Consider the following 249,224-nt stretch of genomic DNA (forward strand, 5'->3'; position numbering starts at 1 on the left):
TTCAACTTGAAAGTATCTCCATTATTTATTAAAATTGTTTGCAATTACTGGCAGTATATCATAGGATCTGGGTATTGGTATGAGGCTCCATTGCTTTCCTGTCATGGGGTGCTCTAAGAAGATGGTTCATTACCTTTTCTCATGAGTGTTACTGCTTCATTTTACAATAGCGCAGTAAGTAAGATTGCTTCAAGTGGACTAAGAGTAAACCAGTGGTCTTCAACCTTTTTCATGCTGCGGCCCCCCAGAACATGTCCTTGTTAGATGGCGGACCCCCAAAGCCCACAAAATCAAATAATCGATAATTCATGCATACAACACTTAAATTACTGCACATAGGCCCTATTGTGACTATTTCAATCACCGATAATTACCAGCGGTGTCTTTCAGTGTTCAGTTCAATATGAAGGTTGTGCCTGTTTTGCACTGCAGAGTTTGTCCAAACATGGTGGTATGTGCGACAAATATACGTGTATGTCATCCTCAATATTCAGTCTTGATCTGTATTTAGTTTTCATGGCAGTGACTGCAGAAAATGCTGTTTTGCACAAGTAAGTGATTGCAAATGGTAACAGAACATTGACGGCTTTGCCGGACAGCAGTGGATACTCCTGGGAACATGCTATCCAGAACGACAACAGTGACATTCAGTTGAACTGCAAGTGTAAAGTCCTGTCAGATGACAGTTCAGCCAATTCTTCTTGTTCACGTCCAGTTAAATCAGTAAGCATGCATTCAAACGGATTTCGAATCCAATCTAACATGCTTGTGTCATTGTCGCCGAAATACTCATGGAAATAATGTGACAGCTGTTGAATATGTTTCAAAACAGTGCTCGCAATGGCCTCTGTCTTAGTCTCGTTCACTGTCAGAAAGTCAGCCAGCAACAGAAACGTATCATAGACACCTTGCTCGCATCTTCCCTTCCAGATATGGAGTTTTTTCTGGAAGGCATTGATTTTGTCATGTGTTTTCAGAACATTTGAGCCAGGTCCTTGCAATGATAGATTTAAGCTGTTCAAAATGTTGGAAGTATCTGCAAGATAAGCTAATCTGGCAACCCACATCTCATCTGTCAAGAACTGTGCCAATGATCTGTTATGTTCATTTAGAAAAATGAGCAGTTCATCTCGCAATTCATATACACGCTGCACAACATGGCCTCGTGACAGCCATCTGACTTTTGTATGTAGCAACAAACGCTTATGCTCAGCTTCCATTTCACGGCATATGTTTTCAAACAAACGATGATTGAACGGCCTGGCTTTGATAAAGTTAATGATTTTAATGCACGTGGAAAACACATCCGCAAGATTTTCATCCATATCCTTTGCAGCCAAAGCCTCACGGTGAATCATGCAGTGGGTTGCTGCTACATGTGGAGCTACTTCTTTCACTCGTGCGACTAGACCTGATTTCCGTCCCGTCATTGTGGCAGCACCATCCGTGCACACTCCAATACACTGTGTCCACACCAACGCCGATTGTACAAAAAAAGTGTCAAGGACACGGAAAAGTTCTTCACCGGTTGTACGCCCTGGGAGCGCCTTGCAAAACAAAAAGTCTTCCGAAGTCTCTCCTTCCCAGCAATATAGAACATAAACCAACAACTGCGCAGCACTGGTAACATCAGTACTTTCATCGAGCTGAATCGCAAATCTGACTTGCTGAAGACGTGCTATCAGCTGGCTCTGTATATCTTCCGCCGTATCACCAATTCTTCTGCTTACTGTGTTATCAAACAGCGGAATGGCTTTCAGTTTTTGACTGGATTCTCTTCCCAGTACAACTTCGCACATATTACTGCTGTAGGCAGTATAAGCTCTTCATCAATTGTGTGAGGCTTTCTGGAACGTACTATTCATAATGCTACCAAATATGATGCGCGAAGAGCCTTCTCATTTACAGTGGTGCAGGCTGTCATTTTGCCTTTCTGCTTGAGGTACAGCTCATTTTGCCACTCAAAATATTCCTTCGGCTTACTGGCAACATCTGGATGCACTGTTGTAAATGGCGCTTCAATTTCGCTCGTTTCATTGCAGCGTTGGACAGTGTTTGAAAACACAAAACACAGAGAGGTTGGTCCACATTTGTCCCCACTGCAATGAAGCCATATGAAATGTATTCTGGATCGTACTTGCATTGTTTTCTCTTTCGGTCACCCTTATCCCCTTCGTCATCAGAATCTTCCGGTTTCTGGTCAGCTTTTCTCTTCAGAAATTTCTCCATACTCAGCAATACACGCTGGACAGTTTAATTACTATTACTGATAAACTAAATTATCAAAATTAATCTAAAATTTACATGCTTGTGCATTTTTCGTTTAATAGTGACGTTACTGTGGCGTAAATGGACGGTAAGTAAGCAATATTATTAAGGCACACCAACAACGTCACTCAGTCTCGCTAACACTACAGTGCACAACAGAATAGTAGTGAGTAGTGAACACTACTGACTACTCTGACTACACACATCGAATATTAAGCGGCAGCTTACCAGAAGGGAACATCGTCTAAGTCTCTAAGATTGTCGCCTATAACAGATAGAATAGATATGGCTGATTTCCTGAATAGTGGAAAACTGGAACGAGCAAGTAAGCTACATCTTTGTAACAGGTCACTTTTCCATTTTTTTCTTGGCTTGCTCGCGGACCCCCTGGCAACCCGCTGGACCACAGGTTGAAAACCTCTGGTGTAAACAAAGGCCAGATCGAATTGGATGGGTCATGGCAGATTCTCTTCCCAGAAGAACATCACTGGACACATGGATAAGGTCACAAATCATCTGATTTATTGACTTTAATATGCTGCAAGCCACTGTGGGTTGTGAACTACTAGTTATTGTATAAATAGTCCAATACCATAACCACTAAATTGCCACAAACAATGTTATGTTAAACGCATAATCTCAGTTGGAGCTATTTCATGTAAAATAATGCTGAGCTAAGGCTGAACTCTTTCCTAGAGGTACATAGGGAAAGGAACAGGCCATTCAGACCCTTGCCCCACCTCCTAATTAAATCACGTCTGATATGTATCACAGCACTGCTTGCCTATTTTAGCTCTATTTGCCTTCCTACTCTTACCTAACCAAACAGTGTCAATCTATTAGAGGCTCCAATAGACACAGCTTCATACTTAAGGAGAAAATGACAGAGATCAAGCCACGTTAGTCCCAAAGTATATTTGTACATATCCGTGTGATTTGTTGCAGAGAAACATTGGCAAAGACTTCATGTTAATACCACTCTCATCAAAAACAACTTTTGTTTGGATAGCACCTTTAACATAGCCCATAGCACTTCACAGAAACATTAACAAATAAAGCCTGACTCCTGTATGGGAAAATATTAAGGCAGCTTTAAAGTAACACCTTAAAGGAGGTAAAAAAGGTGCAGAGGTTTAAGGTGGGAATGTCACAACTTAATACCTTGGGAACGGATAGTAAATTCAGGCATAAGAAGTCAGAACTGGAGGAATGCAGATCCTTCAGCAGTCTGTGGAACTGGAAAAGATTGTATAGATGGGGGATGGGGTCATTGTGGGGTGATACCAAGGAGGGATAATATAAGGCAGAATAACAAAAGGAGGATGTCGTCTATTTGATCCAGAAGTTTTAGTAGCAATGATCTGCCAAAACTCAGATTTTCATTTAAAACAAAACGTTGCAATTTTATCTCCTCCTCTCCTAAAGATAAGGTTTCAAAGGGACTTAAAAAAATCCTGGGTTCGCAAGTCCTGCTGGAAAGGCTGGCATTTATTGATCATTTCCAGTTATCTTTGAAAAAGAGGCAGTGATGAATTTTGAAGTGTTGCAGAATGTGTAACAAAGGCACTCCCACAGTGCTGTCAGGTAGGGAGTTACAGGATTTTACACAGCCACCATGACAGGCTGATATTGTCCTTTAATATGAAATAAAAACAAAAATGCTGGAAATTCTTAGAAAAATGAGAAGTAAAACATTTTGGCAGGAAGAACAAGCAGGAATCAAAATATAACAGATACAACTCTAAAGCTGGTGCAGGAATAGAGAGACCTCTGTGCACATGCATTAGTCTAGGAAGGTAATGAGAAATGTTGAGGAAGCTGCAGGAAAAAATGGCTTTATAAGTAAGGAACAAAAAGATAATTGAAAAATTGCAGATGCTGGACATCTGAAATAAAATCAAAAATTGCTGGAAACACTCAGCAAGAGAGGCAATATCTGTGGAGAGAGAAACAGAGTTTCAGGTCAGTGACCTTTCATCTGAATTGTTACCCTATCTGCCTTGTCCCAAAGAGAGATGATACTTAGTTTTCGATGAAAATTCATGGATCTGAAACATAAACTCTCTTTCTTTTTCCACAGAAGTTGCCTAATCTGCCGAATATTTCCAGCACTTTCAATTTTTTTGAGATTTTCCTCTCACATTATCTTCTGTACACTGTATCAAACTCTACAAGTGTATTTGTCTTACCACAACAAGTTTATCTTGTTTTCCTGTGTTGGATGTAATCTAGGTGCTTGTGCCATGCTTGTGACCAGAGAGATGGTTTTTAGCTTGTTTGTTATCTCTTCAGGACTTGTTCCCTATGTGGGCAGGAATTCTGATTGAGACCCTATATCTCATTGTTTGAAATTATTCATCAACTACTTCAATGAAGTAGTTTAATTGTAGATCAAAGGGACAATCATTAAACTGCTGCTTAATTTACATGTAATATTTGATATTTTATTTATATAATGCAACTTGCAAAAGATGTAGCCAGAATGAAATGTGCACTGACACATAAGTGGGGTAAGGATAATGCCAACAAAAAAAAGTGGTAATCACTAACAGGAAGGGAAAACGAGGCTCCATGCTTATAAAGGAATCTCTGATGTGTCAATTGTGGATTTTTATATTTTACGCTTCCTATTGTAGCCATGACTCAGAGGTAGCAACCTGATCTTTGAGTTAGACAGGTGTAGATTTAAGTCCCATTCCAAAACACATAATTCAGCAGGCACCCCAGTTCAGTGCTCATACAGTGCTGCATTGGCAGAGGTACTATCTTTCACCAGACTCTTTAAACTAGTGCCTTGTCTGCCTGCTCAGATGCCTGTTTTTTTTAAGAAGAGTAGGAGACTTTTGCCTGGTGTCCAGGCCTGTACTTAATCTCTCCACCAAATATCACAAAAACAGTGAAACAAAAGTCAAATACTGCAGATGCTGGAAATCTGAAATAAAAACAAGAAGTACTGGAAATACTCGGCGCTTATAGAGAGAGAAAGAAATGGAGTTAGTGATTCAGGTCATTGACCTATCATAACTAAACCAGATTATCTGATCTTTATCAGGCTGCTGTGGCACCTTCCTGAGTGCTATTTGATTGTTGTGTTTCCTATTTTACTGCAATGGCTCTTTCAAAGTGTTGGTCACAGAGCATTTCAAGATGTCTGCAGTTGTGAAAGTTGCTAGATAAACATATCATTAATTTTTTTATTATACTTTAGCACTACGATAGCATTAATTTGCCAGAACAGTATCAGCAATATGATTTTTTTGGTTATGTAGACACACTAGGGAAGCTGGGGTAGTTCTCCTCAAAGTGGAAGTACCGAAGAGGTGAATGAGATTGTGTTGTCTTCACGGGACAATTTTTTTGGAAATAATTTATCTTGTACAAATTATTTCAAAAATGACAAAGAATGGGCAAAAGTGGAAATACTAGACATACCTAGCATGTCAGTCAATACGTGTAATTATAGTATTGAAGGAAAACGTCCTGGTCAACATTCCTCCCTCAAACACAGGCGCCAAAAAACTAATTAATTTGTCATTCATCTCATGTGTGTTTGTGGGAGCTTACTGTGCCAATAGCAGCGCCTGTAATTGACTGTATAAGTGTTTGCCTGGAATGACAATCTATAGAAGGTGGTGTTTGGAGCTATCTTCAAGAAGTGTGAGGACGGGTTATTTGAATTCAAGTTCTTTCTTTAAAAATAGTAATCATATTTTTAACTGGCGTCCTCTCAAATATTAGCGAATGTGTAGCATTTCAGGTTGACGCTAACACGCTGTTGCATGTAATCATTCCATACAGGAGCTGATTTGAGAACTGCTGAACGACTCCCCGGCTGCACCATTCTGTTTTTACAACATTCAGTGAAAGTTACACAATTGCAACATCCGAAAGCCGATCTTCCTGGGCGCGGAGAGCGGCTGGCAACAGACCTCGGCAGGACCTATCGTGCAGTCAAAATGAGGAGCTTAAAACCGGCTTCGCCCCCACACTGTTGAAAACAGGAAGGGGCTCGTTAACTGATAATTTGATAGCGACAATCTTCAAAGTTCAAGAAACAGTAGCTGTAAGTATTAACACTGAGAGGCTTTCTCTGCTTGAAGGATTTGGAACTTGATTTAACTGGGGAAGACCGTGCTGTGGCCAGATTGGCTGTTGCCAGGAGCCAGCGTGTGATTGGCAGGGCCGTGGATGAATTCTGCTCTGCAAGGGCACACCCTCACATTCTCCGGTATCGAGTTTTGCCCTGTTACTTTGTGTATGTGTGCACGGAGGGAGCGGATGACAGGGTGTACCTGGTGCCTTGTGCTGATGAAAGTATCTGGATTTTACCATGACCACTTCTTCACATTCATAGGCGTGCTGACTGGGATTCTATCGAGATGCTGTAAGGGCTGTGCGTTCCTCTTCAGATCTGAAATCTTTTCAACGTGTCCACTTTTGTTAAAGGGAATTGAATGTTTGCTGCCAAATCAGTAGCTCAGGTAACGAATTTTCCTCCTATTTCTCCTTTAGTTGCCGATTTAAGCTGGTGAAGTTGGTCTGCTTTAAGACTGAGTGCCGCTGACTTTCATTCAGTGTTGTATGCAAAAAAGGAAGTGGTTAACATATGAAACGTTTCATCTTCAAAGCAAAGGGTGTTGTTCGAGAACTGGTATGAGTACACTAAGGAGATTGTATTAAGTCGAAAGACTGCTTGAATGTCCAGCTGGCGAACTGAGTAACAGGGCAGAGAAGGTGCCAGTTTGTTGCATCTGGTCTGAACTTGGTGGATCTGACACTTGATCACAAAACTGAGCTTGATATCCATATGTGGCACTGAGGGAGTGCGGCACTATGAAAGCTGCCAGCTCAGGGTGAGACTTCAAACCAAGGCACATTTACCCTCTTAGGTGAGCTACTCTCAGCATCTGCCTGATATCTTTCCCTCAACCAATGTCATTAGAGCAGATTATTTTATTCCGAAACAAAATATTGCAGGCACTGAAAATCAGAAATAAAAGTAGAAAATGCTGTGCATACTCAGGCAGCATCTGAGAGAGACCAACGGTTATCGACTCAGGTTGATACCTTTTATCAGATCCAGGAAAAGTTAGGAATTAAACCAGTTTTAAATTGCAGAAATGGGTGTGGGGCAGAGGCAACATGGCAGAGGATGGGGGAGACTGCATGACATAAGTGGCGGCAGTGACTTCTAAAGGGATAGTACAGATATGTCTGGAGAAAGTGTTAATAGAACACAGAACAGTACAGCACAGGAACAGGCCCTTCAGCTCATGATGTCTGTGCCGAACACAGTGCCAAATTAAACTAAATTCCTTCTGCCTGCACGTGGTCCATATCCATCTATTCCCTGCATATTCATGTTTCTGTCTAAAAGTCTCTTTAATGTCACTATCTTATCTGCTTCCACCACCACTCCTGGCAGCCTGTTCCAGGCACCTACCACTCTCTTTGTGTAAAAAAAATAAAAACTTGCCTTGCACATGTCCTTTTAAACTTTTCCCCCTCTTGCCTTAAATGCATGCCCTCTAGTATTTGATATTTCTACCCGAGGAAAAAGACTCTGATTATCTACCCTATCTATACCTCTTATAATTTTGTATACTTCTATCGGGTCGCCCCCTCAGCCTCTGATGCTCCAGAGAAAACAACCCAAGTTTGTCCAACCTCTCCTTATAGCTCATACCCTCTAATCCAGGCAGCATCATGGTAAACGTCTTCTGACCCTTTTCAAATAAGGGGAGACAAACAAAGTCTGAGATGCCAGAAGAGGTGACACGATAAAAAATTTAAGTTGGAAATGTGAGCTAAGACTGAAATGGCTGATTATGTGACATTGTTAAATTCAATATAGTGTTTGGAATTGCCATTGAAGTTGACATGTGCCCATTTGGGTGAGATTGCACAGGATGGGTCAGTGCCTTTGGGAAACAAAGGAGCAGGATGCACAGGAAGCGGAGTCAAAATCTAGGGAAGGTATAAACCCAAAGGAACTCAAGATAACAAAAATAGGTAGGTGCTTGTCCAGGCTGCAAAAACAGGATGTGCAGATACCACCAACGTTGCATAAACGGGACACTGACTTTACAAGAGAGATAAACAGGAAGAGTTTTTCATGTAGAGTGAATGTTCACGTATTTTCAGAATATGGAATTTTCTTTTAAAGGCTGTGTACATTTTTAATGCAGTTTTGGGACAAGCATTGTTGACGAGGCCATCTTTTATTGATTTCCTTAGTTAAGAATTAGAGAGTTCTTTCTTGAAGCACTTCAGTCTGTGTGGTGAACATGCGTGCAGTGCCTTTAGATAAAAGGTTCCAGGAATTTGACTCAGCAACAAAAAGAGACATTTTTACAAGTCACAGTGGTATGTAACCTGAAGCCAAACTTGCAGCTGGTGGTATTCCCACACTCCTGCTGCCTTTGTCCTTGTAGGCAGCAGAGATCATGGGTTTGGGATGTTGCTGTCAAAGGAGCCTTAGTGAGTTGCTGCAATATATCTTGAAGATGGTACTCACTGCAGCCGTAGCATTGTCATGGTAGGTGGAGTGGATATTTAATGTGGTGGTCGTGTTGGCAGTCAAATGGGCTGCTTTGTCTTCGATGATGTCAAGTTTGTTGGAGTTACACATCTAGGGAAATGGAGAGTATCCAGCACACGTTGGGTCTTTTAGATGGTGGAAAAGCTTTGGCATGTCAGGAGGTGAGGTATGTCAGTTGGAAGAGGATGCTCTCAAAGCCACAGTTTTATGTGCCTGCACTGATTAAGTTTCTGGTCAATGTGACCAACAGGGTGTTGATGGTTGGGAATTGGCAGTGGTATTGCTGTTAAATGTTGGCGATACCTGGTGTAGGTGGTTAGACTCTCTCTTGTTGGAGAACGAGTCATGCAGCATGGAAACAGGCCATTCGGCCCACTGCGTCCACACTGACCAGTGGGCACCCTTCAGTGTTAATCCCATCTTGCAGCACCTGTTCCTTAGCCTCCCATGCCTGGGCAATTCAAATGCTCATCCAGACACTTCTTAAATGCTATCAGCAACTCTCCTTCCACCACTCTCTCGGGCAGTGTGTTGCAGGTACTCGCCACTCTCTGGGTGAAAAAGGTCCCCCTCAGATCCCCTCTAAATCTCATACCCTTTACCCTAAATCTATGTCCGTTTGTTTTATTCACATGTGATAAGGAGAAAAGCTTCCTGCAGTCTGCCCTATCGTACCACTTATAATTTTATATACCTCAACCATGTCCCCTCTTAACCTGCTCTGCTCCAGGGAAAATAGACCTACCTTTCCAGTCTTTCCTCGTAACTGAAACACTTCATCCCAGGCAACATTGTGGTAAATTTCTTCTGCACCCTCTCCAGCACTAATACATCTTTCCTATAGTGTGGTGACCAGAAATGCTCGCAGTACTTCTGCTGAATCTGACCAATGTTTTATGAAGTTGGAGCCTAACCGCTCTTCTCTTATATTTAATGCCCCAACTAATGAAGGCCAGCATCCCTTCTTTACCACATTATCTACCTGTGCTGGATCTTTGGACTTGCAAACCAAGGTCCATCTTTCCTCAGTACTCCCTAGGACCTTGCCATTCATGGTGAATGTCCTAGCCTCATTATACTCCCAAAATGCATCACCTCACATTTATCAGGATTAAACTCCATCTGCCATTTCTCAGCCCGTTTCACCAACACATCACTATCACCCTGTAACTTAGGACTGCCCTGTAACTTAAGACTACCCTGTACACTCCACCAATCTTCATGTCATATGTGAACTTAACTGATCATGCCTCCTACATCCACATCCAAATCATTCATGTATAGTACAAACAGCAAGGTTCCCAGCTCTAATCCCTGTGAACACCACTGGTCACAGGTATCCAATCACAAAAACAACCCTCTACCATCACCCTCTGTCTCCTATTGCCAAGTCAATTTGCCAACTTGCCTTGGATCCCATGGGCCCTTATCTTTTGGACCAGTCACCCATGTGGTACCTTGTCAAAGGCCTTACTGAAGTCCATGGCTTGATATTGTCAGCCATGAATGGAACATGCCACATATCCAACCAAGCCTCCATGTTTTTCAGAACTTTCTCCATTGTGGGTAACAGTGCTTAATTTTTTTACTTACAAATGGAGCAGAATATTATGTGTTCACCAGCAAACATCTCCACATTTGACACAATGGAGGGAAGAGTACTGATGAAGCAGCTAAAGATGCTAGGGCTGAAACATTGTTTTGAGGAACTTTGGTGCAACATCCTGTGTGCCCAAATATTTCTTGTTTTGTTTCAACAAAAATATCTAAAGAGTAAATACCATCAGTATATATCTTTCTATACATTCATTGTACAATTTGTTCAATGCATTCTCTTGCAATGCATCAACATCACTCATGTTTCCACCTTGAATAATGCACCTGTGACGTGTTTAAGAGGCTGCTACACTGGCCCACCCCCTCAGTGTCCAGTAGTGGTGGGACCCTAGACTCTAGTCCTTCCCCGCAAAGCCTTTGTGGCGGCTGCAGTGAGCTTCAGTATATCCTTCAGTATAATACACCTTCACCTTGGAATGTGCTAATCACCAGCATTTAATTATGGACATCTTATTCTGGAAGACCCACAAGTTTTGGACAGACCGAAGTGCTTCTTTCACCAAGTTGATGATTTTCCAGCAACAGTTGATGTTTGTCTCAGTATGCATCCCTGGGAATAGCCCATAGATCACGGAATTTGCTGTCACGCATCTTCATGGGGTGAACCTTAACAAGGGCTATGCAGTCCTTTTCCAGACCACCTTGGCAAGCACACAGTCCACCAGCAGGCAGAGGATCATCTCCACTACACTGCAGCCATCTTGAGGGCAGCATGCAGTGGGAGTTAGACTCTAACTGTGCAGGAAGGATCTGATGGAGACAGCCCCTCCCACTGCCAGTCAAGTGGAGTCTTGGTGTGAGTTCTGGCGATGACTTTGACAGTCTGCTTGGGAAACCACCCCACTGGATATACCATGTCCTTCTCCCACAGATCCTCCAGGACATTCTATGCTGGCCACTTCCTGATGGTCTTGTGGTCAAAAGTGATTTCCGCGGAAACTTTTCTGCGAAGGACAACTAAAATTCATGCCAGTGAGGCTCGGCACATCCTTTGCAATACTGGGCAGGTGGAACCTCAACGACATGAGGTGTTTGTGTACTCACGCCCTATCAGGATGAGGACTGTGTTGGGTATGTTTTTCCCTTTATTTCTCTGGAGAAAATGAATTAAATTGCTTGAAGTCTAGCATCTGTGATGGCAGTGCCCTCGGGTAGAAGTCAAACCTACATTTTGCTTCTGGTTACAAACATTTCACTCTTGTTTAATGCATTTGTGTGCTTAACTTCACAATCTTTGAGAACAATGGCATACAGCTGATTTTTTTGCATTCTGTTAAAATAGATTGGCTAATTTTAACAAGCACTTTACAGAAAATGCTTATTTGTGTAAATGTTTGATTGCTTTTTGCATTTTGCATTAGGAGTATAAAGTAAAAGAGAGAATTTGCAGTTGAGCTAATTTTGTGACCTCAAGACACTATTGTGCTTTGCAGCTAATTAACCACATGAAGTTTTGATTGGGAGATAACATTGTACGCTATGTGGTCCCACCAACAGTAAAATAATAATCCATTGTATTGGTGATGGTTGAGGAATTAGTATTGGCCAGCACACTGAGAAGAATACCTTGCATTTCAAAATAATGCCATGGGATCTTTTAGAATGAGTTGAGAAAGCAGATGGAGCCTTGCTTTACTGCTTCACCTTAAAGACACAAGCTTGAAAATTGGGCTTCAGTCCATAAATGGGTTACACAGAGGTGTAGTTGCTGTGAATAAACCAAGACCAGTTAGTAGAAAGTGTTAAATACAGGAACCCTTTCTATGTTTGCACAATTGTACTTGGAGTAATTATATTAGTGTCACATTTGCATATTTTATATTATCAGAATTCCATGGGCATTTCTATTGGATCTTGAGTCAAGGATCCTATGGCACTATTCTCCTAGTGTCCTGGCAAGGATCTTACTGTGTGAAATGAGTTACTGTGCAAAACTGCCGTGGCCTCCATTTAAAAAAAATGAATTTACTGCTTGCTAACTGTTTCATGCTGGCTTAGGTCTTGATAAAGGTAATGCTCTTACTTGCTACCTAATCGTTATGTATAGTTAAGTGTAGCATTTCTCCACTCAGATCTCTGTATCTGAGCTGTGGTTTGTAGAGTGGTGTCAGATGCCCATCACTGCAGAGATTTAGTGCTTTAGAAAGAGACAAAAACACTTAGTTTCACATCAACTTGAAGCACAACAACCATAATCAGCACCATTTTTTTAAAAGTCTAATACTGAAATCAGAGGAGGAGATGGTTATGTCCATAGATGAGCATCAATACCTGGTGTTGCATTATCTGAACTTTAAAAAGTGGGCCTTTTTACTAGCCTATGCAGAAACAGTGAATAGTGAGTCAGACGGCTGCTTTATACTGCATTCAAAGGAATACCACTGCAAGTAGGGTGAGTTTTATTTTTAATTTGATATCGCTGGCATTTATTGTCCATTCTTAATTACTCCTGTACTGAGGAGGCAGTTAAGAATCAACCCTGTTAGTGAGTCTGGAGATACACTAAGGCCATACTGAATAAGGTCTACAGATTTCCCTCCCTGAAAGACATTAGTGAATCAAATGGGTTCTCTCGACACTGGGTGGTTTCTTGGTTACTATTACTGAGTTTTAATTTCAAATCCAGCTTTTTGTTTAATTATTTGATTATAAATTCTGTTGCCAAGGTAGGATTTAAGCTCATGACAATAGTTCAGAACTTTGAAGACGAGAGACTTCAGATGTTGGAATTTGGAACAAACAACAGGATGCTGGAAGAACTCAGCAGGTCAAGCAGCATCTATAAGGGTAAAAGGTGTAAGATGACATTGTGGGTCAAGACCCTGCAGGAGGAGGAAAGGTTGCCAGTATATAGCAGTACAGGGAAGGGGGTGGGATAGAAGCTGTTAGGTGATCAGTGGAATCAGATGAGCAGCAGATGATGAGAAGATGGAACCCAGTGGGGGAGAATAAAACTAGGTGGACTGGACAGTTTGGAACTCTATCTGCTAGTCCAGTAACTTAACCAGAATGCCACTAATACCTTATTCACTGTAGGTGTGGAGAACTGCTGCCGAAGGCCACTTTCGCCATAATCTCTCCGAGGTCACTTGGTAATCACACAACTCAATGTTATAACTGGGCTACGCAACTTGGGAAGATCCTATATTTGAACTCTGTGTTGGGTAACCTAATTTTTAGATAGGACTGAAGTAAGGGAAAACATATGTTGGGTTAAACCACAATCAGGCCTGGCTGCTTTCTCTTGCCTCTCATAGTTAAATACCCTACTCTATAAATTTGGATCTGTTGGGGATGGCTTTTAAGATTCAAAAGCTAATCCCAGTTTACAATAATACATTCCTTCAATCTCTCTATTTCTCAGCCTCCCTGTTTCCCTTCAAGGAAACATGCTTTTTTTGACCCATCCTTGGGCTGGATCTCACTGCCAGTGGTTCTGATCAGAATGGCCACTGAGTCCTGGACTGCTGTGCATGTGGGATGTGGGAGGAAACCCATGTGATCTTGGGGAGAATGTGCATACCGCACACAGGCATCTCTGGGGGTGAGAATTGAACCAGAATCGCTGATAATATGAGGCAGCAACTCTACTAGATGCATCACGGTGTCATCTAACTAGTTACCTAGTCACCTGTTGTAAGGTCTCCATAAGGGGCTTGGTGGCAAATTAATTTGGAAAAGCTAATGTGCAACACCTTGGAACATTTTGTCATGTTAAATAAATGTAAGTTATTTTTGTTATGGTAACCCAAGTTTAGCAGAGTGCCTACCACTTCACCCACTGACTTGAACTGGATTGTGCACCATTTACATCAGTCTACTCTTGGATGGACTGTTTGCGCTTCAGTGAGACGAGGGTAAAACATTCTGTTTCGTTTCTCAGACATCAAGTGATTACACAAAGTGATAGTTTAAAGTCAGTCCAAATCATCAATCTGTAACAGCATAAAGATTGAGCACAATGGGAGCACACACAGACTGCAGAGGAAATGAGTATGTCATTTTGGTGAATTCCGTTGCTTACATCAAAGAGATAAGAGAGACTTGCATTTATGTAACACCTTTTGTAACCAAAACAATTCACAACCAATGAAGTACTTTACAGTGGAACCAGTGTTGTAATCTAGGAAACATGGTAGCCAATTTGTGCTTGGCTATTAGCCACAAACAGAAATGCAATAACATTAAGGTTATTTTACAGGTCTTCCCCAGGTTACAGTAGGGTTCCGTTGCTGTGAACTGTTCATAACCTGGACAGTTCGCAAGTCGTAACTTTACTGCAAACTGAGTCTCCAAGTGGCAGAAGATACCTCAGCCTTGCAGCAGCCGGCACATCCATCCTGTGGTCTCCCAAATGCTTGTTTGTATGCACGGGCTGTACATAAGTTGTGCGATCGTAACCTGGAGAGGACCTGTAATCTGTTTTTTTTAGTGATGCTGGTTAAAGGGGAAAGTTGGCCGGTACAGCTCCAACAACGCAAGACAATAGGAGCAGGAGTGGGTCACCAGGCCCCTCAAGCCTGCCCCCCATTCAATATGATCGTGGCAGCATCTGTGCTGGCCTCAACTCCTTTTCTGTGCCAGTTCTCCATAAGCCTCAATTCCTTGATGTTTCAGATATTTATTTATCTCTACCTTATATATATCTAATTATCCGGCTTCCACCACCCTCGGGGCAGAGAATTCCAGAGATTCTCTACTCTCTGAGAGAAGAAATTTCTACACATCCATGTTTTGAATGACCCGCCCCTGATTTCGTTACTATGTCCCCTTGTTCGTGACTTTCCCAACTATGAACATATCTCAACATCTACCCTGACGAACCCCCTTAGGATCTTGTATGTTTGAATAAGGTCACCTGTCCATTCTTCTAAACTCCAAGGAATACAGACTCGTATTGCCTAGCCTCTTTTGGTAGGACAACCCTCTCATCCCAGGAATTGGCCAGTGACTCTCCTTTGGACAGCCTCCAATGCTACTACATCCTTTTTTAGGTAAGGGGACTAAAATTGTGCACAGTGTACCAGGTGTGGCTCTGCCAACACCCTGTACAACTGTAACAAAGCCTTCCTATTCTTAAACTGCAACCCCTTTGCAATAAAGGCCAACGTGCTGTTTGCCGCCTTAACTCCTTGTTGGACCTGACTGCTAACTTTTTGTGGTTCATGCACTAGAATACCTAGATCCTTCTGAACTTCACACATTTGCAGTCTCTCTCCATTTAGATAATAATCTGTCTTTTGATTCCTTGACCTCACGCTTCCCTATGTTAATGTCCAATTGCCAGGTTTGTGCCCAATCCCTCAATCTCTATCTATATCCTGTTGAAAAATCGTAATGTCCTCATCACAACATGCTTTTCAACTTATCTTTGTATCATTGGCAAACTTGGAAACTTTGCATTTCATTCCTTCCTCCAGGTCATTAATGTAAATAAACAATTGAAGACCAAGAACCGATCTCTGGGGTACTCCATTAGTTACAGTTCTCCAGCCTGAAAGGGACCCATTTATTCCAGCTCTTTGTTTTCAGTCCATGCTATTACACTTTCTGCAATACCTTGTGCTCTTAATTCATGCACCAGCCTCTTATGTGGCAGCTTGTCAAATTCCCTTTGGAAATCTAAATACGCTACTTCAACAGGTTCCCTTCTATCAACTCTCCCTGTCACATCCTCAAAGAATTCAAACTCATTTGTCAAACATGATTTAGCTTTCATAACACTATGTTGACTAGCTTTGATTATGTTCAGCTTTCCTAACTGATTAGTTATTTCCTCTGATTATTGACTCTAGCATTTTGCCAACCGGTTTATGTCTTCTTCCCCACCTTCTGTCTTCTTCCTTTTTTTTGAATAAGCGAGTCACATCGGCTGTTTTCCAATCCTCTGGTACTCTCCTGGAATTTCGCAAGTTTGAAAAATTTCAGCTCTTCCCCCCCCCCCCGGTCAATGGCTGTGACCATTTCTTAAGCTCATTAGTGACAAAGATGTAGCATCTGTGTGCAGACATCAGCTATTGGGAACTCCAAGTCATGATTGAAAGCAGCAACCAAGATAACATTTTTAATAAAGGTAAACTTTACTTATTTTTCAGAATTTTGGGAATTTTCTGAACAGGCATTAGTACTAAACACAGTACCTGTTTAGCACACTTCATACACCTTTGCTGGGTGAAATCCAATTTCCAGGTTAATGTCTTTGATGATTTACTGGAAGGATTACCATAGGCAGTCAGCTAGAACATAAAGTCAAGGTGCTGCCTCACAAATTGTCATCACTGAGGAATGCATGGTACATGGGGCTGATTTTTTTTTTGTCTCCATTCATTTGAATGTTAATGGCCTCAAAGTAAGTTTGTAACCTTCTTGTTCCACTACCTGTGGAAATGTGGCTGGTGTACCACAGGGTGTCCAAAGTACTAGCCTGTTTCACTTTCAATATGCAGTTTTGACTGAGGTAAATGGCACTCTGTTCTGAGCAAATAGTGATGCAGTGTATTGTGCATTCCAACCAGTTCCTGGACAGTGGAAGAACCCCAAAGTTAGTTAGTTTTATGTGCTCAGTGGGATAAATATTAACTGGACCTACCTGAGACCACCCATGAATCCCTTACCCAGCCCTGAACTCTCCATAATTGTGCATTGACTAATGTTTCGACCTAATACAACCTAACCTCCTTTTCAGTTCCTTTTTCTTTTGCTGAATGTTGTGAGCTGCCTCAGATACGTGTTTAGTGCTCTGCTGTGCACCGTGTGAATGTGAACAAGATGGGCAGAATGGTGCAATGATCGATGATTCTTTTTTTTGCCTCCCCCACCCAACAATCCAAAATCCAGATAGTCCAAAGATTGGGAATTCAGTGATGGGGCCTCACAGGTTTGCAGGATTATCTTTTACAAAGATACAGGAGGACTCTTTCAGTTTGAGGCTTCACTTTAATGGAGTTTGGAGTATGTAGAACATGTGAACAGGACATGTGCAGGATGTGCCTTGATCCCATGGGTTTTAAGAATAGCAGCAGCTGGCCTGGTACACTGAGTTCCAGGCAGAATGTGAACATTACCCTTTCTGACTGGCATATGCCCCCCAGATGCTTCAACCATGCGCATGCTGTGGGTGAGGTTTTCTATGCCCAGTGAGATGCTGTGTCAAGTTAAGGTTCACAATAACCTGTTCCAGCACAGGCAGGGTAGAAGTTCCTTAGAACCACGATGTTGAGCATTCAACAAAATACAAAAGTAATCATGAGCCTGATTTGGGGCAATCTTCACTAGCATGACAATCCTCTGTGCTCTTCAATTCCAGTTCAATTCCGGCCGCTGTCTGTAAGGAGTTTGTAGGTTCTCCCTGTGTCTGTGTGGGTTTCCTCCGGGTGCTCTGGTTTCTTCCCACATTCCAAAGACGTACAGGTTAGGAAGTTGTGGGCATGCTATGTTGGCGCCGGAAGCGTGGCGACACTTGCGAGCTGACCCCAGAACACTCTACGCAAAAATAGATGTGTTTCACTGTGTTTCGATATATGTGTGACTAATAAAGAACACTTCAGTTGTGGATATTTGCACATCCAGATGTTTAATGCAGTGCAGCATATTGTGGCTGTTAAGACCATAAGGTCTGGATTTTAAATCTCTTTAACTCTGTCCCTCTTTTCTTCTTTAAGATGGTCCATAAAAGGCTGTCTCTTCAACCAAGCTGTTGATATTATGTTCTCATACCTTTTGTAGCTTGTTGTCAAATTATCTTTTGAAGGGTTTTAGGATATTATGGTACTTTAAAAGTGCTATGTAAGTGCAGATTGCTGGTGGTGGTGGTATTATTATTGAAACTAATCACTGTTGCCTAGGTATGGATTGATGGGTGATGGGTAACGTTAGGACCTTAACATTGTTCCTTGCAGGTGCCTGGACAACCAATTCAGTGCTTTTCAACTGATGTCACTGAATTCTAATCAAGAAAGCTGGCCAGTTTTACCTCCATTAAACTATGAACAGCTCATTTATTTTTTTAATTTATCTGCTTGATTAATCATGAGTGGTTTCTTTACGACATTATATAACGGTTATTTTGGCGTGGGTTATATGTCTTTTATTCCATAGTTGTAGTCAAATTGGGGAACAGATAAATAATTGTCTTTTGTCAAAATAAAAGCTATTGGAAATGAGAGCAGGTTGTCTGTGGGAGAAAATAAAATTAGGCTGATTGTTTGAGTAATTAATTATTAGGTGTGTCACCATACTCCAACTAAATATTAGGAAGACTGAAACCATAAGTTTCCAACTCCATTAGTTAGACACTGACTGAACTGAGAGTGAACCGTGCTTTATCCTGAGATGAGTTTTGCACCGTATATCTGTGCCATCACCCAGACCATTTATAACATTGCTTGACTCTGATCCCCCCTCACTGCATTCATAATCTGTTCCCCCTCACTGCATTCATACTCTGCTCCACACAGATGACACTATTGTTCCTTTGTCAATGAGAAATAGAAGAGCAGATTAGAGGGTAGATCCATGGGAGCACCAGAAACAATACCAGTGATATAGGCTGCATTTGGAAGTATAAAATGCCATGCACTCAGCTGGTGGAGAGGGCTGGAGCAGTAAAGCACAGTTAATATGTCAGATGTTGAAGCCAGGTTGAAAAGCAGGATGAGGGATAGATCACCTTTCTCATAATTGCAGTAGATTCATTAATTTGTATCAGAACTAAAGGTACAGTGGCAAGGGCTAAAACCTGATTGGAGGGATCCCAACAAGGGGTTATTGGTAAAATAGAAAATTTGGTGATCATCTCATTGAAGGAGTTTAGAGAAGGGGTGTGGTAGTTAGAAGTTCGGGGTGGGGGAATGCGTAACACTGGGAGGGTCAGGATGTGATTTCTGAGGCAAGAGTGACGAAGGCAGATTTGAAATAGGTGGACAGTATGTGACAAGAGAACTGTTAACACTATCGGCCAGGGGGTGGGGTTGAAGAATAGAGAAGACTAAAGATGACTGAATAGGAGCCTTTAGAATTGCAAAAGGGCTAATTAAGAAAGGGCTGGATAAACTATGGGGCAAAATTGTAAAGATAGTCACCAACAAATCTGGTTCTGAATTCAGGAGAAATTTACTGACTCAGATTAGATACAATGTGGAACTTGCTGCTCTGTGAGATGACTGGGAAGAGAATAGATGCATTTATATGGAAATTGGATGAACAAACAAAAAGGAGAAAGGAGTAGAACACCATACCGATGGGGGAGAAGAATGGCAAGGAGCAAGCTGGTGTGGAGCATTCAGACTTGCACACAGCAGTGGGACTGAGTGATCTTGCCCTGTGCTTTTGTTCTGTGTTGTGACTGAATCAATGAGCCACTTTGAAATCGCAACCGTCACTCTACAATGTGAAGCAAACAAAGCTGTCAACTGACCCAGGACAAGATGATAGTTGGGTTTAACAAGGATGCATAACTTGCAAAGATAATAAAAATAGAGTTTGCCTGCAGGTTAATGAATGAGCAGATTGATTACAGGAAGCTCATATGGAAAGAGGTTGGGGGTGTATATCAGTTCAGTTCAGAAGGCATGGTAGTGTAGCGATTAGCGTAACACTATTACAGTGCCAGCGACCCGGGTTCAATTCCGGCCGCTGTCTGTAAGGAGTTTGTACGTTCTCCCCATGTCTGCGTGGGTTTCCTCTGGGTGCTCCGGTTTCCTCCCACATTCCAAAGGCATATGGGTTAGGAAGTTGTGGGCAAGTTATGTTGGCGCCGGAAGCGTGGCGACGCTTGCAGGCTGCCCCCCAGAACACTCTATGCAAAAAAAAATTCGTTTCACTGTGTGTTTCAATGTACATGTGACTAATAAAGATCTTATCTTAAGTGGGCATCATTTCTCCAAAAGTTTTTTTTATTCTGAGCCAATGGGTGAAAAATGCTTTAATGAGGTATAGCTACTCTTGAGGCAACCAGCATGAGGAAGCTTTAGCTAGGGTTTGGTTGGGTCTTTCAGCCTGCATCTACCCATAGTTCACTTAAAAGTCCTGGAGCCCCCACTATTTTTCATAATTACCAGATACTGGGTCAGAACTAGAGTTTGCAGGTTTGGCTTTACTCTACCATGAATCGTTGTCAGACTGTAGAACTAGGCCTTAGTGTAACTGATGCTTCACACTGGATATTATTTACTACTAGTCTGGTATCTTGATTCTGAAATTTTAATGGATATCTATGCAAGAAATGGAATATTGAATTTTGAGAGAAATTTACCGAAGTAAGTGAGTGTGTGGTGGACTGATTGCACGATGTAAGGGGGAGGTGATTGCTGATGGTGGGGGGAGTAATTACTATGGATGAGAAAATGTAAAGAACCTACCTTGAGAAAGATCAAAGCCTTTGACTCCCCAGCAGTAGCCTAGTTAGGAATGATCCTTTAAAGTTTTGTTGGATGAGCCTAAACTCCAAAACCCCAAATGGCAGGCACGGTAGTGTAGCGGTTAGTGTAACGCTATTACAGCGCCAGTGACTGGGTTCAATTCTGGCCGCTGTCTGTAAGGAGTTTGTACATTCTCCCCGTGTATGCCTGAGTTTCTTCCGGATGCTCTGGTTTCCTCCCACATTCCAAAAATGTACGGGTTAGGAAGTTGTGGACATGCTATGTTGGTGCCGGAAGCATGGCAATACTTGCAGGCTGCCCCCAGAACACTCTACGCAATAGATGCATTTCACTGTGTGTTTCGATGTACATGTGACTAATAAAGATATCTTAAATTAAGGTCTGTTCCTTTGTTGAGGCCTGTGCCATCTGCAAGCTACATGTGGGTGATTAAAGTTTTACTCAAGTGATGTCAGTCATGCATTGCATATGAATGATGTTACTGGGGATGGCCAGTATCCTTCACGTGTTTGTGCGTTAGGCATATGGGGGGAAACCCAGGTTGAATTTACTGTTTAGGTTCAGTAAAGTTCACCTTGTATCATAGTGTTTTTCTTTACTCTGTGAGTGAATTTCCAGGGCAAAAAAAGTCACTACTTGTATGCCTGTGTGGCCAGAAGGTCTTTCCACTTGAAGGATCTGACAGGCTCCGTTAGGCTTTTGCTGAATTGCAGAATCTTTGCATTATATTTGTTGGATCTTGTCTGTGAATCCAAACAGACTAACCCGCAGCCTGCAAGACAGTGCAGAGTGGTTGTAACTGCTGGTGGGGACTGAGGCCATTTCTGGTACAGACCCACCATCGGGCAATACCTCGCTCATTCCCAAGTCCATCGTGACTTGCTTCTCACTTGGACATATTGTGTTGGTTTATTGAAGAGTAAGTAACACTGAGTCTACTTCCAAGATAAATTCTACACAGTACAAAACTGGGGGCTTTGGTGAGTGGGAGAATTAGTTGAAGTGTGAGAAAAGGAATACAGTGTTTATATTTTAAGGAAACATTGGAGATAACTTAAGAAGTATGAGTAGTGGCAAGTTGATCAAAGAGTGACATTACAGGAAGGTAGGAAATTAATTAGCTGGTTATTTTCTGTCCATTTTAAGGTGACCTGCACTGGATTATGATCCCATGCCAAATTCTAACTAAAATTGCTACCTTAAATCTAGATAATAACTGGCTAAACTATAATTAAAATTATGAATACTGGTTGAAAACAATCAAGTAAAGTAACTTATGACAGACAAGACCGGTAATGTGGCTGCAACATGTGGAGACTGCTGATCTACAGAGATGACATCTGCAGTAAATGTCTACAGTGTGTAGAGCTCTGCTAATGAGTTGAGCCTCAGACACTGATGCATTAGGAAGTGAGAAAATTACCTGGACACTTTGTTCCAGGTGTCCATCATATCACTTGTGTATTGGGTCAGAGGATAAGCACAGGAGGGTGCTAGTACCGTAAGACAGGTACAGGGATCTAGAGGATTGTATTGGAGCAGTCTTTGCCCTGTCTAAAAGGTATATGTTCCTTGAAGCCTGTGTGGACAAAACCAAAGACTTCAGGGAGGATGAGAAAACTGTCCACAGCACTCTGCGGAGGGGCTCTGGTAGAGAGGACCATCCAAGTTGGGGGGTGAAAAGGAATGTGTTGGTGACAGGGGATTGTATAGTTCGGGGAATAGATACAGTTCTCTGCAGTTGGATAAGAATCCTGGAGGCTGTGTTGCTTGCCCAGTGCTATGGTTAAGGAGATCTCAGGGCTGGAGGTGAACTTGGAGTAGTAGGGGAAAGATCCAGTTGATGTGGTTCACATAGGTACCAGTGACATAGATAGGACTGAGAAAGAGGTTCTCTGAGGGAGTATGTGCAGCTAGGAGTAAAAAGCAGAAGCACTAACTGAGCCAAATGTAAATTGGATAGGATGAATAAAATCAGAGAGTTGAAAGTGTGGGTCAGTGATGTGTGTGGGAGAAAAGAGTTTTAATCCATGGGGGCACTGGCACCAGTACTGAGGGAGCTGTTCTGATGGGATGAGCTTCAGTTTAGTTGAACAGAGTCCTGGGGAATTGCATAATTGGGGATCTAGGTAAGGCTTAAAACTAAGCAGTTATGGGGAAGGTGTAAGTAGAGGGAAACTTAAAAAGTTAAAGAGAGAGGACAAGCTTGTAATGAAAGGTAGTGAAATGGGTAATGGTAATCAAAGTGTCTTAGAGCAGGAAGAGATGGAAATGCACCAGAAGATAATATCTCTTCATCTGGATTACACAATGTTTGCAATAAGATAGATCATGGTAGTGTGTTGGGCAGCACAGTAGTGTAGCGGTTAGTGTAATGCTATTACAGTGCCAGTGATCCGGGTTCAATTCTGCTGTTGTCTGTAAGGAGTTCGTACGTTCTCCCCGTGACTGCATGGGTTTCCTCCAGGTGCTCCAGTTTCCTCCCACATTCCAAAAAAATGTATGGGTTAGGATGTTGTGGGCATGCTATGTTGGTGCCGGAAGTGTGGCGACACTTGTGGGCTGCCCCCAGCTCATTCTCAGACTGTGTTGGTTGTTAATGCAAAAAGATGCATTTCACTGTGTGTTTCAATGTACGTGACTAATAAATAAATAGAAATTAGAAATAAATGGATATGATCTGAAAATCTTTACTAGATGGTTACTGTATGACCCAGGGTGGGAACAGAATATTTTGGGGCACTTGACATTATGAAGGGAAAGGCAGGAAGAGCTTAGAGAATGTAGGATCCACGGAAGACTGGCAAATTGAATCCAAAATTGACATGGTGATGGGAGGCAGAAGGTGCTGATGGACGAATGCTTTTCTGATTGGAAGTCTGTGACAGTGGTGTATTGCAAGGATCTGTGCAAGGACCTCTGATATTTCTGATGTATATTAACAACTTGGATGTGAATGGGGGAGTTATAATTAGTAAGTTTGCTGATGACACAAAAATTGGTGGCATCATAAACAGCAAAAAAGTTTGTCTAAGGCTACAGCAGGTTATAGATCAGCTGGAGAGTTATGCGGAGCATTTGCAGACATAGTTTAATCCCGACATGTAGGAGGTGATGTATTTTGGAAAGTCAAATAAGGGTAGGATGTACCCAGTAAATGGGAGGGCCCTAATGCCCTTAAGGTACAAGGCCATAGTTCTATGAAAGTGCCAGCACATGTTGATAGTTTGGTGAAGGTGTGTGGCATGCTTGTCTTCATTGAATGGGGCATAGAATATAGGAGTTGGGATGCCATGTTACAGCTGTACAAAACCTTGATTAAGCTGCAACAAACAATCTGCTAGATGCTGCTCAACCCACTGAGTTCCTCCAGCAAGTTGTTTGTTGCTCCACATTCCAGCATCAGCTGTCTCTCGTGTCTCTCGTGTCTCTATTGATTAGGGGGCACTTAAGAGTATTGTGGTTGATGTACTATATCGGAAGGATATGGTTATGCTGGGGAGGGCACAGAGAAGATTCACCAGGATGATGCCTGGATTGGAGGACTTCAGTTATAAGGAGAGATTGCTTAGACTGAGCTTGTTTTCCCTGAAGGAGGCTGAGGGTTGACCTGATAAGGGGACAGATAGGGTAGACAGCAAAAATCTATTTCTTTAGAGGGGATCTGAGGGGAATGTTTTTCACGCAAAGAGTGGTTGAAATCTGGAACAAACTACCAGAGGAGGTGGTGGAGGCAGATGCAATCACAACATTGAAAACTCTTCTAGACCGGCACATGAATAGCTAAGGCATAGAAGGTTACTTCTGTGTGAGCAAATGGGATTAGTTACAGATCGGTACAACAGTCTGATGGGCATGGTTGGCTGAAGGACCTGTTCCCATGCTGTATGAATCTATACTCTAAAGGAAAAAGAGGTGTGATAGCTCAGGTAATAAAAGATGAGATAGTAAGAAATTATTTTGGCTCAGAAGATCAAGATGTACAGTTAGTTTGTGTGAAGATAAGAAATAGCACTGGAAAAAAGTCACTGCTGGGAGCAGACTATAGGCCCCTAATGGTGGCTACGCTGTAGGACAGAGTAAAAATCAAATGAGGCTTGCAAGAAAGATACAGCAAAAATAGAGGGAGCTTTAATTTTAATATTGATTAGAGCATTCAAGTTTGTAAGTGTAATCTTGTGGAGGGGTTCGTGGAGTGTACTTGGGCAGTTTTTGTTTAAGAACACATGGCAAAACCAACAAGTTGCTTTAGATCTGGTCATACATCGTAAGATGGGATTTTTTAATGATTTCATAATAAAGGATGTTCTGGGAAAGGATGATTGTAACATGTTAGAATTTTTATTAAATACAAAAGGGCCTGTTCCCTAAACTAAGAGACTAAGGGATATAACATGGACCCGTTGGCTATAGCCCAAAAATGTAATTGAGGCAATGTAGGGCGTTGCCTCAGACACAGATGTATCACAAACAGGGATACATATTTTGTAGCTAGGAAAATACGAAAAATGTTATCATCTAGATCAAAGGCCTGTATAAGTCAAGAATAAATAAGAGAGTAGTTTTACAGGATAGCGAGGGGGAAAATGAAAATTAAAGTGATCAGGCAGGGGCAGAAAATATAAGCAAAGGCATGTAGTAGAATAAGGAAGAAGTGTAAAAAGTCAAAGACTAAGGCTCTTTATCTAAATGCACCTAGTTGATTATGAGATAAAACGAGCAAGTAATATCAAAACCAACAGCAAGGGCTTCTATGCATGTATGAAAAAGAAGGCAGTAGTTGGTGTATGTGTAGGACTTCTAGAGAGTGAGACGGGTATTAATAATGGGAAACAAGGAAATGGTGGATATGTTAAATCAATACTTTGCATCATTGTTCACAATGGAGGACACTGCAAAGGTATCCAAAAGATTTCTGATGGTCTAGTTTCATACAGTATGGAAGAATTTGTAGCAATCTCTATCACAAGGGACAAGATATTGGGGAAAACTAATGGGACTAAAGGCAGAAAAGCTGCCAGGTCCCAATGACCCGTACACACGTGTTTAAAGCAAGTGGCTGCAGACATGGTGAAGCCTTTGGTTGAGGTTTTTAAAAACTTGCTGAGTTCGGAGAAGATACCAGCAGAACAGAAACCATTGTTTAAGTAGGCAGCAAGATAACAAAGCAGGAAACTATATGCCGATTAGCTTAACATAGATTGTTGGGAAGATCCTGGAGTTTATAAACTAAGGAAGAAATAGCTAGTCACTTGGAGAAGCTTGATATAATCAGGCCAAATCAACATGGTTTTATGAAAGGTAAATTATGTTTGACACATTTGCTTGAGTTATCTGAGGATGTAGTAAGCAGAGTTGATAAGTGGAACCTGTAGGTGCAATGTATTAATATTTTCAGGAGGCATTTGACAAGTGCCACAAAAAAGGCTAATGCACAAGATAAGAGCTCATGGTATTAGGGAAGTGTGGTGGCATAGATTGAAGATTGGTTGTCGCATAGATCACAGTTGGAATAAACTTTTCTTTTCCAGGCTGGAAAGATCTAATTAGTACAGTCATGGAGTTGTACGGCATAGAAACACCCTTCAGCCCATCGCGTTTATGACAACCATCATCCCTATCTATATTAATCCCACTCACCAGCATTAATTCCATATCCCTCTATGCCTTGCTCATTCAAGTACTTGTCAAGATGCCTTGTAAGTGTGGTTACTCTTCCTGCCTCCACCACCATCTCTGGCAGCTTGTTCCAGATACTGACTGCTCTTTGTATGAAAAATTTACCCTTCTTTTCTCCTTTAAGTCTTCTCCCTCTCACCTTAAACCTATGCCCTCTAGTTTTAGACACCCTTACCATGGGAAACAGACATCTATGCCTCTCATAATTTTATACATCTCTATCATGTCACCTCTTGGCTTGCTTTGCTCCAGGGAAAACAGATCTAGCTTATCCAATCTCTACTGATGACTAAAGCCCTCCAGTACAAGTTAATGTCCTTGTGAATCCTTTCTGCAGTCTCTCTAGCTTAACCACATCCTTTCTATTGTGTGCTGATCAGAACTGCACTCAATGCTGTAAAGTGCGGCCTAACCAACATTTTGTACAACTGTAACATGACGTCCCAACTCTTCTACTCACTGCCTCAGCTGATGAAGGCAAGCTTGCCCTATGCCTTCCTCACCACCCTGTCTACCTGTGTTCACACTTTCAACGAACTATGTACTTGTAACCCAAGCTGAATCTATCCAACACCACTCCCTCGGGCCCTGCTATTCACTGTATACGTGCTGCCCTGGTTTAACTTCGCAAAATGCATCGCTTGCCTGAGTTAAATTGCTCACTTTCCCAGTTGATCTATATCCTGTTGTAACCTTAGACAGTCTTCTTCATTCTCCAGTATACCACCAATCTCGGTGTTATCTGCAAATTTATTAATCATAGTGGAGCACCCCACCTGAGAAGGAAGAGTAGGCTGCTGTTCTGGTCTTGATATTGCCATGGTTAGCAGGAAGAGTAGGAAATCTAGACTTGCATGTTAACTGCGCTGGAATGTGTGTTTTAATTTCTTCATGTTTCAGGATCTGAGAGTTGGTGGCAAGGTCAGCATTTATTGCTGATCCCTAATTGCCCTAGTTGGTGGTTAGCCACTAGCTTGAACTGCCTATTGTCCATCTGGCAGATGTTTTCTTACAGTGTGGTTGGGAAGAGAGTTCCAGGATTTGGACCCGGTGACAATGAAGGGACAGTAGTATATTTTCAGGTCAGGATAGTATGTAATTTGGAGGGGAACCTGCAGGTGGTGGTGTTCCAGTGTGCTTGTCCTCTAGGTGGTAGAGGTTGCAGATTTGGAGTAGCCTGGGTGAGTAACTGCAGTGTATTTTGTAGATGGGACTCACTGTGGCCAAGGTGCACCAGTGGTAGAGGGAATGGATATTCAGGATTATTGATGGGTTATCACTTAGGCAGGCTGCTTTGTCCTGGATGGTGCTGAGTTGTTTGAGAGTTGGAGTTGCACTAATCCAAGTAAGTGAAAATTTATTTGAGGATGTAGTAAGCAGAGTGGATAAGGGGAACCTGTAGATGCAGTGTATTTATATTTTCAGGAGGCAATTGACAAGTACCACAAAAAAGGCTAAAGCATTACATTCCTGGCTTGGCTTTGGGGTGTTGGAAGATGAGTGACTAGCCATAGGATACTTCAGTACTTCAACTCTGACCTTCTCTTGTAGCTAGTGTATTCATATGGCTGGTTCAGTTTCAGGTCAGTGTTAATCCCAAGGATGTTGATGGTGGGGGACTTTGATGGTATGGTTTTGAATGTCAAGGGTAGATGGTTCAAAGTTTTGTTGGAGATGGACATTCACATGTAGTGTGAATGTTTCTAGCCACTTACCAGCTAATGACTGAATGTTGACTAGGTCTTGCTGCAAGCAGGCATGGCTGCTTTATTTGTTGAGGAATTGTGACTGGAATTGAACACTGTGCGGTTATCAGCAAATATCCCCACTTCTGACCTTTATTGAAGGAAGTAAAGTTATTGAGGAAGCAGCTGAAAATTGTTGGGACCCTCTCCAGGTGTTGGGTCACCTGGAATACTATCTTGTGGAACTCCTGCAGTGATGCCCTGGGGTTAGGATGATTGATTTCCAGCAACCACAATCATCTTTGTGTCGGGTATGACTGACCCCAGCCATTGAAGTGCTTTCCCCTTATGGCAAGACTCCTTGATGCCAGACTTGGTCAACTGCCACCTTGATGTTATGAACAGTCAGTCTCACCTTTACTTTTGCATCTTGCTCCCTGGCCCATGCTTGGAGCAAGGCTGTGATGGGGTCTAGCTGCAAGTGGTCCTGGTGAAACCCGGCCCTAGGATTGGAAGTGGAAGTGGTTTATTATTGTCACTTGTACCAAGGTACAGTGAAAAGCTTGTGCTTCCATGCCAACCAGACAGATTGTTCCATACATAAGTACATTTGAGGTAGTAAAAAGGAAAAACAAAGCAGAACATGGTGTTACAGTTACAGAGAAAGTGCAGTGCAGGGACACAAAGAAAGTGCAAGGGCCACGATGAGGTAGATTGGGAGTTCAAGAGTTAATCTTTAGCAATATAAGAGGACCGTTCAAGAATCTGATAACAGTGGGATAGAAGCTGTCCTCAAGCCTGATAGTAAGTGCTCTCAAGCATTTATATTTTCTGCCCTATGGAAGAGGGGAGAAGAGAGAGTGTGACCAGGGTGGGAGGGGTCCTTGATTATGTTGGCTACTACCCCGAGGCAGTGGGAAGTGTAGACGAGTCAATGGAGGGGAGGCTGGTTTGTATGATGGACTGGGCTGCGTTCACAACTCTCTGCAATTTCTTACAGTCTTGGGCAGAGCAGCTGCCATACCAAGTTGTGATGCATTCAGATAGGATGCTTTCTATAGTGCATCTGTAAAAAAAAAATTGGTGAGTCATCTGGGCGTCAATGAGCAAGTTATTGGTGAGTGAGGCCCACGTGATAGCACTGTCGATGACACCTTCCATCACTTTGCTGATATTGGGACTATACTGTACAATAACAGGCAGATAGGACAGTTCGTATTGGATAGGATAAGCTATGGGTGTGATGCCCTCCATTGTTGAGAGGCCAGATGGCCATTGATGTCAAGGTCATGTGTGGAAGAACAGTCACGGGAAACATGTGGGACTCTAATCTGCTGATCATTGGGGGAGAGGGGAGGAGTTGAGTGGGGAAAGAGGAGGAGTAAGTCCAGAACAGATTGCTGGTTTAAGTTAAGAGGACAGTGTGGATATTCTTCAGTATGTAGGTTGCCCACTTTCAGGAGTGTCTACCTTTGCAGCAGCCATGATACAATTCGCTTCATTCTTTTGCTGCTCCTGTACTGTCCTATGAACAAAGTTCTTGCCACAACGAGTGGAAGTTCTGTCACTGTCTCTTCCTTTTATGGGGCACAGACGATGCAGATAACCACCCAGCATGTGTCTACACAGTTGGAGAACAAAGGTATAAACACTGCCAGTGTCCAATGGAAGGAAGTGAGTGAGCAGCCTCAGGATGCATCTGGCCAGCAGTTCCCTTTGATAGAGGAAGACCGACCTTGCACTCACTCTGACTTTCCTATTTAAAGGCTGTAAGTGAACAATCTATGAGACAACGCTGACAACTGTATCCCTGGAATATCATCCACAGGGGTCCACATGGGACTTGGGCTGAAGTAATGTGACCTTCATTCAGTTCAGGCGAATGCTTCCTCCCAGAAGCATTTAAAAATTCAACTAAATGAGCTGCAAACACATGGCGAGGGCTGTTGACGTGTGTCAAGGAAACGGACTAATTAGCAGTTCATATGGAACTACTCTTCAACACACCCAAAGTCACCACATCATTCCTACTTTTTCCTGCAGTAATTTTTTATTCTCTCTTACTTTTTTAAAAAAATAATTACTTTCAGCCAAGTGGGGTTCTCTCTGTGCTGGGAGGGGGCATAAATTGCTGCCCTTTTATGTAGGGAACCTGCACGATGTTATGGAGAATTTTTTTTGTAAGGGCTGAGGTAGCAGCTTTTTTTGTAAAATTAGCTTTACTGACTTTTTTTTTGAAACTCTGGAGGGGGCTGAGATGGGTCAATCATTTTAGTGCACAAGCAGTGAAGATGTGAGTGTCTCTCTCCCCATAAGCTTCGTAGGACAAGTGAACACAGATATCCTTGCCTGTAGATTAGATTAGTTTATTGTCATATACACCAGGGTGCAATGAAATTTCTTGCTCACATGAAGCTCACAGAATAAACAGTATACATGGTAATAAATAAATACAACAATAAATATGATGAGCACAAAACAGCAGAATGATGCGAAGAGTTTAGTGCAAGTTTGTAGTGCTAGAAGAAACACTAAATTGACAATAATGGTAAAATTAAGAGTATGAGAATGTGGCCAGGAAGGCAATGTGAAAGAGGTGATTGAAGCATGGGGAAGAAACTGTTCTTGTATCTGGACATCTGGGCTTTCAAGCTCATATATCTTCTCCCAGAAGGTAGAAGAGAGAAAAAGGAATAGCCAGGGTGGCAGGCAATTGATCATACTGTTTGTCATCCTAAAGTAGCACAACATGAAGATGGACTGAATGGAAGGAAGTGATAAGCCTGTGATAGACTGGGCAGTGTTTAGCACTCTATGCAGATTCGGTTGGTCCAGAGCAGAGCAGTTGCCATGCTAGGAACCTGTTAGGATACTTTTGATGGCGCACCTGTAGAAGTTTCAGAGAATCCTCATAGACATGCCAAATTTTCTCAGATGTCTAAGAAAGCAAATACGTTGATGTGCTTTCTTAATCACTGCATCAGTGTGAAGGGACCAGGTGAGGTTGCTGGTGATTATAGCTGCCTGGGAACTTGAAGCTGTCTCTACAGCAGCTCTGTTGATGAGGACAGGGTTGTGTTCACAACCCCAACCTCCCCTCCACCGCCCCCCCCCCCCCCCCCCCGGCTTCCTTAGGTCAACAACTAACTTTCGTCTTGCTCGTGCTTTATACCTCATCTCATCATTTTGTACTCCATCTCACAGTTGTTGTTGCACTGGCTGATATCAGTTGTATCATCGGCGAACTTAAAGATCAGTATGGAGCAGCAGCATGGAGGGTTAATGTGTATTTACAGGTAAAGGTTCAGTCAACCCATAATTGACTTGCCTTCAATGCATCTTGTTGCATCTGGTGGTGAAGTGATGAATTGAACAACCACTCCCAATATCTTGGGCACCTAAACCACAGGGAATCAATGATGGCAGCCAGCAGGATCCTATTAGTCATCACAGGCATCCTTAGTCAAATAAAACAAGCAGGTGTAGGGGGAATTACAAAAATTCAGTGATTCCTTTTTGTATTTTAGATACTTTTATACTGATGTTTGCAGGGACTGCCCCACGTTGACTAGGTTGAACATAAGCATTTAATAAATATGAGCTGGAATCTGAAGTTCCTCAAAATGAATGATTTCAATTTAAGTAGTTGAATTGAAGGGTAAAATAAGAGGTCATACAATTGCAGGTCATCCTGGCACAAGGCTAGAGCCACAAGAGACTAGATGCTCGAATCTGGAGCGAAAAACAAAATGCTGGAGGAACTCAGCAAGTCAGGCAGCATCTGTGGAGGGAAATGGATAATTAGAGTTTTAGGTTGAGTACAGTTGAAGGGTCTTGATCTGAAACATCAACTGTCCATTTCTTTCCACAGCTGCTGCCTGACCCACTGAGTTCCTCCAGCATCTTGTTTTTTGTACAAGGCTAGAGCCACTTGATTAGAGCTACCATTCCATCTCTCACAGCATCCTCATTCCAGTCATCAGGGCTTCAAAGGCCCAATATTGTTCCTGTGGTGTTTTCAGTATGCTGTGGAATTTGACAGAACAGTATGGAGTGGTGTGGCAAATGATGGGATGGTGGGGGAAGTGTTGGGTCTGATGTGTTGGTATGGAGTAACATGGATCTGATGAGACAGCCTGGTATATAAAATTGCTGCAGTGTGGCTCATAATATAAAGTGTCTGGGAGTGGATTTAGAGTGAGAGTGATATCGATGCCTAGATGAGTCCTTTGGTCCGATTGGCTCATCTTCTGTACAGGCTCACATCGTGAGTTACCCATTTCCCAAGTGAGGTATCTGAGTTGGAATCAGAAACTTTCTTCAGCATTCCCATGGTCCTGGAGAATTCAGTCAGAAACAGAGTTTCAGAAGGTGTGGATTAGTGCTAGAAAATTAATGCCCTATAAGTACTGCTTAATTTGAAAACTTTCAGTGGCTTTTTTGTTACAAAATCATAGTTGCAATTTAGTAAGAAAGGCTTTAAATTTCAAAACACTTTGTCAAATTTCAGTATCTAAAATGAGCTCGAATGAACTGTCATTGAAATTGAACTTTGATACAGTTGGTTGCAGCAGGAATTGAGAAATTCTGCTTTGTTCGGCCAAAATCTGTGCCCAATGAAACAATAGTTGGTAAGTCCTAATCTGGTAAAGTTGACATCTGAAAAGACCCACATTCCTCAAAGCTGGGTACCTCTGTATATCCTACAGCTTTGCAGTGGGGCCTCTGAGCAACCCCTGCCTCACACTGGGGGATTTCAGCCAATGTCCTGGCTATTGATTGTTATCCAACATCTCTCCTCCGTGGAAGGGCAGGATTGCATTTCGTGTCCCTTTCCGAATATGCCAAGTAATTTACAGCCAGTGAAGTACTTTTGAAGACCAGTGCTGAAGAAGGGTCATTGAGCTCAAGTCAGTTTCTCTCACCACAGACATTGCCTGTCCTGTTGAGCATTCTCTAGCATTTTCTGTATTTAAGTATTTCTGAAGTGCGGTTAGTTATAATGGAGGGAACATGAAAAGACAAATTGTACGCACAAAGCTCCTACTACTGGTATTCTGATAATAATTAGATTATCGGTTTTAGTGTCGTTGGTTGAGTGGTAAATATTGTCCAGGAGACCAGGATAACTCTTTTGCCCCTCAGAATAATGCTAGGGGATCTCTCGCATCTCTTACAGTGATCTGATCTCTTAATCGTCTCATGTAAATGACAATATTTCCAACAGTGTAGCAGTCTACATCCCCTACATTGAAGCTCTAAAAAAGCTGGCTCTGGATGGGCCACATCGTTCATGTGCCTAACACAGGACTCCAAGCTCTGTCACTATAACAGCTAACAAGAACAGAGGAAATGTTTCAAAATGTTGTCAAACAAAAATGTAATCTCCTCACTGACTTGTAGGAATCTCTGGCCCATGACAAATCAAAATGGAGAAGGAGCCTTGGGGTGGCATTGAGAACCTTGAGGAACTTTGCGAGCATGCAGAAGCCCAGCAAAATCAGTGGAAGGAGCACACCATCTACTGTCCCACCAGGCGCCTTCTGTTGCACGTGTGGAAGAGTCTGTAGATTCCACATTGGCCTCAGCAGTCATGTCAGATCCCACAGAACTGGAAGAAGAAGCAAGACATCCTCAATTTGGGGAGACCGTCTAAGAGAAACTCCCTCAGTTCTGCATTAGAGAGTTAGCCTGGATTTTTTATACTCAAATTGCTGGAATGGGACTTAACCCTACACCCTTCACACCAGAAGAGGAAGATAAATGAATTTCCAACTCTAAAATGCAGGCTTCTGGTGTCCAGTTTACATCTGGAAGAAAAGAACTGGACTGCCAGACAACCCAATTTCCTTTCAGGATGATGTTGGATAACTGATTACAATCTGACACCATTTTATTTCCATTCTGCCTGACCTATTGTTTCATATCTTCAGTGTTTTTTATGTTAAGACCTCCCTGGCACTCGGGTGTGCAGATATCAATCCGGGTGTAATTGGTGCAGATTCTTTACAAAGAAAAAACATATTTATTGCATGCTATTCATTTTCAGAAACAATCACAAATGGCATTTTGCTGCAACAAAACAATGTGGGTAAAACAATGAGAAGCTAAGCCTATTGGACAGGAAGGCCCCTAGTTACAATCCTTCAAGAGCTTTGTATTTCTCTATGTGGTCTTGCATTTCATCTCACCAGCTTATCTAGGCTCTAACCTCTTCAATTTCCGTCTGAACTTTTCTCTTTTTCTTTACCTCTCTTTCTTAATGCTATTTAGAATCTATCTGTGGACAAACTTTTGTGACATCAATTGCTGTTTGTGAAAGTAAAGTTTCAAATTCCCACCACCCTTTCATGTAGACTCTTTCCTATCTGAAACTCCTGGCCTTAACTTTAAGATCTAACTTTTAGATCATGCTACTGGTCATGGACTTCCTAACCAGCAGAAGTAGTTTATCTTGATCTATCCTGGTAGGCTTCCTTATTACCTGGTAAATATCAATTAAAACATGACTTAACCTTTAAATTTCATGGAATCAAACCCTGGTTGCTATAATCTGACTTTATAATTTAACATTTGGAGTGCAAATGTGATTCTGATAAATCTCTGTCCAAACCCAGTGTATCTTTCATAAGGTGTGTCTGGAACTGGTCAGTTGTTGACTAAACAAGGCTTTGTACTTAAAATGTGTGGGGGATTTAAATTTGCTGGTTTGGTGGGCAATTATGCATATTGTTAGCATTATGGGGGCATCCAAAACGTTGAATTATACACTTTGTAGAATTATTGCAGGGAGCAGGTGAACTGTGCTGTACCTGGTGTACAAAGTGTGTTATGGGTGCCAAGGAAGAATGGTTAACTGTTGCAAGATAATGATCTTTAATTTTGAAGGATTTTATTTAGGTTCTCAAATTTGGATGTGACATGAATGCACAGATGTTGTAAGTGAAACCAACCAGTTTATTCAATAATATGGCTTGACACTGGTCATTCTGCAATTTGTGTAGTTCTAAGTGCAGAGACCTTGCTACTGAAACTGCAGCAAAACATAGAGGACCTTTTTCCAGATAAATATCAGGTATTACATTTTGGGAGATCAAACCAGTGCGTAGGACTTTTGCATGAATGGTAGGGCCCTGGGGAGTGTTATGGAACAGAGGAGTGCAAGTGCATAGTTCACTGAAAGTGGCGTCACAAGTAGATAGGGTGGTGAAGAAGGTGTTTGGCATATCAGACAGGGCAATGGGTATAGGAGTTGGGAAGTTGTGATGCAGTTATATAAGACATGGGTGAGGCCGCAGTTGGAGTCTTGGGTGCTGTTTTGTTCACCCTGTTATAGGAAAGATGTTATTAAACCAAAAAGAGTGCAGAAAAGATTTACCAGGAAGTTGCCTGGACTTGGGGGCCTGAGTTACAAGGAGAGGTTGTGTAGACTAGGACTTTATTCCCTGAAGCATAGGAGATTGAGGGGTGACTTGATAGAGGTATATAAGATCATGAGGGGCATAGACAGGTTGAAAGCATATAGTCTTTTGCCCAGGGAGGGGGTGCTAAAAACAAGAGGGCATAGGTTTAAGATCAGAGGCGAGAGATTTAAAAGGGACATCAGGGGCAGCTTCTTCACGCAAAGGGTGGTGCGTATTTGGAATGAGCTGCCAGAAATAGTGGTTGGGACAGGCACAGTAGCAACATTTAAGAGCCATCTAAATAAGGATGTGGAAAGGAGAGGTTTAGAGGGCTATAGGGCCAGATGTGGGCAGATGAGACTAGCTCACTGGGCCATGCAGTCGGCATGGATGAGTTGGGCCAAAGGGCCTGTTTCCATGCTGTATGGTAGATTTTGCCACTTATGGAACAGCATGTCAAGAGCTATCACCACCATTCGGTGCAGGGCAAACCAGCAAAAAAAAAAACTTCATTCTTTTGAAAAAGCATTTGCAGCAAAAAGCATTCATGACCAAAACTGTGGTAACTTCTGCCTCATCAATACAAGGTGATTTCTCCTGGAAACTGCAGCATGTAGGTCATATTACAAATTTATGTGTGTAAGATTAATACTAATTACATGTAGCTATGTGGATACCAGGCCTGATTGATGGAGGATTTATCCAGTAATCTCCATTCCAACTGTGGTGTATGGGCCTAGAAATTTAAATGTTTAGCACAAAATTTTTGATGTACATTATGATCGATTGATAGCATAGTTTTATTCACGAAGCCTTGAGTTGCAACTAATGATGTTAAGATCTAGCACTTTCACCCACAAGGTTGCCAATGCACGGGGCAAAATTAATGTTAATCTTATGCAAATCTCAACTGGAGGTTACTCTGTGGAATTAATTCACTCAGCGAGGACCACATCCAGGAAAGCAGGTTTTAGTGGCCAGGGAGTGCCCACCACCTGCATTGTTTAAAGTGACCATCATCACTTGTAGATTCTGTGGGCAGTCCTGTGCTGTTCTATGCACTTCATCCAAGGAGACAGCAGGTAAAACACTGTGTCAGTATCTGGATAGGCACTGAGCTCAGGTTATCTTCTTTCCTTTTTTAAGTCACTCCTAATTCTTTGACCGTGCTTTTAGCAATCTGTCTTAATGTTTTCTTATGTGGCCCAGTGACAAACTTTGTTTGACACCACTCTTGCAAAATGTCTATGGAAGGGCAGCTACGTTAAATGTAACTTGCTGCTGAAGTGCCAACGTTATATTGCCACTGACAGAAGAGAGATTGTATAAAAGTGCTCTTGGAGGTAAAATATGCTGCTTTCTTTTATGAATTGCTCATTAGACCCTATAACGGGCTGGAAGTATAAAGACTAAAGGTGGAATAAGTACAAAGGAGCGTGACTGATTTGGAGAGGATGTTTATTAGACAAAAGGCTGTGACAAACCACAGCTGTGCTCAGTGTTCAGCAGTTGCTGGCTTCCTGTTGAGAGATGTCTGGAACTGAAAGCTTTGATTACACAAAATGCTTAGAAGGATTGCACCTAGTCCTGGGGCTGCACTGCAAACAAAAGATGGGTGAGCTAACAGAGAGAACTTCTGTTTAAGCTGGAATTCAGGCTTCCAGGAACTTTTCTCAGCTTTTCTGCCAGTAAACCCGGTTCCCTTACTCAACAACAAAGGCAACAAAAACCTAACACTCTGCCAGTGGGAAAAGGAAATTTAGACTTTGGATGTAGTAGATGATACAGTCCCACCACATGTAAAGTCTAAGCCCAATATACCGTTGGATTCTTCTACTGACATTTAAAGAGCCAGGTTTTTCTCCAAAGCAAAATCACTTGCATAACACTTGTTATTAATGTGCAGACTGTCCATCAAGTTTTGGAGAAGATAAGATACCCTGAGGGTTCTCTTTTTACTTCCGCATGCTGATAGGTTAATTGGCTGCTGTAGATTACCACTTAGTGCAGGTAAATGGGAAAAGAATTAAAGGGTAATTGATGGGCATGTGAGAGAGATAAGTAGCAGGTCTACAGGGAAAGTAAGGAGGGGAATGGAGTCAATGGAATTGCTCTTTTGGGTGCTGGCAAGGACTCGATGATCTGAATGGCTTCCTTCATGTTTTTATAAGTAAGCAGTAAATTGAGAACATGCTGGTTGATTTGTACTGCTGCTTGGCCTGATAAATGCATTGTCCTCAACCACATTATTTTCAAGGACTTGTTAGACTTCTATATTAATTGTCAAAGCTCATAAATAGCAGCCTAAGTAGCCTCTTGAAGCCAAAGCCAGCCACTTTTGCTGGCTTAAACAAAGGAACCATTTCAAGTACGATTCAAAGCTAAAATCCTGTAGATACTGGAAGTCTGAGTTAAAAACAGAAAATACTGTGAGTACCCAGCAGGTCAAGCAACATCTATGGAGAAAGAAACAGTTACTATTTTAGTTCAATGACCTTTCATCAGTTGTTAATTCTGAAATGTTAACTCCGTTTTGCTCTTCATAGACACTACCTGACCTATTGTGTATTTGCAATGTTCTCTGCTTTTATAAGCTGTTTTTTCTTGTTAGTTTTATGTTCTTCTTTTTATTTATATATTTCCCTTTTCCACATAAAACTCATTTTTTTTCTTTCCCATTTGTACTATGTCTGGGTCTAATTCACCTTTTGCTTCTCAATCTGAAAATCTCATTTGCTAAGTAAATATATCTTTGCTCCAAACATTGATAAAAGTCCCAGGTCCCTATCACTGTTGCTGCTTCATTATTAGTTGTGCTTTTTGTAAGTTACTCTGCAGATAAGGAAACATCTAACGAATACCACACAATGGTAGATGCTCTGTTCTGGCATGGTTTGGCGTGATCCGTAGATACACTTGTGTATCATATAATAGGTGCATTTCTGCACAATAACACAACTTAAAAAAAAATTATTTTCAGGATCAGGGCATCACTGGCGAGGCCAGCATTTATTACTCATCCCTACCTTCCCATGAGAAGGTGGTGGTGTGTCACCTTGAATCACTGCAGTGCAGTCTGTTGACGCTTCTCCCACAAGGCTGTCGGGTAGGGAGTTCTAGGATTTAGACCCAGTGAGAATGATGACTGGCGATATGTTTCCAAGTCTCCGTGGTGAGCAGGTAGTGGTGTTTCCATGTGCCTGCTGCCCTTGTCCTTCTTGATGGTAAAGGCCACGGGATTGGGAGGTGCCGTTAGAGACTAGAAACTGCAGTGCATTCTACAGTTGGTAAATGTTAGTCACTGTGTGGAGGAAATGACTATTTAGGGTAGGATGGGAGGGGGACAAACTTCCTTGAGCATGGGATAAAGTGGACTCGACAAAAACAAAACAAAAACTGGCCATCAGAGGTGAGGGTCAGGGAGATTTGAGGAGTACACTTAAACCTGATATCCAAATGGTAACATGGATGGAAGTTTGTTGACATCTTGTACTAGCACATCTTGGCCTGGAAATTCTATTGCATACTAGTTTGTTACTGAACAGGCCTTGTGTTTTCATCTGAGTCCTGTTTATTGGGGGGGGGGGGGTGGCGGTGTGGTGGCTGGGGTGCTGGGGTATGATCAATGATCAGACAAGTGGTAGGGATTGGAGCCGCTAGTAGGGTCTTTGGGTTGATTGGAAAGTTGCTGGGATGATTGAAAGTTCACCTGGGGCAGTTGGGGGTTGATATCAGAAGGAAATGCATGGAAACTTTTCCCACAGTTTCTTTCCCTCTCCGTTTTTTTTTTGTTTAATAAATTAAGGAACCATTTATTTATATTATGTATACACATTTCATTATGAAGAGTTAACACATTAGTCAAACTGCAGTTTAAGATATTTTTCAAATAAACCTCCTTCTGTAGTCTTTTATAGCTTGAATATCAGAAGTGAAGCCAACTCCCCTTCAACTGTAAAGGTTCAGGTGTATAAAACAAATGAATGTGACAGTTCTACTAGAAACATTGGCTGAGGTCCCTGTGTACAAATAGGAAAAAATGACGTCCTTTTGCTGAACTTTTATGGGGGCATTTGCAGTTTGTTTTCGTGCTCTCAGACAGCCAGATTTTACATATCACTGAAGAAAGAAATTGCTGGAAACTTGTGGCAGTCAGCCTCTCCCTGGAAGAGGAAATGAGGGAAGGTTTTTGGTCAGAACCCTTGATCAGAATGGTTGCGCTGGAACTAAGTGGGTGGATATAAATTCTAACGAAACGTTGAACTGCTCCCTGCTCCCTGCTCCCTCCTTGGTACCCTCTCTTTGCAAACCCCTCCCCCAAGATTTACCCCCTTCTTCCTTTTGTCTTGGTCAGTCCGAAAGATGGCATTTCCATGATCAAAATTCTGTTTATGGGATTCGCTTTACAATGTTAGCCTGTTACTTTTGAACATTAAGGCTTCATCTTTGCAAACCAGTCTGCTCTTAGGTCTGACTTTACTGGTGTTATCTCCTGTCTGTACTGTCAATGGGACAGTGATGTCTGGAGTGCAGGTGTGGATAAGGAAGCGGGAAGAAAGTGCGCCAAAGTTCCAGTTCCTGATAAATCCCAGGTGACTTCACCAGAAGCCAGTCTTCGTGTTGACTGAGTGACTGAGTTTTGATAAAATTGGATTAAATTATTGCAAACTGACTGATTTGGGAGAACCAGCATTTAACCTGTACTGATGTTCTGTGGCTTTATTCCCAGCAAATGGTGAGCCTCCTGAATCTGTTGGTAGGTTCTGTAGGTCATAGAGAAGTACAACATGGAAATAGGCCCTTGGCCCACTGACTGTTAACCACCCATTTACACTAATCCTACATAATCCCATTTTTAAATTCCTCCCTACACTCTCTCACCATTCACCTACACACTAGGGGCAATTGACAGTGGCCGATTAACCATTTGGAATGTGGGAGAACACTGAAGCACCCAGATAAAACCCATGTGGTCACAGAAGAATGTGCAACCACCACACAGACTGCATCCAAGGTTAGGATTAAACCTGGGTCTCGGGCGTGTGAGGCAGTGGCTCTTCTAGCTGTGCCAGTTTTGCCTTCAGTAGGGAGCTTTATCAGGGGTTAGATTATCATAGAGGGTGAACTGATGAACAGGAGAGTGAATGCTACCCTCCCCCTCCAACCCCCTTCCCTTCCTGATCCAAACTCAAAATGCTGGAAATACTCAGGCAAAATCTGTGTAGAGGGAGAGGCAGAGTTAACAGTGCAGGTTGATGACCTTTCATCAAAACAGATAGGTAAAGGGAGGAGAGGAGGAATGGTCTGTGATGAGGGAGGGTAAGAGTAATTGAATATCAAATAGATTGATTCTGCAAAACAAAAGAGGCATTAATAGAACAACTATAGAAGCAAAATCTGGCTCAAGGAGGCATTAATGAGAATATTGCACAATCATTGCCAATATCTGAGGGGGGGGGGAGGGAAGAGGGGGTTCTCTGAATTGTGAGCTTAATGTTCGAGTCTGGAGTACCCAAGTAAGCACATTAACCTTGTTGGCTCTGCATTTCATTTCCAGGTCTCTTGCTTCCATCAGGAAATTATCTGCCTGTGAACAGGAGGCAGGCAGAGAATGGTGATCAATGTAAGACATACTTACTTGATAGATTTTGATGGTCTTTGCTTGCTTGCTTGCATTTTTGATATATATGCAAGATCCTCCAGAGTCAATAATCCAAGCCTAGCCTTCCACATTAAATGATGAAGGGGAGGGCAATGGAATCTGATCATCCATCAGGTTGCACAAGAGAGGAAATTGTCCATTTCAGTCCCATCCAAAAGACTTTCAAAAGACATAGTTTATTTAGTGAATATAACAAAATATCCTATGGATTTTGAAATACTATAACTCAGTTCAGAAACAGGCCCTTCAGCTGATGTTGACATTTATACTCCATGGAGGCAGGAAGTTCCAATTGCAGTGACAATTTTTTTTTCTTGTTTTTGTCCCCTTCATTCACATCCAATCTAAACTAATTTGGGGAGCCAATCTATAATTGAATACTCCCATACAGTGATTCACTTGCATTTCTTCCAATCTAGTGCATTGCAGTGTTCACAATGTGTTTCCTCTACTTTGGAAAAAAATAAAACTACGCAGAGTGCTTGCATTTAGTCAACAAGAGTGACCCTGAGCTTTCGGTACCTGCCATGTTAATTCTCCATCCTACTCCCTCTCTGACCTATCTGTCAGTGGACTCCTGCACTGTTGTAAGGAGGCCCAACATAAGTTTGAGGAACAACGCCTTTATCTTCTGTCTGGGCACGCCACAGCCTTCTGGTCTCGATACTGAATTCTCCAACTTTGGGTCACTTGCTCTTTCTTTCTGTCTGTAACAGAACTGCCCATTTCTGCCTGTTGTCCACATGTTATTTCAGCTAAGTTTTTCTCTCGGTGTGTCCCACTGGTCTGTTATCAGCAACAAGTAACAAGACATGATCTGTTTTTAACTGCTGTGTTAACCCATTTGGTCTCGTCTTACCAAAGGTATTCCTTCTGTTCTATCCAACCTCCCCATCCTTTCTGCTAATGAAAACTAGCTTGTTTTCTCTCTTTCCCAGTTCTAATGAAGGGTCTTAGACATGAAACATTAACTCTGTTTCTTTTGTTGCCTGAGTTAATGAGTGTTTTCAGCATTTCCTGTTTTTTATTTGCTCTGCACAGACATCAGTAGCACAGCCCTAATGGATCGGTGGGAAATGGAAAGAGCCACAATCAAATCTGGAGTCAGGCAAGGCTGCTCTCTCTCCTCTGTCTGCTTTGGATTATATTGAGCCTTTAGCTAAATTCATCAGGAACAATGTGGACATAAGGGTGCTGGCAATCCCAGGCACAGGAGGCACTCTGGTTAATGCCTCACTGTACGTGGATGATGTTATTGTTTTCTGCTTAGACCCACTGTTGATCCACTGATTGAAGCACATAAGCAACCAGTCTGAACTGGCCTTGATATCAGAATGAATTGCAGAAAAAGTGAGAAGCAACTGGTACACCTGATGCCCTGCCCCCTTCCTATTGGGTCTGATTATCTGAAGGTCCTTGGGAATAAGCTTGGAGGAGTCAGGACATGCACCATGAACAGGGAGGAAGGTGTGACTAAGGTAAAGCAGCAACTGGGAATGTGGGAGTGGAGCTCCCTCTCGACTGCAGTGGTCAGGTCCGGTCACTCCACTGTCAGGTTCAAGCTGCTCTCGGTATGGCTCAGCACCTGCTCCTACACTGCAGCAGTCACTCAGGCGTCTTTCATTTTGTCTGATGATTAAAAACGAATCTTGTCCACAGAGACATGATATACGGATCTCCAGCAAAAGCAGTGATAAATGTACCTAATGTCGCCCTTGTCCTGATAACTGACTTTGTGTGACACCACATAATGCTTCAGCTTGCAAAAGCCAAGTATTGTACTGATGTTCTGCCTCTCCCCAGAGCTACAAGGGATGGGTCTGGTCATGTTGCTGGGGAACACTGTATTAAACTGGACCTTGTAAACAAAAATTGTAAGGAAGAACACCTTTGACTACAAGTCAATCAGAGTTTGTCTGCATAGTATGTCCTCAAGGCCCTGCAGAAAGAGGAGATGGCTGATCCTTTGGTTGGTTACACCAGCAGATTGGCTTTTGGCAGAATACTTCATCTCCAGAACTCCCAAAAAGCATAAAGAACTTCAGCCCTCCTCTTCAGATCTTTGAGCATAGTCAGAATCTCAGTGGCATGAGATGTTGTCTCTAGAAAGCTGTGGTAAGGTCCATGTCATCTCCTTCTGGATTTTCTGTTTGTTAAGAACATTTGGAAGTGAATGCAGTGGTCTTTGTCAAGATTCATCCAAATATCTGTGTAACAAAGGTCTCTGTGTTTGGTGGTCTGTCCCCAGGGATGTAAACTGAGACACACATTGACTGTTACCGGAAGATCATCATCTCTGAACGATGCACTTTCATTTTCCAAAGCTTGCTGGTCTTCCAGTGCAAGGAGTTGTCCAAGACTGGAATGTTGCAGGCTGGCACACTCCAAGGTTCAGGGCAAGTGCTGTGGGAAGCATAGAACCTTGGTGCATCTATCACTAGGGTTCCAAGGGGAAAGGCTGCAAATTATGACCCTCGTGCATTGCACACTGAGAGTTGAAACCTGTGTATAAACCCTTCAGACTTATTGGTTATGGAATTTATGTGAAAGAAAAAATGATGTCATGTTGATACATAAATTGTGTATTTGAATGGAATAATATGTATTGTACTGTGAATGGCAGCCTGTTATACATTTACAATGAATATGCTACATTTTTGGAAAGAAAAGTGCTGGCTTTGCTAGTGACACTGGCTCCCGTAAAAGAATAACCAAAAATGAATTGGAACTCCTCAGTCAAAAGGTTTGGTGCCAAAGCTCATTCCAGTATTGGGCTTGTTCTTGATTAGTAGGCCAATGTTATACTGATTGAATGTAGCATTATCAGGAGTTGAGATTCAGAATCAGGTTTATTATCATTGACATATAGAACATAGAACAGTACAGCACAATACAGGCCCTTCAGCCCACAATGTTGTGCCGACCTTTAAACCTCACCTAAGACTATCTAACCCCTTCCTCCCACATATCCCTCTATCTTAAATTCCTCCATATGCTTATCTAGCAATCTCTTGAATTTGACTAATGTACCCGCCTCCACCATCACCCCAGGCAGCGCATTCCATGCCCCAACCACTCTGGGTAAAAAACCTTCCTCTGATATCTCCTTTGAACTTCCCACCCACTACTTTAAAGCCATGCCCTCTTGTATTAAGCATTGGTGCCCTGGGAAAGAGGCGCTGGCTGTCCACTCTATCTATTCCTCTTAATATTTTGTACACCTCTATCATGTCTCCCCTCATCCTCCTTCTCTCCAAAGAGTAAAGCCCTAGCTCCCTTAGTCTCTCCTCACAATGCATACTCTCTAAACCAGGCAGCATCCTGGTAAATCTCCTCTGCACCCTTTCCAACGCTTCCACATCCTTCCTATAATGTGAATCCTATGTCGTGAAATTTGTTGCTTTGCGGCAGCAGTACAGTGCAAGACATAAAAATTACTATGTTACAAAAATAAATAGTGCCAAAGAGGAATAACCAGGTAGTTAGTGTTCATAGGTTCATGGACCGTTCAGAAATCTGATGGTGGAGGGGAAGAAGCTATTCCTGAAATGCTGAGTGTGGGCTTTTAGGCTCCTGTACCTCCTCCCTGATGGTAGTAACGAGAAGAGGGCATGTCCCAGATGGTGAGGGTCCTTAATGATGGATGCTGCTTTCTTGAGACACCGCTGAAGGTGTCCTCAATGGTGGGGAGCATTGTGCCCGTGATGGAGCTGGCTGAGTCTACAACCCTCCGCAGCCTCTTTTGATCCTATGCATTGGAGCCTCCATACCAGGCGGTGATGCAACCACTCAATGCTTTCCACTGTACATCTGTAGAAATTTGCAAGAGTCTTTGGTGACATACCAAATCTCCTCAAACTCTTAATGAAGTAGAGCCGCTGGCATGCCTTCTTCATGGTTGCATCAATGTGTTGGGCCCAGGATAGATCCTCTGAGATGTTGACGTCCAGGAACTTGAAGCTACTCACCCTTTCCACCACTGACCGCTCAATGAATACTGGTGTGTGTTCTCCCAACCTCCCCTTCCTGAAGTCCACAATCAATTCCTTGGTCTTGTGAGCCTTGGTCTTGTTGTGATACCATTCAACCAGCTGATCTATCTTACTCCTGTACGCTTCTTCATCACCATCTGAGATTCTGCCAACAACAAAGTTATCAATGGGCTTTCAATCAGCAGTGGAACCTTCTACCACTTGAGCCCAACTGTTGTCTGCTTTCAGATTAATTAGTATTTTTAGTACGAAGATTACAAAGCAAATGCCAGTTTTTATAATACAAGTTTGATTTGCATCAAAGGTAAAGAGAAAATGGTGTGACTCATCTAATATTTGTATTACACATAAATGACCCTAAATATTAAAACAACATTCTGAAAAATTAAATTTAAGATGACCATTAAAAATAGATTGAATTTCTGGAGCTTTTATTGCAGAGATTGTCCTAAGGACCCCCACAGCTGTCTGAAAAATGCAGTAGGGCGTGTAATTTAGGATTCCAAGACACTGACACTGACTTTTTTGAAGACTTTTAAAGTCAAACAGGTGGAGGTATTTAGAACAAAAGTTGTCATAGAGGCTTGAGTCAGAGGGGCAAAGAGCTTGGAGATTGTGGTAGGGTAGAAATGGAATGTCAGGGAGGAAGTATTTACAATTTTAAGTGTGATGATCAGGTGCAAGCCAATAAAAATAGCAAAGAGTGTGACAATGTGAGATAGTACCCATGCGGCAGAATATTGGATGTCCTGGCTGACTGAGTGTGGTTGAGGCCATTTTTGACTATGTGATTAACTTAATGTGATACTGTCATTCTAATATCATTGAAGTAATTATCATGTCTAATTAAATGTCAAAATATTAAAAATCAATTTTGACTTTTAAATTACAAGTTCCAAGAAAGATTGTTCTCCTCCTAAGGCAGCAGTTTCTTATAAACCAGCAGCTTTAGTGAGAATTTTAATTTGCTTAGTAAATTTCTACATGCTCAGTAATTTGCTGCACGCACAGTTTCCCATACCAAGCCCCACTCTTCCCATTCTCACTGGCCTGCATTGGGTCCCATGTGTTATATTCTAAATCAGTGCCTACGCCACAGTTTAGTGCGTCTCCTGTGCAAGTAGGCAAGGCGAACAATTTTGTTGCAAACAAGGCATAGCCATGGGGAATTGGAAGTGGGGTGGGTGTGAGCGATAGCCCAGTAAGTATGGGACTAAAGTAGCAAATGTGATGATTCTGAGATTGTAGCAATAAGCCAGTAGCATGTGAGCTGTCTCTGGCACAAAATGACCACAAATGGTGCCAGCCTTACAATTTAAAAATCCAATTGGTTCACTAATGTTTGTCAGTGAAAGGAACTTTCCACCACAGACTGGGCTGGCCTGTTTGTGAATTGAGTCCCACCCTATGTGGTTCTTCCTCATGATCTATTATAAATGTTGTTTACATCCCAAAGACAAGTAATTAAAAAAAGCTAAGTCTTTTAAATTGTTCTCAAGATTAAATATTGTGCTTTTAAATTACAGTCATTTTGTTTGGTGATTTATCTTTGATTTCTGGAAGCTCCAGAGGATTCCTGGACAACTGAGAACCTTTTGTATATACAGCAGATCTTAGCTTGTGCCCATGGAGCTTTCCCCAGCTGAGGTCTGCACTTGAAGCAGGGCAATGTGTGAAATGCAGTTAACCATCCTTCTTTAAGAATGCCATAAGGTTCAGGGTGAGAAAAATTGCCTAAGCTTATCAAGTTATTAATTTTAACAGAATGTGGTCCATTGTTAATGCTGTTGTAGCCCGTATGTTTACTGAAAACTTCCTGTGCTGAAGTAAGAATTAAACTGTAGTTTCAGTAAACAGCTTTGCAGATTTGTGCTCCTGACTGCAAAAGGAGCTACAAAATAAAATTGACACAACTTGTGAGAATCCCTGCAGAGTGCTTCCTGTGGTTATTAATTATTGGGTTTCTCTTGATACCACGAAGACTAAATGATTTCTGATTTGACTGAGATTATGATTTTCTGTTTTAAGAAAATCAAATTCTAATGTTAAGCAAAACACATTAAGAGTGACCATGGTGACGAACTTTGTCCCGCGGGTCTATCTCTGCTTCAGAGGCTTTATAGTATTTGTGCATTGATGTGCAGTTAATGGGTGTTAGGAGCACCAGTTTGGAATTAAACCAGTTTTCTATTATTTGGCTGCAATAAGGCGCTTTTGTGACGGTTGGGGGAGGAGGAATCTTGTTTCTAAAGCAAAATGTATCCATTATAATGAAAGAGAACTTTCTGAGGATCCCAGCCATAAGTGGGACAAGACAAAAGCAAAGTGGCAGTGGATTCATTACAACTGGAAAGCATCTCTGCATTTGGAGTAAGCCAAGGTTTGACTCAGACTAGTTGTGTTACAGTGAGTTTTATCATTACAACCCCCTGCCTTCACTTGCCTAGCCATTGGTCACTAGACTCCCCTATCCCTCCAGCACAATGTGTAGGCACGGCCAGTTGGAAAGCCAATAAACATTTTGTTACCTGGTTTGATGTATCAGACAGCCACTCCCGGAGATTTTATTTCCATTTGCAATTTTATTTTTCACCACAGATGAACATGCATGAAGAATGTTAGAAAGTAGACCATTTATTTGAATGTCCTCATGAATTTTCTCTTAAACTCTGATAGCTGGAAACTCCAACAGGGTTGGCAACACCACAGTGGGTACATTTACCTCTCTTGGTTCATTTCTGTTAGTTACAGAAAAATGTGGCTGATCGGCACAGAGACTGCACTCTTAATCTCTTAGAATAATTTTCTGTAATTCTCTTTCTGCAAATGTCTGTGAACGCTGGGGCTGAGAGAAGGATTCATTTTAATTTGAGATTGATTTATTTTCCTTGAGGGCTCTTGAATCAGTGGTGCAGAGCTACAGATGAATCATGAATAGGAGTTGCAGACTTGAGGGGCTGAACAGCCTTCTGCTTTCTTCCTTCTCTCTAGGCTGATAAGCCTCCAGGATTGAGCTCTGGTCTGCAACAATGAAAGATTCCTCTCCACCCATGCATTAAACAACTCGGGAGAAATGTCACCTTTTCCATAAAATCTTTTGAGGTTGTGGGAACCACTGAATAAAAATCTCAAAACAGGTAGAATTTTGCTGGGCAATTTTTGTTACAAAATCACGTAGATAGAATTAAGGTAACAGATTGGCCTAGATTTAACTGGATGGCAGAACAGTCTCAAGGAATGGTGTGACTTTCTCCCTGAGAAGAGCTTGGCAAGAGAGAAGGTTAGTCCTGGTGAACACATCTTTAGTGCCATGTGTGGAATATCGTTGGGTTCCACGCTTTTGCTCTTGGCATTTTTCTGATATCATGTGGAGTGAATTGAATTTGCAGAAAACTGGCGAGGATTCCAGGAGGAAGCTGGAACGGATTAGCCATTCTGTACCTCCTGGTTAAAGAATGTTATGATGTTACAGCTTTGTCTTTGCTATTCATGTACTGGGCCCCATTATCATTGAACATGATGATGTTCTTGCAGCCTTCTCCTCCTGTTTGCTGTTTAATTGTTCACTACCAATCACAACTGAACGTGTCTGGACTGCAGAACTTCATGTGATTGGTTGGTTATGGGATCACTTGGCTTTGCCTTTTTCCATACTGCTCATGCCATTGAGTGTGCATTGAGTTGTGTGTTGCAAGTTTTAGGTACAGCTGATGCTGCTCTTCTGCACTCCTCATTGAACCAGGGTTGATACCCTGATATGATGATAATGATAGCGAGAGGGTATGTTGGACCATGAGGTTTCAGATTGTGTGATCTATTTCACTGCTGATGGTCCACAGTTCCTTATGGATGCCCAGCTTTGAAACACCAGGTCTAAACTGATTGTATGCCATTTAGCACTAATTAGTACCACTCAACATAATGGAGCATGGTGTGAAGATGGGATTGTCTCCACAAGTATCATGTGGTGGTCACTCCAACAGATACTTTCATGGACAAATGGGTATGCAACAGTTGGACTGGTCAGGTAGGTTTATCCCTTGACCTGGTTCACTCACCAATTGTCACAAACCTAGTCAGGACCTGGCCAGCATGTTCATATAATTTGGAACAGTACAGCACAGGAACAGGCCCTTTGGCTCACAATGTCTGTGCCAACCATGGTGCCAAATAAAACTAATCCCATCTGCCTGCACATGATCCATATCCTTCCATTCCCTGCATGTTCATGTGCCTGTCTAAAAGCCTCTTAAATACCACTATTGTATCTCCTTCCACCACCTCCCTGGCAGCATGTTGTAGGCACCCATCACTCTGTGTGATATTAAAAAAAACATCTCCTTTTAAACTTCCCTCCTCTCACCTTAAAACCATGCCCTCTAGTATTTGAAATTACCACCCTGAGAAAAAGACTCTATCTATCCTATTTATGTCGGTCATAATCTTATAAATTTCTGTCAGGTCTCCCATCAGTCCTCAACACTCCAGAGAAAACAATCCAAGTTTGTCCAACCTCCCCTTGTAGCCAATGCTTTCTAACCCAGGCAAATTCCTAGTGAACCTCTTCTGCACTCTCTTGAAAGCCTCCGTATCCCTCCTGTAATGCAGTGACCAGAACTGCATGAAATACTCCAAGTGTGGCCTGACCAAAGTTTTATACATTTATGGTGCTGCCAAGCCACCCTTCATAACGGATTCTAAAGTCCCCACCTTGAGTATGTTCTGTACCCCTTTTACTCTGTGCCTCCATGTTTTTCAACATGGCAACTGAAGGAAGGCAATATGGTTATCGGCAGGAGGTTTCCTTACCCATAACTTGACCTGATGCTTTGAGTCGGCCTGGGCATCACTGATGAGGATTCCCAGGGCCACTCCAGGGATACCCAGCGATCCTGATGGAAGTGTCTGTAACATCTGCCTGGTTGAATTTCTGTTTGACATCAGTGGAACAGCTCTCCATTTAAACTCCTGTCTCTGGATGAGAGAGCTGTCTAGTCAAGAGAGATTAGTTTGTCTAGGTCTGTATTCCTTGGAGTTTAGAAGAATGGTGACCTTGCATGTTTGATTAAGATCCTAAGGGGGCTTGACAGAGATGTTTCCACTAGTGGAAGAGTCACGAACAAGGGGACATAGTTACAAAATTAGGGGCTGCTCATTTAAAACTGAGGTGCATAGACATTTCTTCTCTTAGGGTAGTGAATCTCTGTGGAATTCTTTGCCCCCTACCCCCCCCCCCCTTTCCCCGAGGGTATGGGACGCCAGATCATTAGATATATCTAAGGTGGAGGTAGACAAAGATTCAAAAGATTGAGGAATTAAGGGTTATGGGAAACTGGCATAGAAGAGGAACTGAGGCTGGCATAAATCAGCCATAATCCTATTGAATGGTGGAGCAGGCTTGAGGGGCCGAGTGGCCTACTCCTCCTCCTACTTTCTTGTGTTTGTGACCCAGATTTTGCTGCGTTGCCTGGTGAAGGGTGCTGAACTGTCTATGATACAAACAGTCTCATTTTCCTGTTGTGAAGAAAGCAACAGAGATTTCTTAGAGTTTGGCAGATAGTTTCCCTCAGCTGACATCCTTAAAGCAGATATGCTGGTCATTCTCACATTGCTGTTTGTGGGCAGTTACAGTGCATGGATTGACTGCCTTTATTCATGTATTACAAGACTAACCACACTTAAAGTACTTCACTGCATGTAATGCATTTTAGATGTCCTGAAGTGGCAGAAGTTGCTATAAACAACTAGACTTTGTTTCTTTAGGTGGAGGTGGGTAAAGAGCTAACTTGTGAGGCCCCACTTGGTTAAGTATCTAGACCCATACGTGTAAATTCACAAAATAGTCTGTGGGACTGCTTTCTATCTGGACTCAGGGTTGTTAGCAGATTTTGGTGTTTTTCTTCTGTGTAAAAATAATAGGCTCTGTCAAATGATAAACTGTCCAGCAAGTAGTAACACAGCCACTTTTATACAGGCCAAGAGGCTGGTAGTCCTCCACAGGTACAGAATTTCCATGTAATCAGTGGGGGAGGTGGTGATGGGCAGTGGGTTGAGGAGGGAGGTGGGGGCAGGGTAGGAATGAGAGTATCCCTTGGATGTCTACCTGGAATTCATTACTGGAGACCCTACTTACAGGGCCTGTCCAAAGTGGTGTTGAAAACCTGCACCCTGTGACTCAGTGGGAACTCTGTGTGCCTAGGGCTTGTTCCTGTTTTCAGGAAAAGGGGTCATGGGGTTAGGAATCATTAGAGGTAATAAAATCTATACTTAAAAGTCTGGCTTTGATAGTGGTGTTTTAAGTCAAAGACACAGCTGCTGAGTAATGCTCTCCCACCGCAGCTGCCTGGCCAGGAAGGCTCTGTGTCTTATCCCACTCTTTATCCCAAGCCTTTAAGTAGACTTCTGTCTGAACCTTGGCCATCTGGTTGCCAGGTGTGTTGTGGTTACTTGTGACGCCAGGCAGTGGGATGGGCCGAGGAATGCTGCTGGAGAGTGCAGGACTGAAAACCCCAAAACTCAGCTCAAAGCTTCCTAAAGGGTTAGTTGGTGAAAATGAGGATCTAATTCGTATGTTACATCAGTGACCACAGTTAAAGCACTTCAGTGAATGAAAGTGGAATGTCCTGAGTTGATTGACATTACTATAAACAGCAAGGCTTTGTCTCTTTGAGTGGTTAAAAAGTTCGGTTGTGATGCCCCACTTGGTCAACTGCTCAGACCTACTTGTTGTGTAAGTTCACGGAGTGGTCTCTGGGACTGATCCCTACCTGGAATCAGGATTATTACCAGGTTTGCTTGAACGTTGTACTTAAGTTTTGCCCTGCGCAAGAAAGAAACAATGAATATTATTACAGTTTCTCTCCCTCAAAGCACAGGAAGTGATGTAAGAAAACTAAAGGAAACTTTTGAAAAGAGGCGCCAGAGCAATAATCTGGCTGTTATCCATCCTTGCTGCAGGACCCTCGGCCTCAGCACCTCTTATCAAGCTGACATATGTATTTATTTTACTGCCTACAGATGCTGTGTTCTGACACATTGATGTAATTTTCTACAAAAACATGTTTCAACTAATTTGTCAAGTTCCTGTTCCAACATGTCTGGATTCAATTGGTTTTATCCCATATGTTGTTGGCTGATTTGTCAGAAGATGGAGTTCAGAAAGGAAATCATTTCCCTGTGTAGTAGCTATTTCCCATTGTGTTCAGCTCTTGGTGAGATTTCAATAAGATATAGAAACAGGAGTAGGTCATTTGGCCCCTCATGCCTGCTCTGCCATTCCAGTAAGGTCATGGCTGAGCTTCTCAGCACTATTTTCCTGTACTAAGCCCATCTCCCTTGATTCCATTAATATCCCAAATCCTGTCGAACTCCATCTTGAATATTTTTGGGGACTGTGTTCCCTCTGGAGTAGAGAAGTTCAAAGATTCACCACCCTCTAGTTGAAGAAATTTCTTCTTATCTCAATACTAATGGCTGACTCCTTATTTTGAGACTGGGTCTCCTATTCCCAGACTCCCAAGCCAGAGAAAGGATCATCCCAGCATTTAACCTTTATGGTTCAATGAGATCATCTCTCATTCTTCCATTTCTCTAGATAGAACAGCCTCTGACTCCTCATGGAAACATCTGACCCCAGGAATCAATCTGTTGAACCTTCATTGCACTCCTTCTATTGGTAGGGAGACCAGACAGGTACGCATTATTGCAGGTGTGGTCTCACCAGAGTCTCGCACAAATTTAGGACGTTGTCTTTACATTTCTACCTAAATCCTCTTGAAATAAATGCCAGCACAGCATTTGCCTTCCTAATTGCTTGCTGTACCTTCACATTAACTTTCAGTGATTCATGTACGGGAGCATCATGCCCCTCCAAGTAGAACAACTTTCAATCTCTCAACATTTTCCTTTTTTTGTACCAAAGTGAATGACTTCACATTTTTCCACATTATATTCCATCTACCGTGTCCTTGCCCATTTACTGAACCTGTCTTTACTCCCTTGAAACCTCCCTGCATCCCCCTCAAAGCACACTGCCACTGAGCTTACTCATCGGAAAATCTGGATATAATACACTTGGTCCCCCTGTCCAAATTATTGATACAGATGGTGAATAACTGGGGCCTCAGCACCAATCCCCACTGCAACCCACAAGTCACAGTCACCAACTCAAAATGGCCCATTTATTCCAACTCTGTTTTCTGGTCTGTTAACCACTTGTCTGTCCATCCTAGTTATTATCAACAGTCCCATTCACTGGTTCCCCCTTATCTAATCTCAAAGGGGTTGTCAAATGTGATTTTGTTTTCACTGATCCATTTTGACTCTGCCAAATCCTAATTTCATTTTCTAACTCATCTCTTCATTAGTATTTTCCCCTACTGCTGATGTTAGGTTACCTGGTTGGTAGTTTGCTGCTTTTTCTCTCTCTTTCCTTTCTTAAATAATGCGGTTACATTCACTATCTTCCAATCTGTGACAATTTATTAGAATCTATGGAATTTTGGAGGATGAGGAACAGTTCAGCCACCATCTCAATGACCGTCTTTTTCAAAACTGTAGATTGCAGGCCCTGAGGATCTAACACCTTTCAGTCCCATTAATTCTCCAATACAGATGTTTTTTTATGAATGCTAACTTCATTAAGCTTCCCCTTCAATCTGGGTCTGCTGTTCTCTGCTATTCCCTATGGATTTTCTGTGCCTTCATCCATAAAGACAAAAACAATATTTTTTTTGCATTGCCATTTCCTTATTCCCCAATATAAATTCTTCTGCTTCAGTCTGTAAGGGGCCCACATTAATGTGCTAATATTTTCCTTCGTACATGTCTATAGAAGCCTTTACAGTCTTTTTTAACTTCCTTGCTAGATTACTCTAGCATTCTGCTTTCCCTTATTAATTTCTTAGTTCTCCTTTGTTGACATTTGAAATATTTCCAATCCTCAAACTTGCTGCTCTTTGTTGGCAAGGTTATATACCTTTTCCTTTGATCTAATACTACCTTTAACTTCTCTTGTTAACCATGTCTGGACCACTACCCTGTCGAGTTTTTGTACTTCAAGGGAAACATATTACTTGTAAACCATCTATTAATTCTTCAAACTTTGACCATTGCTTGTTCACTGTTATACCGTTTAATGTAGTTTCCAAATGTACCACAGCCAACTTATGCCGCCTTCTTTTGTAGTTTACTTTATTCATTTTAAGACACTGGTTTCAGATTGAACTAAGTCATTCAACCTTAATATAAATTTCTATCATATTATGATCACTCTTCCCCAAAGGCTTCCTAACTACCAATTTTTAATTCACCCTTTCTCTTTGCACAATACTTGGATCAAAAAGAGCATGCTTCCTTATTGGTTCCTCAACATTCTGATTTGGAAAACCACCTCAGATATACTTTTTGCCCAGTCTATATGTAGGTTAAAGTCCCTCATGATTATTGTTTTGTCCTTGTTGTATACACCTCTCATTTCCTCATTTCTACTTTGCTATACATTATCACTACAATTTGAGGGCCTATAGAACCATGCCCACCAATATTGTCTTACCTCTTCCTGTACCTTGATTTATCAAAACTGATTCTCCTTGATTTCCTGAACTAAGATCCTGTATTCCACTGGCTTTATCTCATTCTTTTTTTATCAGAGCTACCACTTGCCCTTTCTAATCTTGTCAATCTCCTTTTAAAAGTTAAATATCCTGGCATATTCTGGGGCACCTCCAAGCTTGTACTTGCCTGGGATAGGAGCAGAGGATCTTCTCATTAGTGTCAAGCACCTCTATCTCAGTGATACCAGGGCTTGGAGCAGTGAAGAAAGGAGGCCCAGTGCCCAACATGTTCCTGACAATCTTTGACAGAAAGCAAAGCTGGGTTCAGGCTTTGCCAGCTGTAAAAACTGTCATTGACTTTAATAATATTTAAATATCTCAGATATTCAGAGATTATTTTAAAGCTATTAACATTTGAGTTAAATAACAGTAAAAGAATAATATTTATGTAAGATGGCTAAAACACAGTATCACATCAGTATAAATATTAAAGCAAGATAATAATCTAAAAATAAAGTAACTCACCTTTCTCTTTGACTTCCAAATCTTTGTTCTGCACTCCTGTTTGACATCAAAGGGGTCTTGGATTCTGGGCAGGTCTGTCCTGGGACAGGATCTGAGGGCTGATTTCCTCTGTATAATTGTGCTCCCACTCTGGACTTCCACATGAGATTCCGCATTCTCAGACTGAGGCACTTGTGTGTGCACAGGTAGAGTCAGAGTGCTAGAGCACAGAAACAGGCCCTTCGGCTCATGCCGACTTGATCTTCTGCCTAGTCCCATCTACCTGCACTCGGACCATATCCCATATCCCTCCAAACCCCTCCCATCCATGTACCTATCCAAACCTCTCTTAAATGTTACAATTGAACCCGCATCTACCACTTCCGCTGGTAACTCATTCCATACTCACACCACCCTCTGAGTGAAGAAGTTCCCCCTCAGATTTCCCTTGTATATTTCACCTTTCACCCAAACCTATGTCCTCTAGTTCTAATCTCACCCAACCTTAGGGGGAAACAGTCTGTATGCATTCACCTAATCTTTACCCTTCATAATTTTGTATACCTATATAAGATCTCCCCTCATTCTCCTGTGCTCCAGGGAATAAAGTCCTAACCTATTCAACCTTCCCTATAACTCAGGTCCTCAAGTCCCTGGCAACATTCTTGTAAATTTTCTCTGCACTCTTTCAGGCTTATTGATATCTTTCCTGTAGGTAGGTGACCAGAACTGCACACAGTACTCCAAATTCGACCTCACCAATGTCTTGTACAACTTCAACATAACATCCCAACTCCTGTACTCAGTGCCCTGATTTATGAAGGCCAAAGTGCCAAAAGCTCTCTTTATGACCTTATCTACCTATGACGCCACTTTCAAGGAACTATGGATCTGTATTCCCAGGTCCCTTTGTTCTACTGCACACCTTTCTGTTTTGATGACTAAATGTTGGCGGTTCCAATTGGACCACCCATTAGCGAAAATCAGGTGGCTTCATTTCATCTAGGCAATGCTGCAGGAGATTCCATTGTTTTGAAGGAGAGCAAGAGAGTTAACCTGGTGTCCTAACCAATGCGTACTGTCTGATCATTATCATAGTTCTGCTCCTGGAAGCTTCCTGAATGCAAGTTGGTTGCTCCATTTCCTGCATTACGACAGTGATTTAGCTTCAGTGCTATTTCTTTGCTGCAAAGTGCTTTGAAATGTCCTGAAGGTGCTACGCATACACATCCTTCTTTCCCTTTCATTGAAGAGGAAACTGCAGCCCAAAGTGCCAATGGCAGCCTGATTTGCACTAGTCTTCTTTTCCTTTGTTGTTAAGCCATAGAAAACATAATTTGGATGCTCTCTGTCCACCTTAACTAATATTAGCTAGGCCAGGGGCAAGCAAGCTTCATTTAGCCTCAGTACCTCCAGCTTTGGATTCTGGCTCCTGATCACCATCCAGTGGTCCACATTAAAAGTGCACGTGGGGAAAGGAGAAGATGAGGCCCAATATCACCTGTCACTTTTGATGTCAATGCTCAAAAGCTAAGGAAAGGTCATCCAAAGTGACGCATCAGAGGCCAGCTGGTGTTTGTAGAGCAAGGAGTAACATGTGAGAAAGAAGAAAGGAATAACACCAATTTCACCCAGTTGGAATTGTTTAAGCTGATGTTTTATTCATTTTGTCAACTACTTCAGTTAGCATGTATGGCATTGAAAATCATCGTTAACCCCTAAATGTGGCTGAGGAACACCTATACGATATTGTTATTTTGTAGCCACTGTTGTTATGTTAAAGAAAGACTTGCATTTATATGTCACCTTTCACCTTCTGGGCTATACCAGGGTAACCTACAGACAATGAAATGCCTTTTGAAGTGTTGTAATTTATGAAAGGTAGCAGTTGATTTGCCTCAAGTAGCGTTGTACTGTTGACCTGATAATCAACCTGCATTTTCTGGTATCTGGGGACGTCCAGGAAGACAAGCAGCTCCCCTGCTCTTTGAAATCGTTCTATGGCACACCTCACTTTCACCTGAGAGCTGAAAGGACCTCAGTGCTGACAATGGGTTGTCGACCTGAAATGTTAGCTCTGTTTTCCCCCTCAACTGATGCTGCCTGACCTACTGAGTGTTTTCAGCATTTTCTGTGGTTACTTCAGATTTCCAGCAACTGCTAGTTTTTTTTTGCTTGTTATGAAGGCACTCCTGTGAGTGCAAAATTAACTCTGTGTCAGTTCAGACTTTTGTACTGAAGTCTATGGTGGGATTTGAACCCACAACCTTCTCACTTGACATTGCTATCAACTGAGCCAGAGCTGACATGGATAACTAAATGAAAAGCATGTGAAAATTTGTAGGAAGGCTGTGTTGCATTAAAGAGAGCATGTGATAAAATCTGTTTTCAATTAATATCCTATTCAGCTACAACTGATTGTTTTAAAAAGAATTTTAAATGGCATGCAACTTTCATCCCCATTTCCCCCAACTTGTGGTCAAAGACTGCAGCATGTTTCCTGGTATTATGAGAGATGGTGCTGAGTTGTTACTTGACCATCAGGGGCTAAGAGGGCATCTGAGAACTAACTGCCCTCTCAGCTATGAAGCTCTTACTGCTCTGAATACAGTGGCTATGGGGCACTCACTGTTGTTCTAGTGGTGGAGTTAAGCATAATCTTTTAAATTAAAACTTCCTGAGGTATTGAGATTGGCTGAAAGGGAGATGTTGGCCAGGATAACCTCCCTACTTTCTGGAATATTGGTTAAGGTAGCTTCTTCACCCACAACACAGACAGTACTGGACTGAAAATCAGTATTCTGTTTTGATTGACTGTTAATGGTGCCATGCTGTGTAAACACTCTTTTCTTCTGTTTAAAGTTGGTGGATTATGGGGACAACTGCCAGTGCTGCTCAGCAAACTGTATCGACAGGACAGTGCAGTGACAACGGGCAGAGCAATGGGACCACGGACAGCAGGCGTTCAATCAGTGTCAACTCCTTCCAGACCCTCAGCATTCACAATAAGGCCAAATCCATCATCACCAACAAGGTTGCACCTGTGTTGATCACGTGAGTCTGGATATTAAAATTGTTCTGTGTTGGCAAACCAGAGTTCTGGTGGCCAAGCAGATCTTTCTCCTCCATCCTGGGTTTCAGGTAAAATGTACATAGGATTTTAAGCTCAGAAATGGGCCATTAAAACAACTCCTTGTTTAAAACTCCATGAGAGGGTCCTCTCACCTCATTTCACCCCAGTATAATCCTTCAATTCTTTCTTTTCAATCTTTTTATTAGTTTTCAAATTAATACAGATTGATATATAGCATCAATATTTATACATGTAATACAAAGAGATCAGGATAACAATCATAGCATATATAATCATAAAGAACAATAAAATATAAAAAAAATCTGTAGATCCAACGATCTCTTAGTAAATGAATATAATATTAAAAGAAAGGAAAGAAAAAGATTTATTATATAAATTTAAAAAAATCAATAAAAAAATTATAAACAATATAAACTAAACAAAAAAAAACTTTTAAAAAAAACTAGGCTAAAATTTCTCAGTAGAAACAGAGCAATATTATGTCGTCAAGTCCGTTCCTCCAAGTTGGAAAGTTATTGAAAGGGGATCTACATCATGTGAAACTATTGAATAAATGGACTCCAAATATCTTCAAATTTAAGCGAAGGATCAATAGTACCACTCCTAATTTTTTCCAAGTTTAAACATGATATAGTTTGAGAAAACCGTTGAAAAGTAGTAGGGGGTATTGGATCCTTCCATTTAAGCAAAATGGATCGTTTGGCCATTAATGTAACAAAAGCAATCATACGGTTAGCGGAAGGAGATAAATGGCCAGACTCTATCCTTGGCAATCCAAAAATTGCAGTGATAGGGTGAGGTTGTAAATCAATCTTCAATACATTTGAAATAATGTTAAAAATGTCTTTCCAATATTTTTCCAGAAGAGGACGGGACCAAAACATATGTGTCAAAGAAGCCACGTTCGATTTACATCTATCACATATAGGATTTATATGGTTATAAAAACGAGCCTAACTTATCTTTGGACATATGGGTCCTGTGGATATCCTTCAATTCTTTTCTCCCTCAAGTACTTATCTAGTTTCCACCTTTCACCACAACTTTTTCCTGTGAGAGAGTTCCACACTCTCCCTGGCCTGTGTTTAAAGATGCTTCACTTAAATTCCCTGTGAATTTACTGCTGATTATCCTGTATTTTATATCCTTCCTATACTCCATCTAATCCACTCATTAATGATCTTTATCAGATCACTTCCAGGGAAAAGAGCTGCAGTCAGTTCAGTGTTTCCCTTGAGTTGTAATCTCTCAGTTCTGGTATCATGCGTGTAGATCTTTTTCCATTGGTGCTATATACCTTCTACAATACAGAGCTCAGAACTACTCACAGTACTCCATGATCTCTGCAAACTTTACCTAAATTCTATGTAACTTCATTGCTTTTGAACTCCATCCCTCCGCTGAAGGAGATCTGCCATTGTTGACGAGAGTGACCTCGATCTGACTCCAGATCCAACAATGTTTTCACTCCTAAATGTCTCCTCAGTTCAGGGACAAAGATGTAAATGAATGCATTAAAAACCTTATGTCTTTTGTCACTTACACAAAAGTTTATTCATGTCTCCTTGTATCTTGTGAGCTGCTTTTTGCCTCGATGCTGTTGACAATTCTGTGTCATTCCCATTTCTCAGGAGAGTTTAAAGGAATAACTTGGGTCCCATGTTGATTCTTTTTATTTATTGAAGACATTTATTGCCCATGCCTCATTACCCTTGAGAAGGCGGCGGTAAGCTGGCCTTTTTGAATGGGCTGGGCACAGGGTTCCAGGATACTGATCAAAGATTCTAGGAGACTGATGCCAAGCTGATGAAAAAGAAACAGCAAATGTTAAAGTCAGGCTAAAACACGCTTGGAGAGGAACTTGGCAGTGGTAGCCTTCCTTCGTGCCTGCAGCCTTTGTCCTTGTAGGTATCTTGCGCTATGTAATAGTTTATTTTATCTAAAATATATTCTCTAAAAGTGACTGGCAACTTTGTGTTTGGGAAGCACAGGAACATTGTAGCGCAGTCCATATGTATGATCATTGCAGGTGGAATCCTGTTCTGAATATTAAATCCAGAAAATCTCTACATCTCAAAATGAGTTCTGCTGCCTTATTCTTAATTACAAAAATATTAAGAGCTGTTAGTTTTGGTGATTAGTATCTTTGCTCTCTTTCTTGCTCCACTTCCTTCCTTTCTTCTGTTAGCTTCAGATTCCCTGATCAAGAGGGGACAAATGTTCTTGTCATAGATTTCCAGTTAATGACCCCTGGACATTTGGTGAGATTATTGTTCATCCTGATCTTTCTGAGGGTCAAGGAAGACTTCATTAATGGGATATATCGTTACCCTGTATGCCTCCCTGTAGACTGGCTGGATGAGGTGGAAAGTTGGTGCAATTTTATTCTCCATTACAAATGGAGTTTCCCCTTGCTCTTTAAGCTCAAAGACTGTAGATCTTTGAGCTTAAGATGGAGGATCTTTGAAAGATAGAGGATTCCCTGAATTTCTGCCCGTGAGCCCTTTCCCAAAATGAATCACCTTGGTGGGAAGGGGGAGAATGTTGGAATATTTATTTCATTGTGATAATGTGTCAAAGCTTTAATTTCTATTTATTCCAGGTATAACTGCAAAGAAGAGTTTCAGATTCATGATGATTTGTTCAAGGCAAATTTTACTGTTGGGAGGATTTCAGATAACTTGCCAGAACACCATCTGGTTCAGGTAAGACAAACTAAGTAAATAAGTGTTTCGGCATATGTGTTGTAAGGAGTTGGGGGTGGGGTGGGGCGGTTCTCACATTGACCATCTGGGTTAATTAGTGCTTTGACTGATTAGAAAAATCCCAGGTTGAACTGACTATCTACTCTGAGCCATTGGGATCATCTGGGTAGTGACAGTTCGAGAGTTTATAGCACTGGAGCTGGCCATTCAGCCCATTGTGTCAGCTCCAAGTTTTTGAGAGAGCTGCCTAATTTAGTTCCACAGCCCAGATTTGTCCCTATGTTGCTAACAATTAGTTCCCTGTAAGCACAAATCCAGTTGTCTTCTGATAGGTCCTACGGAAGTTGAGTCCATCAAATCTTCAGGTGATTTGTGATAGATTTTCATTACCCTTTTATGTGGAAATTAGATTTCATCATTTCCCCGTCTTGCTTTTTGGTTAATTCTTCAAATGAATCACTTATGGTTATTTGCTAGGAGGCAGAGGGTCGTGGTGGAAGTCTGTAATAAGTGGTGAACTGCAGGCATAAGTGCTGGGACATTTGTTGTATGTAATACACATAAGTGACTTGGAGAGAATGTTGGCTTACAGATGACACAAAAATTGGTGGAGTTGTAGATCGTGAAGAAAGTTGCCAAAGGATACAGTGGGACGTGGATCAACTTGAAAGTTGGGCAGAATGGTTGGACATGGAATTTATCCAGACATGTGAGGTAATGCATTTTGGGAAGCTGCATTCTGGTAGGACACAAGTAGCAGGGACCTTTAGGAGCATTGATATGCAGAAAGACCTTGGAGTACATGTTCCTAGCGTGCTGAAATTAGTGACACAGGTGGATAGGGTAGGGAAGAAGACATTTGGTATGCTTGCCTTCATAGGCTGAAGCATTGAGTAAAAGAGTTGGGACATTATATTGCAGCTGTATAAAACCACATTTGGAGTATTCTGTACAGTTCTGGTCAGTGCACTACAGAGAGGATGTGGTAGCAATAGGGAGTATGTAGAAGAAATTCACTAGGATGTTACCTGGAACGGAGGTCTGTAGGTACAAGCAGAGAAGGGATAGGCTGGGTTTATTCTCACTGGAATGTAGGAGGTTGAGGGGTGACTTTATAGAGGTTTATAAAGTTTTATGAGGGACATAGATAGGATAGATAATCAGAATCTTCTTCTCTGGGCAGTGGCGTCTAAAACTAGAGGGCACAGGTTTAAGGTGATAGGAGAGAAATTTAAAGGAGAAATTTAAATAACATCTCCTCCTTGTTGACAGTCAGCACAGGCACACCTCAAGGATGCGTGCTGAGCCCACTGCTCTACTCTCTCTACACTCATGACTGTATGGCTAGGCACAGCTCAAACACCATCAATAAATTCGCCGATGACACCACTGTTGTTGGCAGAGTCTCAGATAGCGACGAGGAGGCGTACAGGAGTGAGATAGATCGGCTGGTTGAGTGGTATCACAACAACAACCTTGCACTCGATGTCGGCAAGACCAAGGAATTGATTGTGGACTTCAGGAAGGGGAAATTGGGAGAACACACACCAGCCCTCGTTTGAGGGGTCAGCAGTGGAAAGGGTGAGCAGCTTCAAGTTCCTGGGTGTCAACTTTACAGAGGATCTGTCTTGGGCCCAACACATTGATGCAATCACAAAGAAGGCACACCAGGGGCTCTACTTCATTAGGAGTTTTAGGGGATTTGGTATGTCACCAGAGACTCTTGCAAATTTCTACAGATGTACAGTGGAGAGCATTCTGACTGGTTGCATCACCACCAGGTATGGAGGCTCCAATGTGCAGATTGAAAGAGGCTGCAGAGGGTTGTAGACTCAGCCAGCTCCATCACGGGCACAACCCTCCCTACCATCGAGGACATCTTCAAGAGGCGATGCCTCAAGAAGGCGGCATCAGTCATTAACGACCCTCACCATCCGGGATGTGCCCTCTTCTCGTTACTGCCATCACGGAGGAGGTACAGGAGCCTGAAGACCCACACTCAATGTTTTAGGAACAGCTTTCTCCCATCCACCATCAGATTTCTGAATGGTCCATGAACACTATCTCGTTATTCTTCTTTTGCACTATTTATTTATTTTTGTAACTTACAGTAATTTTTATGTCTTGCACTGTACTGCTGCCAGAAAACAACAAATTTTACCACATGTATCAGTAATAATAAACTTGATTCTGAGCTCTGAGGGGTACGATTTTCACACAGAGAATGAATAATAGTTATCTAGAACAAACTGCCAGAGGTGGTGGTGGAGGCAGATAAAATTACAACATTTAAAAGGGATTTGGTTAGGTACATAGATGGTAAAGAAGTAGAAGGATTCAGGCCTAATACAAGCAGATGGGATTAGCATAAATGGCTCACAGTTGGCATGATGAGTTGGGTTGATAGGGTCTGTTTCTGTGCTATACATTTCAATGATTCTATCACTTGACATCTGGTAGCCTGCCAGAATCCAGAAGTTGGTTAGGATTATACCTGTTGGGATTTAGAAGAGTGAGGGAATGATTAAAAGATCCTCGGGTGTCTTGACAGGGTGGATGTGGAGAGGATGTTTCCTCTTGTGCAGGAATCCAGAACTAATGGTAAAATTTAAGGGGTCACCCAGTTAGGATTGAGATTAGGTATTTTGTTTTCCTCCGAGGGCTGTGAATCTTCGGAACTACTTGCGAAGAGGTGGAAGCAGAGGCTTTGAATACTCTTAAGGCAGAAGTAGATAGATTCTTGATAAGCATTGGAGTGAAAGGTTACAACAAGTAGACTGGAACTTGGAGCTGAGGTTATAGTCAGACCAACCATGGTCTTAGTAAATGGCAGAGCAAGGTCAAAAGACAAGTGGCCTACTCCTGCTCTGAAGTTGTATGTATATCGTAGGAAGGGAGTGCTGCATTGCTGGAGCTGCTTCATTTCGATGAGTACTTTCACTAAAGAACAAGAATTATACTGGGATCCCCTAGTGCCAAATAAGCTGTGAATTCAAGTTTGGATGTTCTGATCAACATTTAAGCAATTTCTGCAGATATTAAGTGAAGCCCACCAGAAATTGGTGGCTTCCCTGGTTCTGGCACAAATAAAGGCTTGACTGACTTTACTTAATAGATGCTGGCACCTTCAGGCTCAGAATGAGTCAGGCAGCACTGTTATATTGGTAGCATTTAATGTATTCCACCCAATTTTCAGTCCCATTGCCTTCAGCATTGGGTAGGGCAGGCAGTGGGGTGACAGTGCAATACCACAGTCTTCAAGGAACAAGAGGTGGTTGAGATGGAACCTTCGATGTAGATAGGTGGTGGTTAGTATGCAAAAGGTGGTGAAAAGGGAGGAAGGGAATATTGTGGGAATCCCAAAGAAAGAAAAATGTTATTTGTTTGCCTGACATTGTTATACCCCTTGGTGTGATGTCTGAGTATTTTACAGCTTCCAGGCCATAATGCATGTGCTGGATCTTTGAGAAAGTTAGCAGTTAGTTTCACTCCCTCATTCCAAACCCTTTTTTGAAGTCCCTAATGAATTTGCTTCCACCAGGCCTTCAGTACATTGCAAATCCCACCTCCCACCTCTCCACTTCCTGAATGCAATGCAATCTGTCTTTAATCATTTTGCTATGTTAATATGTGTGATATAGCATGCAAGGAAAGAATGTTGTGTGGCTGTTATCAGCCAGTTCCATTTAAAGGGTCTCTGCCCTCATGTGCCAGCTGGCTGTGAATTTCTTTATTGTTTAGGTGAGACATCAGAGAGCAATAGCAACATTACCTACCAAGTGTGAACTGAGATTTCTACCATTGCTTCACATTATTGTGAACAATTGCTCGTTTATTTACTTGGGTATTCCTCATCCTGTAGAGGCAGTGCCCCTTTAAGAATAGAGTCCATGCAGAGTGTCTGCCTAGTTTCCATCGCCATCAATGAGTCGTTATGCATCAATTGAAATCAAGCTTCTGAGTGATTGAAGCAGCAGGTGTTGATAAACTGTCTCAACAGCAAAAGGGTCTGCTGATTCACCTTCATGGATATTAGTGATTGGATTCTATATAGTCTCTGGCGTCTCTCAGAGCCACAGCACAATTGCAATCTGGCATGCATAATAAAAAGTAAATGGGGTTACAGTGCAGTACGACTTGAGAGAGGCCTCGATACAGATCCACGCCTGAGAGTAAAGGCATTGATCTGAAATGTTAACGGTTGCCCTCTCCACAGAAGCTGCCTGACCTGCTGAGTGTTTGTAGCATTTTCTGTCTTAATGAGTAGAGTTCACTACACCAGCACAGTCCTAATTAAGAATGTTGTTCTATTAAGAAAGATCTTGTCTTTTAAGTGAAAACACAACCCTCATTCTTGATTTTTAAGTCTGTTAGTGTCGCAAACTCTCGAACAGTATATTCCATGTTGTAGAAGTGAACCCAGCAGAGGAGGTAACTAAATTCACCCATGGGGTTAAGGTAATAGAAATGAAATAACACAGAATATTACTGTGTAATAGATATTGACCTAGGAAGCACAGGTTTAAATAGAAAATAAAGATAATTTTAGGATGTAGGTCAGAATTTTTTTCTCTTACTGAGAGTGATCAGTTTGAAATATAAACTTCAATCTATAATAGTGGAAGTAAGTTGGACATGACCTGATGGATGGATTAAAATGGGCCAAATGATGTTCCTCATGTTTGTTCTGAGCCTGCCTTGTCATGCCTACAGTTTTATGTTTGATGGGCTATGGGTGCATGAGGAAGTGTAGCTACAGCAGATGGGTATATTGAATTGTACAGAATTGAGGGCTGTGGGTTTGATCTGTGTTCATTTCCTGCTTTTCTCCTCATTGGTTCCCCTCTGCCTTCCAACTGGTCCCTCCATCCACCCTTCTGCTTTTCCCCTCCTTTCTTTTTCTATATCTCCACCCCCCCCGATTATATTCATTTACTTAACCTCCCTTCCCTCAATTCCATCTCCAAATTCTGTCCTTCAGTCCATTTACCTCTGGATTCATTACTAATTTAACTTTCCATTATCTTTTAGGGAAAATATTTCATGGTTTGTTGACATCTACAGCAAGATAGATGTCTTGAACACTATGGACAGCCATGGAGTGCCCAACTTCAGGCAGGCCAAAGGGGAACTACCCAGTGTTTGGAATGGGCCAACCTAGTCTTAACGGCTTTAAGAAGGTTCTCCAAATATTTCAACAAGAAGGTTATGAGGTTAGTGACCACCTTCGTTTTATTGTAATGCCCTGGTTGGTTGTGTGGAAAAAGTTGAACTTCCTGTGTTATTTCTAGGAAGTGTCCCCACGCTGTACAGGAATTGGTTATCAGAGCTGTTTCCTATTTTATCTCAGCAGATTTGAAGGTGAGGCTCCATTAAGGTAATGGGTAGCGAGTACAGTCATTATAATTCATCTTATAGTAACATGAAAGCAAATGGGACTATCTCAGGGTTAAAATTAATGCTAAGTGGATAATTTAAGCCAATGATCTGAAGTTAAACTCATTACAAACCCTGTGATCAAAACTTATTCCATATGACTCCTCTGGAACCCTGAAATTGTGACACTTCTTTTAAAACCCAAGCCTAATTACACTCTAAAACTGCTCCCTCTTTTCCTTGTCATTTTGGTGGTGTCCAATAATTTGGCCTTTTCCCTTAATTTTGCATTTTTAAAAAGGCAGCATATAATGATGATACAGATCTGGCCAGGATGGAGGTGACTGGGTAATTCATTTTTCAGACTTTGTGGGAATCTGTTGCTGCAAGTGACCTTGATCAATTTTATGCTAATACCTATAACGACACAGGAGGAGTCTATTTGGCCCATCGGGTCGAATACAGTACCCAATAATCCTATTCCTCTCCTTATTTCCCTATAGCCTGCAACATTTTGTCTCTCACACATGCCCATCAACTCCCCTTTGATTCTTTTTGCCATTAACCTATACTAAAATGTAATTTACAGCAGCCAGTTAACCTACCAGCACACATTTGGGTATGGGAGGAAACTGGAGCAACCTGAAGAAACCCATGTGGTCACAGAGAAAATGTGGAAATTTCACATAGACAGCACCCAAGGTCGGGATCGAACCCAGGTCCACGAGCTGTGAAGCAGCAACCCTAACTGCTGTACCATAGAGCCACCCTTGTATTTATTTGTATGTAGTAATCATCCACACACTGCATCTTAATGGAGAAGTAATCCAGGTTTTCAAAGGAGACTTCGCTGCAATTCAGTTTACTATAATCTGTAGACTCTTTTCATAAACTGCTGGGTGAAAGTATACAGTTTTCTGCTTTCTGATACCAGCAAATAGAACCTGTTAGTCCTACCTATTCTGAAATGCCAGTTCCATTATATGGCCACTGGAGATGAGAAATAAATGCTGCGCATTTAGGAATAAATCTAATCATTGTCTCCTTCTACTGCAGTTGTGAAGCTAGACCACAAAAATGACCTGCATCAAATTGACCTATGTTTCTGGTGAATGTAAAAGGTCCCAAGCTTAATAATTTGAAGAAGAGCAGGAAGTTCTCTCTGTGACCTGGCCAATCCTTCTCCCCAGCCCACCGTGTTTCATTGTTACATTGCTGTTTATTGGAGCTTGGTGTGCACATTGTTTGCTGCATTTTCTGTGTTACAACAGTGACTACACGTATAAAGGTTCTTGGCCACGTGGAACTGGATCATCATGTGAAGACATGAAAAATGCTGCAGAAATGTAGCTTTTCCTTTTTTAAAAATTATATATTTTAACCGTTGCAGGAAATTCTGTATTTCTGTGTTCGAGAGGAACCTGTGGTCTTCTTGCGTGTGGAAAATGACTTTATTCCATACACTCCCAGGCGGAAAGAAAACCTTCATGAGAATCTTCAGAACCTAGGGAGAGACGTGCAAGTGGAACAACTGGAGCTGAGCATCAGGAAGGAGGTAGAGTGGGAGTTTTCGTGGCAGCTAATCCACTGAATGTGGGACGTCATGGAGTCATTCATTACAGAAATGGGGATTTCGTCCCACTGAATGTATGCTGACCTTTAAGCACCTGTTTACTCTCCCGGCATTTCCGTCAATTCCTCCCAGATTCTACCACTCACATACACACCAGGGGCAATTTATAGTGGCCAACTAACTTACCGACCTGCTCATCTTTGGGATGTGGGAAGAAACTGGATCACCTGGAGGCAACACACATAGTCACAGGAAAATTGTTGGAATTCTGCACAGACAGAACCAGAGGTCAGGATTGAACTGGAGTTGCTGGAGCTGGAGGTACTACCTGTGCCACCATGCCACTCCACTGCTTTGGATTTGAAGGAATTGATCAACTCTTCTAGTTCTGAGCTCTTGCCAAAACAAAATTCCTTGACACCGCCACTGTTGACCATGTTTTCATCTAACCAGGCTCAAATGTCGGGAGCTCTCTCCCAAAACCTTGTACTTTGTGAATATCACACCAGTCACTTTTTGTAGCAAATAAGTTTATATATTCTTTCATTTTCAGCTTTAACAGCTTTGCCCAACTGAGTGAAAATATCAATTATGTCTATAATGACATAGAACACTTCAAGGATGAGCCTCGAGCCATTCCTATCTGCTGTGAAGAGGACATCCATGTAACAGAAGAAGTTTACAAAAGGCCTTTCTTTACCAAGTCTTCTTGCAGGTATGGAGCACAATGACTCTCAATTGTTGATTATTCTACTGCATGCAAGTGTGGGATGTAGTTGTAACAAGAAGAAATACCATTTGGGCTCCTGCACTCTCACTCAAAAATGGTGCCAAATGGATAGCTGTTCAAAGTTTGAAACTAAAGGATCTGTAATAGTTGAGGATACTTTCTCAATGTTAAGGCGATAAAATGCTGAAATTTTGACTTGTGCCAGAAAGTATTTTGAGCTAGATGGCAACTCACTGTCCATAGAGCTTCCTACAAGCTGCTGTCTCTAACTTAGGAAGTTAAGTTCAAAGGTAGTAATGTATATCGTGAGACTGTGCCCAAAGCACCTAAGCCAGTATTGGGACAGTCTACATTTGTTTTCAAGAGTCATCAGAATGGGAAGAAGAAAGATGTACCAGAGTTTCTGCTCATTATCCACTGACCTTGTTGAAATGATTGTGGAGATTGGGATGGAGAACAGAACTAGACTGGGAAAGGGCTGATGCCTGCAATGAAGCTGCCCCTAAGTTTAGTCACCACCCTGCTCTTTCTGTTCAAACTTATTCATGAAGACCCACAGTTGGGTGAGTTATTGATTGGCTGCAGTAGTTTTGAAAATGTTCCTTTGTGCAGAACTGAGAAAAGAAGTGGCCATTTTTATGTGATGTAAAGCCACAAGTTAAAAAGCCATGACGTGGATGAAACGGCACCATGACCATCTCGCTCGGAGCTACCATGCTATGGTGGCAACAGCCCAAGGATTGTATCCTAACACCTATACCAGTTTGTTGAGAGAGAGAAGAACAAAATGTGTTGCAAAAGAAGCTAATTTTTGTGCTGTCAGATCTTAACAATTTATTGATATGTTGGGATAAAAAGACAAGGGATCAAAATTTGGATCCATGTTGTGTGTCTACAAATGCCATTTCACATGACCTGATGGATATGTTCTGCTCATTCTGTCATATTGGAAAGAGCAGTGGCAAACGTGCAATGAATATACAAGGAAGTATGCAGAACAGGCAGCTGTGATTAGATTGCAGCACTTTGGTCTAACCAAAACTTGTGGATGTAGTGATACAAGGAACTGTCCATGACTGGCAGTATTACAGACTGGTACATCCCAAGGTCCAGCACCACATGGTGTGGATACACTAAAGCTTGGTGCAACCATGCAAAGGCTCCATGGAGAAAGGCACTCCTGTCATTGAACACCAAGGGCCTGGAACCTGTGCAAAAATCCCTCCGATATCACTCATAGAACATGAGGAAATTAAAAATTGATGTCATACTTCAATGTAAAACTCATAGAAAGATCCTTGATATGTCTTGTGCTGGAAGTAGTGATGTATGATTATCCTGCATAACATATTTGATAACTTGCTTCAATATATTTTTTAAAAAAATTGGAGTTCAATGCTCCAGCTAATGTCTTCCCTTAACCTTGCATGAATAAACTTGAGTTCAGTGGCAGAAACGCGCATCCCTGCCAACAATGCTATTTAAAAGGATCATAAACTTTCAGGTTAGTTACTCATTGATTTCTCCAGGAAGTTGATTACAATTGTACAAGGGCTTGGTGCTTTCTAGAGTCCTTTAACATTACTAGAAAAATGTTCCAGGTGCCAAAGGACTTTGTCCTAACTTACTAAGCTTCCCAACAATCTAGTGCTCCCAGGCTTGGGTAGTAGGTCTTTCCTATAGGAAGTAGTGTGATTGGGAAAGTGAGCAGAAGGCACTGAGCAGGACAGGCTGCTGAAAGAGAAAGGGAAGTAGGGCTTTCAGCAGAGGCCATTCCTGCTTTGTATAAAGGTGAAACTCTTCTACTGAGTCTTCCCAGGAACAGTGTGTGGGATGTCCAGTGTTTCAGTAGATTGTCCTTACTGAGATAAGTCATTGGCCAAAAGTGCAACATCTCAGAGTAAGGTGGGAAGAGCATTGACTTTGGCTGTTGGGGTGACTGTGGGATAAACTTTGAAACAGACTCTTTCTGGACTAGAGGTGATATTTCCAACATCTTGCAGACTGGTATCTGCTATTCTGTTTACAACTGGCAGAAACCCACAGGAGCTATCATGCAGCCCTAAAAGGGATTCCATTCTTTCAACAACTTGATCTTGCAGGACTATAGATGGCAAATCATGCAAGTGATTGACCAATATCCTGGCGGTAGTTATGTTGTCTTCATTCTGAGGCAGTCTGTTGTACTGTCTGGATTTCAGGCAACACAACAAAATAAAAGGTGGCAACCAGGGAACATGGTTAATCTGCTGATGATGCCTCTTTTAACTTTGGACCCCAGTGCACGCACTGGTATGTGCTCCACCTCCAAGAAGAACAAAGGCGCAGGTACTTGTGTTCATCAGAAGAGAAAATCTGCCATCCTTACCTGGTCTGGGTTATACATGACTCCAGACTCCACATGGTTGACAAATGCTTTCTTGAAATGGCCCAGCAAATCACTCAGTTGTATCATTAGCATAGTGTTGAAATAGAGAAAGTCGTGGTCTGGTACAGCAATTCGAATGCACTGGAATGTAAGAAGCTGCAGAGAGTAGGAGACTCTGCCCAATACATCATGGAGACATTCTTCCAGCTATTTCCCTTCCATTTGGTTCTTGAACTAACAGGCAAAACCCTAATTACTACAGCTTAGCAACACGATGACTACCTTGCACTAAAATGGACCGTTTTTTTTTGTTCAAATTGTGTTCTTATTGTAAAAAAAATGTGTTTAATGTATGTTTTTCTTGTGAATGCTGCTTATGTGAATCTGCTGCAAGTAGTTTTTTCATTGCACCTTTGCATATGTATACTTTGCATGTGACAGTAAACTTGACTTTGAGAAAGAATGAAAACTGGATGGACTCTCCGGAGCCAATCTAGGCATTGCTTTTGGATATGACAGTTTGCTCCCAGTCCTGTTGACCTTGCTAAGTCCTTCTCATAAAGGTTTGGGGTCGGCTGTCCAATTTAAAGAGCTGTCTAACAGTATAGTCAAGTAACAACCTGATATGGTTGTACTCACACAATCATACCTTGTAGACAATATGCTAGACTCTTGCATCACAATCCATGGGTACATCCTGACCCATTGGCAAGATGGACCCACCTGCAGTGATGGCACGGTAGTATATAGGTAGGAAGGAGTAATCCTCAGAGTCCTCAACATTACTGCATCCCATGCATTCTCATAGCATAGGTCAAACATGGGCAAGGAAGCATGTTCTGATTACAGCTACTGATCTCCTTCAGCTGATGAATCGGTGCTTTGAATATCTTTAAGTAGATAGATGTTTGAAAAGCAAGGGTTGCTGCAGGTAGATGGGAATAGGGAGTAGGGGTTACAATCTGATTATTAAATGGTGAAGAAGGACCGAGGGGTAAAGCGGCCTTGTCCTGCTAATTTGTACATTCCTGTGTGACATTCCAGTGGTTGGAAACATGACTGCAGGAGTTCCTAAGGATAGGACCTCTGACTCGACCATCTTCATCTGTTTCATAATTGACTCTTTTTCCATCAAAGATCACATGGAATCCAGGGTGAGCTAGCCAATTGGATACAAAATTGGTTTGGTAGAAGGAGGCAGAGGGTGGTAGTGGGGGCTTGTTTTTCAAATTGGAGGCCTGTGACCAGTGGTGTAGCAGAGTAACTGTAAAGGTGTGTGGCAGTCTGTTGTTCCCATGCTACCAGCCATAGGGTAAGCAGATGAGGACGAGGAAGTGGGGAGGCATTCTACATGGTCCAATTCCAGTGGGAGTGTCCATGACAACCCAATCCAACTATGATATCTGTAAAAACCACTAAATTCACATCTTTACTTTTTCTTGTGGCTGATGGAATGCCATCTTGCTAGTAATGAGAGTAATCTATCAGGGACTGTCTTCTGCATTGCTGTGTTAGCCCACAGGTAAAAATATCCAGAGCCTTAATGACTGATGTTTGGTTAGATGGCCATACTCAGATGTTGGGTGGAGTCTGCTTGTGGCTGCAATGGACACTGTCTTCAGCCCATAGGTGGCACTTGGGAACTTCCACTTCCATTCTGAAAGTGTGAGCTCCAGGCTCTGTGGTAAACTATGCCCAAATTTTGTGCTGCAGTCTTTGATACCACTTAAAATTTCCAGCTGACCATTTTCAGTGAGTATAACCCATCAGCTACCTTCTGTAACTGGCCTCACCAAAGCCTTTATTTGAATCCTATTCTTCAGTATGTGGTCTTGCTCAATGGGTAGCTGGACCTGACATTAATCTGACCCTGAACCTAGCTTCAAGTCGCCATGTGCTGATCTCGTCTGTCAACTTCTCTCTAAGGGCAATCGGTATCTGAGCTGGGTTGCCAATGTGCTTTGTGACAATGTGCAATGTGACAGTGTGAAATCAAAGACCACTGTTGACCCTTGCTGACTACTTGCTGTTCCACCAGTCCCTGGGCAGGTTATTGTTCTCCAATTTATGAAGGCACGGGGGTAGTGTTGTATGAGGGAGTGGTGAAAGTTAAGAGATGCACACTAATATCATCTTCATCAAAGATACTGTGGGATGAGGTGGGGGGGATGGGGGGCATGGGATGTGAGAACAAGAGTTGGGTATGCAGATAATATTTTCTACCATCATTCCCTCTAATGGCCAAGCCCTCCGAAGTGGCTCTGCCAAGGATGGTGAGTGGTGTCCCCTTCTTGTGGGCAATAACTTGGGGCTGGGGGCACAAGAGTCTGCAGATGCTGGAATCTGGAGCAACAAACAAGATGTTGGAGGAACTCAATGGGTCAGTTAGCACCTGTGCAGGGAAATGGACAGTTGACGTTTTGGGTTTTTGGAGTTTTTTAAAATTCTGTCTCCTGTTGCATTCACAAGGCTATTGCAGCTCGAGATGCAGGTTTCAGATTGAATTTACGTGATCTTGCCTATCACAATGTTGGGCTCCCTGTGTAATATGTATGAATGTGAGTGTACCTTTAAGATCATACTGTGTACCACACAGTATGATTTCTTTTTACTCCATTTCTGTATCAGTCATTGCTGTTAGCTGAGCACTGACTACCTCAATAAAGAATGTTTTGTTGTTAGCTTTGTCCTTGCTACTTGTCTTGATGAACGTTGACTCAAGAGGCTATGGACACTACACCTTGTTGAGTGAGCAGCTAGTTGACGGTGGATAGTGCTGGCTGCTTATTGCATTCATGGTAAGATTGAGCCGGCTACATGAGATTGTTCTGCTGCGTGCATCTGAAACAATGGATGTGTGTTAATCTCTCGCTAATTTCCCTCACCTGGTTTAGCAACCCATCCTCAGTCTCCCCCTGCCTCCAAGTGTTTGAACCAAAGTCATAGTCAGATTTGTTTAGTCTGATTTTACTGATTAACCTTTGAAAGATGCCACAGCTCGCTCTCCCAAAAATCCATCAACATTTCAATGTTTATATAAAAGGGATGTATTTCTTGATGTTTTATTTAAATCTGCCTTTTCTGTTTATTTTGAATACCCTGCAATACATCAAGGGCCTTGAAGTGAACATGTTCTGTTTAAGATATCACCTCTGTTTGTTGATGACATTTGCTTCTGAAGCCTATTGTCCAACTTCAGACTGTGATCCAGCCCAAGACGAGAGTGCTGTTTTGCTGCCTTGCTGAATTCCAGAAGACAAGCAGGGCACATGCAAGGTCCCACAGTTACTAAAGCATCAATTGATGAGTTAACCTAATACCAGTGATTGAGAAAGAAATGATGACTAGAAGACCAGTAGAAGCCCCTGATCTTCCTCAAAGCTTACCTGCCTAAATGGATAAATGAGACCTTGGTCTAATGTGGCATGTATAAGACAACGCCTTCAGAATGCAGCACTAAAGTTATAGAGTGATTGAGTTGGTTAGGGTTGTATCTGTGCAGCTTCCCTTTTGGTTATTGGTGGTGTTAATTGGGGCAGTTGCAACAGACCCTTTTTATAAACTGGGAATTTGCACTGTGAAGCTTTTCTACAATCAGTGCAGTTACTGGTTTATTGGTCAGTGACTGCTGCAGTGGGTTTCGTGGTGAAATTATTGACCTGTCTCAGCACTTTAATTCACTTGAATCTACGTTGCCGCACTGTGAAAGTGGCAGCAAAACTGGGCGCAATGGAGTGAATTTTAAGAATAGGTGTTGTGTTCACCTTTTCAAACAATGGGTGTGTTTTCCAGGAACTTGGAGCGGCTGTTCTTCAACTGTTTGATTTTACTGATGGCAGCCTCAGCTTCCAAGATTCCTGGGGCCAGGAGCATATTCAGTCTGTGGTGGATAAAGATGAAAAATAGTCAAAGAAGAGAGAAAATACTTGGAATTTTGTCCTTGGCACATTGTTCATTCAGTGTTAAATCACACCTGTAACTTTGGGTGATTTTGCTAACAGTTGTGTACACTGATATGGATTGAGGATGTGTGTCTTACTTTTATATCTATGATGATGCCTTTTTTGGTTCTTGATATTTTAGGTACCATCGACTGCCACTGTCCATGGATGGGCTGCAGCTTCAAGCACAAATAGACACCTTTATTAATTCACTCAGGGTAAGTATGCACAGTTGATCCAGAGTAGGATCATTGCAAATTTATAAATCAGCAGACACTTGATATTTGTAACAATTGTGACTCAGTTGGTATCTTGTTGTCTGAGTTAGAAGGTTGCAGGTTCAAGTCCCACTCAACAAAATTGAGCACAAAAGTATGGGTGCACCACTGAGGGAATGTTACACTGGCAGAGGTATTAACTTTCAGATGAAATACTGGACTGTGGTGCTGTCTTCCATCAGGTAGATATAAAAAATCTCAGAGTATTTTTGAAGAAGAAGTGGAGTTTTCCAGCTTCCCTGAAGAATTATTTATCCCTCAATGAACAGTTTAAAGCAGATTACCTATCCATTATCATTTGTGGTTCTGTTTTCACAAATTGGCTGCTCCATTAGTCACATTAGTAAAAAGAAACTGACTACAATAGTGAAGGACTCCATTGGCTGTAAAACATTTTGGATGTCCTAGTATAGTGGAAAGAGTTAACTATCTTTTTGCTTTAATTTTGGTAGAAAAATTGGCGGCAAGAACCCATGACCTCAAAGTCCCAATCCAGGGATAAGCAATAATCTGGGGTGACAAACCAGTGCAGCACAGTGCCTTACTGTCGAAAATACTGTCCTTCAGATTAAATCAAGGCCTGGTTTCCCCACTCAGCTAGATGCAGATGGCATATTTCAAAGAGGAGCAGAAGAATTGTCTCCAATATCCTGCCCAGTGTTTATAATTTAACAAAAATTACTAACAAAAGCAGTTTCCTGACAAAAGCAGAGAACGCTGGAAGTGCTCAGCATCAGCCAGGTGAAAAACAAAATTAATGTTTTGGTTCAAGGGCCTTTCATCAGAACTGGAAAAATGAGAAGACAAATGTGTTTTAAGTTTGTCTTCTCCAGAAAGTGGGAGGATGGAGAGAAGAGTGTGTCAGTGACAAGGTGCAGACCAAAGTTGTCAAAAAGTGCTGGGGAGAGCGATAAGTCTGCCAGAAAGTGAAGAGAAAAATTTTCCAAGTGATGCTAAAGCACCTAAGAAAATGTGCACAAAATTTGCTTTAGTCTGAGTTAACCTGAGTTCTAACAGCATAGCAACATGACTTAGAGTTGTGAGAATCATTTGCAGACTTTTGAATGGGACATGAGCAACCTGTTTTCCCAAGCAGATATGATAGATCCCACCCTTTCAAAGAGGAGCTGGCTTGTTCTCCCTGGTGTTCTGGCCAATACTTAATCCTCACTCGCCATTACCAAGAAAAGATTATGTGATCTTTATTGCATGTCTGTTTCTCTGGGATCTTGCCTTATACAAATTTGCTACCATTTTTCCTATCACAGTGACTATGTTTCAAAGATATTTCATCAATATAAAGGGCTTTGAAATGGCATAAGAGTGGCTATATTAATGTGTCTTATCTCTAGTAGCAGTAGGAGAATTTGAATTCACTTTTAAAAATATTATATGACAATAATAGAAATGTGAGTGGTGTTAAATTGTTAATAACATCATTCTGGAAAGTTAACCTGATGCCTCTTTATGAGGCTTGAGTCTCAGACCCAACAGAAGGATATAGTCTTAATGCAGGCAAATGGGATTAGTGTAGATTGTCAGAAAGATTGACTAGCATATGGTGGCCTAGCAAGCCACTTAGTTGTATTACAATGCTATCTCCCTACTTAACAGCACACTGAATGCACCTTCACCTCACAGACTGCAATAGTTCAAGAAGACAATTTATGTACACTCTCTTAGGATCAACAAAGAATAGGCAATAAATCTCCACCTTGCCAGTAACACCCAGGATATAACTTTCTAAAAGAGAGTTGCACAGTTAAACAGCGGGTCTTATCAGTGGTAACGCGATGGTAAATTAAGATGGCTAACTCTACAGAGAGATAAGACACAGAGAGATAAGATACAGAGAGCTCCCCTGTGGGAAATATGCCATCCTTTCATTTTTTCTCCCTCAAAGACCTGTATTTATTTACCTTTCATCTTTGCTTTTATTTTTGCTTTCTACAGACAGACCTGTTTGCTGGTCTGCGTACATTACCTTTTACTAGTCTTATCGCTGTAGGGCAAACACAGAGCACGGACAGGCTGCTAATGGATGACATATAGTGAAAGAAAATGAACTTTTGTACTGGTTCTATGTTTGGCTAATTTTGCAGCATGTGTCCTTTTGTGACTGAAAACCTCAAGTCCTTTTATGTAGGAACTTATCCAGTGCCTTACTAGCCTGCGAGTTTTCACAGTGCTGGCAGCCCTTTTAAACCATGGTTGTATGCGGGAGGATGAAACATCACATGTACAGGATTTACTTGTTAACCCTGCGATGTTTGCCTAAAACAAGTGGTAAATGCAGCCACAGATGCAAATAATAATCCCCTCTTTATTCACTTCAGTAAAACAAAACATTAAATAATCACTTATTAAAGAGCTTAACAAAAGACATGAATATGTGAACGTACAAATTAAGGGCAGGAATGGACTGTTCACCTCTCAATACTGTTCCACCATTCAATACAATCACAATTTGATCTAATTGTAACCTCAATTCCACACTCTTGCCTACACCTGGTAACCTTTTGCACACACCCCTCCCCCTGCTTTGCTTATCAAGAACCTATCTATTTCTGCCTTAAAAACAATCAAAGCCTCTGCTTTCACCAACCTTTTGAGGAAGGGAATTCCAAAGACTCAGACAAAAAAATTCACTTCTTTGGTGGGTGATCACTCATTTTTAAACCGTGACCCCTGGTTCAAGACTCTCTCACAAGAACAAACATTGTCTCCACATCCACCCTGTCAAGATCCCTCAGGATCATGCATATTTCAATCAATTTGCCTCTCATTCTTCTAAACTCCAGTGGAAACAGAAGCCTGACCATCTTTCCCTTGTAAAACAAACCAGCCATTCCAGGCAGCAACTAATTTTACTATAAGATTCAGGACCTAATCCACATGACTTTGTTTGGATTGTGCTGTTTCAGAATCAAGACATGGTCTGTCAGCCTCTTTGATCTTGGTGGCTTTAATTACGGAACTCCATCTTCTACATTATCACCTGTTAAATTAGGCATGCCCAACGATGCTGCTTGTTTCTTAGTTTTTGTGAGCTGCTGCTTGAATTGGATATTTGTTCCCTTGTCACTGAAGGAACAGCTTCTGCCAGTGTTGCTGTTATGACCTCAGTCCTTTTAATTGAAAACTGTTTCATGGGTTCTGCACTTTTTTTCCTTAAACATTTGACTTGCTGGTTCAGCACTGATGTAAAGAATAAAACAGCACATTCCGTGTCTGCTGTAGCGAGCTCTGGGACAATCCTACCTTTGCCAATGAGGTTATACTTGGCACTCATCCGTATGGACATTGAATTGCAAGAAACAAACAGCAGGCCCTACCACTAGAACATAAAAGTGTAAGAAATGAGAGCAAGTATAGGTCATATGATCTCTCGATCTGCCACTTAATAAGACAATGGCTGAACTGATACACAAGAGACTACAGATGCTGGAATCTGGAGCAACAAACAAAATGCTGGAGGAGCTTGATGGGTCAGGCAGCATTTGCAGAGGGAAATGGACAGTCGACATTTTGGGTCGAGACCCTTCATCTGGACTGAAAGAGTAGAGGGGAGATGGCTGGTATAAAGGGGTTGAGCAAGAGCTGGCAAGCGATAGGTTGGACCCAGGTGAAAAGGGGTGATTGACAGACGGAGGAGGGAAGAGTGGGAATAGCAACAAAGGCTGGGAGGTGATCGGTGGAGGCAACAAAGGGTGCAGATCATGGAATCTGAAAGGAATCTGATTCCATACTCCACCTTTCCTTCCTATCAGATTTCAGCAAACTTAGCAACCTTGCATTCTGTGCCATCATCCAGGTCATGTATATAAATTGCAAAAGTTTGACACCTCAGCACCAATCTCTATGGTGCGCCACTCATTACATCTTGCCAAGCAGAGAGGAAAAAAACATGTTACCCATTCTCTGATAACTGGCTGATACTCTATCCACACCAGTACATTACATCCTATATCTGCAATAACATTTGATGTTGCACTTTCTCAAATGCCTTCTGAAAGTCTAAGTATAGTATAACCACCAATTCCTCTTTATCCACCGCACATCCTACTTCTTCAAAGAACTCCTATAAATTGGGCAAACCTGACACCCTTTTCACAAAACCATGTTAACTTTGCCTAATCACCTTGGATTTTTCCAAATGCCCGGCCATAACATCTTCAGTAATAAATTCGGACATGTTCCTTATAATGGATGTTAAACTAACTGGCCTGTAGGTTTCTGCTTTCTGCTCCCTCTCATTTTGAATAATGGAGTTCCATTTGTTATTTTCCAATCGAGGGAATTTTGGAAAATTAAAAGCAGTGCATGAACTCACTGATTAACCACCCTTTTTTTCAAATCCATCAGGATCAGGAGACTTGTCAGTCTGCAGCTCTAACAATTGGCTCAGTACCTGGTGATTGTAATTTTACAAGGTCCTCCCTCCATGCCAGTTCCCTATTTACAGCTATATTGGAGGTGTTACTTGTATTCTCAATTGTGAAGACAAGTGTAAAATACCAGTTTAATTTACCTAACCTCTCCTTGTCCATTATTAATTTCCTCAACTCACTCTCTGTAGGACCAATGCTTACTTTGTTAACTCCTTTATTTTAAAATATTTACAGGATCTCTTGCCATCTGATGTGTTTTATCTCACAATCTAATTTTTCCTTCCTTGTTAATCCTTCAGTCATTCTTTGCTGTTTCTATATTCTGTCCAGTTCTCTGACCTGCCACCCCTCTTTGTGCAATTCTGTGCTTTATCTTTAAGTTTGTTACTACCTTCTTTAGTTAACTATGAATTGTAGGTCCTCCCCTTAGGTTTTTTTCCCTCGATTGGAATGTATCCACTTTGTGCATTCTGATGATCCCTGTAAATGTCTGCTGTGGCATCCCTTAACCTAATTTGCCAATTCGCTTTAACTAGCTCGTTTTCATTTCCTTGTACTTGTCTGTATTTAAGTTTAAATTATTAGCCATGGACTCATTCTTCTCTTCCCCAAACTTAATGTCATTTATTCAAATTAAGTATAATCAAATTCAAATATCATCATATTCAAATAAAAAAACAAAGTTCAGTCATATGACAATCGTTGTTATCTCAAAGCACCTTCACTAGAGGTCACTAATCAATTCCATCTCATTGCACAATTCCAGGTCTGGTATAGCCTGTTATTTGATTGGCTCCAGAATATGCTGATCTAAGAAACTATCGCAAAAACATTCAATGAAATCCTCACCAAGATCACCTTTGCCCATCTACTTGTGATTATCCCTGTGCCTTTTTGGATGTTACCATTTTTACTTTCTTTGTACTCTGTTCTTCCTTGTGGTTTTATTACATCTCCACCCAAACCGCTTCTACATCCTGGTTTCCTGAACTCAGGTCATCCTTTTCTATTGTGCTAAGACCATCATTAATTAAAAAAAAATCCTCCTCCACTTTTTCCCAGCTTCCTGTCCTTCCTAAGTGTTGAGTATCGAGGGTAAAGAGCAGTACAAACCGTGCTGGGGGCATGATACCAATAGCGGCAAGAGCAAACATCCATACCTACTGTGCTGAGTATAGGCAGCAGCCAAGGGAATAATGAGAGTTCCTGCCAGAATGAGACTGCTTTAAGAGTAAATGGCAAGACTCTGTGTGAGTTTGTGACAGTCAGTGACTGTACTGCCAATATTAAGAGTGGATGACAGGACAAACCTTATCAAGAATGGGTGACAGTGCAGTCCATGCTGAGTGTAGCTGACAGTACGAATAATATTGAGAGTAGAATAGTCTATGCTGAGAGCAGGTGTCAGTGCCATGGTATTGAAAGTAGGTGAAAGTACAGACTATGCTCTGAGCAGTTGACAGTACTGACAGCATCAAGAGTACAGTACAATGTGTGCTCAGAGAGGACACTGTACTGACCGTGTTGAGGGTGAATTGCAGTACAGACCTTGCTGAGAACAGGTGAGAATACCAACTGTTGATACTAAACATCTGTATAAACTGTGCTGATCGTAGGTGACAGTGCAAATGGTATTGGGAATAGATGGCAGCACAGACTGTGGTAAGTGTAGGTGACACAGAATATAATGAGTGCAGAAGAGAGCATAATGCTTCAATGACAGTACTGACAGTGTCAAGGGTGGGTGACAGTACAAACCCAATCAAGAATAGGTAGCTGTACAATTAGTGCTGAGTGTAGGTTACAGTGGGAACAGAATCAAATGTTGATGGCAGTGCACATCATACCAAGTGACAGTATCCATCCCATCACGTAGGAGGTGGCCGTACTGACAGCATTGGTACCCACCAGGAGCACTTTTGCTGCTGGCATATTGCAAGAAATCACAGATAGTAGGGATATGCTCCTGCATCCTGGCAAAAGACCATTTTCAGTTGCTTCCATGTATCCTCAGACAATAATGACACCTTGTGGTATATATTTGGATAGAAACCCTGATTCTACCCTAAACTCCTCAACAAGAAATAAACGCAATTGGCTTAGTTACACAACTTGCATTTTGTTCATTTGATTGCAGTTGGAAGTAGAATCTGTTGGAAAATAGGGTTTAACTTAGCCAGCCCTCCAAACCCAGAGATGTTAGGTTAAAACAAGGACTGCGTTATTTCCCATCACATTTTGTAAAAGAAAATGTTTCAAATATTTTGCTTATATTTAAGTCCAATTCAACTTAATCAATGGGCTTGATTCTCTTTCAGGCTTGTTCTGTTTTTTTTCCAGCCTTCTCACACCAGTTTGGCTTTCAACCTCCTTTCCTTTACACAATGTTCTGGTTTTCCCATTTTTGGGCAGGTTATGCAGTGCAGTCTAATCATAATCTGCATTTAGTGGGCCATCCTTTTTAGTACAATGTGCCAGAGCTTTGTAAATTTGTGTATTTAGGGTTATATTCTGCAGATTACAGGAATCAAAGAATGATCCTTGCTTCACAGATCTTTTAGACAACTGTCCAGATGAATTTACTATGTTTATTCATGTAAAATTTATTGTTAAGCATTATAATAACAGAATCTAACAGATCAGAAGAATTAAGTTGTCATGTTTAAGAAGAATATCTATTGTTTGCAAAGTTTAAACAGTCCTAAGGTTTTATTTAAGATGATTAACATACATTGAAATAATACAATAATTTGTCATCTATGTGTTGAAAGTCATAAATTATGTTCGCTGACCCAGCCAAGGTACAGCATCCTCAGAACCAGAAGAGGGAATGCTGGTAGCTGTAGCTCAAGTTGATAGCATTTTCACTTTGAGTTGGAAGATCCTGGGGTTTGGATCACAGACTTGCAACTTGAGCTCCCTATGCTTCCCTGGCTAATATTTACCCCTCTTTCAACTTTTCCCAAAAACACAGATCACCTGCTCATTGTCTTTTGTGGAATCTAGCTCGAGGCAAGTTGGTTGCTGCACTCCCTATATTTTAACATTAGCAATAACTCAAAGATACTTCATTGACTTAAACCATCTTGGAATATACTGAAGGGGAATTTGGAAGGATCATGTTAATGTAAGCCTCCCTTTCTATATTAAGTGACCACGTGATAAATCTAAGCCCAAGAGATGGGAAATGTTACAGTTAACATGGTTAACATTTACTGTGTTTGTCTGATTGCCAGAACCTGTATCACTTCTTCATATTCTTAACATCAATGCATCCTTAACGATTAAAGGCAACCCATTGCTCCTGCACATTTTTATTGTTGAATTCAGTAACAAAATTTATGGTACAGACCCATGTCTCTTTGGCCTGAATGTTTATTCTGATCTGAATCATTGTTTCCGATGATCTTTTCCTTGTTTAATTTGTTGGTTGTCACACTCCATAAAGAAAGTGAAAGACCGATATACATAATACTTTCCATGATCTGCAGATCTGGTTTTCTGATTTCTGGTTTTAGTCCCTTAATGGGAGTGGATGCGTACTTCACAATCAAGCAGACAATTCAGTTTGTCTCTTCTACTTGGCTAGCAATATAAAAACAAGTCTTTTCCAAAATATTCCTTGCAACCACCATGTTCATACTGATCATTTTTTTTTAGGAGATGCCAAATCTTTTGCTCCTTCAGGAGTCCAAAAGACCTCCTGCGTTAGTCTTCAGCTGTCAAGTTGGAGTTGGCAGGACGAATTTAGCAATGATTCTGGGAGTTCTTGTGCTGTATCACAGGAAAGGCTTACCCGAAAAATTGGGGTGAGTAGACATTTAGTTATCCAGGAGTATTTGGAATAAAAAACAAAACTTATAAATAATGTAAAGATGGGTAATCAATCTCTTGCTATAAGTGTTCCAAAATGTTTGAAGTTTCTGGTCTACATTTTTCTTTTTAGGTTCATAACTTGATAACTGAAGTGATACTAGAATATCCTTTGAAGTTTAACTCTCACCATCTATTTTCAGCTTGGCTCAGTTTTGGATAACTTTTGGGTCTGAAGGTTCTTTGTTCAGTCCCTAATTTAGGACTTCAGTACATTATCTCACCTGATGATCTAGTACAATATCAAGAATACTGCAGCACCAGAGATGCTGTATGTCAGATCTTAAAATGAGATTTCATTCTTCTCCTCAGATGTAATTAAAGATTCCCTGTCCTGTTTGAAGACTGGAGTAGAGGGCAGTCAATCCCATTCCCTCACAGTTCCCAGGACCTGTGTTCAATTCTAACCTTAGGTGGTGTCTATGTGGGGTTTGCATGCTCTCTCTCTGACTGTGTGGGTTTCTGCAAGGTTCTCCAGTTTCTGCTCACATCCCAAAGATGTGCTGGTAGGTTAATTAGCAATTTTGAATTACCACTGAGTGTAGGTAAATAGCCAAAGAAATCAAAGGGGAGTTGCTGGGCATGTGTGAGAAGAGTATTGGTTGTCGGGGTAGAGGAAAATAAGGAGAGAGGAACAGGGCTGATCAGATTGCTTTCCTGGGATTCATCATGAACTGTTGGGTCAAGTGGTCTCTATTTTGCTACGAGATCAACTTAATGGCCAATGTTCCTCCCACAACCAAAACTGGTCAGTCATCTCATTTCTCTAAGTGGGAATCTTCATGCAGCTTTTGTTAAGCATATTTGCACTTCAGGAGTAATCGATTGATTATAAATCACTGTGGATGAAAGGATGTGCTCAGGAACTGTATAAATATAAGTTTTTCTTTCTTCAACTAACCTCCTTTCTTTGTAGAGCTGACCAGAACACCAGCATTAAAAAGAGGGAGCAACTGCAGGTTATCGAAAACTTTGTCAAGGCCCTACCTAAAGGACAACAAATTGTGGATGAGGTCAGTGTTGCTTCTGCTGCTTGAAGCTGTAATCATGATTTTCCAACAATTCAAGATTTGTGGTTAGAAAATAGAGTTTCCCCAATGGAAACTTTAACTGAATTCATTAACTGCATGTATCTAACCCAGATTCTAATCCTTATCCTTACATCTCTCTATTTCTGCAGTTTCTTCTAGTATGCAGTCCTTTCATTTTATGAACACAGACTTCTCCTGCCTTGCCCATTACCGGTCACCATCTTCATCTTGGGCAGTCTGACAGAGTTGGGGATTACTTACTTTCTCTGTTTTCAGGAGTTGGATATGACTGTGTGTTATTTTTATGTGAGACACCTGATTGATTCTCTTGACTGTACATCAGCCACACATGGACTTCACAAAGTGAGGCCTTAGTTCAATGCTTAAAAGGTCAAAGATAACATTAGGCTCTGCAGACATACACATGGATGCAGATGGACACGGATACAAACATGAATGCTGTTGTCCTAATCCTCTCCCTTGTCCAACACCCTTTTTCTCACTACCTTCATTCCCTCTCTCTTTCAGCCTCCCCTCCCCTCCCCTAGTTGTCCCTGTCTCCCTCACTCCCTCAGTTCCCTTTGCCTTCACTCACCCTTCTTTTCAGCAACCTCCTCTTTCACAGCCCTTTCTTGCTTCTCTCCCATGCACTAGTGGCTCCTTCTCAGGACTCTTCCCTTCATTCACCCCTTCCTCTTACATCCTCAGCTCCTCCCTCTTTATTCAGACCCACTCAGCACATTTCTCACTGCCCCTCAGCTCCCCACTCCCTCACTCTCCCCACCCTTCTTCACCCTCCCTCCCTCTTCACTTGTCCCTTTCTGAACCACCCCTACCTCTTCCTTCCTTCTTTCTTCTTCTTCCCAACCTGCACTCTCAGTTCTCTGATGTGTACCTCCCGCTCTATCCTAACCTCCCACTTTCCATTTGTCAGCTTCTTCCTTTCTCCCAGGGTGAGATACCTCCTTGCACTGCAATACAAGGATTGGCACAAGAAGCACAGGGAAAGTCCAGCTATCACTCTACTAGTAATAGGACCCTGCACCATAGACACAGGGAGACACCTGCTCCTCTCTATATCAAGTTCCATGCTCTTAAATTTTCTTCAGACATCTTCAAGCTTTTTCATCATATCACTTCTTTTTGATAATCCATCTTACTTTTTGCTCCTTTGTCTTAGTGCCTGTTTTTAGCATCATAGAGTCATATAGCACAGAAACCAGGCCTTTCGGCCCAACTTGTCCATGCTGATCAAGATGCCTATCTAAGCTCGTCCCATTTGCCCACGTTTGGCCCATATCCCTCTAAACTTTCCCGTCCACGTACCTATCCAAATGTATTTTAAACTTTGTAATTGTACCTGCCTCTACCACTTCCTCTGGCCACTCGTTCCGTATACCTATCATCCTCTATGTGGAAAAACTTGCTTCTCAAGAATCCCCCCTCTCACAAACCTATGCCCTCCAGTTTTTGACTGGGAATAAGAGTGTGACTATCTACCCTAGCTATGCCCCTCATGATTTTATAAACCAATTGTGACTGAGAGGTTTTCCCTGTTTAAGGAGGTGGTCAACGCAGGGTGTTATTTCTCATGATCTGCTTGTTATCCTCCACCAGGACATTCAGAGGCTGAGGCTGTCCATGTACTCCTTAACTTTCATCCACACTTCTCTGTCAATGGATTGTAGGAGTCTAATATGTGAGAGAGGAGATTTTCCACACAGTTCATTAGAAGATCTCTGAAAAAGGCATGTTATGACATGGATTGATGCCATTTGGCCCATCAGTCTCATTACACCACATTTCCCTGCAACCTATATTCTTTCACATGCCCATTAACTCCTCTCTCATTTTCCTGCCAATTACCTATAATAGGGATAATTTACAATAACCAGTTAACCTACCAGTCCATGTTTAGGATGTGGTAAGAAACAAGTTTAAGTTCCTGGTTTAGTTTCCATTTGAAAATCACTTTTGAAAAAAATACTAGATAATTTGTAAAATTCTTCTTCTTACTTCCTTACTAGTTCTGTTGCTAATTTCTTTAAATCAGTATTTTCTGGTTGCTGACCTTTCTTCCAGTGAAAACAACTCTTTCTTGTTTTGTGAATCAAAACCATTTTGTAATATTTCTATTTAAGCTCCCCTGTAGCCTTTGCTGGTCTAAGGAGAATACTCCCAGCTTCTCCATGTAACTGATCCCCAGCATCACTCTAATAAATCTCCTCCAATATAAAGCACCAAGTTTTAAATCCATTATACAGGGGATATGAGGGACATAAATACTCCTTGATGATTCAAGTGCATTAAGTACCATCATGGTAATGAGCCATAGGCAGGCAGGAGTCCTCAGAGTTCATATCTCCATTATTGTTTGGTAAGTTAGTGGATGCTACAGTTATCTTCATGGAACTGTTGATTACTATCAGGATGTGCATGGATATTAAGTGACTGCTGCCCAGGTGATACCAGATGCTCAGATTTGCTGCACAGGTGCACACACACAGATGTCAGCCTCGAGTATATTTGCAAGACCAATAGAGATGAAGAGGCAAATAAAAACATCTCGGCAACCTGCTTACAGCTGACCTGTTTCCTTCAATCAGGTGGATGGAGCCATTACACTGTGTTCTGAAATGCATGACATTAAAGAAGCTATTTATGAATACAAGCAGAAGTTGGAGGCCATTGGAGAGACTTGCCAGGTCCAGGTAAGTGCGATGCTGAGGAAGATGCAGGGTTTTAGGGACAACGATCTCATGTAAAAGGCAGTAATACAACTGATGGGTTTAGTTACTTCCATGGAGTGTAGTATTTAGACAGCTCTTTATAATTCAGAGTATGATAGGTATTGGCCTTACTGGGTTGGAGTATGATCTGGGATGGATACCAAATCAGCCAAGCTTCTGACTCTTGATTGCTGTCCCATGGCCCCTGAGTAGTACAGTAATATGGTGGGCTGTGCTGTGATTTCAGAAACATCACTATCGAGGTTGATGCTTCGCTTCAAGAGGTATTTCTCTGTATCAGTCGGCATCTACACTGGCAGAACCAAACTTGGGGGCGTGGGTGGTGGTGGGAAATCCAACCCAACTGAAGTGCAGGGAAAAAACAGGTGTGAGGAAGACAAAGAGTATGATTCAAATAATTCAATAGTCTGTTCTGTTACAAGTATGATTAACTGCCTAAATCTGATAGTGTCACCATATTTTAATGGAAGTAGATTTAAGTGAAAAGAATTGCCTGCATATTTGGGTACATGTATAAAATAACACAGAACTTCAGGATTGATTTACGTTAGTGTTTTTCATCTAGATTTATGTTAAGATGCGGTCTAGTAATATAAATGTTATAAAGCAACTAACTTGGTAGAATATTATGTGCATGGTAGTTTATCTGGAGCTATAATAATGGTCAATGTACCATTCTCTAAGGAAGAAAAGTGTTATAATGTGTGACATACAACTGCCTTTGCTTAAGGCCACAATATTAAGTTAACACTGCCTTCCTTTGGTGTTGTTTGGGAAGTGAATCTGCAGATTGGAAAGTGCCTATAAACTATAGACTGCTGCTCAGAGACCTGCTCTACATCTGGAACAAAAAATATTGTATCTGGTGTGTGATGGACATGTCCTAAACACAGTTCTTTTCACTTAAGCGTCTACTTGTGTTCAGAAAGATGATTTAGACATGAATCATGCAGCAAAACAAGAGGCATTCTGTCCCTGCAGTTTTTCCTTTTCAAATAGTGACCCAATTGCTTTTTGACAGACATTATTGAATTGCTTCCAGCAAACTATAAAGGAAAAAAATCTAGATCATAACAAGCTGTTGTGTAAAGTAACAATCTTCTCACCGCACCTCATGCTCTGTTACCCATTAGCTAAATTGGTGCACTTTTTTTTCTGACCCTCTGATAACTAGAGATCCTCTGTGCATTTCAGCCAGCTATGTAACCTTCTTCATGGCCATTATAGCTGTGTTCTTGTCTAACCTGCTCCTTCCAAGAGCTCTGAAGACCTATGAATATTCTTTGCCTCCCTCACTATTATATCCCAGGCTTTTAAAATCCACATTGGCCTCATTCAGCAGCAACTCCTTGTTCACTTTGAGCTTTTCAGACTTGGTCATCTTAAGCCTTAGCTACTTCTCTGCTGTGCTTTCATTTAATAAAAAGTGGATGTTTGGGATATTTTTCTGTGAACTTTATTTCTTGTTCCATTTAGGGAAATAGCACCAAGGAATATTTTCTCCAGAGAGTTCTACAGAGCACAGAGTGCTATTTCTATCTTGTTGCTTTTAACTACTATCTTCATGAACAGGTATGTAGGCATTGGAGATATTTCATTAGTTGTAACTTGTATTCCATACAGTAAAATGTCCAGTACATTGTGTTATGAACCAGCAACAAAAGAAACACACTGAGTCATGATTCAGTGTTAAAAACTATTTTATTAATCACTACTTATGATAATATGAAAAATAAAAGTAAAAATGTTAGTATGTTAGAATTCAAAAATGTTAATCCTTGAACATTAACCCCAAAAACTAAACTCTTCGTGTGTGTGTGTGTGTGTGTGTGTGTGTGTGGCAAAGTCCCAAACTCCAAGTCCAGGAATGGTTCTTAAAGTTCGGTTCAGCAAGCCATAAGGTGAAACATGAGCAAAGGCTTCTTCAACAACCACTGTTGTCTGAAGATAAGACGTACATGTAGAGAACATAGAGAGAGTAATTACGAAATCCAAATGTTCCACGATGGAACCCAAACACCTCAGTGTTGACTCGGTAGTGACTTCCTCACCCTGAAAAGCATCCGAATCGTGGTCGTCCACACAAATACCTGTTTCCTTCTACAGGTCAGCAACAAAGTGAACTCCACTGGATTACTTCCAATTTCCATACATGGATTTCAGTGGCAGACACGGTTATTGTTTCTCATCCATCGATAGAGAAACTAGCAGGCTAGTGTCTCTCTCCCTTTTCTCTCTCTCTCTTCTCTTTGACTTCGACTGACTTCTTCAACAACGTCATTATGTCCTTTATCTTCTGTTGACGTAAGCACGCCACACACACACACACACACACACACACACACACACACACACACACACACACACACACACACACACACACACACACACACTCTATCTTAATGGGACCTTCACCGAGTCCGTAACAATTGTCAGCTTCAGCACTGATTGAATCCTGTTGTTAAGTCATGATGTGAGATTTTAAGAGACTTCATCCAGGTATGAGTGCAGATCAAAGGTATGGCAGGGAACCTTCCATAGAAGGTTATCTCATAGCCTAGACTACATGTAAAAGGTTAGTATGTAACCCCCATGACAGCAGCCAGTTCCCAAGTAGTGCTATCTAAGGCTGATTGTGATGATAATGACATAAACTGGTGAAGCATTACTGCAGTGATCAGCATTGAACTGTGTTACATTTTCTTACTTGTACATTGGCTGCTGGAATGAATGATGCAGCTTTTCCTCACCCTGCTCCATGATACATGGCTTCACCAGACCACATTTCCACATTCAGTTGCAACATTCTGGGATGCTTAAAATTAATTTGCTTTAAAGTGATTACTCTAGGACTGAAAACAGTGCTGCACAGGATTGCTGGATTGTGTCACAAGTCCCACTCAGGGCGTTCCTCACCATTTCAGATGGTTTCAGGATAAAACAAAATGAGGTCCACTGGGCTGTAGCCCCTCCACCCAGTCCCTGCCCCGCAAGGTGACTGCTCTGTTTGTTCATGGCCCCTTGTGGACAGGTCATTTGGCTTCCCCCTGTTTACACTTGCCCACACTGTTGATAAATGGCTGGGACTTGGGCTTGCTGCAGAATCCTTCCCACTGCTGTTGTAGCTAGGGTCACCAACTCTGGTTGGACATGGGCCCAGGGACTTAACACAAGAGGTTATCGTACAAAGTATAGCATGTGGGATTGGAAATTGGTGATAGATAGGCAATAGAGAAGGAATAAATTAGTCTTCTTTTGGGGTGGCAGCTGTAACTAGCGGAGTATCAGTGCTTCGACCCCAGAAATTCATCAATGCTTTGGATGAGTGAACTGAATATATTATGTCTAAGTTTGCTGGTGACATAATTGTGAGTTGTGAGGAGGATGTGAAGAGACTTCAAGGCAACAAAAGCAAGCTGAATTAGTGGGCAAATGTGTGGCACATACAGCATAATGTTTACAAATGTGAAATTATCCACTTCAGTAGCAACTATAGAAATAGTATCTAAATGGTGCAAGATTGGGAAATGTTGCTGTACAAAGGGACCGGGGTATTCTTGTACATCAGTCACTGAAAGCAAATGTAGAAGTACAACAAGCAGTTAAGACAGCAAATGGTATGTTGGCCTTCATAGCAAGAAGATTTGAGTACAGGAGCAAGGTTGTCTTGCTACAATTATACAGGGCCTTGGTGAGACCACGGTTGGAGTATTGTGTAGTATTTTGGTCTCCTCACATAAGAAAGAGTATAGAGAAAGGCCAATAACAGTTCACCAGACTGATTCCTGGGATGGTAGGACTGTCATGTGAGGTGAAATTGGGTCTACCTGTCCTGTGTCACTAGGGTTTAGAAGAATGAGAGGCGATATTATTGAAACAGAATTTTGACAGGGTTTGGCAGGCTGGGTCCAGGAAGGTGATTTCTCCTGGCTTGGGAAGTGTAGAACCAAGGTCACAATCTCAGGATATAGGGTAAATTGTTTAGGACCTGGATGAGGAGAATTTTTTAAATTTTTATTTCTGGAGATCACAAGACAACCTGTAATGATTGCTAACTCTAAATCCACTGAAGGTGACATGAAGAGTTCTGCAGCATTGGGAGCCGGGAAAAGAAGAAATTGAAGATGAAGTCTCAAAGAGTTGGATACAAACTAGTTGTTCCTGCCTATCAATTCCCTAACTGCTCCAAAGGTACATCAGGGTCACCAATGGAAATTTGCTGTACAGAGGAAGGAGAATATGCTCTTTCCCTTAACATTTGACCTTGGCTGTCCCAGATATCAGACTGGAGTACTATGTGAGCAGATTGTTACCCCATGAAAACCATCTAACATAACACCACTTGCCCTTCCACTGCCCTCATACCACTGAGTGCATTATTGGATTTGGAGGTGTGACTTTGCCCTTGTCCCTGCTGCAGCTGGATATTAAATTTCTGCTATTTCTGTGATCTCCAGAAACAAAAATTTAAAAAATTCTCCTCATCCAGGTCCTAAACGATTTACCCCATATCCTGAGATTGTGACCTTGGTTCTCCACCTCCCAGCCAGGAGAAACATTTCTTCAATATTCCTTTGTTTTTAATTTTACAGAGAAAATCAAGGCTGGAAATTGGCCATTTGTTTCAATGAAGTCTAACCTTCCTGTAGCATAACCTTCCATTTTATTATCTTGATATAAAGAGCCAAATTTAAGCTAAAATAGAAGCAGGAAGGTAAAATGTGAATATCGCTCAACAGTCAGAGTTTGGTAAAATTCATGAATACGAGGAAAGTGCATCACCATTGTTGACTGAAGCAAACTTAAATTTGAAGCCTTTACAATCCCTACACAGCCATCTAAACCACCTTGGCTGAGCTGCTATAGGCTGTCCCCGGGTTATGATTGCCTGACTTAAGGACACCCATACTTACAAACAAGTTCCCATTATATAATTAATTAAATTCAAAAGTCCAAAGTATGAACATGCGTTTGTTCCTACGACCGGCAGAACCCGTTTCCTGTCTTTCTCTGTCTGTCCCACTCTCCCCACCTTTAGTAATCATTCTTTCCTATCAGTCTTGTGTGTTTTTGATACTATTCATTACAATACTCTAGGGATGTGGTTACCATATCAAGTGATTTTTGTGTGTTTTCCAATTTATGGACAAAATCAACAAGGGTGTCTGTAAAAACGTAACCTGTACGTTACCCGGGGGCAGCCTATAGTTAATAACCTTCCCATTAAGTTCTGTGATATAATAAACAAATCAGTGGTATTTGAAGAGATTTGACTTTGGAGATTCTGTCCTGTTACCTGTAGACAATAACTAATGTATGTGTTACCTTCCAGTATCCTTTGGCCTTTTCACTTAACTTCAGTAAGTGGATGTGCAGACACCCCTGGATGTTTAGGCTCTTGGCTGGCATGGATGTATCTGAGCTTACAGCACCTTGTGACTTGATAACAAAAGGCATCAGACTGTTGGTAAGTTTGAAGCTGAGCACTGTGTGTCAAGATTGATATTGTCAATCCCATATTGTCAATAGCTTTCAGCAGATGCCATAATTGAATCAAATCCTCCCTAAATCTGTCAGTTCTACCCCTCCCTTTCCTCCATTAAGGCATACCTTAAAAACCTTCCATGGAGACATCGGCGCAGGTTTTCTGGCAAATTTTGTTTGAGAGCATCCTGTGAAGGATCTTGCAATGTTTGATTATATTAAAGGTGCTCCATTAGTGGAGATTGTGACTGGTGGGTGTTTTGTTCCAGAAATACTTCTTCAGCATGCTGCAAAATAAATCTCCTCCGATTTTTATGTCAGAAATTTCTAATATTATTATTGTTTGGAGGATATTATGTAAACTCTGATCAATCTTTACTACTTTCCCTACATTGCCATTGTTCTAATTGCCATTGAGATAATGAGTGTCATCAGGGTGTTAGCCTGATACTAAATTCATTTTCCTTGGCTACAGGGACACTGCTGTTTACTCTGAAATTAACTAACTCAGCACAGTCCTGGAACTGCACGGCTCTCATTAACTTTCATTGTTACCTCCTCAAAATACGTCATCAAGTTAGTCATACATGAACTTCCCATAACAACTCCATGTAAACTATCCCTGATTAAGCTGTGCCTGTCTAAATGAATGTTTACACAGAATTACTCAGAATTAATTCCAATAATTTGTTCCCCACTGAAGTTAAATTAACTATTCTGTAACTGCTTAATTTATACTTTTCCTGTTAACATTGGCACGTTAGCAATCCTGTTCTGTAGCCAGAGGAGATTAAAAAATGATGTTCAGAGTCTCTGCAATTTCCCCCCTTGCTGCTTTTAACAGCCTGGGGTATAATTCCAGGCCTGGCAATTCATCCACTTTCGAAGATACTAGATCCCTTCATATTTCTTTTTCTCTGTTTATCCATCTGATATTCCATACTCTACCTCTTGAACCATAACATTGGTATTTTGTAAAAGCAGCTGCAATGTATTCATTAAACCATGCCCACAGCTTCTGCCTCCTATCATAAGTTATATTTTCCAGTTTCCAAGACCCTAATTTTTTCCTTAATTATCCTCTTGTGCTTTGTATAATTACTAAAACATATAATGGATTTTCTTTGATCTTAATTTTCATGCCCTCTAATGCTTTCTTAATTTCCCTTTTAATTTCACTCCTACAATTTTTATAGTCTCTAGGCTTTCTGCAGTATTAAGCTCTAAATACTTGTCATGTTTTCCTTCTCTATGTTATTGTATCCTCAATGCACCCTCAAAATAAATGCAGAACCTTACTCCCTCTCCTCCCTCAATCTTCCTTCCTTATTATGTTTACTCCATACTGCCTGCATCAGTTTAGAAATTCTGTGCCCTTTATGACATTGACTGTATCCCAGTTAATATCACAGTAAAGGAAATCCCCTAGTGTTTTTGCCTATCAGAAATTTGTCTACAGATCTTTGAGCTCTTTGGAGGGTTATAATACACTCCCAATAGTGTGATTGCCCCTTTGTTTATAACTTAAACTCCTTTATTTAGATATCCATTAGTGTGCTGACTGGTTTTCTTCTGTGTCATTAATAAGCATGTACATGAAGGTGGTTAACTTTAATAAAGTTGCTGACTAAATGTTATTATTGTTAATAGTAAAAGATTCGGGAGGTGGAGGAGAGTAGGAGAAAATCAGTAAGGTTAAAGAGCTGTCTGATAGCGAGTATGCTGTATGATAACCACCATTTTTTGTTTTAGCAGGTCGCGGATGAAGCTCAAGATGTGCTCAGCACTGTGAAAGAAATGAAAGTGGCCAATTTTAGAAGGGTTCCAAAAATGCCAATCTATGGCATGGCACAGCCCAGTTTAGAGGTAGCCCTACATATTCTTCTTGTAGTATTGTGGTGTAACATGGTGGAGGGTATTATAACATAATCAGTTTTTCCTCCTTCCTACAGGCTTTCAAAATTCAAGCCTGCATTATGACATTGTTTTTTTGATTTTGATTTTCTCTTCACTTCCACCTGTTTCCTTTCTATTTGTTTTTCCTTCCTACTTGTCTTCCTTTAGTACTCAACCCTCTTCTATGCTTTTATTACCTTAATGATAGTTTGTCTTATGGATCTAGGCCCCTTTTTTATGTGTCACAGCAATAAATAACCAGTTGCACAGTTGAATGGCTCTTTACACATCTTGGGGAATGATTCCAGACACATTGAATTTGGAATTGAATGATCGTCATTCACCAAAGGATATAGAATTTCTTCTTTTATTTCAGTGTGGCCTGTTAAAGTGTTAGACCAGAATGTGGGGGATACAGGATCTGAATTAGCTTTTAGTGGTAACTGGATTATTTGAAAATACCAAGGTTAAAAGGCAAGATATGGGTTGATGTTTCTGAGAGCTGAGGGTCTAAGTGGCCTCCTTACACTGCCATAAAATCGCAAATAATTTTGGTTAAATTTGTGTATTTGGTGAACAGTGCTAAATATCTGTCCAAATGTAACATGGGAGAATGAAGCAATATGTTTCAAATAAACAATATTATTTGATTTCTCAGCTATTTAATGAGTGACTGATGTAAAATCAGTACATTGTTTAACAGCATTCAATGTGGATGGAAAAGGAGTTCAAAACTGATATTTAGCATTTTGTAAATTTATCCTGCAAGATTAAGTCAGTACCACAATCTGTAACTGATCTGAGGGGCTGTGTGAAATACCTAACCTATTATCCTGGAGACCATGTTTTGCCCCAAATTCTTATCTGTTTGGCATACAAAGGCAAGATCACTCGCCCATCATCCCCCTTCTCACCTGGTTCTACCTATCACCTGCCAGCCCCTGCCTCACCAACTGCGCCCCCACCCCCCTCACTTCTTTATACAGACTTTCTCTGCTCTACACTCCCAGTCCTGATGCAGGGTCTTGACCTGAAATGTCGACTGTCCCTTTGCTTCCTCAGATGCTGCCTGACCCACTGAGTTCCTCCAGCATTTTGTTTTTTGCTCCAGTTTACAGCATTTGCAGTCTCTGCCATCTTCACAATCCCGTTACAGTTCTTCTCCCCATTTTCCACTTCGTTCTGTTTTGAAATTCATGAGCCTAAATGTTTGAAATGGGCCATTTTAACTGTGGTTCTCTCACTGGTGATTAAATCCAATGGGACATGTAGGTATCGCCCACTTGCAATATGAACAAAGGGAGAGGACATTGATTTAAACCCTGTTTGTGATCCCAGAAACATCATACTTAGTACCTACAAAGGGAAGTACTTAAATAGAGCTGTTAGTTTGGATACTTCCAATTTGGCAAGTGGTGAAGGTCTCTTTTGTTTTGTAAGCTTTTTTTTATACAATACGAGACCCAATGTAGCATATCATTAAACTCACGGTTCAGCGGTTCCTATTGACAGGCATGTGGCTTAGTCCTGACTTACCTGGCGGACAGTAAGAGGAACTATACCAACATTCTGTGGGTGACCTTGCGAGAGGAAGTGGTGCTGGAAGGGAATGGTCAAATGTACACTCCCCGGGAACCAGCCTGCTTGGAGCAGCCCATCAGTGTACCCACTGAGTCACCAGAGCAATTGGAGGTGAGTAATCTTTGCAAGGTTTGCTGGAAATTAATAACATCAGCAGGTCTCATTCCTCCTCCTGTTAACTAAACAAAGAAAACTATGATTATTGTCTCCACTGAAACAGGCATGTGCAGATTTGATATAAACCATGAAAAGCAAGCTCATGCTTATATATAGCACTTTTTCTCGGCTTCAGGAGATCCAAAGGTAACTTAATAAACAATGAATTACTTTCAGATTTAGTCACCTTTGAAACATAGCTAAAAAATGAACTGAAGTTACTCTCCAACAGCATTTCCCAAATCCTTAACTTCTGCCACCAAGAAAGGCGAGAGCAGCAGGTGCGCGGGAAAACCACCACCAACAGCTTCTCCTCAAGTCATGCACCATCCTGACTTGGAAATATATCATAGACCCTTCATCACTGCTGGGTCTGACTCCTGGAACTGCCCACCCAACAGGACTGTGGGAGTACTGCACCAGATAGACGGCAGCAGCTCAAGAAGACATCTCACCACCACTTCTCTAGGGCAATTAGGGATGGGTGATGAATTCTGATCTTGCCAGTAATGCCCAGACTGCAAAAAATGAATGAATAAAAAAGCGACTGATTTTTGTGTGGGATCAGCAGAGGGCATCCCAGTCCACACACTGGATCCAGGGTAGGATCAGGGAGCCCAGATCCAATGTAGGAGTAAGAGTCCAGATTCAGGTTGGGCATAACAGGTGATGTGGATTGTTAAATGTTCTGAGTGAAATACGAGTGGGGTAGGAAATGAAATGGAGGCCAATAATAAAGATATTAGCAATTAGGTTTACTCAAAATTGCTCAAACTGAAGGTGGCAGCACAGGTAGATGAGATGGTTAAGAAGGCATATGGGATACTTCATGAACTGGGGCACAGAATGTAACAGCAGGGAGGTTATGGTATAACTTTATATAACACTAGTTAGGCCATAGTTGGAGTACTGTATTTAGTTCTGGTTGCCACACAATAGGAGAATGTGATTGCATTGGAGATAGTGCTGAGGAGATTCACCAGGCTGTGGTCTGGGATGGAGTGTTTCAGTTATGAGAAGGGACTGGTCAGGCTGGTTTTGTTTTCCTTGGAGAAGAGGAGGCTGGGAGGAGACTTGGTTGAGATGTACAAAATGATTATGAGCATGGATAGGGTAGATGGTAAGAAACATTTTGCTACAGCGGAGCTATCTAAATCAGAGGGCATAGATTTAAGGTAAGGGGTTAGAGATTTAGAGAGGATCTGAGGAAAATTTTTACCCAAAGAACTGTATTGACTGGAGGGTTGTGGAGGCAGATATACTCATGATATTTAAGAAATTTAAGATGCAGCACAGAAACAGGCTCTTCAGTCTGCAGAGTCCATGCCAACCATTTGCATCAACCCTTCATTAATCCCATTTTTTAAAAAAATTCTCCCCACATTTTCATCAACACTCTTAGATTCTACCCCTTACTTACCCACTAGAGGTGATTTACAATGGCCAATTGACCCACCTACCCACATGTCTTTGGAACGTAGGAGGAAACTGAAGGATCCAGTGGAAACCCATGTGGTCACAGGGAGAACATTTTAAATTCCACCCAGGTGATCAAACCTGGGTCACTGTAGCTCTGAGACAGGGGCTCTACTAGCAGAGCCACAGTGCTGCCCGAATTTCCAGATAAGCACTTGAATCGCCAAGATAAAGAGGGCTATAGGCCAAGTGCTGGAGAATGGGATTATTGTAGATGGCTACTTAATGGTGACATGGACTCGGTAGGCTGAAGGGCTTGTTTCTCAGCTGTATGACTTTATGGCTCTCCAGTTATTTTTTAGGGGTACTGTGCAGATGCTAGTGTAATGTTCTAAAATGCACATTTATAGCTAGGCTTGGAAGGATGCATTTTTTAAAAAAAAGGTAAATGCAGATTGATAAGAAAGTATTTCCATCATTAATTATTGGAATTTGTTAATAAATTGATAAATGCTATGGAGCAGATAATATAGGGAGGTCATACTTTGTTTTACTAGTTTCTTTCTTACAAATGTAATGCAGTTGCCAAATGAACACAATAATTTAAAACAGGGAAGATTTATAATGTTGATTTGTGCATATTCACCTTTCATATTTTACTGGCTGATCCTATAAAGCTTGCAATGGTATACTGGAAGGTAGAGCAGAAAAATCGAGGATTAGGAGTCTAAATAGTGTAGGCCAGTTTGTCTGATGTTTGGTAGGAACAAGCAACAATATCTGAGGGGAAAGATGACAAATGAGAAAAGGGAGGTAAATATCTGTAAGTCCTTTGAAGCATCCTCTGTGAATTTGATTGTATCTGCATTGTTTTATTTTATTCCATTGCATTTTTACTGTAAAAGGATAAATGCAGCATTCATTTAAAACCAGCTAAAAATCTGTCAAAGTGATTCTTGAACAAAAGTACAGTCCATTTTATTTGTTTACAAAATGAAAAACAGATGAAGATATTTCTGGGTTTTGTTAATTGCCTGGTTTTATTTTTCTTGAGAAGAAACTAGAGAGCAGCCTTAAAAATGAGATCCTGGCATCGCAGAAGTTGCTTGAAGTGCGCCTTGGCGAAGAAAAGCAGATGAAACTGTTTAAAAGCTGCCTTACCATGCAGGAAATTTTCAACCAACTTAAAGGTTCCCATCCAGGCCTGCTTTACAGACGTATTCCCATCCTCGACTGTGGCGCCCCAAGAGAAACGGTAAAGGATATTATAGTTGAGAGAGAACCATGACCAGGCTCCAGAGGCTCTTGTAAGGTGTCTCCTTAATGGTGTAAAATCAAAAAATGGGTGTTTACTCTCAACTCACAGTTCCTTATATGGTGGGTTTTGGCTCTCCTTTCCCAGCACTCTGAAGATGGTGATTCAGGAGTTACTGTTTGATGTTGATGCCCAGCTTACTGTCTTGTGTCTAACTCTTGTATGTCAGCGGCAAACTATTTAAGCATGGATTTATTGTAGCTGAACCCAATATGCTTGAATAATCACATTTCTATACTTAGCCTTCAGTAGCAGTAATACTGGCTGACATTAATCCTCCCTGGCTGATGACTACAGCCATTACAGGTCTTTTGCAATGATTTTTCTCTTTGAGTCAAAATCATATGGCACAGAAACAGGCTTTTCAGCCCACTGAGTCTGTGCCAACCATTAAGCATCCATTTATGCTGCATCCATTTATGCTAACTGTACACCAGCCCCATTTAATTCTCCCTACATTCCTATCCAATCCCCCAGATATTTCCACTCACCTACTCATGATGCAATTTATAGTGGCCAGTTAACCTATTAACTATCACAGAACATTACATCACAGGAACAGACCTTTTGGCCCACAATGGCTGTGCCAACCATAATGCCAATTTAAACTGCACATCTACCTGCACATGGTCCATATCACTCCGTTCCCTGCCTGTTCATGTGTCTGTCTAAATGCCTTTGAAACACTGCTTTCTCGGGCTGGGGGAGGAATTGGGAGCACCCAAAGGAAACCTAACCAGGAAGAAGGTGCAAACTTCACACAGACAGCACCCAAGATCAAGATTGAACCTGGGTCACTGGAACTGTGAGGTGGCAGCAGATCTCCTAGTAGGTGCCACTGAGCTACCTTACACTCATGACCACAACAAGTATCTGAAACCTGCACCTTAAGCTTGCTGTGTATAATATGTATAATACCAGTGAATCATCTAATGTGCATACAAGTAGGCTAAATGTGAGGTGATTTTTGACTTTATAGCTGTGAAATACTTTCAGGGCATCGGTGAAAAATCCAGCTGTTCTCCTGGAATAGCAGAACATGGTCAGTAGCTCCCTCACCTTAGAATGTAGAAGACCAACTGCCTGGTAACATGGACAATATGGCCCTGTAACTAGATACCAACAGGGTACAGAAACAGATTTGAATATCTTTACCATGAATCTTTTGTCCTTTACTCTGGTCCCCAATCTGACATGGGAAATGGTCCATTATCCCCCTCTACGTCAGTAATCCATTTAACCAGTAGTCATTTCCTTACACCTAGATTCAGGCTGTGGACTGACAATATATTTGCATATGAATGTTGTATTTCTTTGACATTAATAAGTTAAGTAACTTATTAATGTCAATGAACCAAAGATTAGTTCTGAAGCAGACAAATGCATCATTTTGGTCCTTTAAAAGCTTACCCCAACGTGTGAATTGGTTTTGGTTAAACCTCTTAGGGTCCAGTGCATTGTCTCATGGTAGTGATGTTACTTGTGCAGCCTCTTCTGTTCTGTGTACTTTTAATCATCTTGGGCAGCATGGAGGCTCAGCAGTTAGTACTGCTGTCTTGGCTCCAGTGGTCCAGTTCCTAACCCGATCTTGGGTGCTGGTTGTGTGGAGTTTCCACATTCTCCCTGTTTCCCTGGATGCTCTGGTTTCCTCCCACATCCCAAAGGCAATGCTGGAAAGTTAATCGGCATGTAGTCTAGGTAAGTGGCAAAACAATCAAAAGGGAATTGATGGGTATGTGTGATAGAAAAAAAGTTGCAGAGCTACAGGGAAATAAGAAGTGAAATCCAACCCTTGAGGTTGTCTCCTGGGAGCCTCCTTGTGTGTCATAGTAAGTAACAATGTTGCACAGTTACTGTTGGAAGAGAGAAAGACTTGTATTATACTGCACCTTAAGAACCCCATGAACACCACAAATATTTTACAGCCAATTAAGTAAAATGGAGTCACTAACCTAATGTGGGAATTGAACCCTTGTGGTTTTTGAATAGTCTTCCTATGGGGAACCATTCCTCTCTATTACACGCCCCAAACATTCCAAAATATTGAATAGTTATTGTATTGTCTTCAAGCATTTGATCTGGAACATAGCCAGATTAACTCTTTTAGTCCAAGCTGGAAATTCCCTTTATACCTTGGCTATGCTAAACCAATTCCATTTTATCACAGCCCACAGGCAATGCCCTGGAAACATGACAAATTTGCCTTTCTGCTCTGCCTAGTCAGAATCGCTAATGTTACAAACCCAGAAACCACGTTGCGTTGTCTGCCAGGAGCAAATACCTGAGAAAGGAGATCTTCGTACAGCTCTCAAAGTACATCTGTTCAAATCATTTCACAGCTGCAGTTACCCACCCTATAATTATTAACTATAATTTAACTCAACATGTTCCTTCTCCTAAAATAATTTGTTCACGCCTATCCTACATTTCACCTTTTTACAATTCCAAGGTGCACACCAACTACCCTCATCCAAGTATCTGCAGACGCTTGAACTTGTCTTCACTTGACACTCAGGATCATGTACTCCACAAAATGCCTGTTTGAGTTAGACACTGCAGGACCTTTCAGTGAAAGAAGGGAGGGTAATTAATGGAAGCTTTTGTTAAATAAATGTTTACTACTCAAACTTGTGCCTGAATTCATCAGTTGTTTCTTTTTACATTTGCCATTGATGTAATTTACTTTTGATTCCACTCAAGGATTTTGATAAGTTGATGGAAGCCATAAAAATGGTTTTAACAGAAGATTCCTGTTCAGCAGTCGTCTTTAACTGCCATAATGGGAAAGGAAGGACCACCACTGCCATGGTGATATCTGTGCTCATTTTCTGGCACCTCAAGGTAGGTGTTTTGTGTGATGGGTCGCTAACTGCACTCAGGTTAATTGACTGTGTTATACACTCCTGGCACTGACAAGAGAATTAGGATCTAGCATTCTAGATTTAATGCAGTAACATTCCTGTTATATTCTCAAGGATAGAAATCCTTCAATATATAACACTGGGTGGACAAAGCTGTTTATGTACAGCTGACTGATCAGGTTGGACCCCTGCAGTCCTGTCATATCCAGTTATGAATGGTGGTGGGCAATTAAGCAACTAAAATGGAGGGTGAAGCTTCAAGTCATCTGCAAATTTGAAAACTGCTCTGTACGCTCAAGTCCAAGTTATTAGCATATATGAAGAGAAGCCATGGTCTTGCCATGGTCCAAGAGAAGCCTGAACCACGCAGGGACCAGGGTCCCGGTGAATCGCATAACCAGGGCTGTGGATAGGGCTTTAAACTAAATAGTAGGGGGTGGGTTCAACAGATTGGAAAAGTATGGATAAAGTAAAAGGGAAGGAGTGCAGGAGAAGTTACTGAAGTCTACAGAATAAAGAATAAGACAAAGTTTAGAAAGGGATAAGAATTTGACTTCAGGCAACATGGAGGCAAATTTGAGAAGAAGGGTGGTGAATACAGGACTGAAGGTGTTATATTTGAATGCACACAGTATACGAAATAAGATGGATGAGCTCACAGCACAATTAGAAATTGGCACGTATGACGTTGTGGGCATCAGAGTCGTGGTTGAAAGAAGATCACAGCTGGGAGCTAAACCTCCAAGGATACACATCCTGTCGAAAAGACAGGCAGGTGGGCAGAGGGGTTGGGGTGGCTCTATTGGTAAAAAAATGAAATCAAATAGTTAGCAATAAGTGACATAGGATCAGAAGATGTAGAATCTTTGTGAGTAGAGTTAAGAAACTGCAAGGGTAAAAAGAGCCTGTTCGGAGTTAAAAACAGGCCTCTGAATAGTAGCCAGGAAGTGGGGTACAACTTACTATAGGAGATAGAAAAGGCATGTAAAAAGGGCAATGTTACGGTGGTCATCGGGGATTTCACTGTGCAGATAGATTGGGAAAATCAGGTTGCTACTGGATCCCAAGAGAAGGAATTTGTAGAATGCCTACGAGATGGCTCTGTAGAGCAGCTTGTGGTTGAGCCCACGAGGGAAAAGGCAATTCTGGATTTGGTGTTGTGCAATGAACCAGATTTGATTGGGGAACTTAAGTTAAAGGAATCCTTAGGAGGTGGTGATCATAATATGATAGAATTCACCCTGCAGTTTGAGAGGGTGAAGCTAAAATCGATATATCGGTATTACAGTTGAGTAAAGGTAACTACAGAGACAGGAGAGAGGAGCTGGTCAAAGTTGATTGGAAGGGGACCCCAGCAGGGATGGCGGTAGAGCAGCAATGGCAGGAGTTTCTGGGAGTAATTCGGAAGATGCAGGATCAGTTCATCCCAAAGAAGAACAAGAATTCCAAAGGGAGGATGAGGCAACCGTGGCTGACGAGGGAAGTCACAGGCAGCATAAAAGCGAACGAGAGTGCGTACAATATTGCAACATTGGAAGCTAGAGGAGCGGGAAGCTTTTAAAAACCAACAGAAGGCAACTTAAAAAAAAGCAATAAGGGGAGAAAAGATGAAATATGAAGGTAAGCTAGCCAGTAATATAAAAGTTTTTTTTTTAGGATATATAAAGAATAAAAGAGAGGCAAGAGTGGACATTGGACTGCTGGAAAATGACGCTGGAGAGGTAGTAATGGGAAACAAAGAAATGGCAGATGAACTGAATAAGTATTTTGCCTCGGTCTTCACTGTGGAAGACACCAGCAACAGGCCAGGAATTGTAGAGTCAGAGGGCAGAAGTGAGTGCAGTCACTATTACTAAGGAGAAGTGCTTGGGAAACTGAAAGGTCTGAAGGTAGATAAGTCACCTGGACTGGATGGACTACACCCCAGGGTTCTGAAAGAGGTAGCTGAAGAGATTGTGGAGGAATTAGTAGTGATCTTTAAAGAATCACTAAATTCACAAATGGTTCTGGAGGACTGGAAAATCGCAAATGTCACTCCACTCCTTAAAGAGGGAGGGAGGCAAAAGACAGGAAATTATTGGCTAGTTAGCCTGACTTCAGAGGTTGGTAAGATGATAGAGTCCATTATTAAGGATGAGGTTTTGGGGTACTTGGAAGCACATGATAAAGTAGTCCAAAGTCAGCATGGTTTCCTTAAGGGGAGATCTTGCCTGACAAATCTGTTGGAATTCTTTGAGGAAGTAACAGGTAGGATTGACAAAGGAGAGTCAGTGGATGTTGTTTACTTTGATTTTGACATGGTGCTGCACATGAGGCTGCTAAACAAGATAGGAGCCCATGGTATTACAAGAAAGGTACTAGCATGGATAGAAGATTAGCTCACTGGCAGTGGGCAAAGAGTGGGAATAAAGGGGGCCTTTTCTGGTTGGCTCCCGGTGACTTGCAGTGTTCCGCAGGGGTCAGTGTTGGGTCCGCTACTTTTCATATTACATGTTAATGATTTGGATGATGGAATTGAGGACTTTATGGCTAAGTTTGCAGATGATACAAAGATAGGTGGAGGGGCAGGTAGTGTTGAGGAAGCAGGGAGTCTGCAGAGGACTTGGACAGATTGGGAGAATGGGCAAAGAAGTGGCAGATGGAATACAGTGTAGGGAAGAGTATGGTCATGCACTTTGGTAGAAGGAATAAAGGCATAGACTATGTTCTAAACGGGGAGAGAATTCAGAAATCAGAGGTGCAAAGGGACTTGGGAGTCCTAGAGCAGGATTCCCTAAAAGTTAACTTGCAGGTTGAGTTAGTAGTAAGGAAGGCAAATAAAATTTTAGCATTCATTTTGAGAGGACTAGAATATAAAAGTAAGGATATAATGCTGATCTTTATAAGGTGTTGATCAGACCACATTTTGAGTATTGCAAGCAGTTTTGGGCCCCATATCTAAGGAAGGATGTGCTGGCATTGGAGAGGGTCCAGAGGACATTTATGAGAATGATCCTGGGAATGAAAGGGTTAATGTATGAGGAACGTTTGATGGCTCTGGGCCTGTACTCACTGGAGTTTAGAAGGATGAGGGGGGATCTCATTGAAACCTAAAAAATATTGAAAGGCCTGGGTATATTGGATGTGGAGAGGATGTTTCCAGTAGTGGGAGAGTCCAGGACCAGAGGGCACAGCCTCAGAATAGATGGACGTCCCTTTAGAACAGAGATGAGGAGAAATTTCTTTAGCCAGAGGGTGGTGAATTTGTGGAATTCATTGCCACAGACTGATGTGGATGCCAAGTCATTGGGTATATTTAAAGTGGAGGTTGATAGGTTCTTGATTAGTAAGGGTGTCAAAGGTTACAGGGCGAAGGCTGGAGAATGGGGTTGAGAGGGAAAAATAAATCAGCCATGATTGAATGTCAGAGCAGATTTAATGGGCCGAATGGCCTAATTCTGCTCCTGTTTTATGGTCTTAATACTGACCCTGGGGATCTCAACTTACCTCTCATTTGAAAAGCATCTGTTGGTGAAGCTCAGTACACAAGTGCAAAACACAAGGCTGAAATATTTTCAATTATCTACAGTCGAAGGCTGATTACAGAAAGTTCATATGGGAAGAATAAAAGGAAATAATAAAGAAAAAGAGAGTATGAGGAAAAGACTGGCATCAGACATAGAAGGGAATCCATAGGCATGTGAATAGAAGGGTTGTGAGAGGAGAAGTGGGATCAATCAGAGGCTAAAACTGAAATTTACTCTGGAGGCCGAGGGCATGGATGAGGATCTAAACAAGCATTTTACATCAGTCTTCAGCAGGGAAGAAGATGTTGCTGGATCCTCAGCAAAAGCAGATGTAATTCAGATTCTGTGTATGGGCTAAAAATCAGTGAAGCGGAGGCACAGTAGTGTAACGGTTAGTGTAAGGCTATTACAGCGCCAGTGACCTGGGTTCAATTCTGGCTGCTGTCCGTAGGAGTTTGTACGTTCTCCCCGTGTCTGCGTGGGTTTCCTCTGGGTGCTCCGGTTTCCTCTCACATTCCAAAGATATACGGGTTAGGAAGTTGTGGGTGTCCTATGTTGGCGCCAGAAGTGTGGCGACACTCGTGGCCTACCCCCAGAACACTACGTAAAGATGCATTTCACTGTGTGTTTCGATGTACATGTGACTAATAAAGATATCTTATCTTACAAGAAAGGCTAACTGCAACTAAAGCGGTCCAGGTGCCATACATCCTAGTTTGCTGAGGGAAGTGAGGATGTAGCAGAGGCGTGTCGGGAAAAACCCAGCAACCATAGACTTCAGGAAAGTTCTAGAAAGAAATAATTAGGGACAGAATCAGGCAGCTGTTGGATAAACGGTGGATTGATTAGAGAAAACCATCATGGATTTGTTAAAGTCCAACTAACGATAGAGCTTTTTGATGAAGCAATAGTGAGCGAAATGTAGTTTACTTGCTGAAAATAGGATTCCATAAAGCATTTGATGAAGTGCCACATATCGGACTTGTCATCGAGATTGACGGCCATTGAATAAAAATGCTGTGATGGTGTGGATAGAAAATTGGTGACATGACAGGAGACACTGAACAGTGGTGAGAGGTTGCTTTACAGACGAGTGGGAAATAGAGTCTCTCGGGGTCATTAGCAGCACCATTGCTTTCCTTAATATGTCAATGACTTGAACTAGGGTGTACAGGACAGTTTTTAAATTTCCAAATGACACTAAACATGGAGGGTGGTGAAGTGTGGGGAGTACAGTAACAGACTTCGTGATATAGACAGGAAGTTGGAAGGGGCTAATAGGTTGCAAATAAAATTTAATCCTGACAAATGTGAAGTGTTACATTTAAGTGGAAAAATTCTGATAAGGCAAAATAAATGAGCAGGCACAATTCTAAAAAAGACTACGAAACTGAATGATCTGGGAGTGTATTTGCATAGTTCGTTGAAAGTGGCAGAGCCGGTTGAGAAAGTGGTTAGAAAAGCATATGGGACCTTGGACAATGTAAATAGGGATATCGAGGAGTGAGGAAGTTGTGATGAATCTTTACAAAACGAGAGACTGGGTACCACACTGCAGGAAAGCTGTGAAAATTTTGAGAGGGTGAAGAGATTTAACAAAATGGTTTAAAGGATGGAGGATTTTAGTTGTGTGAGTGAATTGCAGAAACTAGATGTGTTCTCTGTGCAGCAATAGAGGTTTTGAGTAGATCTGATAGAGGTACTTAGAATCAGGAGGGGCACAGACAAAGCAGGTATAGTGAAACTTCCCCCGTGGATGAAGAGATGGAAGAATCAAGAACTAGAATACATAGAAGAAAGATTGGCAAAGAACAGAAGTGACAAGAGGAAAACATCTTTACACATCGATTGGTAAAAGTCTGGATTCATTGCCGATCTAGTGGAGACAGATTCAATCAGGGAGTTTTAAAGGGAGCTGGACGAGTAATTAAAAGGAAAAATTGCAGAGCACGAATGTTACACTAGCTTATTGTTAGTATAACTTTCAACTAGTACTGAGAGCTAGTACAGAGTCAGTGGGCTGACTGGCCACCTTCCATGCTGTGACCATTGTGTGGTCCTGTGAAATTCTGAATGAATGATTTATCTCTGCCTTTTCCTGAGGCCCACAGTATCATACCACAGTTTTTAATAATCTGATTCACTCCACGTGTTATCAAGAAATAATTAAGAGAATTGGCTACAGCAAATGGGACCAGGCAACATCGCAGCTCTACAGAACCATCTGTGCCTTTAGCCAAGCTATTTTAGTGTATTTGCTTTCCTGGTATCTACCTAATGTTGGCATTGCCCAGATATGTTGTGTTCTACCTTTTGCCATGAGATTTGGTGGGGTCTGGTCAATGTTGAGAACTTCCAGGGCTGCTCCATCCTGCCTGCCTTCCACCCTGCTGAACTGGTGAGTCTGAGGTGGGACACAACATACCCCAGGACAATGACAGAACAGCCTAGCATGTTACCTATAAGCTGTGACTGTGAGAATGACCTTATCAGACAATTGCTTTCCAAGTTTATGGAACAGCTCTTTCACTCTGGACACCAGTCCGCAGATGTATGTGAGAAGGGGTTTTGAAGCCATTTTGCTGTGTCTGCCTTTGGTTCTGGACGGTCTATCTGGTTTTCTTCTTTTTCTGTTTTAACATGGTGGTTTGATACAACTCAGAGGCTTGTGAGGCTATTTTAGAAGACAGTTAAGTGTTGACCACGTTATCTGGAGTGAGACTTATGCAAGTGACTCGCCTCCTCACTCCCCACGGCTTTCCAGCATACACAAGGCACATCCAGAGTGTGATGGAATATATTACAAGAAATTCGACCATTTAGAACAAAGAGGGCTTTTTAACTGGCACTGCAACTGTTCACCAAGGCTGCTTCCTCAGCATTTCCCAATTCCACAACCTCTGTTACCTAAAGAATTAAAGGCAGCAGCCACTGGGGGCACCACCTGCGGGCTCCCTTCCGAGTTGCATGCCATCCTGACTTGGAAATGTATCACCATTCTTTCATCGTTTGTAGATCAGAATCCTGGCATTCCGTACCCAACCGCACTGTGGAAATACCTTCACTGCATGGACTGAAGTTTATCGAGTAGATCCCTAATCACCAAAGATCATGAGAGATGGGTGTTAACAGCTGGTGGTACCAGAGGCTCTCACCCTGGGAATGAATACAAAAAGGCAAAGGCAGCTCTTGGGACAGCTGTCTGCAGTCTCTAATGGAAAGTGCATCATGTAGATTGTGGGTGAAGGCCAGGTTTGGGTGTGTGCTGCTGCCTATGGTCAAATAATTGGTTCACTCAAGAAAAATTTGTCCCTTCTGTGTGATAAGTGGCCAAGAGGAGAAAAGCATTTTCAAATTGCAGCAAAAATTGATCATAGCTTAAATTAATCATTGTCTCTGTGTCTTGTGGGTTGGGTTTTTTCTCCCTTTACGCTTTTATAATTGTTCACCACTGATTTAACCAACAAACTAACATCTGCTTGCGCTGTTTCCCACTCTCATTCCAGGGTATTCCCGAAAACAGTGAGGATGAACTTGTGAGTGTGCCAGACGCCAAATACACAAAGGGAGAATTTGAGGTTTGTGAAAATCATCTCATCAGATCTCAAATCATCAAATGGATCTCAAAGCTTTTTCAAGAGTCAGTGCATACTCACAGTTCACAAACTTGCCATCCATAGCATTCACAATATCTACTGTTGAACCTCCTTGTGGTCTTCCAGCCTAGAGTCCCTTGTATTACGATCCTGTGCTAAGTGGATCTGTATTCTAGCTGCCCATGTGCCGGAACCTTTGGTGATGGAGCTCCCTGTGTGCTAGTGGAGAACAATGTGCCATTGGATATCAGTGAGTAGGCAGCCCACTCACCCCTTCTACCTCTGTAAATGACTTCATTTACGACAAGTTTTGGACAAGTTCTCAGATTCAAAGATAAATCCTTTCACGTTATGATCACTCTTTGCTAGAGCCTTTCTTGCTAAGAGGTTACAAATTAAGCTTGTCTCAGAAAGATTGAGATCTGATTAGGACCCCATGACTCATTGTTCTAAGAAACCATTTTGAATGAATCTATCGAGGTCGTCCAAAGTACTCCTGCCAATTTGATTTGTGTGGTCTTTATTAAGATTTAAGTCTCTTGTGCTTATTGTATTGTTGCAAAGATCTCTTATTTCCAAAATAATGATCTGTCCAATAGTATACAGTAGCTACTGCTAGTGCGTCTATAAACTACCCTCACCACTATTTTATTAATAGCTGAAAAGTGCAGCTTGCCTTATGAAAAATGTTGTACAGACTAGGGTTGTGTCTGCTGAAATTTAAAGGTAGCGGTTAGTGCAATGCTATTACAGCGCCAGCGATCGGGGTTCGATTCCCGTCACTGTCTGTAAGGAGTTTGTGCGTTCTCCCGTGTCTGTGTGGGTTTCCTCTGGGTGCTCCGGTTTCCTCCCACATTCTAAAGACGTACGGGTAGGTTAATTTGGGGGTTTAAAATGGGCGGCGCGGACTCGTTGGGCCGGAAGGGCCTGTTACCACGCCGTAAATAAAAAAGAATTTAGAACTTGATGTAAACATGTAAGATCCTGAGGGGCCTTTGACAAGGTTGATTTGAAAAGGAGAATCTGGAACTGGGGGTCACTGTTTAAAAATGTCATCACCCGTTCAAGATGGAGTTGAGGCCTGATGGAGGCAGGTAGAAAAAAGGAGGAAGATGGACCCAGGAAGGGGGTAGGGAGGGTGAAGGTGGAGGCAGCTGCTGGAGGGTCAACTAACATTTGAAATCACCCTCCAGCAGCTGTCTCCACCTCCACCCTCACCACTCCCCTCCTGGGTCCATCTTCCTCTTTTTTTTGTCTGCCTTCATCTACCATGTCTCTCAACTCCACCCCTTCCCCTCCTCTGTCTCGATCTGCACATCATCTACTGACACCCCCTCAGTTCACCTTGAACCTCTGGCCTCTATCTCACCACTGCCCCTCTGCTCTTTATACTGGCTATTTTCACTCTCCACTCTCAGTGCTGATGCAGGGTTTTGACCTGAAACGTCGACAGTTCCTTTCCCCTGCAGATGCTGCTCGACCCGCTGAGTTCCATCAGCAGATTGTTTATTGCTCTAGGCTGTGTCTCCAAACCTGAGCTGAAGTTGCTTGTGATGCAAATACCATCCCGATGATGTGTCTGCTCTGAATCTCACTGGTCTCCACTGACTCTTACAGTCTTTGTTAAGGCAAACATTTGTTTGGCCAATTTCTATCTTACTTTATTTGATATATTTAATAATTTGTGCATTTCAGTCACTTGGTATTTTCAGATTTACTAGATAAGTATTTTATCTAGTTAAGCAATGTATCTTCCCAGCTCTGTGCATAAACCACTTGGGGAGCAAATTAAACAGTAACACTCATCAGTCAACTACCTCCTGTTCCCTCTCTCCACACACTCGCTCTGCTCCACACTCCCACTCCTTTCAGCCACTTTGCTCTCATTCTTTGGTTCAATTCTTGCTGTGCTCTCTCTGTCAACCTGTCCCCGTTTCATTTGTTGCTTTCACCTTTGATTGCTGTAGCTGAGTTTGCTGTGCTCCAGGAATTCTTCTCCCACCCGTTTTAGCCTTGCCACTCTTGGTCACTGGTTCTCCTTTAGCTGGGGCATCCTATGACTCAGGCTCCATTCTCTTGTCTGCTCCGAACAAACTGCACAGCAATGGAGATTCAGCTTCAGATACATAGCAGCCTCCAAGGAATGGCCATTCCTTATTGCCCGTGTTTCTTGTGAAAGGCACCAATGGAATAACTACTGGGGATGAAATGTTTTTCTTGGGACTTCCTTCTGCCCTGTCATTGCACGTCCCATTTACAACTCAACTTCCTCAAAGTCTCAGTATCAGGAAATATTCTCCTGCACTCTACTGAGGGTTTAGCTGAAGGATAGCTGGAGATATCAAAATTCAGTGTGCCCCCCTATTGCACACTCCCTACACCACCCCCACCCCCCACACTGTCCATGATACTGATTAGCACCTACTGATTACAGGCAATGTTGCTGAACAACTCACTTAGCACATGCACTGTAAAATTGTAAACTGCAGCCTTTCTACACCCAACACTGCTTGATCAGGAGGTCAGCATATTACAGCATGGTTTTTTCCCTCCTGATTAAACCTCTCCAAAAGTTCCTGCTGCAAGTCCACACCGGTTCTCTGGATGTTGAGCAACGTGTTCCTTGTTTTTGGAGCTGGGCCCAGATGTTCATCAATGCTGAGATCAGTTGCAACAAGTATTTTTAAGTATGATGTCACTTGACTGTGATATTGATGGAACGACACATTGATTTACAAGGTTGCCACTAGTACAATGCCTGCCTTTGGCCTGAGTCCTAACGTTGGGTTTTTGGGGGACCAGTGTGGGACATTCAATATTTATAATTAGAATAGAGGCGTGTGGGGGTGTGATGCCCAGAATAGACAAATCTCTCTGATGTGGGTGCAGCAATGTCAAGGTCACTTTTTACCTCAACATTAAAAAAAATCCGTTGAAGAAGCAAAGTTTCCAGTTGTAGAATTGCAGATTTTAATTTTGAATGCCTACCATTCCAGGTTGTGATGCAAATAGTTCGACTCCTGCCGGAAGGGCATAAAATGAAGAGGGAAGTGGATTTGGCCCTGGACGCTGTGAGCGAGACCATGACTCCCATGCATTACCATCTGAGAGAAATCATTATCTGCACTTACAGACAGGTGAGTGACCGCCCGTATAACCAGCCTTAACCATCTGTTAGAGAAACCCTCCGTTTGCATGCAAATTAAAATCTGGCTGTTGGTTGGGGTCAGAATATTAGAACATATATTGAATGTACAATATGTGGCAGAGTTGTACACTTTTACCTCGCTCAGTGCTCCACATGTGTTCCCGGCAACCAGAATGTGAGTGGAATCAGCACTAAACGGTCATTATAGTATTATTTATATAGGAATGTGTGACCGACGGTGCTGGGAATTAGTGAAAAGCCCTGCTCTCCTCGCTGCTGCTCACTGCTGGGACGGGACTCTGGACGTGAGCTCAGTCCTCCTCTGGCAGCCCCGCAGCAATGAAACAGTTAAAGCGACCTCACCACCACCTGGCTCAGTGTGGAGTGAGCGCCAAGACAATGTACAACAGCTGCCTGTGAGGGCTGGTGCTGGCTGGAGTGGAGTGGAGTGGGGGTGCACTGAGATGTGGGGCTAGGATGATGAGTGCAGGGCGTTGCTAGGGACTGGCGCACGTCCGCCATGTCTTGACGCAGCCTGTTCAGGGACATCTCCCGAGTGGGGAGACCTGTGCAGTCAAACAAAGAGAGGGGAATTCATCAGGAAGCGATGAGATGGACTGTGGGATCTGGGCAATCGGTCAACTCACGGAGCAGCTGCTGCCAGTCCTCAGTAACGGCTGCCGTCACCGCGCCGGTAAGTGGACATGAGCCTCAGATGGGGTGGCCATAGGCAGCCATTGCATACCCAGCCATGAGGCAAGGAGACACCATTCCATTGCTGCAGAGAGTGCCAGGTGCTGGCAACCAGTGTGAAGCCCCAGCACGTCTTTTTATTGTGCAGCGGAGTGCATACTTCTGAGTGTTCAGAATGTAGTTCCTCTGGAGGTGTTTCTCCCCAGCTCTTGTAGACCAATGTCAAAGATCCTTTGCTGCCTACCTTCTGCTAGTTCGGGCATAGAGGAACATTTCTTCGATGTTTGAGACAATTTTAATTCTGCCTATTAATATTTTAAATATAAAAACTGAAAATTTTGGGAATACATTCAGGTCAAAGATCCTTGAAGCCTAGACTCTGTTTCTCTTTCCATGGATGCTGCCTGACTTGCAGGGTGTTTCCAACATTTTCTGTTTTTTGTTCTAGATTTCCAGCATCTGCATTTTTTAATGAATCTTTGCAGCGTAGAGCTGCTCTATGCCATGTTATCTTGCGTTACAACAGGTACTGTTTCAAAGTGATAGATTGGGCTTCGCACATAAACTGCGTGAGAGCTGAGCCCTTTAGTTTGCACGGGCAAAGTAACTACATAATTGCGCAAAATTCGTCAAAGTAGCTGTGCTTTCCCGCTGTGAATGTAGGTCTGAGCTTGGCAGATTCGAATCACGTAATATCAGGAGCAGTGATGCAAGCACTCCAAATCTCCCATCCCAGCCGCCGAGGTACGCAGCTGGAGCGAGGGTCGGGAATAACGCGCTTCATAAATTAGAATCATCCGCTGTAATCTGCAGAGAGACCGGTCCAACAGTTCATTGGAGAAGAATTGATCCTTCTCCTTTGTGGATATTCCAACAGCGGCTCATGTAAGCACCCACCCTTTAAACTCTGCAAAACTGACCAATCAACACTGTCCCCATATTCAGTAACGTTGTTGTAGCGACGCTGCACACGGTGGTATTGCGCGTAAATATCGTACACATGGGCGCCAACCATTGAGTTTCACACCGTACGTTCCATGCACTTGAAAGGTGCCGAGCTGCGTTTAGTGATGCATTTTGCACTTCCATTCAGTTGGGGTCGCGCGTATAAGAACGCGCGCTTTATGAGTGAATTTCCAGCCAAGGGTTGTTGTTGAATTTCACCGTTAGGTGGTGCACTTGCTCCACTTTATAAACCAACCATCCATGTGAGCAACTTCAGGGGAGCAGCATCAACAAAAGGTAAAGGAATATTTGTTTCTCTCCGGAAATTGATTGACAAACAAAATGCAAATATTTCTGAGAAAAGGTAATTCTGGTTGGACAGTTGGTGTGTTTGCCATCTGCAGTAAGTGACATTTAAAGGCGTGATTCCCCTGAGAGTGAAAAGAGCGACAGGTACAAGTAATGGAAGGGAACCGCAGAGGTGGGGAACAGCGATAGTGAATGGGTGAGGGTGAAAGGAACGCTGAGGGACAGATGAAATGGTGTTGAGAGGGGAGTGGAGCAGCTCCAGAGATCTGGGTTTAATCCTGACCTACAGTGCTGTCTGTGCAGAGTTTGCCTTTCCATCAGGTACTCCAGTTTCCTCCCATATTCTAAAGACATGGGTTGGTAAGTTAATTAGTGCCTGACCCTTAGTGTGTAAGTGAGTGGCAAGATCTGGGGAGAGTTGATGGGTACGAGGGAAGAACAAAATGGAATAGTGTAGCATCAGTGTTTGATTGTCAACATGGATTTGATGGGTTGAAGGTCCTGTTTGCTTGCTGAATGAGTCAAGAAATAACAGAATGAAGGCATGATAATGGACACACAGACCACAGATGGACCAGGATTTTCACAAATCTGAATTCTTTCCTAATTGTCTACAGATTTCAACAAATAGCTTCCTGTATGGCAGCATTGACCCTGCCAGTGAGAAACACTCATCCAGAGGGGATGCGTGGTCTCTCTGGCTGGTTAGGGAGCAGAGAGGGAAAAGCAGCAATGAGAGTTTGAAGTTCAGAAAATGACAAACTGAGGTGGCTAAATAAAGGACGGGTCAAAGCAGGATTTGGAGCTGAAATAGCGGAGACAAGTTTTCTTAGATTGGATAAAATACAGTCATTTAACTCCCTTTAATTGGTATTTTTGTGCCTTTTTATCTTTGTTTATTCGAGTGCTGACTGCACATTAGTGTCCCTGGAAATTATCCCATCAGATGAAGATGAACTGCAAAATTACCACAGATTACTTTTACCAGCTTTCTGATGTTTGGCTGGGCTGCAGACTTTTAACCATTCAGTGAGGGGGAAGTTGCATCGTCCACGTGTGAACAAAAATAAGTTCGGTGGAGTTGAATGCATGCATTGGAGGATTGGTGCAGATGAAGGTGTAATTTTTTTCAGTTTGAGAACCAAACATCAAAACAGACCTAACACCAGTTCTGAGCAGATAGGCTTGAGTACAGCCCAGGGTTCCAGTCACTGTATGAAAGGAAAGATGTGATTAAGTCAATGGTCCCAGCTTTTTAAAATAATTAGAGGAGAGGCAGAGAGGAGATGAGAAGAATTGTTTTCACCCAGAGGATGCTGGAAGTTTGGAGCTCTGCATGAAAGGGTGACGGTGACAGAGACAGAAATCCTCAGCACAATTAAACAGGACGCTGATGTATACTTGAAGGGTTGTGACTTGCGGAGGCATGGACCCAGTGCTGGGAGGTGGGATTAGGCTGGGAATCTCTCTTTTAACTAGCAGGACACAATGGACCAAATGGTACTTTTTCTCATTTCTGTGTTTTTCTATGATGCTGTGTTTAGCAGTGCACATCAGGATGTGTTAGTTGGAAGGTACTGAGTTTGGATGTTAAAAGTATACAAGTTTTCAGTTATAGTCATGACGGCAAACCTTGATTCATAGTTAAACCAAAGGCTGCAAAGTATGTGTTAAGTTTCCTTCCCTCTCACTTCAGTATTGATATTCAGATTGCACATTAGTTGGAGCCAATGAAAAGAAATGGAGAGGCAGAGACCAACAGAAAGAAAATAGCTGGAAGAAAGACATTTTTATGGTTATGAGGCAGACTGTTGTATTGTTTAAAATTTACACCTGGATTCCTTTCATATTAATCTTTCTGTAGTAATGAAGTGGTTCATTGAATTCCAATATCACCTACAAAATTTGATGTGTACTTAAAAGAATAAAGAACTTTCATTCAGATAGTGTTTTCTATATCCTTGAGGCATTGCAAAGTGCTTTGCAGCTAATGAGTTACTTCTGAATTGTAATCAATGCAGTATAAGGAAAGTCAATAACAACAAGGTGCATTTAATTTCTGCCTTTTACCTAGTGAAACACTTAGAGCTTTACAGAACACAATCAGTAAAAATTTGATATCACCCAATGTACGATATCAGCAGAGGTGGCAGAAGCTGGGACAGGAAGGTAGACTTTGGAGAAAGGAAAAGAAAGTGAACACAAGCTGCAGAAGCAAGAGCCCTGGGCTTACCCCATCATTCAGTAAGATCATGGTTGATTTTTTTTTTACCACTTTCCTCCATTAATTTCCTATACTTAGTTGACTCAATATCTTTAAGATAGCCACTCAGAAAGACTACATTTGGCAATGAGATTAATGATTTGGTGGCAGGACTTCTGTTAGTCAGAACTCCTTTGCCATCTTAAATAGTACCACTTGAATTGCCAAATTAGCTTAAAAAGTTTCCCTCTGAATATAGTAAGAGTGTTTCTTTACACTGGTATGGGATTTAGAACATAGAACAGTACAGCACAGGAACAGGCCCTTTGGCCCACAATGTTGTGCTGAACCAATTACATTAGTAATAAAATGCCCAACTAAACTAATCCCTTCTGCCTACACAATGTCCATATCCTACTATTTCCCTCACATTCATGTACCTATCTATGAGCCTCTTGAATGCCCCTATCATATTTGCTTCCACCACCACCACCCCAGACAGTGCATTCCAGGCACCCACCACCCTGTGTCAAAAAAAAATTGCCCCACACATCTCCTTTGAACTTTCCCCCTCTTACATGCATGCCCTCTGGTATTAGACATTTAAACCCTGGAGAAAAGAGACTGGCTGTCTATCTATGCCTCCCATAATCTTATAAACCTCTATCAGATCTCCCCTCAGCCTCTGCTGCTCCAAAGAAAACAACCCAAGTTTGTCCAACCTATTCTCATAGCACATGCAGGCAGCATTTTGGTAAACCACTTCTCCAAAGCCTCGACATCCTTCCTATAATAGGGCAACCAGAACTGAATGCAATACTCCAGATTTGGCCCAACTGAAGTTTTATAAAGCTGCAGCATAACTTCCTGATTCTTGAACTCAGTGCCTCAACTAGTGAAGGTAAGCATGCTGTATGCATTCTTTACCACCCTATCAACCTGTGTAGCCATTTTCAGGGAGCTATGAATGTGGACCCCAAGATCCCTCTGTACATCAACACTGTTAAGGGTCTTGCCATTAATAGTGTACTGTCTCTTTACATTTGATCTCCCAAGGTGCAACACTTGACATTTGGTCAGGTTGAACTCCATCTGGCATTTCTCCGCACAGATCTGCAACTGATCTATATCCTGCTCTATCCTTTACCAGTCTTCTATGCTGTACACAACACCACTAATCTTCATATCATCTGCAAATTTACTCACCCACCCATGTACACTTTCATCCAGGTCATTTATATACATCACAAATAGCAGAGGTCCCAGTACGGATCCCTGAGGATCACTCCTAGTCGTAGACCTCCAGTTGAATAAGTTCCATCGATCACTATCCTCTGTCTTCTACGAGCAAGCCAGTTCTGAATCCAAATGGCCAGTTTGCCTTGGATCCCATGCATCTTAATCTTCTGGATGAGCCTTCCATGAGGGACCTTGTCAAATGCCTATTAAAATCCATGTAGACAACATCCACAGCTCTACCTTCATCAATCACCCTCATCAAAAAAACTCAATCAGGTTAGTAAGGCACGACTTGCCCTGCACAAAGCCATGCTGACTGTCCCTAATTAGGCTACGGTTTTCCAAATACTCATAAATCCTATCCCTAAGAATCCTTTCTAGTAACTTCCCTACCACTGACGTGAGACTCGCTGGTCTAAAGGTACCAGGATTATCCCTGTTTCCCTTCTTGAATAATGGAATAACATTAGCTACTCGCCAGTCCTCCAGGACCTCACCTGTGGCTGGAGAGGACATGAAGATATTGATCAAGGCCCCAGCAATCTCATCTCTTGCCCCTCTCAGTAACCTGGGGTATATTCCCATCAGGCCATGAGGATGTATCCACCTTAATGCTCTTTAAGAGACCTGACGCTACCTCCTCCTTTATCTCGAAGTCCCCTAGCATATTAGCACGTTCCACACTGATCTCCCTATCCTCCACATCCTTCTCCTTGGTAAATACTGATGCAAAGTACTCATTAAGGACCTCATCTACATCCTCCATTTCCAAGTGCATGTTCCTTCCTTTATCCTTGAGTGGTCCTACCCTCTCCCTAGTTATCCTCTTGCCCTTGACATATGTATAGAATGCCTTGGGATTCTCTTTAATCCTACTTGCCAAGGACTTTTCATGGCTCCTCCTGGCTTTCCTAATTCCCTTCTTGAGTTCCTTTCTGGCTTCTGTATACTCCTCAAGTGCTCTGTTTGATCCTAGCTTCCTAAGCTTTACATACGTTTCCTTTTTCTTCATGACTAAATTCACCACCTCTCTCGACATCAAAGCTTCTCTTACCCTGCCATTTTTGCCCTTCTTACTGGATTTGAATGCACTATTTATGAATCCCACACAAGTACTGCAAGAATGCGAGTTGCAAATTAAGCAAGTTACGAGCTTTGTTAACTCCCTCCCTCCAAATGTGAGTTGAAATTTGCAAGTCCAAGCCCTACTCCAGCAACACTGTCAGAATTCATCGTCCCCAAGTTTGCCTGCAGCAGTGTAAGAAAGTATCCAAATACCACCACCACCTAAAGGCCACTGGAGATGGCAAATAACTGCTAGCCTTCCCAGTTAAGCCCATTTCAAGAGAATGTTTTTGTTCCCAAATCTGAACACATATTCTAGGCAAATATTTATAGGCTGATGTAACTCTGTTTTAGATGACACATTAAGCCCTGGTCCTGACTGCCTTCTCAGTGGAAATGAAAGATCCCAATCCACTATCCTCAATAACAGTAAGGGAATTCTTCCCATGTCCTCGCCAATATTTATTACAAAACCAACACCTCCTAAACAGATTGTCCTGCAATCAGACATCACTGCATGTGCTTGGCTGGTGTGATATCTTTTGTAACAGTCCTACTAGTACTTCACTGGCAGAGAAATGTAAAACCTTCCTTTTATTAAATGTAAACTTCTGATGACTGTAAGCATTCACTGGAATTCAAAACCACACTAATTACAAAGATATTTCTTGTTTCTAGGAAAGAATATTACTTCCAATAATTGTTTGAAAATTATAGACCATGTAAAGCTTTGTTAAGATGAGTCATAACTGTGAAATTTGAGTGAGCAATATGGTAAATGCATTTATAAAAAACATATAAAAATCCAATTATGCTCTCCTTTGTAAATATTGTTCTTGATGTTTCTGACAAAACGTAAACCATTAGTGCCTGTAAGTTCATCGTTGGTTGGTAGTGCTACCCACTACATTGCAGCATCAGGACACAATTCTGTCTCCAAAGGCCATTCCGTTGACTTCCATAGAATGAATTTCAGAGGCAGGATATAACACGCTTTGTTGTCTAGGGAAGAATTTCTCGGCACAGATGCTCAAAATTTAGGAACGGCAGAACCATAGAAATATATACAAGAAAGGAGACTGTTCTGCCCATTGTGAAATTGTTGGCTTTACGTGGATTTCAGGTAATCCACTTTCCATTTCTTGGTCCATAGCCTTGTAAGTGATGGATATTGAAGTGGTCACCCAGGTACTTTTTAAATGTGGTCAGGGTTTCTGCATCTATCACCCTTTCAGGTTGTGAGAACCAGACCTTCACCACTCATTGAGTGAAATGTTTTTCCACAACTTGCTTCTAGTCCTCCTTCCAATACTGCTATAGTTATTCTCCTCTCACAGAATGTTTCCAATGCAGAAGGTCATTTGGCTTGTTTAGTTGGTATTGGTTTCCACTAAGGGGAATAGATTACTCCTGTTCACATTTTTCAGGCCCCTCATGGTTTTGTACACCTCAGTTAACTCTACCCTCCTTCTTCATTCCAAAGAAAACAACCCCAGCCTTGCTTGTCTGTCCTCTTAACCATAACTCTCCAACCCTAGCAGCGTTCTTGTATAACTCTGCAGCTACATCCTTCTGATGTCTTGGACTGCCAATTGAACACACTCTAGGTTTTGTCATGTGATGTCCTACCTTCAGCCAGCCCAGCTCCTATACCCATGTCACTGAATGCCAGATTTGCACATTTTCTCAGGGCAGTGTCTTCTTTCACCAGTTGGGTGAATCACGGCTGTAATTAGACAGCTTTAATTCCCATCACAATACTTATAAATCTAATAAACATGCATAGGTGCATTGGACTCTGATCTTTCATTCCTGTCCTGCATTGTTGGTAACTCTACTCATGTCATAGGTTTTGTGGAAACTGTTACAGAGAAAGTATTTAAAGAGGGCCTACTTTTTGATGGGAGTGAGCCTGTGGGGATTTGGAAGAAAAATATAATTCATGGCCAGACGCTGGTGAAGTCACTTCCGCCTCTTCCACTGCTGCAGATGTGTGTCTGGAAAAGCAGACTCCTGAAGTGATTGGCATTTATCCAACTTTTGTTGAGTTGCTGAATACAAATATTACACACTCAACAGCTGGTTCTATGTGGTTTTTTTTCATTTAAGAATTTTATTAACTGCAACCAAAGTTTTAACAGTTTACAACTGTGCTATGATTAGGTGCTGGCTCTTGTATGAGTTGATTAAATTGTATGACTGGAACTCCGATTTCAAAATTGCCAGCGTCTGCCATCTGATTATTAGCAAGGAAATAATAAAAAAGACAGGTTGTTACTGTACAATAATGTAAATACAATCACTGTACATGTACCCAAGTCTGACAAACAGTTTTCATAAATTGCAGATAATCTCTTATTTAAAGAATAATAATTATTCAGAAAGCCTAGGTTAACTCCCATTTTGCTCCTCAATCTTTACTGCCTTTCTGAGAAAGCAGGTAGCATCTCATTTTAATGTTGCACCTGAGAGAAGCCCCTCCAGTGGTGCAGCACTCCCTCGGTTCCGCACTAGACTCGGCCAACCCTTCCATGATCAAATCCCTGGAGTGGGATTTGAATTCTTGTTGTCGGGTGGGAGGCTGACAAACTGGATACAAACTTAAAGCTGTGAGCACTGGAAGTCAATTCAACTTGGGGAGAAATTGCAGCTGAATCAGGCCCCAGAGATGCATATTCTAGTGGGGGTGGTTGGGAGCGATTAGTAACAGACACCATCTGAACATGATGCGCTTACAGCTTAGGGAGACCAGGGATTCCTTCTCATCCAACCCAGGATTGGAATGGTTGCCCACTTTTCTTCCTCCCCTGATTTGATCCTGTGAGTGGCAACGTCAGTGGAGAGAGAGGAGCGAATGTTTCTGGTTGATCAGCCTTTATCAAAGCTCTGTTCATCAGCCATAGGAAATGCCACTAAGTTTTCCAGAATTCATTACTTTTGTTTCAGATTTCCAACCTCTGTGAAGATTTCCAACCTCTGTGAAGTTTTACCCTTATCTTAAACATACTTACTGTTGTTAATCATTACAAAATCTTTCAATTTGGACAGTATGATTTCGGCTCAATGCCTTCCATTCACTGTGCAGTTGTCACCGGGGTGCATTTTAATGGTGTCAGATCAACCCGTCAGCTGATGAAGGGAGGGCTCTAATGCAGACCAACCGGATACAGGTTATGATGAACAGATCATTTTAACAAGGAAGTGAACAATGCAGATTTAAATCTGAAATGAAAGCAAGACTGCAACCAGTGGCGCAGCTGGTAGAGCTGCTGCCTCACAGTGCTGGAGATCCAGATTCAATCCTGACCTCTGGTGCTGTCTTTGTGGAGATTACATGTTTTCCCTGTGATTGTGTGGGTTTCCTCTGGGTGCTTTGGTATCCTTCAGTGGCTGAGAGAGCTGGTGAAGGCTTGTTATTAGCAGCTGATCAAATTCTGCTTTATTGATAAGTCAATGCTTGGAGATGCACTTTTGCCATACATCAGCCACGAGCTCAGGTGAGCCCAGTGTTTCCATCTGTGGTTCAGTGTCAGGTTTTATTTGGTAATGTTCCGGTGAAGTACCTTGGGATGTTAAAGATGTTAAATAAATGTAATCTGTCATTAAAACTGAGTACATCTGGAAGAAATAAACATAATACAGTACTAGGAAGATTGGAGGGAGATTCACCGAAGACCATTTGACGGATGCAGCCGAGTTAGTAGAGCTCTGTCTTACAGGTCCAGTGACCTGGGTTCAATCCTGACCTTGGGTGCTGTCAGTGTGGAGTTTGCATGTTGTCCCTGGATTTCTTCAAGGTGCTCCGGTTTCCTCCCACATCCCAAAGACATGTTGGTTAGTTAATTGGCCACTGTAGATGTAAATTACCCCTGGTGTAGTGTGGGTTGTAGAATTGTTGGGGATGAGAGGAGAATAGGTTACAGGGAAAATTACTGAGGGAATGGGATCACTGTGAGCCAGTAAAGACTTGATAGGCTGATTAGACTCCTATGGTGTATGGAAGCAATGAGAGAGGTGGACTGGAGAGGTATGGACCAGACAGCCAGACTTGAACCACACCAGGATTTTCAAATGGTTGAGATAGGAAGGGTAATCATCAAGGGAGCTGTGGCCCAGTGGAGCTTGGGACCAGGAGAGGATGTCAAGCCTAGCTATCTGTTTCTTCCCCGAAGTGGCCCCCATTCCTTCCTTGAATTCCTTATTAATTCAGCCAACCCTGAAACCCAAGGTATTTTCAAAGTGATCTGGGAACTGATTAGACTGAGTACTGTCTCTTTGTGTTTAGTTGCAGCAGCTGACTCATTTATAGTTCCCTTCAGAACACAGTGATTGTGGGAAAAGCTTTCAGGGCAAGTGCAAAAATATCAGACTTTAGAAACCACAGATTCTTTGAAAGGAACGATGTGCTTTCTTGAGGAAGGGGTAAGGTAACCATTGAAAAGATAAATTGTTCCATTACCTCCCCTTATCTTATTGTGTCTGCCCAGGAAAGTCTCCTACTACTGTTGATTTCCATTTAGGAACAAAATGCCTTGCTCTGTGGCTCTCCTCATTTGATGGTTATATGTTTCATTGCCATATGTGGCCCTTTACCCCCCTCAGTGAATTACCTCAGCCCTGAACAACATTAATGGAATTCTGGGGTACAATGGAGCTATTTTCTACAGAACTTTCAGATCCCTGGGCTGATAAAACACTTTCTTTCTTCCTATCAATAGTTGCTGTTTTCAGGAACCATGGTTGTTAACTGTTCAAACTGGCACCATCTCAGAAAACGTTTCCTAGTTTTATGTCTTTCCTGCAGCTGTAATCCAGAAAATTGGGAGATGCACTCCATATCTCATCCAGTAAAAGGACGGATAATTCCTTGCAGTGGGATTTCTCTGCATCAGAACACTGTTGAACTTTTAGCTAGTTTTCAGACTACGCACATTAATTGAGAAAACTATCGAGCAGCTTACAAATTTGTTCACATTCCTTCCAATATTATGTGATTGAAAATGGATTTTCCTCGAGTGAAGCACAATCACAACAATTTCCGAGTCATTTGCTGTCATTCTGGGAATGTGAATGGGAACTTCTCAGGGCAAGTCACGCTTGTGGTTGACCCTCTTCTGGCACAGATTGTGCATTAAGTAATGAATTCTTCCTCCCAGATTGTTTCTGAGCATGGCTGAGTGCAGTTCAGTGATGCTTTTCCAAAATGTGCCTATCACTGATCATTCTCAGACCAAACGTGTTTCTTTGATGCTATTTGTTTCACAGTTTACAGGGACACTTGCATCATCTGCAGTTTGTACCTCGAGGTTAACTGATCATGCTGAAATCTAATAACCATTAAAACTTCTCACCTCCATTGCTTTTCAGCACTTGGAAACTACATGTAGTGAGTGCTTGTGAAGTGCTCCCTGACTGTGGTTGCTGGAAGGATTGGAACTTGGCTAAGTGCATTAGAGGGGCTGCAGGCATGCATGGGCTTACTGCTGAAGATCTTATGCCCAGAAAATCTACAGGGTCCCCTAAAAACAGGCATGATTGACCTGTGCACATTCAGTACACTCTGGCTGATTGCTTTCACCACAAACAACCCGGCCTCCTTCATGCTGCTTGCTCAATGCAATGATTGCTGTGTGCAGCCAGTGCTAACAGCATTGTTCAATGCAGACGTAAGCAGGGCATTCTAAATCATAACTTATCAGCATTAGGTGAAATTAATCCAAAGTTCTTCTGGGGAGTTACATGGTGACTGGAGCAGATGCCAGCAGTAACACAGGAAGGGATCTGACCTGACAAAAAATGAACGATGTCAGGGCACAGCAGAGAGTTGGGTCTAAGGTTCTCAGATGTTGCATTGCATGGGGGTTGAAGAATGCGGGAGGGATATCTTGTAGTGGCAGCACCATTCATGTGTGCACCCAGGAGCAGACAGCCATGGAAGTTAGTGCTGGCTGTCCAACCCCACCACCTGGATGCGATGCCAAAGGAGTTTAATAAGGTTGAATGGAGGTGAATGCATCACCAATCATGTAATTCACCAAATCCTGTCATCACCTGCCAGCAATCTCCACCAATCAGGATTTGCACCTAGCATCATAAGAAACAAGTTTGTCTCTCTTTCTCAGTTCTGATGAAGGGTCCTGGATCTGAATGTTAAATGTTTCTCTTTCCGCAGGTGCTGAGTTTTTCCAGCATTTCCTGTTTTATTTCAGATTTCCAGTATTTGGCTTGGTGGGCCGAAGGGGCTGTTCCCATGCTGTACAGCTCAAAACCGTAATGTTACAGAATCACAAAAAATTCACCGGACAATTTGGTGCTTTTTTTTTTAAACAAATTTTCAGGGAAGCATCTTGGATCATTTCCCTTGGACCAGAGTGCCTGTTTTGTTTGATTTTTTCATTAACAATAACTTCAGTATGGAGACGGGACTTGGTCTCCACAAGGAGCGTACAGCAGTTATTTCTGGCATCGGGCTTGTGAATGATGTGGGCTGCCCATCGAGGGACGTTGGCCAGGCAGAGGAGATGGACATTGGTTCATTTATTCTGCTGGTGGAGTTGGAGGACACTGTGGAGCCAGCGTGGTGGTATCTCCCTATCACTTTGAGGTGCCTTCTGTAGATAGTCCATACCTCAAAAGCACGCAGTGGGGTGAGGCTGAGTGCTGTCCAGAGAACCATGAGCTTTGATGTACTGATATTTATACACTTTTTTCCACAGATGGCAGAACAGCCAAAGATGTAAACATAATAGCAACAAACAATCTGCTGGATGGTCCTAATGCGGGGTTTCGACCGGAAACGTAGACAATTCCTTCCCTCCCACAGATGCTGCTCGACCCACTGAGTTCCTCCAGCAGATTGTTTGTTGCTCCAGATTCCAGCATCTGTAGTCTCTTGTGTCTCCAATGTAAACTTAATAGAATTGTTCTGAGTAGCTCTAATTTTTTTTTTACATACACATGTTTAGGCTCAATGTAATTTTGTCCATATTGGCTAAACAAACTGTCAAAATTATTTTGAGGTCAGCCAATGGGTTTAGAAGGAAAGCCTGTATATCACTCCCGGGAACTTCCAATGCTATCTGTGCAGTTGTTGGTTCAGCCTTCCTTTGAGGTGGCCTGGCATTCCCTAGTGACCACCATGTGAGACAGATCTCATGTTCAGATCCCAGGGAAAGGCTCAGACATTGCTTTCATCAGCCAAATAACCCACCCTCCCACACTGAGAGAAATGGAAGAAGCTTGTAGGAAATCTGGCAGAAAAAAGATTCGAAATGTTGCCCTCCTGCTGCTTGACTGGCAACGTGTGTATAATTAATAATAAGAATGTGATAAAAATGGTCTAAGGCCTTGGAACAGGAAAAAATCTTCAAGCACGAATAGCAAACTCAGTTGGACCAGAGATCGTTATTCAGGTTGCCTCATTCCCATTCACCAATACCAGTCAGTTCATAAATAAACTACACCCTCATTGTTCCATAGAATCAGAAGCACCTTTTTCTTAAAAGAAAAGGCTTTTCCACTGATTGTATCAGTGTCGGTCAGGAAAGGGCTTCCCAGCCTAATCCCTCCTTCCAGTACTTGGACAAAGCTCTTCAAGTATTTGTTGAATGTGAGGAGAGTCTCAGCCAGATTCCAGGTGAAAATAATTTTCTACCATTATCTTAACTCTATGTCCCCTGGCTGACATAGTTCTATTCAGTCATGTATCAATGGAAAAAAAAACGTTGTATTTACAAAGTTGCATTTACCAAGCACCTTCCTTGTTCTGAAGTTCAATATAATTGATAACTGGGGGATTACTTTAGAAGGGCAGTCACTGTAACATGGACCAATAGGTCTCACTGTTGCCCAGTTAGAATGGTTCAAACACATTCTTTATCATTTTCTGCCATTGCTCCTACCAAATTTCTGCAATGCATTTCATTCCAAACTATCTGCTGATTTGTTTATTAAGATTGTACATGGCACATTCACACAGGTGACTGGAAATCATTCCTTCAGTGAGTGTGCACACTTTACATTTCCTGGAACATATAAACGCTGTTTGAGTGTCAGGGCAGATTGTTGATACTGCACAGAATATACAGCCAAGAGTACTTTGAGAAAGCCATAAGTAACATGCTATCAGGTTACACTGCAGTACAGATGAGCATGGGGTACAGCTCTCTACTGCTCAGACACAGATGGAGAGAAAATTTGGTGAGTTTGATGCTCAAGGTTGGAACCAACAGCCTGAATAACTGCTTTGCCAGAGCAACTGACTACGACATCTTTAATCTCCATTCATCCGCGGATGATGTTGCCATCACCATGTTGTGTGAGTTGAAGCAGAACTATTAATCCATTAGCATTTAAGGCAGAGGGAAAGAGCATGAGTCCTGAAGGTTATGTTGCCTGCCCAGTGCCAGTGTTAAGGCCATCTCCTTGGATGGAAAGTAACTCTGTAAGAGGAGGAGGATCCAGCTGTCACAATCCACACAGTTTAGGGCAACACAGTGGGGCATCTAGTAGAGCTACTGCCTCACAGTTCTTGTGACCTGGGTTCAATCCTGACCTTGAGTACTGTCTGAATGGAGTTTGCACATTATCCCTGTGCCTATGTGGGTTTCTCCCAGGTGCTCCAGTTTTCTCCCACATCCCAAAGATGTGCTGGTTGGTAGATTAATTGGCTACTGTAAGTTCTCCATAATATGCAAGTGGTAGAATCTGAGGAGTTGATAGGAGAGTGGAGAGAATAAAAGTAGTATCAGCATAGGATTAGTGTAAATGGGTGCTTGGTAGTCAGTGCGGACTGGTGGGCCAGTGGGCCTGTTTCTATGCTCTGGCTCCAGTTCCATCCATGTCCTTGTTTGCCAAGTGCAAGATGAAGGAGTACAAGAAGCTAGGGTCTAATTAATCAGCAGAGCCAAAAGACCTTTACTGAATTACTTCCCGACAACGAGTACAAATTTGCAGAGTCCACAAGATCAGAGTTGAATGTGTAGCCCAAACAGCTGTGCAGGAGAGAGGGTTCAGATTAATGGAACACTGGCATGTCTACCATGAAAGGATGAAATCGCGCCATTAGGGTGGGCTTCACTGGAACTGGACCAGAGCCAGCAATATGGCAAATCCAATAACTAGAAATGGGATTAGGGTTTTGAAAGAAGTAGACAACTCAAAAAAAAAAATGTCATTACCACAGAACTAGATTGTGATAAAAGTCATCTAGGTCATTACTGTCCTTCATGGGAAGATATCTTCTATCCTTACCTGGTTTGGCCTTTACATGACTCCAGACCCATCAATGTGGTTGACTCTCAAATGGCCTAGCAAACCATTCAGTTGTACCATAACTGCCATGTTAATACAGAGAAAGAATAAAACCAGATCTCCTGGTATCAATTAAGACACAAGAGACTGCAGATGCTGCGACCTGGAGAAACCAATAATCTGCTGGAGGAACTCAGGGAAGTCCCTGGGACTCCTCAAAACTGACCTCAAATCTCATGTGGGCAAGGAGACCTCTTCCTTATTAGCCCTGCCATTCTCCTTCAGTTGATGAATTAGTGTTCGTCCACAACAATTGGAAGAGGCAATGAAAAGCATAAGAGCACAGAATGTACTCTGGGTGGGGAAGTTCAATGTCCATCACCAAGTGGTTTGGTAGCACCACCACTGACCAAGCCAGCTGAATCCTGAAGGACACAGCTGGCAGACTGGACCTGCATAGACCAGCATGAGTGAACCAACATGAGGGATAAACCTATCTGACCTCGTGTTCACCTGTCTACCTGTGGCAGATGCATCTGTCCATAATGGCAGTGGGAGAAACAACTGTTGTATGCTCCTTGTGGAGATTCCATACTGAGGTCATTGTTAATGAAAATCAAACAAAACAGGCACTCTGCTCTGGGGGAAATGATCCAAGGATGCTCTCAAAGCTTCCTTGAAAATTTGTTTTAAGAAACCCATCAAATCGTCTTGAGAATTTTCTGTGATTCTGTAATACTATGGTTTTGAACCGTACAGCATGGGAACAGCCCCTTCGGCCCACCAAGCCTGTGCTGACTGCCAACAGCACCTACTGTATTTACACTAATCACATTTTATTCTTACTGCATTCCTATCAACTCCCTCCAAATTCTACCATTGGCCCACATACTAGGGACAATTTACAGTGGCCAATTAACCTACCAACCCATGTGTCTTTGGTATGTTGGAGGAAACCCATGTGGGGTCACAAGGAGAATATGCAAATTCCATACAGACTGCATTCAAAGTCAGGATTGAACTTGGGTTGTGGAAGCTGTGATGCAACAACTCTAATAGCTGCACTTTGTCGTGATCATAGTTTTTCAGGAAATTTAGCAGTGTTTGATTAAGGTTAGAATGATTGAACACCTTACAAGTTTTCAGAAGATCACAGATTTTGAAAAGGCTGAATCGTGCCGAACACAGCGAATTTTTTGATGGAGTACGTCTGTAGATATTACTCACATAGATGTTCACAGGAGATTTGATGAAGTCCCTCATAAGAGATTTAACTAAAGCTGAAGCTCATGAAATTGAAGGTAAGTCATTGAGCCAGCTGGGAATATGTCTGAACAGCAGGAGGCAGAGAAGGAATAACAGGTACCCAATTAGCAGGATGTGTCTTGGGAAGTCCAGTTAAAAAAAATCTGTGCTGAATCCACAAAATATTCACCATATTTATTAAAGACATAGATGATATTGAAAGCTCTGTATGAAGTTTGTCGATGATACAAAGACGGATGACATTATGAAATATAATTGGAAACATTAAACCATGAAGAGATAATAACATATTAAGCTAATTGGCCAAGAAGGAAAATGTGAGATTAAGTAGTCAAAAGTAAGAAGTAGTGTTCTATAGAGATTTGACAGTCCATTTAAATTGATTGTTAAAATGTCAGACAGTTAGAAAAGATAATTGCAAAGGCCTGTTTTTCAGCTCTGTTTATAAGACCTCAGTGAAGTTTAAACTCAATGGACTCTATCAGTCTGCTTATGTAGAATATAAAGCATCCTTACCAGCAGTTCCATAGGAGCCATCTCTAGGAGCTGGCTTGAAAGTAGATTGAAAATTGCTCTGTTACTGATTTTGCAGGACTTGGAAAAAGTACTGGCTCCTTGAATATCTTACCAGCTGCTGCTGGTTGTTCAGTGACCTACCACCAGATTCTCTGCCCCTTCCATCCAACTGCCTCTATATTTAACTTTTAATGTTGTTAATGACTCAGCCCAGCCTCCCCTTGGGATCTCCACTGCTATAGTGAAGGCTCCTTCACTTTCCCACATCCTCCTTAGAATAGTGGTCCAATTTAAGCAAATGTCTCATTATTCCATTAAGTTGAGTCACACTTGTAGGTCAACCTCTTTAGTATTTTCACCATTGGTCTTATTTGCAAAGTCCTAGAGCAGTTTTGTTAGAGTCCAGCATAGGTTGGAGTTAGGGCTACAATACTTGTCTAATTCTAGCAGTAGCTTTTTGAGATGCTTCTTAAAAACCACCTGCTTGATCAAGCTTCAGAACTATCTCCTGCCTCACTACCTCCTCCTTTGGCCTGTTGACATTTTCTATGTGGTTACTCTGCAGTAACACACATTCATATAAGAACATAAATAGGAGCAGGAGTTGGCCATCCGGCCCATTGAGCGTGCTCTGCCATTCAATAAGATCATGGCTGATTAGGCTGTGGACTCAGCTCCACCTACCTGCCTTTTCCCAATTACCCTTAATTCCCCTACTATGCAAAAATCTATCTATGTCTTAAATATATTTAATAATTTAAGAATTAGTATACTTAAATTCCACAGATCCCCTCTCATTCTTCTGAATTCCAGTGAGTATGGTCCCAGGTGACTCTCATAGGCCAACCCCCTCATCTCTGGAATCAACCTGGTGAACCTCCTCTGCACCACCTCCAAAGCCAGTATATCTTTTCTCAAGTAAGGAGACCAGAACTGCACGCAGTACTCCAGGTGGGGCCTCGCCAGTACCCTGTACAGTTGCAGCATGACCTCCCAGCTCTTAAATTCAATTCCTCTAGCAATGAAGGCCAACATTCCATTTGTCGTCTTGATAACCTGTTGTACCTGCAAACCAACCTTTTGCGATTCATGCACAAGCACTCCCAAGTCCCTCTGCACAACAGCATGCTGCAATCTTTCACCATTTAAATAATAATCTGATCTTCTATTTTTCCTTTCAAAGTGGATGACCTCACATTTACCAACATTGTGCTCCATCTGCCAGACCCTTGCCCACTCACTTAACCTATCTATATCTCTCTGCAGACTCTCCGCATCCTCTGCACAGTTTGCTTTTCCACTCAGTTTAGTGTAATCAGCAAACTTAGATATGGTACACTCAGTCCCCTCTTCCAAATTGTTAATATATATCGTGGACAGTCGCAGGCCCAGCATTGACCCCTGTGGCACCCCACTCACCACTGATACCCAACCAGAGAAACACCCTTTTATCCCAACTCTGCCTTCTATTGGTTAACCAATCCTCTATCCATACTAATACATTAGCATGGACGTATACTAACTCCATTTCCAACTCCATGCACCCTTATCTTATGGATAAATCTTTTATGCGGCACCTTATCGAACCCCTTCTGGGAATCCAAGTATACAACATTCACCTGTTCCCCTCTATCTACTGTGTTTATGATATCCTCAAAGAACACCAGTAAATTTGTCAAATAGGATCTGCTCTTCCTGAATCCATGCTGTGTCTGCCTGATGGAACCACTTCTATCCAGATGTCTTGCTATTTCTTCCTTTTCAAGCATTTTCCCAACTACAGACGTTAAGCTAACTGGTCTATAGCTACCTGCCTTTTGCCTACCTCCTTTTTTAAAACACTGGCGTGACATTTGCTGTCTTCCAATCTGCCAGGACCTGCCCAGAGTCCAGAGAATTTTAGTAAAATTCTATACTATAACTTCCACCATTTCTTTCAGTACCCTGGGATGCATCGCATCAGGACCAGGGGACTTGTCTACCTTTAGACCCACTAGTTTGCTCATCACTACTTTTTTAGTGACAGCGATTGTATCGAAGTCCTCGCCTCCCATCACATCCATAACGTCTCTCTTTGGCATGTTTGATGTGTCCTCCACCATGAAGACCGACACAAAATAGTTGTTCAAGGCTTTGGCCATTTCCACATTACCCAATATTGATTCCCCCTTCTCATCTTCCAAGGGACCTATGTTCACTTTAGCCACCTTTTTCTGCTTTATATAATTATAAAAACTTTTACTATCTGTGTTTATATTTTGTGCTGGTTTACTTTCATAATCTACCTTCCCTTTCCTTATTGCTTGCTTCGTGGTTTTTTGTTGCTTTCTAAAGTTTTCCCCATCTTCCAGTTTCCCACTACTCTTGGTGACTTGAGCTTTTAGCTTGATGCCTTCTTTTATTTCCTTAGTTATCCAAGGCTGGCTCTCCCCACCCTTACTGTCCTTGCTTTTAACTGGAATATACTTTTGTTGAGCACTGTGAAAAACCTCTTTGAAAGTCTTCCATTGTTCGTCAACTGTCCCACCATATAGCCTGTGTTCCCAGTCTACGCTAGCCAACTCCTCCCTCATCCCATTGTAGTCTCCCTTGTTTAGGCATAATACATTAGTTTTAGATCGAACTATTGCACCCTCCATTTGTATGAGAAATTCAATCATACTACGATCACTCTTTCCAAGAGGATCCCTACCTACAAGATCATTAATTTTACCTGTTTCATTGTACAGGCCCAGATCTAAGATAGCATTTTCCCTTGTAGGTTCACTGATGTGCTGTTCAAGAAAGCTATCATGGATGCATTCTATGAAGTCCTCCTCAAGACTGCCTCAACCTACTTGATTCACCCAAGTTAAAATCCCCCATGACCACTGCCGTTCCATTCTTACATGCATCAAATATTTCTTGGTTTATTGCCTGTGCCACTGTAACGTTATTATTCGGTGGCCTATAGACAACTCCCACCAGTGATTTTTTTTTTTTCCCTTTTACTACTCCTAATCTCTAACCAGATGGACTCAACATTCTGCTCCTTAGATCTTGTATCGTCTCTCACTATCGCCCTGATCTGATCCTTAATTAAGAGCACTACCCACCTCCCTTACCTTCCTGCCTATCCTTCTGTATTACCTAATACTTTTGGATATTTAATTCCCAATGATCTCCACCCTGCAACCACATTTCTGTAATGGCCACTAAATCATACCCCTTTGTACTGATTTGTGCCACAAGTTCACTGACCTTGTTTCGAATACTATGGGCATTCAGATAAAATGCCCTTACACTCACTGTCCTTGTAGAATCTAGTAACCTCTGTCTCCTTTGCGTTTGACTTTTTTGCACTCCACTCTTACTCTTTTCTAACTTTTGCTCTGATCTCTGCATTGCTTCCTTGTCTTTCTGTATGGAGTTCCATCCCCCTGCCATATTAGTTTAAACTCTCCCCAACAGCACTAGCATACAGTCTTCCTAGGACATTGATCCCAGTCCTGCCCAGGTGTAGATCATCCAGTTTGTACTGGTCCCACCTCCCCCAGAACCAATTCCAATGCCCCAGGAATCTAAAATCCTCCCTCCTGCACCACTGCTCAAGCCACATGTTCATCCTAACTAGGCTGCTATTCCTACTCCGACTAGCACGTGGCACAGGTAGTAATCCTGAGATTATTACCTTTTGAGGTCCTACTTTTTAATCTATCTCCTAGCTCCCTAAATTCAGCCTGTAGGACCTCATCCTGCTTTTTTCCTATATTGTTGGTACCTACATGCACCACGACAACTGGCTGTTCACCCTCCCCTTCCAGAATGCTCTGTAGCCGCTTTGAAACATCCCTGATCCTTGGACCTGGGAGGCAACACACCAACCAGGAGTCCCATTTACGGCCACAGAAGCTTCTGTCTATTCCCCTTACCATGGAATCCCCTACCACTATTACTCTGCCACTCTTTCCTGCCTCCTGTGCAGTAGAGCCACTCACAGTGCCATGATCCTGGTTCCTGCTGCCTTTCCCTGATGAGCCATCTCCCCCAACAGTATCCAAAGCGGTATATCTGTTTTGGAGGGAGATAAACGCAGGGGACTCCTGCACCTGCTACTGCTCTGCCTATCTTTCCCTCGGCCTTTAACTGCAGTTTGACCAACTCACTAAACATGCTACTCTCAACATTCTCAGCATCGTGGATGCTCCAAAATGAATCCATGCGCAGCTCCAGTGCCGTCGTGCTCCTGCATGCACACGTCATCATCAGGAACGCTGGCAGCATCCCTGAGTTCCCACATTGCGCAGGAGGAGCATGACCCAGCTCTGAGCTCATCTGCCATGACGAAAAAGCTTTGAGGAATTATGATCTAAATAATTCCTGATCCTTCCATAATTCAACTGGATTAAATCTGTGTTCTAATCCCTCAGTGGAAGTTGCTATCATGGGTTTAGGCAAAAATAGAGAAGCATTTAGAGGCAAACTAGATGAGCTCACAATGAAGGATGTGTTGATAAAGAGAAATGAAGGGAGGTAGGAAGTATAAACACAGAATGGCCTGTTTTTGCACTATAAGATTCTATATAAAAAAAACTGAGAATCAGACAAAGTTAATAATGCAAAACAAGCTGTAAATGATGCAGTGTATTTGTGGTTTGGTTGTCATATAGCTGGAGGCTGTCAGAATGTTTATTTAGTCTACTGTATGCCTTGGGTTTAGGATTGTTTATACTTTGAACATACTTTTGTAAAAGTAGTTGAAGTCATTAGAATATGATGGGACATGCTCTAAATATGAAAAATATTCCTGGAAGTGAGATTAACACAACCACAATGAGATGTGGCTGAGTCTAGATGACTTGTTAGAGGCTGACAGGATGATTTAATAATGATGAGATATAGTTTAATTAAATGATGAATGTACTTCTGCTTGTGTCGGTGATTTTAGGTATTCTATTACAATAATGGATGCAGCTAATTTAGCAAGAAGCATTCTATTTTCAGTTTAAAAACCAATATGGATGGCAATCGTCCAACATACTTAATTGGTGTGGATAATAAATGCCAGCAATGGAAAATTGATCGCTCAGTGGAGACCTGCCGTCTGCTCTTAGGAGACATCCACAGCCTAATGAAAGCTTGACTTTGTCTGAAGTTTGACATTGTGATGGACAAAATTTCACAGCAACATCCTCATTTTTCTCATTTGAACACAAATCAGTTAATGCAAGTGGCATGTTCCATTCTCTGTTGACTTGAATTAAAAAGATAGTTTGAGCTACAACAAAGGCTGTGGATGTTGGGGATCAGTTGACATTTTCATGATGGAGAGAGATAAGTTTTGGTGTTTATCAGAGCATATGCAGCAAAGATGGATAAATGGAGTTAATACGTGGATCAGCCATGATCTAATTGAATGGTAAAGCAGATTCAGGTGATTGAATAGCCTCCCATTTCCATTTTCCTACATGAATGGAGGCAATTTTGCTTCAAAGATGGTTTGCATAAAATTTTAATAACTGCAGTGTACTGGTTCTAAATCTTTTTCAGCTGGTCAGTTTTGTACTCGTACACTTTTTGTAATATAAACAAATTTGTATGTGGCATCATTTTGAAACTAAGCACTTTCAGCCAGTGACCATCATTGCTGCAGTATGAATTTTTATATTTATTAAGTGGCTCACAGCTTAATTGTAAAAGTATACTTAATACTAATTTTGCTGTTTTAAATGATTCATTTGGTGTATTCACAGGCTAGTGAGGTACACAGATAAGTCAGCTCTTTGTGATCGTGTCTGTGTCTTGGCTGTCTCATTGTCTGCCTAATAAACTTGATTAGGCTTCATAAGTGATCCTGTTTGCTGTCTCAGAAGAATGTGAAAGTTTTTTTGCTTGTTCCCACAAATAGTCTTCCCTTTATTCATTAATAATTGAAGTCAGGGACTCCTCCTGGAAGGAATGCAGAGGATCAGATTTTGTTGCACTTCTAAATTTCAGCAAACTATTTGGTATTGGTTTATTATTGTCACTTGTACTGAGGTACGGTGAAAAACCAGTATACCGTTTGTACGGATCAATTCATTACACAGTGCATTGAGGTAGTGCAGGGTAAAAACAATAACAGAATACAGAGTAAAGTATCATAGCAACAGGGAAGTGCATTGCAGGTACAGTATATAATAAGGTGCAAGGTCAAACAAGGTAGATTGTGAGGGAAGAGTCCGTCTCATCGTATAAGGGAACCATTCAATAGTCTTATGACTGTGGGATAGAAGCTGTCCTTGAGCCTGGTGGTATGTGCCCTCAGGCTCCTGTATCTTCGGTCTGATGGGAGAGGAGAGGAGAGAGAATGACCCGGGTGGGTAGGGTCTGATTATGCTGGCTGCTTCACCAAGGCAGCAAGAGGTATAGACAGTCCATAGAGGGGAGGCTGTTTTCCGTGATGCGCTGGGCTGTGTCCACAACTCTGCAGTTTCTTGCGGTCCTGGACAGAGCAGTTGCCATACCAAGCCGTGATGCATCCAGATAGGATGCTTTCTATGGTGCATCGATAAAAAACTGGTGAGTGTCAAAGGGGACATGCCAAATTTCTTTAGCCTCCTGAGGAAGTAGAGGCGCTGGTGAGCTTTGTTGGCCATGGCGTCTACATGGTTGGACCAGGACCAGTTATTGGTGATGTTCACTCCTAGGAACTTGAAGCTCTCAACCTCAGCACCATTGATGTAGACAGGTGCATGTACACTGGCCCCTTTCCTAAAGTCAATGACCAGCTCTTTTGTTTTGCTGACATTGAGGGAAAGGTTGATGTCATGACACCACGTCACTAAGCTCTCTATCTCCTTCCCATACTCCGACTCATCATTATTTGAGATATGGCCTACTACGGTGTTATTTAATCATTGGGGAAGGTGTGTTGTCCTGCACAATATCTGTTTATGTCCTGGTCTTGTGGAATTAGCCTGAGTAGTTCAAGACCAGGAAATATGAATTACTTGCTTCTGTGCTGGCTGGGTCAGTGCCATAATTTGATCACTTTTAGATTAGTACCTGGACCTCCAAATATCGAGAATCTCTGTGAAATTCTTATCAGTTTAATTGAGAGAATCGCTTTCCCAGATTATGAATGACTTCCTCCATATCAATAAGAGTGACACAAATGGCATTGATTACTAATTGTGTTGTAGAACATGTGGAAAATACAGGTCAGTTGATGGAGACAGGAGCAGGAACACTTGTATTAATATGTGACACATCCAATAAATGTGACTTCATTGAGAGGATTTTATTTTCTTTTCAGTTGAAAAGTTCTGAATGTAGACTTGACTGTAAGTCATTGAAAAATCTGCAATCTATCATCATGGTTTTCACAAGTAGTTAACTTCCTTGATTTAGTTCCTTGGCGGTGTCAATCTCAGTCAAAACAATATAATTTGAACTGTATTTTAGTATTTGATCAGGTAGTGCTCTTAAACTCTGACAGTTATTGAGTGGAAGTGTGCCAGCCAACCTTTGCAGTAGGTTTGACCTCTCAGACTGTAACAGGGTGCTTTAGGGGCTGATCGAGTGAAAGACTAATTTACCACTTTCAGCCTTTCTAAATAGTGCTTAAAACCCAGAGGATTCAAATGGAATTTGTGCAGATGGGCTGGGCTGCAACTAGAAATGTTTCCATATTAGCTGGTATCAATATTTCTTTTCTCTTAATTGCATCAGTAATTCCAAAATACTGGGGAAACCTCACAGAATTTTAACTGTTGTGTGGTACAAACAAGATGGCAATACATTTTTGTAGCTTCTGGACTCTGAGGTGTCTGCAGCCGTGGAACAAAAACACAGATGCCTTTCTGTATTCAAGCTATCATTTTAAAGCCAGGCATTTCCTAAAGCTGTGAGAAATGCCGGGCTCCATCCCTGCGTGAGATTGGAGACACTTCTCTGCTTCTCACTCCACTCTGTCTCTGTAGAATTCAAATACAGTTTAACTCCATAGAATAATGCTGTCAATATAGAGTGAGTTTATAGAGTTTCTTGATTGATCTGCAGCACTGGATATGATTAAATCAATGACTTTCCTCTTGCCCTTTTTTTCATTCCATGTTCTTTCACTTAGCCTAATGACACCACAGAGACCACGATAGTGCTTGGATAATTGAGAGCCAAAACAATTTGGTGGTCTGTAATGAAAGGTAATAATAAGGCCCAGAAAATGTGTGCATATAGCCCAAGCAAAGAAGAGTGTATGTAGCCTAGATATGCCTCCCAGGGAGACCGGAGTGCATGTGGCCCAGGGTGTCAGAACATGAACCCTTGTCCTCAAGTGGCACATGGCATTTTGTTGCCTGTACCTATTGGGTCAGAAACTACATCAATAGAGCAGATGGAGTGGTTGACAAGGGAAAAGTGGTTGAAGGGCCATGAGAATAGGAGGGTTGTGGGAAGGGGTCATGTTAAGTAGCATCAGAACTATTTGCTGGAACAGAGGATAAACATAGAAATGGATTGCTTGGCCTGAACTGTCTGCTCATGATATAATCAATGGATTAAATACTTCGGTGTGGTGGTAGTTGTGCAGTTAGCTATATTAAGAGTAGGCTGTTACTGCCCTGCTGAAGACTTGGGGTGATAGGAAGCTTTTATTCCAGGACCAGCCTCACGAGTATTGGTAAAAGAACACAGTGATAAATTCATAAAGAAAAAACACCCTGCAGTTATGCACCTCCTCATCAGATCCATGGATCTCCCAATCTTTTATAAATGATGTGTTATTTAAGAAGTACAAACACCACTGTTATGTGAGCAAAAAGTAGGGGGAAAATTTGAAGGCCAGTCAATAGCCTAAAAATTCTATTGCAAAGTACAATGAATGTTATGTGATTAAATTTCCATGAAGCTATTTTCACCCAAACTGGGGACTTCATTATGAGTGTTGGTCTGATGCTTCAATGGCATCAAATGTAAGCTGAAGTAGTAAAAGGTCACTGGAAAGCAGCCTGACTACATTTGACACACACCAAAGGCCTATTAAAGGATTCATTGCCACCTCTGCTGCTTCAGCATATGTTCTTTAACAACATTTGAAAGATGTTTGGATAAGCACATGGTAGACGGGGTTTAGAGAGAGATGGGCCAAATGCGGGCAAATGGGACTAGCTTGGTGGGCATCATGGTTGGCATGGACGAGTTGGGCCGAAGGGCCTGTTTCTGTGCTGTATTATTCTATGACTCTATGACCTGGTCTGCTGGTTAGACATGATTTTTCCATCATATCTTGTAGGTGACAGGGGAAACTTAGCACCAGACCTGTACCTTGAGGCCTGCCTCAGCAGGTGACAGGCTGTTGGGAAGTTACCTCAGCTTACGTTCATGTATACTTGTGACAGCTGTCCCTCAAGCCCCTTCCCAGTGTCTCCACCTGTTGCAACTTCCAACACTCCATCCCCAACCTGATTGTGAGCCAAACACTTGCTCCCACCAATTGCCCGCCCAACCCTTACTGTGCCAGACGCCAAACAAATCTGGTAATCTTGAAAGTGAAATAGTGTATGAGTGGACCTGAATTTCATATTTCCTGTTACAATCATCTGCTCTGAGTCTGGCTTTGAGAGATGCACACAGCTGTGTAGGGATTGGAATGCTGAGCTACTATCTATTTATTCAGCTGGGATACTGTTGTGGAATTAAATTTTCTGTTGTATTCTCTGATATAAACTTTGCAAGTTATCCTCAGCAGAACCCCCTGCCACTTTAAAATTCTGCTTCAAATCTTTTAATTCAATCACAACAATGAAGGCACTGAGTTGTCCTTAAGTTAAAATAGTAAAAGGTCACTGGAAAGCAGCCTGACTAAACTTGACTCACACAGAGGATGAGGGCCTGTTAAAGGATTCATTGCCACCTGGTGCACCGGTGCAACCTCTTGTAAGAAAAGTCCTACTTCTACTTTCCAAGGGGGATCCTGCTGATCACAATCCTTGCTCTGGCACATCAGCAGTTGAAGGTATACAGCACCGGACTACATACCCACCCATACTTGAGGACAGACCTGCCCCAAAGCAGCTCTACTTGTTGAACATGTGGTTCCAGATTTTTTAAGAACTCCTTCTGTGGCAGGATACTGCCAAAGAAAGTTTATCCTTCTTGCATCGTTCAGACCAATGAGTGCTTTTTGCACAGTTCTGCACACAGCCCAGGATTTCTGATTCTAACATGCCCGGCATGGTACTCACTGTGAATAGACCAAAAACGGTGTGAATCTCGTACACAATGCTGCTTCAGCATATGTTTTTAAATATATTGAAGAACTTCTAGTCTTTAATGCATTACTAATGAGTTAAAAGTAGCATTGAAAATACTTTAAAAGAAACTTGCATAGTGATAGTGGTGAGAGACTTCCAAAATTCACCTCATAGGATTACCAAGGTGCCATTGTTATCCTTGTACCATAGAATGTGCATGACACGGTCCTTTAGTTGTTGAGCTTACAAGGTTGGGTGAGAAGATGATCCATTCAGTATGTGCTTTCTATACATAGAACAACATAGTAAAGTTACAGATAGAAAATAGAATGAGATATAACAATGTAAATATGCAAGATTTGTTACTAAAGTATCATCAACATTCATCACAATGAAAATTAAGTTCTGTAAGTAGAAGGTATTCATCCCATTTCAAGATTATTTCAGATAATTTAATATATATTTAATATATAAAAACCCTGCAAATTATTTCTAAGTAATTGTATATAGATTTTGGAGTCTTTTGTTTCAATCCAGAATTGCCGCTCAGGGAAAACCGAGTCCAGCTGTGAAGAAAGGAAGTGAATGAATACTTATATAGTGTCTTGTGCATGACAAACTTTTTTTAAAACTCATTAACTGCATGTGAATGGCAGTCACACTTGTGATGTAAGCAAAGGTAACAGTCAATTTGCTCACAAAAAATGTCTCTCAGTGAGTTAATTGATCAGATAACTGTTGTTAGAGGGCTGCTTGTTGTGCAGAATACAAAGGTAGCAGGTCCTTCCCTTCAAGTAGTTCCAAGGTGTTTTTCACTTACTGTAAGGGGTGCGTGGCTCAGTTTAGTGCCTCATCTTGAAGATGGTGGGGCAGAAATTAGTCCATGTGCCACATGAGAGTGAATGGGATGGGATTTTGGAAGTGGCGTACAATGCCCATCCAGTATATTAGTCGGTTAGGACAATTTCTTTCTTGGTATCTTTTGCAATGCTGAAACCAGCCTGGATCATGTGTTTTATTATCCTGAGCAGTGCTTAAATCTGAACGTGCTATGTTGACGCTTCATAATTTTATCTATTAATGATTGCTTTTTAAATGTATGGTAGCTTTTTTAAAAACTTCACTCAATAATCCAAGATTCACAACAGCTTGTGTACAACTTTCATGCAGTTAATATTCGTATTATTTCTTGCCTCCAACCCAATACCTTCTTCCGGGTCTTGACCCGAAACATCATTAAATCCTTTACCTCCACAGATGCTGCTCGACTTGTTGAGCTCCTTCAGCCGTTTATTTATTGCTCCAGATTACAGCATTGGCAGTCTCTTGTATCTCCACCTTATTCCAAGGAGTGATTTCTGATATAATTCTAGATACTAAGTTTACTCAATAAGTTATTATAATCTTAGCTTACAGCTCACACCCACGCATTTAGAGTCGTAGTAATGACTAGAAAGTATAGCTGATCTTTTTTCTCTTCTCCGCAATCCAGAAGAGCAGCAGATGCATGGGAGAAACTATCACCTCTAGTTCAGATCCTTTACCCAATTTCTAGGTAACCCTTAGAGTGATTATGTAAGCCACTTGGCCAACAGCAGCTTGACCAAGACTCGATGTTGGTGAAGTGAAGTTTTCTGAAATCTGTTCAATGGAGTGCATTGAAAGAATATAAACATGTCTTTATTCCAAAGATAGTTGAAAACCGACTTCATTGCAGTGGGGAACAAGAGATTCTCAATAATACTGCATATAATGTCCTGGTTGACAACTGGCAGGGCAGACAATAACTGCAGAGCCAATTTTAGATCCCAGTGGGAGATGTGTTTTGTTTCATGAGCCAAATATATGAGAACTATCTTGACTCCAAGTGAGTAAAATGCATATTATGAAACCAAGATCCTTTCCACTACATAGCTGGATTAATCCACTAGACAAGCTGGTCTCCACAGTTGTTGTAATTAAACTATAGTTTAGCCGCAAAGACTCGACAAGGCCTTTACATAATATTTCAGTAGCGACGAAATACTACTATGATCTAGGGGACTAACTACATAAAAACTACTCTAAACAGAGAAGTGCATTTGACCAGGGCTAGAATCTACTGAAGCAGAATTGCACTCCTTCCTTCATGTACTGTGGACCATGCAAAGGAAAATGTGCCAACTGGGACCCAGGCCCCAGGTCTAGAAGATAAGTGGGGGAGGGAGGGGTGGGTGGTGTGTGAGCAGTAGGAGGCCCAATCAGGGCCTAGGGCTGGTGATCGGCGGATTGGGACTAGGGGTAGGGTGGAATGATTGGAGTGTCTCAGCAAGCAGAGGACCTGGATTGGAGATAGGAATCTTGTCAATCAGTGGATCAGTCCCAGGGGTGAAATGGTAGTCTGAATGTTTGCAGGAAGGTGGAAATCATAGAATTGGGACAGGAAGTGGGTGAAGCTCATGACTGGAAATTGTAAAAAGAATTGAAAATTTTAAGCCTTATTGAATGAGTTGCAACCAAGTTTTAAGGGGACATACTAAGCCTTAATTACTGCCTCAGGCCCTGAAAAACTAAATTTTGTTAAGAATCTAATTTCCTCAGAAACTTATTCCAGAATTTCATTTTTATGTGAACATGTACTTGCTTGATGATGAATTCAGTATGTGATGGGCCCTTATAATAGAATAAAGTATCATTCCATGATTTTAAATGTACGTTTGGATCATTTAAAAAAAGTTCACCTATCTAAAATTACTAGCTTCTTTCAATATTTCAACATAACGTTTCTGTCTTCCAACTTGGAAAATGAATTAGTTTAAATTAAATTGTTAAACTATAGTAGTTGTTTGTTTTTGGATGAATTACTACTTATAAAATCCCTTCAAACTCTGTAACTTGGGTATGGAAAACAATTAGGTGGTAAGTTTCATAGTGGCCTTTTCACCCCATAGCTCCCACATTCTAATAAATGACAACATGTGCTCTTTGGCAACAGTCTTTGGATTCTGTTTCATATAAATTTTGCAGGAAACCAATATAACCTACTCCCTCTTTAGCTAGACTATGGTGCATTTATACTCAGGCAAGGTCTTTAAAAGACTACTTTACAAAATCATTGGAACAGTTCCTGTTTAAAAAAATGAACCTTGTGATTGTGAGGTTAAATTGTAGCTTTATTTGAAAGTTTCAGGATCAATAACGTTGAGGATGTTGTCAAAGCTAAAACGATTCTCAGTCTGTAAACAATTGCACCCTTTTAGAATGCAGAGCCATTTATACTTTTATCCAGCTACTTCACATCCTCTGCTGGCTTGTCTTGTATATCATTATGTTTGTGTGAGGTGGAATCTATTCATCAGGCCTGGTATGAATGGGAACATACATTTTTCTCATTTAATTGCAAGAGTGAAACCAACTGAGCCATTCTAAAATTGTTCAGAAGCAAAATATGGTGGATACTGAAAATTTGAATTATGAACAGAAGATCCAAGGAACAATTAATAGGCCAGGGAGCATCTGTAGAGAAAGAGTTAGCAATTTGTTCTGAAGACCATTCATTGGAACTGAAAAAGTTATGTTACAATTTAAAGGTTCAGCAGAAGAAAGAACAAAAGAGAAGTTCTGAGAATTTACCAGTGAAACTGAACACTGCATTTATCAGCAAAAGTTCCCACTTCCAATGAGAAAAGAATTTGAAATGGAGGGGCACAGTGAATAGAGCCGCTGCCTCATAGAGCCAAGAGACCTGGGTTCAATCCTGACTTCAGGTGCTGTGTGGAGTTTGCATGTTTTTCCTGTGACTGCCTGGGTTTCCTCTTGGTGCTCCGGTTTCCTCCTGCGTCCCAAAGACGTGCAAGTTTGTGGGTTAATGGCCACTGTAAATTGCCCCTAGTGTGTATGTGTGTGTGAAAACGGTAGTATCTGGGGGGAGGAGGGGTAGTAGGGGGACGTTGATGAGAATCTGGGGAGAATAAAAGTGGGATTAATGGAGGATTTGTGTAAATGGATCGCTGATGGTCAATGTGGACTCACTGAACCAAAGAGGCAGTTTCCATGCCATGTGCTTCAATGATTCTAAAACAGCGAAGAACTGAGCTGTTACCAAAATGGAAGTCAGTCCAGGTCTTCAATGGTCATGAAATTTTCAGGATCAATAATGTTGAGGATGTTGTCAAAGCTAACATACCCCTCCCTTATTTCACCATCCTCCATGTCCTTCTCCTTGGCGAATCCCAATATGAAGTTTTGGCTCCACACATAAATTCCCTTCTTTGTCCATGAGTGGACCTACCTAATGTCAATATTAAGGAGGAGAAGATGTTGGATGTCATGAAAACCATTAAGGTGGATATTCCTGAGTGCCAAATGGAATCTATCCCAAGATACTTAGAGAAGCAAGGGAGAAGGTTGCTGGAGTTTTGACAGAGCTCTTTGTATCCTCTTTAGCCATGGATGAGGTCCCAGAAGACTGGTGAATAGCCAGTGTTGTTCCTTTGTTTAAGATGGGCAACAGGGACACACCAGGAAGTTATAGGCAGGTGACCCCTGCAGTGGTAGTGAAATTATTGGAGAAGATTCTTAGGGACAGGATTTACTCACATTTAGGAAAACCTAGGCTTGTGAGGAAGGTTCAGCCTCACAAATTTGATTGAGTATATTGATGAGGTGATGTAGAAGAATGATGAGGGTAGGGCACTGGATGTTGTGTGTTGATGGAGTTGTCAATTCATGGTTTGTTTTATTTTCAAGATTTAATTTAAACTACCATTCACAACTAGAATGAACTACTATGTATACAGGTACATTGGTTATAAGCACAGCTCATAATGTGACATTGTCAGTACCATTGAACATTAAGGGGAGGTCACTAATGAAGAAACTAATGGTAGCTGGGCTCAAGAACTCCTCCAACCCAGATTTCATGTCAGATGACTGACCTCCAACAACCACAACCACCTTTTCCTGTCCTTGTTATGAAACTAGCAAGGAGAGAATTTGTCCCTTGTTCCTCTTCACTTCAGTTTTACTAGGGTCACTTGATACCAAGCTGTTCAGATATTACCCTTGATGTCAAGAGCAGGCACTTTGTCTCACCTCTGGAATACTGCTTTCCTCTTCATGTTTGAACCAAAACTGCAGCTGAATGGTTGCAGTAGAATCCAAACTAAGTGTTGGTAAGAAGGATATTGGGTGGTAGGTGCTTCATTCCCTAATCAATTGCTTTTCAATTGCATAGAAGTGAGGAAAAAAAGCATTGTGCAATTGAATTTCAGATGCTTCAACCTCCCAGTCTTCTAAAGCAGAGGATATTGGCCTACCCCTTCACGTCAGGAGTCAATCAAGTGAACCTTCTCTGCACTGCAGCGCAAGTATTTCCCACTACTCTCAACACTATATACTTTGCTCGACAGTCAGATTTTATGCTTCAATCCTTGGCCTACAACAGTCAACTCTTCCTCTTCCCACCACCACTGCACAGCCTCCTGCCCCACCTCCCAACCATAGACCTGGCTTCCTAGAGGAATCTGCAATGCCCTTTCAGTAGTACCCCTGCCAGCCATTTGGGTGATCTAAATTTCTATCTATTTTATCAATGTTGCAGTAATAAATACTGTCCTGGGTAGTGGAAACTTGTTGTTCTTTTAGTTGAAATAGTGTCTTGGATATTTTTATATTTTCTTAAGAGAGCAGATGAAGTCTTGAGTTAATTTCACATCCAAAGGATCGTACTTGTGACAGTGCAGCCCCTCCTCAATGCACTGGAATGCCAAGCTGAATTATAAGGTCACATTTCCTGAGAGGTCTGGGTGCACCCACTGAGCCACGGCTGACACCATGAGCTGTTTGTTTTGCTGTCCGCCGTGTTTGTATGTTCTTAGTAACACAAAAGAAAGACAGTGCATTGTAAATTGGGAGGGGGAAGTGGTGAAATAAGGAGTTATTGAAGGCTTGTGTAATGTGAGAAAGGCAAAGTTATAAATTCACCATTGCAATTTTGTAAAATATGGAACTTATTTAGTCTGAGTAAACTCCCAGCTGCTACTCTGTACAACATCACTTAAAGCCTATCAGTGTGCTGGGCTTTCTTTCTGTAATTAGCAACTGGAGAAGAACAGCTGATTCCAGTTGCTGCAGACTGATATCTTGGGATGTTTCCGGTGATACATGAAATAGACGTGGGACTGAGTCACTGGAAAAATGATCTGCGATTTGTTTTCTTGAGAATTGCTGGCCATTATTCAATAAACCACAAAGCCTAGCTTGAAGAGAAGCAACACTTGATCAAAATCCACAGAGTGCTGAGCCATCAAAAAATTTTTGAAGATTGCCTGAAAGGTGTTATGTATTAAACCCACTAAAAATGGTAATGGAATGTAACAGAAATGTGAGCTGGCACATTTCACTGTATTTATCGGTTTTGAGACCATCCTGTAAATTTCAGACCAATGTTTTTTGTACTGAAAGATATTGAATGTAAAGGACAGAAATTTTTATAACTGCTGCCAATTTTATCACTGGAAAACTTGTGAGGAATTCTTAGCAATGGAGGGCCATAGCAACCTGGAATGCTACACATATGTGTGTACAAACTCAGGCAGGTATTTAAATAAACTCTCATAGCCTTTCTTTAGAAGCAGTTTGCATGAGGGCGGTCGAGGTTTAGCACATTTTCAGGGTTAGCTATGAAGAAAGCAGGGATCTATTCACAAAAAACTATTTTTAAAATTGTTAATTTTTGAAAGGAAAATCTGTATTTTAGGTCTAAAGCAGTAAGTTTTTTTTCATGTTAACAGCATATTGATTGCATTGGTTGAGAATGTTTCCATTGCCAGAATGAAGCTATCAAAATTATCAAGCTTGTACTGGTCTTCACACCAGGGAAATGGTGCACCTTCTAGAGAAATATTTTGTGTTCTTGCTTTTCCTTTACCATGGTTTAAAGAATGCTGGTGTTTATGACTCAAAGTTCTAAGGTGATTTGTAGAGCTGGAATAGTGAGACGAGTCCTGTGTGAATTTGTTTCTGGAATGTGAGGTTTCCTTTTCCTTGTGTTTTATACATCGTAAAAATGTCTTCTCGGATTTCTTGGGGGGTAGGGCAATTGAAAGGCCTGAGTGCAGCAGAACGACTTGGTAAAAATAATTTCTGTTAGCACTTTGGTTTGAAATGCCCAAAACGAAAGCTAGTTCCTGATGACATCTACACTGGTTCTAAGTTTACTTAGTGAGTGTTTTCAATATTTTTTGGATTTAGGCCTTGTGGAGTTTGGGAGTTGCTGGCGAGCCAGCATTTCTTTTATGCATTGCTGTTTGCCCAGGAGAAGGTGGTGGTGAGTGGTCTTTTTGAAACATTGCAATTTTTCTGCAGAAGGTACTGACACAGTGTTGTTAGGTAATGTTTTTCAGATTTCGATCCAGCAGTAATGAGGGATCAGATGGTGTGTAGTTTGGATGGAAATTTGCAATAATTGGTGTTCTCATGTGGATCTCTTGTCCTTTTAGGCACGTTTGGGTGTTGCTGTCGGAAAAATCTTTGAATTTCTGTAGTGGACTTTCTAGCTAATACACATTATGGTGTACTACTGTGGTGAATGAAATGAACAATAGTCATACAGCACAGAAACCAGCCCCTTGGCTCACTTTGTCTCTGCCAACCAGTCCCGTGGATTTACAGCTATTATGGGAGAAAGAAAGCTGTTTGAGTGGGGGAGACCAACGATGGTGGGGATGGCAAGTGGGAGGATCAAGAGGGAAAGGACTGATGAGTGGGGAAAGGGGAGGGGAGGGTGAGAAAAGGGGATACGTAGTAGTGAGGGATTAGGGTGAGGAGGGTCAAGAAAGAGGGTGTGGGCAAGATCATTTACATTTGCATTCATGTGTGTGGTCAGACTTGTATGTCTCTGCTCAAAGTGTGTGATGTGTGTGTTGATTTGATTAACCAATGCCCAGTTTTCAATCGTCTTGGACCTCCTTGCTACTAGACCAAGTCCTCACTTGGTCAAATCCATGAGGTAGCTGGAGTGCAATAGTCACCACACATTAAAAGAATGCATACACAGCTATCTTCCACTGCTCAGATCTAGAGTGGAAGCAAGTTATTCTCAACCCCAAGGGACCGCACAAGAAGGCTAAGGTGCAAACAAAACAGGCTGCTTTAACTTAAAAGCATAAAACTTTTTCTCAAAATTGTGTTAACATTTTTGGTGTTGAAAGCATAACTCCACTAACTAGTGCTATTGGAGCAGTACTTATTCAGGCAAATGGAGAGTTTTCATTTACACTTCAAACTTATTCTCTGAAGAAAAGCTTTAGGGGAGGTGTGAGGGTCCAGTCAGCAACTGAGCTGCTTGCTGAAGGATATCCAGCTTTTTGACTTCTGTTCGTAGCCAAGATATTTTGGTGCTTGCCTCAGCTATGTTTCTGGTCCATGGTGATTGACAGAATGTTGATAATGGGGCTTGAGTAATTATCACTGAATGTCAATAGGGAGGCAGTTGGACTCTCTTAAAGATGGCCATTAGAAGGCACCAGTATTCCCCATGGTGTTCCCAAACCATCCATGGTAAGAATATTTCTAGTATATTTCCTTTTTCTCAATGCCAATTTTGGGACAGCATCAAACGCAATGAATGGACAGACTAAAACTGGATGAACACCCAGTTTGACCAGTGTATACCACAAGGATCAGTGCTGGGACCTTTGATGTTTGTGATATCCATTAACAACGTGGATGTGATGTAGGAGTATGATAAGTAAGTTTGTGGATGACAGAAATTGGTGGTGTTGTAAATAGTGGGCAAGCTTTCAAAAGGCTACAGCATGATAAATATCAGCTGCAAAGTTGGGCAGAGTAATGGCAAAAGGAGTTTAATCCTGGCAAATGTGAGGTGATGCATTTTAGGAGGGCGAACAAGGGTAGGAAGTACACTGTAAAGGAAGGGCCTTAGGGAGTGTTAATGTTCGGGGGATCTTCGGATAGCAGTCCATAGAACCCTAAAAGTGCTAGCATAAGTAGATAAGGTGGTGAAAAAGGCATATGGGATGTTTGCCTTCAGCTGTGGATTAGAAAATAAAAGCTGAGGCATTGTGTTACAACTTTACAAAACGTTGGTTAGGCCACACCAGGTGTATTGTCTGCATTTCTGGTTGCCACATTACAGGAAGGATGTGATTGCACTGGAGAGCATGCAGAAGAGATTCACCAGGATGTTGCCTGGATTGGTAAGGAGAAATTGAATAGGTGGGGCAGCCACGGTAGTGTAGCGGTTAGCTTAATGTTTTACAGTGCCAGCGACCCGGGTTCAAATCCAGCCGCTGTCTGTAAGGAGTTTATACGTTCGCCCCGTGTCTGCGTGGGTTTCCTCCGGGTGCTCTGGTTTCCTCCCACATTCCAAAGACGTACAGGTTAGGAAGTTTGTGGGGATGCTATGTTGGCGCTGGAAGTGTGGCAACACTTGCGGGCTGCCCCCAAAACACTACGCAAAAAAATGTATTTCACTGTGTGTTTTGATGTACATGTGACTAATAAAGATATCTCTTTTCCCTGCAGCAGAGGAGGCTGAGGGGTGACCTTGCAGAGGGGGATGGATAGGGTAGGTAGTGAAAATCTTTTTCCTATGGTGGGTGTGTCTAAGACAAGAGGGCATAGGTTTAAGGTGAGAGGTAGGTTTAGAGGGAATCTGAGGGGGAATCTTTTTTTTGCATACAGGGTGGTTGGAGTCTGCAACACACTGCCTTTAGAGGTGGTTGAGGCAGATATTCCCACAACATTTAAGAAGCATCAAGGCAAGTACTTGAATTGTCAAGGTATAGAAGGCTGTGAACTTAATGCAGGTAAATAGGATTAGTGTAGATAGGGACAATAGGCAGCATGGACGTGGTGGGTTGAAGAGTCTGCTTTTGTGAGGTATGACTCTCTTGGAGTGAAGGCTTGAACCCATAAGACTTCAGCCCTTGAAACTAAAAAAAACTGCTGATGCCAGAAATCTGAAACAAAAACAGAAAATGCTGAAAAATACCCAGCAAAGCAGGCAGCATCGATGGAAAAGGAATCAGAGTTAATGTTTCAAAACTGGTTCTGACAAAGGATGCTTCAAAGTTAAGCCCTTGTTATCTCGTACACTATAGCAGAGTATTATGGGCCAACACGGAGCCACTGGCATACTAATTCAACAATGCACATTACTTACTTACGACACCCAACTCCTTTCCTGAGGCTTTTCTGGTCCTGAGCCACATTATTCTCCCTCCCACCTGAAGGCAAAATGCAACTACAGCAAGCTACTCAACAAGGCGTATGGCAACCTAAGCTGGTCTCTGTTTAATTGTGTTCGCAGCTCATCAGTTTTGCCTTGCATCATGATGCCCTTTGTGTTTAAGGCTGCCATACCAGAAGACAGTTGAGGACACTGTAGCAGGAAGGCTGGTATTGACATCAGCCAGTTAATTGTAATTGATCCGAGATGCTTGCCAGCTTGAATTTGACCTGCCATGTTGTCAGTGGCACATTCTTGATCATTTTCAGGCTGGGCAGGGCCTCTGTTTAGTCTAGAAGCACTGTTGGGGTTTCCTTAAGTTGTGATTAAAAATCAAACCATGACATATTGTCGATGTGTTCTTGATAACTGAATCCAGTAGGGGCTCCACAATTTACACTTTTTCATCAAAATGTTGCTGCTCAACTTAGAAAACATGCAAGTATTAAATAAGTTACCAGAAGGTTGTTTGGTGCGGATGTTACTTCCCATCTTTCAGCCCAAGATTCAAGGTTGTCCAGGTCTTGCTGCATTGTCTGAAGAGCTGCAAATGGAACTGTACACTGAGCAATCAGCAACAAACATCTCCACTTCCGACATTAGATGCAGAAATAACAATAGTTGATGGTTGGACCTAGGAGATTGCCCAATGGAACTCATGCCATGATATCCGGGGACTGAGAAGGGTTTATTTTCAACAACTATAATCACCTTCCTTTGTGCTGGTGGAAAGTTTTCCTGATGATTTGTATTCAGTTTTATCATGGCCCCTGGATGGCATGCTTGGTTAAATGCTGTCTTGATGTTAGTGACAGCTGCTTGTGCCTCATCTCTGAAATTCAGTTCTTTTGTTCAAATTTAGTCTGTCATAATGAGTTCCAGGACTGAGCAGCCTGAGCAAAAGCCAAACTGAGCACTGGTGAACAGATTGTTGGTCAGTGTTGCAAGATATCACTGTCAATGATAGCTTGTATGAGTTTGTAGAAGATGGAGAACAATAATTCTGTACAGACTGTAATTAGAAAAAGGACAAATAAAAATATCTATATAGTGCCTTTCATAACCTCAAGTGTTTTATAGCCAATTAAATACACTTACAAGTGTAGTTATTGAAGTGTTGGTGATTATACACTGTTGTAATGTGACAAACATTTCTACCAATCTGTGCACATCAAGCTCCTATAAATTTTACTGAAATGAAAGATCAGATGAACTGTTTTAGGTGTTGATTAGATTATAAATACAGAAAGAACTCTCTTGCACTTGGGTTTCGCCATTTATATCAACCCAAGATGATATATTGGGCATTGGCTTGTATCTTATCTGGAAGTTGAGACCTCTGATGTGGTAGATGTTCCTTGGTGCTGCCTTTTAGTTAGCTTGGGTCTCTGGAGTGTCTTAACTCGAAAAGCACAAGTCCAAAGAGTGCTACTGCTAGGCTCAGGGGCAGTATCAGGTTCAATCTCTTCTCTTTACTGAATTTTCCATTTGAACTCTCTCCATGAATCTTGACTCAGACCTCTTTATATTTTGAGCAGGCTATTGCTCTATCAGAACCAAATTTGATTTGTGTCTAGTTTTCATTTATATTTATTTTTCTGAAGGGGATAATAAATGGTGATTGATCAGAACTATTGCCTGATTTTTTACACTTGTATTAAATAATATTTAATGTCATTCCTGCATTCATTGTTTTTCTGAAAACCAGCAATTAGCCTTGAAACTTTGGTGCCTTTTGTGTCTAATACTATACTGGCAGGCTCATAATCTGACTTGGTTATCAGAGATCCCATTAAACTTGACCATCTTTCATACACTAACAAACATGCCTGTGAAAGCAGATAGGCAGTGCCCCTGGATCAAGGATGACTAAGAAAAAGAAGAGGTGCATTAAAGCAAGAGTAGTGACGGTTAAGAAGTCACTTTTATATTCTGTTAGACTTTGATTGGATCCGTACTGGTGGCAATGAGTTCTTCACATAATGTACTTTTCGACGGAGATTCCTGAAAGACCCAGGAATAAAAGTTTATGTTGGCTTCTCTGGGAATCTTCTATCAATGTTACACTGATTAATCAGGGGAAAACCCAAAGACATTAATGCCATTGGTTTTGCTGAGATAGATGGTCATGGCCAGTTGGGTAATAAAGGTAAAACAGTTGGTCTGTGTGATAATACCCCTCACTCTTTATACCAAGATTTGATTTGCTGTCAGTTTAACCCTACAGTGTTGTGGTGCAAGCTGTAGGTAGATGAAAGCCTGATGCCATTTTACTTAACAGCTGTGTGAGTCTTAGTCAATTTCAGAACCACCAGAGAAACATGGCAACAAATTGGATTGGGCTGGTGGAAGCCCATGAGGGATGATTTTAAATATTTTCATCATGGTTTCCCTGTGGATCAGCAGGACTAAAGATATTTTTCTAAGGGCCTTTGAATATTGAACATTCCCTCTCTTTAAAAGTCCATGGCAGCATCTCCTGCTGCCCAAATAATTCTCTCCTGTTTGCCAGCCAGTGAGACCCATTTTGGCCATATGGTGATGCAGGTTTTGAACTGGCTGCTTTCCTACACCTCCACCCATCACCATCCCATCTCTTCTGCCTCAACACACCCATGGACTTATGTCCAGAATTATGGAAAGGGATATTGGGAAGCGCATCAGATTGCTGTTAAGTCTTGTAAGTGAAGGCTGTCCTCTAGTCCAAACCTCTTCGCTGTTGAGCAGCTGGTACTCACTGTATAGGTTAGCACATTACAAAAAATTGGTGATGTCTCTCTTGGAAAATCTCAACGACAGTTCAACTTCAGGAGAAGTCGGCATGCAGGAATGGATGGAGGGTTATGGAAAGTGTCTGTAAATGAAAGACTTCTATGTAATTCAGTGAAACAATGAAGTAGATTCCTGTAAACTGTAGTCCTTCAGTTTAGTTAACAGCCAGATTGATTCACCTCATAAGTCACGAGCAATGATGCTTTAAGGAATTACATCTTGCAAGGTTATTCTGAATCAGTATCATGGCAGTTTGCCAGTTAGTCAATTAAAGTAATGAAAATATGTCTGTTTTTCAGGTATTAAATTATGCACAGCTCTTTTGAATGGAGACCTTGTTATTTTGCTGTCCTTCTGGCTATTTCCATTATCTACATTTACAACTTATTTTTACTTGGTTTTATGTTCTTCTTTTAACAAGCTTTGATAGAGGCATGTGATGCTCAGAATTATTAAAATTTTTCTAGCTTTGTGCTTAAGTACAATGGGGGGAAAAAACAGTTTTCTTTTGCTGTATCCAGATACAATGAATAGTACGGATGTACTTGAGTTCATGCCTGGTTGCAGTGAATATCACAGGATTGTGGGGTAATTCCAACCCTGTTACCCTGATACTTATCTCCTGACTCAAACCAATCTGCCTCCCCTCCTCCCAACAGGCTCACAATCCCAACCCATGACCATACAAACAGACCCCGACCCCACCACCATCCTCCCAGCCTATGATCACAACAAAATCCTCATCCCGCCCACTTTTGAGGCCTTCCTGAGCCTCCAATCACGATCATCCCTTTGTTCTGCCTTCATCGTTTACTGATTTGGTCCCAGGATCACTGGCATTTCCCAACAGTGGTAGCTGGTGATACATTTTTAACTCTGAACAATGCAACACCTTCTGGGTTCCATGAAAGTCCAAAGGACTTCAGTGCTATCCGATATTACAATGATGGGTCCATGACCTAGATTATTGTAGGCTCGTTGCCTTACACTTTTCACATTGTTGTAGTGGCATTCTCCAATGTCTGGACTCTGTTGTTTAGAGCTATTCCATGCAGCACAAAATATAACAACATAATAGCCTTACGCAGGAATACAACAGCAGAATTTACTAGTGGTCTGAACTGCATCTTGTTTCTAATGCCTTTCATATCTATACTTGTATATTTAATTTTTTTTGTAGATGACATACAAGCTTCAATTTTAATTAAAATGAAAATGCTAGAAATACTCAACATGTCAGACAGCATCTATGAAGAGAACAGAGTTAACCCTTCACATTGATAATCTTTCTTTAGTATCAGCAGTTTTTTTTTCTTTTCAACTGCTGTCTGCTTGACCTTGTCAAAATGGAAACCACTCTCAACTTCCATGCTCTAGGATCAGACAGCAAGATTCCTCAGTCAGCTGCACACAAATGTTTGTGGTGAGTTACAGGTGCCTTTATTGTGAGGGCTGGTGCTTCAACATCATGAGTGACACCAACCAATAAAAAGGGGCTTGGATTTGATACTCTGGCTCAATCCCCACAGTACCTGGGATATTAGATATGGGCCATGTGGCAATTAAGATATCCCCAGACCAACTTGGGAGTGTATAGCATTTGGAAAAGATTCCAATCCATCCCCTTGCAGCATGTCTGTAATCACAGGAAGATTTCTTCAAGTGTGTGCAAGATACCAGGTCTGCTATCATAATTCCTTCAATCTATGGCAGTAGATCTCACTGAAACAGAGACAGACTGATTGCTTGAGGAATTTCCCATCAACAGCAAAGTGAAGGCCCTTCTCGCTGACCTTAAAAACTCCCCACAAAGATCTCCTGATCTCTTTGGCAGGAACTTTGCCTTTTCTTATGGATGTTGCTATCAGGTATTAGTTCATCAAAATCCCTGGTTTTAGCTGATGTGATGCCATCAAGATGGCAGTGAGAAGAAAGAAGCAATATTACGTTGACTTTTTGGATATTATAGGGAGTGCTAAGTAACTTCAAACAAGCACATAGAATTAAAGAAGCCAATATTACAAATTCTTTTTTTAAATTGATTACATTAGTCAAATAAAGAAGTTGCAATACATGTACTAAATTAGATATTTTAAAGCCAGATTGATTAGTAAGCAGTAATAATGGTTTGGCGTGTTACTTAAACCTTATGAGACTGAGCTTAAGGTTTTCAGGATATTTGGAATGGATATTAAGTTAAGGCTTTCTGGGTCATTAACAGCAAGTCAGGATTTCTGTGTTAAACTATCTAAGCAAGTGCCTTTAAGTTGTTTTCATAACTGATGCAAAATGAGCTTTTATTAATGTGAGAAATGCAATGTGTAAGATGTCCATTTGCTTTCTTAGCCTCTACAATTTATTGCTATTCTTAATGCTTGTAATTGGTGCAACCCTGTGGCTTCATCAAAGGTCAGGGGAGGGGTGTGGAGGGGGGAAAGAGGGAAGTGGGTGGCGGGGGGGGTGTAGGCTACCCAGATCATGGCCAACATGCTGTTGGGTGCTGCCCTCTGTGGTTTACAGCCTACGATGACTGCTCTTTTGTGCCTGTGAGGGGTAAACTGCGTAATTGGGATGCTGGGCAGCGTCTGAGTGCAGGCAAGGGTAGAGAACGGGAAGAGCTCAGATCAGAGCCCAGTTCAATGGCTCCAATCACCATCCACTCTTCCAAGGCCCTTATGCAATTCCTTTCAGCTAAGAGCATTAAAGCATTTACTGCAGGTTAGCAGGGCATTGACATGGCTAGGATATCTGTCATTCTATGCAAGATGGCCTTTTATAGTGTGCAAGTCCCTAGTGAAGCCCCGGACATAATATCTGATTGCTGTTTTGCGATGGTGGCTACTCTTTCTGTGGAGGATCACCATTTTTAGGAAGGCTCGTCACATTATACCCACTTACCCGAGGCAAATACATCCAATCCCTCTGCAAGAATGCAGTGTAGCTGAGACATCTGGCAACACCTTATATTCTCTTTGCTGTTGTTCCACAATCTCCCCTTGTTTGTATGCTTGAAGGAACAGCACCTGCATCCATCTGAGTAGAGTTTGGAGGGTGCTGTATCCTCGGAAGCACACCTTCCAGTTGTATCTCTCTATCTCCACTATCTACAGCTGCGCATTTGTGGCATGTGAGACACTGTGTGCAAACTACTTATCTGTCTCATTGGCCCCAATGAGGTGAGTAGCTGAAGGCATGAGTCTGTCCTGAGGGCTCCTGCAACCATTGTTGTTGTCTTCCTACTTCAGTTCTTGTGAGATGGGGAAAGGCCCGGTGGGAGCTTGAAGAAATAATTGGAACTTTAAATGTAAGAATATGTTTGATTATCCACATCTCACTGTAGCCCAGGTGATTGTGCTGAAAGCAAGATGTCTAGATGAAATACAACTCTGTCAGTATGCAGATATGAAATCCCCATCTCAAGACTGCCTCCTGTGCAGGCGTTGATGAGGTAATTGCTGGAGGACTACCTGTGACTTCTCTTTTCCCATAAGGTGGGAAAGAAAAGGCCAATGAGTGACAGCAAGACTATAAGACATATGAGCAGAATTAGGCCATTTGGCCCTTCGAGTCTGCTCCACCATTCGATCATGGCTGATTTATTTCTCCCTCTCAACCCCATTCGCCTGCCTTCTCCCTGTATCCTTTGACAACCTTACTACCTCCGCTTCAAATATACCCAATGACTTGGCCTCCACAGCCGGCTGTGGCGATGAATTCCATCAATTCACCACCCTCTGGCTAAAGAAATTCCTCCTCATCTCATTCCTAAAGGGGTGTCCTTTTATTCTGAGGCTGTGCCTTCTGGACCTAGACTCTACCATTACTGGAAACATCCTCTCCATGTTCATCCTATCCAGGCCTTTAAATATTGGGTAGACCTATAATTTCCTGTCTTCTGCCTCCCTCCCTTCTTAAAGAGTGGAGTGATATTTGCTATTTTCCAGTCCTCCAGAACCATTCCTGGATCTCGTGATTCTTGAAAGATCACTTCTAATGCCTCCACAATCTCTTTGGCTACCTCTTTCAGAACCCTGGGGTGTAGTCCATCCGGTCCAGGTGACTTAACTACCTTCAGACCTTTCACTTTTCCAAGCACTTTCTCCTTCGTAATAATGACTACACTCACTTCTGCCCCCTGACTCTCTCCAATTTCTGGCATGTTGCTGGTGTCTTCCACAGTGAAGACTGATGCAAAATACTTATTCAGTTCGTCCGCCATTCCTTTGTTCCCCATTACTACCTCTCCAGTGTCATTTTCCAGTGGTCCAATGTCCACTCTTGCCTCTCTTTTACTCTTTATATTTCTGGAAAAACTTTTGGTATTCTCTTTTATATTATTGGCTAGCTTACCTTCATATTTCATCTTTTCTCCCCTTATTGCTTTTTTGTTAAATTGCATTCTGTTGGTTTTTAAAAGCTTCCCAATCCTCTAGCTTCCCACTAATTTTTGCAATATTTTATGCCCTCTCTTTTGCTTTTATGCGGTCTTTGACTTCCCTTGTCAGCCATGGTTGCCTCATCCTCCCTTTGGAATTCTTCTTCTTCTTTGGGATGAACTGATCCTGCATCTTCTAAATTACTCCCAGGAACTCCTGCCATTGCTGCTCTACCATCATCCCTGCTAGGGTCCCCTTCCAATCGATTTTGGCCAGCTCCTCTCTCATGCCTCTGTAGTTACCTTTATTCAACTGTAATACCAATACATCTGATTTTAGCTTCTCCCTCTCAAACTGCAGGGTGAATTCTGTCATATTACCTTTACCTTAAGCTCTCTAATCAAATCTGGTTCATGGTACAACACCAAATCCAGAATTGCCTTTTTCTTAGTGGGCTCAACAACAAGCTGCTCTAAAGACCCATCTCGTAGGCATTCTACAAATTCCTTCTCTTGGAATCCAGTACTAACCTGATTTTCCCAATTTACTTGCATATTGAAATACCCCATGACCACCATAACATTGCTTTTTCTATTTCCTGTTGTACTTTCTACCGCACATCTTGGCTACTATTTGGAGGCCTGTATATAATTCCCATCAGGGCCTTTTTACCCTTGCAGTTTCTTAATTCTACCCATGAGGATTCTACATCTTCTGATCCTATGTTACTTCTTGCTAAGGATTTGATTTTATTTTTTTTACCAACAGAGGCACCCCAACCCCTCTGCCCACCTGCCTGTTTTTTTGACAGGATATGCATCCTTGGATGTTTAGCTCCCAGCTGTGATCTTCTTTCAACCACGACTCTGTGATGCCCACAACATCATATCTGTCAATTTCTAACTGCGCTATAAGCTCATCTACCTTATTTCATATACTGCGTGCATTGAAATATAACACTTTCAGTCCTGTATTCACCACCCTTCTTCTCCAAGTTAAATTCTTATCCCTTTCTAAACTTCCTTTCTTATTCTTTATTCTGGAGTCTTCGGTAACCTCTCCTGTACTCTTCTTCCCTTTTACATAGTAGTTTATATTAATGCTATATATTGCATGAATGAATGAATGGAGAGTATCTGTTTATGGTGACTACGGGGAGAAGAATGACATGACATTATGACCAGTTGAGTGGCAGTGGCTGGATAGACAAGTTATAAAAAAAAAAGTTCACAAGCATAAGCAGGTATATGTGTAACTGTAAGCTAAATTGGTTTGAGGAGTTACATGCCGGAATTAAGGTAGATTAAGAAAGCTGGTGTAACTCACACCATTTCGATGGAGATGTTTGTTCCACTATCTCACCCTTCCTGATGTGATGAGGTTGTTAAACTGGTTGCAGCATTAAATCCAGATAGAGTGGACCAGATTCTTGTCCCAGATTTGTGTGACCACCATCAACCATGTATTCTTGTTGCCAATTGCTGGCTTCTTTCTCAGATCACCTATGTGGGATGCAGTGAGGCATTCTAGGCACATATGGTTTCATTTTTCTTCTCGTTTACAGTGCAGATAGCTTCAGAAGACAACTTGCCTTATAATTTCAAAATACTTTAAAATTTGCGCTTGGTCATCATCATTGTACACATACTTCACCATTGGCTGGGAGATCCAGAACATGTGTTAGAGAGAGGTTGAAGTAAACCCACTATATTAAATGCATTGCATAAGAAATTGGATCTTCTGCTTGCTGGTGAAACCCCACCCCTTCCAGTATATTGGGAGGTTAAAACTGACCCCCCCCCCCCCTCACCCCCACCTAATATTTGCTGGTCAGTATTTTTTTAATTTTGATTGATTCTATACTTAAACTGAGCATGTTTTTCTTACCAGACTGCACTGGATTGTTTATTGTTCCTTCATTTCTGTGTTTCCAATGAAGGAACTGTTCCCCCTAGTTTCTTCCGTGTTTATCGCTTTACCTAGTGAAGAAGTCAGTTCTTTCCCCTTTCTTCTTGGGCACGAACCTTAATAAAACATTTGCTGTAGTCAAAGATGAATGGATGAGAGATGAAATATTTTCTAAATTTCTAAAATGTGCTACATTTGTCATTGTTGGCACAATTCTCCTCAACCAGGTAAGGAGCTGAAACGTTTTCTTTCTAGCTTCAGGAATAGATCCAAATTAGGCTGGCTAACCCTGATGCCTGCCTGTCTGCATACTCTAACCTCAATCATAATGTGCATTTAGTTACTGCAGTTCCTGCCAGAAATAACAATACCTTTTTATAAAGTAACAAAACCATATCTGTGATCTTATAATCAAATACTGTGGCTAGATAATGGTGCCAAAGTTTGCCGGTAAATTGTTTACAAGTGAAAAGTTAATTTTACTGATATCTGCTTTTGATGGATACTCAGCACTTCATAATGAAAAATAGAAAATCTATTGGTACAATTTTCTGAATCTCAGTAATAGATGTGGTTAATTGAAAACCAAATATTCAATGGCATTCGCATTATCAGGTCCCCCAGTATACATCTAGCAGGGTACCATTGACCCAACAACTCGACTAGTCACAAATACTGTGACTACAGGAGCCGATCGAACGCTAGGTATCCTTTCAGCTTCTTGAACACCGAACAGTACAGCACACGAACAGGCCCTTCGGCCCACTATGATGCCAATCTAATCCCATCTGCATGCATATAGTCCATATCCCTCTATTCCCTGTTTATTCATGTGTCTGTCTAAATGCCTTCTACCACCTCCCATTGGTAGCACGTTCTAGGTACTTACTACTCTGTGTAGATTAAAAAAAAAATTGCCTCACACATCTCCTTTAAATTTCCTCCCCCTTTCACCTTAAATTTTATTTACAGCATGGTAACAGGCCCTTTCGGCCCAACGAGTCTGCGCCGCCCATTTTAAACCCAAATTAACCTACCCGTACGTCTTTGCAATGTGGGAGGAAACCGGAGCACCTGGAGGAAACCCACGCAGACACGGGGGAACGTACAAACTCCTTACAGACAGCGACGGGAATTGAACCCCGATCACTGGCGCTGTAATAGCGTCATGCTAACCGCTACACTACCGTGCCACCTCTGTCCTCAAGTATTTGACCATTCCACCCTAGGATAAAGATTTTAACTAGCTACCCCATCTATGCCGATCATAATTTTATATACTTCTATCAGGTCACCCTCAGTCCATGGCACTCCAGAGAGAACAATCCAAGGTTGTCCAGCCTCTCCTTATACTTAATACACTTCAATCCAGGTGAACCTCTTCCATACTTTCTCCAAAACCTCCACATCCTTCCTATAATGTGGCAACCAGAACTGCACACAATACTCTAAATGTGGCCTAACCAAAGTTTTATAGAGCTGCATGTGATTTGCCAACTTTTATTCTGAATGCCCCAACTGATGAAAGCAAGCATGCTTTACGCCTTCTTTACCACCCTATCCACTTGTGTTGCTACTTCAGGGAGCTATGAACTTGCACCCCAAGATCCCTCGGTACATCAGTGCTCTTAAGGGTCCTGTCATTTTACTGTATACCTTCCCAAACTGCAACATCTCACACCTTTCTGGATTAAACTTCATCCGCCGTTTCTCTGCCATATCTCCAACTGATCTAATCTGAATTCTTTGACAACCTCCCTCACTATCCACAACTTGACCAACTTTTGTTTCATCTGCAGATTTGCTCATCAGACCACCTATATTTTCAACCATTTTTATCTCTCCCTCTCCCTCTCTCTCTCGTACAAACAACAGAGGTCGCAGCAGTGATCCTTGCAGAACACCACTGGCACAGACCTCCAGTCAGAAAAACGCTTGCAGACATTGAAGTGAAGGTACTCCCACAATACTGTTAGTTGGGAGTTCCTGGAATTAGACCCAGTAATGCTGAAGGATTGGTGATATATTTGACGTGATTAAACGAATCAGTGTCACAAATGTTTTGCCAATTAGAGGGGAATGTGCAGGTGGTGGTGTTCCCATACATCTCCTGCCTTTCTACTTATAGCCTGAGGAAGTAACTGCAGTGCATTTTATAGATGGTACACACTATTCTGGTGGTGGATGGAAAAGAAACTCATTACCAGTGCATCAGTCTAATTTGGGTCGAATCAATACCTGAGAGAAAATGTTTTGGCTCCTGATCTAGGGTGGGGAGAATTGACCCAACAGTGACATATGTAGCAAACGTTAGATGTTTTCTGTGAAATTGGTCTTTTATTTCCACAACACAAAAATTTTTTTTGCACTTTTAATGGTAAATTCAAACTTAAATTTACTTTCCATTAAGAAAAACAACATAAAGAAATATAATGACAGCCTGATTGCACTTAGGTTTTTATTACTGCTTTGTTTTGATGAAATTTGTGATTCATTTTTTTTGACTTGTTCTTTACAAAAGCATCCTGATGCAGCACTGAAATGGAGTTGAGTGACTGTAGTTTGTTCCAGCCAAGTCTGTCAGGGGGCAAGAGAACTCAGCATATGGTCTGGATTTAGATAACAAAAAAGGCAGACTCCTTACAAAGGAACAAAGAACCTAATCTTACAAGAACTGTCAAATAAAATCGTGGGTCTTTGGCTCAAAAGCAGCACCTCTTGTAAGTCTGGTCCTGCTGATGAAATCGGTGCTGAAAGACCTGCTTAATTGTGGTGATGTGATTAATTGACTCAGCTTATGATATTTGGCATCAGAAATGATAAATTTATTTTATATGGAGACTACTGTGTAAATTTTTTGAACTTGGATAGAAAAAATGAATATGAACAAAGGTCTTCTATGTTTGAAACTTAAAGCCTCTTTTTAATTGCTAATTCATTTTTTTAGTTGTGGGCACTGCTGACTAGACCAGCATTTATTGCCCATCACTGACTGCTCAAAGAAACTGATGGTGAGCCATCATTTTGAACCATTGTAATCCTCTGAGTTAGAGTATGCCTATAAAGCTGTTGGGTGGGGAGTTCCCAGATTTAGACTGATCAACAATGAAAGAACAAGGTTTCCCAGTGAGGATGTCGTGTGGTTTGGAGGGAAAGCTGCAGCTGGTGGTCTTCCTTGCACCTCCTGCCCTTGTACTTCTTGTTAGAACAAGGTTGCCAGTTTGAGAGGTGTAGTTATGGAAGCCTAGCTGAGTAAGTACATGACTTTTGAAGATGGTATGCATTGCTGAGGTGGAGGGAATAAACATATCAGTTGGTGCAAATCAAGTGCACCACTTTGTCCTGGAGGGTGTTGAGCTGCTTAAGTATTGGAGCTGCATTCACCCAGACAAGTAAAGAAAATTCTATTACATTCCTGACTTGCATTTACAGATACTGGTAAGATTTTGGTGTTCCAGGTGAGTCCCTTAGTTCAGGATACCAAGCTCTTCTTGTCACAGTATTTAAGTGGTTGGACAAGTTATTTTTGGTTAGTGATGACCTACTTTGTAGAAGATAACTAACCCCATCTATGTACTTCTACTGTTCTCTTTCCCATATGTCTCATTCAGAAAGGCTTTTCAATATGGCTGTACCAATGATCAATGGGTTTGGAATGCTTTTTAAGAAGTAGGATCATTATGCTTTTAATAGATACGATAATATGAATTTTAAATATTCCTCGAAGAACACCTACCAAGTTCATGATGGAATTCCAAATATGTAATTAATTCCAAAGTTTCTTTAATTTGCTTTTGTTACATCAGGTGAAAGATAGGAATTTGCTGTGAATTTCCCAGAGCCCATCTGTTTTCATGAATTGTACGATGTGTTTATATAATTTCAGACATCCTGTTGCTGAGAATGGTCAGATTTTATAGCACTCCATGACTCTGTTTCATTTGTTTCTTCATTCATGATTTCTCCATTGAATAAAGAGTGTTCTGATAAATGGAAAATATTAGCTTGTCTGATTAAAATTGTGCTTTCACTCTCTTGTGTTTACTGAGATTGTCTCTGACAAAACTCTTACATAATGGAAACCAAGATGATTGAGTACTTTTTCATCATAGATCCCTGTACCATTTTTAAAACAACTTCATTAATTCCAGCTCCCTTTAGTAAAATTATGTTAGAAATATTGTGCAAATAGCTCAGAAGGATAACTGATTAATGTTTTCATTCAGATATTTGTTGATCTATGGACAACATGTATTAATAGTGTCTTTAAAGCACTCTAATACACTACATGGAAGCAGTACAAAACCAAAAATTGAAACCAAGCCACGTTTAAAAAGTATGAGGATAAAATAAATGCAAGGTTGGGAAGTGGTAGATTTAAGGGGAACATCTTAAAGGTGGAGTGAGAGTTATATAGGTAAAGCAATTTGGGAAGACAATTTCAGAATTTTGGCCCAAGACAGTTAAACACTTGGCTGCTAAAGCTGAGGAGATGGAACTCTGATTGTAAGAAGCCCAAATCAGAAAAGATCTTGGAAGATTGTAGGGCTTATATATTTAGTGGAACAAGGACATGGATAAACTTGAACACAAAAGTAATTTTTATAATCAGAGCATTTTTACACCAGGAGTAGTGTAGACAGCATCTGTGATGGGTGAATGTAACTTGTTGGGAATCAAAGTACAAGCAGCAGAGTTTTGTATGTCATCTTTGAGATCCCTAGAGTGTTGTGTACCCTATGGGATATTAGATCCTGATGGGAATGTTGTATTGTCATTCTCTGGGAAGGTGATGTGAATTGTCACAATGGACAATCTTGCTCATAAGCACTCCATTTATCCTTGTCAGGTTCAGGAAATATGAAGTAATAATTCCCACACCGTCCCTCAACTAAGCAGCAATTTTTAAGTAAACACAGGCCTTTAAATTTTGAACTATTGGCACGACTTTTTGTATTATCTGTAAAGCCGTAGACAGTTATGTTCAAAGCAGCACTGGATACTTATGCTAATTTTCTGGTGAGAACTAACCTCAGAAATTTGGCACAGTCACTTCAAAATGCTTTGGCCTAGCTATTCTGGCATAGATGTTGCAATTCTTGAAAAATTGGTGATTACTGACCACAATCTCGAGGGGAACTGGAGGAGGGAAACTAGCAATTACATACTTTTCTATATGCACAACTATATCCCTATTGATTGCAGTTATTGAATAGTTTAACATAAAAATATAAGCCCTATTTTATCTTATCACTGGTGTTCAAAGAAACCTAATGTTAAATTAAGTTCTACCTAATTTGCAGGATGAGTTTCAAAAAAATTGTTGCTGAGTTGTGGACAAGACAGACAAATTTGCAAAATAGTAAGAGCTGAAGTCTGAATCAATGGAATGTTAAAAAAAATCAAATTAAATGAAGTTAAATGTTAAATATTCAGAATAATTCTCCATTGGGATGAGATTTTTACTGAATTGAACAAAAAGGAAACCAGTAAATCAGAAATGCTATCTGGCTGGACTTTCCTCATAAGGTTAACTTCCACTGCCTGCAGTTTGGTGACAGAAGCCGACTTCTTTTCCTTCTTTTGAACTTCGTGTTGTCTTTTTTTTAACTTATAAATTTTGGGTTGTCTTTCCCCCACCCCCCACCCCCCATCCCCTTATCACTATATACAACTGCATGGTAAATAATCATGATATAATAAAAGCACAATCAATATCAAATCTCATTGCACGTTTGCACTATTTTCATTGTGTACATTAGACAATATTTTTTGATCATGTACTATTCATTATGTTTCACATTGAAGGAATTGGGTGGGGGAAGAATCAAAAATGCCACCGTACAGGGTACACAGAATTTGTCCCACTCCATTAGCTTGTGAATCTCAATCATTTTTTTTAGTAGCATACGTTCAGGGATTCCATTAATCAGCCATAATTAGCTTGCATTCATTTAAGTCATGTCACAAAAGGGAAGGTGATCACCCAATCCAACCACTGAAGAGAGTCACAGTGCAAGATGAATTAGGGATGGCCAATAAATGTTGGCATTGTCTTGGATGCTCACCTCCCAGTCCCCGTGCTGTGGAACACACCCCTTCATGGTCCTAAGAGAAATTAACAAATTAATACCTTTTTTCCCTTCCATTTTTGTTATTAATCTATTTAGATGCATCTTCCTTAAACTCAAATTAAGGTTTTATAGATACTATTGGCAAATGAGATTTGGAAAATAATTGAGATAAAACATCAATGATGCCAATCCTGGGCAAAAGTTTACTTTTTTTTAGTTAGCCCTAGTTCAAAGGTTTATTCCCTATGGAAAGCACTGGCTCACACTATTCCTCTTCCGTGAATATTCATTCGTTCACTGCTGAATGAGGAGCTTAGTTATTTCACCAGGATTAAAATGTTTTGCAGATGTTCTATAATTCACTACTACTGAGCAATCTAAAGGAATATTTAGGTGTTATGCTAACATTTTATCTTTCCATGGGAATTGCATGGGCAACATAGACTGAAGGGGTGGGGATTGGGGTAGTGAGTGTTGAACTATATTCCCACCACCTGCATCTTTAACAACTGCATTTAAAGATGAAATCAACCAGTGGAGGAGCCCTGCCAAATATTAATGACAGTGACACATCCCAGTCAATTAAACCATGAACTTGACTAAGATCAACCTCTAAATTATTTGTCAAATTTTGCAATAGTTGTGATCCAGAACACAGGAGGGTAAGGTAGGTCACCAAAACATTTTTTTTAAGTTCCATGTTTAGCACAAGGAGCTATAATACTCCTCCACAGTGAGTTTCCACAAGGATACTTTGGGCTACTTAGTACCAGGTTTACTTCATTCACTGGACCTGAGCCTCCTAAACCCATATTTACCTGTTTAAGCTAATCATTGTAGGTCCTCAGTGGCAGTTTCACTCCCTATCAATTCTGACTCGTGCGTACTGGCAGTAACACCATTTCCAATTGCTTTGAAAGGGATCTGAATCAGAAAGAAATCTCTGTTGGACTGGCATATCATTTAAACATAATAGTTATAATTTTGAAGGTCAAACATCTTATACCTAAGATATCAGTGGAAGAGTTCCTCAGGAATTTCTGTTGCTTCCTTCCTTTGATCAGAAGGAATGATGTTCCCTGTGGATTGCAGTTCTCAGTTGGATATTTTAAATTCATTTATTTGATCTGGGCATCACTGATATGTCCGATATTTATTGTCCATCCCTGACCTTACTCAGATAATGAAGTAGTTTTTCTTCACCTCCAGCAACACCTGAACAACATTCAGACATGAGTTAACAGTGGCAAGTAATATTGTTGCCACACCAAAGTGAGGCAATGACCATTTGCAACAAAGGAATCTAATCACTTTCTTCTGACATTCAACAATATTGCCATCATCAAATCTCTCATCATCAACACACTGGAAATTCTATTGGGTAAAAACGTAAGTGGACCAGTCACATCTGTACAATGACTGCAAAATCAGTTCAAAGGCTTGATATTCTTTAGTAAACCATTCCACCACCTAAAATGTACAAGTCTGGACTGTAATGGAATGCTCTATTTATCTACATGGTGTAGATCCAGAAGTGCTTAAGAAGCTAAATATCATCCAGGACTAAGCAGCCTGTTGATTTACACCCTGTACACCACCTTAAAACATTCACTCCCTCTACCACCATGTATGATGGCTGCTCACTGAACTGCAGCTACTCATTAAGGCTTCTTCAGCATTAACTCAAGTCTGCTGCCGAGAGGTATAAGGCCAGTAGACCACTTTGCAAGGTTTGCAAAGATCTGATTTTGCAGGATGGATACAAGAAGACAACAACAATGGCACCAATTGCTCTGATCCTGAAGCAAATGGTTCACCCCTTAAACTGAAACTAATGGCCTTTATATCAATGTAGATGAGCAGAATTAAAGTAGGACGCACTTACGAATTGTTCAAGGAACATTTTAAATTGGAGCTATCCTTGAAAAGACAATGGTGAACTTTATACAGTTTTTCAGTGAGTTGAAGATAATCTCATTCTGCTTTTAGGTCCAGGAGTTTGACCCACGAAATATTGAAAAAAAAACACAATTCTCCATCTTCATTAGTGGTATTATTTTCCTTTTTTTTTCTGGTGTGCTTGTTTAAATTGCCAATGATAATTTGAATTTTGCTTGGATATATTACTTCCAAAAGTTCAAATGACATGTTGGGTGGTTCTTGACATGATTAACATCTGTCTGAAGTTTACTTTGAGTATCTTGATGCTAATATTTTGGATCATTGACACTGCTTCAATAGGCAGGTCTGATTTTTTTTAAAAAAAGCACTATCTTACACAACAAAATCTTTCAGTTGCCAATTTCATTTTGGATATTTGCACTTTGTTATTGTTTGGCATTCCGTGTTTCTCTTAAACCAAAGAACCTGACTTTTGAGATTGCAATTTTGCAAGTAGGTTTTGATTGGCAGAGGGCAAGTCCTGGTATGTTAAAAATTATAACAGTCAATGCCAGCCTTGAACTGGGTGCAATTTTGTGGTAACCTATATGTCTGTGTTTGTCTTCAGGGATGTTCAACTGTTGTAGGTATGCTCTGAAAATTTTCCAGTCCTCCTTGGAGTAGTACCAGGGGATAGGAGGACTTGGTGGTGGGCAAAATTATTGGAATCTATTTTGACGGACAGTTAATTTAGAAAAACATAGATGAATCAAGGACAGTCAACACGGATTTGTTAAGTAAGGCTTGTTGCACTAACTTGACATAAGTTTTGGGGATATAACACAATGATTCCCAGGGCTGCAATGTCTAGATATTGCCTACTCTGTGGGAACTGCATGTACTTTCTAGGTGGTAGAAATCACAGGTTTATGAGACATTGTTGAAGAAAGCTTAGGGAGTTGTTGCAATGCATTTTGTAAATAGCACACATTACAGCCAAAGTGCATGGGATGGGGGAAGGAGATGTTATTAGCCAGGAACAGGGATTGAGTGGTTACTCTTCCTCATTGTTTTCTTGGCATTAGCTGGGGTCCCTGTTTGTAAGGAAATTTCATGTAGTGGAGGGAGGGAGGGGTGCAGGTTTAGGCTTTGTTTAAACTATAGAACTTTCTAAGAGATTATTTTACCAATTTCTTGCCACAAAGAAAAAATGTAGGACTGTCAAATCTGGAATCTTTGGATATCAGGATGCAAAGAGGGTAAAGCAAAGAAAAAGGGAAATCAGATACAGCTGACACTGAAGAACACTTTGAACAATGTATAAAGTGTAAGGGTGAAATTAGGAAAAAAATTGGCAAGTCAAGGGAAGTCCAAAGGTGTCCTATAAATATATAAGGAGCAAAAGGATAACCATGGAAACTGTTGTGAATGGAGAAGGTAGCTTATATGTGGGGGTTGCGGATGTGGGTAGGATTCTTAATGAGAACTTTGTAGCTAACTGCACAAAAAGAGGGGGAATATGCCAATGTTAGAGTTGAGTCAGTTCTCTATATGAATCTATGAGGGAAAGTGTAATGTATTGGATGGGATTGTAAAAAAAGGTAAAGGGTAAAAGCAAAGCATCTTTGAAAGTATATACAGCATCAGACCTGGATGAAGTATCCCAAGCCGTTATAACAGAGGTAAATGTGACCTTCATTTCCCCAATCCTCTCAGGCTACAGAAGTGGTGCCAAAGGATTGGAGGACTGTTACTGTAATTTACAATGGCAGGAAGGAGTAAACTGAGTAATTTTTAGGCCTGTAGTTTAACTTCAGTAGTGGGCAAACAATTGGGAGTCAATTCTGAGTAACAGTATAAACTTAATTTAGAACATAGAACACTACAGCACAGTACAGGCCCTTCGGCCCACAATGTTGTGCCGACATTTTATCCTGCTCTAAGATCTACCTAACCCTTCCCTCCCACATAGCCCCCTATTTTTTTATCATTCATGTATCTATCTAAGAGTCTGTTAAATGTCCCTAATGTATCTGCCCCCACAACCTCTGGCGGCAGTATGTTCCACGCACCCACCACTCTGTGTGGGGAAAAAAAAACTTGCCCCTGACATCCCCCTAATACCTCTCTCCAATCACCTTAAAATTATGTCCCCTCGTGTTAGCCATTGTCGCACTGGGAAAAAGTCTCTGCCTGTCCACTCAATCTATGCCTCTTATTATCTTGTACACTTCTATCAAGTCACCTCTCATCCTCTTCTCCAAAGAGAAAAGCCCTAGTTCGCTCAACCTATCCTCATAAGACATGTTCTCCTATCCAGGCAACATCCTGGTAAATCTCCTCTGCACCCTTTCTAAAGCTTCCACATCCTTTCTGTAATGAGGTGACCAGAATTGAACACAATACTCCATGTGTGGTCTGACCGGAGTTCTATAGAGCTGCAACATCACCTCGTGGCTCTTGAACTCAATATCCCGACTAATGAAGGCCAACACTCCACATGCCTTCTTAACAACCCTATCGACCTGCGTGGCAACCTTGAGGGAGCTATGGACGTGGACCCCAAGATCCCTCTTCCTCCACACTGCTGAGTCCTGCCATTAACCTTGTATTCTGCCTTCAAATTCGATCTCCCAAAGTGTATCACTTCACACTTATCCGGGTTGAACTCCATCTGCCATTTCTCAGCCCAGCTCTGCATTCTATCAATATCCTGTTGTAATCTACAGCAACCTTCTACAATATCTACACCACCACCAACCTTTGTATCATCAGCAAACTTACTAACCCACCCTTCCACATCCTCATCCAAGTCATTTATAAAAATCGCAAAGAGCAGAGGTCCCAGAACAGATCCCTGCGGAACACCACTGGTCACCGATCTCCAGGCAGAATACACTCCGTGTACCACCACCCTCTGTCTTCTATGGGTGAGCCAATTCTGAATCCACACAGCCAAGTTTCCCTGGATCTCATGCCTCCTGACTTTCTGAATAAGCCTTCCATGAGGAACCTTATCAAACACCTTACTAAAATCCATGTACACCACATCCACTGCTCTACCTTCATCAATGTACTTTGTCACATCCTCAAAGAATTCAATCAGGCTCGTGAGGCACAACCTGCCCCTCACAAAGCCACGCTGACTGTCCCTAGTCAGCCTATGTTTCTCTAAATGCCCATAAATCCTGTCTCTAAGAATCTTCTCCAGTAATTTGCCCACCACTGAAGTAAGACTCACTGGTCTGTAATTCCTAGGGTTATCTCTACTTCCTTTCTTAAACAAAGGAACAACATTTGCCACCCTTCAATCATCCGGCACTATTCCTGTGGCTAGTGAGGACGCAAAGATTGCCACCAAAGGCGCAGCAATCTCTTCCCTAGCTTCCTGTAATAACCTTGGATATATCCCGTCTGGCCCCGGTGACTTATCTATCCTAATGTTTTTCAATAGTTCCAGTATATCCTCCCTCCTCACATCAACATGCCCTAGCATTTCAATCTGCCGTACGCCATTCTCACAAACGTCAAGGTCTCTCTCTGGTGAATACCGAAGCAAAGTATTCATTAAGGATCTCTCCTATCTCTTCCGACTCCAGGCACGTTTCCTCTTTTATCCCTGATCGGTCCTACCCTCACTCTAGTCATCCTCTTATTCCTCACATACGTGTAGAACGTCTTGGGGTTTTCCTTGCTCCTACTCGCCAAGGACTTCTCATGCCCCCTTCTAGCTCTCCTAAGTCCATTCTTAAGCTCCCTCCTGGCTACCTTGTAACTCTCCAGAGCCTGTTTGATCCATGCTTTCTAAACCTTAGGTAGGCTTCTTTCTTCCTCTTGACAAGATATTCTACATCTCATGTCAATCACGGTTCCTTCAGTCTACCATCCTTACCCTGCCTCAATGGGACAAACTTATCCAGAGCCCCATGCAAGTATTCCTTAAACTACCTCCACATTTCTGCTGTGCACTTCTCCAAGAACATCTGTTCCCAATTTATGCTCCCAAGTTCCTGCCTAATAGCATCATAATTCCCCCTCACCCGGTTAAAGACTTTCCCATATCGTCTACTCCTATCCCTCTCCAAGGCTATGGTAAAGGTCAACGAGTTATGGTCACTATCTCCAAAATGCTCTCCCACCGAGAGGTCTGAAACCTGCTCAGACTCATTGCCTAGTACCAGGTCCAGTATGGCCTCTCCTTTAGTCGGCCTGTCCACATTACTGTGTCAGGAATCCTTCCTATACACACCGAACAAACTCCGTCCCATCTATCCCCTTTACAATATTAGGGAAGTTGAAATCACCCATGACAACAACCCTGTCATTTTTGCACCTCTTCAAAATCTGCCTCCCGATCTGCTCCTCAGCATCTCTGCTGCTATTGGGGGGGGTCTGTGGAATACTCCCAATAGAGTGATCGCTCCCTTTCTGTTTCTGACTTCCACCCACACTGACTCAGTGGACAATTCCTCCAGGACATCCTCCCTTTCCACAGCTGTGACACTGTCCCTGATCAGCAAAGCCACTCCCCCACCTCTTTTACCTCTGCCCCTGTCCCTTTTGAAACATCTAAACCCTGGAATATCCAGCAGCCATTTCTGCCCTTGCAACAGCCAAGTCTCTGTAATGGTCACCACGTCATAGTTCCACGTACTTACCCACGCTCTAAGTTCATGAGCCTTGTTCCTGATACTTCTCGCATTAAAGTAGACACACTTCAGCCCATCCAACTGACTGCAATTTTGCCCTATCCTTCCTCACCAGTTTTTCTACACTCTGCATTTACTTGTACAGTAAACGAACCAAGCTCTGACCTATCACTCTGGTTCCCATCCCCCTGCCAAACTAGTTTAAGCCCTCCCCAACAGTTCTAGCAAACCTGCCCGCAAGAATATTGGTCCCCCACCAGCTCGGGTGTAACCCGTTCCTTTTGTACAGGTCATACCTTAGCCAGAAAAGATCCCAATGATCAATAAATCTGAAACCCTGCCCCCTGCACCAATTTCTCAGCCACGCATTCATCTGCCAAATCATCCTATTCTTACCCTCACTGGCACATGGCACAGGCAGCAATCCAGAGATTACTACCCTTGAGGTCCTGCTTTTCAGCTTCCTACCTACCTCCTTATATTCACTCTTCAGGACGTCATCTCTTTTCCTGCCTGTGTCATTGGTACCAATATGTACCACGACTTCTGGCTGTTCACCCTCCCCCTTTAGAATGCCGTGGACCTGATCTGAGACCTCCCTGACCCTGGCACCAGGGAGGCAACATACCATCTGGGAGTCTCTTTCACGTCCACAGAATCTCCTGTCTGCCCCCCCCCCCCTTACTATGGAATCCCCTATCACTACTGCTCTCCTCTTCTCTCCCCTTCCCTTCTGCACCACACAACCAGGCTTAGTGCCAGAGACCTGGTCACTGCGGTTTTCCTCTGGTAGGCCGTCCCTCCCAACAGTATCCAAAGCCGTATACCTGTTACTGAGGGTAACGGCCACAGGGGTACTCTGCACTATAGAAAGGCACAAATTAATTAAGAACAGACAGCATGGATTTGTTAAGGGAAGTTTATGCCTGACTAACTTGGTTGAATTTTTTGAGAAGGTATCACTTGGGGATTATGTTTGTAGTAGTCTTATGTGGATTTTAGCGAGGGTATTGACAAGGCTGGTCAAAAAAATATGGGCCCATGGGGTCTAGTGCAGAGGGGCAAATTGGATTCAAAATTAGCTCAGTGGCAGGTAACGACAAAAAAACTGACATACTAGCAAAAATTGCAGAAATACTCAGCAGGCCAGGCAGCATCTGTGGAGAGAGAATCAGTTAATGTTTCAGGCAGATGACCTTTCACCAGACAGCTGGATAGTTGCTGAATAGTTCCAATCATTTTGTTTGTATTTCAGATTTGTTTTGCTTTTCAACTAATGATTGACATGTACTTTTACAACTGAAAAGCTCTCTCCATTGGGCTTCCATAGGGCTCAGTTCTCATTTCCTTATATGTGGTGTACATTGTAGACCATGTAGAGAAGACAATGTAGAGAAGTGTGGGATAATACATTTGGGGAGATGCAACAAAATAAGGAATACACAATAAATGGAAGCATACTGGGGTGTGAGGACCAGTGAGATCTTGGAGTGTTTGTCCATAGGACCTTAATGGTAGCAGGAAAATACAATAAAGTGGTTAAGAAGACAATGGGATGCTTTCTTCTTTTAGCATTGAATACAGGAGCCTTAAAGTGTGCTAGAAACGAATATGATACTAGTTAGGTTACAGATTGAGTCTGCATGCAGCACTGTTCACCACATTATAGGAAAAGTGTGATTCTACTGGTGAAAATGCAGAGGAGCTTTATGAGGATGTTTCCAGGATTGGAAACAATTAGCTACAAGGAGAGAGTGGATAAAAGAGGGTGAGGGAAGATTTAACTGAGGTGTATAAAAATTTAAAGGGGCCTGGCTCGAATTACAATGCAAGGACATTTTTGTCTTGAAAGAAGAAGGGAAATCAGGGGGCATAGATTTAAAGTAACTTGTAGGAGGATTAGAATGAATAGAAAATATATTTTCACTCAAAGGGTGACTTTCGGTGCGTAAAAACTATCGTTTTAATGTTTCAATTGTAAGAATTTTGCTGTGGCTCTTAAATACTGCCAGATTCTTCTAAAAGGAGCTTTCACCAGGAGTGCACAGAACAATTATTCCCATGTATTGACTGATAAAAGGGATATGGCAGCACTATGTCATACACATGCAGTCAAAAGACTGATATATTGAGAAAAGGAGCAGTGAAACTGCCAAAAAGACTAAATTCTGAGTTTTATTAATGTACATAAGCCATCAGTGAATACCTTAGCATGCCCAAACACTGTCTGTCTGCAGCTGTGGCCTGGCAATTCAAGAGATTTTTACTGTGAGAGGTGGTTGAGGCACAGAGTTCACTGTGTAATAATTTTTTTCCCATTTCAGTGAATCGAGTTTCCCAGGGTAAATGCTGGAATGCAAGACTTTGGAATATGACTTGAATGGAGGGTGGAATGGGGGATGGTGTAACCAAGAAAATGTTTTGTAGTATATTTGTTTGGTATATTTGAAATGATTCTTCAGCATTCTCCAGGGCAAGTTTGCAGTGTTACAAACTCAAATGGGGTGCTTAGTTTAATACTTAGTTTTGCTTTTTGCTCCACTGAATTATCATCCTGAATCTAGCAATATTTTGGCTGTTGCAGATAAAAACAGCAAAATCGGAAAAAGAAGTACAGTTGTTGCAACTACGAAGCCTGCAGTATCTTGAACGATATATTTACCTCATTCTCTTCAACACCTACTTGCATCTTGAAAAGAAAGATACCTGGCAAAGACCCTTCAGCATTTGGATGAATGAGGTACATTTATTATTGTGAAAATATAGTTTTAATCTATTCATTTTTTGAAAGAGGTAATCCAGAATTGCCAACAGCTGAGTGATGTATCCATTATGGTTGTCTGTTAAAACACACTGCAGGGGGTGTACTTTGGTGAAAGTATAAAAATAGGTTTTAAATTACTGCTGTGCTAATAAGTCATGTCTGTTTGAAAGTCTGGTTTTAACGTGCAATTTTGGTCCTAATGCTGACTATCATAATTAGAGCCTGTCTGGAGGTGGTAATATGGAAATACATGCAGGTTTAGTACTTAAACACATTAGATATAATTTTCTTGGAGTATTGTACGTGGATCCATTTATCCACTTCAACTGAAGGTGTATGATTTGCTAGACCAAGGAGGATCGCTAGCAAGATGTTAGTGAATAAGCACTATCCATCCTCTGATTAGTTTTGTTAGGAGTTCCAAAAAATACAGTATCAAAGCACCCAAAGCTTTCTGTAGAAATTCTCAGACACTTTCCAAAATAAATACCAATAGCCCCTTTGATATTGACCCAAAAATTCTCCTCAAACCTCTAGCAACAGGTAAAGGCTTTAAGTTGTGCTGATTTTTTTCCGTAAAGGCAAGTTTACTCTTAATCAGCTGGTTGCTGTTAGTAGAAGATATTAGGTCAAGCTTTAGCCACAAAAATGCTATGCCTCCTCCTCATTGATTACTAGTGTGCAGTTTCATTGTCAATCATGTGGTTGAAGTTCATCTGTTCTTCAATTCTTTATCAAGAAGGCAGGCTGGGTGGTTGTTTCAGCTGGAGGTATGATTTAGACCAATGTGGAGCTTTTTTTTTATTAATGGTTAAAGTTGTGGAGAAGATTTCCCCCTTCCTTGACTTCCACTATGATATTGTGGCAGCCCGCACACGCGGAACTCAAACTGCCATTGGGCGCCGCGGGCACATGCGTGGAAGTGCGTCTTGAACTATCTCCTGGGGGCGGACCTTCCGGGAACGTTCTGACGTGGTTGGGGCCCGCGTGGTGGCAGGGGCTTGTGGGTAGAGTGTTTTGGTGCGCTTTGGTGTGGTTGAAGTAAAGTTCCTGGAGATCAGCTCTCTCTGCCTCCGCATCGTTTCTTCCGTAGCGCGCCGCAATCGGCTACATATTGGTGATCCTGACATTCCAGACGGCATCTGGAACCGACGACTCAGCGCCCAGCCATGAGTTCGAGCAAGTCACACAGTGTGGTTGCTCTGAAGCTCACGACTTTCTGGGCCACTCAGCTCCACGTTTGGTTCAAGCAGGCTGAGGCCCAGTTCGCCATCAGAGACATTTCATCCGATGCCACGAGGTACTACTATGTGGTCAGCGTGCTCGACCAGGACACGGCAGGCCGGATCATCGGCTTCCTACGCCAGCCACCAACGGAGGACAGGTACCATAGGATTAAGGCGCTCCTGATCCATACTTTCGAACTCTCCTGCTGCGAGCGAGCCGCGCGGCTCCTACACAGGGACGGTCTGGGCGACTGCACGCCATCCAAGCTCATGAACGATATGCTGGTGCTCATGGATGGCCATAAACCATGCCTTTTGTTTGAGGAGTTGTTCCTCGAGCAACTGCCAGAGGACATTCGCCTCCTCCTCGCGAGTGAGGACTTCAGCGACCAAAGGGGGGGGTCGCGGCCAAAGCAGACATCCTTTGGCAGAGCAAGCAACGTGGAGCAGCCTCCATCGGCCTGGCCACGACCGCACGGCCCAAAGTCCAGGCCCCGCAATCGAAGCCGTCAAGACCCACGGGGGAGAAGGACGAAGTTTTGGAACAATAGTGTTTCTTTCACCGAAGATGGGGTTCAGGCGCGCGCCGCTGCTGTCCGCCATGTGCCTTCCCAGCAAACGCCATGGCCAGCTGTCGCTAATGGCTACGACGTCTAACCACCGAGACAGCCTCCTCTACCTCTGGGACCGACACTCTGGGTGGCACTTCCTGGTAGACACCGGGGCCGAAGTCAGCGTACTTCCCCCTTCGAACATGGGCACTCGTAATGCGGTCCCAGGCCCTGAGCTCACTGCTGCAAACTGCACCAGCGTTTGAACATACAGCTCGTGAACCATCCCACTGCGTTTCGGGTCCAGCCGTTTCATTTGGACTTTCACGTTGGCAGCGGTGCGGCAGCCATTACTAGGGGTAGATTTCCTACGGGCCAACTGCTTCCTGGTTGACCTGAAGGGCCAGCGTTTGGTCCACGCCGAGACATTCCAGACTTGCCAACTCGGAGAAGCCAAGCTACTGGCCCTCCACCTGGATTCTGTGACCCTCTCGGGTAACGAATTCGCCAGGGTGTTGGCGGAATTCCCCTCCATAGTCACACTGCAGTTCTCCACAGCCAACCCCAAGCACAGCGTGCAGCACCACATTCCCATGCAAGGACCGCCGCTGCACGCCCGAGCTCGCAGGCTCCCACCCGACAAGCTCCACCTTGCCAAGGAGGAGTTCCGTAAGATGGAAGAGAAGGGAATCGTCCGCTGCTCAGACTGGCCATGGACATCCCCACTGCACATGGTGCCCAAGTCCACAGGAGGGTGGAGGCCATGCGGAGACTACAGGAGGCTCAGCGACGCCACAACTGCCGACAGATAGCCAGTGCCCCACATCCAGGATTTCACGGCGAACCTGCACGAAGCGACCATCTTCTCGAAGGTTGACCTGGTCTGGGGATACCATCAGATCCCAGTGCACCCCGACAATGTACCCAATACAGCCCTCATCACCCTGTTCGGTTTGTTCGAATTCCTGAGGATGCCTTTCGGTCTCAAGAATGCAGCCCAAACTTTCCAAAGGCTCATGGACTCGGTGGGACGCAGCCTGGATTTCATTTTCATTTACTTGGACGATATCCTGGTGGCCAGCAGTTCATGCCAAGAACACGTGGCATATTTGCGCCAGCTCTGCCAACGCCTAAGCGACTATGGACTGGCAATCAACCCGGCGAAGTGCCAGTTCGGGCTGACGGAGATCGACTTCTTGGGCCACAGGGTTAACCAACATGGTGCAGTCCCCCTACCAGATAAGGTCCAGGCCATCCGCCAGTTCCCCAAGCCCCGCACAGTCAAGGGCCTGCAGGAGTTCGTAGGGATGGTCAACTTTTATCATCGGTTCGTGCTGGCGGCGGAACACATCATGAGACCCTTGTTCAGTCTGATGGCCGGCAAGGCCAAAGAGGTGGCATGGGACGCTAAGTCCACGGAGGCATTCGAGCAAGCCAAGGAGGCGCTGGCAAAGGCAACCCTCCTAGTACACCCAAGAGTCGATGTATCCACGGCACTCACCGTTGACGTTTCTGACACGGCTGTCGGCGGAGTCCTGGAGGAGCTCGTCGAGGGCCAGTGGCGACCACTCGCTTTCTTCAGCTGGCACCTACAGCCACCAGAGGTGAAGTACAGTGCTTTTGACAGAGAGTTGCTAGCGCTCTACCTGGCTGTCCAGCATTTCCGGTATTTCCTTGAGGGAAGGGAGTTCTCCGTCTATATGGACCACAAACCCCTCACCTTTGCACTGGCCAAGATATCGGATTCATGGTCAACCCGGCAGCAGAGGCACCTGTCCTTTATTTCAGAGTTCACCACGGACGTCTGCCACATCGCGGGGAAGAACAACGTTGTCGCCGACACACTGACTTGCCCCTGCCTCCACTCAGCGGGCATATCGTCCTCAGGCATCGACTACACAACACTGGCGGAAGCACAACAGTCGGACACCAAGATCCTGGCTTACTGCACCACCGTTTCGGGAGTCCAGTTGGAGGATGTCCCCATCAGCCCAGCAGCGATTCGACTCCTGTGCGATGTGTCTACTGGCAGACCCCCGCCTGTGGTACCAGCAGCATGGAGGCGCCGGGTGTTCGACACACTGCACGACCTGGCCCATTCGTCCATCTGGGCATCCATCAAGCTCGTAGCGGACAGATTTGTCTGGCACGGTTTGCGCAAGCAGGTCGGACACGGGGCCAGGACCTGTGTACGCTGCCAGACCACCAAAGTCCAGTGGCACATGAAGGCCCCCCTCCAGCAGTTCCAGCCTATGCACAGGAGGTTCCAACACATCCATGTGGACATCGTTGGCCCCCTGCCAGTATCCTGGGGCGCCAGGTATATTTTTACCATGGTGGACAGGTCCACCAGATGGCCGGAAGCCATACCACTGGCAGACACGTCCACTGAGTCATGCGCCAGGACGCTCATTGCGAACTGGGTCGCCAGATTCGGCATCCCTACGGACATCACCTCCGACAGGGGAGCGCAATTCACATCTGGTTTGTGGACAGCACTGGCGCAGCTCCTGGGCACCCAGCTGCATCACACCACAGCGCACCATCCCCAGTCCAACGGTTTGGTTGAGTGGTTCCACCGGCATCTCAAGTCGGCCTTGATGGCATGCCTCAAGGGCCCCAACTGGACAGATGAGCTTCCCTGGGTTTTACTGGGCATCCACACAGCCCCCAAGGAAGACCTGGGCACCTCCTTGGCGGAGTTGGTCTATGGCGCTCCCCTTACGGTCCCGGGCGAGTTCGTACCAGGGTCCCGCGGTCCGGAAGAAACTCTGGCAGAAGTGCTGACGAGGCTGCGGGACAAGGTAGGGACCCCGGCACTGGTCCCGACCTCCAGGAATGGTCCCACGCCGGCCTTCACCCCTAAAGGCCTCTGGGACTGTGAGTATGTTTTTATTCGCAGGGGCTTACACAAGTCACCTCCAGGGACCATACGAAGGACCCTTCAAAGTGATCCGGCACAACAGATCTACGTGTGTCGTGGAGGTGGGTGGCCGGGAAGAGACTTTTACAGTGGATCACTTCAAACCGGCGCACCTGGACATTGAGCAGCCAGTGAGGGTACCCACACCCTGCCGGCGTGGCCGGCCACCTCAGCAAGCCACATGGATCGGGAGCTCCACTTCCCCGATGGACGTTTCTGGGGGGGGGGGGTGGTGTGACGGCCTGCAGACGCGGAACTCGAACTGGCACCACGGGCACATGCGCAGAAGTGCATCTTGAACTATCTCCTGGGGGCGGACCTTCCGGGAACGTTCAATATACAAATTAGAAGCAGGAGTAGGTCACTTGGCCCTCACTGTGAAGTAAGAATGTGGCTGAGCTGATAGTAACCTTCTCCACATTCCCATCCATTCTCAAGTAATATTTCAACCTCTTACTTATCAGGAATCTGTTTACCTTGGCTTTAAAAATATCAAAGATTCTGCTTCTATCACTCTTTGAGGAAGACAGTTCCAAACACTCACAACCCCGAGAGAGAGAGAGAGAGAGAGGGAGAGAGAGAGCGAGCAACCCTTTGTTTTTAAATGGTAACCCCCTAGCTCTAGATTCTCCCACAACAGGAAACATCCTCTCCATACTCCAAACTATCAAGACGCCCTCAGGATGACTTGAGATCAAAACATGATTAGAAACCAAGAGTTAAAGCTTTCTCACTTGAACATGAAGTTCAGGCATATAAATCAGTGTTGAATTGTGATTCTTTCTAGGGTCAGATAGATGTTACATAGATCACCACTTAGTTCCCGGAACCCAATACTTTGAAGATAAATGAAAAGAACAAATTACCTATTTTTCTGTCATTCAAAAAAATGTTTGGAAGTAAAGTAATTGTTTTTAAGAATTATCATTGTGTTCCTATTGTGAAGTATTGTCTGCAGACTGCATATCATCTTTTTTTTTGGCATTCCAACTCACCATCGTTTTGTTGGCATGGTCCATTTAGACTATTTGCTCTTGGGCTTCTGAAAGTACACCTTCAATAAATCATTGTTGCAACTGTTATTAACAGGTTACTACTATTTGCCTCAGTGCTAAATATCAAAACAGTAGCAGAAGCATTGCGATTCATATTTGTAAATGTGAGGAAGCACATGGAATGCAAGGCCTTTACTATTTGCTATTAGATTGGTCATCTTTGAGTTACACTGAACAGAGATCTTTAAAAAAAAAATTACACAACCATACAATTTTACTTTACAAATGACAACCAAGCAGTAATAAGGGTCCAAAATCTAAAGTAAAGGAATATAATTTGTCAAATTCAACAAGTATGTGACTTGATAACAGCCATACTCAAGGCATTTACATTTATATACTACCTTTTGCAACTTCAGGATATTACATCACTTTGCACTGTGGCACAGATGGTAGAGTTGCTGTCTTGCAGCTCCAGCACCCTAGGTTCAATCCTGAGCTCTGTGCAAACTTCACACAAAGAGCACCATTCTTCCTGTGACCAAGAGAATTTCCCATGGGTGCTCTGTTTCTTCCCACAAGCCAAAAACAGGTTACTTGGTTATACTTGGCCAACTCTCAAGTACCCATATGTATTAATCCTACACTCATTTTTATTCTCCCCACATTCCCATCAACTCCACCCCGGATTCTATCTATATACTAAGGCCAATTTACAGTGGCCATATAACCTACCTTCCTGCACCTTTCCATGCCATATGATTCCATCTTATCCCTTGAAATGCTTTTGAAGCATAGGCTCCATTGCTCTGTAAATGTGGCTGTGAATTCAACCACATTGAAGTCCTGCAATAACAATGAAATGAATGACCAGTGGGATTATATTTGTGTGTTTTGTTTTTAAGAAATAAATATTAACTAGAATATAGGGATATTTTCCATACATTATTTTGAATTGTGCAAAAGACTTTATAATACTTACTTGAGTAAGCAGATGGGTATGTTAATTAATTTAGCACATTAAAAAAAACAGAACCAAGAATAAAGAATACTGAGCCTCTAATCCATTAATCATAAATATTAATGCCCCTTTTCTGTAAGGAATATTTAAAAAAAAACAATACCTGTACTTACTGTATACAAATGCAAACTCTTGAAAATACAACAATAAATTTTATACATTTAGTCCCACTAGTCCATAGATCCTAAACTGCTATGGACAACATGTTTTAAGCGAAACACTATTTAATTCTGAGTCCCAAAATATTCTCTGTGACTTGGTCCCAACTTCTTTTCCTCTGTTCCTGATGAGATGCAGTTCTACTGGTACTAACGTCACAGTTCAGAAAATCTTACTTTCATAGATGAACTTTTTCTGGCAGAGATCCCTGAATCCTTGTTAATTTCTTTTAATATTCCCACAGTGATGAAAGCTAAGGCACTTTTAACAACTCTGATATATTTAGCCAATTCAGCACTTATGCCTCCTATGTAATTAAACAAAATGAGAACCAACTAACCTGACCCCAAAAGCCACCAAAGTCTGCTCTTCCAGCCATTTCCCAGGTTATTCTATTATTTATGAATATATTTGTTGTTTGAACGTTATAGATAAGGTTTGCAAAGAGCATCAGTAACTTATTGGTTGATAAATCTTAAAATACAACATCAAGATCAGTCAGTGTTAGTAAATTGAGACAGCTGCATTTAATGGAAATCTGGATTTAATCTGTATATGTATTTTAGTGGTACACACAAATGTACTCTAGGTTAAAAAAAAATCTCTCAACACTCTGCCATCAAGATGTGCTGAATTTTTTCCACAGGTCAGAAAGATCTTGTATTTTAGAGTACCTTTCATGTTCTTAGAGTGACGTGATGTTTTGGAACCAGTGCATTATTTTCATAATTCAGGCACTATTTATTCATAGGCAAACAAAAATGGTAGATCCCAGAAATGGCAATGAGAAGAATTACTTTTTAGTAGCTTTAGTTGAGGGATAAATATTGCTTACAAAATTGTGTGAATTTGCTTGAAAAAGCACACAGGATTATTTTATGTTCATTCAGACAGGCAAGCGGACCTCAATTCACAAATTCAGTTTGTAAAAAGATGGAACCTTTAGGAATGTTATGCTGTTTCACAGTACTGAAATTATGTGGTGTGGAATTTAAAACCATGACCTTTACAGAGTTATACCACAGAGCCTAAATGATATATACAGAGAGAAAAGAAAGTTTCCATGGAGCCACTGCAACTTCCCTGGGGCAGTACCCCAACAATGAGAAGATTTGGAAAATAAATCTGTAATTTCAAGCTGACACACACAAAGGCCATCTGTTCTTTTGAAGCCGACTATGGTTTATTGTAGAATTATGAAAGTGCACAGCTCAGAAGAAAATAACTCAGCTCATTGTGTTTGGGTGATTTTACTTAATGAATCCAGCATTAATCCCAATACCTTGTTGTTTATGCATCAATACAACCATACAGGTGTATATTACAGAAGGAGGCCATTCAGTCCATCATATCATCAAAACCTTAACAATATAATGGCTACAGCAGACTACTTTATAAACATAGAAACTACGAGCAGAAATTAGCCTTTCGTGTCTGATAGACCATTCAACATAATCATCCAAATTCAGTACCCTGTTCCTGCTTTCTTTCCAGATATCTTGGTCCCTTTAGCCCTAAGAACTATATCTAACTCCGTCTTGAATATATTTAATGATTTGGCCTCAATTACCTTCTGTGATAGAGAATTCCACAGGTTCCCCACTCTCTGGGTAAAGAAGTCCTCACCTTAGTCCCAAATGGCTTAGTTATATCCATAAGCAGTGACCCCTGGTTCTGGAGTTCCTCAAAGCTAGGATCATGCTACCTGCATCTAACCTGCCCTGTTCTCAGGATTTAATGTTTCAATAGTGTCCGCTCTCTCTCCTCTAAACTCTCTCCTAACTGATACATCTCTGTGAGGATTGAAGCAGAACTAAGTTGTTGTTCGACAAGTAATTGGATATTGTGAAAAATACTAGTGAATTGTTTGAGGCTAGTACAGTAATTGGGAGGATATAACACTGGAAAATGGTTTCACTGACTGATTGCTCGTGAGATTGCTGAAATTCTTATGCCACCCCATCCAGTTCTTCCAGGTTTGACTCCTGGCACAGACCCCAACAGCTGACTGCCTGCTGACACAAAATTGTTGTGCTGTTTGTATTACATTGATGGTTGCAGGTTAATTACACTTTTCAGGTGTTATTGAATAAATACATAAAACATTCAAAACTAAAATAACTACATTCTCATTATGTATTTCATTGAAGTAGGTAATTATAAATTTAATTTAAATAGGATCAAGAAAACTGTATTCTCAATTGCATAAAGCTGAAATCAGTTCATAAATGAGAGATATTTTAGCTACATTTTAATGCTCTGCTATATAGTTGCAGTTTTGGAAAGTGTTCAATTGACATTTACGAGTGAATTGTTGTTGCATTAAGCAGTAAGGTTTGGTCAGCTGTAAGACTGGAACAATATGCATTCTTTTTAAATTACTGCTCAGCTGTTATCCCTCACCAGATGCTCTAACTAGACACTAACAGTTTTCAAGTGAACATATTTATTATGTAAGAAACTTAATTCCCCATTTTTAAAGCAACACACAAAATGCTGGAGGAACTCAGTGGATCAGGCAGCATCTATGGAGGGAAATGGACAGTCGATATTTTGGGTTGAAACCCTTCATCAGGACTGGAAAGAAAGAAGGAGACAGCCTGTATAAAAAGGTGGTGGGAGGGGGTAGAGCAAGAGCTAGCGGGTGATAGGCAAGCCCAGGTGAGAGGGTGATGATAGGCAAGTGAGGGAAGTGGAGAGTGGGAATATGTAAGAAGCTGTGAGGTGATAGGTGGAAGTGACAAAGGGCTGAAGAAGGTGGAATTTGACAGGAGATGACAGTGGACCATGGAATAAAGAGAAGGAAGTGGGGAAGGGAACCTGAAGGAGGAAGGTGTTGGTGATGGGACGATCGAGGGGGCGGGGAGGGGAAAGAGAAGGGGTTATGGGGCCAGTGGGATAAGGGAAAACAAAGGTGGGGGACAGAGGGGCGTGGTTACCGGAAGTTGGAGAAATCAATGTTGATACTGTCAGGTTGGAGACTACCAAGGTGGAATAAGAGATGCTGTTCGTCTAATCTGTGCCTAACCTCAACCTGGCAGTAGAGGAGGCCGTGGACAGCCATGTCAGAGTGGGGATGGGAAGTGGAATTATAATGGTTGGCCACCGGAAGATTCTGGCTGTTCCAGCAGATGGAGTGAAGGCGCTTGATGAAGCTATCCCCCAGTCTGCGTCGGGTTTTACCAATGTAGAGGCCACACTGGGAGCACCGATGTAATAAATGACGCTGATGGATTCACATAGAACCATAGAACAATACAGGCCCTTCGGCCCACCAAGTTGTGCTGACCTTCAAACCACACCTAAGACTATCTAACTCCTTCCTCCCACATATCCCTCTATTTTAAATTCCTTCATATGCTTATCTAACAATCTCTTGAACTTGACCAATGTATCAGCCTCCACCACCACCCCAGGCAGCGCATTCCATGCACCAACCACTCTCTGGGTGAAAAACCTCCCTCTGATGTCTCCCTTGAACTTCCCACCTATTACCTTAAAGCCATGCCCTCTTGTATTGAGCATTGGTGCCCTGGGGAAGAGGCGCTGGCTGTCCACTCCATCTATTCCTCTTAATATTTTGTATACCTCTATCATGTCTCCCCTCAGCCTCCTCCTTTCCAGTGAATAAAGCCCTAGCTCCTTTAGTCTCTCCTCATAATCCATACTCTCTAATCCAGGTAGGTTCCTGGTAAATCTCCTCTGCACCCCCTCCAACACCTCCACATCCCTCCTATAATGAGGTGACCAGAACTGGACACAGTACACTAAGTATGGTCTAACCAAAGTTTTGTAAAGCTGCAACATTACTTTGCGGCTCTTAAACTCGATCCCACGACTTATGAAAACTAACATCCCATAAGCTTTCTTAACTACCCTATCCACCTGTGAGGTAACTTTCAGTGATCTGTGGATATGAACCCCCAGATCCCTCTGCTCCTCCACACTGCCCAGAATCCTGCCATTAACCTTGTACTCCGCCTTGGAGTTTGTCCTTCCAAAGTGTACCACCTCACACTTCTCCGGATTGAACTCCATCTGCCACTTCTCAGCCCAGCTCTGCATCCAATCAATATCCCTCTGTAAGCTTCGACAGCTCTCCACACTATCCACAACACTACCGATCTTTGTGTCATCTGCAAACTTGCTAACCCACCCTTCCACTCCCTCATCTAAGTCATTAATAAATATCACAAGAAGTAGAGGTCCCAGAACCGATCCCTGTGGGACACCACTAGTCACAGCCCTCCAATCTGAATGCACTCCGTCCACCACAACCCTCTGCTTTCTACAGGCAAGCCAATTCTGAATCCACATGGCCAAGCCTCCCTGGATCCCTTGGCCTCTGACCTTCTGAAGAAGCCTACCATGTGGAACCTTGTCAAACGCCTTACTAAAATCCATGTAGACCACATCTACTGCACTACCCTCAACAATCTTCCTGGTCACCTCCTCAAAGAACCCTATCAGGCTTGTGAGGCAAGATCTTCCCTTCACAAATCCATGCTGGCTGTCCCTAATCAGTCCATGATTCTCTAAATGCTCATAAATCCTATCTCTTAGAATCCTTTCTAACAGCTTACCCACCACAGACCAAGGCTCACTGGTCTGTAATTCCCTGGACTATCCCTACTACCTTTTTTGAATAAGGGGACAACATTCGCCACCCTCCAATCCTCCGGTACCTTTACTGTGGCCAACGAGGACTCAAAAATCCTAGCCAATGGTTCAGCAATCTCCTCCCTCGCCTCCCGAAGCAGCCTGGGGAATATTCCATCAGGCCCCGGGGACTGATCTGTTCTAATATTTTCTAACAGTTCCAACACATCCTCTCTCTACATACTCTAGAACGTTACCCCTTACCAACACTGTCCTCAGTGTCATCAAGACCCTCTCCTTGGTGAATACTGAAGTATTCATTGAGAACCTCACCCACTTCCACGGCTTCCAGGCACATCTTCCCACCTTTGTCTTTAATTGGACCTACCTTTACTCTAGCCATCCTTCTGCTCTTCACGTACGAGAAAATAGCCTTGGGATTCTCCTTAACCCTACTTGCTAAAGCCTTTTCATGTCCCCTTCTTGCTCTCCTCAGCCCCTTCTTAAGTTCCTTCCTTGCTACTCTATATTCCTCAAGCCCTATTTGATCCTTGCTGCTTACACCTTATATATGCTGCCGCCTGCTTCCTAACTAGTTGTTCCACCTCCCTTGTCAGCCATGGTTCTTTCACCCTTCCATTCCTTCTCTGCCTCACCCGGACAAATTTATCCCTAACATCCTGCAAGAGATCCCTGAACATCAACCACATCTCCATAGTACATTTCCTTTCAAAAATGTCATCCCAATTTACACTCTCAAGTTCTTGCCTTATAGCCTCATAATTTGCCTTTCCCCAATTAAATATCTTACCGTCCTCTTTGCTCCTATCCCTGTCCATGACAATGTCAAAGGTTATGGAGTAGTGGTCACTGTCCCCCAAATGCTCACCCACCGAGAGATCTGTCACCTGACCTGGTTCATTACCTAAAACTAGATCTAATATGGTATCCCCTCTAGTCAGCCTGAAAGACACATGTGAAAGACTGCCTCACCTGGGAGGGTCCTGAGTGGTGGTGAGGGACGAGGTGTAGGGCAGGTGTAACACTTAGCGAGGTTGCATGGATAAGTGCCTGGAGGGGTACTGGGGGGAGGGATGAATGGACAAGGGAGTCGCAGAGAGAGCGATGCCTGTAGAAAGTGGGGAGGGGAGGGGATAATGTGCCTGGTGGTGGGATCCCGTTGGAGATGGTAGAAGTTGCAGATAATGATATGTTGAATGGAGGGATCGGTCTCTCCATTTTAAAAAAATTATTTGCTAGTGATTTCATGCAAATATCTGACGACATGCTAGATTTTGATTTGCTGCTTAGCAAAATGTTCAAGAGGGTTCAAGTGTTAGGAGGATGAAAACTGGTTATTTGTTTATTCATGGGATGTGCATGTTGCTGGAAATTCCAGTAACTTCCATCTCTAATTTCCCCTGTACAGAAGAGGAAATCAAGAGTCAACTATGTTGATGAGTCTGGAGTCATACGTAGACCTGACTCATAAGTATGGAAGACTTTCTTCCCAGAATGTCATTAGTAAGCCTGACAGGTTTTTACAACAATCCAATTACCATGGTTACTATTTCTAGTTTTAATAGCTAGTAATTAAATTACCCATATTCTATGATGGGGTTCAAACACATGTCCCTGGACCAACGTTCTAGAACTCTGACTACTATTATACCTCTTAGCAAGGCATTGTAAATATATAGTAATCATATTTTATATTTTAATTGTGCAATTATGTTTCTTTCACTGTTAATTCTCTTTAGTCTTGAAATTAATTCTTTTGGAGCAGTATTGCATAGGCACTGGATTAAGTCTGGATAACTGCTTAGAATAATACTGAGCATGCAGAGCTAAGATTAAGATTTCTTTATTAGTCACATTTACATTAAAACAGTGAAATGGATCTTTTGCGTAGAGTGTTCTCGGGGAAAAGGGAGTTTTAAATTATATTGTAGAACTGATTAGACATTTGGCTGTTTAATGGTACAAACAAAGTCACATTCCAACTGATCTAAAGATAATGAAAGTAAAAGAATAAGATGTACATATTTTTTTAAAAGAACCTAGGGGAATGTAAAAGAATCACTGAGCTACCAAGAATGAGAATCTACGGCTTTGATTAGACTTTTTTGACTGAAGGTGAGGAGCAAGAGAAGCAAATCTCTGAAAGAGGATTTCAATAATATGAAACAATAGGGTGAAACTGAATATTGAAATTAATGAAGTTATTGCAGAAAATAAAAGCCCATGGTGGAGTTTTCATATTAGTGAGATACAAGATTGACTAGCTAACGGAACAAAGGGTAGGTATCAATGGGTCTTTTTTTGGTTAGCAAGATGTAACAAGTGGTGTGCCATAAGGGTCATTGTTGGGGCCTCAACTTCTACAATTTATATAAATGATTTGGATGAAGATAGCAAAGGTACAGTTACTAAATTTGTTGATGATACAAAGATTGTAGGAAGGTAAGTTGTGAGGAGGATATAAGGAAGCTACAAAGGTTTAATGATAGGTTTAAGTGAGAGGGCAAAGATCTAACAAAAAATTGGACTATAATGTGGGAAGATGCAAAATTGACCATGCTAGCTGGAAAAATAGCAAATCATCTAAATGGTAAGAGATTGCTGAGTTATGAGATTCAGCGGGATCGGGGTGCGGTAGTGCCTGGTTTGTAGAAGGCTTTAACACAGCTAGAGCAAGTATTTAGGAAAGCAAACTGAATGTTATCTTTTATTTTCAGAACTGAATACAAAAGTAGGGTGTTTATACTTCAGTTAAGTAGGCCAGTATTGGTGTCCTCATTTAAGGAAGGATGCAAGTGCATAGGAAGCAGAAAGTTTACTAGACTAACATCTGGAAAGGGAGAGTTGTCTTATATGGAAAGGATAGGCTTGGTGCTTAGAAGAGTGAAAGGAATAATTGAAACATATAAGATCCTGAGAAGTTTTGATAGAGTGGATGTGGAGTGGATGTTCCTGTTATGGATGAATCTAGAATTAGGGGTCATTATTTAAAAATATCATTTTACCCATTTAAGATTGAGAGCAAACAAATTCTTTTTTTCTCACAGGAAGTCATAATTCTATGTAACTCCCTTATAGGTCATTGGAAGCAGACTCTAAATATTTTGAAGGGAGAGGTAGATAGTTCTTAGGGGGTGAAAGTAGCAGTAGGATAGACAGTGGCATACGTAAGGGCATGCACAAGGATTCTAAATTGGTTTGATTTTTCTTTGATTGGACGCATAAATATGATTTGGAATGTTGATTTGGCTTGGTCTTTATTACATGAATTATAGTTGCGCAGATACTGAGATGATCAGCAACAGATGAAAACCAATGTGGAAAACTGTGGTGATATCTTTATTTTCATTACTTCTATTCACTCTTGGAATGAAGGTGTTGCTGGTGGTTCAGCATTTAATGGTCATTCTTAAATATCCTTTAAGGTGGGGAGCTGCTGCTTTCTTGATTCATTGCAATGTTTGAGGCTAATGTATTTCCGATAATGCTGGATTTTGACCCAATAACAAAGGAGATGCATATATACATTACCAAGGCAGGATTATGTATGTTTTGGAGTAGGAGGTAGAAGTCATTGATCTTCCATGTACTCTCAAAGAAGCCCTGGTGGGTCACTGCAATGCATGGATGTTAGTGTAGCCAGGGTGCATTATTGTTAGATGGAGTTATTATTCAGGTTGGTGGATAGGGTTGTCAAACATGTGGCTGCTTCCATCTGTGATGTTGTTGGAATTGAAGTTATCCAGAGAAATGGAGAGTATGAAAACATAAAAATTAGGAGCAGAAGTAGGTAATTTGGCCCTTCAAGACTGCTTTGCTGTTCAATATGATCATGGCTGATCATCCAAATTGAGTACTGTTTTCCTGCTTTCTCCCCATATCCTTTTATGTCTTTAGCCATTGGTATTGTACCTAATTCCTTCTTGAATATATTTAATACTTGGCTCCAACTGCCTTCTGTGGTAGTGAGTGCTACAGGTTCACCACCTTTTGGGTGAAGTTGATTCCATCACACTCTTGATGGTGGAAATGCTTTGGGGATTCAAAAGGCGAGTCCAAAGCTACAGAATACCCCAGGTCTGATGTCCTCTTGCAACCGTAGTAAGTATGTAGATAATTTTCTGGTCAGTAGTTACCTGACCCCCACCCCTCCAGGATATTGAAGATTCAATCATGATGATGACAGTGCCAATAAGCATCACAGGGAAGTGGCCAGACTTCCATTTAGCCATTTTCAGGTACTTATCTGGTGCAAATGTTGCTTGCCATCATTAGTCCAAGGCTGAAGGTTATCCAAGTATGCTGCATATGGGCATGCACTTCTTCATTCTCTGAATAATTGTAATGGTACTCAGATGCCAAATGGGTGAAGTGCACCATGTACTGAAGAGGAGAAGCGATATACTATATTCATATCTATCCAACACCACAAGCAACAGTTCGTATTAAATGTCTGTAATTCTGGCATAGCCAAGTCAAGCTGATGATTGTCAATTAAACAATTAATGGGAGGAGGAGGTCCCAAGAACATCCCAATCCTCAGTAATATTTGCAACCATCTCCACCCAGAATTTTCTAAGGCATTGGATACAGCAAAGGCTTAGCACCCCCCAAGAACATTGTCAACAAAACTTGCTGCAGTACAGCTGCAACACCAGGAATTGCCTGACCCAGGTAGGTCCTATTCACAAAAGAGGATAAATACATGGCCAAATACTACCCATCAGGCTGGTCTCAATCATTAGCAAAGAAATGAAAAGTGCTGTTTGACAGTGCTATCAAGTGGCACTCAAAGTAATCAATTGCTCATTTTGGGTTTTATTAGGGCCACTAAATTCCAGCTGCCATTACATTCTTGGTTCCAACATGGTCTAAAAACCTAAATTCAAAGATATGGTGAGAGTCACCAACTGGACAGCAGTGGAACATGTAACTAAGTGTGGCCGGTCATCTCAGTCCTTATAACGTCAGAACTGTAGAATTACTTCAAATTAATTGAATTTGCCTGGTTCCTTATGAGCATGAAGGTACAGATGCAAACCTAAAATAAATGATCAGAAAATACTCAGGTTGAAGTGGGAAATTAAAAACACAATTGTGCAGTGGAGGATTAAGAAGCATTGATAAGGTAGCTTGGAGAAAGTTTCACTTATGTCATAGACAACATCAGGAAGAAATGTAAGACTGCAGATTATTTTTAAATATTTTGTCAAGTTAATGGTCAATTACAAACATAATGCTGATAGTAACATTTCTAAATGGACAGATTATTGCTGATATTCTTATCAAAAAACCTAGGCCAATTTTTTAAATTATTACTAAATGTTAAGAATTTTTCATTATATTTCTGTACAATAATATTATGGTCTGGGAGAAGATGCATGAACCACAGTTTATTTCAGAAACTGCTGTAGTGCTATACAGCAGAGCAGATGTTTTTATTAATCTGCAGTGCCTTGTTTACTCCAAATAATGTCTGTCTGTTGACCAGCTTGTTCAATTCATGGCATTTTGACTGCATTACTCTAAATGGTGCCTTGTTACCATAAATCTCCTGTATTCTGTAGCCTTGCTTTCTTTAACAACCAGGAAAACAAACTTTCCACAGACAATAGCACTGTGTCATTAGATCTGGTGATTTCTAAAGACTGAAAGGTTTTTTTACATTTTCAGACTAACTCATGGATCAGTAACAATGCTTTACTTGAAATGGGGAAGGGCAAAGTTCATCATCACTTGAGAGGGATGAGGTCATGGTAAGGAAGTGAGGGGCACAACAATCAATCAGTTAGCAAGGGTTATGAAAGAAGCCTGTTGGTTGGTACATAGCACAAGCAGAGTTACTCTTTCATTGTTTAGAAAAGCTTACAATCTTCACAGAAGCTGACTCTGTACAGATTACCTTTTCCACATTCTTTTTAAAGTAATGCTTGCCCACTTGGATTTGATTTTATTATTTGTTTCCTCTATTGATTGTGTATCTGAACATGCAAAACATTGCTGCTTAAGGATTCTTAAATAATATTTTACTTCAATATAGTATCTCCAGGATTAGGGTCACAGAATATACCACACTGCATTTAGCAAGTTAATGCATTTTATATGGATGTTTCACATAATATTGGTTCAAATGTTTATTCCTTTATTCCAGTTCAAGCTAGTGTAGCACAATTACTACAAATTATATCAGACTAATTTACTACACTTAATGATTTTTGGGACTGTTGGACGTCAATTAAAGATCAGCAACACAAAAGTAAACTATCCATTCTTCCGTTTCAGGTGAACATTTCCATCAATGATTTATGTTTTAAACCAGCTATATTTTAACTCACATGAAATTGTCTGTGTAACATGAAAGAACTATTATTACTGAAGTCTGAGGTCATTAATATTAACAGTTCAGATTGATACTAAATATCAAAAGTTATCAATCAATTCACTGCTGGATCTAATCAACAACCATTATTTTTAGCTATATGGTTGAATGTGAACTTAAGGATGGAACATTCTGAGATGAGCTATTAACCTGTGATTCATAGTAATAATTGTATATGGTAAAAAAAAAGAAACCCATTGTAATGTTGAAACATGCACACATGGATCTGAAGTAATTTCAGTTGCATTAAAATTGAGATGCATGCTGCAGTTTCATTTGTGGCAATCCAGATGCCAACATACTCAGCCATTACCTCAAAGAATATTACACAGTACCTGTCAATGATAAAACTTAAATTTCCTTCAGGTCTTGGTCTTCTCATTAGAACAGTAGAAAACTGCTGTGAGACAGCATCCCTGCTACTATTTGTTTAATTTTAAGCAGCTATCATTAAATTTGCTTCGGTTTGATAGCTTGACACATGATCATAAAGAAAGGATTCAAAATCATTACCCATTAACATCTATCCTCTATTCAGATATTGTTCAGCCATATGTCAAACTTCCATGCCTCCACACTATCGTGCAGTCTCCTGTGAGTGGCAAAAGAGCAGAGGCAATTTTGGAAAAGGTTTGTGATTCCTTGAGGCAAGCAAACTGTTAATCCTTTAAATCCCATCTAAACTAAAACCTCTGGCCTACTGAGTATTCACTAATTAGTTTCCTCAAACCTACATTATACTACATTTCCTTCCAACTTTAAAGACCTTTCTCAACTACATCTTCACTTGTCTGTCCAAAATTTTCTTTTCATACATACTTACTGAGTTGTTTCCTTTACCATTTATGAAGCAACATTTCACTTTGTTAAAGTTGCTTCTTTTTTTTAAATTAAATACTAGGCTTGAACAAATTTCTTGGCTCTTTTTAGATAAATGTGAATTTATCAATGCACAAAATTTCAGACACAAGATAAAAAGCTGAAATTGATAAACGTTTATTGTACCAGAGGTGCCAGTTTCAGGTCAATATCTGTTGAGGTTGATGTTGTCATTGGCAAATTATAATGATATCTTCCACTTGTTCTTTGACCAGACCAAAGACAACTCTGGAGGCATTATTCTCATAAACACAAGAGTTCTACTAACCAAGTCTAGAGCTCTACTAATGGCCAGGAAGACTTCTGACCTACAAAGCAATCCAATTATGGACACGCAGCATGAAGGCAGGATAGCATTAGTCCTGTTATCTGCAAGCCTAATAGACATATTCTTTCAGATGTTCATTGGAGGTAGCAATAGCTTGGCAAGCCTGGTCCAGAAAGCAGCAACAGTGAGGGGTGCCCTTGAGGCAGCAGCAGGAGGAATGGGATCTGGCAACAACCACAGTGGGGGGATGTGGTATCCTTGAAAAGCAGCAAAAAAAGGGTCTTGGTAATAACATGGTTGAGGCAGTGGCAACATTATAAGCAAATCCAAGGCCACAGCAATGATGATGGAGGAGGTGATATGGTGGGGGAGTGTGGGGAGTAGGGTCCTGGAAGTGGCATCGGGTTACAGGGACTATTTCCAGGAGTGTTTTAGAGGATTGAGAATTAAATTGGATTGGGTGGCATATTAAAGAATCATGCCTAAGCTTCCGTCTCAATACCTTTTTCCTGCACTATCCCCATCTCCTTCAATTCTTTTAATAGCCATGAATCTATCAATCTGATTTGAATGCAATTAATGACTGGGGCTCCACAGCCCTCTGGGGTACCCTCTTGATGAATAAATGTCTCATTTCAGCCCTAAATGTACAGCCCTTTATTTTGAGACTTTGACCCCAAGTTCTGGTTTCCCTAGTCTGACAAAAATCATCCTCCCCACATCTACTTTGTCAAGCCCTCCGAGAAGAAGTCAGCAGAAATTTGCTTGTTATTGTCTGAATTGATTCCATGAGACTTTAAGGATTTGCTGTCAATGTCGAGGATTTCACTCAGCTACCTTGTCTAGTGCATCTGACATGCTGATGGGACAGAATACACTGCCTAGGGAAGTCTGGGACATTGACAGAAAGGTACTATTTTGAAAGATATGATGTTACCTGATTAGCTTGGAGGACAGCTTTTCTACTATTCCTCAGATGTTAATGAAGAGGACTTTTCAGGTTTGTGCTGTTGTCACATTCTGTGCCAGGGGATCCAGAATGGTGAGTCTCATTTTGTTCCTATAGTGTCTTTTTTCTTGACAGCTTAATACACTGCTAGGCTATTTCAGGATGGAAATTTAAAAGTCAACCACATTGCTGTGGGCCTGGTGTAACACACAGGCCAGACCAGATGTTATAAGCATTTTGCAACTATTTCTCATTGGTATCTTTAACATTGAAAAGCAAAAAAACCCCAGCAAATGCTGTAAATCTGAAACAAAAACATAAGATGTTGGAAGTGTTGAGCCAGTTAGGTCAGCATCTGTGGAGGGAGAAACAAGAACTAAAATTTCAGGTTAATGACCTGATCATTAACCTAAAATGTTAATTCTGTTTCTCTGTCCACAGATGCTATCTGATTTTCAGAGCATTTAACTTAAAAGTCTAATGGCATTATGTTGTCCAAATATTAGTCAGTTTTGTGAAACATGTTTTCATATGGATTGGCCATGAAGGTACAGGAGCCAGTTTTAATTATGTTAAAAGTTAATTTTGTCTTTTCTTTTTGATTTATATACATAAGGAAAAACTATTTGAGAATATGGTTTGTTGTAATTTTATATTTCTATCTAAAAGTAGTTTCTTCGATGCAATTATTTGGCATCTTTGGGAACATTTCTGCAGGAAAACATAAATCACAGAGTAAACAGATGTCCAAAAATATCAAACATGTTAAACATGTTACACCTCAGGAACTAGTAAAGTAACTGTTCAAGATAGGCTCAGAAATTTCAATCCTGAATTTGAACAGCATGTTACAAAATGAAACAAAAAACAAAAGGATTATGAAGGACTCCCTGGCATTCAGGGTGTTATAACTGCTCCAATCCCATTATCTATACAGCACATGAAGAGCATACGTCTGAACTACTGTGGGAAACATTCATTTTCTGCATCTCCAGTAGCCCTGATAATTCATATTGGCTTGTTTGATCTACCGAATGGCATATAAAAGCGACATCTGCCAAGTTCGGTCAATCATTACTAATGAATGTACTAAGTTCACTTAAAAGGTTCAATGGAGTCAGTATCATCTGAGATCTATGATTAATATACTGAAGCTATTCTTGCTTCCTGCTATTCATTTTCCCCCTATAATTTTTCACTTCATTTTCTTGAATATATTTGAGTCAATGGATCTCATTATTACAACAGTTTTAAAAACTAAGGCATTTGGTCACTCAATGATTGAAAAAGAAAATTTAATGTTCAATTCTCTAAACTCTCATAATTGGCAACAATAATAACACTTGGCCTTTTGAAGAATTGTACTGGGTGACCTGTAATATCTGACATGTAAAGTGTATCTAATATGCAAGTATCCTCCTCTCCCACAATTGTCTGGAAGTAATTAAAAGTTTAGGGTAATGCTGCTGTAATATCTGGAGAGATTTTCAGAACTGCAGTCTCAAGCATCTGAGTGCCCATCTTTCTGAAATGGATAAGGATATCTGTCTGTAGTGAGCTATGAAGTATTTAGACAATGGGGACTTGATACACCATGGACAGTCCTGTTAAGAGCTGCATTTAAACTATAATTGGCAATGGTCAGTGTTTGCTAGTTTACTGATTATTTGAATTTGGCAACAATTGGTTAACAGTTTGAATCACTGTTTAATAGATAGTTTAGGTAAGAAAATCTGGCCACTGAACTGCTGGTTCAAACCTTCAATGACAGCTGGTGGCAATTTAAAACAACCCAAGGCATTGAAAATCAGCTTTGAAACAACTGTTTATATTTGATCCAAATTACTGGCACAAAATAAGTATCTTGTCCTTGCCAGAAAAATAAATTTGCCCAGTTCAGACCTATTTTATAGCTGCTATGATCTCTGAATACAAAACATTTACAAATTGGCATCCTCAATCAGAGATCCAATAGAAAAATGAGCACCATCGCTATATTGAAGGACATTTTTTGAGGTTGTTGCGTAACATAATTAAGGCAATGGATACAGATCTACTTTACCTATTGCTATTGGATAATTGCCCTAAAAGTGCTTTATAGTGACACACAGTGCCAAAAGTAGTAAAAATTTAGTCTTCAGCATTAACATGCTTCATCCCGATCAGCAAAAGAGATTATCACAAACTACTGGTGCTCTCATGCAAACACAAAAGATCCTGCAGTACCAATTGAATAAAACTAGGGGAATTCTCTTGGAAGCTTGACTAACATCTACCCTCAGCCAATTTTGTAAAACAAATCATCTGGTTATTCAGTTAAATATTGATTGTGGGACCTGATGATGCAAATTAACAATTATGTTTTCCTTGATTACAAAGATGGAACATTTGGTCCTTTTCATATCCCAAAGCATTTTCCATCCAATAGACCATTTCTGAATTGTGGACTTTGTAAATAATGTGAGAAACACAACAGCTGATTTGTACACAGCAAACTCTCATAGAGAGCAATGTTAATAAGGTCCACATAACTTGTTTTAGTAATGTTGACTGAGGGATAAATATTGTTCTGGACATCAACCCCCCTACTTTTTAAAATAGTACCATGGGATTTTTAATATTCACCTGATATATATCATATGTCAGATGACACATCTGACAATTTTCTGAGACATATTTATTGCACTGGACCTAAAACGTGTAGTTTTTGTGCTTAAGTGTCTTGAATGTAACTAACCAGAAAAGCTTTTGATTGAGAATGCTACCAATCTAAAGTTGACACTGTGCTTAGGAGAATCCCAGTGACAAGTCAAATACAGTCTACATTTAACAATGTTTTCTTTTATCGAACAAGTTGCAAGATAATACACAGAAATTCTCAGAATTAACAACATGAAAGCATTCCATTAGGCAAAACCTGGACCTCTGCCTTTTACATTTAAGGCTGTGCAGGCACTTCCACTTAGCTCTTACTATGTTAATGTTTACAATCCCTGTGAGCAAATAAATCTGATCATATTTATCTGTCCAATTTACTTCTATAAACTATCGTGCAACTTCTGTTGCATAAAAGAAAAATTTTGAACATCATCATGAAAGTGCCATTAAGTTGCCACCTGGTGAATGCTAAAACCAAGACAAACATTTGCAACCACATTCAGTCAGATGTGTAGAGTGCATGAATTCCACTTGGCTTTTTCCTGACATCCCCACCATCACAGAAGCCAGTTTCTAGCCAATTTGATTCACTTCACATGATATCAAGAAACAGCTGAGAGCTCTGGATACAGAAGGGGCTAGGGGACCACACACCATCTTGGCAGTGGTGCTGAAGACTTGTACTCCATGATCGGCCAGGCCTTTAGCCAAGTCACTCCAGTACAGATTAAATACTGACATTTACCCAACCATATGGAAAATTGTTCAAGTATTCCCTATTCATAAAAAGGAGGACAAATCTAATCCAGCTGATAATGGCTAATTATTCTACACTCAATCACTAGCAAAATGAGGAAGGTGATTTAAATATTGCTATAAATTGGCAGTTACTCTCCAATAACATGCTCATCAATGACCAAAGTTTGAGTCTTGCCAGGACCACTCTTCAGGCATCCTTGGTCCAAAAATGGATTAAACAGCTGAATTACAGAGCTGAGGTGAGAATAACTGCTCATGTCAAGGCAGCATTTGACCAAGCGTGGTATCAGGAACCCTGGTAAAACTAGTTAATGGATTTCAAGGAGAAAATACACCAAAGGGCTTTGGGTGTAAAGGAACATCATCACCTGCATATTCCCTTTCAAGATGCACACTATCTGACTTGGAAATATATTGCTCTTCCTTCATTGTCACTGGATCTGGATTATGCCCAACAGTGTTTAGGGAAGCTTTCACCAGAAGGACTCCAGTAATTCACCTTCACCTGCAATTAAAGTTGAGTAATAAATGCTGACCTTGAAGTTCTAATGTCTGTTTATTTCTCTATCTTTCACTTTTCTCAATTTAATTTTAAACATTGACAGTTTCTACCTCAATCACTAAATATGACTGAATTTCAGAGCCAGGTGCAAGAGCTTCTTCTCTCCGTGTTCTAAATCTCTTGTATTTATTTTTTCTTCTCCAATTGTCTCCCATTCTAGACTCCTCAATTACTTGAAACAGTACGCATTTATCGACTTTGTCCCAATCGATCATTTATTATATCAGCTGCAATCTTTGTGTTTTAACAAAAAAATACTAAATTTACATTTTCTTCATTATATTTTTTTTTAACCAGACAGTTGTAAACATTTGTTGGACCCTTTTTTAATAACCTTAATCCTTTCAAAAGTGTAGATATTGAAGTCTTATGAAGTTATATAGGCTCATCATTATCTTTGATAAATAGCATCCTATGATAAAATTGGGAATTCCATTTGTTTTTTTTAAATAGCCTTCAATGTTCTGTTAATCTATAGCACATAATTCTACTGCTCTTCAATATCACTGAACTTTTTGCTATTTAGATAATCGTCCCTTTTTTAACAAAATGAAACACCACATACATTAATTGCACTGAATTTAAACTGTAATTTTCAGTTCATTTAGATTATAGATATATACGTTTCTAACTTCCTTTGGTAGTTTCGTTAGTAAATACTATTCAATGCTATCTTTAAATGCTGACTTCACTTACTTTGGACCTATATCTGAATCTTTGATACACACATTGATAAGAACTAAAACCTATGGAATTCTACTGCTCATTTGCAAATATTTTGAAAAAATCTGCCTTTGACACCTCATCTCTGCTTTTCCTTTCTATTAATTACAAGAGTGGATCTCCTCACTCTAATTCCTTGCTCTATAATCTCTCATGTGGTACATTCACAAATACTTTCTTAGACTATGTGCAGTAAAACCATTGCATTTCCCTATCTGTAATATCCATTACCTTAGAAATAATTCAGTGACTTTTCTCATGCATTTTCTTCCCATTTTAATCTATGTTGGCTACTCCTAACTTTTTTCTCATAACTAGATAAGAAATAATTTAATCCTCAATGAAATAATCAAATTTTCCATCCATAGATATCAAACCTAACTGGTTTTCCCTAAATTAATTCAGTCTATTTAAAATAATGGCTACTGCTATGGCCATTTTCTAATCCTTTGGCATATAGCACAGGAGATCTGAAATACTGGAGGCAATTTTAACCTAAACCAGCTAGCAGAAAACTGAAAGAAAGGATCTTTCTATTCACTGCTAATTTCCTCCCTTAGGACTCTCAAGCTATGGCAGTTTGTCTTGCCTAAATCTAATTTATCTAAAGTTCTCTTGAACACACTGCAATATCCCTCACCTTGTCCTAAATTAGAGCAGGATTTACTACCTGATACCCTCCTCTTCAGTAAAGACTTATAAAAGTACTTAATAAAACAGTTTCTGATCATCATCCACAAATTTTAGAATATTTGTAAGTAAAAGTTAGAATAGGGATGTTTTCTTGCAAGCCTGAAAGTGTTATTCACTAAATATAAATTGGTTGACATTCCTACTAATGAAATGCAGATCATTACCTTTCATTTGTAACTACATTGATGAATTTATATTAGAAAATCGCATTCCACAGCATGCAAAACCAGGAAGTTAACATCACAGGAAAAAACAGACTTTCTTTCATATTTTCATTGTGAACAATTTCAGTCTCAAAGTGCCCAGTTGAATACTGAGTTTTAAAAAGACATTAGTCCTGTTCCAGCTATGTCTTGATAACTTGGAAATCCTGTCCAAATGCACAAATATGGTATCCATTGCACTTCTGTTGAAGATGGAGGGGCAGAGTGGGAACAGCTCTGAGAAATTACCAACTTATTGCATCAGATATAAAGGAGCAACATTTATAGATGTAGTGTCTTTAACATAGTAAAACTATTTTTTATTCATTATTTTTCTCATTCAGTATTTTTTATTCATGAGAAATTGGCATCTTGACAACACTGGAATTGATTGCCCATCCTTAACCACTCTTGAGTAATTGATGGTGAACTACTACTATGAACTGCTGCAGTCTGTCCAGTGAAAGTACTCCATACTGCTATTTGGTAGAGGGTTCCACAATCCATCTGCAGAAACATTAATACATTTTCAAGTCAGTGTATGACTTAGATGAGAACCTACAGGCCCTGGCATATTGCTGCACCTGATGCCCTTGTCCATCTAGGTGGTACATGCTTCTGAATAGGAATTGGCATGTAACACCAGTACATGTGTCTGCAGTGAAAGAAGTGAATATTTAGGGTGTGGATGGGGTGTAAATTAAGTGGATTAGATGGTGATGAGCACTGTTGGAAGCAAGTCATTCAGGGAAGTGAAGAATATTCCATTGTCTCCTGCATAGGATAGAAAAGCTATGCTGAGGCAGAAAGTAAATCATTCACTAAAGGATTCCAAAAGTTTGATCTGCTGTCGTTACCACAGTATTTATGATCAACATTGAGACCCAGGATCTTCTCATGGCGACTCAGACTCATGAAAGATTCAACAATGGTAATGCCATTGAATATGTAGGGAGAGTAGTTAAGCTTTATTTTTGGTTAGGGTAGGACTTTAGCTGACAGAGGAGGATTAATGGACAAAATCTGACATAGGACAGGTGACTAAGAATCTGACTAAAGGGGTAGATAAAGAATTAGGAAAAGTAGAAATATGGAGAGGTTTAAGGAAATGAATTCCAGAGCTAAATGTATCCTTGTCAGCTGTAGGACAGTTGTAGGAAATTGGAAATACACAAAAAATTTGAATTCCTTAAGGTATATAGAGCTGGTAGAGATCACAGAAATAGAGAGGAGATGTAGGTGTGGGAATGCAGATACTTGAAGACAAAAATGATTATGCAAATTTGAAGGCATTGCTGGACCAGAAGCCAATATGGGTCAGTGGGCATGGGGTGGGTGGGTGGGTGATGGATGAATGAGACTTGGTATGAGCCAGAGATGGGCAGCAGCGTATTAGATGAATAGAAATTTGTGAAAATAAGAATTTATACCAGAGAGTATTGGCATAGTCAAATGCAGAATTATTAACAAATACATTGGTTTATATGTTTTAAGTTTTAGTAATCCAGCCAAAGTATAAGCAAGATACAATGGATGAATTTGGGATGCTGGATATTTACTGTATTTGTTTCTTTTGAGAAATGGTCAATAACTTAGTATTTAAATGAATTCATAGGCACATGCACACACTAGCACCACCATCATCATTAAGATTCTGCCTGTGACCCCATTTCCATTTAAATAATATTAGAGAAATAAGCATACTTAAATGTAGGAGCTGAAAAAAAGGTACTTTTATGAATATATATTTGTATGGAGAACATGTCGGGGCTGTCCCATATGATTTTCCATCACTAATGGTAAGTTATACATTAATTTTGAAAGTCAGAAATTCTTGATTGATGCTCACTTGGATCCCATACAGACAGTTGTTGCAGGCAAAGGATAGTGCTTGGAATGTAAATTTTGTAAAATTATTCTCAAGGCATTAGACCTGAACTGATTAGTTTTGGGCTTTCAGCCAAAGCTGGTGCTTCTTACTGAGATTCAATAACTAGTTCAGTAAGGTTGGCTGATGTGAAAAAGATGTCAGATTGTTTAACTTTCCTGCCTCTTGGCAATCTTCCACAGATAAATTAAGTGCAGAAAAGCAGAGAAATATGTTGTGAGTTAAGTATTTTCTAATTGATCCATTTTAATCCAAGGATTTTAATCAGTGATAACTTTTCATCACAGTAAAGAAAACTGCAACATAGATGTTCTGGTGATATTAGCTGGACTGTAGAATAGTGTTTATAACTCTCAACACCAGTGTACCATTGTATGGTCTGTAGAGAAATAGAAAGACTTTCCAATGGGTGATGGGGGCAATCTAATCACTATATATCTGCTAATTCAGTGCATGATTCTGAATAGTGCTGACAGATGGATGGGATCAGGTTACCTGAAACCCTATCCCCATGACACTCAATCCTCAACCCTAGATATGGTACTTGAAACAAAAATAAATGATTGTTTAGTGACAGTCCAATAAGTTGGAGAATGACCTAGTGACCCCATTGCTCTAAGTGGCTAGGTCCAAAGTAACAACTCTACTCTTTAAATAGATCAGCCTAGAAATCTGTCTGCATTGTCTTCCCAGTGTTAAAACAGTATTAGCAGCTCCTTAATGGTGTTTTAAAAAGCTCTTAAAAATATTTGATTTTATTGGTGCCTGTTCCAAAACAGTGTTCCCTCATGTAACGTACTGTTTAGAAACAGTGGTGTTAGGGTTCAAATTTCCTACATTAGTAGCACTTTGCCTCACAGCTCTGACCTCCAGAAGTCGCTCTTAAAGAGTCACACCAACAGACAGCTAGCACTCTTTCAGTTACTGAGGAGTTTTTGGAAGGAATGTATGCATGCTACAATGATGGGAAAGAGATGGCAGGATCCTTGCAGGGAACAGTGGATTCTGCACAGGCTTCTGAAGAGCAGTGCAGAAGAAAGAAAGGTTAAGGGAGGGAACAGGCAGGGGACTTAGAGGGAAGGGTTAAGAAAGAGATGGGTGAGGGAGAGAGTATAGTCTAGAGCAAACGCTTACATGCTGTTCTTTGTGTGTGTGGTCTGAATGTATCATGTGCAGGACCAGGTAAATCACTGCCCTGTTACCAGAATTTTCTCAGGCTAAAATCGTTTTTTCAGGATTTTACAATCCTATTCCAGCTGACCCACAAAATCTACACATCCATTCAGAGAAAGTTCTCGAATTCTAAATTGAATCCTGAAGAAAATTGTCTCCAACAATTAAAATGTTTAATGATTTATCACATTATTAGTACAATTAGTTGGAAGACAACCAGTGGACATAGAATGTTGCCAGGAGCAGATTTGGAAAATGTCAAAATTAAACATAAGATAGGTATTGAGAAGGCTGTGAACCATTATTTTTGGCTCCTATTTTTGAATCCCTGCATTTACATCTACTGGTTCTCATTTATCCAAACATTATTTCCCTTCAATTAAAATAAATTTACTCTGCTTAAATTGTGTTTAAAATTTTGCTGAATATATTGCTGCTACTTATTGAGTCATAGAGTCATACAGCACACAGAGAGGCACTTGGTTCATAGCCTTCTATGCCTTGGCAGTTCAAGATTGCTCATCTAGATACTTATTAAATGTTGTGCCTCTATCACCTTCACAGGCTGTGTACTCCAAACTTCACCACTTTCTGGGTGAAAAAAATTCTTCATTGTATCCCCTCTGAACCTCTTACTCCTTACCTTAAACCAATGCCCTTTAGTTATAAACATTTCTACTATGGGGAAGAGTTTACTACTATCTATGCCCCTTATAATTTTATCAGATCCCTCTCTCACTCTTCTCCAGTTCAAGGAAAACAAATCCAGGCCATTCCACTCTCTTCAAAACTGAGACACATCATCCTAGGCAACATCCTGGTGAAGATACAAGAGGTTGCAGATGCTGAAATCTGGAGCAACAAACAATCTGCTGAATGAACTCAGCGAGTAAAGGAGCATCTGCAAGAGGAAAGAAATTAAATGTCCTGGTGCTAGGTTTCAATAATTCTTATCCTCCCACAGATGCTACTCAGTCTGCTGAGTTCCTCCAGCAGATTGTTTGTTGCTTAACATCCTGGTGAATCTCCTCTGCACTCTCTCTCCAGAGCATTCACATCCTTTCTATACTGAGATGACCAAAGCTGCACACACGATTCCAGGTATTGCCTCACAAATGTTTTAGAAAGCTTGAATCATAACATCCCTGCTCTTATATTCTATGTCCCACCTAATGAAGACTAGCATTCCATATGTTTTCTTTACCACCCTATCTAACCTGTTATTACTACCTTAAGGGATCTTTATACTTGCACACCAACGCCCCTCTGTTCCTCAATACTTGATAACGGATTACAGCAATTTTCCAGTGACAGGATTTAGACCAACTGGCCTATAGTTTCCTGTTTGCCTGCCATCTTTCCTTGAAAGGAGATCTTTCCAGAATTGGGAATTTTGGAAGACCTCAACCAATGTATCTACTGTCTCTGCAGTCACTTCTTGTAAGACCCAAGAATGCAGGCCATCAGGGCCAGGCGATCTGTCAGGCACTAGTTCTATTAGTTTAGCTAATTTTTTTTTCTCTAGGGATAATCTTTTAACTTGCTTTTATCCACAGATTTTTCACTATTATTAGTTTTAATATCTCCTACCATGAAGACGGACACAAAATATCGATGAAAAGTCTCTGCCATTTCCTTATTTCCTCATTATTAATTCCCCAGTTTCATCCTTTAAAGGAACCCACATTCCCTTTTATGTACTTTAAGAAGCTCCATCTGTTGACACAAGAGACTGCACATGCTAGAATCTGGAGCAACAAGCAAACTGCTGGAAGAAATCAGGGAGTACCCTCCCCCCACCCACTCCACCACCCATCTTCATACCCCTATCCTCTTGGTTCCATGCACCCACTACATACAGTTCACCCACAGGCTAACCACCACCACCACCACCCCCCAACTCCCAGATCCGGTTCTGATTCCATGTGCCACTCAATTAAATAGGGCATCTGGTTGAGTGGTGCCGTAACAACAACCTCTTGCTCACTGTCAGGAAAACTAAAGAGCTGATTCTTGACTTCACAAAGGGGAAGGAGGGTGAACACGCAACAGTCTACATTGGGGGATCGGCGGTGGAGAGAGTCAGCAGCTTTAAATTCCTGGGCATTAACATAACAGATGACCTGTCCTGGGCCCAGCATATAGATGCAATCATAAGGAAAGCGTGCCAGTGTCTTTACGTTATAGGCACAATACGTTACAGACACATCCCTCCCCACCATTGGTAGTATCTACAGGAGGCGCTGCCTCAAGGTGGCAACATCCATCATCAAAGATCCCCAACATCTGGGCTATGCCATCTTTTTGCAGCTACCATTTCACTCCTACCAGGGCGGGAGGTACAGAAGCCTGAAGTCCCACACCACCAGGTTCAAGAACAGCTACTTCCCTTCACCATTCCATTTTTGAACCAACTGGCAAAACCCTAATCACCACTACAGTTTAGCAATGCTATGACTACTCTGATCACCTTGCACTAAAATGGACTGTTTTTGTTTGTTCTAATTGTGTTTTTTTTCTTGTAAAAATTATGTATAATTTATGTTTAATTTATGTTTTTCTTGTGAATGCTGCTTATATTATGCTATGTGCCTGTGATGCTGCTACAAGTTTTTCATTGCACCTGTGCATACATGTACTTGTACATATGACCATAAACTCGACTTTGGCCTCTCCCCATTACCACCTCCTTTAACTTAACAGATTCCAGCACTGGTAGTCCTTCGGAGACAGCTGCTGGAGGGAGATAAACAGGAATACAGTCTTCACACTCCCTGTGTTCCCCCCCCCCCCCACTCCATCTGCCTTTCGTTGTTTTTTTCCCTCGTTGTCTGTCTCCATCTATAATTCACCTGCCACTGACTCCCAACTCCACCCCTCCCCCACCTGCCACAACCTGCCTGTCACCTTTCACCCCTCTTCAGTCCACCACTCCCCTTCTCTTTATATTGGCCATTTCCCCCTCAGCCCTGATGCAGGATTTCAACCTGAAATGTTGACATCTCCTTTTCTCCCACAGCTGCTGCTTGATCCACTGCGTTCCTCCAGCAGTTTGTTTGTTGCTCTATGTTTTTATATTTCTTGCTGGTATACTCTCATAAATCTAGAAAATTAGATTGGGGAAGAACTTGTGGGTTTTGTTACGCATCACTTGTACATGAAAAGCATTTTGCACATATTTTCAAGTGTTTGTGCGCATTTCCAGCAGAATATGATCTATTGGGAAATTGAACTGGGTACATGCTGTCACAATTCCCCTAGCACTGGTGTCATTTTCTCATTTTTCATGCACATGATACCATACTCAACATTATTTCTGATCAACTACTTGCCTTTCTACCTATGTTTTTCATTCAATAAAACAAGCAGCAAATCACACAGCTAGTCTGAATCTATACTTGAATTAAAGGCTCCTTGCTGCGACTTCATTTTTATCCTCACTGAGTTCCCCAAATTGATTTACATGAGCTCCACTTTAGCAGACAGGTACCACTGAAAATGATTACACTGTCAATACATTAGATGTTGTGTTCTGTGGCCCTGATGATTGCTTTGCAAGCTGCCTGATTAGGCTGCTCCATAGTCTGAAGGGAGGGGAGCCCCCACCACACTTCACTGTGCTGTTTTCCACTCTGCCCATTAATTTCCAACTCCCCCTGCCAGCACCAATTTCCCCCTCCCTCTTCATTTTCATTTATCTCCACAATAGTCTATTGGCTGCCATGGAGAGTTCACTTTAACAGAGTTGATCCACTTCCCAGTGGACGGGATGTGAATGCAAGCAGTCTAGGTTCCAAAAGTGGGGGGGGGAATCACAATAGCAATTTCTTGAGGCGAGGATGTTCCAATTTTGCAACTTTTTTCAGTGACTCCCTGACTTGGCATTAGTGCAAAACACTGTATCCATTCAGTACAGTGTAAATGGATGAAATCTGATGTATAGGCTATAATCTACTTTGGTCCTCTTTTGCTAGTTTCCAAAGTTTCCCGATCTTTTGGCCTCATATTAATATTTGCAACAATATATGACTTTTCATTCAATTTGATACCATCCTTACATAGATTGCCACAGATGAATTGTTGTTCTCAAAGAATCTTTCTTTTCAATGGAACATATGGAGTCAGAGTATTACAGCATGAAAACAGGCCCTTCGGCCCAACTTGTCCATGCCAACTGTGTTGCTCAGCGAGCTAGTCCCATTTGCCTGCATTTGGCCCATAGTCCTCTAAACCTCTTCGATCCATGTACTTATCTAGATGGCTTTTAAATGTTACTAACGTGCCCGCCTCAACCACTATTTCTGGCAGCTCATTCCGAATACACACCACCCTTTGCGTGAAGCTGCTGCCCCTGATGTCCCTTTTAAATCTCTCACCTCTGATCTTAAACCCATGCCCTCTTGTTTTTAAGTACCCTCTCCCTGGAAAAAAGTCTATGTGCTTTCCCCTGTCTATGCCCCTCATGATCTTCTATACCTGTTATCAGGTCACCCCTCAATCTCCTATGTTCCAGAGAATAAAGTCCTAGTCAACACAGCCTCTCCTTGTAACTCAGGCCCCAAGTGCAGGCAACATCCTGGTAAATCTTTTCTGCACTCTTTCTAGTTTTAATAACATCTTATAACAGGGTGACCAAAACTATACACAATACTCTAAATGGGCCTAACGTCTTATATAACTGCAACACAACTTCCCAACTTCTATACTCAATGCCCTATTTGATGAAGGCCAGCATGCCAAACACTTTCTTCACCACTCTATCTACCGGTGACACTGCTTTTAGCGAACTATGCACTTGTGCTCCTAGGTCCCTCTGTTCCATAATATTTCCCCAGGGCCCTACCATTCACTGTATAAGTTCTACCCTAGTTTGATCTCCCAAAATGCAATATCTCACATTTATCTGGATTGAAGGCCATTTGTCAATCCTCAGCCCACACTATCTACAACACCACCTACTTTAGTATCATCCACAAACTTACTAACCATTCCTTGTACATTCACATCCAAGTTGTTTATATAAATTAAAAACAACAAAGTTCCCAGCACTGACCCCTGTGGCGCACCACTAGACACAGGCCTCCAGTCTGAGAAACAACCTTCGAACATCACCCTGAGCCAATTATGAATCCAATCCACTAACTCCCCCCAGATCCCATGTGATCTAACCTTCCTGACTAGCCTGCCATGAGAGACCTTGTCAAAGGCCTTGCTAAAGTCCATATAGACAACATCCACTGCCCTACCCTCATTGTTACCTCCTCGAAGAACTCCAAAAGGTTTGTCAGACACAACCTCCCACAGCCATGCTGACTGTCCCGAATCAGACCCCGCCTCTCCAACTGTTGTTGGTAGATCCTATTCCTCAGAATCCCCTCCAGCAATTTACCCACCAACAATGTCAGACTCACTGGCCTGTAGTTTCCTGGCTTGTTTTTGCTACCCTTTTTAAACAATGGTACCACATTAACCACTTTCCAGTCCTCTGGAACCTCACCTGTGGCCAGAGATGAAGCAAAATTCTCTGCAAGAGTCTCCACAATTTCTTTTCTAGGTTCCTACAAGGTCCGAGAATGCACTAGATCAGGCCCTGGGGACACCACTCATTTCCCCAGCTTCCACATTTTCTCCACAATAAAAACTGAAGAGAAATCTTCATTAAAAGTCTCACCCATTTCCACACACAGACATCCATGCTGATCTTTTAAGGGGACCTATTCTCTCCCTAGCCACCCTTTTACTCTTAATAATCCCATTGAATCTCTTGCGATTTTGCCTCACCTTGCCTGTCAGATCCTGCTCATATCCTCTTTTTGCCCTCCTAACTTCTCTCTTGTGCACTCTAACACTTCTTGTAGTCATCAAGAGATTCACTAATTCCCAATTGCTTATGCACAGTGTATACCTCCCTCTTTTTCATAACCAGATCCTCAAATTCTCTCATCAACAAGGGTTCCTGAAACCTGCCAGCCTTGCCCTTCACCCAAACAGGAACATGCAGGCCCTGAGCTCTTGACATCACACTTTTAAACACCCCCCACCTGGCAGACACTCCTTTCCCTGGAAACAATCTTGCCCAATTAACCACTGCAAGATCCTGCCTAATGGCTCCAAAATTTGCTCTGCCCCAGTTCAAGACCTTAACCTGTGAACCGATTGTATCCTTTTCTATAACTATTTTAAAACTAATAGAATAATGGTCACTGGACCCAAAGTGCTCCCTGAAAGACAGATATCTTTGTTAAGAACTGCTATATATTTCCTTAAATAGCTGCTATTGCTCATCTGCTATCTCCTAATCTATTTTTCTCAATCCATTCTAGCCAACTGTCTGCATTGCTATACAATTGCCTTTGTTAAATTCAAGACATTTAAGACACACCCAAGTTTCTCATTCTCAATTTGAATGTGAAAATCTATTGGGGCAGGTCCATTGATGATTTGCTGAACTCACTGTTGGGAGAATACTGTTTCTTCCAGCTACCTCCAGAGTCAGTCTCCCAAAGGGACACTGGCCCCCAGCTGATCAGCAAGAAACTGTGCAGTGCAGGCTTTTCTGACTAGGTGGCTGTGTTGCCACCGAATGGCCTCTAGAGTAGGTGAACCCCAGTCTCTTGGGTCACTGGCTGGAAGAGGCCAGGAAGCTTCTAGGAATGATATGCATGGGAGAACAATTTTGGAAAAGCCATATTTCTTGTACTCGTACCTGTTAAGAAATGAACCATTTCAGTCTTCACACCATTACCCGGGCCCAGATTTCAGCTGTTATTTCTGAACAAAATGTCCTGTGTCCATCTTTAAACAATTAAATGCAATTTCTGTCTGAAGTGCAATTTCTATTTTTGAGCTCAAAATAACTTATAAAATTAACATTTCTCCAAAGCATTCCATACTGAGAGAACACCAGCTGATCCTTGGCATTTACCAGCAGCCTGGAGAAGCCCAGAGCCAAGGGCAACAGCCAGACTGCGGTGCAGGGGAGTATTAAGACCATTTCCTTCTGCTGCCACAGCCTAGCCTTCTTGAATGGCAGCTCTTGGGCACATGCCAATCTTTCAACCACATCTTGCCCCAGGAACAATGGCGCGAGGATACTCAAGTCTACCCTGCTACTGGCCAGAAAGCATGCATTTGGTTCCCACCGTTCAGCAGTCCAGTTACACCAATCCATGTAGGAGTTTTCTAGATCTATGGTAGCTGTGACTTGTGAAATGCTGTAAGAACTGCTGCTGGGGCCTCAGTTGGTTATAATCTATATTCATGATTTGGATGGAGACCAAATGTGGTATACAGTGGCATGCAAAAGTTTGGGCACCCCTGGCCAAAATTTCTGTTACTGTGAATAGCTAAGCGAATAAAAGATGACCTGATTTCCAAAAAGCATAAAGTTAAAGATGACACATTTATTTAATATTTTAAGCAAGATTACTTTTTTATTTCCATCTTTTACAGTTTCAAAATAACAGAAAAGGAAAAGGGCCTGAAGCAAAAGTTTGGGCACCCTGCATGGTCAGTAGTTAGTAACACCCCCTTTGGCAAGTATCACAGCTTGTAAATGCTTTCTGTAGCCAGCTAAGAGTCAATTCTTATTTGAGGGATTTTCACCCATTCTTCCTTGCAAAAGGCTTCTAGTTCTGTGAGATTCTTGGGCCGTCTTGCATGCACTGCTCTTTTGAGGTCTATCCACAGATTTTCGATGATGTTTAGGTCAGAGGACTGTGAGGGCCATGGCAAAACCTTCAGCTTGTGCCTCTTGAGGTAGTCCATTGTGGATTTTGAGGTGTGTTTAGGATAGTTACCATATTGTAGAAGCCATCCTCTTTTCATCTTTGGCTTTTTTTTACTGACGGTATGATGTTTGCTTCCAGAATTTGCTGGTATTTGATTGAATTCATTCTTCCCTCTACCACTGAAATGTTCCCCGTGCTACTGGCTGCAACACAAGCCCAAAGAATGATCGATCCACCCCCGTGCTTAACAGTTGGAGAAGTGTTCTTTTCATGAAATTCTGCACCCTTTTTTCTCCAAACATACCTTTGCTCATTGTGGCCAAAAAGTTCTACTTTAACTTCATCAGTCCACAGGACTTGTTCCCAAAATGCATCAGGCTTGTTTAGATGTTCCTTTGCAAACTTCTGATGCTGAATTTTTGTGGTGAGGACACAGGAAAGTTTGGAGAGTCGAAGATGAAAAGAGGATGGCTTCTACAACAGGATAACTATCCTGAACACACCTCAAAATGCACAATGGACTACCTCAAGAGGCGCAAGCTGAAGGTTTTGCCATAACCCTCATAGTCCCCCAACCTAAAAGTCATTGAAAATCTGTGGATAGACCTCAAAAGAGCAGTGCATGCAAGATGGCCCAAGAATCTCACAGAACTAGAAGCTTTTTGCAAGGAAGAATGCGTGAAAATCCCCCAAACAAGAATTGAAAGACTCTTAGCTGGCTACAGAAAACATTTACAAGCTGTGATACTTGCCAAAGGGGGTGTTACTAACTACTGACCATACAGGGTGCCGAAACTTTTGCTTCAGGCCCTTTTCCTTTTTTGTTATTTTGAAACTGTAAAAGATGGAAATAAAAATGTAATCTTAAAATATTAAAGAAATGTGTCTTTAACTTTATGCCTTTTGGAAATCAGGTCATCTTTTACTCACTTAGCTATTCACAGTAACAGAAATTTTGACCAGGGGTGCCCAAACTTTTGCATGCCACTGTATCTAAGTTTGCTGATGATACAAAGATGTATGGCAATGAGAATTGTGAGGAGAGTGCCAAGGCTTCAAGTAGCTAAGTAATGGGTAAGGACATGGAAAATAGAATACAATCTGGAAAAATGCTTTCCACCTTGATGGAATAAAATAGAAAAGCAGAGTATCTTATAAATGGTGAGAGACTGAAAAGTATTGGTGTTCAGAGGGATTTGTATAGGAATCACTTAAAGTTAACATGCAGCTACTGAAAGAAATTAGGAAGTCAATTAGTATATTAGAAATTATTCCAAGAGTATTTGAACAAAATGGTAATGATGGCTTGCTTAAGAATCCAGTGAGATCACACTTAGAATACATTGTACAGGGATGGATATATTTTAGAAGGAGTAAACCAAATATCACTGCCTCAAAATATCCAGAGGGTAATGAATCGCTACCCAAAAGGCTGTGGTACATTCTGGATAGAGATTGATGGATTTTTGAATATTAAGATATAGGATCAGTACAGGAAAGTGGTGCAGAGGAAAAAGATCAGGCATGACCTTATAGAATGACAGAGGTTGTCAAGGGGCTAAATGGTCTACTGCTATTACTTTGTTCACATTGGTCACTGATTTGAAAATGTTAACTGTTTTACTCACCAAAGGTGTGGGTGACTTGCTGATTATTTCTAGCATTTTCTCTACTCAATTTTAGATTTTGGTTTTGGCCTGAGTTGTATCTTTGGCCTTAAGCAGAATAAGCAAGATTTGTTTGCTGATGGGTGGTAATTTTAATCAACATTGCTTTTGGTCAACTAAAATTATTGACAGAAACAATTTACATTCAATACCAATGTGCCCCATCTCCAGTCCTAGATGAGCCTTATTGTAATGCTGCCACATTCTCCTGAAGTTTTGTATTTTTTTTTAATGGGAAGAGTGGAATCCATGTGCTGCTACCATAAATGGTAAAAGTATTAATAAGCAGAGAAAACATGTCTTGCAGTGGAATATATAAACATTATATGATCCTTGCTTTCTAACTATCTTCTCCAAGGATGAATCACTTTTTTGCCACTTGTGTAGAAGTTCCACAAAATAATATTTGCCATATCAGCATCGTTTTAGCTAATGGGTCAACCAAATAATTGAGATTTAAGGCTTCAACATTAGCTTTGGCCTCCAGTATCAGTTTTAACAAAGTAGCCTTACAGAATTATGGATTCATTTTAAATAATTAATTTCCAATTAGTTTATATTGTCAGATCAACATTCATTTATCTTTCAGTTGTTAATAGTACTTAAATATACAAATACAATTAGGAGCAGAAGTAGGCCACTCAACCTCTTAAGCCTGCTGTGCCATTCAAGAAGGGCTGCATGTAACCTCAACTACACATTCCTGTCTATCCATCAATGACTTTTCACCCTCATTAATCAAATGTTCAAAGACTCCACTCTGTCCACCCTTTGAGGAGGAGAGTTCCAAAGGCTAGTAGAGCTTTTATTTCATCTTTGCTTTAAATAGGTGACCCATTATTTTTAAACAGTGACCCCTAATTCTGGTTTCTAGGAAATTCTTTCCACATTCGCCCTGTTAAGAAAGAGCCCTTAAGATCTTATATGTTCTAAGATGAATATTGTTTTTAGGGATAGCATATATATACTGTAATTTTCAGTGTGTCCAGTGATGCAAACATCCTTTGGCTCCTTTGTAGGCTATCATTTTGTATATACCAGTTGTCTGTATTAAAGCTGAGTCATAGTCAGATATTACATTTTTTATCCAAATGACTTCCAATTTTGAGAAGTGGTAGTTCCACTTAAATCTTAAGATATTATTGTACAGAAAATAAGTTGCAAAAGTCCTGACATTTGATATTTCCAGTTAGCACTGGTATTTTAACATGCTGATAATTGAGGTAATGTCAAAAAATCCCTAGAATTTTGTCCCAATTAAATCATCTTTGTATGCTTTTTTTTAAGGTCGCTGCGAAAGCAGGTGTTTATGAGATCCTGAATCGCTTGGGGTTCCTTGAATTTGAAGAGCCTGAAAACACACCACTTTCTCGACTATGCTACCGCTGGTTGCAACAGTGTACGAATACACTTCCATTCCGAGGAGAGTTTATTTAGTTTGTGGACCTATAATTTACCAGATATCTATTGATTGGTCAACAGTCGTACACATTTACTTTCCAAAATCTTAAAGAACTGCCTGATTTATCCTGGCCAAATAATGCTGAAAAATGTGGCAAATGGATAAACCTTTGAATCAAATTGACAGGGCTGTAGAGAGACAGCAGTACAGTGTGATTAATTTTGAACTAACATAGCAAAGAGCCAACACTGATAACAAGAGTAAGAAGTTTTAACATAAAACTTCTTACTCTTGTTATCATCCAGAAATTTGTAGCTTGAAATTCATCAGAGAGAACTCTTCAACCAAAAAAAAAGAACAGGACTTAAGTCATCCCATTATGACCTACTGTTACTTCATTGTTGGCAATGATCAATTTAATAATCCCTATAAGTTAGCATTGTTAGGCTGTCATAGAAGTGAATAATACTACAAGCTGGTATGTAACCTAACTAGAGGTAGGGTTAAAGTATTCAACAGCATGTTCATGGTAAATGTGGAATATAATAATTGAAGGTCACTGAATAGGAAAACAGCAAATTCTGGAAGCAGAATCCATCATTCACTTTTTAAATATTTATCACTGACCCATCCATGCATCCTTCATTTTTTAGGACTGCAATGCACAATATTGTAAACAATGTTAAATTTATAATATGTCATATCACACTTGTGTATTGTCACTTGGATTTTCAGATCCTGAATGTGATGTTCAACTCCAACCATTGTGCTCTGTATTAAATGTGGTACATTAACTTCCATTGGATATGTTGCATTCATTTAGCACAAAATACAACTGAAATGAAATGCATTGCTTAACTTTCCTACCTAGATTCCAGATGCATTATTTTCCTCTCCAGTGAACTCTATTGAACTACAGATTGGTTTGGTGCATTGACAGTTTTATGCCAGTGTTGTTGAATGCAAGAGTTATCAAAATCAATGTTATTTTCTGGCACAAAGCTTATCTGTGTTATGCATTTTAAATAGTGATATCTTTGGGCTTTTGCTCAATATATAATTTAATCAAAATCTTTTCAAAAATTGCAAATATTTTTATAATTATAATAATTAGTAAAAACTACATTGGATCTATAACATGGCTCATTTAAAAATAAGAGGTTTTCACCTGAGTCACCTTTAGAGGACATACACCTGCTTAATCAAATAGTGAATAAGTATACTTTTGATATTTGAAATGGAATTGTAAATACAGTGATTATTTTTCTAAACTTAGAGAATTTATGTATTTAAAACATATTATCATGAATAATCTTAATGACAGTGGATGTGTTGAAATTTACACCTTTCCTGATTTTTCTTCCCCATAACCACCTTTTCTTCCAAAAGACAGAATCTACCTGCTATTAATGTAATTTATCTTTAATGATCTTTAAGCTACTTTATCAAACCAAAAGCAGAATATTGGTTTCCAATGTAGAAAAAAGTAACATTAAAACAGAAATTTACTTGAACTGCAATTTGAAACCGTAATAAGTATCAAGTCCGACATTTAGAATAGTTTCTGCAGTTTATTCTTAATGTTGGTTTTATGGTTTTTGTGTTTTCATATTTTGCAAGAGTTTGGCCTTTTTCCACTTAATGTTGTTGCTAGTTGTCCTTCAGTGCACAATGAAAAAAGCTGAATGCTTTTCAATTGCAATTAAAGGATTATTAATGATTGTGGAATCATGATTTTCATACATATGTAGCAGTCACTGCAGAGGTTTGAGTTTTGCCAAATAACATACCTTTGCTTTCCAGCTGGAGAGAGATCAGTTCTGAATCTTGCCACAGGCAATTGTTAAGTTGGAAATTAAATGGAAGCACAGAGGCTATGCTGGGAATGGGAAGCAGATGTATGGGAGAGAAGAAAGGAGTGTCTAGTCCTGAATACATATAATGGACATTAAAGAACCCAAAATGCATACTGCATCCTTTTTGTTGAACTAGATGGTGGACTATTGCACATTGTAGAATTTGTCACCAAGACTGTTCATGTACATTTGCTCCCAAATTAGCATATGACACCGTATACTTGTATTTCCCTTTATTCTTCCCTTCATTTCTTTTTTATTCACCTTTTACGTTAGAGGCAAACACTGCCACATTTTCACCAGTTGGTGAGCCGTTCTGAGATTCAGTAGTTTTCAAGTGAGAGTCGGGAATAGCCGTGCTGCTGGTTTTGTTTATGTTTTTATTGGAGCTGTTCCCAATCATATGTAATTCGTAAAAAGTTTGATACAATGTCTGAAGAGCAGCAAATGGATCATCTAGACCAGCTGCAAACAGATTATTTTTGTTCATTACATTATCCTTGGTTACAAAATGACAAATTATGATACACATTTCAGTATTAACAATTTTGCTTTGATTGTGGATTAAATTTGAAATAAAGACTATAGCAAAATAGTTTTTAGATTTATGGGACTTTCGCATTTAATACAAACACAATTCTTCTAATATCATCCACCTAATGGCAGAAAAGTTTTGATTTATGTTGCACAACTTACTAGAGTTAGTCAACAATAATCTTTTGTGCTGTTATGCATTGGTGAAAATGAAATGTTCTTTACTTAAGTAAACATTTTATTCCTATCAATCAAAACTGGAGAGCCAGTCAACAGTTCTAGAGGCCACAGAGATAGCTCATGTTGGGGACAAAGACATTTTAAAAGAGGAAAAATACCATCGTCGCATTTTGTTCTATTTTGCTATAAGTGCAGGTTACATGAAACATAGAAAATGTGTTTTACATTCACCTCCAGTTACAATGTCTAGAAGGGGTAGTCAGACATAGGGCTTGAATATTATAATTCAAGTTCTTTGAATCACAGTCTGCTAAAGTGTTAGAAGGTTGTGGGTAAAAGTTCCAATCAAGAGCTTTGAGTGCATAATCTAGGTTGACTCACAAATGCAGTATGGAGGAAGTCCTGCAGTGGCAATGATGGTATCTTTTACATGCCACATTAAGCTGAAATCTCTCATACTCTTGTTGATGAAAAAATTTCTATTTCAAGGCAACCAAGGGATTCAATGAATGTTCCAACTCAGCCAATATTACTAAAACTGATAATCTTATCACATTCTGTGGGGCCATCCCATGCTCAAACTGGCTATTGCATTTCTTCTCTTAGAATAATTACTGCTCTTTAAATATACTTATTGGCTGTACTTTGGGACATCCAGAGATCATGAAAAGAATTTTTAAATGCAGATTTTTGTTTTTGTTTCAGCCAAGACTTACCCTCATTAAGTAATCAACACAAAGTTGAATTTAATGTTAAGTTCAGTACCTCTTAACTTACAGGCCTGTTATTTTGGAAGCACAAAGGAAAAATGAAATATATTTAACAATATGCAGTTTTATGTGCAGCTTACTGTGTATAATAATGTTACTATTTGTTTGCTTATCTTGTCACATAAATCTATGCTGCCAAATGCAACACAGTGCCATATGCATTTTTGTGTGGTGTGCTCACTTAATAATCAGAAAATAAATTTCATACAACAAAAAAGTTAAGTGCAATTTATTTGATTAATTATAAAGTGCTTTTTAATGACTGCTGGTTTCTCTCAATTCCTATCTTGAAAACAATTACTTTATCAACTTTTACAGTATATATGAAAGGACTTTTTAATACTTCATTTCAATGAGTGTTTTGTGTTTTTAAAATATGAATCATTTCTTTGCTAAATTAGAAACAAATCTGCAAATACTAATTTTCAAGAAAATGAAAAGAAAAACATTCACTGTTTAATATTATTCCATAGGATTTTAATGTTGAGCCAAAATACCTTTAGTAGCTTTACATTTAATCATTGTACATTTTTTTTGCAGAGACCAACTTGTAATCTTTTTATTAAATTTTGCACTCTGAATTGCACAATATCTTACAATGCTTAATTCTGTAGTGCTAGAAAGTAAATTATTAAATGTTTTGCATCAAATCTCCTCAACTTTGTTTTCTTTGTTTAAAAACAATGCTGTGCAAGTTCCTGACTCAGGAGAATGAACTTACAGACAGTGGCAGTGATTGTTGGTATCTGCTGTTGAATCATATAGAATAAGTGTATTCAATGAATGGAAATGCATTCTTTTTCCTTTGAAGTAGAAAATCACTCACTGCTTTAATACTTAAAAGGCAGGCAAACATGCCTAATTTCCTAGTTTGTCAAAGAAATCTTTCATCTTTTGCAATTAACTGGTACATTATAAAACCTCTATGAAGCAGTCTGGATTAAATTCTGTTCACTCCAAGGGGTATGAAAGGTATAATGTCAATACATAGTAGCCTGGCCAACGTTTCTCCCACAGCCAATGTCACCAGGGCAGTTTACTTGGCCCACTACTCTATTGCTATTCATGCATCTTTTCTGCACAGTAAATGTTACACATGCACTTCATTTGATATTATTTAATTGCTGTGAATTACTTGATTTTTTTTGATGATTTGAAAACCAGTTTTGATGTAGCAAATATTTACAGGGTGATGAGTGTGCATGACATTGGGAGGGAATCTAGAAATCCTGGTAAAATGACTTTGTGGCTGAATGTCATGGTTATTTCAATTTTGTTTCCAATCTGGAAAATAGCTGGCTTAAAAGCCAGATAAACTGACTTGGTGAATTTGGTTAAGGGAGGTCACTAAAGGTTCCCCTCTCCAAATAATGACATGGGATCTTATGTCTATTTGATGATTGTACAAAAACTCCTACAAACGCCAGCAACCATTCAGAACAAGTCAGTTCAGAACAGAGCCTGACAATCTGGGATACTGCAGGTTGATGAGGAATTGGTGGGATGGAGTGTGGAGTTGGACTAGTAGTAACTATCTGTGGGTAAAGAATGGGAAGCGAGAGAGCATAATTAGTGGGATAGACGGGATGCTAAGGGAAGCATACCTGCCACCAAATTACAGGATCCACAAGCTTCCACCCCTTCTAATCCCCCAATTTCCTCAGCCCTGGGAAAGCCGGCATTCTTCAAATATTACATTCCAAATAGCTTGCCGAATTGTGTGATATACATTCCATAATCATAGACCACACTTATCTCGAACAAGTAACGTGGATACCCTCAAAGTCATCACAGTTGAATAGGAAGTAGGCAATGTTATGCAGAAGGGTAGTAGTGGGGTTCAATTTCATATACATATTGAATTAATCTTCCCACGCATATATAGCTCAAATGAGGTTTAACCCCCCCCTCCCCCCTATGCTTCTTTCTAGTAATATAGTGAAGAAATGTACACAGTAAGTTTACAAATTACATGAAGATTGGGTGAGTTGCTCATAGTGTGGAAGACAGTCTTAGGCTGCAGAGAGATATCAATGTTTTGGTGAAATGGTCTGAAAAATGGCAGATGGAGTTTACTCCAGATAAATGAGAGGTTGTACTTCAAACTTATAAAACATCGGTCAAACCTCAGTTGGAGTACTGTGTGCAGTTCTTGTCACCACACTATAGGAAAGATGTGATTGCATCGAAGCGGGTGCAGAGGAGATTCACCAGGATGTTGCCTGGGATAGAGCAGTTCAATTATGAGGAGAGACTGGAGAAGCTAGGTCTTTTCTCCCTATAGCAGAGGAAGTTAAGAGACAACAAGATTGAGGGTATATAAAGTTATGATGGGGATAGAGCTGGTGGACTGCAGGAAATTTTTCCCCATGTTAGAGCTAAATAGAATTAGAGGACTTAGATTTTGGGTGAGGGGGAAAGAGATTCAGAGGGGATATGAGAGGGACCTTCTTTGCCCAGAGACTGGCAGAGTGGTTAAAGCTGGGTTGCTAACAGCATTTAAGAGTCCAGATGAACCAAGTGCTGGGCGATGGAGTTAATACAGAAGGGTGCCTACTGGTCAGCATAGACATGTTGGGCTGAATGGCCTATTTCCATGCTGTATAATTCTATGAAAATTAATTACTTATGTACAATTGAGGGATAGTAATCTCAGTTAAGGTTCTGTCAACAGGATTGCATGTGAAGTACTGCCTTCCATTTTAATCTGCAACAGTGGTGGAAGGAAACAAGGTGTTCAATATTAAATTTACTACATATAGCCATAATTTGAATCCATTGATGGATAGTTTTGAAAAGCAAATCAACCTAATCATCCTGACAGTCACCATTTAGAAATATGTTTAAAGAAATAAATTTAGAGTAATCACTGCCTTTAACTGTACATATATTAAACAGGATTAATTAGTGGTATATATTCCCAAGTACTGACAAGCATTGATTTTTGCATTTTGATTGATCCTTGGCAGTAATTCACACAGAATATCGGATGTAATTTGGTATGTAGTTTTACATGGCCGAATGCACCAAATGAATGCATCTAGCCCATCCAGGGCAAGAGCTTCTCTTTGCAGTGCAAGCCTTTCCAAACCTGCCAAGAAGGAACTCACTAAGGGATGGCACAGAGATCATTTCATTCACATTTACTCAAATATGTTTCATTACTTTCTTCGTTTCACAGTTAATTAAAATAGTTATGTTCATAGTGATTTGTTTTAATTCTATCAAGCAGAATATGGTGATTTTAATATCATATAAAGCTTACGTAGCTGGTACTTGGTGCCACAGTTTGCCAAAGGAATAATGTAAGTCATTCAGATGATTACAAAAAAGGAATAAAATTTTACAGATATGAAACTAGATGACTTCAAATCAGTCTGTCGTTATATTCTTTCCTTCTGTACATGAACAATGATGAACGTCTGCTGTAGCCTTAAATTTATTTAGAATCACCACCACCTTACACTGGCCCTGCAGCTGGTAAGCTACACATACAGTATTCTTATGCATATGATGAATCAAGTGCTTTCTACGTAATTCACAGTGCACTATAGCTTACAATGAACATTGATGATATTCTTTGGAGAGAATTGGGCTATATTTGTTTTACTTATTTTTGACTGAACACAAGAAAGCAGCAGCTCATTTAGGTTTTCAAGTTTGTTCCACTGTTCAATGAGATCGTGAATGATGTATGACTAAATTTCATACATTCGTTTTTCCCTCAAGACATTTGGTTAACAAAAATCTCTCAATCTCAGATTCAATAACTGACCCAAGTATCAAATGCTACCTGTAAAGTACTAGTATGTTGTGTTTAGGAGTGCTTCCTAAAATCAATCCCAGAACACGTGTCTCTAATTGTTAAATTAAGTTTCCTACTCTAGCCACTCTTGCAGACTGAAGAGAAATATTTCACAAATCAGTCACCCAATCAGCATTTTGGCTTCCCAATAAACAGCAAATTAAGTATACTGACTTGAAAAAATTACAAGTAAATCAGTATTTTACCTGGATGAGTTGAAGATGGAAGGTGAACATAAGGGTTCTCTTGTGATTTTTGGAGGGGAAAAAGGAGAACAGGAATGTAGAAAACGCACAATGACATGGTGGCGGGGACTCCCCGGCATTTGCATGAAATATGACATTTATTAGAACAGATGCAATGGAGAAACTTGGAAAATGTCTGGAGTCCATGCAGGAAGCAGGGTACGAAGACATGGCTGAGGGAGGGACAGGACAGGCAGCTTAATGTTCAAGGGTATAGGTGCTTTAGGCAGGATAGAGGAGGGGGGAGTTGGATTTCTGATTAAGGGGAACATCACAGCAATAGTCAGAGATTAAATTAATGAAGGATCATCCAGTGAGGCTTTATGGGTGGAGCTAAGAAATAAGGGGATGATCACCTTGTTGGGATTGTAAAATAGGTCCCCAAATAGTCAACGAGAATTAGAAGTATAAACATGCAGGGTGATTGTGAAGAGTTGCAAGAATAAAAGGGTTGTCATAGTTGGGGATTTTAACTTTCCTAACATAAATTGGGCTTAGAGGGGTAGAATTTGTTAAATGTGTTCAGGAAAGTTTTCTCAGGCAATATATAGAGGGCTCTGCTAGGGAGAGGGCAAAGCTTGACCTACTCTTGGGTAATAGGCAGGGCAAGTGACTGAGGTGACAGTGGGGAGCACTTTGAGACCAGTGGCCATAGTTTTAAAATAGTTATGGTAAGGGACAAAACTGGTCCACAGGTTCATCTTCTAAATGTGGCAAGGTGAATTTTGATGGTATGAAACAGGAGCTTGCAAAGGTTGATTGGAATAGGCTGTTTGCAGGCAAAAGGACCTTCGGCAGGTGGGAGTCTTTTAAAAGTGATATAGAGACTCAAGGTCTGCAAGTTCATGTCAGAGTGAAGGGCAAACTGGCAGGAATAGGGAACTCTGGATGACAAGAGATATTGAGGCCCTGGCCAGGAAAAAGGAGGCATGGGTCAGGTGCAGGCAGGTTAGATCAAGTGAATCCCTGGAGCAGCATAGGGGATGCAGGAGTATACTTAAGAAAATCAGGAGGGCAAAAAGAGCACATTAGGTAGCTTTGGCAGAGAAGATTGAGGAGAATCCAAAGAGATTTTTGTATATTAAGTGAAAAAGAGTAACTAGAGACAGAATAGCGCCCTTCAAAGAACAAAGTGTACATCTACGTGTGGAACCGCAGGAGATGGGCAAGGTCTTCAATGAATATTTCTCATTTGTTTTTACTGTGGAGAAAGACAAGAAGACTTCAAAAATAGGGATAGTTAATGGTATTGGTTTATTATTGGCACTTGTACCAAGGTACAGTGAAAAGCTTGTCTTACAAACTGATCATACAGGTCAATTCATTACACAGTGCAAAATGTCTTAGGGGATGTCTTGGGGATAGTCCATATTAAAATAGAGGTGGTACTGGACATCTTAAAATGTATTAAGGTAGATAAATCTCCAGGACCTGACCAGGAATATTCAAGAACACTGTGGGAGGTCAGAAATGAAATTGCGGGAGCCTTTGCTGAGATACTTGCATCACTATTAGCTATGGGTGAGGTAATGGAAGACTGGAGGGTAGTGAATCTTGTGCCTTTATTTAAGGAAGGCTGCAAAGAAAAACCTGGGAATTATAGACCAGTAAGTCTAATGTCCATGGTAGATAAGTTATTGGAGAGAATTCTGAGGGATATGATATACGTGCATTTGGAAAGACAGGGCTTTATTAGGGGTAGTCAGCATGGCTTTGTGCACGGAAGATTATGAACTTGATTAAGTTTTTTTGATGAAGTGACCAAGAAGGGCAATGACAGCAAGTCAGTAGACATGGTCTATATGGACTTCAGTAGAGCCTTTGATGAGGTTCCACATGGTAGGCTGCTCAGGAAGGTTAGATCGCATGGAATCCATGGAGAGCTGGCTAATTGGATACACAATTGGATTGATGGTAGGAAGCAGGGGTGGTGTGTGAGGTATTAAAAAGGAGGTATTAAAGTGAATTGGTTCCATTGGTCGAGAGTCTTTAACTATGTAACAATTTTGCCATCAATGTGCTGTTGGTGAATGAGTCTGTGCATTTCCATCGTATCATCTAAGTGATTATTCAGCTCCCAGTCTTTCAGGAGGGACTTCATTAAATATCCATGTACTTGATGTTATATTTATAAATGGAATGGAATATTGATGAGATGGCTTGCAAAGATCATGAGAGAAAGCTAAAAGATAAAGGGATAAGAAATAACAAAGGGTTGGAGAAAACATTATTGAAAGGACTAGAAAAATTGGGGGCGGGGGGGGAAGGAAAACCATAAAGATGCAAAAAAGATCAAAAGTCTGGGCATAGCGTGGCAGATTTGGAGAAAATTGGGCTATATTTGTTTTACTTATGGGGGGACCAGAAAGATGCAAAAAAGATCAAAAGTCTGGGCATAGCGCGGCAGATTATGCAAGGAACTGGAGATATCAGAGGGACTGAAGAAACTCAGGAGCCCCAGACAGATATGTATCTATGGGGGCTGTGAAGGACATCAAGATGGCATCAATTTGCAGTATTGAACGTGTGGCCCAAAAAGTGTCTGATTGCTCGGAGGGGTTTTAAAGACATTTATTAAGCAGGCCAATTCACCCTGGTCTACAACCAATGGTATAAAAGGCACCTAACTGTTCCACATTGTCCCTTAATTACCAGTGTATTTAAATGGCCCTGCCTCCTGAGAGGATTAGTTCCCTGACCCTAGTCAATATTACCTCTGATAAAACTGGAAGTAGTCAAGTCGATTTTGTGTTTGGGATTTTTATTTTTAACGTTTTTGTTTTTTTTTAAAACCAGACTCAGATCCACCAGTGTTAGTGAATTACAATACTTATGGAAAGCAGGGACACAGAAAGCGCAACAAAAAACAGAAAATGTTGAAAACATTGAGGAGGTTATGAATGTAGAAGATATGATTAGTAAGTTTGTAAATGACACAAAAATTGATTGTGTTATTGATAGTAAGGAGGATAGTTTTAGATTACATTATGATATTGATCAGCTGGTAATGCAGAGCAATGGCTGGATATTGTCTGGGATGGAACATTTCAATTATGAGGAGCTGTTAGATGTATAGAAAATTATGAGGGACATAGGGTGGTTAGAGAGAAACTTTTCTCCGTAATGGGGATGTCTAAAACCAGAGGGCATAGATTTAAGGTGAAGAGTAAGAGGATTGGGGGGATCTGAGGAAAAATATTTTCATCAGAGGCGGTTGTAATCTGGAACACATTGCTTGAGAAGGTGGTGGAGGCAGGTACTCTCACAACATTTACAATATGTCTGGATGACTGCTTCAATAGCCATGGATTAAGGACTAAATGCTGGTAAATGGGATTAATATATGTATGGGTACTTCATGGGCAGCATAGGCATGTAGGGCCTGTTTCTGTGCTGTGCAGAACTTTGGCTGACACACCTGCAGTTTTTGTTTTGATCTTCAGGGAAAAAGGGTACTTATCAGGAGGATGGTAAATATGGAGAAGTTGGTTATCTGGCTAAAATTAACACAAGAACTTATTAATTATTTTTTCTCCTTTTACTCTAACAGTATTATAAAGATTAGTGGCATGAGCTCCTATCATCAAAAGGCCCTGTCCTTGGCATTTAGCAAAAAATCTGGCAGCATAAAGGAACTTCAAGAATTTCTAAGCCATAAACATTAAAGCTGTAAATGCAAACACATTTTAAAGAAATATCTTTTGAAATACATATCCTTCCCAGGTTATGAACATGCGGTTAAGAACACCTGACTTATGTGACTTATGGACAGTCCAAACATACAAATGAGCGTTCGGGGGACTGGTGAGATGGATTGGCTGGCTGCTGTGGGGCTGCAGATATCATCTTCTGTTGGGTGGGAACAGGATACTTCTGCATGCCTTCTCTTCCCACCTCACCAATCGGGGGGGAGGGGGGGGTGGTTTGTGGTGGTGCTGGTGCTGAGTCGAGCCAAACAGAGCTGAGCGCACTGAGCAGACTCAGCCGATTACTCACCGTGTCTGTGAGGCCTGCTCGCTCTCCCATCAGTTGTTTGTGTGATCCTCTCCCACACACTGGTTTTATTCATTTCCAACTAATGAATAATTTGGGTTACCAACAGTTCTTAGGAACAGAACCCTGTCATACCCTGGGGACTGCCTGTACCCTGGCCAGTTGAATATTTGGATGAACACCACTTCTGTTAACAATGTGACTATATAGACTGCAAAATTAAATATAATTGAGATTAACCAACAGTTGTAATGGCATGAATTAGGCACATAAAATTGAATGGGGTAGATTCCTATTGTGACCACTTGTTCAGTAATCAGCTAATAGTGTCCTTTATAATGAAATCAAAGAATGAAAATTGTAAACATTTACAATGAACAGGCAATTTGCTCCACTCGATTTACTTCCACCATATCTGCCCCCTATCTATGCGGAAGTCCAAAACCTACCTAAGTGACGCTGAATACACAATATATACAGCATTGAGATGTAACTAACATTAAATATCTACTTAGGTTATTACAGTCTGCAAATTTTATTTGGATTTACTATTACATAATTGATCCACTGTGTGATTAATATCTAAGATAACTTTGAATGAATTAGGTCCTCATCAAAAGGATTCCCCTGCATTTTTGCACATACCATACATTTTCAATGTAGAAGAAAATCCACTGTTTTTTTAAATTAACAGCGAGTAGATCTTCAAGTTAGTTATGTAATGCAAATATAGCTAGGTCTTTCACGATTCTGATTGGTACCACAAAGCTAGCCAATGCTACTATTTATACAAAGCTCTAGGGAGCATATAAATGATGTTGCAGGAGATTATGTTCCTGAATAGGAAAGGCTAGATAGGCCTAAGGTCATTTCCTAGCCCATATTTTTCATACATTCATACTGTTGAATCATATAGGTCAAGTACTATACAATCCAAGTTCTACTTTTATCACATCAACTAAAATCTGAAAGATCACACCATTTAGAATTGGTTAATAAAGTCTTCAAAGTTAAGATTTTAAAGGCAATCAAATCAAACTATTAGTCAAGTGCAGGAGATACAAAAAATATCGAATATGATAAAAGAATGCATTGTCCTCTATTATTTCATATGCCACTATTAACATGTTTTGAGCCATTTGTTACGTGGTTATTACTTATTAATGGGTGATGAAGTAAGCCATAAAACCAAAAGGCATAATATACCCTAAGAATTTCACAGTTTTAGGCTGTAATAACTGTGGTAAAATCCAAAGCTCGCAAAGCATTAGCATTTGAAAAAGGTAGAAAAGTTCTTTTTAAAATCAGTGGAACATGAGTGACCAGACAAGCAGAGAGATATGGTATGTAAAAACCTTACAAACAATATGCAGAAGTAAGTAAATGTGCAACTGGTTATTTTGGCAGACTAGTTTCCAGTTAAAATCTGTCTGGTAAGTTAATAACAGGAAGCAGGAAACTAAATTATATTTACATTCATTTCCATTGTGAAAGATTACTAATGATTACTGTAACCTGGAAGTGTTGTTGCTAATTCAGGAACAAAATATCTCCAGATCAACTTAAACTAGTTACAAAAAAAACCTCCAAGACATGCACAGAAAATGCTTGAAACACACAGCAGTCAGTCAGCATTTGTGAAGAGTTTCTTGGATGTGGCTCCTTATAAAAAAAATTTGAACAGAGCTTGGTGTACACAATTGAACTAGTTCAAGAAATTAGAGCTTTCCCTTGAAATCGGGATCCAATTACAGAAATGAACACCAAAACATTTTTTATAATTACAGACCAAAAAAGATCAAATTTATGTTTTTATCCTCAAGAGATCATCACGAACAGAAATAAGTGCAAACAAAACCTTGCATAGAAAAAAACTAAACATCTGAAATTCCTGTTTGTATTTCAGAAGCCACTACCTATTAGCTCCCACAGTGAAAGTGGTTTAGATCATCCACAATGTACAGTTCCTTCAGGCGTATTAGAATGGCTAAAGAGAGCAAGTGCAGAGGGAACTGATAAATTCCCAATGACAGCTATGTTGGTTCAATACCCATTGATTTTCTGAAAGGCACACGTGATAACTAAAACTTTTGCACTCAAAATTCCTCTTTTCATCTGCAATTTACATGCAAGCTTGTTACAAATATAAAAATGTTATAACAACACATGGGGGAAAAAAACAAGTTATGACACTTAAGTAGCAACTGAAAGATCTACTGAATTAAATCTGGTCAAATGTAGCTGTAAAATTTCACCATGAAAGTTGGAAGCTTATTACTAAAAACACAGCTGGTTTCCTCATGCAGACTTGGGTGGTGAAATGAAGTCAATGGCACTCATGAAGGACATAGATAGGGTGAATGCACTCAGTTTTTTTTTTCCCCCCAGGGTTGAGGAATCAAGAAGTTGAGGGCATAGGGTTTAGAGTGAGAGGGAAGAGATTTAAAAAGGAACCTGAGGGGCAATTTTTTCACTCAGAGGGTGGTCCGTATATAGAATGAGCTGCCAGAGGAAATGGTTAAGGTAGGTACATTAACAACATTTAAAAGATACTGGACAGGTACATGGATTGGGAAGGTTTAAGAGGGATATGGGACAAACATGAGCAAACGGGACTAGCTTAGCTGGGTGTCTTGGTCGGCATGTATCAGTTGGGCCAAAGGGCCTGTTTCTATGCTGTATGTCTTTATGAGTCTATATTAAGGACAGAGCCACAGTTGAAGAGAAGTTCAAATTGCTTCTTCAGCAAGTGTTGACTCACTTTCAGTTCTTGATAAGTTCATCTGTTCTTTGTTCTCTATAAATCCTTGGGTGTTTGGTCTGCAGACGACCTTGACATCACTGAAGAATCCACATGTATCTTGGATATCAGCTAATTGCTGGACCTTCTGTACTTTTTCCACCAATCATCTGTTCTTTAGATCACATGCTTTCTGTTGTGCCTTGGGATTCAAATGCCTGTAGAGGTGTTTCTTTCCCCTCAAGTTTCCAATCCATGATGCCTTGGTTTTATTGTTAATTAGTTCCTGGTCATTCTTATCAAGCCAGTCAGGAGAACACACACCAGTCCTCACCGAGGGGTCAGCAGTGGAAAGAGTGAGCAGCTTCAAGTTCCTGGGTATCAACATCTCAAAGGATCTATCCTGGGCCCAACATATTGATGTAATCATGAAGAAGGCACGCCAGCGGCTCTACTTCATTAGAAGTTTGAGGAGATTCAGTATGTCACCATAGACTCTTATAAATTCTATAGATGTACAATGGAGAGCATTCTGACTGGTTGCGTCACAGCCTGGTATGGAGGCTCCAATACACAGGATCGCAAGAGGCTGCAGAGGGTTGTAGACACAGTATCACAGGCACAACCCTCCCCACCATCCAGGACATCTTTGAGAGGTGGTGCTTAAAGAAGGTCACATCCATCATTAAGGAGCCTCACCATCCGGGACATGACGTCTTCTCGTTACCACCATCGAGGAGGAGGTACAGGAGGCTGAAGACCCACACTCAACTACTCAGAACAACTTCTTCCCCTCTGCCATCAGATTTCTGAACAGTCCATGAATATTACCTTGTTGTTCCTTTTTATGCAATATTTATTTATTTTTGTAATTTATAGTAATTTTATGTCTTTGCATTGTACTGTGGCTGCAAAATAAATTTCACGAATAATAAATCTGATTCTGACTCTGTGTATTTCTGATTCTGACCCTGGTGCTAATTGGCAGAGAAACCACGAGCCTTTGCACAAATGGCACAAAAATATTATGGTTAACAGTGGCTTAACTTACAAACTGTGAAACTGAAGGATACATAAATGCATTTAGAAATGATTTAATTAATTTGTGCACCCAGTACAAAGCCTTGTGAGCTACAAGTAATGTCAAAATTTCAGATGCAAGTATAATTGCACCTTGCAGAATTTTCCACACATCATCTTTGGGCTTTTGTGGAGTCATCTGGGGCTCATCTAACCCAATCTTTTGTTTTCCAGAGGCAGCAATTCAATTAAGTCACTTGGACCATTTGCAAAGTCAGCACAGAGAGGGAAAGGCTATGGAACAAGGTAACAACCAGTGGAGGACAGAGAAATATTGCTTTCCATAGAGCATCCTTGAAAATTGAGCCTGAAATTCGCTGATGGATATGATTAGTCAACCATGGGTTTCATAAGATTTTGTTTGAAGTTCCTATCATTTCCATTTGTAATGTAACACAGCTTAAAAATATAGCAAGAAGAGTAAAATCAAATCTGTTCCAAGTCGAACAACAATATTATGGGATAAAGTGCTATCTTGAATTTTAAATTTTTTTAAATTTTAAATTTAAATTCTTAAATTTTTTAAATTAAATTTTATTTACAACGTGGTAACAGGCCCTTCTGGCCCGAGTCCGCGCCGCCCATTTTTTTAAACCCAAATTAACCTACCTGTACGTCTTTGCAATGTGGGAGGAAACCGGAGCACCCGGAGGAGAACGTACAAACTCCTTACAGACAGCGACGGGAATCGAACCCTCATCCCTGGCGCCGTAATAGCGATAGTTGAAGGCAAACATTTAAATAATTCAATGCTAAGTATCACCTCTGATTTCCAATGATTGTCATAAACCACAAGGTTTGCTTTGACATTTGAGATGACTACTAACCACTGTAAGCTGTGTATTTCCTCTATTTATTTCAAATTTGAAAGATAGTAGAGAAAGCTGATATGGTTTACTGGTTAATGATAATCCAAAGTTGCTTGACTACATCAAGAAAAAAATTTATTTGAATACAAGAAAGTAAGTTATTTATACTATCAGCTTATAGACATTTTGCAACTGAAGAATGAATCAACTGGCAGCAATTAATGAAGCTATGTAGTTGATGGTTGCCAAAGGGTAGTGGATGAAGTACACGCCCAGTTGATCATGCTGCAAAGAGTAAGCAGTTAAGAAACATTTGGTGAATACTAGAAATACTAAACAATCACAGCTAGATCTCATCCTTTTCTAATAGTCTCCACTAGAACATAGTTTTCTTCCAAATTATACCAAAACATTTCCTCTTGCAGTAGTGATTGATGATTTAGAACCTATGTTATGAAAAAGAGGTTTTACAGTTGGTTATTACTTTATATTCAGCAGAAGCTGTGTAGTTCTTTTCTCTACAGGCATGGTAGTGTAGCGGTTAGCGTAACGCTTTACAGCGCCAGCGACCCGGGTTCAAATCCGGCCACTGTCTGTAAGGACTTTGTACGTTCTCCTGTATCTGCGTGGGTTTCCTCTGGGTGCTCCGGTTTCCTCCCACATTCCAAAGACGTACAGGTTAGAAAGTTGTGGGCATGCTATGTTGGCGCCGGAAGAGTGGCGACACTTGAAGGCTGCCCCCAGAACACTCTACACAAAAGATGCATTTCACTGTGTGCTTCGATGTACATGTGATTAATAAAGATATCTTATCTTACATAAGCTACATGGGGGATTCCATTAGAGAGGTCTCACCATATAAGTGCATTTGCAATATACAGAAGGAACCATTTCAGTTTCAGCAGAATGTAGGTATTTTCATTGAAGCAAAGTAGCATCAAAATGCTTTGTAATTACTACATTTAAAGTTTCTTTCAACAGAATCCAAATAACTACAATGAGAAAGAAGTTCTAATGAAGTCTTCAACCTGAAATGTTAACTGTTTCTCTTTCCACAAATATTGTCTGAGATGCTGAATGTTTCCAGCTTTTCCTGTTTTTGTTTCAGAAAAGGCTTAAGTCCAGACCTCCCAGAACCTGGAAAAATCTGGGTAAGTATTAAGAATACAAAAATCTTCAAAAATTTAGTGTCATGTATGGTATCTTCCACAGATAGGCATGTGTAAAACCATGCTAAATTTTAAATTCTTGAAACAGTTAAAAGAGATTAAACAATGTAATTATTTATGAGGGAATCAGGCCAGTGAATATTTTAGCTCAAACGGGATTGCTTTTACTGCAAATAGATTAAATAATTATATAAAATTCTTAGCTAACCTGGAGTCTGGAGACTATTATTTCCCAATCTGTCAACTGAGAAACATGCGTTTTGAAAGCAACACGTTTTGGGTCGAGACCCTTCATCTGGACTGGAAAGAAAGGGGAGATAGCCAGTATACAAAGGTGGAGCAAGAATTAGCAGGTGATACATAGATCCAGGTGAGGGGGGGGTGATAAGACAGGAATGATATCAGAAGCTGGGAGGTGATAGGTGGAAGTGACAAAGGGCCGAAGATGATGGAATATGATACAAGGGGATTGTGGAGCATGGAATAAAGGGAGGGAGGTGGGGAGGGGAACTGGTGGGAGGAGTGTGTGTGGATGATGGGCAGATAGAGAGGATGGGGGAGGAGAAAGACATAGGGTGATAGGGGCCAGTTGGATTAGGAGAGAGAAAAAAGAAAAAAGGAAAATAGGGGAAAAAGGGACAGAGGGGGAGCATTTACCTGAAGGACAATAATGTAGGTGCCAAAGCAGTAGTTACTTTAATATCCAGTAATTTCATGATTGGTTGTAAACTTCAATTCTCAAGTGACAGGCCTTGCCACAGGAGATGCAAATATAAATCAGAACACATCTGTTGAAGTCCAATCTTTTCTATTGAAAGAATTGAGTTCTTTCAATCAACTCACGCTAGACTCTTTGGGTCCCCAGCACAGAGCAGCGCACTTATGTGGCCAGTTAAAGCCACAATTCCCAGCCTGTGCTAACAATCTTAATATCTTTATACCAGAGTCTCAGATATTCCAACAACCTTCAGCATATGCAAGTTCTTTATTCAAAAAGTCTGACATAGATAACCCCCGGATGAAATTTATTAAACCAGACAGCTTCCTCATGTAATTTGGTATCGAGATTTTCTTATGATCACTTGCTCTCTACAATAGTTTTCTCTCAGACATTATGTAGGTGGCTCAGGTCTTTCTGCCATACAATAGCACACAATGAACACATTTGTTATTTTCATTAATGTGACATTCATTACTAATTTCCTTTAATTCCACACTTCTTGAGTAAATTAGTCAAATGTGTTTCTCCCTTTTTGATGTACAAGTTCAATATCAACTGAGACAAGTTGCATTTCATTCCTGATTGGAGAAATTGTGCACATTCTTTAATTTGGTGTCAACTATTGAAACTTGTGCAACCTCACCTTATTTTTCCAAGGAAATGCTCCAATCACTGATGCTTCTCTCTCCAATGAGCAGGCAGGCTTTCAGGTCCAAATGACATGCAGCAACCAAGTTCTCACATTGACAATAATCACTGGGGCTGGATTCCACCACAGTTTTAAGGGGTTGGTTCATAGACTTATTATCTGCCTATCACACAGACTGGAAGCATAGACTCAGACTGAAGCTCTCAAAGCTGCTGCCATTAGCCACATTGCTTTGGCTGTCATGGATAGCCTTCAGCAAGTGAAAAATGGGGATTCATCTGTGGAAAAAGATTGGAAAACCACAAACCCTCAATAACTGACTACCTGAAGGAAATATCCTTATTCCCATCCTCTTTGATATCTGCATGAGAGATATCCATCATAATACTGAGGAAATTTTCCTATCCTAATGATGTGCCACATGTAACAGAGACAAAAATATTAAAAGGGTCTGAAGGACAATCTGACAGTGGATCTGACAGCAATGCCTGAAATAGTTTAAGTGGAGGCTGTGAACAAATCCCACAAAATCAAGGTCAGTGCTTTCTACCTCACAATTTTCCTGATAACATAACAATCAAGGTTACCTTCAGTGGAAATATAACTTGGCACAACCCAACCCCAAGATATCTTTATTTGGAGAGGTCACAAGAGAAAGCGAGAAGGAGCGGGGTAAGGCCCGTGAAAGCTATGAAAATAGATATAGTTATAGAGTGACCATTTTGAGAGCTGCTGTTTCTGAGGGCTAAGCAGTGTGGTTGAGGTCAAAGTGCGAAGGCTTTGATAAAAGGAGGCTTCAGCAAGGAGGGCGAGTGGCAATACAGGAAGGCAAGATAAGGTTATTCTTTCTTATTCACATCAGCAGTTAGAAGGATTAGTAATAGCAGTCAGTGGAGAGCCATTCTCCTTCTGTGGGATGTGGGGGGTGGGGGGGCGGTGGTTAAGTGTCCTTGGTAACTATGTTTGCAGGTAGTAGGTTCATCTGAAGCTTCTTTCAGATCACATAGATTGCTTGTTGCTGCAGTTGGACTCACTGAAGAGCACACAGGAGGCAGAAGATAGATAGGAGCTTCAGTAAGGTGATCACACCACAGGTCCAGCCAAACTGCAGATGGGTGACCACCAGGAAAGGCAGGCAGGCAGCACAGGATCCTCAGCGGCTATTCCACTCTCTAATGGGTATATCATTTTCAATTCCATTGGGAGAAATGGCCTTTCAGAGGAAAGCAGCAGCAGGCAAATCAGTGTTACCAAGATGAACTCTGTGGTACAGCAGGAAAGGACAAAGTATAGATGAGCAGTGATGATAAAGCACGTGATAGTCAGGGGGACAGACAGGCATTTCTATGGCTGTGAGCGAGACTCCAAGAAGGCATGTAGCCTCCCTGGTGCCAGGGCGTCTCGGAGTAGGTAGACAACATTCTGAAAAGAGAGGGTGAGCAACCAGAGGTTATAGTCCACATTGGTACTAATTACATAGGTGAGATTGAAGTGTCTGTGGAGGAAGCCTTTGAGAATAGTGCCATGAAAAAAATAAAGTTAGCCCTCAAGTTAGGGCACTAAACTGGGAGAAAGTAGATTTCAATAGTCTAAGACAGCACCTGGCAGAAGTAGATTGGGAGAAACTGCTAGAGAAAACAACATCTGATAAGGAGGAGGCATTTAAGAGTGAGATACAAAGAGTTCAGAATCAGCACATCCCTGTGAAGATAAGAGTCAAAGATAATACAAAGATGATCCCAAGCTCCAGATCCAGCAGACACCTAACCACTATCTGACCTCCAGCTCTCGTTGCACACTTAACAGTGTAAACCTACCAATTAAGTTTCAGCCTGTAACTCTTTCCTAGTATTCATTACTCTATTTATAAACCTAATTAGATTCCCAAGTTGGGGGATGTGATTGGATGTGCAGTTGGAACCAGGGTCTGATCTACATCTGGGCTCAGGAGGTGGCATTGACAGGGGCTTGAGACCACAAGTCTGCGCATATGCAAGCGAGTGTACCAGATTCTTGAGACTCTCATCCATGACCACTCAAAGTGGAGATAGAGCATTCGGAGAAGGATGAAGAGCCTCAAATCTATGAACTGAGAGCACACAGAGACAATACATGTGCACCAACTAATGTGTGAAAATTAATAGCCATGCAGCAAAATCTGGTTTCCCTTGCCGCCAGATCAAGACCTTGCTCTGTGAGGTCTGTGTGATACCTTTTGTGCCATGGCTACACCATGTTAAAATAAACTACACACAGGCAACTTCTACTCCACCTTCTACTACACCTGACTATCAGGATCCTCCAGACAAACCCAGACAGGCCTGAACATCACTCCACTATGATATCATGGGAACTTGGCCACTATATGCAAGGTCAGTTTTGAGAACAGATTACTAGTCAGGCATGGGAAAAGATTCAAGGACTTGCTCAAAGAATGCGTGAGGAAATGCAACATCCCCGTTGATTTCTGGAATTCTGGCCCATGACCAGTGAAAGTGGAAAAAGAACATTCAGAATAGTATCAAGAATTTTGAGTCCATGCTTTGGGAGCAAACAAAGGCTCTAGAAAGTAATAGAACACCCCACAAACTACTCCTCACCACATCAGTCACCACCCGCCACATCTGTGGAAGAGTATACATTTTCCACTGGTCTCATCTGCGATCTCAGAAACCACAAAGCTTCAGTAGATGTTATCCTTGCTCCCAAGGGAATACCACAGAAGACAACTACGGATTTCCACTCTCATTCCCACATACTCTACCACCAAATAGTGCACTCCAGTTTGGTCAGTGAGACACTATACAAAGCTCATTGCCCACATAGCCAAATTGTGTGTCAATCACTGGAACATTAATGCTGACCCCAACTCAATAAGTGCTCTTTAGTAATTCTGCTCCTCTGTCAAGATGCTGCAACACACAGAAAGATTGTGTAAACCATCAATAACCTGCACTTCCCGATCCATCAAGACTCTCTGACCACCACAGCTTTCTACATGGTTTCAACGAACCCCTTCTGATCCTACCCTCACCACATCAATTTTAACAGTAACAATGAATGGATTAAAGCTTGGACCATAAACACTGCCTGAAATGAGAAATTCATTCAATCCTGACAGCCACAACCTGAAATATTGACTTTGTTTCCCTTCTCACTGATGCAGCCTGACCTGCTGGGTATTACCAGTGTTTTCTGTTTTTGTTGTCAAGGCTCCCTGGGTTTCACAGGCTTCAAATGACACAGGTTGTTCTAAACAGGATCTGAATAGAATATGGGTAACTCACAAATCAAATCCTCCTGTCTGTGAATGCTGTAACCTGGATCAAACAATGAACCGCATCATCACATTCTATCTTTGCTGCAAATTTCATGGATATCTTTAGAAATTTGTGATAGATTCCATCTCTAAATAGGCTTTTCAGAGCTTATGAACCTTGAACACAATTTACAAATATTACTCAATATGGGCAAGAAACAAGACTGAAATCTTTGGTGTTAATTGTAGTTTTCTTTGGGGTGATGGCCAATTCAAATTCATCACAAACCTGCAAAGAAAAACTGTTGGTAAGTTGGTCAGTTTCATTTCGCTGTGTGCAATAAGCTCTATGTAAGCAAAAATAAGTTTTTACTGATAGATGTTGACTTTGCTTTCTACCTGGAAATTAAGCAATTACAACTATGGTGGAATTTCTCCCCTTGGTGTTGCCAGCTAGGTATTCATATCAGCCTTTCTTAAAAAACTGCAAGCACTCGTTTGAACAAGTTTATTCAGAGAGAAAGTGCGGCTACAGTGCTGTTAAATCGACAACCAATATAGTCTTTGCAAGGAGTATCAGTAGCATGCCTTTCAGTCTGACAAATGCCTTTGATTAACATAGTCAGCAAAATGGGTCGCTTCCAATTGTTGGTGAGATTTACCTGCCATATCACTTCTAACTTCCTCTCATTCAGAATTTTTCTGAAGGTTTCAGTTATAATCTGAGTTGTAATTAATGTGTCATGGGGTTGCTTTGGAAAATTTTTGTTAATTTTTCTCAATTAGTGCAAAGGGAATTTTATTCCATTAAAGATCAGAGATGTTTATCCATTTACAAAATTTCATTAATTTTCTCTATGCAAGTTACATAATTATCAGGAGCAGGCTTGTACAGGTGTTGGTTCCAAACAGAGCAATATAGTGAAAAAACTCATACATTGTTGACCATTAAACTAGTAAAAACCGTCAGTTCCATAAAACTAGATGGCTTGATGACGGATGACGCGAAGAGCTGAGACTAAAAGTACAGCAAACATGAGTTTCATAAATTAAAGTACACACACACAGACAAATTCCTATCTCATCAATTGCAATGACAATAAAAAAACAATTGCACAAAAGTATACTTTGTAGAAGTTAACAAGGGTGGAAGGTTAAAGATCAATTGTTCCCTTGCACTTGTCGATTTATGTCACTAAAGTCAATGACAATTTTGCTCTGAAAATAAAAAAAATTGTGAAATTTCAGATTTTTAAAAAATATCAACAGCAGACCACTGTGCAACCTTATAGTTTATTGCCAGATATACTGTTGATTTCTGAACAAAGATCTTCATGAACTAAAATGCATTTACAATTAACTCGGGTAGCAAAACATACCGTCACAAGGCAAAAACAGCGCATTATCACATCCATCACTTTATAATACCCAACAGGTGAAGAATAATAAGAATTGAAGGAATGTTTGGTTAAATTATTCTACTTGTTTAAAAAACTTTTACTCCTAAATTGTTTCAAGAAAGCCAATAGTATCAAAGCAAAACTTTAAAACATGAAACATCATCTTTGTTGGAACTAGTTTTGAAGATAACAACCTTTCATTTAAAACAAAATTTAATTATTCCCAGGATAGGAAAATTAAATTTATAAAAACATTATTGTTTATACTTTATTTGGTAATCAAATAGCAAATAAACATCAGTAATGACTATAGCACTCTCAGTAAAAATAAGGGGAATGTTGCTTAGATCAGATAACTTCCACTCCTACTCTTCCATGCCAACCAATTTGAAATTTTCTGACATACTTAAGCAGTGTGTTTCAGCCAATCTAAATCTGTTTTCACTTGTTCTCTAACCAGTTAGTTCTTCCTCTTTCTGCACCAGATTGTCTCTGACAACCCGTAGATCTGCTTTTTACCTCATTATTTTTGATGATCATCAGACTTGCTCTGAACCAGGCAAGTTCTGATAGCTTCCATTTTCACCCTTCAAATAACCACTCATTATTAATCTAATGGCTCCTGTCATTCACTTATCACAAACACTTGTTTTTGTTCCCTTGGCTCTGTACTTGCTTAAAAAAAACTGAATCATCAATATTTTCCAGTTCATGTGAAAGACAATGACCTAAAGCATGGTGCAATCCTCTCTCTGTGGATGCTGGCTTACTCAAGTGTTTCCAATGCTTTGTGCTTTTACTACAACAAATAGAATTGATCCTGACAGCCCTTGTTCCATCCTTGAATCAATCTGATTCTGATTGCCTCCTTCTCACCTCCTAATTAAATAAGAATAAAATCCTCCCAATATTTTAGAAGTAACATTTTTTTTGGTGATCTAGGTTATATGAATTGCTGGCCAAATGAATAACTGAATCTGATCTTCAAATCAGATAGAGTAGGTTTTAACATGAGAATGATGTCTTCACCACAAAGCCAATTTGGTATGAAGGCTGGCAATACATCATAAATACATTATATGAGCAAGTAATATCATGTACTTCACAATTACCTCAGCTAGCTTACAGCAAATTCTTCAATGCAACATTGTACACAAGCCACTTCCTTTAAAACCTAATTTAAAAGCATGCAGTCAACAAGCTGAAAATTCGAGTATATACCACAATCACGGAGCTAACCTTGGAATTCCAGCAGTAATTTCTAGCCAGTGTACTTCACTACTTGACAATTTTTCATTCAGTATACATGATCTTTCTGCAATGAAATGTACAAGTTTAGGTTGGGAAATTGTGTGGAGAATTCCTTTTGACATTACCATTTAAATCATACGGAATATGGTCTGGATAATAAAAGAATAAGTTCAAGTTCAAAAGCATAAATTGTGACCAATTCCATCTTCCAACTTTTTTTTGATAGGACTGCACTTCCTTGAAATAGTAACCTCCTCAAAAGGTGAAGTTCTTAAATGGGCAATTTTTTTTCACAACTTTCAGTTTCTTTTATAATTCTTAAACTTTTAAAAATTTCTTTGTATCTTTTGCAACAGGTAAGCAAACAATTCCAAAACCTAGAACAAATTTCCAGTTATAATTTCATTATAGCATGCATCTATAATTTATTTGTCATCTGTTATAAAACAGGCATCTTTGAAAGATACAGGTGACCCCCACTTAACAGGGGGAGGTGGGGGTTACATTCTAGAAAATGGTCCGTACTGCGATTTTCCATAATGTGAAGTGTCAAATATCATCTGCGCACATGTCCAGACACAAGTAGAAAAAAAAGTCTTGTTTTTATTTATTTACTTATTTCCCCCCCACATAAATTCTGTGAGAATGAATTTTATTCCTTATCTCAAATTTTTGAGTAGTGATTTGTGAATATTGTAAAGGCTAATTTCCATTAACCAAACTGCAGCAATGTGGGGGTTATCTATATTTAGGTCAAGCTAAATCAATGTTTCTGATCATTCCTATATTGCCACTTTTTCCCACATTATTTTCCATCTGTCATATCCCCACTCCTTCATCTTCTTGAAGTCTCTCACATCCTCATCAAAAGTGACAATACACTCAGATCTGTATCATCAGAAAACCTAGATATACTACACTCGGTCCCCTCATCTAAATCTAGGTAGTGAACAGCCCCAAGCAACAACCCTTTTGGCATGCAATTAGTCAAGCCCCACCAACAATGTAGACATCCCAATCCATGCTGACTCAGCCCAATCCTGTTATTATTTTATTTTAAATACCATATTACCACTTCCTTAATAATACATTCTTACTTTTTTTCCTGCAACTGATGACAGGCTAACTGGTCTGCTGTTCCATGCTTTCTCTCTTTCCTTCTTAAACTGAGGTGTTATCATAGAATCATACAGCATGGAAACAGGCCATTCAGCCTAACATCAATGTTAAAAAATGGGCACCCTTCCGTATTATACCCATTACCCAGCACCTAGCCCATAGCCCTCTAGGCCCAAGCAATTCAAGTGTTCATCCAAACATTTCTTAAATGCTGTCAGCAATCCAGCTTCAACCACTCTCAGGCAGTGTATTCCAGGTACTTTCCAGTCTCTGGGTGAAGAAGGTGCCCCTCATATCCCCTCTGAATCTCTTCCCCTTTACCCTAAACGAATGTCCTCTAGTCTACCTCTGATATGGGGAAAAAGTTTCCTGCAGTCTACCCTATCTATACCCATCATAATTATATATACCTCAATCAATCTTCTCCGCTGTAGGCAGAAAAGGACCTAGCTTCTCCAGTCTCTCCTCGTAACTAAACTGCTCCATCCCAGGCAGTACCCTGGTGAATCACCTCTGCACTCTCTCCAGTACTATCACATCCTTTCCTGGTGACCAGAACTGCACGCAGTACACCAGCGGAGGTCTAACCAAGATTTTATAAAGTTGGAGCATATCCTCCCTACTTCTGTATTCAATGCCCCAATGAAGGCCAGTATCCTGTATGTCTTCCTAACCATGTTGTCTACCTTTGTTACTGTACGTCTTCCTAACCATGTTGTTAACCCTTTTTAAGCACCTCACTAGACTTTTTATACACTTGATAGGCCTCCCCCATTATTAGAAACCTATACCTGTCATATGCTTCCTTTTTTCTCTTTATCCAACCCTCAATTTCCCTTGACATCCAGGGTTCCCTGTACTTGTTACCACTGGCGTTTACCCTTACAGGAACATGTTATATTTGTTAACTTTCAATCTGTGGAAATTGTTCTAGAATCTATGGATTCTGCATCCACTATTGCCATAACCACCTCTTTCAAAACCTTGGGAGGAAGTCCCATTAATTTCTTCAATACTATTTTGCAACTAAACTTCAATAATGAAGATAATATGTGATCATCGTCTTTACTTGCTGAATCTTTTCCACTTCAAACATTCTAAATAACACTCAGACAACTTTTGTTAATATTTTAAGTAATATACTTTGCACCCTAGCAATGTAAACTGTGGTCTGTGGTAATGTGAAGAAATGGATATTGTTGCTTGTAAACTAAACACATTGTGTTACAAAACAGAATGTAGATTCATGTTTATTATTTCATGGATTTTTTTTAAACTACATACATTATGTCATGCTGATGTGGCAATCAATAATCAGCCATAACTTAACTGGGATCAAAAATTAAAAGGGCCAACCACTATAATCGGCCCAATTTTTTTGTATGATATAGGAGTGGAAAATAATGCACACAAAATAAACCGATACATTTTTTTCTGTGTTAAGTATGATAGAGTTTCCAAATATTCAGTTGGTAATTACACAGCTTGGTATATAATTTAGTAGCATACATTAGGAAGTCCCAGTGTTTATCTTTGATCTATGTTGATGATATGACTACCGTGTTTCAAGGTGATGGCTTAAAGGTAATAGGAATGGGTAATAAATCCCCACATCCCAAAATATGAATAAAAACACTACAGGTACAGTTTCAATGATTCCATTAACTTCTGTGAAGGGAGAAAAAATTTTCAGAAAAAAACTACTTTTTAGAGAAAATAGAGTTCACTTACACATTTTGATTACGTTAACATATTTTCTGGTGTTTTGTGTTATAATTTTTATAAAAAAACAAATCATTAATAGAATAGAAACATGTAGAAATCTTTGAATGTTTCTAAATGATACAAAACATTCACAGGGTCAATTTATCTGACACTTTTGGAAGCCAGCTAAGACTAGAAGCAAAGCTTAAGAGGATGTCATAGTTTTAGTTTTAAGTATTCTGTAGACAGGACGTATTCAGGCCCCACCAGACAATGTTATTTAACTCCCAAGGCCCTAACAACAGGTTGGAAACAGTTTCACTGTCACCATGAGCATTCACCAAAAGGAAAATCAATTGGTGTGTTGCGAATGTGGATGGCCCACCATTGCCAGGAAATAAAACACAAGCAGAAATATAGGGTTTAGGATAGGAAAGACGTCATGTTTCAGGAACTGAAGAATTAGGTGTGAAGCTGTTAATACTATAATAGTGCTAAGTTTAATATTCACATAGATTTTAGGGGAAATATGCATTCACTACAAACATTAAATATATTATAGTTCTTTCCTGATTCACTGCATTCCTTTCAAAAATAGTTAACTATTAATTTATATTAAGCAATAAGAGGAAATTAAGAATTTCTTTAATATATTGAATTAGATGAGTTGAACAAAGTTACAAAATTAGTAGACTGAAAGTATAGGCAGATAGGCACAATATCAAATTTGAACCTCAAAAATAATTATCATCCATTGTAAATCATATGAATATGAAATTCATATGAATAAAAGGACAATTGAGTGAAAAGTGAGGTTATTAAGGTGAATAGTTAAGTACACAGCTAAGGACTGATAGTGAATCTGAAACTGTGAAAAGCAAATAACTTAAAGTTGTGTTCATCATTGTGGTGCTATTTATGTTCAGCTGTACTTCAATCAAAATCAATAATGGCTGAAATTGTTTTTGTGTTTAATTAAATAACAAGTTGCAACTCCTAGAAACATGGAATGATTCAAGAGTTGGGCTGAACTTGACCCAAGTGGAAAATGATAATGTGTTTTTGAATGAAATTGCTAAAGAGTAAACTGTAGTGGAGAAAATAAAGGGGTCAAGTATAGATCTTGCAGTATTCTGGTGGTAACTGAGCAGGCATTGGAATAGAAACTGTCGTAATTGATTCTCTGATTTTTTTGATAAATAAGAACAGAACTGAACAAAAACATGCTTATTTGATTAAAACAGAAAATACAAATTAAAAAGCTGTAATAAAAATTATAAATGTTTTTATTTTAAAAATAAAACTCAGCACTCAATTTTTTAGAAATAGTTATTATGTCAATTAACTATCTTTGAGACACAATAAGTCTAGAAACTCCTTGCATACTGTTGGAAATGAGGGTGAGTGAGATAGGAAAGAGCATTTCAAGAAGGCAATTTTTTCTGTAGAAATTGGGTAACATCTTTGCACTTTTGAGTAATATTTGAACATCAGTTTTAGCAACGGAGAACAGAACCCGATAATGCTTTTTGTAGTCAGGCTAAAGCTAGGGTTGGATAATTAAACTAGCTTTCTGCCAAAGATGTTTAAACACATGTTAAACATGAGGTGGTCCACATGACATGCCAAAATTAAAGTTGACAATAAATATATAGAAAAAAATTAATGTGGGAAGAAATTTAGGGAAGAAAGGAGAACAGGGACCACAGTAGAGAGAGCAAGTAAAATTGACATTACATTTGAAATTAGTGAGCAGAAGTCAGTGTTAAGGCTTAGACAAGAAAACAGAGCAGAAAACTAATATTAGAAAGGAAGACAATTTTGTCATTCAGTTTCCAATCCCTTGTCAATAGCTGATTAGATCATTGGTAAATTGCTTTAATACAATAAAAAAACAGAAAATGCTGGAAACACTCTGCAGGTTAGGTAACATCTGTGGAAAGAGAAATAGAGTTAATGTTTCAGGTCAAAGAGCCTTTGTCAGAACTGGGAAAGAGTAACTGGAAACAAGTTAGTTTCAAGTTACAGAGGAGGTAGGAGAGGGATGGATAGGACAAGGATAGACAATGTGTATGATAGGATGAGGTCAGGGTTGCCCTTGAGATAAATTCATAGTTAGAGTAGAGCTTATTGTCGTATGCACAAGTACGTGTATGCATAATTGCAATGAAAAACTTACTTGCAGCAGCATCAAGTAGTATCAAATTAATCAAACTATAGCTATCATCTGGTTGATAGGTTAATGGGAGTAGTTAGGGAGAGAGAGAGGGAGGGTGGGAGGGAGAGGGGGGGGAGAGAGGGGGGGGGAGAGAGAGGGGGGGGGAGAGAGGGGGGGGGGAGAGAGGGGGGGGGAGAGAGGGGGGGGGGAGAGAGGGGGGGGGGAGAGAGGGGGGGGGGAGAGAGGGGGGGGGGAGAGAGGGGGGGGGAGAGAGGGGGGGGGGAGAGAGGGGGGGGAGAGAGGGGGGGGAGAGAGGGGGGGGAGAGAGGGGGGGAGGGAGAGGGGGGAGGGGAGGGAGGGGGGGGAGGGGAGGGAGGGGGGGAGGGGAGGGAGGGGGGAGGGGAGGGAGGGGGGAGGGGAGGGAGGGGGAGGGGAGGGAGGGGGAGGGGAGGGAGGGGGGAGGGGGGGAGGGGGGAGGAGGGGGAGGGGGGGGAGAGGTGGGGAGAGGGGGGGAGGGGAGAGGGGGGGAGGGGGGAGGGGGGGAGGGGGGGAGGGGGGAGGGGGGAGGGGGGGGAGGGGGAGGGGGGAGGAGGGGGAGGGGGGGAGAGGGGAGGAGGGGGGAGGGGGGAGGAGGGGGGAGGGGGGAGGAGGGGGAGGGGGGGAGAGGTGGGGAGAGGGGGGGGAGAGGTGGGGAGAGGGGGGGGAGAGGGGGGGAGAGGGGGGGAGAGGGGGGAGGGGGGGAGGGGGGGAGGGGGGGAGGGGGGAGAGGGAGGGAGGGGGAGAGGGAGAGAGGGGGGGAGAGAGGGGGGGAGAGAGGGGGGGAGAGAGGGGGGGAGAGAGGGGGGGAGGGGGGAGGAGGGGGGGAGGGAGGGAGGGAGAGAGGGGGAGGGAGGGGGAGAGGGAGGGGGGGGAGGGGGAGGAGGGGGAGGGAGGGGGGGGAGGGGGAGGGAGGGGGAGGGACGGGGAGGGAGAGGGGGAGGGAGGGAAGGGGGGGGGAGGGAGGGAGAGAGGGGGAGGGAGAGAGGGGAGGGAGGGGGAGGGGGGGGGGGGGAGGGGGGGGGGGGGGGGGGAGGGGGAGGGAGGGAGAGGGAGGGAGAGGGAGGGAGGGAGGGGGAGGGAGAGGGAGGGAGGGAGGGGGAGGGAGGGAGAGGGAGGGAGGGAGGGGGAGGGGGGGGAGGGAGGGAGGGGGAGGGGGGAGGGGGAGGGAGAGGGAGGGGGAGGGAGGGGGAGGGAGGGGGAGGGAGGGGGAGGGAGGGGGAGGGAGGGGGAGGGAGGGGGAGGAGGGGGAGGGAGGGGGAGAGGGGGGGAGAGGGGGAGGGGGGGAGAGGGGGAGGGGGGGAGAGGGGGAGGGGGGGGGGAGGGGAGGGGGAGGGGGGAGAGGGGAGGGAGGGAGAGGGGGAGGGAGGGAGAGGGGGAGGGGAGGGGGAGGGGGGAGAGGGGAGGGAGGGAGAGGGGGAGGGAGGGAGAGGGGGAGGGAGGGAGAGGGGGAGGGAGAGGGAGGGGGACGGAGAATTGAACTAGAGCTATGAAATGAGGGCAGTTAGAAAGCGAGAACACAAATTTTCCCATTATTATTTCAGATTTTCAACATCTGCAGTTGTTTTAAATTTCCATGTGTCTTACAAGCTGTGTGCTCAAGAACTGGCGGCACGGTAGCGTAGCAGTTAGCGCAACGCTATTACAGTGCCAGCAATCGGGGTTCAATTCCCGTCGCTGTCTGTAAGGAGTTTGTACGTTCTCCCAGGTCTACGTGGGTTTCCTTCGGGCGCTCCGGTTTCCTCCCACATTGCAAAGACGTACGGGTAGGTTAATTTGGGTTTAAAATAGGTGGTGTGGACTCATTGGGTCGGAAGGGCCTGTTACCACGCTGTAAATAAAATTAAAAAAAAATATGCTACTGTGCTGTTTCATTTAATTTTAGAACCACAGAAATATTTACGCCACAATGCCACTTGGCTCATCATGTCTCAAACCAGTCAAAAGAGCACCATCTAGCCTAATTCCACCTTCTAACACATAGTTTCTAGCCCAGTGAACCGTGGCTCTTGAAGTATGCATCCAAGTACTTTTTTTAAAAATGTGATGAGAGTTTCTGCCTCTTTCATCCTTACGGGCAGTTGGTTTTAGATCCCCACCACACACTGTTAAATACTTTTTGTTCATCTCCTCTCTCAACCTTCCAGTGATAACCGTATCAGCTCTGGGTTTTCACCCCTCTGCTGTTTATCCTCACAATTTTGTGCACTCATGGTCTCCCCATAGCTTCCTCTGTTCCAAAGAAAACAACCCTAGCAAATCTAATCTTTCCTCAGTTAAACTATTCCAGTACTGGCAATGTTCTTGTAAATTGATGCACCATCTCCAATATAATCATGCTTTCCCAGTAGTATAATGTTCAGAACTGTGTGCGCTACTTACGTTGAGGTCTGACTAACATTGTATACAATTTTATCATAACCTTCCTACTCTTATAATCCATGCCTCAATAAATAAAGTAAGCAACTCACATTACTTTTTAAAACCATCTCATTGACCTTTAAAGATTGGTGTTCATACCATAGGATTCAGTACCCTCCTACTTACTGCACAACTCCATGCCCCATTGCACGCCATAAGTGCATTCCACTTGCCATTTTTCTGACCAAAGATCAGACCACCTTTCTGCCATCTAAAGCTTCCCTCCTATTGTCAAATGCACAACAAATTTTTGTATTCAAACTGCTTTATCATACCTCCTAATAAAAAGCAATGAACGATGTACCGAACCCTTTGGATTCCATATCATTGTCTTGAGATTGGAAGCAAACAAATCCAGAAAACACTGCAAAATTGGAATTGAAATGAAAAGGTATTATTATTTCCAGATTTCTGCTTTATTGAGCTATTGATGCAATACATAAGCTTCTTTTTTTTTAGCCTTATATAATCCTCTATTCACCTCGTCTTCCAAGGGCTTTGGATTTGGCAGTCGCACTCATCTCTTATTGGAAAGATTTTTCCCTCATTGGATTGCATCAAGCAATTTTCAACACACAACAATCACAAATAAAATGAAGGGCCTTGACTGGAATAAAAATTTGGCACAGCCAAATTTAGCACAGCCAAATTTACCAGAATTTAACCAACATAAATGGTTTTCTTTGGAAGAGAAGCAGCTACAGTGAGACTTAATTATCTTATAGCAGGGCACTTAAAAGGAAATTGGGAAAGTCAACATGGTCTTGTAAATGGGAACTCATGTTGACCTGTTTACTGGAGTTCTTTGAAGAAGATGTGCTGTGGATTAAGGGGAACTGATGGATGTACCATACTTACATTTCCATAAGGCATTTGATAAGATTCTGTCTCGAAGTTATTGCAGAAAATTAAAATTCACACTGTAACAGGAAACATTTGGCAAGACAAAAGCAATGATGTTCCACAGGGATCAGTAATGGGGCCTCAGGGATTGAAGGTTTTGTTACTAAATTTGCTGTTGACACAAAGGTAGGTTTCAAAGTAAGTCGAGAAGAGGATTTTTTTCCGTACAACGTGGAAGGAGGCTATTCAGCTCATTAAGTTTATGCCAGCTCTCAGAGCAATCCCATCAATCTCATTCCACCACTTATTTCTCTATAACCTTTACTCTCACTTATGCCCACTAAACCTGTTCTGATCATGCTCACAGGGGTAATATGTAAATTCGACACAAATTGTGCCAGAAGTCAAAGACAAATCTGACTTGCCAGAGTGGTGGAACAGCTGCACAATGCCACCCTCTGGAGACTGCAATGTGATTTAGAGGCTACAAAGCAATTTGGGTAGGTTAAATGAGCAGCAAACACCAGAGTATAATGTGGAAAAATGTGAAATTGTCTATCTTGACAGGAAAAAAAGTATATTGCCATATAACACTGATGGTACAGTATTAATCTTATTTCGGGAAGGATGCGAATGCAGTTTGGAGAAGATTTTCTAAACTGATATCTAAAATGGGCAAGTGGTTATTAATTTATTACAACATAGGAGATCATTCAGCCCATCAGGTCCCTGTTAACTATCAACAGAACAATTCCATCAGTCCTACTCCTTTTTATTCCCTGTGGCTCTGCAACCTATTCTCTCTCACATGTCCATCAAATTCCCCTTCGATTTTTTTTGCCACTTACCTGCACCGAGATAAATTACTGTAGCCAATTTGTCTGCCAGCACATCTTTAGGATGCAAGAGGAAACTTGAGCAACCAGTGGAAATCCACAAGGTCAAAAGGAAAATATTCCAACTCCCCAATGACAGCTGCCACAGTCAGGATCGAATACAGGTTCCTGAGCTAACTGCTATGCTGCCCTTATGAGGAACGCTTTGGACAGGCTAGACCCTCGGATCTCAGTCTTTGAGGCCAACATCAGAGCATCCTTCAAGAGGGTGAACCCATGAAAAGTGTCCAGCCCAGACAGCATACCTAGACTGAGCGCTGAAGATCTGAGCAGACCAGCTGGCTGGAGTATTCAAGGACATCTTCAACCTCTTGCTTCTGCAGTCTTAGGTTCCCACCTGCTTCAAAACAGCATCTATAGTGCTGGTGCCCAAGAGAGCACTGTGACGTTTCTTAAATGTCTACTGTCTGGTAGCACTTAACAGCCTCATACTCAATGTCAACAAAACCAAGAAGCTAATCATTGCCTTCAGAAAGGGGAAGTCAGGAGACCATGTGCTAGTTCTCATCGGTGTGTCAAAGGTGGAGAGGGTAAGCAGTTTCAAATTCCTGGGTGCTAACATCTCAGCTGACCTGTCCTGGGTCCAGCACATAAATGCAATCATGAAGAAGGTGGGACAGTGTCTTGACTTTCTTAGAAGCTTAAGGAGACTTGGCATGTCACCAAATACTCACCAAATGTCACCAAAAACAGATTTCTACAGAGGCACTGCTGAAAGTATCCTGACTGGTTGCATCATGGCTTTGTACGGCAATTCCAATGCACAGGAATGCAAGAGGCTGCAGAGTAGTGGACACAGCCCAGTACATCACAGGCACAGCCCTTCCCACCATTGACAGCATCTACGGGAGGCACTGCCTTAAGGTGGTGGCATCTATCATCAAGGATCCCCACCATCCAGGTCATACCCTTTTCTCAGTGCTACTGTCAAGCGGGAAGTACAAAAGCCTGAAGTCCCACACCACCAGGTTCAGCAACAGCTACTTTCCTATAAACATCAAGTTCTTGAATTGACTTGCACAACCCTAACTCTACCTCAGCAATGGAATACTACCATGCACTACCATGGACTTGTCTCTGATTGTTTTGCACCAATGCCTTGTTTTTGCACACTTTTTTCCTCTCTCTTCATTGTCTTGTATAATTTACATTTGGTGTTTTGTCTGTACCTACATGCCTATGATGCTGCTGCAAGCAAGTTTTTCATTATACCTGTACCTCACTTTACTTGTGCACATGACAATAAACTTGCTTGACTTGATCTGTTGGAGTTTAGAGGAGTGACTACAGAGAGGATGCTTGCTCTTGTAGGAGAATCTCCAACCAGATGCCATTGTTTAAAAATAAAGAGTCACCCATTTAAGAGACCAATGAGGCAAAATTTCACAGAGGATCAGGAATCTTCAGGTTGCTGGAAGCAGACTCTTTGACTACTTTCAAGATGG

The 249,224-nt window shown here is 41.3% G+C and overlaps 1 protein-coding gene across 1 annotated transcript; it reads left to right on the forward strand.

Moving 5' to 3' along the window:
- Window positions 1-6,389: 6,389 nt before the first annotated feature.
- Window positions 6,390-216,592, forward strand: LOC127584737 (paladin-like). The gene is given in 22 exon segments (XM_052041651.1): window positions 6,390-6,749; window positions 58,147-58,338; window positions 60,981-61,083; window positions 66,115-66,132; window positions 66,134-66,205; window positions 66,207-66,296; window positions 67,850-68,025; window positions 68,595-68,747; window positions 75,214-75,289; window positions 83,401-83,549; window positions 84,530-84,626; window positions 87,251-87,355; window positions 88,871-88,966; window positions 92,727-92,861; window positions 94,634-94,744; window positions 96,287-96,466; window positions 98,985-99,182; window positions 101,943-102,083; window positions 109,116-109,187; window positions 112,202-112,342; window positions 174,534-174,689; window positions 214,027-216,592. Coding segments are annotated over 21 exon segments (2,601 nt in total). The 5' UTR covers window positions 6,390-6,749; window positions 58,147-58,156; the 3' UTR covers window positions 214,177-216,592.
- The last annotated feature ends 32,632 nt before the right edge of the window (window positions 216,593-249,224 follow it).

Source organism: Pristis pectinata, chromosome 30 (assembly GCF_009764475.1).
Source record: "Pristis pectinata isolate sPriPec2 chromosome 30, sPriPec2.1.pri, whole genome shotgun sequence".
NCBI lineage: Eukaryota > Metazoa > Chordata > Chondrichthyes > Rhinopristiformes > Pristidae > Pristis > Pristis pectinata.